At 44.2% G+C, this 273,891-nt stretch overlaps 3 protein-coding genes and 2 long non-coding RNA genes across 5 annotated transcripts; 3 read left to right on the forward strand and 2 right to left on the reverse strand.

Moving 5' to 3' along the window:
* Nucleotides 1-9,241: 9,241 nt before the first annotated feature.
* Nucleotides 9,242-10,153, forward strand: LOC120990967 (transcription factor Sox-3-like). The gene has a single exon (XM_040419858.1). The coding sequence runs from the start codon at nucleotides 9,242-9,244 to the stop codon at nucleotides 10,151-10,153; it is 912 nt and encodes a 303-aa protein (XP_040275792.1).
* A 15,184-nt stretch (nucleotides 10,154-25,337) lies between these two features.
* On the forward strand, nucleotides 25,338-46,775 carry LOC120989763. Its single transcript, XR_005776317.1, has 3 exons — nucleotides 25,338-25,350; nucleotides 27,533-27,537; nucleotides 46,654-46,775. It is a non-coding gene; the product is annotated as an uncharacterized LOC120989763 (long non-coding RNA).
* LOC120989759 (uncharacterized protein At2g34460, chloroplastic-like) lies at nucleotides 26,775-54,775 on the reverse strand. Its single transcript, XM_040418055.1, has 5 exons — nucleotides 54,696-54,775; nucleotides 46,182-46,325; nucleotides 34,960-35,161; nucleotides 32,762-32,929; nucleotides 26,775-27,147 (listed from the first exon to the last, which is right to left on the reverse strand). The coding sequence occupies exons 2-5, from the start codon at nucleotides 46,314-46,316 to the stop codon at nucleotides 26,990-26,992; spliced, it is 663 nt and encodes a 220-aa protein (XP_040273989.1). The 5' UTR covers nucleotides 46,317-46,325; nucleotides 54,696-54,775; the 3' UTR covers nucleotides 26,775-26,989.
* An 8,976-nt stretch (nucleotides 54,776-63,751) lies between these two features.
* Nucleotides 63,752-238,550, reverse strand: LOC120989758 (17-beta-hydroxysteroid dehydrogenase 13-like). The gene is made up of 7 exons (XM_040418054.1): nucleotides 238,194-238,550; nucleotides 124,979-125,086; nucleotides 120,895-121,026; nucleotides 105,821-105,927; nucleotides 74,483-74,620; nucleotides 64,326-64,442; nucleotides 63,752-64,062 (listed from the first exon to the last, which is right to left on the reverse strand). Exons 1-7 carry the CDS (start codon nucleotides 238,401-238,403, stop codon nucleotides 63,972-63,974), a joined length of 903 nt encoding a protein of 300 aa, XP_040273988.1. The 5' UTR covers nucleotides 238,404-238,550; the 3' UTR covers nucleotides 63,752-63,971.
* On the forward strand, nucleotides 112,307-128,859 carry LOC120989761. Its single transcript, XR_005776316.1, has 3 exons — nucleotides 112,307-112,455; nucleotides 123,127-123,130; nucleotides 128,847-128,859. It is a non-coding gene; the product is annotated as an uncharacterized LOC120989761 (long non-coding RNA).
* Nucleotides 238,551-273,891: the final 35,341 nt, after the last annotated feature.

Genomic DNA, 273,891 nt, shown 5'->3' on the forward strand with positions numbered 1-273,891 from the left:
GAGGCCAGAGTGTGGAACTCGCTCATCTGAAATTAAAATGTATTTTTTGTAAAGTTAAACCACGGCGGGCATATGGTTTGATTAGGTTTCTACACATCAGTAATGCTTTATCGGCAACTATTACAAAAGACATATTTGGTTCTGAAGTACCAGGTAAAAGTATGGGTTCTGGAAAACCAAAGTTGTTGCCATACACTCTGTACCCCATTGCAGAGTTCTTGAACACTTTGGAATAATTTGATTTATGTCCACAAATACAAAACGATGTTGTGCATCTGCTATTGCCATAAGAATAACCGTAATTATTATTTTTTTATTAAAAAACTACTACGCAGAGTAGTAATTGTAGTCTATGGTGTCGCACTGCGACATGCTGCGACTGCGACAGTCGCATAAAAATCCATCTTGAATGGGTTTTTTGCAACTGTCGTGTCACAGTATGTTGCAGTGAGACACTATAGACTACCATTATAAAAATTGTTGCGCGACAAATGTCGTCATGTAGCCCTATCCTTAGGGATCTTAGAGAATTAGAAAATTGAGTCACCTCCCAAAATTTTTGGGTGGGTGGGGAATAAATTCTCATGTAGTAGATCCCAAAGTGACCAGCAAGTATCCCGAACAATGTAAGAAGTAGTGGATTTCCCCAAACAGTATTGGTAATGTCAAGTGGAGAACCCTCACCTGTTGTGAGAAGCCTAACGAGAACAAACACCAGAAAGGACAAAACACAGTTCAAAGTGTAAATTCACAACATAATAATTTCATCAAGTGACCTCTGTATGTTGCACGTATTTACCGTACTGAACTGTGCCCCGGTGATACAAAGCCAGGGCTTACTTATTACATGGTGTATCCCTGGGCTATGGGATTTGTATTGCCGGGATGAGTACAATTCACTGCGTTTAAAGTCATCTACATACACACAGCCATAAAAAAGTGAAGGCCATGGGTCTGTTTCATAGGAGGGTTGTTAAGGGTAAATACTTCACATTTATGGATCATATGTGAAGTTAGCTTAAGGCCTCCTGCACACGACCGTAGGTGTCCCGTTGCCGTATTGCGGACCGCATTTGCGAATCCGCAATACACGGGCACCGTTCCGTGTGCCTTCCGCATCACGGATGCGGACCCATTTACTTCCATGGGTCCGCAAATCCGGAGATGCAGAATGGGGCGGAACGAAAGCACTACGGAGTGCTTCTGTGGGTTTCATCCCGTACTTCCGTTCCGCAAAAAGATAGAACATGTCCTATCTTTTTGCGGAGCGGGCGGATCGTGGACCCATTAAAGTGAATGGGTCCAGGATCCGCTGCGGCTGCCCCACGGACGGTGTTTGTGCATTGCAGCCCGCAATTTGCGGGCCGCACACGTTCGTTTGCAGGAGGCCTAAAAGCAGGGTCAGTGCTATTATAATAAGGCAGACCAAGCGGCTGCCTTAGGGCGCAGAGATGGGGGGGGCAGAAAAATTAAACTTATTTTTTTTTAAATACTCTGTATTTTTTGCCCCTGGGCCTTATGGGGAGAATACTAATGAAGCGCTTCCATTTTGGAAGGATCTGTACTCGCTGCTTCCTGGTCCTCCGCTCGGTTGTCTGCTGTAAAGGACTGCGCACCATGTGACCTTACTGTGCATGATGGTTGACATGGGGGGGGCATGATGGTTGACATGGGGGGGCATGATGGCTGACATGGGGGGGCATGATGGCTGACATGGGGGGCATGATGGCTGACATGGGGGGGCATGATGGCTGACATGGGGGGGCATGATGGCTGACATGGGGGCAGGGTGGCTGACATGGGGGGGCAGGATGGCTGACATGGGGGGGCACGATGGCTAAGGCTACTTTCACACCTCTGTTAGGTGCGGATCCGTCTGGTATCTGCACAGACAGATCTGCACCTATAATGCAATTGTATCCGTTTAGAACGGATCCGTTTGCATTACGTTTTGTTCATGATAATGCAAACGGATCAGTTTTGACCCACACTGAAAGTCAATGGGAGGCGGATCCGTTTTCACTTGCACCATATTGTGTCAGTGAAAACAGATTTGTCCCCATTGACTTACATTGGGGGGGGGGGGGCGCCAAAATGTAGCTTCGCTTGTGTTGGCAAAAATCCTTGCATCGGCCCTGCCTAAAAGTATTGAGATATAGATTCAGCATAGTGAAAAAACAAAGACATTAAATGCTCTAAATGAGTCACCTTTAAATGCTCATCTAGAGAAAGACTTCTTAGAAACTTGGTGTCCTTTTGCCGAAGGTGACGGTATAGTCTTTGGACCAGGTTACCAAAGCTGGCAATGGTCATCTGTAGATACAGAGCTAACTTGTCTGGATGAAGTTGGAGTTCCTGGTACAAGGTAGCAAACACCACACGTGTCATGCGGGTGGTTGGTATTGGATGCACTTAATACCCCTTGTGAAAAGGCTATGGATGCCTTCTTCGCCATTGCATCCTTAAGGGCTCTTGCACACTAACGTATTTTCTTTCCATGTCCGTTCCGTTTTTTTTTTTACACATCATGACTAAGGATCCGCACCTATAGTGATCCGAAACCGGTCGGTTTCTTGCATTGCTGTACGTTGGTTTTTATCTGCACGGGATTAAATAAAGCCTCAAGTATTTTTCAGTGAAGCTGGACCGTCTTTCTTTTCATTTTGGGATTTGTTGTGCGCCTAAGGTTCAGGGCGAGGTCCGGGCTCCTGGCTTCCTGTGGACGAGCGCGACATTCTCCAGTGTTGTTTAGAAGTTTTTTTTTTACGGACCGTATGCGGAACCATTCACTTCAATGGGTCTGCAAAAAAAAAAACGGAAGTTTCTCCATGTGCATTCCGTTTCCGTATGTCCGCATTTCCGTTCCGCAAAAAAATAGAACATGTCCTATTATTGTCCGCATTACAGACAAGGATAGTACTGTTCTATTAGGGGCCAGCTGTTCCGTTCCACAAAATACGGAATGCACATGGATGTCATCCGTATTTTTTGCAGATCCGTTTTTTGCAGACCGCAAAATACATACGGTCATGTGCAAGAGGCCTAAGGCAAAGTCAACATCAAAAACCAGATGAACGGGCAACATGGTTTCAGTCAGAATATGTACCCAAAAAAGAATCAGACTCCCAAAGCAAAGGCTGCGTATATATGTATGGGATGGGGTAAAAAAAATACAATGGATATAAATGACAAGATGGTCACTTCAATCTATTTTCATGAATCACGTGAATAAATCCGTTAATAAACACAAAAATGCTTTGGTTGGTTGTACGGTTTTTTAAAAATTATCTTATTTTTAACAGAGGCTTGTCACAACGGATAAGTGACCGGTGATTAGAGATGAGCGAATTTCATATTTTGAAATTCGTTCACACTTCGTTTGGTGGTTAAATGGTTAATTGCGTTATGGATTCCGGTACCACAGACCATAATGCAAATCTATGACGGAATGCATAAAGGAATGCCTTTAGAGGCATTCAGTTATTCATTCCGTCATAATAGAAGTCTATGGGCTGCAAAACGGATTTCCGTTTCCGTTATGCAGGAGAGTCCCTTTACCGCAAGTTGTGCAATTTTGCAATGTGTTTTTTTTTTTTATATGCAAGATTTGTACTGATAAGGCCTCATGCACACGACCGTTGTTTTATTCCGTGTCCGTTGTTCCGTTTTTTGTGATTTTCTGCGGACCCGTTGACTTTCAATGGGTCCGTTGAAAACTCGGCTAATGCACCGTTTGTCATCCGCGTCCGTGATCTGTGGTTCCATTCCGTAAAAAATATATAACCTGTCCTATTTTTTTCACGGAAAACGGTTTGCGGACCTATTCAAGTCAATGGGACTGTGAAAAAACGCGGAGGCACACAAGATTGTCATCCGCGTCCGTTTTTTTCCTATCATTTGCATGACAAACTTGACTTAGACTTTTTTTTTTAACTTTCCTTCATATCTGGTGATCCTCCAAAAATAAAGGAAGACACGCGGAAACAAAAACGGAAACGGATCACGGAACAACGGAACCCCATTTTGCAGAACGGAACACAACAACGGTTGTGTGCATGAGGCCTAAAGCTGATGATTTCGATGTGCTTGCAGTGTAACTGCATTTTTCAGGTGGGTTTGACCGTGCAGTCAAATCAGATCCGGTGTAAATATACTTTAAGGCCACCTGCGTTTCTGCAGCATATCCACACCAGAATTCGCAATATCTAATTGCAGACTTTGTTGCGGTTTTGCGGTAGATCTGACGTCGTTTTTTGCCAACATCTATGCCTGTTTTCAGGAGTACATGTTAGTAAATTTGCCACAATACCCCCGCTCTGTCTGCCAACTGTCAAAAAAACTTGGACACAGGCTGTGCGACGTAATATTGTCACAGGGCTGGTCAAAAAGGGGACTTGCGACAATTTTTATGACATGAACCCGTATACCTTATGTCTGTGGAGGATCCAAACACTGACATGTGAATGAAGCTTTATACCTTTTCTGCAGGTTCCTCTCTTGGTTTTGGCTAATAAAAACTAAGGCTATGTTCACACAGAGGCTCATTTACAAAGACCGGCTGGTTACGTCGGTGTCTTTGTTTCCTCCCTGTGGAGCTGGAGGATTTGGCTAATTTATGACGAGGCGATTAGACGCACCTCCTGAAGTCTGTGCATCTGAAGTGAAGACTACTCCAATCCCTGACTGGAGAAGCTTCCACCCCTCTTTTACGCCCGTCTCCAGGCACAAAAGAGGGTAGGTTTGTCAGGGCCAAAGTGTCAACTCCAGCCACTCCCAAGTGTCGAACGTGGTGCTAAAACGCCCATGTAGCAAAATATTGTCACACAGCTAATTAAAAAGTCGCAAAAAGGGAGTTTGAGACTTTTTTTTAAGCCTAAAACAGGCATAGCACCCATTCTTCCTCAAGTTTTTTGGGATGTATTTTTTCCCCAACACCGTTTTTGACTTTTTTTTTATGCGTTTTTTGATCCTGCCCATTTCATTGGGAAGTTTCGATGTGGATTCAACATGAAATCCACACCAAGAATGAAAGTCACTTTTTTTCTCAAGACCGTAATTTTTAAAACTGCAAGTGGAAAAAAACAGCACCATGTAAAAAAGCGGTTTTCCAACCGAAATCAATGCTGAAGATTTGCTATGGAATTTTCACTGTGGTTTTTGGGCATGTTATCCGCACCATGTTAAAAAAAACCTCAGGGAGGCACATTTAATAAGGGACTTATGACTATTTTAGTTATAAAATGGTCCCAAGTCCCCATTTTTAACCCACTATGCGACAATATTTAGTCACATGGGAGCCGGGACTCCAGCCCCAGAAAATTTACTAACATTTACACCTGGAAATAAATACGCCATGCATAAATGTTAGCGAAAGGACTGCCACAGATGCACCTAATTTCTGACAAGGTGCATGCCTCGTCATAAGGGTCCATTCACACGGCCGGCAACCCCCATAGAACTGCCTATTCTTGTCCGCAATTGCGGACAAGAATAGGACATGTTCTATTTTTTGCGGAGCCGCGGTCCGGACGTTCGGGGCCGAAGCCCGTGAATTCGGGGCCGCGGCACGGAAATGCGGATGCGGACAGCAAACTGTGTGCGGTCTGCATCTTTTCTGTCCCCATAGAGAATGAATGGGATGCGGAACGGATGTGGACCTATTTGCGGATGTGTGAATGGACCCTAAATTAGCAGGGTGCCTGTCAGCAGGATGCCAGGCCGGGATACCACGGACCGCTCTCGTCTGTGTTCCACAGCCGTGTGCATGAGGCCTTAAAGTGTTCTAAGGCCTACTGCACAAGGCAGTTATTGGCCGGTGCCTGTGCTGTGGACCGCAAATTGCACTGACTGTAGTGCCGCCAGGACCCAGGACCCATTCACTTGAATAGTGTCTGTGCATCCGATGGTCCACACTGCACTACTTTTTTGCATGCGGAGGCACGGACAGAAAACCCATGGAAGCACTCCATAGTGCTTCCCTGATGTTCTGTGCCTCTGTTCCGCACCGCACCTTCCGGATTGCAGTGCACAAATGGCCAGTGCCCGTATATTGTGGACCCGCAATACGGGCACCGGCCAACCATGGTCATGTGCATGAGGCCTAATGGTGCATTTAGGCTAGGGTCACATCTCAGTTTAAGACCTCATGCACACAAACGTATTTTCTTTCCGTGTCCATTCCGTGTTTTTTTTGCAGACTGTATGCAGAACCATTCATTTCAATGGGTCTGCAAAAAAACAGAAGTTACTCTGTGTGCATTCCATTTCCGTATGTCCGTTCTGCAAATAAAATAGAACATGTCCTATTATTGTCCGCATTACGGACAAGGATAGTACTGTTCTATTAGGGGCCAGCTGTTCCGTTCCGCAAAATACGGAATGCACAACTTTTAATATATTTTTAAATACTTTGCACACGGAGTGCTGTCCGTAGGGTGGCCAGACGTCCGGTTTTAGGCTGGACAGTCCAGTTTTCTGTCTCCCTGTACTCTGTCTGGCACAGGGCCTAGACGGACGCAGGGATGTCCTCCTTTTCAGTAGCTCAGGCTCAGACAGCAGCATTGCACTGTCTGAGCCTGAACTGCAGCAACATATTAACTGACTGACATGGGGGGGAGAGAAGCACCCCGGGCTACCCCCAGCTCACCTTCCCGTCTGAAAGTTTTCTCCCCCTTCTTTTGCCGACAATGGGGGGTGTAGCTTAATGAAGTGGGGCATGGCCAGGGAGGTCCGGCTTTATGGGGTGAAGCCAGTGGCCACCCTAGCTATCTGCATCTTTTGCAGCCCCAGTGAAGTGAATGGGTCTGCATCCGAGCTTCAAAAAATGCGGCTTGGATGCAGAAGCAAACCACGTTCGTGTGCATGAGCCCTAAGGTCTAGTCCACACTTCAGTGATTTTTAAACCAAAACCAGGAATGGAGCCTCCATTTGGATCTGCACCTTTTTTTGGGCTGAAAATCACTGATGGAATCACATGTTCTGGATCGCCCTGGAAAACACAGACCGTGTGTCACATCTACCTGACCAACCGTGGCTCCCCTGACCCGAACTGACTGCACTATAGTGATTTATGGCACAGTCAATTCCTATTTGATCTCGGGCCTATTGTACTGTACTCACTATGATGTCTGTTACAGAAGAACAGACCCATGATCAGATAGGAACTAACTGTATCATAAAACACAGTGAGAGTCATTTATTAAGGGACTTGTGACTATTTTAGTAGAAAATATAGTTGCAAGTCCCACTTTTAACCAGCTGTGCGACAATATTTAGTCGCATGGCCGGTTACAGACCATGTTCGTCAGCTGGGCGGGACTGGGGCGGAAACAGGCGTAAATGGCAAAAAACTATGACATCCAGGAGTTGGTGTGGTTTTCTCAACAGGCGCAAGGGCTGCCATAGATGTGCCTAACTTGGGACAAGGCACACAACTCGTCATAAATTGGACGGATCTGGTGGCAGTACAAGGGGGGGGGACTAAGCCAGGCGTAAAAAGTTGTTTTAATAAATGTGTCTCTATGATGCATTCAGTTCAGGCGAGGGAACCAGGGTCGGTCCAGGAGATGCGGGCAACACATAGACCGAGTTTCCCAATCGTGTGAATCTGGCTAATCACGTTTTGAGATGGTGGGCTGAACCATGACGTTTTGCTGTTTCCTGCTTTTTTATGCCTGGTTCGCACATCAGTGTTTTGATCAGTGATCGTGATCCAAAACCAGGAGAGGAGCCTACACAGAGATGAGGTATAATGGAAAGATTTGCTCCAGTTCTGTGTTTTTGACCCACACCTGGTTTTGGCTCACAATCAGTGATGGAAATCACTGACCAAATAATTGAAGTGTGAACTAGGCCTTAGGGCTCATGCACACGAACATGTGCACCCATGTGGACCGCAAATGAATGGGTCCGTGATCCGCAACATTCAGTCGGCACCGCAAAAAAAATAGAACATCTTGCGGAGCTCACTCGGATGGTGCCCGTATATTGCGGAACGCAATACGGGCACTGGCCACACACGTTCATGTGCATGAGCCTTAAGGCCGAGTTCACACGAACGTGTGTGACCCGTGCCTGTGCTGCGGGCCGCAATGCACGATCGCCGGCCGTAGGTCAGCCGCATCGGATCGCGGACCCATTCACTTTAATGGGTCCGCCATCCGCCCGTTCCGCTAAAAGATAGGACATGTTCTATCTTTTTGCGGAATGGAAGTACGGGACGTAACCCCACGGAAGCACTCCGTAGTGCTTGCGAGGGGTCCCGTCCCGTCCGGCCGTTCCGCGATTCCGGATTTGCGGACCCATTGAAGCGAATGGGTCCGCATCCGTGATTCGGAATGCACGCGGAACTGTGGCCGTGTATTGCGGACCGCGATTTGCGGGCCGCAATACGGCCACGGATCACACATGTGAACTTAGCCTAAGGGTCCAATCACACGTCCACAAAATAGGTCCGCATCCGTTTCGCATCCGCACTTCCGTTCTGCGGCCCCGGAAAAAAAATTAACATGTCTTATTCTTGTCCACATCCACGGACAAAAAAAGTCATTTCTATAGTACTGGCCATGTGTGAATGGGGATGTGTGAATGGGGCCTTAGTCTGGATTTCCACATTCAGTTTTTTTTTTTTTAGTTTTAAAGCCAAAGCTAGTAGTGGAATATAAGTGGTGGACACATATTTGTGAATGTGGTGCATGTTTTTTATAAATTCAGCGCAGATCTAATGTTGCGCCCATTTCAATGAAATTACGCCTGGCTGGGGGTTATCTGGCAGAAAGCTGCAACTGGCTGTGACCGTTTTGTAACATTTTAAAAAGTTGTGCATCATAAATATGACTTAAATGTGATCTTCTGGCAAAACCAGACCAACTTCTCACTCCACTTCTAAAATGTGTGACTTCAGCCACAAAATGTCGCACACGACAGCACTTGCAACATTTTTATGCCACAAATCTGGTGTAGCAGCTTTGATAAATGTCCCCCAGAGTGTTCTCCTTCTGAAGTCCACTCCTGGCTTTGGCTTAAAAAACTAAATGTCCCCCTGAGTGTTCTACTCTTTTTGAGTCCACCCCTTGCTTTGCCTTCAAAAACTGCATCATGAAACCTGAGCATGGAAACCCCACCTTAAACTAATTAGCATCTAAACAATTATAAATTGCTGCAAATGGGCTGTTCAGGTAGTTGAAGCTGTTGGGAAGGTTGGTTTACAATTTCTTACTAAGCTGCTGCTAAAAAATATAACATGCTGCATACCAACATCAAAAGCCCTCTGCGGGAAGTCACATCTCAGGCTGAGGGAGCTGCGGCTTCAGCATTTAAAGGCAATATTTCTACACCAGACAAAGACCGAGTTAAGAGGCCCATGAATGCTTTTATGGTATGGTCCAGAGTACAGAGGAGGAAGATGATTACAGAATATCCTAAAATGCACAACTCTGAAATTAGCAAAAAGTTGGGGGCAGAGTGGAAGATCCTTGGCGATTCAGAGAAGAAGCCTTTTATAGAAGAATCAAAAAGGCTGAGAGCTCAACATCTGATTGAGCATCCAGATTACAAATACAAACCAAGGAGGAAGCAAAAGACCCTCCAGAAAAAGGATCGGTATTCTTTGCCTGGGAATCTTACGTCTTCAGATGCAAACCCCTTATCTAGCAATATTGAGGTGGCACAAAGGACAGACCCTTATGCAAACTTTACCGGTTGGCCAAATGTCCCTTATGCTCTGCTTCAGGAGCAGCTTGGCTACATGCAGCATCCTGGGTTAAACAGTTCCCAGATCCAACCAATGCATATGTATGACATTGGCAGCAGCTTTCATTATAATCATATGCCTTCTGGTCAGGCCTACTTGAATTCTTCCTCCGCCTATAATCTAACTTCACCTTACAACCAGCAAAGCTCAAATGCTATAGCCATGGGAAACATGGTGTCTGGGGTCAAAACTGAATCCAGTTCTCCACCTCCTCCAGTCACCCCACACATTCAAAGAGTCTACTCTGGAGATGTGCGAGATATGATCAGCATGTACATGTCTCTAGGTGGAGACGAAAGTGACCAATCTTCTCCCCACGCCAGCAGATTACACAGCATCTATCAACCTTACCAAAATATGGGGCCTGGGGTAAATGGAAACTCATCTCTCAATCACATTTAAGATGCAAGTACTTTTGAATTAAGACACTGCTTGTTTGACAATGCTTCGCTAAACAAGGGCGGGGGGGGGGGTCATTTTATTCTGGATAAGTTTGGACAAAGTTACTTCTAGACTAACTATTGACTTTAAGGACTTTTTATTTATATTTTTTTTAAGTTTTGTTGCTCCATTCAGATTTTTATTTAGAAATTCCAAGAATTAACTTTTAAGTAAATCTGTGTATTTGACCAATTGCTGTTTATTGTACAGTTGTTGCGTGTGCTTTTGCGTATTTGTTCCTAACCGCTACATTAATAAATTTTCTAAGTTTTTCTAAATACATGGTCACTGGTTTCAAGCAGAACTATTCAGCAGGGTTTCCACATACAGCGTTTTTCATGCAAATTGTGAAGCCAAAGTTAATTGGTTTCAAAAAGGGAAAAACGGGGTAACTGGGGTAAAGAAATTGTCTTAGTTGCCCATAGCAACCAATCCGATTCCACCTTTTTATTATCCAGAGGAGCCCTTAGCAAAAAAAGGTGGAATCTGGTTGCTATGGGCAACTAAGCCAGTTCTACTTTATACCAGTTTGATACATTTTCTCCTATATTCTGTTTTATGAACCATTCCTTGCTTTGACTTTAAAACCTGAAGGTGGAAACCCAGTCTTAAAAGGCATCTTAGGGTGTCTTCACATGGGGCAGATTTTGTGGCAGTTACTTGGCTTTTAAAAAACCAGTTCTAGTCATCTTATGGCTAGGTCTACACGACATTTTGTCGCACGACAATTTTTATGATGGTCTATGGTGTCGCGCTGAGACAGCGATAGACGCAAAAAATCTATTTGAAATGTCGCCGTGTGACAGCATAGACTATCATTCTAAAAATTGTTGTGCGACAAATGTTGCAGTGTAGTTGTGCCTTATCTGTCGAGCGACGCATGTCATTGTGTAGACCTAGCCTAATGGGGCTTGCAGAAATTCATGTTCTTGCTGCCCCATTTAAATTAATGAAACTGATTTTCAGTTGTGGAATATTCTGCAAAAAAATCTGCTCTTAGGGCGCTAGTACTTGTGATTAAGCCGCGGTTACCGCTCAATGCTGTGCCCCAGCTGGACTTGCTTTGCTTTCCAATTGCTGAGTACAGGTGAGGCCTGGCAATTAGCGGTGACTTTATGGAGTGCCTACAGCTGAAGCTGCATGTGTAATGGCGTCCTTGGGGTATGGCCTCATGTTCGTGTGTGTGTGTGTGTTTTTTATATATTTTTTTATGCAGTTTTTGAAGCTAAAACCAGGTATGAATTAAATAGAGAAGTCGTATCTGCTCTTTATGCTTTGTCTCCTTTTATGGTCCACCTCAAAAACGGCATAAAAAAAAATCTGAAAACATTAAAGGGGTCGTCACTTCAGCAAATAGTGTTTTTCATGTAGAGAAAGCTAACATGAGGCACTTACTAATGTATTGTGATTGTCCATATTGCCTCCTTTGCTGGCTGGACTCATTTTTCCATCACATCATACACTGCTTGTATCCATGGTTACGACCACCCTTCAATCCATCAGCGATGGTCGTGCTTGCACACTATAGAAGAAAGCATCAGCCTATGTGAGTTCCTATGGTACCGGCCACCAGAAAGGGTGGCACTTTTTTTCTAGTGCAAGCACTAGGGATGAGCGAATCGACTTCGGATGAAACATCTGAAGTCGATTCGCATGAAACTTTGTTCCAAGGATACTTTCACACTTGCATTTTAGGCGGATCCGTCATGGATCTGCAAAAAAAACCCGGATTTGTTACAATAATACAAACGGAGCGGTTGTATTATCTGTAACGTGGCCAAGACGGATCCGTCATGAACTCCATTGTGCCAGATTGTATCAGAGAAAACGGATCCGTCCCGATTGACTTACATTGTGTGCCAGGACGGATCCGTTTGGCTCAGTTTCGTCAAGCGGACAGCCAAACGCTGAAGGCAGTGTTTTGGTGTCTGTCTCCAAAGCGGAATGGAGACTGAACGGAGGCAAACTGATGCATTCTGAGCGGATCCTTTTTCCATATAGAATACATTCTATATAACTTCATAAATTAATTTGTACTGTAAAAAAACTATTTCCTGAACTCTGGTTCAGTTCTAAGAGGTATCTTGGAGCCATGCCAGAGTTCGGGAAATTATTATAATTTTTTTTTTTTTTACAGTACAAATTTATTTTATGAAGTTATTACATGAAGTCTTGCGGGACTTCACTAAGAAATAACTTCAGCTCATCAGGGCCAATACATTCTAATACTGTACTGAGCTCCTGCTCAGTACAACATTAGAATTGCGTTTTATGTGATTCGCTCATCCCTAGCAAGCACGACCACTGCTGCTGGATTACAGGGTGGTTGTAACCATGGAAACTAGCAGTGTATAATGTGATGGAAAAACGAATCCAGCCAGCAAATAAAGCAATATGGATAATCACAATACATTAGTAAGTGCCTTGTATTAACTTTCTCTACATGATAAATGCCACTTGCTGAAGTGACACAACCCCTTTAAGGCTAATTCAGTAAAAATCATTGTAAAAGCCACCTGCATTTTAAGCACAATTGTGGCTTTTACAGGTGAAACATGTTAAAGGTGTTGACCCTTAAACACCTGGGCAATCGCCACGCTGTGGAAATGTATTGACTATGGGGTTATCAGGCTTTTTTTTTTTTTTTTTTTTTAATGCTTTAGTAATCCAATATGGCAAATGAGCGGTGTTAGTGAAGGTCTATCATTGTGCTAGGCCCATGCACATGGCAAAGCTGTTTGTGCTGAGCTTGAGCGCAAGTTTTCGACGACTGGAAATCTGCTCCATTCACCTGAACGGGGGGGCTTGCAGAAATCCATGTGTTTGTTTCCCCATTCAGAAGAATGGAACGGATTTTCAGGTGCAGAAAATTCTGCAATAACGCGCAGTATGTGAAGACAACAGACCTCCTGCACACAACCGTATTGTCCCGTTGCCGTGTTGCGGACCACATATGCGGATCTGCAATACACGGGCGCCGTTCCGAGTGCGTTCAGCATCATGGATGCGGACCCATTGACTTGAATGGGTCCGGAGATGCGGAACGGAACCCTACGGAGTGCTTCTGTGGTGTTCCGTGCCTCTGCACCACAAAAAGATAGAACTTGCTCTAGCTTTTTGCGGAACGGAAGAATCGCGGACCCCATTCAAGTGAATGGGGTCGCGATCCACATGCGGCTGGCCTACGGTCGGTGCCCGTGCATTGTGGTCCGCAGCACAGAGCACTTAAGTTCGTGTGCAGGAGGCTTTAAGGTGCATTTACACATTGAGGTGTGCAGTTTTGATATCCTTTTAAAATGCAGTTGCAGTTTTTACAGGTGTTTCATCTGCAAATGCATAAAATCATAAAAAAAATGTATACTGCATTTCATCTATACAGCCTTTGGATATGTTCATATAGGTGTTTTTTTTGTTTTTTGTTTTTTTGGGGGGGTGGGAATAACTGTGATAAAGTGTTGTGCGAATATACTCGTCTGTAGTATACTATGTCCTCCATCCCCCACCTACCACCTACAACTGCTGAAAAGTAATTCCGCCAGGATGAAGTGTTATAACAGGGATGCCCAACCTGCGGACCTCCAGATGTTGCAAAACTACAACTCCCAGTATGCCCGGACAGACAGCTATCAGCCTACAGCCGGGCATGATGGTAGTTGTAGTTCTACAACAGCAGGAGGGCCGCAGGTTGAGCATCCCTGTGTTAGAACATGCCACAATTGAGACTCCTTTCTATGTGGATCAGGCCACATCCATACAGCCATGTGCAGTCCGGGAAACCAGGCCCATGTGTAAGCTACATCTCCAGGACCAATGGCAGCTTCTGTATCATGGAGAGTTACGATGCAGTGAGTTCCTATCTTACTGTACGCACATGGTGTGGCCTTCCCGGTGTACAAAGCACAAAATGGGCCATGCGCCAAAATTGTCACGCAGCCGGATAGAAAAGGGGACTTGCAACACTTTTTACGTGTCCATTAGTAGATGTGCCCTAATGTGTGTACAGGGGCCCTTAGGGCGGCTGCACACGATGCGGATTACGCATAGTTTTTCTGTGTGGATTTCATGCAGAAAAAACGCAGTGTAAGGCTACATGCACACGAACATATGTTTTTTGTGGTCCGCAGAACGCGGATCCATTGTTTCCTAGTTAGTTTCCGTAGTGCTTATGCATCCGTTCCATCTTGCCGCAAATCATGTCCGTTGTGTGTCCTTGTGTCTTCCGTTGGAAAGGAGGAAATTGTCTTTTTTACGATCTCCACCCAGGATACAGGTATATATGCTGGTCATCTGTGTGTTCGGTGGCCATTTTCTCCAGTCTTTCCAGTATATTGGTTGTGGTTGGATTGATTGGCTTTGCTCGCAGCATATTTTGCGGTTTCACCATGGAAGAAGACTCTGAGGTCCTTCTGCACTGGCTTATTGCTCGGCGATGGGGACAGCAGTCCATTCCGTTGCACGAGGAGTCAAAGAGAAGACGGAGATTTTGGGTCCATCCCATTGTTTCCTAACGGTGTTGGAAAGGACAATTTCATACCCTGTACAATGATCTTCGTCTGCATCCAGAAAAGTTCTTTGCCTACTGTCGGATGTCAGTGTCGACGTTTGATATCCTGCTGTCGTCTCTCCGTAGTGTCCTCACCTTTCAGGACACGACCATGAGGCGCTGCATTTCTCAGAGGAAAGGCTAATCGTCACGCTGAGGTAAGCAATGTGTTATTTAACAGTAATGTCTAGTGCTTCTGTCATGAGTAACATGTTAGACGTGCTAATGTATGAAGAACTTTCTTTTTTTTTTTTCTTTTTTTAACTGATCATTTTCCAAATAACATGCAAAGATGAAATGTACTTTTGTGTTTGCCATAATCATGCATAATAGAGTAGTCACATAATCCTGCGTTGCTCTGACTTTCTGCATGGAAATCGCATGAATGCAGTATGTGTAACAGAGCTTGTTGGAGTAGGGCCCCCTTTTATTTTTTTTTATTTTTTTGGGTATGAAGTACTTATAGACGTTTCATGTTCAAATTATTGTCTGTAAAAATGGAATTATAATGTTTGTAACATATGCTTTCGAACAACCATTATAGGAAGTATGTTCATAATGTGTTAATTTTTGAAGGAGTTATGATTAATTTTTTTATATTTCTTTCCACAGATTCCTGGGAACTCATTTGCATCCCTGCATTTTGAGTTTCTTTTAGGAACCTCAACAATTTCTCAGATTGTGCGTCACACTTGCCACGTCATCTGGCATCTACTCCAAGAGACTGTGATGCCACAGCCCAAGGCGGACGATTGGGTACGGATCGCTGAGGGCTTCCAAATTTCTGAGCAGTTTCCAAACTGCATAGGGGCAATGGATGGCAAGCACATCCGTGTGAAGAAGCCGGTCAACTCAGGGACCCGATTCTTCAATTATAAACATTATTTTTCGGTAGTGTTTATGGCTGTTGCTGACAGTAACTACCGGTTTATAATGGTTGATATCGGGTCCTATGGAAGCACTGCTGATGCTCGCATCTTTAGTGCTTCCAGAATGGGTGAGCGGCTTTGTACCAACCAGCTTGCCCTTCCCGAGCCCAGAAGACTGCCCGGATATGCAAGTCCGCCTGCTCCATTTGTCATTGTTGCTGATGAAGGGTTTGCATTGACTCCCCATGTTATGCAGCCCTTCCCCAGACGCGGTTTGGATGACAGGAGGCACATTTTCAACTACCGGTTGACTCGTGCCCGTCGGTATGTTGAGTGCGCCTTTGGAATACTCTCTAGCAAGTGGAGGGTGTTTTTGTCGTCCATCCATACAGATGGATCCGGAGAATGCTACCCTGGTGACTAAAGCTTGTGGTGTTCTACACAACTTCACCAGGATTCACGAGGCTTCCTCTTCTGTTGACATGGAAGAATTTCCTACGTCATCAGGTTTGGATCTGACCCTGCATAGACTACCTGGGACTGCAGGTATTGCAGTTCGGGAACTCTATGCAGACTTCTTTTCCAGCCCAGAGGGGTCCGTGCCATGGCAGATGGACGCTATTCGTGGCAGGTTTTGATTTCTTCTGAGCTTTTTAGTTTATTTTTCTCAGATTACATACATTTTATGTTATAGTTGAGTGTAGGGACTCACAAGAGAATGAGGACCCTTGACGTGGGCTGAGGTTTAAGTACCATACTACAAAAAAAATGTGAAGATGGCTTTTTGGTTTTAAAAAGTTTTGATTACTATAATTAAAAAATAGCTATTTGCTATACGGTCCCATAAACCTTCTAATACCTCATTGACATGTCTACTGCAAAATTGAATAAAGAAAAAAGATACAATTGTGCGTTTTTTTTTTTTTTTGTTTTTTTTTTGTTTTTTTTTTTACAAATACATGTGTTGAAATGTTAATTTTGGGATGGAAAAAGCAAGAACATAAGGCATCTGTTTTTTCTGCAAAAAATTTACTTGAAACCTAGCCCAACAATTTTTAAAAAACATATGTCAATAACATTTATAAAATAACATATAAAAGTTTATTTAAGTTCAACAGATCCCTTGAGACAGATCCAGCACCATATGAGGATCCTGGCCGAACCTGGGCAGGATCCTGGGCCCCTGTGGGATATTTTGCTGGATAATTTTGTTGACCAAAAAGGGGGTTTGAATCCTGTGATGAAGGGATATTTGGCTGGGTGTAATATGGCGCATGATGGGTTGGTGCCCTAGGTGGTAAGCTGCCTTGGAGTGGAATTTGGCCCAAGACCACTTGCCGCCTCACGCGATCAATGAGGGAATGTATGTCCCCCTGATATGGGTGTCCATACATTTCAAGGACTAAAGTGAGTGAAGCCACACATGTTGCTTGTTTATCCTGCAGCACTTGTTGGAGTAAAGGTGCCAGCCCCCTCATTAACACCTCCTCACCCCCCTTCAGTCCTCTTCTGGGCTAGGTACTGAATGACTTAGGAGTCAATCAGTTCTTTAGTAGGTAGCCCAGAAGAAGCCTGAGGGGCACCCCTCCTTCGCCTACTCTGTGGCCTTTGGGTCTTATCCGGGTTGACTTCGCCAGGCTGAGAAAGTCCCCTTTGCACACCTTCAGCCTGATTTGTGGGACTCAATTCTGCTGAAAACACGGCAGGGGTCTCTGCACCTCCTGGATCGGATTGTGGAGATGGCTGTGGTTCTGGGTCCTCCAGACTGTCCACAGTACTGTTTGGGAAAAGAGGAAAAAAAAATAATTAACCCAAACTAAGTTTAAATAACAAATTCAATCATGGCAAATATAGTGCTGTCTGTCCCCAATAAAGGGGAGCCTACACAGATCACACAAGGGCTTGCAATATCAATGTTTTGGATTAAAACCTTGGGAACCACACAATATAATGAAAACAATTGTCGGACTATTGCTGTGTATAGTCTTCAAACTGCAACCATAAACTCTGCACATTGCAGGGTGTTTGGAGCTGTCCAACATGAACACATTCTGGAGCTAACCAAGTTCTGAAATTACGCCCATGTATATAAAGGGAGAGGGCAAATCACATTTTATATAATGGGACAATCCTGTGGATAGAGAAACCCCATCATATATTGCAGGCCAAAGGAAAGGTCTGCAATATTGTCATACTGGCCAATGACAAAGATTTCTCAACATGAATTTCTTTGAAATAATAACTTACGGCCTAAGATCCATCACGGGCCGAAGAAAGCGTAATTGCTCCGTGTATATATACGGTATTTTCCTTGGAGCACCATCTCTGTGACTTCCTGACGGAACTGATCCCTACAAAACTATTTGGTTTTTGTTTTTTTCACTGGGAAAACAGAAAAAATTACAATATAACTATCATATCCATTAACTGCAATAATACAGTAAAAGTAACAGCAAAAGATGGCAACAACAAAATGTATATTAAAAATGCCTAACGGGAAAAATGGCCATCACATTGCACAGTAGGACATGGATCCTGAAAACAGCCCTGAGCCTACAGATCAGTCACATAGGTCCATGGGCCGCCCACATTAAGTAAACGGTAGAGGCATGGCCCAGTGGGAGTTAGCTCAGTATTTTCAGCTACAATGCGTTTATACATTATTTAGCAGGGATTACTCTTGGTGTCGCTTAGGCTACTTTCACACTTGCGTTCGGAGCGGATCCGTCTGATGTTTCATCAGACGGATCCGCTCCGATAATGCAGACGTTCGCATCCGTTCAGAACGGATGCGTCTGCATTAAAACTTAGAAAATTTTCTAAGTGTGAAAGTTGTCTGAGCGGATCCGTTCAGACTTTACATTGAAAGTCAATGGGGAACGGATCCGCTTGAAAATTGAGCCATATGGTGTCATCTTCAAGCGGATCCGTCCCCATTGACTTACATTGTAAGTCTGGACGGATCCGCTCGCCTCCGCACGGCCAGGCGGACACCCGAACGCTGCAAGCAGCGTTCAGGTGTCCGCTCACTGAGCGGAGCGGAGGCTGAACGCTGGCAGGCGGATGCATTCTCAGTGGATCCACCTCCACTGAGAATGCATTGGGGCCAGACGGATGCGTTCGGGGCCGCTCGTGAGCCCCTTCAAACGGTGCGCACGAGCGGACACCCGAACGCTAGTGTGAAAGTAGCCTTACACTGTCACCTCCCCAAGCCAAACTCCACCACAGAAATATCATGTCCTGTCCAACATGCCGTGGCAGGTGTGGGCAGCAGCAGCGTTTGTAAAAGTACATGATCAGCAAGCGCACCACTAAATACACACCAGCCCAATGTTGAACTGTACATTGTGTTACTGATGTGGAGCACTGGATACTAATGTAAGAGAATTGCATTAATTTGGCAAAAAGGTTAGCACTCGCCCTTTCTTTCAAAATTTTTTTGAATTTTTTTTTAGTAAGGGCCCACATGTGACCAAAACTGTAAGGCCCCTTGCAGCCGAGCGATCCTCCCGCAAGGAATCACCATTGCAGCACCCAACCTGACTTAACAGCAAATGATGGTAATCACAAAGCATTTTAAATTGATTTTGATGATGCGAGGAAACCCATACAGTTCGGGAATGTAGTGGATAACAGTACCATAATGCAGCCAATGTTATCCAATACATTCAAGAAACTTAAGTGTTAACTTTGCAAGGAAAACAAAAATTCTATAATGCTATCTGAATCCCAACAGTGCTGGGAGGTCAGGCCGGGTGCTGCAATGCGGAGTCCCTACGGGAGGAACGCTCATCCGCAAGGTAACTAAAGGGCGTAAGCTATGTATACATTATACTGTACTGTGTGCGGGAGCAAAGTAGGTAACATGCCTTTATAAACATGGTGGTGATGGGGAAATTGGAATACAAAATCTGTTACCACACATGCATGGGCCAGCCAACAATTAAACGTGTCCACAAAAGGGACACAAATCTGACCTCATATAACTACTACCAAATTCATTAGGGACAAGACACAAAACGACCTCACTTGAACTAACCTAAATCCACACGACCTCTGCTGTTGGAACGTGCCCATTCCGAAGGCCTCATGTGCCTGGCCACTTCTTCCCACGACCCATCTTTTTTCAGCCGGTCATGGTATAGATTTGTCCTGGTGTCCCACATCTCTGGGCGTTCCTGGACCAAGCTGATTAATTTATCGACGTCCCAACGGGCCATTATAGATAATTTCTTCTCAGCAAAAATAACTGTGTCCTGGGAACTCAAATCTGCACAGAACTAGTGCCAACTTCCTGTTTTTTTTTTTTAACATCAAAACTTAAACTCCTTGGACACAGGTTGCTGGCCAACGGATCCGCAGAAACAGCGGATGCGGATGGCATACGGATGCCTTTCGATGTGCATCCGCAGTTTCTGCGGACCCATCGACTTCAATGGTTCCGTAAACCGTATTTTGCGGCCAAGAATAGGACATGTTCTATTTTTTATGCGGAACACGGAACGGAGAAACGGATGCAGACTGCACACGGAGTGCTGTCCGCATCTTTTGCGGCCCCATTGAAGTGAATTGAATGTGCGGCTCGGACGCGGACCAAAACAACAGTCGTGTGCATGAGGCCCAACACTGTACCAGTAACGTGTATGAGATTTGACAAAATCGTATGTACACTTTGCAGACCAGATTTTAAAATTGGCAGCATGTGAATTGTTTGTGCTATTCTGCACTTTCTGTAGAGTGATTTACCCATAGACTTCAAAGGGTTATTAACCTAAACAAAAAATCCGCACCAAAAAAACCCATCAAAACTGCAATAGTTTGATTTTTGTACAGATTTTCTGCACACAAATCTGTACCATGTGCAGGTACCCTAAAGCCCATTCACGCAAGGTTTTTGGTGCTGTTTTCACATGTTTTCCAATACAAAAAAAGCCTGTAAAAAGCTTCCCATGGGATGCAGAACCTTTTTTACACAAAAAAAAAAACTGCGTGGAATCTGTGCTTATTCTCCCATTGAAATGAATGGGAAGCTGAAAAACCATACCAAAAACAGTGCAGAAAATCAGCGGGGATTCTGCGCTGATTTTAGTTTTTAATATTTTTTTTTTTTTTAGGCTACTTTCACACTGGCGTTTTGGTTTCCGTTTGTGAGATCCGTTCAGGGCTCTCACAAGCGGTCCAAAATGGATCAGTTTTGCCCTAATGCGTTCTGAATGGAAAAGGATCCGCTCAGAATACATCAGTTTGCCTCCGTTCTGTCTCCATTCCGCTCTGGAGGCGGACACCAAACACTGCTTGCAGTGTTTTGGTGTCTGCCTGACGATGCGGAGGCAAATGGATCCATCCTGACACACAATGTAAGTCAATGGGGAAGGATCCATTTTCTCTGACACTATATGGCATAATAGAAAACGGATCCGCCCCCCCACTGACTTTCAATGGTGTTCAAGACGGATCCATTTTGGCAATGTTAAAGATAATACAATCCGGATCCGTTCTGAACGGATGCATGCATGTATTATCGGTGCGGATCCGTCTGTGCAGATCCATGACTGATCCGCACCAAACACGAGTGTGAAAGTAGCCTTAGGCCTCCTGCACATGATCGTATGGCTTTTTCAGTGTTTCGCGGTCCGTTTTTCAAGGATGTGTTCAGTTTTTTGTTTCAGTTACGTTTTTCTGTATGGCATATACAGTAACTACATAGAAAAAATTGGGCTGGGCATAACATTTTCAATAGATGGTTCTGCAAAAACAGAACGGATACGGAAGACATACGGATGCATTTCCGTATGTGTTCCGTTTTTTTTTTGGGGACCTATTGACTTTAATGGAGCCACAGAACGTGATTTGCGGGCAATAATAGGACATGTTCTATCTTTCAACGGAACGGAAATACGGAAACGGAATGCATACGGAGTACATTCAGTTTTTTTTTGCGGAACCATTGAAATGAATGGTTTTGTATACGGAACGCAAAAAACGGCCGTGTGCAGGAGGCCTTATAGTGTGTTTTCTTAATCCGTCATTTGAACATACCCTTTTCTTCCGCTCATGGAGTGTTGGACTACCTGCACATTTGGCAGATTACACGTTTCTGTGCAGAGTTTTATGGGGGGGGAAATGCACCTTATCACAGTACCAGCGAAGTACCGTAGCTTGCCATGCGGATTTTGAAATCTGCAGCATATATACTGCTCAAAAAAATAAAGGGAACACTTAAACAAGACAATGTAACTCCAAGTCAATCACACTTCTGTGAAATCAAACTGTCCACTTAGGAAGCAACACTGAGTGACAATCAATTTCACATGCTGTTGTGCAAATGGGATAGACAACAGGTGGAAATTATAGGCAAATAGCAAAACACCCCCAATAAAGGAGTGGTTCTGCAGGTGGTGACCACTTCTCAGTTCCTATGCTTCCTGGCTGATGTTATGGTCACTTTTGAATGCTGGCGGTGCTTTCACTCTAGTGGTAGCATGAGACGGAGTCTACAACCCACACAAGTGGCTCAGGTAGTGCAGCTTATCCAGGATGGCACATCAATGCGAGCTGTGGCAAGAAGGTTTGCTGTGTCTGTCAGCGTAGTGTCCAGAGCATGGAGGCGCTACCAGGAGACAGGCCAGTACATCGGGAGACGTGGAGGAGGCCGTAGGAGGGCAACAACCCAGCAGCAGGACCGCTACCTCCGCCTTTGTGCAAGGAGGAACAGGAGGAGTACTGCCAGAGCCCTGCAAAATGACCTCCAGCAGGCCACAAATGTGCATGTGTCTGCTCAAACGGTCAGAAACAGACTCCATGAGGGTGATATGAGGGCCCGACGTCCACAGGTGGGGGTTGTGCTTACAGCCCAACACCGTGCAGGACGTTTGGCATTTGCCAGAGAACACCAAGATTGGCAAATTCGCCACTGGTGCCCTGTGCTCTTCACAGATGAAAGCAGGTTCACACTGAGCACATGTGACAGAGTCTGGAGACGCCGTGGAGAACGTTCTGCTGCCTGCAACATCCTCCAGCATGACCAGTTTGGCATTGGGTCAGTAATGGTGTGGGGTGGCATTTCTTTGGAGGGCCGCACAGCCCTCCATGTGCTCGCCAGAGGTAGCCTGACTGCCATTAGGTACCGAGATGAGATCCTCAGACCCCTTGTGAGACCATATGCTGGTGCGGTTGGCTCTGGGTTCCTCCTAATGCAAGACAATGCTAGACCTCATGTGGCTGGAGTGTGTCAGCAGTTCCTGCAAGACGAAGGCATTGATGCTATGGACTGGCCCACCCGTTCCCCAGACCTGAATCCAATTGAGCACATCTGGGACATCATGTCTCACTCTATCCACCAACGTCACGTTGCACCACAGACTGTCCAGGAGTTGGCAGATGCTTTAGTCCAGGTCTGGGAGGAGATCCCTCAGGAGACCGTCCGCATGCACAGGCGTTGTAGGGAGGTCATACAGGCACGTGGAGGCCACACACACTACTGAGCCTCATTTTGACTTGTTTTAAGGACATTACATCAAAGTTGGATCAGCCTGTAGTGTGTTTTTCCACTTTAATTTTGAGTGTGACTCCAAATCCAGACCTCCATGGGTTGAAAAATTTGATTTCCATTTTTTAATTTTTGTGTGATTTTGTTGTCAGCACATTCAACTATGTAAATAACAAAGTATTTCAGAAGAATATTTAATTAATTCAGATCTAGGATGTGTTATTTTTGTGTTCCCTTTATTTATTTTTTGAGCAGTGTATATACCTGAGGAAGTTTCTTTACCAAGGATAAAGCCACCAATAGCACATATGGGCCTTGGGATTAAGACAGACAGGAGTTCTGAGGAATAGTGCACAGGAATTCTGAGGAAAAGGTGCAGCCTGATCTGTGAGTGTATTTAACCCTCTGAGTAACTTGCAAGAACATTGTTGCCTGCCATCATTGTATAAGCCTGCTTAAAGGGTTTCTACCACTTCGTTTTCACATAATTAGCTTTCAGACACTAGCGATCCGCTAGTGTCTGCTCTACCAAACAATCCTAATATAATAGCTTTTGGGGCAGCCGTTTCGCTAAAAAAAGAACTTATATTGATATGCTAATGAGCCTCTAGGTGCTATGGGGGCGTCATTAGCACCTAGAGGCTCGGTCTACCTTCACAAACTGCCGCCGCCCAGTGCGTCCCTCCAGCATGCGATCCTCCCTGTGAGCCAGCGGACGAATTCTCGCGCATGCGCCGTGCGCGTATGTATTCGGCGCATGCGCAGTGAATGTCTGACCGCTTTCTGCACAGACATCTCCACTGCGCCTGTTCCTCGGAGCACTATGACGTCATCGGCGCAGGCGCAGTGGAGATGTCTGAGCAGGGAAGCGGACAGACATTCACTGCGCATGCGCCGAATACAGACGCGCACGGGGAGGATCGCATTCCGGAGGAGATGGGCGGGCTGGAGGGACGCTCTGGGCGGCGGCATTTTGTGAAGGTAGACCGAGCCTCTAGGTGCTAATGATGCCCCCATAGCACCTAGAGGCTCATTAGCATATCAAAATAAGTTCTTTTTTTAGCGAAACGGCTGCCCCAAAAGCTATTATATAGTAGGATTGTTTGGTAGAGCAGACACTAGCGGATCGCTAGTGTCTGAAAGCATTTATGTGAAAACGAAGTGGTAGAAACCCTTTAAGACTGCTTCTGTCATATGGAACTGAACCTAACAGAACTGTAAATAGTAAACCGTTCCAGTAAAGAAAGTTTTGGTTCACTACAAACTGTGTACCTCACTTTTTACTATTATAAATCGGTGTGCCACCGTTACCGACATTGTCGTCACAAACTTAAAGGGACCTTGCCACCGGCACATTAAACCTGCAACATCCAGGGCACCTCACCTACCACCAGCCTGGTCCCTATACATAGAGAGTGCCCCAGAGGACTTCTGTGCCAGCCTCTCCTTCACTGCTGTACGCCTGCCCAGGGTCTCCCTATAAACTGTAGGTAAACAAGAGCAACCCTCGTTTGCCTAATAACCGTGACCTCACTATCGCAATACCCTGCAGGGCTGCGTACTGCATGTGTTCCTGTGCCTTGATCTCTATACCAGACAATTAAAGGGGTTGCCTCACTTCAGCAAATGACATTTATCATGTAGAGAAAGTTAATACAAGACACTAATGTATTGTAATTGTCCATATCACTTCCTTTGCTGGCTGGATTCATTTTTCCATCATATTATACTGTTGGAATAATGCCAATTATGTTATGTATTGCAACAACTACATTATGTGATTTTCTGTTTCCAGACACATTGTGGCAAGGCTGGCTGGGCGCAAGTTGAGATGAAACGCCGCCCCTTGGGCAGATTGAACACGATTCAAGCAGGTTATAAAACTTCAGTTTACTGTATTTATAAGGTGGACAGGGGGGATACGTAGATGATTCTAATACACTTTATAAGACCTGTACTGTCATATATATACCTAAATATGCTTTTTGGGCCTGTCAGTGTCCCTTTAAGTTGTTAATAAAGTACTGCTAAAAAAGAAAGGTAGGAAGGGGCGGAGACTTGCTGCATGAGAGACAGAGACAGAAGCAGATGTGCTAAGATTCTGATCTTACTAAAAGTTATATTGATATGTTTTGCTGTTATTTCTGAATAAAAACCCTCTTTTTCATCATGCTGTGCCTGGTGGAGACCTGATTAATCAGCTGCCAACATATACATTGCTTATTGTTTCCATTGATCACCAAGCAATTCAGCAGTGGTGGCCTTATTTGCACACTATAGGAAAAGGCACCAGCCTCTCTGGTGGCTGGTACAATGGGAGTGCGCATAGGCTGACAATTTATTCTATAGTGTGCAAGCATGACCACCACTGCTGGATTGCAGGGTGGTCGCAACCATGGATACAAGCATTGTATGATGTGATGAAGGAAGCAATATGGACAATCACAAGACATTAGAAAGTGGCTTGTATTAACTTTCTCTATGTGATAAAGGACATTTGCTGAAGTGAGACAACTCATTTAACCCTCTGTGTACCAACCTTGGCTAGTTCCACTGGTTTACTTCTCATTTACGAATTTGGCTATATCTGTACAGATTTGGACTTTGGTTTGTTTTACTGGTTAACCTTTCATCTGCTGATTTGGCTATATCTGTACCCTCCTGGTTCTGACTTTGGCTTGTTAGATTATCCTTTCTACTTTACTTTGATCATCTGGTTAAGGGCTCATGCACATGACCGTATGTATTTTGCAGTCCGCAAAACACGGATCCGCAAACAATACGTATGACGTCTGTGTGACATCCGTATTGCGTACAATTTTCTGCAGATCCATTGTAACAATGCCTATCCTTCTCCGCAAAATGGACATAAATCGGACATGTTCTATCTTTTTTGCAGAAAGGGCATACGGAAACGGAATGCACACTGAGTCATTTCCGTTTTTCTGTGGACCCATTGAAGTGGATGGTTCTGCATACTGCATACAGGCCACAAAAAAAACGGAATGGACACGGAAAGAAAATACGTTCGTGTGCATGAGCCCTTAGTTTTCGATAGGCAAACTTGCACCTGTTTTCTGTTACCTAGGGATGCAACCTGAGTCCCTAGCAGCCAAGACCATCCTGCCTTGTGGCAGGCTTTGGTGAGTACATAGGGGTAGCCTAGACTCTGCTAATCGGAGTGGTGTATGACAATGGGTAGCTGTTTTGAGTTTGTTAGCTGTTGTTCCAGCCAGTGATGTCTGTAGTTACGTTTATACACAGGTTGCCACTAGAGTTTGGCAGGTTCAGTTTGGGGTTTAAGTGAATTATGTGATGGATTCCGTTCTCACAGAATCCATCTTGTAATTCATGCCGCATAATACAATTGTATGGCCAGCTCCGAGGGTTCCGTTCTGCTGGTCATACACTTGTATTATGCGGCATGCCAGCATTGAATTACGTTATGGATTCCGTGAGAACGGAATCCATTACGTAATTCACTTAAACCCTGAACTCAAACCTGCCAAAAGGCAGGTTCGCTCAACTCTAGGCTAGACAACCCCTTAAAGTTAGAAACACAAACCTAGTAGAACATCTTGGGTGAAGCTCTGACAAATACTGGTGTCATGACAGATGACTTGAAAATGACTTGAAAAAAACTTGAAAAACTTGAAAAAATCTTGGTACAAGAAAGAAATGTAATATTTGGATTTATAATTAGAATGTTTTATTCATTATACATAAATGTAATTCACTTTTTACAAAATTATAGATTTGGCAATTTCCATGGAGAAATAATCATAGTTGAAATAGTTTGTCTGTAATTGCACCTATGTGCTAGTAGTGTATTGTTCTGACAAAAACCTGTTTCACCTGTTAAACGAAGTGGAGAATGCACCGTGACTACAAATGTGTTATTTACAACACATTGCGACTATCTTCCTTGTCCATCTGTTGTCATTAAGAGTGGACAGCATAAAGCGTGACACATCAGCACGTGATACTGTATTGGTTATCGGGTAACCTTTATCATCTGGGACAAAATATCCTTCATGGGTCAATATTTCTTTGTCTGAAAGAGATTAAAAATGATAGATAGATAATGTTTTCTTATAGCTCTCACTGTCAGAATTAAAGGCTATGTACACCTTTGGGGGCAATTTTTTTTAAATGATTGCATTGTACTCATTTTGAGCTAAAATCATTTTCTCAATTGGTCTTTCAAAATTATGGAGCCCTTGTTTCTGTACATAGCTGAGATGCTCTAGTAGCAGCCTGAGAATTTTCTGTCTTTTCCGTCAGTTGGGGAGCTTACAGACTCCTTATCTCTGCTCTCTGATATTATAAACACTCATTATAGCTCAGTTCTTATCTTACTGATAAGAATGTGGCTTAAATAAGTGTTTATGACCTCTTAGTAGTTTAGAAATAAGGTTTATTAGATGACTAGCACAAAGTAAAAGTACCAGTCACACAGTTAGGCCTCATGCACACGACCGTTGTGTGCATCCGTGGCCGTTGTGCCGTTTTCCGTTTTTTTTTCGCGGACCCATTGACTTTCAATGGGTCCGTGGAAAAATCGAAAAATGCACCGTTTTGCAGCCGAGACCGTGATCCGTGTATCCTGTCCGGCAAAAAAATATGACCTGTCCTATTTTTTTGGCGGACAACGGTTCACGGACCCATTCAAGTCAATGGGTCCGTGAAAGAACACGGATGCACACAAGATTGGCATCCGTGTCCGTAGGTTAGTTTTTATACAGACGGATCCGAAGATCCGTCTGCATAAAAGCTTTTTCATAGCTGAGTTTTCACTTCGTGAAAACTCCGAACCGACAGTATATTCTAACACAGAGGCGTTCCCATGGTGATGGGGACGCTTCAGGTTAGAATATACTAAAAGAACTGTGTACATGACTGCCCCCTGCTGCCTGGCAGGTGCTGCCAGGCAGCAGGGGGAAGCCCCCCCCTGTAGTTAACACATTGGTGGCCAGTGCGGCCAGCCCCCCCCTCCCTCCCCTGTAGTTAACTCATTGGTGGCCAGTGGGCCCCCCTCCCTCCCCTGTAGTTAACTCGTTGGTGGCCAGTGGGCTCCCCCTCCCTCCCCTGTAGTTAACTCGTTGGTGGCCAGTGGGCCCCCCCTCTCCCTCCCCTGTGGTTAACTCGTTGGTGGCCAGTGGGCCCCCCTCCATCCCCTGTAGTTAACTCGTTGGTGGCCAGTGGGCTCCCCCTCCCTCCCCTGTAGTTAACTCGTTGGTGGCCAGTGGGCCCCCCTCTCCCTCCCCTGTAGTTAACTCGTTGGTGGCCAGTGGGCCCCCCCTCTCCCTCCCCTGTGGTTAACTCGTTGGTGGCCAGTGGGCCCTCCTCCCTCCCCTGTAGTTAACTCGTTGGTGGCCAGTGGGCCCCCCTCCCTCCCCTGTAGTTAACTCGTTGGTGGCCAGTGGGCCCCCCCTCCCTCCCCTGTAGTTAACTCGTTGGTGGCCAGTGGGCCCTCTCCCCTCCCTCCCCCTCCTAATTAAAATCTCCCCCCCTATCATTGGTGGCAGCGGAGAATACAGAAGCGTCCTGGTTGCCATGGTTACCGATCGGAGCCCCAGCGATGAAACTGGGACTCCGATCGGCACTCTCCGCTGCCACCAATGATAGGGGGGAAGATTTTAATTAGGAGGGGGAGGAGGGGAGAGGGCCCACTGGCCTCCAACGAGTTAACTACAGGGGTGGGGGGGGGCCCAGTGGCCACCAACGAGTTAACTACAGGGGAGGGAGGGGGGCCGGCCGCACTGGCCACCAACGAGTTAACTACAGGGGAGGGAGGGGGGCCCACTGGCCACCAATGAGTTAACTACAGGGGAGGGAGAGGGGGGCCCACTGGCCACCAACGAGTTAACTACAGGGGAGGGAGGGGGGGGCCCACTGGCCACCAACGAGTTAACTACAGGGGAGGGAGGGGGGCCGGCTGCACTGGCCACCAACGAGTTAACTACAGGGGAGGGAGGGGGGCCCACTGGCCACCAATGAGTTAACTACAGGGGAGGGAGAGGGGGGCCCACTGGCCACCAACGAGTTAACTACAGTGGAGGGAGGGGGGGCCCACTGGCCACCAACGAGTTAACTCGTTGGTGGCCAGTGGGCCCCCCTCCCTCCCCTGTAGTTAACTCGTTGGTGGCCAGTGGGCCCCCCCTCCCTCCCCTGTAGTTAACTCGTTGGTGGCCAGTGGGCCCCCCTCTCCCTCCCCTGTAGTTAACTCATTGGTGGCCAGTGGGCCCCCCTCCCTCCCCTGTAGTTAACTCATTGGTGGCCAGTGCAGCCGGCCCCCCTCCCTCCCCTGTAGTTAACTCGTTGGTGGCCAGTGGGCCCCCCCCTCCCTCCCCTGTAGTTAACTCGTTGGTGGCCAGTGGGCCCTCTCCCCTCCCTCCCCTTCCTAATTAAAATCTCCCCCCCTATCATTGGTGGCAGCGGAGTGTACCGATCGGAGTCCCAGTTTAATCGCTGGGGCTCCGATCGGTAACCATGGCAACCAGGACGCTACTGCAGTCCCGGTTGCCATGGTTACTTAGCAATTTGTAGAAGCATTATACTTACCTGCGAGCTGCGATGTCTGCGTCCAGCCGGGAGCTCCTCCTACTGGTAAGTGACAGGTCATTAAGCAATGTGCCGCACAGACCTGTCACTTACCAGTAGGAGGAGCTCCCGGCCGGACGCAGACATCTCAGCTCACAGGTAAGTATAATGCTTCTACAAATTGCTAAGTAACCATGGCAACCGGGACGGCAGTAGCGTCCTGGTTGCCATGGTTACCGATCGGAGCCCCAGCGATTAAACTGGGACTCCGATCGGTATTCTCCGCTGCCACCAATGATAGGGGGGGAGATTTTAATTAGGAGGGGGAGGGAGGGGAGAGGACCCACTGGCCACCAACGAGTTAACTACAGGGGAGGGAGGGGGGGGGCCACTGGCCACCAACGAGTTAACTACAGGGGAGGGGGGGGGCGGCCGCACTGGCCACCAATGTGTTAACTACAGGGGGGGGGCTGCCCCCTGCTGCCCGGCAGCACCTATACTGTCGGATTTGAGTTTCAGATCTAACTCATATCCGACAGTATATTCTAACGTAGAGGCGTTCCCATGGTGATGGGGACGCTTCAAGTTAAAATATACCATCGGATTGGAGAAAACTCAGATCCGATGGTATATTAACTCCTGACTTTACATTGAAAGTCAATGGGGGACGGATCCGTTTGAAATTGCACCATATTGTGTCAACGTCAAACGGATCCGTCCCCATTGACTTGCATTGTAATTCAGGACGGATCCGTTTGGCTCCGCACGGCCAGGCGGACACCAAAACGACTTTTTTTTCATGTCCGTGGATCCTCCAAAAATCAAGGAAGACCCACGGACGAAAAAACGGTCACGGATCACGGAAAACCCGTTTTTGCGGACCGCAATACGGTCGTGTGCATGAGGCCTAAGTAAAACAGTTTACCCTTTGTGACAGAATAGCTCAATATTATTAATAAAGGCCAATTTAAAATATAATTTTTAGCCAAAATGAGTAAAATACAATCTTAAACAAAAATTTCCTCCATAGGTGTGCATATCCTGGGGTTACATTTTTATATATGGACAGAATGGCATAAAAAGCATTACTCACCTTCCAACACTCAGCAATTGATTGGCTGAGTAGGCATTTCTTACATGTTGAGCCAGGACAAAAAAAATGGAGACCAGGGAGACTTGGTAAGTATTGGAACAGTGTTGGTCGAAAATCAGTGAGGAGATTGGTCCTTTTTAAACCATTCTGCCCCATTTATAAAAATGTAACTTTGGCAGACAGACCCTTAATTGGCCAATATTTAATACACAACATTTATTAAGAATACCTCCGTACACGACATTTGAGGGGGTATGGTACAATTGATTTTATTTTCATCTGGATCCCACCCTGGTACTGAATTTAGTTATAATATAATGTCCTCCATGATGCTGTTACTTATGAGGGTGTGCTACAGAGAGATAGCGATAAGGCTACTTTCACACTGGCGTTTTGGTTTCCGTTTGTGAGATCCGTTTCAGGGCTCTCACAAGCAGTCCAAAACGGATCAGTTTTGCCCTAATGCATTCTGAGTGGATAAGGATCCGTTCAGAATGCATCAGTTTGCCTCCGTTCTGCCTCCATTGCGCTCTGGAGACAGACACCAAACGCTGCTTGCAGCGTTTTGGTGTCCGCCTGATGATGTGGAGGCAAATGGATCCGTCCTGACACACAATTTAAGTCAATGGGGAAGGATCCGTTTTGACTGACTGACGCAATGCAAAACGGATCCGCCCCCAATGACTTTCAATGGTGTTCAAGACGGAACTATTTGGCCAATGTTAAAGATAATACAAACGGATCCGTTCTGAACAGATGCATGCGGTTGTATTATCAGTACGGATCCCTTTGTGCAGATACATGACGGATCCGCACCAAAAGCGAGTGTGAAAGTAGCCTAAGTTAGAAGTGTCTCCTCTTCTGGGAGGAGTTCCGATTTTTTCTATGTATGACTGCTCATGAATGTTCCTTGTGTCCTGGCCTTGTCCAGCCACTCTTAGGCCCCTTTCACACGGGCGAGAATTACGTGTGGGTGCAATGCGTGAGGTGAACGCATTTCATCCGGACCCATTCACTTCAATGGGGCTGTGTACATGATCTGTGATTTTCACGCATCACTGATGAGTTGCGTGAAAATCGCAGCATGCTCTATATTGTGTGTATGTCACGCAACACAGGCCCCATAGAAATGAATGGGGCTGCGTGAAAATCGCAAGCATCCACAAGCAAGTGCGGATGCGGTGCGATTTTCACTCATGGTTGGTAGGAGACGATCGGGATGGGGACCCGATCTTTATTATTTTTCCTTATAGCATGATTATAAGGGAAAATAATAGCATTCTTAATGCAGAATGCTTAGTAAAATAGTGATGGAGGGGTTAAAAAATAAAAAACAATTAATAAACTCATCTTAACCCACTTGAACGCTCAGCCTGGCAGGTCTTCTTCCTTTTGTGATGAAAAGGACCTGTGGTGACGTCACTGCGCTCATCACATGGTCCATCACCATGGTGATGGACCATGTGATGAGCGCAGTGCTGTAATCAAAGGTCCTTTAGCCAGGTCCTGAAGAAAGTAGAAAGAAGAGGCGATCCGCTACACGATCAAGTGGATGGGGTGAGGAAAATTTGTTCATTATTTTTAACCCCTCAATGGACATTTTACTAGGCATTCTGTATTAAGAATGCTATTATTTTCTCTTATAACCATGTTATAAGTGAAAATAATAAAATCTACTACTAAAATCTTCTTCTGTGAAGAAGTTCGGGTCTGGGTACCAAACATGACGATTATTCTCAAGTGCGTGCAAAATGCATTAAAACACTTTGCACTCGAGCTGAAAAATCACGCATTTTCCCACACCCGCATCTTGTCCGGCCCTCACACGCGACGCCTGTGTGAAAGAGGCCTTAGAATGCAAAATTAGCAGATGCATGATCGATTATGTGACATGGCATTCTCTACTGATATCATGTACTAACTCAGATTACCTCCCATAAACTAGGGAAAGATACACACATTGTGGATTTGCCCCTATGGCCAGATATTTCTAATCATTTTTACAAATATATGTATAAAGTGAAATGTCTACCTGTCACCGGTGTATTCTGAAGTCCAGGTGGTCTTACAACAGTCCAGTTAATATCAGAACATTCTTTTTCTAGATATTTTTCCATCTCAAACATGTTTGTGAGAACACTTTTAATTAGCGGTATCAATAGATTCCTCACGAAGAATGATGCATTTTGTGCGGAGCTAGCTGTTAATGAAAATATGATTATTGACCTAAATCTGCAGGCAATTAAATACAGCTTATAATTGTCCTACATTTCTACCCATTTCTGGATCATCCATCGGCTATATATATATATTTATATATATATATATATATATATAAATTCAGAAAAATGAGCGGCACTCCAAAGGATAAAAGCAGTGAACCCTTTATTCACACCGGTGGTGCAACGTTTCGGCTCGAGTCACGAGCCTTCCTCAAGCTTGAGGAAGGCTCGTGACTAGAGCCGAAACGTTGCACCACCGGTGTGAATAAAGGGTTCACTGCTTTTATCCTTTGGAGTGCCGCTCATTTTTCTGAATTTATCCATCAGGGAAACCAGTCCATTCCCTTTGGGACGTGCACCCGCCTTTCCCTCTGGAGCCAGTGCCGCCATTTTTCTTTCTATATATATATATATAATATATATATATATATATATATATATATAGTTAGTCTGAAGGCAAGGTTTCATACACATGGCAGAACCATGTAGCAGATGCTGCACGGAGACATACGGACTATGTGCTCCCTGCAGTATAAAATTTTCTAGGTGAGAAGGTTTTTTAGACATCCATAGAGAAAATGATTATTTACAGAGTCAGGGCTCATGCACACAACCGTAGCCTTTTTTGCGGACTGAAAATTACGGATTCGCTAAATACATATACCGTCCGTGTGCGTTCCGCACCAGCCCTCTATAGAACTGTCCTATCCTTGTCCATAATACAGACAAGAATAGGACGTGTTCGGTTTTTTTTTGTGGGTGCGGCAGACACGGTGCGCTGTCCACATCTTTTGACGCCCCATTGAAAAGAATGGGTCCGACCCACAAAAAATGCAGATTGGATGTGGACTAAAACAGCGGTCGTGTGCACGAGCCCTCATACTAAGGAACTGCTAATCATAGACACCTTAGACTGCTGCCACACGTTCAGATTTTTTTAATGCAGTTTTTGAAGCCAAAACCAGGAGTGATTTATATCTTCAGTAAGTGGCTGACAATTAGGGCTCATGCACACAAACGTATTTTCTTTCTGTGTCCGTACCATTTTGAAGACCGTAAGCGAAACCATTCATTTCAATGCAAAAAAAATGGAAGTTACTCTGTGTGCATTCCGTTTCCATATGTCTGCATGTCAGTTCTGCAAAAAAATAGAACATGTCCTATTATTGCCCGCATAGGTCTACACTCACACAACTGTATGAGTAAGTCTGCATCCATTCGGCAATTTTGTCAAATGATGCGGACAGCACACCGTGTGTTGTCCGCATCAGTAGTTCAGTTCCGCGGCCCCGCAAAAAAGATAGAGCATGTCCTATTCTTGTCCGCAATTGTGGACAAGAATAGGCATTTTCTATGGTAGTGGTGGCTATGTGCGGCCCGCAAGTTGCGGAACGCACACGGGCCGGTATTCGTGTTTTGCAGATCTGTCACTACAGTCATGTGAATGTATCCTAACGGACAAGTATAGGACTGTTCTATTAAGGACCAGCTGTTCTTTCCCGCAAAAGTTCTGCAATAATTTTTTGCAGATCCGTGTTTTGCGGACCACAAAATACATAGTCGTGTGCATGAGCCCTTACTTATGCCACTGTATCAAGACACTGTCGTAAACTGCGCCAAAACTTGTCAAATTGATGTATCTAGATTTTTATAAATCCTCTGCACCTAGCTCAACGAGGAGGTGTGGTTTACCAGAAAAGGGGCATGGCTTTACTTGAAAGGGGATGTGGCCTAATAGGCGACATTTAGCACCAAAATTGCACCTAAAATCCTGTCTAAATTCTGCACCACATTTGTCATCCAGCCTGAGCCTGTGATAAAACTGGAACAGGTCTAGTCAGCCTATCTAAAGTTTGCTCCATCTATAGGATTAGTATATCTGCCCCAGTGTTGCATTTTTTCAGTGCAGAAATAAAAAAAAGATACAAAACTTTCCTTTGTAACTTTTCCTTTGCTTGTAGAGCAACCACAGAGAAAATCTGAAAGTTATAGTGTTGTAGATACATACTGTCTGTGTACCAGGAAGTCATTGTCACCATTCGATTCACTCCAGTCTGTCGCATGGCACCCACGATGGAGGCAATGGAGTCTGTATAACCACTTATTGATGAGAACATTTTATATTGGAATCCCAGGCAAGAGACAACAGCATCCTGTCCTTTGAAATGTTCAGCTAATGAGTCTGCGGAAAATATATTAGCTTCTACTACCTGGAAAAAGTGCAAACATGTTAATAGGCTAGTTACTAGTATACTACAACATAAAACATATCGTGTTACAGGGAACCTGCCACCGGGATTTTGTGTATAGAGCTGAGGTCATGGGTTGCTAGATGGCCGCTAGCACATCCGCAATACCCAGTCCCCATAGCTCTGGGTGCTTTTATTATGTAAAAAAAACGATTAGATACATATGCAAATTAACCTGAGATGAGTCCTGTATGTGAGATGAGTCAGGGACAGGACTCATCTCAGGTTAATTTGCATATGTATAAAATAGTTTTTTTTACACAATAAAAGCACACAGAGCTATGAGGGCGGGATATTGCGGATGTGCTAGCGGCCATCTAGCAACCCATGACCTCAGCTCTATACACAAAATCCCGGTGGCAGGTTCCCTTTAAGGCAACAAATGCTCAGGATGTGAACATAGCCTATGCACCTGCAGATATCCCTCACAAATGTGCATGCAAGGTCTGGAACTTAAAGGGTATCCACACTTCAAGCTTTTCATGACTGATCATGGTTTGAGCCTTAACCCTTTCAGGACCAGGGTCGTGTTATTTAGTCTTAGTCTTTTTTTTACAGGACACATACAGCTTTCTAATTATTTAACATGGAAGCTAATATCATTTAATTGTGTAGGTCTTAGTTAGGGAAGTATGGGGAAATACAATTGTTAATGTTCTGTTTTACCTGATGGCCATGCGAATTATGTTCAGGTGTTCGTGTGATGCAGGATATGTATTATGCATGTGGCTTCTAAGGGAAGGAAGGGGGGGGGGGGGGCTTTTTAAATTATTTTTATACTTTTTCATCCTTTTATTTTTTTCAAATTTTATTATGTTTTCTATTCATTTGTATTAATTATTTTTTTAATTATACTGTTACTTATATATTAACAGCTACTTGTCCAATTGCTGTCACTGGAACCTGATTGTTTTGGATCCTTAAAACAGCCCCTGGACAAGAGAAGGTTAATAACTGTCAGATATGAAAGCTACTATGCTCCTGGGATCACTTCAGCTGACTACTCCTGCGTTGTGGGAAACGGGCAATCGTGGCCTTCCATTGGCATAAGGATATGACTACATGACATGGCCATACCACATGAGTCCAATTAACTAATTAGGGCCATATTGTTTAGTCAGTCTTCATTGTTAATGGCTACATGGTTTTACAGATAATGCAGTCCTAATTAATTGGACTCGACCACAATACTGCTGTCCGGATGTTGTTCTCCACTTCATGCACGGGATGAGTGAGGGTGTGTAATGGTTTATATATTTTTTTTATGTTAACAGATTCTGGCCTTTAAAAAAAAAAAAAAGTCCCCCCTGGAAAACCGTTTTATGGGTCTCATCAACACCAGGACCTAGCACGGAGTGCCAGAGATGCACCTAACTTGGGCTACTTTCACACTAGCGTTTAAGTTTTCCGGTATTGAGTTCCGTCATAGGGGCTCAATATCTGAAAAAATAGCTTCAGCTTTGTCCCCATTCATTGTCAATGGGGACAAAACTGAACAGAACGGAAGGCTCCAAAATGCTTTCCGTTCCGTTTAGTTGCGTTCCCAGACCGGAGTGCAGACCGCAACATGTTGTAGTTTGCTTTCCGTCCTGGGATGTGGAGCAAGACAGATCCGTCATGACCCCAATGCAAGTCAATGGAGACGGATCCGTTTAACTCTGACACAATAGAAAACAGATCCGTCCCTGATTGACTTTCAATGCAGTTCATGATGGATCCATCTTGGGTATGTTGCAGATAATACAACCGGATCTGTTCATAACGGATGCAGACGGTTGTATTATCAGTAACAGAAGCGTTTTTACTGAACCCTGCCGGATCCAGTAAAAACGCTAGTGTGAAAGTAGCCTTATTAGGAGACATCTGCCTCTTAATAAATTAAGTGCATCTCATTCCAGCGCACAGAAGATCAACACGCCGGTCTTGATTTATTTCCCCCTTTGTGTTTTGAGAAAAGTTTTGATAAGTCATAGAGACATATCACAAGTTTTGATCGCCTGGGGTCTGAGTGCAGAGAATGAGAACTCATAAATCTTCATTGCAGAGGATGGAATAGAGACCGGTCCATAGTCTTTCTATTGAGTCCGTCTTGCTTCGTCTTCTGCAGCGAGGCTAGAGGGTGATATAAGTACTTCTCTCCCCTTGTTCTAGCCATCAGTAGGGATCTCAGCACTCAGACCCTCACAGATCAAAACTTTTAATATGTCTCTATGACATATTAAAAGTTTTTTTCAAAACTCAGTGACCCTTCAATGCCCAGAGCAAAATGTATCCTTTTTGAATGCTGCATTCTAAGGCCCCTTTCACACGGGTGAGAATTCCGCGCGGGTACAAAGCGTCAGGTGAACGCATTGCACCTTCACTGAATCCGGACCCATTCACTTCTATGGGGCTGTGCACATGAGCGGTGATTTTCACGCATCACTTGTGCGTTGCGTGAAAATTGCAGCATGTTCTATATTCTGCGTTTTTCACGCAACGCAGGCCCCATAGTAATGAATAGGGCTGCGTGAAAATCGCAAGCATCCGCAAGCAAGTGCAGATGTGGTGCGATTTTCATGCATGGTTGCTAGGAGACGATCAGGATGGGGACCCGATCTTTATTATTTTCCCTTATAACATGGTTATAGGAGAAAATAATAGCATTCTAAATACAGAATGCTTAGAAAAATGTGGATTAAGGGATTAAAAAAATAAATAAAAAATTAACTCACCTCCTCCTCTTGATCGCGTAGTTGCCGATCTCTTCTTACTTCTTTAATCATGAGCTGCCGGCTAAAGGACCTGTGGTGACGTCACATCACATGGTCCAATCACATGGTCCATCACCATGGTGATTGGACCATGTGATGAGCTCAGTGACGTCGCCACAGGTCCTGAAGAAAGAACAGGAGACCGGCAGCTACGCAATCAATTGGAGGAGGTGAGTTAATTTTATTTATTTTAACCCTCAATTGACCTTCTACTAAGCATTCTGTATTAAAGAATGCTATTATTTTCCCTTATAACCATGTTATAAGGGAAAATAATAAATTCTACACTACAACTAACCCAAACCTGAACTTCATTGAGGAAGTTCGGGTCTGGGTACCACATTCAGTTTGTTCTCACGCGCGTGCCAAACGCATTGCACTCGCACGACAAAAAACTGAACAAAGCAACGCAATCGCAGTCAAAACTGACTGAAATTGTGTGCTCATTCGCACTATTTCCCCGCCACGCACCCGCATCCTATCCGGCCCCAATCCGTAACGCCTGTGTGAAAGAGGCCTTAGTAAAATAAAAAAAACTCAAATAACCCCTTTAATCACTTCAGTATCTAAAGGTTTACCAGATTCTGCATTTACTATAATTTGTAACCGTGACATAGCCGTAAGGCCTCTTTCAGACGGCAAGATTTCCGCGCAATGCGTGAGGTGAACGCATTGCACCCGCACTGAATCTGGACCCATTCATTTCTATGGAGCTGTGCACATGAGCGGTGATTTTCACGCATCACTTGTGCGTTGCGTGAAAATCGCAGCATGCTCTACTTTGTGCGTTTTTCACGCAATGCAGGCCCCATAGAAATGAACGGGGCTGCGTGAAAATCGCAAGCATCCGCAAGCAAGTGCGGATGCGGTGCGATTTTCACGCACGGTTGCAAGGAGACGATCAGGATGGGGACCCGATCATTATTATTTTCCCTTATAACATGGTTATAAGGGAAAATAATAGCATTCTTAAAACAAAATGCTAAGTAAAATAAGGCTGGAGGGGTTAAAATATAATTTATATATTATATATATATATATCTATATATATCTATATATATGTATAGCAGGCTGGATTCCCAGCCTGCATTTGTGGGAGGGGCATAGGGTATTTAGCCGGCGCACGCCCTCCCTCTGGTGTCGGCATCGCGCAGTGCATCTCGTATTACGGCGACGTCATCCGAGTGCGACTTCCGGTTCCGGCTAGATTGACGAAGCAGAGGCCGCGGCGGTGCGCTTCTCCCGTGCGGCAGTCCTTCGTGGTAAGTTACTCCGTGCTGCTTCGCCGCCCCACTACATCTCCGGCCGCCCACCTCCGGCTCCGCTTCCCCCACCAACGCGTCTCCTCTGCTGCGCTTGTCCGCGCGCCCTGGCCGCGCCATCTGACTCCGTCCGGCCGCGGCCTTTGCGCCCGGTCTGGGGGAGCACGCATTCCTGGCGTGGCCAGCGGGGGAGCGGTGCAGCAGGAGACGGGACGTTTGGTGCGGTTTGTTCAGGCAGCACTGGGGCAAGATTTTCGCAGGTGCACACCGAAACTGCCTTGCATCACGTTCCCCGCGTACAGTCTCCTCCGCAGCACGCCATTTCTACCAGCGTCGCATCGCGGGGGGTGCCGCACGTCTCCCCCTCCCCCCCCTTGGGTTGATTGCTTCTCCATTGTTCAGCCCTTGGGGGAGCGGCAGACGGGGACGCGGGGACACTACTCCACGACTTCCCCGATGCGTTCCACGGTGGAACGCATCGGCATGTACAATTCCGCCCACCTCCCGGAGCTCCACTACTTCCCCGATGCGTTCCACGGTGGAACGCATCGGCGTTCACAAATCGCTTTAATCATGAGGAAGCCTCCCATATCACCAACCTTCCCTGCGCTCCACCGTGGGGGCACACAGGGGGAACCCCATATACTATATACCCTGTGCTCCAATATGGAAGGCATACCACGCCCACTCCCGGTTCCTTGACTGCATTTATTCCTCACATGTATTCAATGTAGTGTTACATGAAAAGTCCAGAATAAGCTTTGGGCAGGCACGTTGCGGGGATGCCGTTGCCGGGCGGCGCGGTCTTGTTGTGCGGCCGGGCGTTCCGGGAGCAGCCGCGTGTGCCGGTTGCTAGGCACGCTGCGGTTCCGCCCCTGTTAAAAAAAAAAAAAAAAAAAACTGTGCGCTCAGATATGTTCTGTTTTCATTTACCTGTTTTCTATTTACCTGGCCGCCATGTTTTCTCCTTCCAGGGACGTCCAGGTGGTCTTCTTTTCCTGTCTTGCATTAATATGGTTCTCTCCGTGTCCTGTCGCCTGATTCGTTCAGGTTCCCTTTCGGGGTCTATCGCCCGATACGTCCAGGCTCACTGCCTGCCCAATCACCTGATACGTTCAGGTCCGGTTGCCTGATACGTCCGGGGTTTTGTTTCATTATGTCCTCCCACCTGATCCATTCAAGTTCTTTTCCGATATGTCCAGGATTGGCTCCACGTCCTCCTGCCTGATACGTTCAGGATGTTCTTTGTGCCTTCGGCCTGATACGTTCAGGTTTCTATCTTCGTGTCTGTTTGCCTGATACGTCCAGGTTTCCGTCTTCATGTCTGTCTGCCTGATACGTTCAGGTTTCCGTCTTCGTGTCTGTCTGCCTGATACGTTCAGGTTTCCGTCTTCGTGTCTGTCTGCCTGATACGTTCAGGTTTTCTGCTTCTGGTTTTTCTGCCTGATACGTTCAGGTCCTCGTCATGTCCTCTTGCTGGTCAAGCCTTCATCATGTCCTCCCTCCTGTTACGTTTGGTTCATGTCCCGTCTGGTCAGTCCTGTTTGTGACTTTTCATCTTTTTCAGAATCATTCTTGGGGTCGCCATCTCACTCCACGTCACTTTCCTCTCTTACTGTCCTGTTGCATCGTTCTCCTTCCCCATAGGTGTACCTATCACGGTCAGTTCAGGCTTCTTTATCTGTCACGCTTGGGGCCTGTTGCTCGCCATTGCCATCACGCACGGGTCATGTCTCCTCACTGCCTGCCACACTGGTCAATTCCACGCTGGCAGCCAGTTGGGGCCTCGTTTCCAGACGCGTCTCGGCTCTCGGTCTTGTTCAGGGCCCGGCGTTTTTGTTCACTTGTTCACGCCAGGTCATGTTTCATCACTACCTGATACGCTCAGGCCGCTCGGTTTTCGTGTTTTCTTTCAGGTCGTCCTTCCAACGCCTGATATCGTTCAGGATTTCTTGCGTTTTCGGCCTGCCACCTCCAGGGTTCGTTTTCTTCCTGTTCATCATCACGTAAGTTTCGTTTTTTTTGGGGTTGCACGAGGGGTTGTCAATTCACGTCAGATCCTCCCACAGGGTCCGGTCTTCTTCGTGCAACATGTCTCACGTCTCGGACATTGAGGACTCAATGTCCATCCCTGAGTCAGCGGTCTCCGAGGCAGCCAGCCGCGCGTCTTACAGGCATTGGACCATCCCCAGGATGATCGCTGAACTGAAGAAGAAAGGGATCCGCCACTCGGCATCTGCACGAAAGGCAGAACTATATCATCTGCTCTTCCCTGAATCTCCCAGGACTCCCGAACCACCCGGAGCCTCCGAAGATCTGGTCTCCATGTCGACCATTCAGCTCTCCCTGACCCAACTCCATGCGACCATCAACAACCTAGCGTCTTCGATGTCACACATCGACTCCAGGCTCCAGGCCGTCGAGAGCAAGATTGCTACGCCTCCTCCTCCGCCAGAGCCCGAAGCTGTGCCTTCTACTTCCCAGGCCAACGTCCCAGGTACAAGTCTGGCCTCTCCCGACATCGCCCCCGCGTTCTTCGTATCAGAGAACATCAGGCGGGATATCCTGGCGGGAAAGGATATCTATTTGGCCGCCATCCTAATCTCTACCCATGATACGGTCGAAAACCGGACAATCGCCTGCGGTGATGTGTCGGTGGTGCTGAGGTCTAAAGACGTCCGCCTCAACAAGAAGCTGTCCATCCCCGAATTTATGCTGACCTTCAGCCTGTACCGGGACATGGTGTGCTCCATTCATCCCCACCGCAGGGTGGAATTGGACACATACATGTACAAGGTCACCGAGCTGGGTTACAGATATGGCGGTACCGCCTTTTATGAGTGCCACCGGTCCTTCTCTGCCAAAGCTGCAGCGGCTTTCCTCCAGCACCAGCATGTTACCAACTGGGCAGTGTTGGACATGGAGATTTTTTGCAGGCACTTCGCCGGGCAAAAATCCCCAGCCTGTGCCGGTTGCCAATCAGTCCTCCATTCATCTGATTGGTGCCCCCATGTCACCAACCCATCTCCTGCCAGGCCAACGTTCAGCTCAGGGGCGCAGAAACCCAACCCCGCCACGGACAAACTCGGTCGTCCCATCACCTTCTTAGGAAAGAATCAGATCTGTAACAACTTCAACCTGGGTTTTTGCAGTTATGATAAATGCAAGGCTTTGCACATCTGCGCCATCTGTTTCAGGGCCCATCCTCAGTCCTCCTGTTCTCAACGCACGGCAAAACACTCCTGACTAGGCGGGGTCAACGTTGACCTGTTACTCTCCCTCCTCCAACAACATCATGACCCCAGTTTTGTCCAGTTTCTCACACAGGGTTTCTCGGAGGGTTTCCATACCGGGCTAGTCACCCTTCCGCAGGTCACTCATGAGTGCCCCAACCTCCTCTCTTCTCTGGCGGATCCCGGGGCGGTGGACGCTCTGTTGGAGGCGGAATTGCAGAAGGGCTTCATGATCGGTCCTTTTGCGGAATCCCCTTTCCCTCTGTACCGGGTCAGCCCCATAGGTCTGGTGTCCAAAAAATATTCTAATAAAAAAAGATTAATTTATGACCTGTCTGCTCCTCATGCATCCAGCACCCCCAGCCTAAATTCCCTGGTCCCGTCGGACGAGTTCTCCATGCAGTACTCGTCCCTGGACGAGGCCGTGGAGCTCATTTTACAGGTCGGGGCAGGAGCTTGGTTGTCAAAAGCGGACATTGCTGATGCCTTCAAGTTGCTGCCTATCCTGCCTCACCTGTGGAAGTTCTACGGCATCAAATGGAGGGCAAAATATTACTTTGCCACCCGCTTGACGTTCGGGTCAAAGAGCAGTCCCTGGCTCTTTGACCAGTTCGCCCAAGCGCTTCATTGGCTCTTGGTCAATCATGCCTACTGTCCGAGGGTCATCCATTATCTGGACGACTTCTTGCTCATCGAGCAGGCCGAACACGCCCCGGACAGGTTGGACAGCCTCCTCAGCCTGTTCAGCCGTCTGAACGTTCCGGTGGCTTCAGCTAAGGTCGAGGGCCCCTCCAGGGTAATCACCTTTCTGGGCATCACCCTGGACACAATCAGAATGGAGGCCAGCCTCCCCCTGGACAAATTAAACAGGTTAAAGGACTCTGTGGCCAGGCTCGTGGGCACCCGCACGGTGTCAAAGTTGGAACTCCAGTCATTATTGGGGTCCTTCAACTTTGCCGCCAGGATCATGCCCCAGGGCAGGTCTTTCACCGCCAGCCTGCTCAGACTCCTCCCAGCAGCCTCAGATCAGCATGCCCTCATCCACCTCGGACGCGACGCGCTGGCGGATCTGGCCATGTGGTCATTGTTTTTGTCCAGCTGGAATGGCATCTCCCTCTTCGTTCCTCAGTGGAACGAGGCCTCTCCCTTGGTGTTCTCCGATGCTGCTGCTTCCCTCGGTTTCGGGTCCATCTGCGGGGATCAATGGTTTGCGGGTCCTTGGCCCGCGCAGGTCTCCTCAGACCAGGAGGCTGCCAGGTCCTCCCCCCTGCTCGAGGTCTACCCCATTGTCGCAGCCGCTCTTGTCTGGGGGCAGTCATGGAGTAACAGGCCAGTGTGCTTCATGACTGACAACCAGGCTGTTGTTGACATCCTCGCTAGGGCTAGGTCCAGCTCCCCCAAGGTCATGCGTCTGGTTCGCAGGCTCACCTGGCTGTCCCTTCAAAACAACTTCCGCATCATTTGCAGGCACATAGAGGGCAAGAAAAATACCGCAGCCGATGCTCTGTCCCGTTTAAACTTTAATTCGTTTTTCCAGGTCATGCCGGGAGCACGGAGAGTCGGGATCAACCCTCCGGGGTTCGAAGCCCTGATCATGGACTAGAGGAGTACATTTCCGCAGCCCACGGTCTCATCCGCAAGTCTCTCTCGGCTAATTCTGCCCGGAACTATTTAACAGGGTGGAACACCTTCAGGCGGTTTGCCCTCCTGCACCCCAGGGGGGACAGGGACAGAGTCTCCTTCGTCCTGGCCTTCCTGGCGTACTGCCACAAGGAGCTCCGGTTGTCCCACAACACCATCAGACTTTATTTAGCGGGCATCCAGCACCACCACATGATCAGTCATCCCAGTCATACCTCTTTCTTTTCCTCCCAGGTGGTCAAGGCGGTTTTGAGAGGCATTCAGAAGCTCTCTTCTCCTTCCATTCCCACCAGACAACCAGTCACAGGGGATTTATTCCAAAAAATTTCTGCCGCCCTAGATGGTAATCCCTTTGGCCCTTTCAGAAGTTTGATCCTCAAAGCCGCTCTCTACCTCAGCTTCTATGGGTTTCTCAGGCCAGGGGAATTCTGCTGCACCTCAGCCCGGAATCCAGGGCCAGCTATCAGTCAGCTCCTCCGTAGTTTAGACCACTTCACCTTCTCTCTACCTTCCTCCAAAACCTCCCAAGTCGGTCCACCGGTACAGATCGAATACTTTAATTCGTTCAATCCTTGGTGCCCCGTGTCCGTGTTCAATCAGCTGCTCTCCACTCTCCATGACAGAACTCCCGATAGCCCCCTACTGCCATTTCCAGTACTGTCACTGACATCCGCGCAGTTCATCAGGCACATTCGTTCCATAGTTTCGGGTCTGGGGTTCCACGCTGCTTCCATTTCCGGACACTCCTTCCGAATCGGGGCCGCATCGGCAGCCTCCAAACATGGCGTCCCCGCTCACGTCATACGGAAGATGGGACGATCACAATCTTCCTGTTTTTCCCGCTACATCCCTCATCCACGGGTCGAGATTGCCAAAGCTTTTTCCAGTTTTGTAATTTCCAAATAATAAACTGCCTAAAATTCATGTTTTGCCCCCTTTTTTGGCTACCCGCGTCACGTGGCTAAAGGCACACCACTAGCCAAGTTAGGTCCTACCGTGTCCAGTTCCACACCCTCTTCTCAACACTCTCCCCGGAGCCTTGACCACAAGTATAGCAGGCTGGATTCCCAGCCTGCATTTGTGGGAGGGGCATAGGGTATTTAGCTGGCGCACGCCCTCCCTCTGGTGTCGGCATCGCGCAGTGCCCCACCCGACCCTCCCTCTTTTCCAGCCTCACTGCAGCTCAGACTCCCTGGGTTAGCCCCCTTTTTTGGCTACCCGCGTCACGTGGCTAAAGGCACACCACTAGCCAAGTTAGGTCCTACCGTGTCCAGTTCCACACCCTCTTCTCAACACTCTCCCCGGAGCCTTGACCACAAATATAAAATGCAATTTTTTCCCCTTATAACCATGTTATAAGGGAAAATAATACAATCTACACAACCTTGAACCCAAACCTGAACTTCTGTGAAGAAGTTCGGGTCTGGGTACCATATTCAGTTTTTTATCATCCACATGCAAAACACATTGTACCCGCGCGATAAAAACTGAACAACGGAATGCAATGGCAGTCAAAACTGACTGCAATTGCGTACCTACTCGCGCGGGTTTGCCGCAATGCACCTGGGACGCATCCGGAGCCAAAACGTGACGCCCGTGTGAAAGAGGCCTAAGAGGGATTCTTTTTTGTGGGATCAGATTTGTATTTGTATTTATACATATAATATATTGATTAACATTTATTAACTTTTTGGGGGGAGATATATGGGAAAAATGTACTTCTACCATTTCGTTTTTTGCATTTTATATTTACAGCTTTCGTTGTGCAGCATCAATAAAGTGGTAACTTGATACCAAATATGTATAGTTTTTATTTATATTTTACGTTTAATGGATAAAACATTATGTCGACACACTTAATTTTTCTGTTGATATGGTTGTATTCGTTGTTTTTTTTGCATTGAAAATATGGTCTTGCAGACAAAAATATTTGTGACGTTCCTGTGCCACCTACACATACAGAAATACATACTTCAGAGTTGAGTTGAGTTCTGGTGCCCCCTGGAAAGAGACTGACCTATACACTCTGTATAGTACGCCAGCAATAATAAATGCCTACTGTAAGTATTTGTGAGGTGAACATGTAACGTACCTTAAGTTTCTCGTGCTGAATGGTGATTTTGCTGACATTTCGCACAAGAGCTGTGACTTCATGCCCGTCCTGCAGAGCTTGTGTTACAAGGGTTGCACCTGTTTGCCCAGTAGCTCCAAGAACTGATAGTTTCATTCTGAATTCCTGTATATGATGATAACATTGATATTTAAAGGTGTTGTCCAGGATTTAATATTGATGGACACTCCTCAGGACAACGCTCACTACCTCGCGGCTTTGGTGCTGGATGTTGGTGCAGGAACTACACTGGATTGTCCATTGTGTAGTGGATGGAGCTGGTAACTGCAGCACCGCTCCCATTCACTTCATTTGGAGCAGCACTGCAGTTACCAACTCCAACTACTACACAATGGATGGAGCTGTGTAGTGCCAGTGCTGGAGCTACACAAACAGGTGATGGCAGGGATGCAAAGTGCCAGACTGTCGCCAAACTAATATCAAAATACTTTAGGGTACATCCGCACGTTCAGGACTCATGTGCGGAGAATTCGCACTGAAATCTGCAGGTGTTCGCAGGCAAATCTGTGCGGTCAATCCGCATCAATTGGATGCGGATTTTCCGCATGCGGATTTTACTAAGTGAATGAAGAAAATCCAGTCAGGAAAAAGAAAATAAATTGACATGCTGCGGATTTTAAAATCCGTACCGCAGGTCAAAATCCGCATCGTGTGCATTGAGAATTTCAAATTCTCATAGAATACAATGTACATGACCTACGGTGCAGATTTTCCGCGCGCAATCCTGATCGTGTGCATTTAGCCTAAAGGGGTTGTCTTGTTTTTTTTTTTCTTGATCACCTAATCTCAGGATAAGTCATCAATATCACATTGGCGAGGGGCTGACTCCTGGCACCCCTGCCAATCAGCTATTTGAAGAGAAATCAGCGCTCGTACGTGTCCTCTTCAAACAGCTAATTGCCGAGGGTGCCAAAGATAGGTCATCAATATATAAAAAAAACAAGTTTTTAAAATTCTTGTAAATGACCCTTTGGCATTATTAAAATGTTTATACTGCCAGCCTGCTTCCTATAGGCTCCCATACTGCACTGGTGGAAAAAAAAACCTGCTTGCTGGATTTAGGATATGCAGCCATAGGGGGAGATTTATCAAGCTGGTGTAAGGTAGAACTGGCTTAGTTGCCCGCAGCAACCAGTTGCTATGGGCAACTAAGCCAGTTCTACTTTACACCAGCTTGATAAATCTCCCCCATGGTTTACACCTAAAACCAACCCAGTTCCAGTGGGCCAGTCCCAGATTCCGTTGGCTGTCCTGTGACCTCCAGTGGTGTGTGGCATACCTTGATTTTTACTGTATCTACATTGTGAGGACACAGACACAGTTGAATTCAATGGTGGGACAAAAAACCATCAGCTCCCTGCTCCATCATTTGTCGGTCTGTGCTGTCCCCAGCAGGCAGACGCAAAACGGGAGGTCACCGTGTCTGTTCAGCAGTAGAGAGCACGAGCTGGGGCATAATGCTCTGTTCATCAGGGGAACAGGACTAGATCAGAATTACTTTTTTTTATTTATTTAAGGGGGGGGGGGACTAAGGGGGCAGTACTACTGTGAGGGAAGCACTAAGGAGGCAGTGCTATTGTGAGGAGGCACTAACCTCATACCGTGACATGATCCCTGCTTTACCTCCTTTCTAATCCGTTAGCGCACATGCACTTTACATTTTAGGCTGACTTACGTGCCCCTACAACAGGCGCATGCGCACTGATTAGGCGCACGGGAGAAGGATATCGGCACTCTGGCATTGACGTTAATAGACGAAGGGTTTCTCCATCCACGCATGCGCAGCATCATGATCAGATACATCATGCCAGGAGTACGTACCCTTACCTCCTGTGCGGGCGCATGCGCAATAAACATACTGTACATGCACGCCAACCTCTGAGTGAGGCAGGGTGGGATATTTAGACCTGCGGTGAACTTCTGATCTCTGGCTGCAGGTCAGTACATTCACTGGCTCCCTTCATCTATGTATCATTGTGCACATTATAGAAATGGTCCCCCAGTGAACCTACCACAAAGGGAAAACGCATTGGGACTTATTGCAATAGACAGGCAGTACAGTGCATGGGGATGTCACGCTTCGGTGTGGGAGGGAAACACCACACCGAGCATAGAAGGGAAGGGGGGGGGGGAGCAGGGAATAAGGCCTAAGAACTAGAGAAGGAAGATGGACACCTCCTAATGAAAACCCTAACCAAAATCCTGACTGACTAACAGTATGAACAGACCCCAAAGGTAGGTGAGTTCATGCGCAGAAATACCTAGCCCTACAAGACCCTGGAACTAATGGCAGGGACGAGACTACCTGTTCCTCCAAAAAGGAAGGACGAACAGGAGTCTCCCTCAGGCCTAATTCAAACAATAGGGAAATGCAACACACAGATAACCAAAACAAAATACAAAAGGGAAAGGAAAGACTTAACTTAAAATGGGCTATGGAAGAACCAGGAACTTAGCCGAGATCCAACCACCAACTATCCACAGGTCCAACAAAAGCTATAGACTGCACAGCATTGTGGGAGACGCAACAATAAATAAGGAAGGTAAAATAACCACAATAGCAACACCTGGAGGTTAAGGGTGTGGCCATTACCAGAAACAACACAGACGCCTATTGATCCACAAGGAAACATGTCAGATCAAACCACGTGTTGCCAGTTTCACAGATCTCCTGCAACTCACTGTCGCTGGGAAGTCTGTGACAGGGGATTTTTGCTACATAAAGGCAGCACAATATATGGGATTCCTTTTTAACAGGAAGGGACTCCTAGTCGAGGGTTAGCCACTGATAAAATCCTGTATCGGGGCGATTACTCTGCTTTTAGGCAGCGACATGATAGAGATTTAGGGAAAGTATCCAAATTGCCTAGAAGCAGATTTTTCTTCTTTTTTCTCCTGGATGATATTATTTACATTTGAAAACAATCAGCGCTGCAGCATTTGATATCCAGCTGACGCTCAGGCGTAATCGGATCCACTGAATGCCCTCATCTTCAAGGTCCAAAAAAACATGAGTGACCACAAGTGTGGCAACAATTCAGTACACCCCATAAATATATGTCCAATACTGATTTGATATGTGAGATTATGATTTGTTTGTTTGTTTTTAGATGAATATTTTAGTTTATAATTATTAAAAGTTATATTTTAAGGGTAGTTTCCTCTTCTCATTGATACCACCTGTGACGAATACCACACCTCGTGCCCTCTTGACGTAGCCTACGTCGAGCTCACGAGATGCGGTATGGCCACGATTTACCAAAAACGTGATGTTACGCCCTCCAGAGGAGCAGCTAAGGTCAGCTTGGTACAGTTTACACCTACAGCTCCTGTCCATGCTGGCACAGAGAGGCAACAAGCTGAGAGAGCCTTTTCACGGCCGCAGTGAAAACAGCGCTGTCTCAGCTCGGATAATCTGCCACCAGCTTCTCGTTTGATATAAGCCCGGTCCACTAAAGGGATTATATAGGGTAAGAAACCAACCCACAGTAGCTTATAACTAGGCCAAAACACGAACGTGGGGATTCGTGATCGAGATACAAGATTCAATTATATATTTAATCGCCGTAAGGGCACAATAGATATAACACAATATACACAGAGAATATACCGTATTTTTCGCCCCATAAGATGCACTTTTTCTCCCCCCAAAATGGGGGAAAAATGCCCCTGCGTCTTATGGGGCGAATGCTGGCAGTTTTACATCGCTGGCTGCGATGTATGCGAGAGCGGGGGGAGGGACTGGGAGGAGGAGCTTGGGTCCGGCAATAGCGGCGGGGGCGGTGCAGTCAGTGTACTATAGCCCCGCCGCTCCGGTATACTAATATAAAATGTCTTATTCAATTAATAGTTATTAAACATGCCCCCTCACTCCTAACAGTACCTTACATCCTAACCGCTTCAGTACAACGCAGGCAGCCAGGCCGGGCGGCAGCGTAAATCCCTGATGTCACGTGCCTGCGCCGCCTACTTTATGAATGAAGCAGGCGGCGCAGGCAAGTGACGTCAGTGAGTGACGCGCCGGCCGCCCGCCCGCCTGCCTGCGTTGTACTGAAGCGGTTAGGATGTACGGTAATATTAGGAGTTGGGGGGCATGTGTAATAACTTAATTGAATGAGACATTTTATATTTGTATACTGGAGCGGCGGGGGGGGATCTGTGGATGACATTTTTATGGGGGACATCTGTGAATGGCACAGTTATGGGTTGGGGGGGGTCTGTGGATGGCACATATATAACAGTGCCAGCCACAGATCCCCCCTGTAACAGTGCCAGCCACAGATCCCCCTGTAACAGTGCCAGCCACAGATCCCCCTGTAACAGTGTCCGTCATCCACAGATCCCCCCATAACAGTGTCCGTCATCCACAGATCCCCCCATAACAGTGTCCGTCATCCACAGATCCCCCCATAACAGTGTCCGTCATCCACAGATCCCCCCATAACAGTGTCCGTCATCCACAGATCCCCCCATAACAGTGTCCGTCATCCACAGATCCCCCCATAACAGTGTCTGTCATCCACAGATCCCCCCATAACAGTGTCTGTCATCCACAGATCCCCCCATAACAGTGTCCGTCATCCACAGATCCCCCCATAACAGTGTCCGTCATCCACAGATCCCCCCATAACAGTGTCCGTCATCCACAGATCCCCCCCATAACAGTGTCCGTCATCCACAGATCCCCCCATAACAGTGTCCGTCATCCACAGATCCCCCCCATAACAGTGTCCGTCATCCACAGATCCCCCCCATAACAGTGTCCGTCATCCACAGATCCCCCCATAACAGTGTCCGTCATCCACAGATCCCCAGTAATAGTGCCATTCACAGACCACCATTAGTTCCAAACCCACCAAAAAGCACACCTTTCGGTTCAAAATATTTTTTTTCTTATTTTCCTCCCCAAAAACCTAGGTGCGTCTTATGGGCCGGTGCGTCTTATAGGGCGAAAAATACGGTATACAGTGGTCTGAGGTGACAGATACAGATTATTTGGGTACAACAGGGTTAAGCAGAGTAAAAGTCAGTTACCGGGTAAATGGAAGTTCCTTTGGGTCATAAGGGTGGAATAGCCCTTGGCTGCAGTCACGTGGGGGCAGTGAGGTCAGCTGGTTCCTGGTCTCTCCAAACACATTGGCACGATGTGACACCCTTCAGGAAAGACACTGCCCTCTGGCTTGTATGGGCTTATGACCTGTAGCCGGCCGCTTAACTCCACGCCTATGGGTAGGATCCACCCCTCCTTCTCTGGTGCTGGGAGCAAATGACCCATAAAACCCCTTAGGGCTCATAGCCCCAGACCAACATGTCGCAGGAAGATGGTTCCGGGCCCAACTGATCTGCCTGGGTTCCGGCTACAACTAGAGTCCAAACATGGTACCGGTATTTGGTTTCTGTGAGGAGATATGGATATCTCCTTTCCCTGGCATGCCCCCATCAAATAAAGCCCATGGGCACGTACATCGTGGCCACCGGGACACAAATATGTATCAAGTTTGTGCCTGCAATGGCCGGGCGATTCATAATTCCTTATGAAATGTAGGTGCCAACATGTCTGGAAGGTATCCTTGATCCTGGCAAGGGCTGATACCTCCTGCTGGGGGGTTTTCCTGCAGGATTTAGCTTGCCTCCAAACTGGCTGACTGAGGTGTGACCTGCTCCACGTGGGGCCTCCTTGAAGCCTGGACCCCTGGGGCTTTCTTCCGTGCCAGCTGACACTCAGATGGCTGGGAACTTATTTTGCATGTACACTGATGAACATGCCAATAGGTGAATCAAATGCCAATCAGGGCTGCCAGTAAATATTAATCCATATTCCTCACACCAGCCCTGCACTACTACAAAACACCAGTGACTGTCTGTCTGCTGTCTCTAACATTATGCCCTCTCTCTATCTGAAACGGAATCTTTCAAAAACGTAACTACTTGTGTTTTCTCTGTCTACTAACCTACCTTAACTTAATATTTCCCTCTCAGTGTGTGGCACTACCATAATTCCTAGGCAGCACGCCTGCTGTCATGTTTGACACTGGGGTTTCTTTCACCCCTTACATTCAATCACTTACTCTTGTCTACTGCACCTCAAAAACATTTCTGCACGGGCAACATCCGTGCAGTTTGCGCAGATGGATCCAGACCAATTCAGCTTGAATGGGTCTGTGATCCGTCCGCACCACAAAAAAAACCATGTTCTATTTTCTTGCGGTGCGTAGGTACATGGGGTTCTGTGCCTCCGTTCCGCACCGGACCTTCCGGATTGCTGACCTAATCAAGTGAATGGGTCTGGATCCGTGATGCGGGGTGCACAGGGCCGGTGCCCGTATAATGCTGACCTGCTGTTTGCAGTCCGCAATACAGGCACGGGTGGGCAACGGCCATGTATATGAGGCCTTACTGTGAGGGGGCACTAAGAGAGCATAACTATGGTGTGGAGGCACTAATGGGCAATAAGGGAGCATAAGATCAATTTCATATGGGTGTATATGTTTTAGTTAGTTTAGTTTATTTCATGTTGGGGCTATTATAATACTGTCTAGAATTCATGCTTAATTAACACTTTATAATGAAGTATATACTTCTTTACCATGTTATCTAAGAACTTTGGATGTCACTAATAAAATAGTTGACTGGAGCTTATTGATGCGGTTCTGAGCCTCTTTATAGGGCTGCGGGGAAGCACTTACGCCCTCTTGTGGCAAGACTCAGTGTCTAATCAGACCACACCTGTAATCATTTCCAATCATTTCTGACATTTCTATCCAGTTGCGTTTTTTTTTTGTTTTTTTGTCAATGAGTGTACTTAAATCGGTTGTCAGACCTAAAGAATTAATTAATGCCTGGCATGACTGTGTTAAAAATGGAAAAAAAAAAAAATCAACTTTCAAAGCCCCTACATTCTGGTGATATGGCGAATAGTGGTCTCCTTTTTTTTTTAATAGTGGACCGTTTTTTTTCCCTTCCGTTTACGGGCTGTTTTTTGCGTTCCGTATATGGAACCATTCATTTCAATGGTTCCGCAAAAAAAACTGAATGTACTCCGTATGCATTCCGTTTCCGTTTTTTCGTTCCTATTATTGCCCGCAAATCACGTTCCGTGGCTGCATTCAAGTAAATGGGTCCGCAAAAAAAACGGAACATATGCGGAAATGCATCCGTATGTCTTCCGTATCTGTTCCGTTTTTGCAGAAACATCTATTGAAAATTTAATGTCCAGCCCAAATTTTTCTATGTAATTACTGTATACTGTATATGCCATACAAAAAACGGAACAGAAAAACAGAACAGAAACGGAACAACGGATCCGTGAAAAACGGACCGCAAAACACTGAAAAGCCATACGGTCGTGTGAAAGAGACCTAAAGGGACATGACACCTCTCCTGATATGTCTATTTTAGTGACGGCTGAAATTCCCCATACATGTATAATAATTCTGGAACGTTTTTATATGAAACTCTCTGTGTTGGGCCATTCTTCAGTTTTTTCTACCAGAAGTTATGAATACATTTTGCAGCAGCCTACAATAAAGGTCCATCAAGGTGTTACCAGTTGGGGGGCTGCCCCTGCACAGTCTGACACTATTTAATTAGCGCTGCCAGTGTCAGACTGTGCAGGGGCACACACCTAACTTGTAAGACCCACATACACCTTTATTGCAGACTGCTGGTAAGGCCTCTTGCACACAAACGTATTTTCTTTCCGTGTGCATTCCGTTTCTGTATGTCCGTATTTCTGTTACGCATTACGGACAAGGATAGTACTGTTCTATTAGGGGTCAGCTGTTCCGTTCCGCAAAATACGGAATGCACAAGGATGTCATCCGTATTTTTTGCGGATCCTTTTTTTGCGGACCGCAGAATACATACGGTCGTCTGCAAGAGGCCTAAGTCATAATAATATTTGCTCCAGAATTGTTATTGCGTGGGTAATGGAAGCAGTTACTAAAACAGACATGTCAGGTTCTGTGACAGGTCCTGCAAATGGTATACATGTGTGTCCGCTTGTTTCCGTGTTCTAAACATTTTTTTAAGCCATGTGACCTAAAAACATTGACTGCAATACCCCGTATAAACCCCACTAGGGTGTGCACACCAAATTCTATGAGGAAGATTTATCAAAACTGCTGCAAAGGAAAACTGGCTGGTTTAGTTGCCCATAGCAACCAATCAGATTCCACCTTTCATTTTTCAGAGCTCCTTTGAAAAATGAAAGGTGGAATCTGATTGGTTGCTATGAGCAACTAAACCAGCCAGTTTTCCTTTACAGTAGTTTTGATAATCTACCCCAGTATGTGGTGAAATCTGGTCCTGATCCCATCTAGTGTGTATGTGTTTGCATAAGGCCACAATTCAGACCATCTGTGTTCTGGACAGTGAAGACACACGTTCTATGTTTTTGGGTTTTTTTTAAACATAAAGTTCCAGTAAATACAGATTAATCCTAGTGACAGCGTGTGAATTAAAAAAAATACTTACTGCTGCAGCCTCGTTGAGACCTTCTGAATGGACTGTGGTATTCTGGGTGTGTGTCTTGGCGATGCAGCCTAAGGGGAGGATCAGTTACACAACATGTTTGCAGTGTCATGTTACATGCTGTATATCAAGGGTTTGTGCACAGCAGACACTCCTCGGGCCCTGCCATTAGTTCTAACCACTATATGAGTGTATTATGGAGAAGATCAGCGGCAATCAGGAATAGTGGTATTTTATAGAGGTAGTTTACAGATGTGATAAGGTATATTATGCCGTAACATACAATTGCTTGTTTTACAGTGAACCCTCTTAGTCACAAATTGGGTCCAGATGACCATTTTAAGGTGAAAGTCTATATAATACCAGTAGTCGGTTCTGAAGTCCCCAGATAAAAAAAAAAAAAATCAAGATTAACATCAAATAAGCAATTAACTAATACTGATAAAGGAAGCTCTAAAGGTATCTTTACACGAGTACGATTGAGCGACAAACTGTTTGTTAAGCAGACGGCGAAATTTGAGTGGCATGCTCAAATCGCTAGGATATGCCCCCATTGTCTTATAGGTGCAGGTCCCACCTCTGGGACCTGCACCTATCTCTCTATGGGGTCTAGCCAAGCGCTGGCTCGGCTATTTCCGTCAGCCCCATAGAAATGAATGGGAACGGCGGCTGCACAAGCGCGGTGCGCTCCCATTTACTTCTTGGAGAGCGCTTGATGGTGGCCGGACACAAGGAAACACTTTCCCCACTCCGTTCTTGATATAGGTGCGGGTCCAGTGCTGACAATGGAGACATATCCTGGTGATATGCCCCCATTGTCTCAGATTGGAATACCCCTTTAAGGATCCCGTTCAGTACACACAATGTACAAGCTGCCTCATGGGTATAGTGGCAGTACCCACAAAATCATTGTGATATATACAGTCATCACAGAACAGAAATTAGCATTCGACTGACACATATACACTCATTGACAAAAAAAAACCGCACCTAGATATAAGTGTCGTTGTCATGGTAGGGATTCTCAGCAGGATAATGCTCTTCCACACTCTGCAAGGATTGCACACTTCCTAAGCCTGCCCAGTTGCCAGATTTATCGCCATTCAAGTATTTATGGGACTAGCTGGGATGGCAGCTTCGGCAACCGACAAGTATGCAGAATCTACAGGTCAAGGGCAATATCTGTGGGCAAAGGAGCAGGGTACTGTAGGATACTACGTGTGGGTCTGCCATGTTGTCTCAGTCAGACATCTTGTTTTTCAATCTTATATTTCTACCTCAAAGTTCAACAAAGAGTCAAAGTGGAGAAATAGCTTGGTTATTAGTGAATTAGGTCTCATGCACACGACCGTTGTTTTATTCCGTGTCCGTTCAGTTTTTTCGTGATTTTCTGCGGACCCATTGACTTTCAATGGGTCCGTTGAAAACTCCGCTAATGCACCGTTTGTCATCCGCGTCCGTGATCCGTGGTTCCAGTCCGTCAAAAAAATATAACCTGTCCTATTTCTTTTCACGGAAAACGGTACGCGGACCCATTCAAGTCAATGGGACCGTGAAAAATGCGGAGGCACACAAGATTGTCATCTGTGTCCGCGTCCGTTTTTTTCCTAGCATTTGCATGGCAAACTTGACTTAGACTTTTTTTTACTTTCCTTCATGTCTGGTGATCCTCCAAAAATAAAGGAAGACACACGGAAACCAAAAACGAAAACGGATCACGGAACAACGGAACCCCATTTTGCAGAACGGAACACAACAACGGTCGTGTGCATGAGGCCTAACTCCAATCCGTATGGGCACCTCTGGATGGTAGAGATACCCATACACGTGAACCTAGGAAACCCTGGTGACCCTCAGATGCCCTAAAGATAATGACAGGGCAGAGACCACCTGTTCCTTCCCTGGTGTCTCACTGAGGCCTAGTAAACAACCGGGGGGTGTGGGGGGGGATACAAAACACGACAAGCGGAACACTTAACTTCAGAGGATGAAGGATGAACAGGACTTCAACACGAACCACACTCCAGGTCTTCCAAGACCAAATGAAGCTATCCCAAGCAAGGAGTGATGGGAAAAGTCAGACTAAATAGGGCGAGGTAAAGGTCACATGAGCCACACCTGAACAGGAGGTGTGGACATACCAGCAACACACAGACAAAGTGAAACCAAAAGAGGCTGTCAGATCACTAATGCGTAGATAATCTTTCAGACCTTCTGGGACCTGTTACAGATGTGACAGAGGCTCAGTGGTTAGCACTGGTGCCGTGCAGTGGTTGGGTCCTACATTTGAATCCGACCAAGGACAACATCTGCATGGAGTTTGTATGTTCTCCCCGTGTTTGCGCGGGTTTCCTCCGGGTTCTCCGGTTTCCTCCCACACTCCAAAGACATACTGATAGGGAACTCAGATTGTGAGCCCCATTTGGGGACAGCTTGATGCTGATGTCTGTAAAGAGTTTCAAAACATAGTAGCGCTATATAAGTGTATAAAATAAATGAATACTGGGAATAAACTGACAATAAGCCTATAGAAACTTCAGGTTTGGGGAAAAAACTGCTGTCTTTCTGTTCAAATGAGAAAAAAAAAATGTTCTTGCAGATGGTCAGCCTCAGTTCCTCACTCCTTGAAAGCTTTCCTGCTCTTCCTTATTATACACAATTACTCTTCTTTCTAGTCTTTCCCTTCACTGCCCTGACTCTAGAGTTTAAGCTTTATTGTGACTGTACACTGTACCTAAGATCTTTTTCTGCCGGAGACCGCTACACGCATCCTCCCTTATCAGCAGCTGAACAAATTGGCTTAGCCAATCAGGGCAAGCTCTCCCCACACTTCCTGTCAGGGTCATGTGAGCGTCCTTCTTCTTTCTTCCTTGTGTTATTTCCTGCCGACATGTGCGGTAAAATGCACTGGATTCGTCCAATGTGAACCCTTTTAAAAAGCTTCAGGTTCGTATTGAGGACACATTTTTGGGACGCTTGTAATTAACCCAGTTCATTATGTGCTGGTTCGCTCATTTCTAGGACCAAATTTTATATTATCAATACTGTGTAATAGGTTTTCAATCAAAGAAATAGATCCTAGTGGCAATTGTGTGTTTTCCAAGGCTGCTCCAAATGTATGTTTTCTCCTAGAATTTTGGGGCCCACTATTGCATCAGAGTCTGGGCCTACCAGAGGACCAGTCTGACCGTGAAATGTTTCATAACCATAGAGGGTGCAACAAAATAAAATAAAAATTACTATTACTCATCTGGTAAATTCATCTTCCCTTTGATGCCAACACTCTGGTGGTCCCTGCCAATCTTTGTTTGTTTCTCCTGCAATGATGATGTCCTGTACATTTATATAACCTTAGTGGTGATGCTAGCATGTATGGTACCAAACCGCTGTGAATGTACATGACATCACAGCAGAACAAGTAAAGATTGCCAGGGATCCATGGAGGCTTGGCGCAGTAGCAGCAAGGGATTAAACAGTTGACTATTTTTTATGTTCTCATTTTCCCTACTGCTCATTTCACTTCAGTGAGAGATGAGCTGCAATACACCAGCACGGCCACTACACAGTGGAAGGAAACCTTCTACTTCCGGTTCCGTCCACTGTTTAGTTTCCGGGACTGGTGGCTGTATGAAACAGCTGATCATGGGGGTGCCAGGTATCCGACCCCCATTATCTGATATTGATGACCTATCTGGATAGGTCAGTAATATCAAAAAGCTGGAATACCCCTTTAAGGGCCAGCCCAGTCCTACATAAATCATGACATATTTTTCTACTTATTACAGTTACAGTATCAAATTATTTATATATACACACATATATACTGTATATATACACACATACTGTAATATATATATATATATATATCTATCTACTAGCAGAAGGACCCGGCTTAGCAAGTGTATATTTCATCTATTTAATTCAATGTTTGTGTGTATCGTTAAAACATATTGATAGTATCCACTATAACAGTGACATCTATAGTATCCTGCCCCTTTAACAGTGACCTCCACAGCGTCCGTCCCTTTATTAGTGGCCTCCACAGTACCCCGTCTCGTTAACAGTGATTTCCACAATAACCCGCCCCGTTAACAGTGACCTCCACAGAGCTCTATTACCTTAAAATGTGACCTCCACAACACCCCGCCCCCTTAACAGTGACCTCTACAGAACCACGCCCCTTAACACTGACCCCCTTAGCGGACCATCCCCTTAACTGTGACCTCCACCGTTCCCTGCCCCCTTAACAGAGACCTCCACAGCGCTCACCCCATTAACAGTCACCTCCACAGCATCCCGACCCTTTATTAGTGACCTCCACAGTACCCCATCTCCTTAACAGTGATTTCCACAACACCCCGTCCCCTTAAGGGCTGTTTCACACGAGGCCACTGTTAGGGCTGTTTCACATCCACTCATGTGAAACAGCCCTAACAGTGGCCTCTACAGCAATCTGCCCCATAACACTGACCTCCATAGTGGACCGTCCCCTTAACTGTGACCTCCACAGCAGCCTGACCCTAGGGTGGCCAGAGGTCCGGTTTTAGGCCGGACAGTCCGGCTTTCAGACTCCCCATCCTCCATCCAGCACAGGGCCTGGACGGACACAGGGATGTCCTTTTGAACAGCTCACTCTCAGACAGCAGCACTGTGCTGTCTGAGCGTGAGCTGCAGGAAGAAAGTGACCCTCCCTCCCACCCCTGTAGCTGCCAGAAGTTGATTTTTACCTTTATTTTTTCAATCCCCATTGGCAGTGGAGTGGGTGAGGAGTGGCCTAACCAGGTCGGGGATGTGGCTTAGCGGGACCTGGGGGCAGGGTTTTCAAGTTCATATTTTGAGGGTGGCCTGAATGGCCAACCTACCTACCCCTGAACTGTGACCTCCACAGCACTCCGCTCCCTTAAAAGCCCTGCCCCTTTAAAGCTGATCTACAGCAGTGAAGAAAAATTGCTAGGTTGTTATGAAAACCTGTTGTAAAACTGTGTGTATGTGGAGACTAAGGGCCTGCGAGCTCCTATTCGCTGAAAAGGGTCATGTGATCAGGCTTCTATTGGCTAATTCATATTTTGGGAATATCTCAGGAACGGTACGTACTAGAGAGCTGAGACCCGGTCTAAAACCTTCCCGGACACCTGATATACCTGTGTGCCAAATTTTGTGATTGTAAGGCCTCATGCACACGACCGTTGTGTGCATCCGTGGCCGTTGTGCCGTTTTCCGTTTTTTTTCGCGGACCCATTGACTTTCAATGGGTCCGTGGAAAAATCGGAAAATGCACCGTTTTCCGTGTTTCCTGTCCGTCAAAAAAATATGACCTGTCCTATTTTTTGGACGGACAACGGTTCACGGACCCATTCAAGTCAATGGGTCCGTGAAAGAACACGGATGCACATAAGATTGGCATCCGCGTCCGTGATCCGTGGCCGTAGGTTACTTTCATACAGACGGATCCGAAGATCTGTCTGCATAAAAGCTTTTCAGAGATGAGTTTTCACTTCGTGAAAACTCATATCCGACAGTATATTCTAACACAGAGGCGTTCCCATAGTGATGGGGACGCTTCTAGTTAGAATATACTACGAACTGTGTACATGACTGCCCCCTGCTGCCTGGCAGCACCCAATCTCTTACAGGGGGCTGTGATCCGCACAATTAACCCCTCAGGTGCTGCACCTGAGGGGTTAATTGTGCATATCATAGCCCCCTATAAGAGATCAGGGGCTGCCAGGCAGCAGGGGGCAGACCCCCCTCCCTCCCCAATTTGAATATCATCGGTGGCCAGTGTGCACCCCCCCGCCCATCTATTGTAATATCATTGGTGGCCAGTGTGCGGCCTCCGTCGGCCCCCCCTCCCTCCCTTTATTGTAATATCATTGGTGGCCAGCGTGCGCCCCCCCCCTCTATTGTAATATCATTGGTGGCCAGTGTGCGGCCTCCCCTCTCCTCCCCCCCCGATCATTGGTGGCAGCGGAGAGTTCCGATCGGAGTCCCAGTTTAATCACTGGGGCTCCGATCGGTAACCATGGCAACCAGGACGCTACTGCAGGCCTGGTTGCCATGGTTACTTAGCAATATTACAATATTAGAAGCATCATACTTACCTGTTGCACTGTCTGTGACCGGCCGGGAGCTCCTCCTACTGGTAAGTGACAGATCATTAAGCAATGCGCCGCACAGACCTGTCACTTACCAGTAGGAGGAGCTCACGGCCGGTCACAGACAGCGCAGCAGGTAAGTATGATGCTTCTAATATTGTAATATATACACTGGCCACCAATGAAATTACAATAGAGGGGGGCCGACGGAGGCCGCACACTGGCCACCAATGATATTACAATAGAGGGGGGGGCGCACACTGGCCACCAATGATATTACAATAAAGGGAGGGAGGGGGGCCGACGGAGGCCGCACACTGGCCACCAATGATATTACAATAGAGGGTGGGCGGCCGCACACTGGCCACCAATGATATTACAATAAAGGGAGGGAGGGGGGCCGACGGAGGCCGCACACTGGCCACAAATGATATTACAATAGAGGGGGGGGGCCGGGGGGGGACTGCACACTGGCCACCAATGATATTCAAACTGGGGAGGGAGGGGGGTCTGCCCCCTGCTGCCTGGTAGCCCCTGATCTCTTACAGGGGGCTATTATACGCACAATTAACCCCTTCAGGTGCGGCACCTGAAGGGTTAATTGTGCTGATCACAGCCCCCTGTAAAAGATCGGGTGCTGCCAGGCAGCAGGGGGCAGTCATGTACACAGTTAGTAGTATATTCTAACTAGAAGCGTCCCCATCACTATGTTAGAATATACTGTCGGATCTGAGTTTCACGATGTAACTCAAATCCGATGGTATATTCTAACACAGAGGCGTTCCCCTGGTGATGGGGACGCTTCAAGTTAAAATATACCATCGGATTGGAGAAAACTCCGATCCTATGGTATATTAACTCCTGACTTTACATTGAAAGTCAATGGGGGACGGATCTGTTTGAAATTGCACCATATTGTGTCAACGTCAAACGGATCCGTCCCCATTGACTTGCATTGTAATTCAGGACGGATCCGTTTGGCTCCGCACAGCCAGGCGGACACCAAAACGACTTTTTTTGATGTCCGTGGATCCTCCAAAAATCAAGGAAGACCCACGGACGAAAAAACGGTAACGGATCACGGACCAACGGAACTCCGTTTTGCGGACCGTGAAAAAATACGGTCGTGTGCATGAGGCCTAAATGCGACGGTGCGGATTCCTTTAGCGGACACGCACACACACACTCTCACACATACATATACTCAGCTTTATATATTAGATTTGCCCATTATGTTCCACTGTAGCTTTAAAAACTAGCATGAATGGTAATTTGCGATGGTCAGACAGAAAATGTAATCCGCCGTGCTGGAAAGCTTTGGCCTTTCATTGGCCAAAATTGCATGTTGATGACATGATCGACTGAATTCAGTTGATCACTTGCTATTGTGCTCAAGTACCAGTTGGTAGGATCGTTCGCACAATGCGGCAATTCATTATCTGAAATGTATGGCCACCTTAAGAATACAGCGGCAGAAATCAGGTAGCGGAAGGGGAGACCCAGCGCAGACAAGACACTGCAGACAGCAGTGCTGTGCTATAAGTCTTCCTCCTCTTTTCTGACCTCACAGTTCCAGGAAACTTAGGAAGAAGAGGACTGTGGAGAATGCATTGAATACAATACAAAGTGATGCTGTACATCCTTCACTCTTTTGTGTGCCACATAGGACCCCTTTGACATTGTGGACCTTGCATGCATAGTGATTAGTAAAAAACTAAATGTATTTTTTTTAAAAAAAGCAAAATTGCAGAAGAAACAGTAGTTATAACTATTACAAGTAAAAGTTTTATTTATGAATTCATAATTATATTGTCTGAATCAAATGTGATTTATATATAGTGTCTTAAAAGGGTACATTTTATTTTCTGTGCTATAAGAGTGGAAAGACCATTACATGATGTATTTCCTTGGCAGAAAGCAAAGCAGACTATATATTTTTAAGCTATCTTAAAACAGACATATTGTGCAGATGTATTTTAGGGTCTGTATTATGACCGCAAAAACCTTCCCAAAGTTCCATTGAAACAATCTTTGATGTTCAATTCAATTAAACTGAAAGTGATCTAAATGTTGTGACCACTATATGGCTGTGAATAGAGTGGTGGTCAAGCATGTGTGCCGCCACTCCATTCAACTTATGGAGCTAAGTGCAGAACTCTGCTATCTCTGGCATTTAGACACAAATGATGTTCAGAAATATTTCATGACTGATCCACAAAAAAGGTTGCTCAAATTAAAAGTGTTAAAGCGTCAGCCGCTCCCCTTTACCAGAGCAGCTCTGCTAACAATAACCAGTCTGAATAATTAACAGTTATCACCAGGGAAAGCTGCTGGCTCCTACTTGCTTACAGATGTAGTAATCCTTATCTTGACTGTGGGTGCACTACATTATTAACATAGCATGCTGCTCCGTTCTTTGCTGTTTGCATACGATGGCCTTTCTCATACATAACATGTGCGCTGTGGAGGTCAAGAAAGGACTGCTACATCTGTACATGTTAGGGTACGACACACATGGTGTGGTCGTTTGGTGTTCGGGACTTGACCATGCTGCAATCAAAAACAGATAGATAGCTAGATAGATAGATAGATAGATAGATAGATAGATAGAACACACAAAAGCAGTAAATAAGGCTACTTTCACATCTGCGTTTTTTTTTCTTCTGGTATTAAGATCCAGCAGAGGATCTCAATACTGGAGAAAAAAGCTTCCGTTTTGTCCCCATTCATTGTCAATTGGGACAAAACTGAACTGAACAGAACGGTGTCCACCAGAATGCATTCCGTTCCATTTGGTTGCGTTCCCATACAGAACAGAAAAACAAGCAGCGTTTTTTTTATCCGGCATGGGATGCGGAGCAAAACAGATCCGGTATGACACACAATGCAAGTCAATGGTGCCGGATCCGTTTTCTCAGACACAATTGAATTTCAATGGTTTTAATACCTGATCCGTCATTGCTATTTTAAAGATAATACAACCGTTCATAATGGATGCAGATGGCTGTATTATCAAAAACAGAAGCGTTTTTCTGATCCCTGCTGGATCTGGCAAAAAGGCAAGTGTGAAAGTAGCCTAATTTGTCTATAATGACGAAAAATATTTAATCAAAATGTGTGTTAGCTTTAAGCCACATTAAGTATCCAAAGATATGCTTTGCTATTGTGATTTCATTTAGGCAAATTAATCCATTTTGGTTGCACTTCTGAACTTGGTACCGAACTGCACATCCTGCATGCTGTTTATCTTCGATATCACACGTTGAGGAAGAAAGCTGAAAAGAAATGTGAAACGCCATTGTGAAATCAAGTTATTCTACCGAGCACCTATCCATATGATGTCATGTCATAAGTACAGCTCTGATGAGAAAGGTGTCTTAGTAAACATGGGCCTGTTCACGGCTGACAGTGAGTGATGTATATGCCTATACACATCGGTGGCTACCAGTCTTTTTTTACAGGGTCAGAGGAGAGCAATTATAATACTGGAATAATAATACAATTTAATCTTAGCTGTTATTTTTGAATCAAGTCTTACTTTGACATTATCAAGTACATTTTCACGGATGGAGGCAAAAGAATCATCTTCTTATTGGTTAAGATGCCATCCACAAAAGCTTTTGCAACATATTCAGGTGTTAGAACAGGCCATATTCTGAAAAGAAGAGAAAAAAGGGGTAAAAAATTAAATCTGTGCAAGAATATGAAAGCATGTCTAAATGCACCTCAAACATACACAGTTTTAAAGAGTTATCCCAGGAATAAATAATAAATCACGCAAAACATAAATTTTCAATTTCTTAAAAAATATTTATTACTTACTTAAAAAATAACTAAATAAGGCTACTTTCACACTGGCGTTTCTGGGTACGTTTCTGAGATCCGTTTCAGGGATCTCACAAGCGGCCCAAAATGGATCAGTTTTGCCCAATGCATTCTGAATAGATAAGAATCCATTCAGAATGCATCAGTTTGGCTCCGATCAGTCTCCTTTCCGCTCTGGAGGCGGACACCAAAACGCTGCTTGCAGCGTTTTGATGTCCGTCTGACGAAACTGAGCCAAACGGATCCGTCCTGACTTACAATGTAAGTCAATGGGGACGGATCCGTTTTCACTGACACAATATGGTGCAATTGAAAACGGATCCGTCCCCCATTGATTTTCAGTGTAAGTCAAAACGGATCCGTTTGCATAATTTTTGTTCATGGTAATGCAAACGGATCCGTTCTGAGCGGATACAAGCGTTTGCATTATATGTGCGGATCCGTCTGTGCAGATACCAGACGGATCCGCACCTAACGCAGGTGTGAAAGTAGCCTAAGTCAGCAATCAAGAAACCCACAAATACCAGTCCATAAGCATAGAAGCAGACAAACACCAAATAGCTGATATGCAGAACAAAATGTAAACACACACGTGATAGCTAAAATATAGCCTTTATTACAAATACTTTTAAAAGCAACTAAATACAATTCATGTTCTAAAAAATGAATCCACATAAAACCAGTAAAAAATAGGGGGGGGGGGGGGCACCTGGAGGATGAAACATGTAATGGCCAGGGCTAGGTTCCTGCATCTCACCTGGACAATTAAGGAGCTGAGGGAAGGGCTGGCAGAATAAGCAGGAGGAGCAAGGGTGCACAGGGAGTGGCTTGGGCCTGCCCTTCAGGAGCAGACTGGGAACTTAAAGTGGCCCCATGTTGTATCGGGGGTCAAATTAACAGAAGGCAGGTAGATAGGGCCAACCAGAAGTAGGAGGGGCAGCAATACCATAATGCAGCAGAAGATACCACTCCTGCCGTACCAAATACTGTATCCCCAATAATACAGGCCCTTAATGCTGAGAGCATTAGATTGTTATGTACCCGGCTGGCAGCTGTGAGGAGGGCTCAGGTGGCCCCCTGGATATCGGCCCACCGGGAAATTTCCCTGCAGGGTCTAGGGCCAGTTCGCCCCTGCCGCCCTTAATTCACTTAACTGCTTATTTTCATATGAATTAAATGCACTTTTTCTCTAAAATGAATCAACAGATTTCTAAGTGAAAGGAATCATTACATACAGCCTAGCTAACCCTACAAGGCATTGTGCCTGGTTTAACAGTGAATTTCCTGGCAAAAAAACAGTTTTACAAGGTCACAAAGGATAAAAATAGAGGCTCACATTTACAGGGGTGGACTGGGAACTTAAAGTGGCCCCATGTTGTAGGCAGGTCTAAACTGACAGGAGGCAGGACAATTCAAGTAGCCGGGGTCAGCAATACCATAGTGCAGCACAAAATACCATCCAAGCAAACCCAATTACCAGAGTGCAACACGAAATAATGCCCCAGAATGTGTCCCTCTATGGTGGCTATCAATAGCTGCCACGTTCTGTCCTCCTCTTCCAATTGTCTCTAAGATATGGAGTAAGTTAGTCTAAAACACCAAGTCAGCACTACCTTCCACATGTTGCCTGGGATTCCTCTAGTAATCATCCCTATAATGCCCCCAGTAGTATGCTCCTCAAGTTGCCAAGGAAAAATGACAAAAATTACATACCTGAGTGCCATTCCAAGTTGCCTCTTCCAGCCTGTGATCTGAGATATCTTGGTCCCTTTGGCATCTTTACACTGTCTCATATAGTGGCCTGTGGCCTATAAGGGTGAACATTAGGGCAGGAATCCATGGGCTCTTATGTCCCAATGCAGCATTCTGTTCCCAGTGTTAATCACTGCTGGTAGGATCAGATCATTATATACCCTGCTAGGGCAGTGAAGAGGACTTGAGCGGCCTATGGTGAAATTTCCCTGTAGGGTCTATGGTCAGTCCACCCGTGCACATTTATTAATGTAATTCTTACAGGGCTGAGATCTTTTTCTGCCTCATTTTACTTCCAAATAGCATCTTACGTTTAGCAAAGAGGGAAGAAAAAAAGGCCATATGTACAACAAAGCACACCCAAAATATCAGAAATATGTAGCAGATTTTAATAAATAATGTTACATACTGAAGCCATTTGCTCCATGAATCTCAATTGGTAAAAATAGTAGTAAAAAGTGGGTGGTGTTTGTTGCTTGTCCCGTGTTTAGCACATTTATAAAAAGCAAGTTGCAAAAAATTGCACAAATCTACACCACATTGATAACGCTTACAAAAAGTTGTCATTTTAGCCGGTCTGATGTATCAGCAACAGCAACCAAATTGGGCTCACTTATTTAAAATTAAAAAAGGTGTATAGCCACTACTGGGACCACTAAAATAAACAGCAAATACACCTAATAAACTATTGTAATATAGATACATCTTTATTAAAATAATTGACACGTAACATGATTAAGAATTTACATAAAATGTAGCCGTTTCGCCCAGAGGCTTCTTCTGGGGGTTAGTACAATGAACATACAGTTGCAAGAAAAAGTATGTGAACCCTTTGGAATGATATGGATTTCTGCACAAATTGGTCATAAAATGTGATCTGATCTTCATCTAAGTCACAACAATAGACAATCACAGTCTGCTTAAACTAATAACACACAAAGAATTAAATGTTACCATGTTTTTATTGAACACACCATGTAAACATTCACAGTGCAGGTGGAAAAAGTATGTGAACCCCTAGACTAATGACATCTCCAAGAGCTAATTGGAGTGAGGTGTCGGACAACTGGAGTCCAATCAATGAGATGAGATTGGAAGTGTTGGTTACAGCTGCCCTGCCCTATAAAAAACACACACCAGTTCTGGGTTTGCTTTTCACAAGAAGCATTGCCTGATGTGAATGATGCTTTTGTCACGAAACCATGAACCAGACGTACAACAAGAGATAAGTGAAAATAAGAAGGCTTTATTGAAAATAAAGCTGTAAAGCAAAAGTCCAAACGAATGGTGAAACCGAAGCAGAGTCTTTGAGAGGCCAGAGATCAGGAACCAGAAGGGTGGTCAGACGAAGCCAGGATCAGGAACCAGCAGGGTAGTCAGACGAAGCCAGGATCAGGAACCAGCAGGGTAGTTAGACGAAGCCAGGATCAGGAACCAGAAGCAGCAGCAGTCTTAGAAGCATGTGAACACAGGAGGACCAAGCAAGGAACTGAAGCCACAGACCTCCTATATATATGAGCTAGGCATCCAGCTCCTCCCAGAGGGAAGGAGGAGCCGCAGGGTGGAAGGCTACAAGAAACCCAGAAACCAAGATGGCCGCCAGCACATGTCAAACGAAGGAGAACAGCAAGAAGGTAAGACCATGACAGTACCTCCCCCTCAAGGGCCCCTCCTCCGCGGAGCAAAAAACGGTTTCTGAGGGAAGCGTGCGTGGAAGGCTCGGAGCAAGGCAGGAGCATGGACATCTGCGGAGGAAACCCAGGAACGCTCCTCTGGACCATAACCACGCCAATGGACCAAAAACTGCACCCGACCGCGGACCAGGCGTGAGTCCAGGATATTGCTCACCTCATACTCCTCATGATTGCCCACTCGGACCGGACGAGGCCGAGGAACCGAGGAAGTGAAACGATTACACACCAGTGGCTTCAACAGGGAGACATGAAACACGTTAGAGATCCGCATGCCAGGAGGAAGCGCAAGGGCATAGGCTACCGGGTTTACCCTGCGAAGCACTCGGAAGGGACCAACAAAGCGAGGCACCAGCTTGGGAGTGGGCACTCGAAGGTTGAGGTTGCGGGTGGACAACCATACACGATCTCCGACCTGGTAGGAAGGAGCAGGCGCTCGTCTGCGATCAGCCTGGAGTCTCTGGCGCTGCGCAGAGGCCTCAAGGGACTTCTGGATCTGTACCTAAGAAGCACGTAGGACGGAAAGGTGATCCTCCACAGCCGGAATATCCTGGGGAGAGAATACCTCCGGTAACACGGCAGGTTGGAACCCATAATTGGCCATGAAGGGAGACGTCCCAGAGGAAGAGTTCACCGCCGTGTTCCTGGCAAACTCAGCCCAAGGCAGAAGGTCAACCCAATTGTCTTGGTGATCGGAGACATAGCAACGAAGGAATTGCTCCAAGGCCTGATTGGATCGTTCTGCGGCCCCATTGGACTGAGGGTGGTAGGCCGAGGAGAAGGAGAGATGAATCCCCAACTGGGAGCAAAAGGCGCGCCAGAACCTGGACACAAACTGACTCCCCCGATCCGACACAATCTCCTTGGGCAAACCGTGCAACCGGAAGACCTCCCTGGCAAAAATCGTGGCCAACTCTTGTGCAGAGGGTAACTTCTTGAGAGGAACACAGTGGCACATTTTGGAAAACCGATCCACAATCATGAGAATGACCGTATGGCCTCGGGATGCAGGGAGGTCCACAATGAAATCCATCCTCAGGTGTGACCATGGGCGCTCCCCGGTGGCTATGGGTTGCAGAAGGCCCAACGGAAGGTGCCGAGGGGACTTACTCTGGGCACAAACGGAGCATGCCGCTACATATGCGGCGATGTCGGAACGTAGGGAAGGCCACCAAAACAGATGTGAAACAGCCCAGGACAGCTGATTCTTTCCAGGATGCCCCGCGGTCTTGGAGTTATGGTAGGTTCGCAACAACCGAGTGCGCAACTCCTCAGGCACAAAACATCTGCCGTTGGGTCTCCCAGAGGGAGCACCAGATTGAGCCGCCAAAATCTGCTCACCCAGGGGAGAGGTCAGGCTGGTGCGAATGGCGGCCAGGATCTGATTCGGAGGTATGACCGAAGTCGGAATCGACTCCTCCCTGGACAGCTCGGAGTACTGCCGTGATAGGGCATCCGCCCTGATGTTCTTGGAACCGGGTAGGTAGGAGACCACGTAATTAAAACGTGACAAGAACAGAGCCCATCTGGCCTGACGTGGTGTCAATCTCTTGGCCTCAGAAAGGTAGGTCAGATTCTTATGGTCCGTCAGGATGAGAACCGGAACCACCGAACCCTCGAGCAAGTGCCTCCATTCTTTAAGGGCCTGCACGATGGCCAATAACTCCCTGTCACCAATCTGATAGTTGCACTCCGCGGAAGACAGTTTCCGGGAGTAAAACCCACAAGGAAGCAGAGGACCCTCTGGTGTTCTACGCTGAGACAGAAGGGCGCCTACTCCCGTCTCAGACGCGTCCACCTCGAGGACAAAGGACAACCCAGGGTTGGGATGCGACAGAATCGGAGCCGACACAAAAGCGGACTTTAGGGCCTCAAAAGCTCGGATGGCCTCGAGCGGCCAGACCTGGGAATTACTGCCCTTCCTGGTCAGATCCGTGAGAGGCTTGGCCAGCATGGAAAAGTCCCTGATGAACTTCCGATAATAATTGGCGAAGCCCAAAAAGCGCTGCAGGGAACGAAGACCACTGGGCTGGGGCCACTGTAAGACAGCCGAAACCTTCTCAGGATCCATGGAGAACCCCTCAGTGGAAATGATGTAACCTAAGAAGGTTACCTGGGATCGGTGAAATTCGCATTTCTCAAGCTTACCGAACAGCTTGTTCTCTCGTAACCGTTGCAACACTCGTCTGACATCCAGAATGTGGGCCTCCATGGATTCAGAATATACCAAGATGTCATCCAAATAGACCACCACACACTGCTGCAACAGGTCACGGAAAACATCGTTGATGAATTCCTGAAAGACTGCGGGCGCATTGCACAACCCAAAGGGCATAACCAAGGATTCATAATGACCGGTCCTGGTGTTAAACGCGGTCTTCCACTCATCGCCCGCCTTGATCCTTACCAGGTTATATGCCGCCCTCAGGTCGAGTTTGGTAAAGACCGTGGCCCCTTTAAGGCGATCGAACAGCTCGGAAATCAAGGGTATCGGGTAAGCGTTCTTGATCGTGATGCGATTGAGACCCCTGTAATCGATGCAAGGCCTCAACTCACCGCCCTTCTTTTTCACAAAGAAAAATCCAGCCCCTGCCGGGGACGAGGATTTGCGAATGTGTCCGCGTGAAAGCGCCTCCCTCACGTACTCCTCCATGGCCTCATTCTCCGCTACCGACAGTGGATAGACTTTGCCACGAGGAGGAACGGCACCAGGTTGTAACTCTATGGCACAATCGTATGGGCGGTGCGGAGGTAGGGCAACCGCGCGCACCCGTCTCCGGAGTACCCTCTCCCCCTCGGACAGGCGAGCAAACCCCAGCTGCATGGGTTCACCCCCAGACAAGTCATCCCCAGGAGGCGTGGGAGGAGAGGGAGGCACGGGTGGGACAGCAAACGTAGGCGCCAATCTGTTAGAAGACCTCCGCAGGCTCTCCTTAAAGGAAGGTCTCTCCCTGAGTCTGGTGTCAATCAAAATCAGGAAAGAAATAAGAGACTCGAGCTCCACTGGTAGGTCCTTAGCTGCAACCTCATCCCTCAAGGCATCCGAGAGACCATGAGAGAAAGCAGCGACCAGAGCCTCATTATTCCAGCCCACCTCTGCTGCCAGGGTACGAAACTCAATGGCGTATTCAGCTACGGATCGTGAACCCTGTCTGATGGACATAAGGAGCTTCGCGGCAGAGGCAGCACGAGCCGGCACATCGAATACCTTCCGAAGAGAAGCAACAAAACCGGAAAACTCGGCAACCACCGGATTGTTGTTCTCCCATAAAGGGCTGGCCCAGGCCAAGGCCTTGTCCGAGAGCAGCGAGATCAAGAAGCCCACCTTTGATCTCTCAGTAGGAAAGGCATGTGGCAGCAACTCGAAATAAATGCCCACCTGGTTAAGGAAACCTCGGCACTGAGTTGGCTCTCCCCCAAAGCGCTGTGGAAGAGGGGCAGAACCGGTCATACCCCGAAACACCGCAGGCGCAACAACAGGTGTCGGGGTAGACTCTGGCGCAACAACCGGTGCTGCAGTAGGAGCGACAACCGACCCATCGGCAACGGGAGCGAAATGAGCCGTGCGTTCAAGCAGGGTTTGCAACGCCACAGCGAACCGACCCAACAGGTGATCCTGCTGATCAAGTCTGGCAACCAGCATGGGTAGCGAGGATGGCCCTGTACCGTCAGAACTCATGGCTTGGTCCTAATGTCACGGAACCATGAACCAGACGTACAACAAGAGATAAGTGAAAATAAGAAGGCTTTATTGAAAATAAAGCTGTAAAGCAAAAGTCCAAACGAATGGTGAAACCGAAGCAGAGTCTTTGAGAGGCCAGAGATCAGGAACCAGAAGGGTGGTCAGACGAAGCCAGGATCAGGAACCAGCAGGGTAGTCAGACGAAGCCAGGATCAGGAACCAGCAGGGTAGTCAGACAAAGCCAGGATCAGGAACCAGAAGCAGCAGCAGTCTTAGAAGCATGTGAACACAGGAGGACCAAGCAAGGAACTGAAGCCACAGACCTCCTATATATATGAGCTAGGCATCCAGCTCCTCCCAGAGGGAAGGAGGAGCCGCAGGGTGGAAGGCTACAAGAAACCCAGAAACCAAGATGGCCGCCAGCACATGTCAAACGAAGGAGAACAGCAAGAAGGTAAGACCATGACAGCTTTGCACAAAAGAGCCCTCAGAAGACCTACGATTAAGAATCGTTGACTTGCATAAAGCTGGAAAGGGTTATACAAGTATCTCCAAAAGCCTTGCTGTTCATCAGTCCACGGTAAGACAAATTGTCTATAAATGGAGAAAGTTCAGCACTGCTGCTACTCTCCCTAGGAGAGGCCATCCTGTAAAGATGACTGCAAGAGCACAGCGCAGACTGCTCAATGAGGTGAAAAAGAATCCTAGAGTGTCAGCTAAAGACTTACAAAAGTCTCTGGCATATGCTAACATCCCTGTTAGCGAATCTACGATATGTAAAACACTAAACAAGGATGGATTTTATGGGAGGATACCACAGAGGAAGCCACTGCTGTCCAAAAAAAACATTGCTGCACATTTACAGTTTGCACAAGAGCACCTGGATGTTCCACAGCAGTACTGGCAAAATATTCTGTGGACAGATGAAACCAAAGTTGAGTTGTTTGGAAGAAACACACAACACTATGTGTGGAGAAAAAGAGGCACAGCACACCAACATCAAAACCTCATCCCAACTGTGAAGTATGGTGGTGGGGGCATCATGGTTTGGGGCTGCTTTGCTGCGTCAGGGCCTGGACGGATTGCTATCATCGAAGGAAAAATAAATTCCCAAGTTTATCAAAACATTTTGCAGGAGAACTTAAGGCCATCTGTCCACCAGCTGAAGCTCAACAGAAGATGGGTGTTGCAACAGGACAACGACCCAAAGCATAGAAGTAAATCAACAACAGAATGGCTTTAACAGAAGAAAATACGCCTTCTGGAGTGGCCCAGTCAGAGTCCTGACCTCAACCCGATTGAGATGCTGCGGCATGACCTCAAGAAGGCGATTCACACCAGACATCCCAAGAATATTGCTGAACTGAAACAGTTCTGTAAAGAGGAATGGTCAAGAATTACTCCTGACCGTTGTGCACGTCTGATCTGCAACTACAGGAAACGTTTGGTTGAAGTTATTGCTGTCAAAGGAGGTTCAACCAGTTATTAAATCCAAGGGTTCACATACTTTTTCCACCTGCACTGTGAATGTTTACATGGTGTGTTCAATAAAAACATGGTAACATTTAATTCTTTGTGTGTTATTAGTTTAAGCAGACTGTGATTGTCTATTGTTGGGACTTAGATGAAGATCAGATCCCATTTTATGACCAATTTGTGCATAAATCCATAACATTCCAAAGGGTTCACATACTTTTTCTTGCAACTGTATATACTGTACACAACTTTTTAAATACATATGCACCAATCACAACCCTAGGTATCAGCTGTAATGAGTAGTGATCGCTCGCCTCAAAGGGAGGGACAAACAGCGCCGAAAGGAAGATGTTGCACTTTCGTCACGAAGATGATTGCACTCGGCATTATTTGATAACCTGATCTTTTTTCATTCTATTCGGTATGCTTCAGTATAAGTATGCGTTCTAATACTTTGGAATGCACTGGTTTTCTTCACTTCCACTTCTGACTCATATGGCGCATGCAACAAAGATGTGACGTTCCATGCTTGCGATCCACAACTTGTACCGAGTGTGGGAGCGCATTGCGCGTCTACATACTCCATGTGATACAACCCTGTGTACAATTATTTATTGGGCCATTGCGCATTGTCATCTTGGAAAAAAGTCTCCCTCTCAGCACTTTCCTGGTACCTGCTTTGGCGCCGTTATGAACAAATATCATGGTTCCTGTTTGTCCCTCCCTTTGAGATGAACCATCACTATTCTTTGCAGCTGATACCTAGGGAACTGATTGGGGCATATGTATTTAAAAAGGTGTGTACAGTATATATGTTCATTGTACTAACCCCCAGAAGAAGCCTCTGGGCGAAATGGAGTTACTCAAGGGTGCTCCATACTGGGTCGGTATTGCTACCATTTGCCACTGTGCTTTATGCAGTTCTGAACTGTCTTACTACTCTGCCACTCAGTTTTGTGACACCAGCTTGTGTACTCCTGGACGGCTGTATGATACATTTTATGTAAATTCTTAATCATTTTATGTGTCAATTATATCAATAAAGATGTATCTATATTACTATTGCTTATTAGGTGTATTTTCTGTTTGGTGGTCCCAGAGTGAAGTATGTTGTGACAAATTTTCCAAATAGAACTTGCAGTCATAAATATGTTGCCAATAAAGTAGTCTAGGTAACTTGTCTAAAATGACACCTCTTTCTGTAAAAGTATGCTAAAGTGTATACATGTTAGTAGAATAATGTATAAAGATAAAAAATAATTTTCTTACCGAGTGCTTGGGTCATGGACAAATCCAGTATTTACGAACACTGGACATAAGCAAGTTGTCTTTATGCCCTCTTTTCCAAGACTAGCAAGCTCTAGAGTCATACTCTCATGAAATCCAACAGCACCAAATTTGCTAGCACTGAATAAAAAGAATTAAATACGTACAATTATATCAGCAAATAGTGAGACAATTAGGACAATCACTCCTAGATAGCTCCATAATACTTTAACCCCAGTCCATGGAGATCAGTCATCTACTCCCTTTTCACAATCCTGTGTCTGGCTGTAAGACAACTGGCTGCAGAAGGCACCTCTCCCATTTCTCTGACATAAACATTAAGAGCTCTTTCAGATAAGGAAATGAACTTGTGTTTGTGTCTGTGTTTCCACTGCAAACAAATGGATGATTTTTTAAACAGATCGCAAATGGATGGTGTCCGTGTGCTGCTTGCTTTTAAGACCGACCCATTCCATACAGTCTAGTGATAAAATTGAACAAAAAGAGTGCACATTCATGACTTGTCTGAATGAGCTCAAAGTCTTGTCCCATGAGCATTCTGCTAGCAACAAATGGAAGAGACTTTCTAAATGTACAATTGAGTTCAAAGTTTGTGTAATCTATTGGGGGCAGTTAGTATATAGCTGTTTCTGTGTCCTCTGTAGCAGCTTAAGCTTATATTAGAAGTGCAGATAATCTTGCAGATCATCGCTAAAATGAACTTGCAAAAAATGAGCCCCCACACACAAGAACATTGCCAGAGAATTTTAAAAAATATGGCTTTCAGAAAATGCAGATTTTTTTTTAAATTAAGAATGCTTTTACTGTGCAAAGCTGAAATACAAAAATAAATAAAATATAGACATATTATGTATCACCACATTATAACGTTCTGCTCTATAAAAAATATCACATGATATCTCCCATCAGGTCAACGCCGTATAAGACAAACAATAAAAACTGTGAGAGGGGGAGGGGTCTGCCTTTATGTAAAGTCCTGTCTAAAGCCCACACTCCGTGAAGATATAAGTGAGGGACATGAACATGTGGAGTCACTGTGGGTAGAGATATATGGAGCTAAAAAGAACAATAAATTACTAAGGGCTCTTTCACACTTGCGTTGTCCGGATCCGTCGAGCACTCCATTTGCCGGAGGCGCCCGCCGGATCCGTAACAACGCAAGTGAACTGAAAGCATTTGAAGACGGTTCCGTCTTCAAAATGCGTTCAGTGTTACTATGGCACCCAGGACGCTATTAAAGTCCTGGCTGCCATAGTAGTAGTGGGGAGCGGGGGAGCAGTATACTTACAGTCCGTGCGGCTCCCGGGGCGCTCCAGAATGACGTCAGGGCGCCCCATGTGCATGGATGACGTGTCGCATGGATCACGTCATCCATGCGCGTGGGGCGCCCTGACATCACTCTGAAGCGCCCCGGGAGCCGCACGGACGGTAAGTATACTGCTCCCCACTACACTTTACCATGGCAAACAGGACTTTAGAGTCCTGGAAGCCATGGTAACCATTCAGAAAAAGCTAAACGTCGGATCCGGTAATGCGCCGAAACGACGTTTAGCTTAAGGCCGGATCCGGATTAATGCCTTTCAATGGGCATTAATTCCGGATCCGGCCTTGCGGCAAGTGTTCAGGATTTTTGGCCGGAGAAAAAAGCGCAGCATGCTGCGGTATTTTCTCCGGCCAAAAAACGTTCCGTTCCGGAACTGAAGGCATCCTGATGCATCCTGAACGGATTTACAGTGGGGGAAATAATTATTTGACCCCTCACTGATTTTGTAAGTTTGTCCAATGACAAAGAAATGAAAAGTCTCAGAACAGTATCATTTCAATGGTAGGTTTATTGTAACAGTGGCAGATAGCACATCAAAAGGAAAATCGAAAAAATAACTTTAAATAAAAGATAGCAACTGATTTGCATTTCATTGAGTGAAATAAGTATTTGAACCCTCTAACAAAAAAAGACTTAATACTTGGTGGAAAAACCCTTGTTTGCAAGCACAGAGGTCAAACGTTTCTTGTAATTGATGACCAAGTTTGCGCACATTTTAGGAGGAATGTTGGTCCACTCCTCTTTGCAGATCATCTCTAAATCCCTAAGGTTTCGAGGCTGTCTCTGTGCAACTCTGAGCTTGAGCTCCCTCCATAGGTTTTCGATTGGATTAAGGTCCGGAGACTGACTAGGCCACTCCATGACCTTAATGTGCTTCTTCTTGAGCCACTCCTTTGTTGCCTTTGCTGTATGTTTTGGGTCATTGTCGTGCTGGAACACCCATCCACGACCCATTTTCAGTTTCCTGGCAGAGGGAAGGAGGTTGTCGCTCTGGATTTCACGATACATGGCTCCGTCCATTTTCCCGTTTATGCGAATAAGTTGTCCTGTGCCCTTAGCAGAAAAACACCCCCAAAGCAAAATGTTTCCACCCCCATGCTTGACGGTGGGGACGGTGTTTTGGGGGTCATAGGCAGCATTTTTCTTCCTCCAAACACAGCGAGTTGAGTTAATGCCAAAGAGCTCTATTTTGGTCTCATCAGACCACAGCACCTTCTCCCAGTCACTCTCTGAATCATTCAGGTGTTCATTGGCAAACTTCAGACGGGCCTGCACATGTGCCTTCCTGAGCAGGGGGACCTTGCGAGCCCTGCAGGATTTTAATCCATTGCGGTGTAATGTGTTTCCAATGGTTTTCTTGGTGACTGTGGTCCCTGCTAATTTGAGGTCATTAACTAACTCCTCCCGTGTAGTTCTAGGATGCTTTTTCACCTTTCTCAGAACCATTGACACCCCACGAGGTGAGATCTTGCGTGGAGCCCCAGAGCGAGGTCGATTGATGGTCATTTTGTGCTCCTTCCATTTTCGAACAATCGCACCAACAGTTGTCACCTTCTCTCCCAGCTTCTTGCTAATGGTTTTGTAGCCCATTCCAGCCTTGTGCAGGTCTACAATTTTGTCTCTGACATCCTTGGACAGCTCTTTGGTCTTTCCCATGTTGGAGAGTTTGGAGTCTGCTTGATTGATTGATTCTGTGGACAGGTGTCTTTTATACAGGTGACTAGTTAAGACAGGTGTCCTTAATGAGGGTGACTAATTGAGTAGAAGTGTCTAACCACTCTGTGGGAGCCAGAACTCTTAATGGTTGGTAGGGGTTCAAATACTTATTTCACTCAATGAAATGCAAATCAGTTGCTATCTTTTATTTAAAGTTATTTTTTCGATTTTCCTTTTGATGTGCTATCTGCCACTGTTACAATAAACCTACCATTGAAATGATACTGTTCTGAGACTTTTCATTTCTTTGTCATTGGACAAACTTACAAAATCAGTGAGGGGTCAAATAATTATTTCCCCCACTGTATCTCCATTCAGAATGCATGGGGATAATCCTGATCAGGATTCTTCCGGCATAGAGCCCCGACGACGGAACTCTATGCCGGAACCCAACAACGCAAGTGTGAAAGAGCCCTAATAGGAGTTTACTATAAACCACCTAATATACCAGAGTCCACAGAAAATCTACTACTAAATGAGATAGACAAGGCGGCAAATCATAATGAGGTGGTTATTATGGGGGACTTCAACTACCAAGATATAGACTGGGAAACTGAAACTTGTATATCTCATAAAGGAAACGGGTTCTTGGCAATAACCAAAGACAATTACCTCTCCCAACTGGTTCAGGACCCGACTAGAGGGACGGCCATACTGGACTTAGTATTAACCAATAGGCCTGACAGAACAACAGACGTGCAGGTTGGGGGACACCTGGGAAATAGTGACCAAAAAGTAATAACCTTCCAATTATCATTCAAAAGAGAGTTTCTACAGGGAGGAACAAAAATACCAAACTTCAAAAAAGCTAAATTTAGCCAACTAAGAGAGGCCATAGGCCTAACTAAATGGAATAAAGTCCTCACAAATAAAAATACAGCCACAAAATGGGATATCTTTAAAAGCATCCTAAAAGCTCATTGTGAGAGGTACATACCGTATGGGAATAAAAGGTTAAGGAACAAAAAGAAACCAATGTGGATAAACAGAACTGTAAAGAAAGCAATAAATGACAAAAAGAAAGCATATAAAACACTAAAACAGGAGGGTAGCACGGAAGCACTGAAAAACTATAAGGAAAAAAATAGAACATGTAAAAAACAAATAAAAGCGGCCAAACTAGAGACCGAGAGATTAATTGCCAAAGAGAGTAAAACTAACCCTAAAATGTTCTTCAATTATATAATTGTTAAAAAGTATAAATCTGAAGGTGTCGGCCCTTTAAAGAGTAATGAGAGGGGAGTTGCAGAGAGCGACGAGGAGAAAGCAAAGCTGTTAAATATTTTTTTCTCCAATGTATTCACTGAGGAAAATAAACTGTCAGATGAAATGCTGAATTTTGGAATAAATTCCCCATTAAAAGTGTCCTGTCTGACCCAGGAAAAAGTACAACAGCGACTTAAAAAGATTAAAATAGACAAATCGCCAGGACCGGATGGCATACACCCCCGTATCCTAGGGGAATTAAGTAATGTCATAGCCAAACCCTTATTTCTGATATTTGCAGATTCTATACTGACAGGGAATGTCCCACAGGATTGGCGCGTGGCAAATGTGGTGCCAATATTCAAAAGGGGTCCAAAGACAGAGCCTGGAAACTATAGGCTGGTAAGTTTAACATCTGTTGTGGGTAAACTGTTTGAAGGTTTTCTGAGAGATGCTATCTCAACGGAAATAAGCAAATAACGCCATATCAGCATGGCTTTGTGAGGGATCGGTCATGTCAAACTAATTTAATCAGTTTCTATGAGGAGGTAAGTTCTAGACTTGACAGGGCAAATCAGTGGATGTCGTGTATCTGGACTTCTCCAAAGCATTTGACACTGTACCACATAAAGGGTTAGTATATAAAATGAGAATGCTCGGACTGGGAGAAAACGTCTGTAAGTGGGTAAGTAACTGGCTCAATGATAGAAAACAGAGGGTGGTTATTAACGGTGCATACTCAGATTGGGGTCACTAGTGGGGTACCTCAGGGGTCAGTATTGGGCCCTATTCTCTTCAATATATTTATTAATGATCTTGTAGAAGGCTTGCATAGTAAAATATCAATTTTCGCAGATGACAGTAAACTGTGTAAAGTAATTAACACTGAAGAGGACAGTATACTACTACAGAGGGATCTGCATAGATTGGAACTATGTGGATAAATAGAACTGTAAAGAAAGCAATAAATGACAAAAAGAAAGCATTTAAATCAATAAAACAGGAGGGTAGCAAGGAAGCACTGAAAAACTATAAGGAAAAAAAATAGAACATGTAAAAAACAAATAAAAGCGGCCAAACTAGAGACCGAGAGATTAATTGCCAAAGAGAGTAAAACTAACCCTAAAATGTTCTTCAATTATATAATTGTTAAAAAGTATAAATCTGAAGGTGTCGGCCCTCTACATAGTAATGAGGGGGGAGTTGCAGAGAGCGATGAGGAGAAAGCAAAGCTATTAAATATTTTTTTTCTCCACTGTATTCACTGAGGAAAATAAACTGTCAGATGAAATGCAGAATGTAAAAGTAAATTCGCCATTAAAAGTGCCCTGTCTGACCCAGGAAGAAGTACAGCGGCGTCTTAAAAAGATTAAAATAGACAAATTGCCAGGACCAGATGGCATACACCCCCATATCCTAAGAGAATTAAGTAATGTCATAGCCAGACCCTTATTTCTGATATTTAAGGACTCTATACTGACAGGGAGTGTTCCACAGGATTGGCGCATAGCAAATGATGTGCCAATATTTAAAAAGGGTCCAAATACAGAGCCCGGAAACTATAGGCCGGTAAGTTTAACATCTGTCGTGGGTAAACTGTTTGAAGGTTTCTAAAAGATGCTATCTTGGAGTACCTCAATGAAAATAAGCAAATAACGCCATATCAGCATGGCTTCCTGATGGATCGGTCATGTCAAACTAATTTAATCCGTTTCCATGAGGAGGTAAGTTCTAGACTTGACAGCAGAGAATCAATGGATGTCGTATATCTGGACTTCTCCAAAGCATTTGACACTGTACTGCATAAAATGTTAGTATATAAAATGAGAATGCTTGGACGGGAGGAACTGTCTGTATGTGGGTAAGTAACTGGCTCAGTAATAGAAAACAAAGGGTGGTTATTAATGGTACACACTCAGATTGGGTCACTGTCACTAGTGGAATACCTCAGGGGTCAGTATTGGGCCCTATTCTCTTCAATATATTTATTAAAGATCTTGTAGAAGGCTTGCACAGTAAAATATCAATTTTTGCAGATGACACTAAACTGTGTAAAGTAATTTACACTGAAGAGGACAGTATACTACTACAGAGGGATCTGGATAGATTGCAGGCTTGGGCAGATAAGTGGCAGATGAGGTTTAACACTGACAAATGTAAAGTTATGCACATGGGAAGGAATAATGCAAGTCACCCGTACATACTAAATGGTAAAACACTCGGTAACACTGACATGGAAAAGGATCTAGGAATTTTAATAAACAGCAAACTAAGCTGCAAAAAACAGTGTCAGGCAGCTGCTGCCAAGGCCAATAAGATAATGGGTTGCATCAAAAGGGGCATAGATGCCCGTGATGAGAACATATTCCTACTACTTTACAAATCATTAGTCAGACCACACATGGAGTACTGTGTACAGTTCTGGGCTCCAGTGAACAAGGCAGACATAGCAAAGCTGGAGAGGGTCCAGAGGAGGGCAACTAAAGTAATAACTGGAATGGGGCAACTACAGTAGCCTGAAAGATTATCAAAATTAGGGTTATTCACGTTAGAAAAAAGACGACTGAGGGGAGATCTAATTACTATGTATAAATATATCAGGGGTCAGTACAGAGATCTATCCCATCATCTACTTATCCCCAGGACTGTGACTGTGACGAGGGGACATCCTCTGCGTTTGGAGGAAAGAAGGTTTGTACACAAACATAGAAAAGGATTCTTTACGGTAAGAGCAGTGAGACTATGGAACTTTCTGCCTGAGGAGGTGGTGATGGTGAGTACAATAAAGGAATTCAAGAGGGGCCTGGATGTATTTCTGGAGTGTAATAATATTACAGGATATAGCTACTAGAGAGGGGTCGTTGATCCAGGGAGTTATTCTGATTGCCTGATTGGAGTCGAGGAGGAATTTTTTATTCCCCTAAAGTGAGGAAAATTGGCTTCTACCTCACAGGTTTTTTTTGCCTTCCTCTGGATCAACTTGCAGGATGACAGGCTGAACTGGATGGTCAAATGTCTTTTTTCGGCCTTATGTACTTATGTACTATGTTACTGTGCCAGAACAGCCATTTTTTGGTCACCTTGCCTGACAAGGTGACCCCAAAATAGAACTGATTATAATCGCAACCTATTTCACAAAAAATAAGCCCCCACACAGCTCAGTCGAGAGAAAAATAAACATATTAGGGGGACATTTATGAAGAACAGTGATTTAGACGCAGGTCTTCATCCCTCCTGCACTGGCAGTTCATCTGCTTAAGTTATGTGGAGGCGCCTCTAGAGAACTTAGGCGGACTTTACACTTATCTAAATCTATGCTAGCTCCCTTGCTGTCTGCTTCTGCTGGGGAAAGCAGGAAATAGGTAAAATAGTGTTTGTCTTTTGTATTTTTTTAATGGAGCTGGAGAGGGCAGAAGGGGGGCACAAGGAGAACATATCTGCTGTGAAGAGATCCCAAGGTGGGCATAACTACCATAAAGGGGCTCAAAGGTGGGCATAACTACAGTGAAAGGGCACAAAGGTGGGCATAACTACTGTGAAGGGGCCACAAGGTGGGCATAACTACTACCGCTTTCAGAGGGCTGCCAGAAGCAATGAGCGCTTCCATCAATACAGATTGAAGGGCTCATTGTTGGAGCGCCAGGGAGCTGCAGTCCTGTCGCTCTCCTTCAGGCCGGCGCACTGTATGGTGAAGCAGGGAGCCTTCTGCTCTCTGCTCCACCATTCAGCCTCCAGGCACAGATCACGCTGCCGGCCCAGGAATCTGCCTGTGCTACCCCTACACACTGCTGCAGAGCGACTGGACAAGGTGAGTAGTTACTGTTTTTTTTTTGTTTGTTTTATTAATACAGAGGGCATTACTACTGTGAAGGGGGCACAATGGGCACTACTACTGTGAAGGGGGCACAGAGGGCATTACTACTGTGAAGGGGGCACAGAGGGCATTACTACTGTGAAGGGGGCACAGAGGCCATTACCACTATTAAGGGGCACAATGGGCACTACTTCTGTGAAGGTAGTACAGAGGGCATTACTACTGCAAAGAGGGCACAATGGGCATTACTACTATGAAGGGGGCACAATGGGCATTACTACTACAAAGTGGACACAGTGGGCATTACTACTACAAGGGGGGCACAGTGGGCATTACTACTACAAAGGGAGCACAATGGGCATTATTACTATGAAGGGGCACAGAGGGCATTACTACTATGAAGGGGGCCCAGTGGGCATTATTACTATGAAGAGGGCACAATGGGCATTACTACTGTGAAGGGGGCACAGAGGGCATTACTCCTGTGAAGGGGCATAACTGTTATGGGGCACAGAGTGGGCATTACTACTGTGAAGGGGGCACAGTGGGCATTATTACTATCAAGGGGGCACAGAGAGGGATTTACTACTGTGAATGGGCACAGAAGGCATTACTCCTGTGAAGGGGCAGAACTTTTGTGGGGCACAGAGTGGGCATTACTACTATGAAGGGGGCACAGAGGGCATTACCACTGTAAAGTGGGCATAACTACTGTGAAGATTGTACAATGAGGGCATAAGTACTGTGAGGGGGCACAGTGTGCCCCCGAATGCCAAACACCTTAGGCATGCCACTTCGCTGACACGCCAGCGACACCCTTGATGCAGATGTAGAACCTTATTGAAAGGTGTATTAGTACCAGCATTTACCCTATGATCGATTAGGTAAGTGGGACTGGCATTGAGCGGAGTTAGAGGAGTGGCTTAGTGTAAAAAAATGTGCAGCTGAACGCTTCATTACTAATGTAGATTTGAGCGGCAACAGAGGAAGGGGTAGCAGGGGACGCTGGGGCTGAACCCTTGCCCCAGGTGCTGGAAAGCCTAGCTACACGTCTGCCCTGCAGCATCCCCAAACAGCAGTTTCCATTTCATTGCCAAGTACAACTTGCCTAATAATTTAAAGGTACGGTATGTCCAGGCAAAAGATTAGGGCCACATGTAGGGTGTTTATAAAACCAGAAAGCATAGCAAAGTAATAAGAGGGCTTACTCTTTACACTGCAATACTCTGGGCACAACATATTGGGCACTGAAATGGCATATCTATGTAAAAATTCCAGTGTGGTCAAAATGCTCACTACATCCATTGGTAAATTTTGTGAGTGGTGTAGTTTCTAAAATTGGATCACTTCTTGGGGATTTCTTTTTTTATCTAAGAACCTCTGAAGTTGTTGGCCAGTGCTATATAAATCACCAAACTGTGGGGTCATTTATTAATCTGAAATATGCCTAAATTAGGCGTATTTCAGGCGCAGATTGCGACACAATGGTTAGGTATGTTGCAATCTGCAACTTCTCCCGGCTCACGCCAGGTCTAAAATTGTGGGGGTGGCGTGAGCGGGCTGGCAGACCCATCTCATTTACCATTTTCTATGCCTGTTTTAGGTGCAGAAAAAGGTCTAAATGTAAGATAGCTCAGAAGCTGTCTTACATTTACAACTGGCAGAAGATCCGCCTGCGCCTCTTCATAACTCTGGCGGGTCCACCAAATTGCAGATCCGCAAAAAAAAAACGTATGCCATCCGTTTGTTTTTTTTGCGGATCCATTGTAACAATGCCTAAAATGGACAAGAATAGGACATGTTCTATTTTTTTGGAACGGACATAAATGGGTCCACATCCTATCTGCAAAACAAACGGTACAGACATGGAAACAAACAACGTTCGTGTGCATGTAGCCTAAGGGTAATACATATAGAGTTTTATTTGGCTGTTAACCCTTGCTGTGCTACAGTAAAAAGGATTAAAATGGAAAGTTTAAAAAAAGTTACATTTTGAAATTTCCGTTAATTCTTGTGGTAATTTAAAAAAAATTGGTCAAATTACACTTGAATAACTTAAGGCGTGTTGTTTCTAAAATGAGTCATTTATTGGTGGTTTCTATTACATAAGCCCCTATATTGACTTCAGAAGTGTATCGGTCCTTTAAAAAGTGGCTTTTGGAAATTTTCTTAAAAATTTTAAAAATAGCTACTAAAATTCTAAGCCTTTTAACATCCTAAAGAAACCAAAATGATATTTACAAAATAATGCCAACATAAGTAGACGTATGGGGAATGTAAAGTGATTACTTTATATGGTATCCCTTTAAATCTTAAAAACCTTTTGATAATGGGTTGCATCAAGAGGGGCATAGATGCCCGTGATGAGAACATATTCCTACTACTTTACAAATCACTGGTCAGACCACACATGGAGTACTGTGTACAGTTCTGGGCTCCTGTAAACAAGGCAGACATAGCAGAGCTGGAGAGGGTCCAGAGGAGGGCAACTAAAGTAATAACTGGAATGGGGCAACTACAGTATCCTGAAAGATTATCAAAATTAGGGTTATTCACGTTAGAAAAAAGACGACTGAGGGGAGATCTAATTACTATGTATAAATATATCAGGGGGCAGTACAGAGATCTATCCCATCATCTATTTATCCCCAGGACTGTGACTGTGACGAGGGGACATCCTCTGCGTTTGGAGGAAAGAAGGTTTGTACACAAACATAGAAAAGGGTTCTTTACGGTAAGAGCAGTGAGACTATGGAACTCTCTGCCTGAGGAGGTGGTGATGGTGAGTACAATAAAGGAATTCAAGAGGGGCCTGGATGTATTTCTGGAGTGTAATAATATTACAGGCTATAGCTACTAGAGAGGGGTCGTTGATCCAGGGAGTTATTCTGATTGCCTGATTGGAGTCGGGAAGGAATTTTTTATTCCCCTAAAGTGAGGAAAATTGGCTTCTACCTCACAGGGTTTTTTTGCCTTCCTCTGGATCAACTTGTAGGATGACAGGCCGAACTGGATGGACAAATGTCTTTTTTCGGCCTTATGTACTATGTTACTATGTTAAATTGCTAATTTTTCAAAATTTTGGGTAAATTCTGGATTTTTTTTATAAATAAAGGTGAAACATATTGACACAAATTTATCACTAACATGAACTACAATGTGTCATGAGAAAACAGTGTCAGAATGGCTTGGATAAGTAAACGTTTTCCAAAATTATTACCGCAGAAACTGACATATTAGATTTGCAAAACAAAACAAAACATTATTTATTTATTTTTTGTTTTTTCCCTCCAACTAAAAGATTTCAGTTTGTTTTTCAATTGGGTGGTACAGTTTATAGGTCACATTAAAGGTGGAAAAAGTTCTAAAATGATTTATCTTTGTCTCATTTTTTTACATCACAGAAACCTGACATTTTAACAAGGGTGTGTAGACTTTTTATATCCACTGTATATTAGACGGTCATGGGATATCAATTTTACTCCAGGCCTGTGGAGTACAGGCCCCAAACATTAGGCATTCACCGGACAGAAAAGATCAAGTGATTATGTGGCTGGAGGTATAATTAGGCGGTCATTGGATAACAATTTTAATGCAGGCCAGTGGAGTACAGGCCCCAAACATTAGGCATTCACCATACAGAAAAGAACAAGTAATTTTGTGGCTGGAGATACATTAGGCGGTTACCGTATAACAATTTTACTGTTGGCCAGTTAGATTATATGCCCCAAAAATTATGCATTCACTGTACAGAAAAAATCAAGTGATTATGCGGCTAGAGGTATATTAGGCGATCATTGGATAACAATTTTACTGCAGGCAAGTGGAGTACAGGCCCCAAACATTAGGCATTCACCGGACAGAAAAGATCAAGTGATTATGTGGCTAGAGGTATATTAGGCGATCATTGGATAACAATTTTACTGCAGGCGAGTGGAGTACAGGGCCCAAACATTACGCATTCACCATACAGAAAAGAACAAGTGATTATGTGGCTGGAGATACATTTGGCGGTCCCCGTATAACAATTTTACTGTTGGCCAGTTAGATTATATGCCCCAAAAATTATGCATTCATCGTACAGAAAAGATCAAGTGATTATGTGGCTGGAGGTATATTAGACGGTCAATGAAAATCTATTTTACTGCAGTCCAGAGGAGTATAGGCCCCAAACATTAGGCCTTCACCGGACAGAAAAGATAAAGTGATTATGAGGCTGGAGGTATATTAGGCGGTCATTGGATAACAATTTTACTGTAGGCCAGTACAAATACATATCAAATACAAATGTTTAAAAGATTTAAAAATATAAAATTGGATTAAAAACATGGCTAACAAAATCCCACCTCTTGAATAAACCCCAAATGATAATAGGTGAAATTCGATAACACGTGGTCATCACAAGTGTTGAATTCCTCCGAGGCCCCAACAATTAGGCATTCACAGTACAAAAAAGATCAAGTGATTATGTGGCTGGAGGTATATTATACGGTCATTTGATACCAATTTTACTGCAGACCAGTGGAGTACAGGCCCTAAACATTAGGCATTCACCGGACAGAAAAAGCCTTTTATGCCGCTGTATTTACATAAGACAGGGACCATTCTTTGTTCTGTGTGATGGCGGATATGTGTGGGCTAGCATGAGGAAATTCAATTAAACGTGGTCATCACAGGTGTTGAATTCCTCGAAGATCCATGCCTCATTCATTTTTAGAAATGTGAGATAGTCCACACTTTTGGGAGCTAGGCGAGTCCGCTTATCTGTCACGATCCCCCCTGCTGCGCTGAACGTCCTTTCGGATAGGACACTCAATGAGGGGAAAGCCAAGAGTTCCATGGCAAATTTTGCCAGCTCTGGCCACAGATCAAGCCTGCACACCCAGTAGTCCAGGGGTCCCTCGCTTCTCAGAGCGTCCACATCGGCCATTAACCCGATGTAGTCGGACACCTGCTGGTCTAGGCGTTCCCTGAGGCTGGATCCGGAGGGTGGCTGTTGATTGGTTGGCGGCAAGAATGATCTCATATCCGAAGTGACCAACACATCTTCAAACCGCCCTCTTCTTGCATGCGTGGTAGGATTGGTACCCGCAACTGTTTCTCTGTGGGTGGAAATTCCTCTGCCAGCGCCTGCAACAGCAGAATGCAGCATCTCTTGCAGGAAGGCCTGGAAATAATGCATTCTGACAGCCCTCTGTGATGCTGGTAACATGTCCGCCATTTTGTGTTTGTACCGGGGGTCTAAGTACGTTGCCACCTAGTACTGGTCCTTGCCCTTTATGCTTTTTATACAGGGGTCCCTCTTCAAACACTGGAGCATGAAGGCCCCCATTTGCGCTAAATTGCAAGTGGTGTAGCGCCCTGGATCCTGCTCATCGCCCAGGAGAATGTCGTCCTCGGTCTCCTCCCCCCATCCACGGACAACACCAGGGATCCCCGAAAAGTTTAAAGCTGGCTCTTCTTGCTCCTGCTCCTTCCCCAGGCACCATCCTCCTCTGAATCCTCTTTAAACTCCTGCTGACTTGTCTCAGATTGAGTAGCCTCCCATGGGAATTCATTCAGCATTGCGACTTCCTCATCTTCCAGCTCCTGCTCCTCAACGGCTTGATCAATGACATGACGCAATGCACGTTCCAGAAAGAAGGAGTAAGGCACGATGTCACTGATAGCACCCTGGCTGCGACTGACCAGTTTGGTGATCTCATCAAATGGCCGCAGAAGTCTGCATGCGTCGCTCATGAGCAGCCACTGGTGCCGTGAAAAGAAACCAAGCTCCCCAGAACCTGTCCTGCTGCAGAGTTGGTACAGGTAGTCGTCAATGGCACGTTGCTGCTGGAGCAGCCTATCAAACATATACAAGGTGGAGTTCCAGTGCGTCGGGCTGTCACAAATCAGACGTCTGAGGGGCCATGTAAGATCTTCTACAATGGCCAGAGATTTCCCTGGCCTGCTGCAAGACGTCCTGGACCCCGGGGTATTTGGCAACGATTCGCTGCACGACTAAGTTCAGGACGTGTGCCATGCACGGCACGTGTGTACTGTTGCCCTGTTTCAGCACACTCAGCAGATTGGCACCATTGTTGCACACCACTTTACCAACTGTCAAATTGAGCCACTGATCGGCCTGTGACCGAAGAGCTGAAAGCAGTGCAGGACCAGTGTGGCTCTTGGCTTCCAGGCACAACAGCCGCAGCACAGCATGGCAACGTCTCACCTCGCTCGTCGAATAGGTTCTGGGAAGCTTGGGGGCACAGCGGAAGAGGCGGTAACAGTGGAAAAGGAGGAGTCAGACGAGGAGGAGACAGAGGATGGAGTAGGAGAAGAAGAGGCAGGCCTGCATGCAATCCGTGGCGGTAACACCAAATCAACACGGGAGCCACGGGTTACATGCTTGACGCCCGTCAGAGGGTTTACCCAGTGGGCAGTAAAAGTTATGTACCTTCCCTGCCTGTGTTTGCTAGACCACATGTCTGTGGTCAGATGCATATTGGCACCGACACTGTGTGCCAGAGATACGTTCACTTGCCGCTGAACGTGGCCATATAGCTCTGGGATGCTCTTCTGGGAGAAATATTTCCTTCCGGGGACCTTCCATTGCGGTGTGCTAATGGCCACAAATTTTCTAAAGGCCTCAGAGTCCACCAGTTTATATGGCAGTAGTTCGTGGGCTAGCAGGTCCGAAAAGTCAGCAGTCAACGTTGGGCAAGAGGGTTATCCGGCATCATCAACTTTTTACGTTCGAACATTTGGGCCACGGAAGCCTGCCTTTTGCCAGATGAACGTGACGACGGCACGGTGGAGTGAAGGACAAATAGGAGGAGAGAGGAGAAGGAGAAGAGGCAGGGCGTGGAGCACTGGGAGTGTGGCTTTGTGGGTTCTGACGGTGTTGCTCCCACTGGGCTCGGTGAATGGAGGCCAGGTGCCTTCTTAAGGCGGTCGTCCCTAGGTGAGTGTTGGGCTTACTGCAACTTATGCGTTGACAGCACAGGCTGCAAATGGCAACACTATTGTCAGCAGCTGACACGTTAAAAAAAAGCCCACACTGCGGAGCCATGTGCCGACGTCCTGGGAGCGCCAAATGTGACCATGCATGGTGGATACATTTTCAGTCTGCTTTTTGCCTTCTGCCTGCTTCTCCTCCTTCTACCCCCTATCTGCTGCTCTGTCTTGCCCTCTGAACTCCCCTCCTCCTCGTCTCTTGTGGCCACCCATGTAACATCCATCGACACATAATCATCGTCACCTTCACCACCACTGATATTAGAGATCTCGTAGTAGGCAGCAACAGCGGGGACCTCAGTCCTTTGACTGACCTGGGTACTGTCGTCAGACCGCTGGGTGGCGGCCATTGCTACCTCCTCTTCCTGATCTGATGCCAAGAATGGCTGCGCATCGGTAAGGTCTGGGAATGGATGGAAAAATTATTCCTCTGACTCGAGTGGAGGGGCTATGGTGGTGGTGGTGGTGTCTTTGGGGGGGCACACAGCAGAGAGTGAGGAAGGTGCAGATACAGAGGATGAGAAGGGTGCAGAAGCGGAAGGCTGAGAGGCTGAGTGAGCCACTCAACCAACTCTGGTGCGTCCTTTGACGTAATCACATGCACCTTCTCCAACTTCCCACTTAGGCTCCGGCCTGGTGCACCTGCCCTACCCCTACCACCCCTGCAGATTGGTCTGCCTCTTCCTCTGCCTTTTTTTTAAATGACCCTGTGACAAAGTCCCAATAGAAGAGCAGTATTTGTGGAAGCAGGTGTATTGCAGGCCTCAATCAATATTTGGTGGAAGCTGGTATATCAATCCCCTCTATCAGTATTTTGTGGAAACAGGAATATAGAACCCCTTAATGAGTATTTGCTGGAAGCTGGTAAATCAAACCCCTTAATTAATATTTGGTGGAAGCAGATGTATTGCAGGCCTCAATCAATATTTGGTGGAAGCCGTTATATCAATCCCCTCTATCAGTATTTTGTGGAAACAGGTATATTGAACCCCTTATTGAGTATTTGCTGGAAGCTGGTAAATCAAACCCCTTAATCAATATTTGGTGGAAGCTGGTGTATCGCAGACCTCAATCAATATTTTGTGGAAACAGGTATATCAATCCCCTCTACCAGTATTTTGTGGAAACAGTTATATAGAACCCCTTAATGAGTATTTGCTGGTAGCCGCTATATCAAAACCCTTAATCAATATTTGGTGGAAGCCGGTGTATTGCAGGCCTCAATCAATATTTGGTGGAAGCCGGTATTTCTATCCCATCTATCAGTATTTTGTGGAAACAGGTATATAGAACCCCTTAACTCCTTAAGGACACAGCCTTATTTCACCTTAAGGACCAGGCCATTTTTTGCAAATCTGACCAGTGTCACTTTAAGTAGTGATAACTTTAAAACACTTTGACTTATCCAGGCCATTCTGAGATTGTTTTTTCGTCACATATTGTACTTCATGACACTGGTAAAATGAAGTCAAGAATTTTTTTTTTTATTTATAAGAAAATACCAAATCTACCAATTTTTTTTTTTTAAATTGCTAATTTCCAAGTTTCAATTTCTCTACTTCTATAATACATAGTAATACCTACAAAAATTGTTATTACTTTACATTCCCCATATGTCTACTTTAATGTTTGGATCATTTTGGGAATGATATTTTATATTTTGGGGATGTTACAAGGCTTAGAAGTTTAGAAGCAAATCTTGGAATTTTTCAGAAATTTTCAAAAACCCAATTTTTAGGGACCAGTTCAGGCTTATATAATAGAAACCACCCCAAAATGACCCCATTCTAGAAACTACACCCCTCAAGCTTTTCAAAACTGATTTTACCAACGTCGTTAACCCTTTAGGTGTTCCACAAGAGTTAATGGCAAATGGAGATAACATTTCAAATTTAGATTTTTGGGAAAATTTTCCATTTTAATCTATTTTTTCCAGTAACAAAGCAAGGGTTAACAGCCAAACAAGACTGTATATTTATTGCCCTGACTCTGCCGTTTACATAAACACACCATATGTGGCCGTAAACTACTGTACGGGCACACAGTAGGGCGTAGGGGGAAAGGTGCGCCATATGGTTTTTGGAAGGCAGATTTTGCTGGACTGGTTTATTTACACCATGTCCCATTTGAAGCCCCCCTGATGCACCCCTAGTGTAGAAACTCCATTAAAAGGGACCCCATCTAAGAAACTACACCCCTCAAGGTATTCAAAACTGATTTTATGAACTTTGTTAACCCTTTAGGTGTTGCACAAGAGTTATTGGCAAATGGGGATGAAATTTGCGAATTTCATTTTTTGGCCAAATCTTTCATTTTAACCCATTTTTTCCACTAACAAAGCAAGGGTTAACAGCCAAACAAGACTATCTTTATTGCCCTGACTCTGCCGTTCACAGAAACACCCCATATGTGGTCGTACACTACTGTACGGCCACACGGCGGGGCGTAGAGGGAAAGGAGAGCCGTGTGGTTTTTGGAGGGCAGATTTTGCTGGACTGGTTTATTTACACTATGTCCCATTTGAAGCCCCCCTGATGCACCCCTAGTGTAGAAACTCCATTAAAAGGGACCCCATCTAAGAAACTACACCCCTCAAGGTATTCAAAACTGATTTTACGAACTTTGTTAACCCTTCAGGTGTTGCACAAGAGTTATTGGCAAATGTGGATGAAATTTGAGAATTTCATTTTTTTGCCAACTTTTCCATTTTAACCCATTTTTTCCACTAACAAAGCAAGGGTTAACAGCCGAACAAGACTGTATCTTTATTGCCCTGACTCTGCCGTTTACATAAACACCCCATATGTGGCCGTAAAATACTGTACGGGCACACAGTAGGGCGTAGAGAGAAAGGTGCGCATATGGTTTTTGGAAGGCAGATTTTGCTGGACTGGTTTATTTACACCATGTCCCATTTGAAGCCCCCCTGATGCACCCCTAGTGTAGAAACTCCATTAGAAGGGACCCCATCTAAGAAACTACACCTCTCAAGGTATTCAAAACTGATTTTATGAACTTTGTTAACCCTTTAGGTGTTGCACAAGAGTTATTGGCAGATGGGGATGAAATTTGAGAATTAAATTTTCTTGGCAAATTTTCCATTTTAACCCATTTTTTCCACTAACAAAGCAAGGGTTAACAGCCAAACAAGACTGTATCTTTATTGCCCTGACTCTGCCGTTTACAGAAACACCCCATATGTGGTCGTACACTACTGTACGGCCACACGGCGTGGCGTAGAAGGAAAGGAGCGCCGTGTGGTTTTTGGAGGGCTGATTTTTATGGACCGGTTTATTTACGCCGTGTCCTGTATCAATCCCCCTGATGCACCCCTGGAGTAGAAACTCCCTAAAAGTGACCCCATTTTGGAAACTACGGGATAAGGTGGCGATTTTGTTGGGACTATATTTAGGGTACATATGATTTTTGGTTGCTCTATATTAAATTTTTTTGAGGTAAGGTTACCAAAAATTGAAATTCTGAAATTTCATCTCCATTTGCCATTAACTGTTGAGCAACACCTAAAGGGTTAATAAAGTTTGTAAAATCAGTTTTGAATACCTTGAGGGGTGTAGTTTCTTAGATGGGGTCACTTTTAGGGAGTTTCTACTCTAGGGGTGCATCAGGGGGGCTTCAAAAGGGACATGGTGTCAATAAAAAAGGCCATCAAAATCGGCCTTCCAGAAACCATCTCGGTCCTTTCCTTTTGCGCCCTGCCTTTTAGTGATACAGCAGTTTACGACCACAAATGTGGCGTTTCTGTAAACTGCAGTATCAGGGTAATAAATATTAAGTTTTGTTTGGTTGTTAACCCTTGCTTTGTTACCGGAAAAAACGGATTGAAATGGAAAAGTGCCAAAAATAGCTGTTTTGGTACCGTTTTTTTTTTTTTTTTTTTACCGTGTTAATCTGGGGGGTTAGGTCATGGAGTATTTTTATAGAGGAGATTCTTACGGACGCGGCAATACCTAATAAGTCAACTTTTTTTACAATTATTTAGGTTTTAGACAATATTATCCTTTTTGATACAAATTTTTTTTTGGTATCTCTAAAGTCTGAGTTATTTTTTTTTTTATTTTTTTTTAGCCGATTATCCTATGTAGGGGCTCATTTTTTGTGGGATGAGAGGACGGTTTTATTGGCACTATTTTGGGGGCTATATGACTTTTTGATCGCTTGCTATTAAAATTTTGGTTATGTAAGGTGACCAAAAAAGTTCTTTTTTTGGACCGTTTTTTTTTTTTTTGGACCGTGTTAATCTGGGGGGTTAGGTCATGGGGTATTTTTATAGAGGAGATTATTACCGACATGGCGATACCTAATTTGTATACTTTTATAAAATTATTTTAATTTTTACAATTTTTTTTGGTGTCAAGTCTGAGAACCAGTTTTTTTATCCGATTGTCAGTGGCTAAATTGGGATATAAATTTTGTACTCCATGGAAGTGTGGTACTCCCTGAAGCAACCGTCAATGCAGACGCCCGGGTGATCGGGGCACGTGTCGCACTGAGTAGTGGTGTCCTTCCGTATCCCCCTCCTGCAACACACTCTGCACTTTTATTGGGTTCGTCCCTTCTTTCCAGTATGGGGGACCACACCTGGAAAGTGTTGGCCAGGGACGATCCGGGCGCCTCCAGTTCCTGAGGTACTTCGGTCTGCTCTTTCCCGGTCTGAAAAGATCAGGGCCTTGAGGACTGCCTCATAGAACTGAAAGAATGTCCCTGTGTTGCCAGCGCTCCGGGACAGCACAAAAGAGTTGTACAAGGCAACCTGCACCAAGTAGACCGCAACTTTTTTGTACCATGCCCGGGTTTTGTGCATGGCGTTATATGGCTTGAGGACTTGATCAGAGAGATCAACTCCTCCCATATACCGATTGTAGTTGACGATACAATCGGGCTTAAGGACCGTTGCCGCGGTACCTCGCACAGGGACAGGGGTGATGCCGTTACCATGAATTGTGGACCGTACAAGGACATCCCTCTTGTCCTTATATCTGACCAGCAACAGGTTTTCACTGGTAAGGGCACGGGTCTCACCCCTGGGGATAGTTACCTGGAGGGGGTGGGCAGGGAGGCTGCTTTGATTTTTCCGCACGGTCCCACAAGCGGACGTGGATCTGGCGGCGAGGGACTGGAACAAGGGGATACTAGTATAAAAGTTATCCATGTACAGGTGATAACCTTTATCTAGCAGTGGGTGCATAAGGTCCCACACAAGTTTCCCGCTAACACCCAGAGTGGGGGGACATTCTGGGAGTTGAATACGGGAATCTCGCCCCTCGTACACACGAAACTTGTAAGTGTACCCTGAGGTACTCTCACAAAGTTTGTACAGCTTCACGCCATACCTCGCCCGCTTTGAGGGAACATACTGGCGGAAAATGAGTCTACCCTTGAACGCAATGAGAGACTCATCAACCGCGACCTCCCTTCCAGGTACATAGGCCTGTACAAATTTTGCCCCAAAGTGATCGATGACCGGCCATATCTTATACAGATGATCATAGGCAGGATCACCTTGGGGGGGACATGCTGCATTATCTGAATAATGCAGGCATTTCCGGATGGCCTCAAACCGGGTACGTGTCATGGCCGTACTGTAAAGTGGGGTCTGGTAGAGGACGTCCCCACTCCAGTAATGCCTGACACTAGGTTTCTTGTCTAGGCCCATGTGCAGCACGAGGCCCCAAAATGTCCTCCTCTCAGCTGCACTGACCGGGGTCCAGCCACCGGGCCTAGCCAAAAAGGAGCCCAGGTGTTGAGCAACGAACTGTTGGGTGTACAGGTTCGTCTTCTCCACCATTAGATTTACCAGTTGGTCACTGAAAAAAAGATTAAAAAAGTCATATTCAGTGAAGCCCACGGTGGAAATCTTGATTCCTGATTGGCCTACAAACTCAGGAATCACGGGCTCAAATCGCTCTGGGGTACACCAGACAAGTTCACCGGCAGGGGGCTCCGGTGGATTTAACTGGTGGGCCGGAAAACTAGTACGAGCCCCAGAGCTGCTCGTACTAGGGTGGGCCACACGGTCCATAGCATGGCGGTCCCCTTGCTCCGCCTGGCGGCGTCTCCGGCGCCTTGGGGGCTCATCATCATCGCTAGATGATGAGGAGGACGCGGATGACAACAGGAAAGTGGGGTCATCCTCGTCCTCACTAGGACTCTCGGACTCAGAGGCAAGCTGGGCGTATGCCTCCTCGGCCGAGAACATCCGGCGGGCCATAGGGGAGTGTGTGTCTGCGTGCATTTAAATCTTTATTCAGTGTGCGTGTGTGTGGGGGCACGGCTGTTCACGTACTTATCTATAAAACTAACAGAAAAAAGCTCAGATCCACACGTGCAGGCAGCGCTCCTCTCTCCTCAGGCTCCGGACACAAAAGGATGGTGATTGGTGGGGTAAAAACACACCACCGATCACCATCCTGTTCCGGTTTATCGGGTCCTCAGAGACCCGAATAACCCAGAAACGCAGCAAACCGCATGTCTAAATTGACCTGCGGTTTGCTGCGATCGCCTACACGGGGGGGGGGGGGGGGGGGGTCCCCCGGCGCATTTTTCCCAGGTGTTTGCTCAATGATTTGAGCAGGCACCGGGTTCCGATCACCGCCCGCCGGTGGTGATCAAAAATACACAGGGCTGTGTCCTTAAGTACCTGGACATAAGGGCGTACCTGTACGCCCTGTGTCCGGAAGAGGTTAATGAGCATTTGCTGGAACCTGGTAAATAAAACCCCTAATCAATATTTGGTGGAAGCCGGTGTATCTCAGGGCTTAATCAATATTTTGTGAAAGCCGGTGTATCACACCCCTCAATCAATATTTTGTGGAAGCCGGTGTATCACACCCCTCAATCAGTATTTTGTGGAAGCAGGTATATCGCACCCCTTAATCATTTTTTTGGGGGACAACAGGTGAATCACACCAGTTGCAATTAGTTATTCCAATAGCATTTGTCCCTCTATCTAGCTGCGGTATCTCAGCAGAACCGCACACAACTGCTACACAATACAAACGCACTATAATATACTTTCTATGTTAGAAGGTATATTATAGGTATATCACACCCCTCAATCAGTTTTTTTGGGGGGGGCAACAGGTATATCACACCAGTTGCAATTAGTTAGTTCAAATAGCGTTTGTCCCTCTAGCTAGCTGCGGTATCTCAGCAGAACCGCACACAACTGCTGCACAATACAAATGCACTATAATATACTTTCTATGTTAGAAAGTATATTATAAGTATATCACACCCCTCAGTATGTCACACCTACCGATAGCACACCTATACCAGTCCTTAAAAGGACTTTTTTGTCCCTATTAGCTAGCGTTTGGTGTCCCTAACAGTCTGTCCCTGCTCCATACAGCAGCCTCTCCCTACACTGGCAAAAACCTGAATGTAAAATGGCTGCCAGATCGGGTTTATTTATAGGGTATGGGGTGTGTCCATGTGCTGAAACATCTCAATTGGCTGTCCTGTCCCACCTGATGGATGCGTCATGGGTCAAAATTCAGCACTACGCAAAAAAATATGGCGGGTGTGAATATCGCGAATGAGCAAAGTTCACTGCGAAACGACCGCCGGGCGAACCGCAAGGCCATCTCTACTGAACTGGTCCTTAAAAAGTGGGTTTTGGAAATTTTCTTAAAAATTTGAAGAATTGCTTCTAAACTTCTAAGCCTTCTAACGTCCTAAAAAAATAAAATGACATTTACAAAATGATCAAACAAAAAATGGATGGTAGGACAGCACCACTTACTTGAAAGCATTCAAAAAAACTTTGCGGCGGTGCTCGTGGCGTCAGGTCTCGGCCTCAGAGACCCCCAAATTACCAGTGAAGAAGAAGAAGGTCACAGCACTCCAAAAGCTAGTTCAATGTTCTTTAATCCACCAAATGTTCAGCAGCAACGTTTTGACAATAGTCTTTATCAAGCTACATAAATACATACATGTAGCTTGATAAAGACTATTGTCGAAACGTTGCTGCTGAACATTTGGTGGATTAAAGAACATTGAACTAGCTTTTGGAGTGCCGTGACCTTCTTCTTCTTCATTTACAAAATGATGCCATAAAGTAGACATATGGGGAATGTTAAGTAATAAATATTTTATGAGGTATAACTTTCTGTTTTAAAAACAGACAAATAGAAATTTAGAAAATTGCGAATTTAAAAAATTTAGGGGAAAATTTGGGATTTTTTCATAAATAAAGGTGAAATATATTGACTCAGATTTATGACTATCATGAAGTACAATGTGTCACGAGAAAACAGTCTCAGAGTGGTTTGGATAAATAAAAGTGTTCCAAAGTTATTACCACATAAAGTGACACATGTCAGATTTGCAAAATTAGACGTTGTCATGGGGGTATCAATGACCCTTGGTCATGAAACGGTTAAGGGAGCAGTGGAAATGGACAGGGGACATTAATGAAAGCTGTTATTATAAGGTAATTACAGATCTTTTGACAATCATTGACAGACTAACTCAGGTATAAATGCCTAGCTCTAATAAACTAGTAAATAAAAAAAAAATGACAGTTACACTTTAACCACTTCAGCCCCCAGTGCTTAAACACCCTGAAAGACCAGGCCACTTTTTACACTTCTGACCTACACTACTTTCACCATTTATTGCTCGGTCATGCAACTTACCACCCAAATGAATTTTACCTCCTTTTCTTCTCACTAATAGAGCTTTCATTTGGTGGTATTTCTTTGCTGCTGACATTTTTACTTTTTTTGTTATTAATCGAAATTTAACGATTTTTTTTCAAAAAAATGACACTTTTCACTTTCAGTTGTCAAATTTTGCAAAAAAAACTACATCCATATATAAATTTTGCTCTAAATTTATTGTTCTACATGTCTTTGATAAAAAAAAAATGTTTGGGTAAAAAAAAAATGGTTTGGGTAAAAGTTATAGCGTTTACAAACTATGGTACAAAAATGTGAATTTCCGCTTTTTGAAGCAGCTCTGACTTTCTGAGCACCTGTCATGTTTCCTGAGGTTCTACAATGCCCAGACAGTACAAACACCCCACAAATGACCCCATTTCGGAAAGTACACACCCTAAGGTATTCGCTGATGGGCATAGTGAGTTCATAGAACTTTTTATTTTTTGTCACAAGTTAGCGGAAAATGATGATTTTTTATTTTTTTTTTCTTACAAAGTCTCATATTCCACTAACTTGTGACAAAAAATAAAAAGTTCTATGAACTCACTATGCCCATCAGCGAATACCTTGGGGTCTCTTCTTTCCAAAATGGGGTGACTTGTGGGGTAGTTATACTGCCCTGGCATTCTAGGGGCCCAAATGTGTGGTAAGGAGTTTGAAATCAAATTCTGTAAAAAATGACCTGTGAAATCCGAAAGGTGCTCTTTGGAATATGGGCCCCTTTGCCCACCTAGGCTGCAAAAAAGTGTCACACATCTGGTATCTCCGTACTCAGGAGAAGGTGGGGAATGTGTTTTGGGGTGTCATTTTACATATACCCATGCTGGGTGAGAGAAATATCTTGGCAAAAGACAACTTTTCCCATTTTTTTATACAAAGTTGGCATTTGACCAAGATATTTATCTCACCCAGCATGGGTATATGTAAAAAGACACCCCAAAACACATTCCCCAACTTCTCCTGAGTACGGAGATACCAGATGTGTGACACTTTTTTGCAGCCTAGGTGGGCAAAGGGGCCCATATTCCAAAGAGCACCTTTCGGATTTCACAGGTCATTTTTTACAGAATTTGATTTCAAACTCCTTACCACACATTTGGGCCACTAGAATGCCAGGGCAGTATAACTACCCCACAAGTGACCCCATTTTGGAAAGAAGACACCCCAAGGTATTCCGTGAGGGGCATGGCGAGTTCCTAGAATTTTTTATTTTTTGTCACAAGTTAGTGGAAAATGATGATTTTTTTTTTTTTTTTTTTCCATACAAAGTCTCATATTCCACTAACTTGTGACAAAAAATAAAAACTTCCATGAACTCACTATGCCCATCAGCGAATACCTTGGGGTCTCTTCTTTCCAAAATGGGGTCACTTGTGGGGTAGTTATACTGCCCTTGCATTCTAGGGGCCCAAACTTGTGGTAAGGAGTTTAAAATCAAATTCTGTAAAAAATGACCTGTGAAATCCGAAAGGTGCTCTTTGGAATGTGGGCCCCTTTGCCCACCTAGGCTGCAAAAAAGTGTCACACATCTGGTATCGCCGTACTCAGGAGAAGTTGAGGAATGTGTTTTGGGGTGTCTTTTTACATATACCCATGCTGGGTGAGATAAATATCTTGGTCAAATGCCAACTTTGTATAAAAAAAATGGGAAAAGTTGTCTTTTGCCAAGATATTTCTCTCACCCAGCATGGGTATATGTAAAATGACACCCCAAAACACATTCCCCACCTTCTCCTAAGTACGGAGATACCAGATGTGTGACACTTTTTTGCAGCCTAGGTGGGCAAAGGGGCCCATATTCCAAAGAGCACCTTTCGGATTTCACAGGTCATTTTTTACAGAATTTGATTTCAAACTCCTTACCACACATTTGGGCCCCTAGAATGCCAGGGCAGTATAACTACCCCACAAGTGACCCCATTTTGGAAAGAAGACACCCCAAGGTATTCCGTGAGGGGCATGGCGAGTTCCTAGAATTTTTTATTTTTTGTCACAAGTTAGTGTAAAATGATGATTTTTTATTTATTTTTTTCCCCATACAAAGTCTCATATTCCACTAACTTGTGACAAAAAATAAAAACTTCCATGAACTCACTATGCCCATCAGCGAATACCTTGGGGTCTCTTCTTTCCAAAATGGGGTCACTTGTGGGGTAGTTATACTGCCCTGGCATTCTAGGGGCCCAAATGTGTGGTAAGGAGTTTGAAATCAAATTCAGTAAAAAATGACCTGTGAAATCCGAAAGGTGCTCTTTGGAATGTGGGCCCCTTTGCCCACCTAGGCTGCAAAAAAGTGTCACACATCTGGTATCTCCGTACTCAGGAGAAGTTGAGGAATGTGTTTTGGGGTGTCTTTTTACATATACCCATGCTGGGTGAGATAAATATCTTGGTCAAATGCCAACTTTGTATAAAAAAATGGGAAAAGTTGTCTTTTGCCAAGATATTTCTCTCACCCAGCATGGGTATATGTAAAATGACACCCCAAAACACATTCCCCACCTTCTCCTGAGTACGGAGATACCAGATGTGTGACACTTTTTTGCAGCCTAGGTGGGCAAAGGGGCCCATATTCCAAAGAGCACCTTTCGGATTTCACAGGTCATTTTTTACAGAATTTGATTTCAAACTCCTTACCACACATTTGGGCCCCTAGAATGCCAGGGCAGTATAACTACCCCACAAGTGACCCCATTTTGGAAAGAAGAGACCCCAAGGTATTCGCTGATGGGCATAGTGAGTTCATGGAAGTTTTTATTTTTTTTCACAAGTTAGTGGAATATGAGACTTTGTATGAAAAAAAAAAAAAAAAAATCATCATTTTCCACTAACTTGTGACAAAAAATAAAAAATTCTAGGAACTTGCCATGCCCCTCACGGAATACCTTGGGGTGTCTTCTTTCCAAAATGGGGTCACTTGTGGGGTAGTTATACTGCCCTGGCATTTTCCAGGGGCCCTAATGTGTGGTAAGTAGGTAAATGACCTGTGAAATCCGAAAGGTGCTCTTTGGAATGTGGGCCCCTTTGCCCACCTAGGCTGCAAAAAAGTGTCACACATCTGGTATCTCCGTACTCAGGAGAAGGTGGGGAATGTGTTTTGTGGTGTCATTTTACATATACCCATGCTGAGTGAGAGAAATATCTTGGCAAAAGACAACTTTTCCCATTTTTTTATACAAAGTTGGCATTTGACCAAGATATTTATCTCACCCAGCATGGGTATATGTAAAATGACACCCCAAAACACATTCCTCAACTTCTCCTGAGTACGGAGATACCAGATGTGTGACACTTTTTTGCAGCCTAGGTGGGCAAAGGGGCCCAAATTCCTTTTAGGAGGGCATTTTTAGACATTTGGATACCAGACTTCTTCTCACGCTTTGGGGCCCCTAAAATGCCAGGGCAGTATAAATACCCCACATGTGACCCCATTTTGGAAAGAAGACACCCCAAGGTATTCAATGAGGGGCATGGCGAGTTCATTGAAAAAAAAAAAATTTTGGCACAAGTTAGCGGAAATTGATTTTTTTGATTTTGTTCTCACAAAGTCTCCCTTTCCGCTAACTTGGGACAAAAATTTCAATCTTTCATGGACTCAATATGCCCCTCAGCGAATACCTTGGGGTGTCTTCTTTCCAAAATGGTGTTATTTGTGGGGTGTTTGTACTGCCCTGGCATTTGAGGGTCTCCGCAATCATTACATGTATGCCCAGCATTAGGAGTTTCTGCTATTCTCCTTATATTGAGCATACGGGTAATGAGATTTTTTTTTTCCGTTCAGCCTCTGGGCTGAAAGAAAAAAATGAACGGCACAGATTTCTTCATTCGCATCGATCAATGTGGATGAAAAAATCTCTGCCAAAAAAAGAAAAAGGAGGGGAAAGGCGTCTGCCAGGACATAGGAGCTCCGCCCAACATCCATACCCACTTCAGCTCGTATGTCCTGGCAAACCAGATTTCTCCATTCACATCAATCGATGTGGATGAATAAATCATTGCCGGGATTTTTTTTTTTATATATACAAAGTGTTTGCCAAAGTATATGAACACCGCCACCTCCTCAGCTCATATGCCTCGGCAAACGTATCTTTTACTGCAGAGGAGAAATCTCGTCTTGCAGCGCCGCATACACCGACTTGCGTGTAATCTGACAGCAGCGCAATGCTTCTGTCCGAATGCACATCAGTGCTGCAGCTAGTCGATCGGTTGGTCCACCTGAAAGGTAAAAAAAACAAAACAAAAAAGAAAAAACCAGGCCGCAAAGCAATAACTTTATTAACTGTTGAACAGAACATAGAAACTTTTTTTAAACTTTTTTAACTGAACGTTTAACTTTTTTACTTACCGGTATTTTTTTTTTTGTTTAGTTTTTTTTACCTTTATAGAACAAACCTCTCCTTCCCCATGGGACAATGTGCAAAGCGCAAATCGCCCAAAGATGTGGCGAAGTACGTTATGCACTTTATCCCAGGTGAAAGGAGAGGTTTGCAGCAGCTGTCAGTGAATGGGCCCTAATAGCCCTGTGTGCCTGTCCTGGTGAGATGTGATCCCTATGCTAGGTGTACCTGTGTGTGGTACTTCCGGAAACACTCTCCATAGCATAGGGCAGGGTGGTCAGCACAGTCAGGACAGAAATAGCGGGTGTCACGCCTTATTCCACTCCTGCTACAGACACGACATCTTTTTCGGGGTGACGGTTGGGTTGAGGTACCAGGAACGACACTGGGGAAATGTCGCTCGTGTAGACGGCTAACTACACTGGTGGATGGGGCCACGGAACCTCCTGGGTAAAGGAGGTTCTCGATGATCTCTTCCTGGAATTTGAGGAAGGATCCTGTTCTCCCAGCCTTACTGTAGAGAACAAAACTATTGTACAGCGCCAATTGAATCAAATATACAGACACCTTCTTATACCAGCGTCTGGTTCTGCGGGAAACTAAATACGGAGACAACATCTGGTCATTGAAGTCCACCCCTCCCATGAGCGCATTATAGTCGTGGACACAGAGGGGCTTTTCAATGACACTGGTTGCTCACTCAATTTGGATTGTCGTGTCTGCGTGAATGGAGGAGAGCATGTAAACGTCACGCTTGTCTCTCCATTTCACCGCGAGCAGTTCTTCGTTACACAAGGCAGCCCTCTGCCCCCTTGCAAGACGGGTGGTTACAAGCCGTTGGGGGAAGCCCACGCGACTAGTTCGCGCGGTGCCACAGGCGCAAATCCGTTCTAGAAACAAATGCCTAAAGAGGGCCACACTTGTGTAGAAATTGTCCACATAAAGATGGTACCCCTTGCCGAATAAGGGTGACACCAAGTCCCAGACTGTCTTCCCACTGCTCCCCAGGTAGTCAGGGCAACCGACCGGCTCCAGGGTCTGATCTTTTCCCTCATAGATCCGAAATTTGTGGGTATAGCCTGTGGCCCTTTCACAGAGCTTATACAATTTGACCCCATACCGGGCACGCTTGCTTGGGATGTATTGTTTGAAGCCAAGGCGCCCGGTAAAATGTATTAGGGACTCGTCTACGCAGATGTTTTGCTCAGGGGTATACAAATCTGCAAATTTCAGGTTGAAATGGTCTATGAGGGGCCGAATTTTGTGGAGCCGGTCAAAAGCAGGGTGGCCTCTGGGACGGGAGGTGGTGTTGTCGCTAAAATGCAGAAAACGGAGGATGGTCTCAAATCATGTCCTGGACATAGCAGCAGAGAACATGGGCATGTGATGAATTGGGTGCGTTGACCAATATGACCGCAATTCATGCTTTTTTGTCAGGCCCATGTTGAGGAGAAGGCCCAAAAAAATTTTAAGTTCGGAAACTTGGACTGGTTTCCACCGGAAAGGCTGGGCATAATAGCTTCCCGGGTTTGCGGTTATAAATTGTGTGGCATACTGGTTGGTCTCTGCCACGACTAAGTCCAAGAGCTCCGCAGTCAAGAACAGCTCAAAAAATCCCAGGGCCGAACCGATTTGAGCCGTCTCAACCCGAACTCCAGACTGGGCGGTGAAAGGGGGAACTACTGGTGCGGCTGAAGTTGGTGACTGCCAATCAGGATTTGCCAGCACCTCAGGGACTCTAGGGGCTCTACGGGCCTGTCTGTGCGGTGGCTGCGACGGGGTAACTAGTGCACGTGCCACCGTACCAGCTTAAACTGCCCTTCTGGTGCTCGCTACTTCACCAGGTTGTACGGCAGTGCTGGTACTAGGTCCAGGAAGGGCTGCGCTGCTGGTGTATGCCTCACCACGTGATCCGGCAGCGACAGCCCCACTCTGCTGCTCTTGAAGCGGATCCTGCGTAACCTGTGGTCTAGCGACATGGGGCCGGGTACGCCTGGTGCTGCCAGGGACCTCCACCTCCTCGTCCGAACTTTGGGTCAGAGAGCCACTGCTTTCCACAGGTTCATATTCTGACCCGCTAGATTCGTCAGATGAGGGTTCCCACTCCTCATCCGACTGGGTCAGAATCCTGTAGGCCTCTTCAGAAGAATACCCCCTGTTTGACATTTTGGACTACTAAATTTAGGGGTATTCCCTGAGACTACCCAAGAAAAAAAGCAAACCTGTCTTACAAAGGGGAGGCTAACGAAGTACCGGAGGCTGCTGCGGTTGATAAAAAATATCAAAACTGATTTTTTTTATCGCCGCAGTGCGTGTAAAATGAATGTGCAGTGATCAAAAAAAAAATATTTTTTGTCACTGCGGTGGGGCGGGCGTGGGTGAACGCACGTGTGGGCGACCGATCAGGCCTGATCGGGCAAACACTGCGTTTTGGGTGGAGGGCGAGCTAAGGTGACACTAATACTATTATAGATCTGACCGTGATCAGTTTTGATCACTTACAGATACTATAAAAGTACAAATGCTGATTAGCGATACGCTAAACAGCGAATAAAAGTGACTGCGGTGGGGTGGGCACTAACTGACGCTAACTACCTAACCAAGGGGCCTAAACTATCCCTAAAACCTAACAGCCAATACCAGTGAAAAAAAAAAAGTGACAGTTTACACTGATCACTTTTTTTCCTTTCACTAGTGATTGACAGGGGCGATCAAAGGGGTGATCAAAGGGTTAATTGGGGTGCAGGTGGGTGATCTGGGGCTAAGGCGTAGTGTTGGTGTACTCACAGTTCAGTCTGCTCCTGTGCTGGATCCAACCGACGAAAAGGACCAGCACAGGAGCAGAGAAGCCATAGAACAGATCATATTTACTAATATGATCTGTTATATGACTTTGGATTGGATTTTTTGAAAATCGCCAGCCTGCCAGCCAATGATCGTTGCTGGCAGGCTGGTGACGAAATACTTCTTTTAATTTTGCCGGCCCGCGATGCGCATGCGCGGGCCGGCTTTGAGCGAAATCTCGCGTCTCGCGAGATGACGCGTATATGCGTGACTCTGCGCAGCGCTGCCACCTCCGGAACGCAATCCTGCGTTAGGCGGTCCGGAGGTGGTTAAAATACCCTTACAATACAGAGGGAAATTCTTCATTTTTGCCTGGTGATATGCTGCTCTCTGATGATCATTTTGATGTAATTGAATGGTGTAATTTGAATGGTTTTGAATTGAAATAATTATACTTACCAGTAATCTACCATATATGTTAAGCCAAGATGACCACATACAGAAGCCACGGTAGCTATGTGACCTCGATTTTTTTTCATCATTGCAGGCAAGAAAGATTTGGTGATCTTGAAAAAAATGTAAACATCATTTTTTTAATATCTAAGCATGGACATGTACAAGCATAGTGAACGTGGCATCTGAGCAGTCAGATAGGAGGGGGCTTCCTCTGTCCTCCATTCGGAGCCCGTCCGGCAGCCTAGGGTCTAATGAAGGCTCCTATGCTCCCAAGCATGTAGAATAATAAATCCAAAATAAACAGCTGTTAATAAATTTAATCCTTACACACACAGGACATAAATGTATGGAGTAGACTTACGTGCTGAGCTCACTCTGGACAGGGTGGTTAAGACAGCTGACACCCGGCCACAATGACAGGGATTGGGGAAAACTCAGATCCAGGTCATTTAACCCCTCATATGTTGCAGTCAATAGTGAATGTGGCATATACCGTATGCAGTAAGACAGGAGGGGGCTTCTTCTGTCCTCCATTCGGAGCCTGTACGACAGCCTAGGGTCTTATGAAGGCTCCCAGGCTTGTCATAGGAAACTGCTTATACTATTGCAGTCTATGTGCAGTCTACAAGTGTTCAGAAGATCGGACATTTAAGTCCCCTAAGCAGACTAAAATTAACAGAAAAAAAGTTTTTTATAAAGTCTTTAAAAATGTAAAAACAAACCCACAAAAATAGAAAAAATTCTGTGACACCCTTTCACAATTTTTCTTCTAAAAATAAACAGAATTGGTATTGCTGTGTCTCTAAATTTCTGTACTATTAAAATATGTGAAAATATAAATATGTAATCAAGCAATGAAGGCTCAGGCTTGAGCCGAAACGTGTCACTTGTGATGTTATTATGCACTAGATAAAAGCATATCTTCATTTGCAAGAAAAGGGAGTGCGGGTCCTTCTTCACATTTGCTCATAGACTATAAGCATCATGGGGGTCAGGATTTATCTCTGAATGGACGTTTTGGAACATCCATTCAGAGATCCCTGCCTTCTAGATAGCTGAATAAACAGCGCTGTAGGAGCACCGTGTATTCAGCAAAGGAAGCGATATGCCACTTCCTGTTCTGGCCCTCCGTGGACAAGGGAGTGCAGGAGCGGTCAGGTCTTCCTGAGACCGTGATCAGCCCTGCAGTGAGGCTGTACAGCCTCTCTGAGGGTGTATTCCCCCTGTAACTGGGGCTAATATGTGACAGGAGAATTCAGTTACAGGAGAAATCAATAGAAAAAAGAAAGAAATGCGTCCCCCAGAGGTCTTGTATTACCGTATGGGAGACACAAAGTGTAAAATAAATATATAAATAAATAAATAAATAAATAAAGTGTACCCTTTTCCCCAATTAAGTCTTTTTTTTTTATCAAAAAGTCTAATGTACCCCAAAATGGTACCAATAGGACCACAGCTAGAAAAATAAAAAATAAATGGCTCTAAGAAAATGTCACACAAAACGATTATTTTTTTTCTAACAATGCTCTTATTGTGTAAAACTTTAAAAAAATAGACATATTTGGTATTGCAACATCTTTAATGACCGGCTCTATAAAAATATTATATGAGTTATCATATTGGGTGAACGCCTTAAAAAAATAAGCATTTTGCCATAACAGTTTGTTTTTGTCACCTCGCTTTCCAAAAAACTTATCAAGTGAAAATGCAAAAAATGAGCACTCACACAAGACCATAGCCAGAAAAATGTAAAAAAATATGGCTGTAAGAAAATGACAACATAAAAACATGATTTTTTTCCCCAAAAATGCTGTTATTGTTTAATACAAAAAAATAGACATAGTTAGTGTTGCCATGTCCATAACGAAAGGCTCTATAAAAATATATATAACATTATCCAACCCAACAGATGAACAGCATAAAACAAAATAAAAATAATGCCAAAACAGCTTTTTTGGTCACCTCACCTCCCAAAAAACATAATAACAAGTCATCAAAAACTCTTATGTACCCAAAAATGGTACCGATAAAAAGTACAGTTTGTCAAGCAAAGGGCAAGCTCTCAAGCATCTATGTTGGCAGAAAAATAAAATGTTATGGATGTTAGTATATGGTGATGCAAAATATATAATTTTTAATAAAAAGGGATTTTATTATGCAAAAGTGGTAAAACATGAAAAAAATATATCAAAATTTGGTATCACCATAATTCAACAATATCAACCTGCAGCATAAGGCCTCATGCACACGACCGTTCCATTTTTTGCGGTCCGCAAATTGCAGATCCGCAAGACACGGAAGCCGTCCGTGTGCCTTCTGCAATTTGCGGACCGGAACAGGCGGCCCAATGTAGAAATGCCTATACTTGCCCGCAAAACGGACAAGAATAGGACATGGTATATTTTTTTTTGCGGGGCTACGTAACGGAGCAACGGATGCGGACAGCACACGGAGTGCTGTCTGCATCTTTTGCGGCCCCATTGAAGGGAATGGATCCGCAAAAACTGCGGCTCGGATGCGGACCAGAACAACGGTCGTGTGCATTAAGCCTAAAGCTATCATATATACCACATGGTGAACCTAATAAAAAATAAAAAACTGACAGAATTTCCATTTTTGCCCACCTCAAAAACCATTTCAGATAGAAAATCCAACCGCAGTTTTCGACTTCTGTACGCAAGAGAAAGTTGGTAGCAAATTGTGGGGTGATATTCTCCTGTTATCGCTTGTGAAAAATAAATTTAGAGCCTAAAGCACCATTTTCTTGTAAAAAATAAATAAAAATAATTTTCATTTTCACAGCCAAGTGTGATACATTCTTTGAAACACCTGTTGGGTCAAAGTGCTTACTACACCATATAAAAATTCCTTGGGTGGTGTAGTTTCAAAAACGTGGCCACTTTTGGGGCTTTTCACTGTAGGGGTACCTCAGGGTCTCTTCAAATACAACATGGTGCATCATTTCACCAAAATCTGCCCTCCAAAAACCATATGGGACTCCTTGCCTTCAGAGCCTTGCTGTGTGCCGATACACCAGTATACGCCCACATATGGGGTGTTTCTGTAAACTGCTGAATCAGGGTAATAAATGTAGAGGGTTTTTTTGTTGTTGTTAACCCTTGTTGTTAACCCGTGTTACAGGACCAAATTGGTTAAAAAGGAAAATCTGCAAAAAAAAAAAAAGGGAAATTTTGCCTCCATCTTGCTTTAATTCCTATGGAATACTTAAAGGGTTAACAACATTTCTAAAATTAGTTTTGAATAGTTTGAGGGGTATAGTTTCTAAAATGGCATAATTTATGGGTGGTTTCTATTATGTAAGTTTCTCAAAGAGACTTCAGAGCTGAATTGGTACTTAAAAAAGTTGATTTTGGGGGGCGTGACCAGCCATGACCGAGTGAGGACGCGCTCTCTGTGAGCTCCTCTGCACCCCTGGCAGAATCCGCTTCAATCAAGCCTCTCAAGATGGGGAAAACACTCAAAAAGGGTAGAGCCCGTCCATCGGCTCCCCTTGCTGCATTTCAAGGAGATCTGCCCCAGCTCTTCGCCCGGCACGTCTCTCCCCCGGGCCCCGGCCTACCCGGCCCACATGCCAGATCGCAACATGGCGCCGGCTCTCAGGCCGCGTGCTCACCCGCTCACCGCCCGGCAGCCCAGGAGACCCAGGCCGCACAGCTCTTTTCGGCACCGCTCCTCCTCGGTGCCCCCTCAGTCTTCTCCTGACGCGGCCGACCAGCATGCTCTCCGGCCTCCATGCCGCCTTACTCCCCGCCGCCATCGGGCCCTCTACAGCGCACCTCTGTCAAGCCTGGACCAGCTCCTGCCGCGGGCGCAGCACCGATGACATCCGTCCAGCAGGTCAGTCACAGGGGCCCCCCACTGGACTTCCACAATGGGGAATTTGATGCTGGGGAATCACCCACCCAGCTGACATGCTCACTGAGACCCCTTGCCTCTCCCTTCTGGCCATCTAACCGGCCGACCGCCCCTAATCTCCTGGGGGACCCCTTGACCTCTTCGGCTGGTGCGCAGTCCCCTCCTGCGGAGCCCCACCTCACTGAGGACACTCATGCTGCTCAGGACCCCTTCCGGCCCCCATCACGCTCCCCTGGGCCCTCCCTGGCTGCCTCCCCGCACTGGTCCACTGGATCTTCCTGGGACGGGCACCATCAGCCCTCGTCAGGGGTTTCTCCCAAAAAGCCGGGCCTTACACATCCTTCTCCCTGTTCAAGGGCCCCATCTGCCTCAGCCGACCTGTTTAATGATGACACCAGGCCGCCAACGATGGCCGATTTGCGCACTCTCATCTGTTCTCTTTCTACCAAAGCGGACTTGTCCAGTTTTGCCACTAACATATTGCAGGAATGCAAGTGCGAATTCTCACAAGTCTGCTCTGAAATGGCCGTCCTGGACTCCAGGATTCACTCTGTAGCCCAAGACCACACATCTCTGGTGACTACGGTCTCAGCCCTTCGGGACACGATCCAGTCCCATGAGACCCAGCTATATACCCTACATCAGCACTTGGACGACATTGAAAACCGTAACCGCCGTAATAACATATGAATTCGCGGCCTACCGGAATCTGTAAAGGCGCCTGACCTTTTAAGTACCATCACTGGACTGTTTAATAGACTCCTTGGTCGACCGCCAGGCTCCCACGTCGAGATCGATCGGGCGCATAGGGCCCTTAGACCCCCTGGCCCGGATGGCTCCAACCCGAGGGATGTAATTTGCAGAATCCACTTCTATGTGGTCAAAGAACAGATCCTGAACAGGGCCAGAAAGTCCTCGCCTTTGTCATTTGATGGTGCTCCCCTCCAGCTTCTTCAAGATCTCTCCCGCCACACCCTGGCCCAGAGAGCTGCCCTGCGACCCCTCCTGGATCTTCTCAGGGAACGAGGCATCCCCTACCGGTGGGGCTATCCCTTTGCTCTCTTTGTGGGTCTCAAAGGCCAAGCCGTGACGCTCCGCAAACCCGCGGACCTTCCTGAGTTCCTCCGCCTCCCTGACCTCCCAATGGTCGAGTTGGGCCCCTGGCCCTCTGTGCTACAACCTACACCGACCCGGCAAGGTCCGACTCGCTCGCTCCTGTCAGCTTCTGCCAGATTGCCGATGACAGCTTTACCGACCCCCTCTGGACGGGGACGACGCCGCTCTTCAACCCGGCTGGCAGATCTCAAGTGGCCGCGGACTTTGGTTCCTGAAGCCGGACCAGTGGTTTCGCTTGAGACTTATGCTCCGATACTACTGAGATGCCTTGTTGCTGTTTTTTGTTTAGTGACCCCTTGGCAGTAGGCATGGCTATTGTCACATCTGTGTTCTGCTGTCTGCCAGGGCCTGCAGTAGGCCCGCTCTTTCCTGGTTGTCACTTTCCCCAAGTAGTTTGAGACACCCTCTGGGGGCTGATTATTCCCCAGCGATTGCCTCTTTGGATCTGTTTGATCCGGGTAGTTATCTACTTGTTTTTCTTATTTTTCTTCTCGTTTCTCTCTCTCCTCCTTCTCGCTCTCTCCTTCCCGTGTTCGTCTGCCCCCCCCTTTGTCCCTTGTGTCTTCTCCCTTTGCTCTAGACATGACGTCGCTCAAGATCGCGTCACTCAACACCAAGGGCCTCAACACGCCCGAGAAGAGATCCCAGATCCTTTATCACTTCCACCGTCAAAGGGCACAGATTGTGTGCATCCAGGAAACTCACTTTAAGGAAGGTAAGGCCCCTGCTATCCGCCACAGACACTACACGTCCTGGCACCTCGCAAACAACTCTGAGAGCAAATCCAAAGGGGTTGCCATAGCGATCCACAAATCTTTGGCTCACCAGGTGCTGGGATGCGTAGCCGACCCTGGGGCGCGATATCTGATCCTCACACTCCTCATTGGTGGTCGGGAATTTACAATCCTCAATGCCTATGCTCCTAACAGCCACCAGGTCCCCTTCATTGTAGATTTAATGGATAAAGTCACGCCCTTGATCCGTGGCACCCTAGTACTCTGCGGTGATCTCAATCTTACCCTTGATCCCACGCTCGACAACTCCTCAGGTAAAGCCTCCCTTTCCTACGCTGCCATTAAACGGGTTAAAAGGGCATTGTACCAATTACAAATGTGCGATCCGTGGCGTATTCACCATCCGGCAGATAGAGACTATACCTTTTTTTCAGCCCCCCACTCCTCGTATAGCAGGATAGACTACGTCCTAGTCCAGCAACCCGCCATTTCCTGGTTGGTCTCCACATCTATTGGCAGTATCCTATGGTCCGATCACGCCCCAGTTTTTTGCTCTCTAGTGCTTCCCTCCCTGGCCAGGACTGAATGGACCTGGCGTTTAAATGAGTCCCTTCTGCTGGACACAGTATGTGCCGCTGACCTCCACACCACTGTGTCCAACTTCCTTTCCGGACAATTCAATAATCCGCAGCACTCGCCGGTAAATGATTAAAATAGTGGTGATTTATTCACTCAAGCAGCCAGTATACAGCGACGTTTCGATCTCAGTTGGTCTTTATCAAGCAGTATAAAGCAGTTCCCTGCTTGATAAAGACCAACTGAGGTCGAAACGTCGCTGTATACTGGCTGCTTGAGTGAATAAATCACCACTATTTTCATCATTTACCGGCGAGTGCTGCGGATTATTGAATTGTCTGGATGAGTTGGGACCCCCAGCCAGGATCCCTATCTGCGCGCACCATTTGGCTTGTAAGCCATTTTCTGGTCAGTACCCAAATGAGTGGGATGAGCAGTGCTGCCAACCCCTGAATTTTCAACTTCCTTTCCGATCACTCCTCAGACCAAACCCCCCCTTCCTATGCAGTGGGAGGCCTTAAAATGTGTTCTCCGTGGGACTCTCATTAGACATGGCACCCGCCTTAAAAAAGAAAAGGCTATCTCCCTGAAGAATGCTCTGCAGAAGGTTGCTTCCTTAGAGCTCCTTCACAAGCGAGCCCTTTCTCAATCTGTCCTTGGTGACCTACAGAACGCACGCATGGACGCGCGTCGCCTTCTGGAAGCGTCTTACAAACGGATGGTCCAGACCTGCCGTAGCAAATTCTATGAATACGGTAATAAATGCGGACGCCTGCTTGCGAGAGCTCTCAGGGGTCATATTGCTGCCTCCCACGTTTCGGCCGTTAAAGACTCCACGGGCCGTATGGTACACACGAATGAGGAAATTGCCTCCTCCTTTCAGTCGTTCTATTCCCAGCTATACAACCTCCCTGACCCTCATGATGTGGCGAATGACCCGTATTCCAGCTCTCCTCCTCGTGGCCCCAAACTGTCAGCTGAACAAAGTGCCAGCTTGGAAACCCCTTCACAGAGATGGAGCTGCAGGAGGCAATTAAGTCCATGCCGTGTGGCAAGAGCCCAGGTCCCGATGGATTCACGGCCAGTTTTTACAAATCACTTTCGGCCTCCCTCACTCCTTTTATGTCGAAGGTTTTCAACAATGTGTCCGCTGGGTGCCCCTTCCCGCCGGTGCAAACGACCATGGCCCATATCACGGTCATTCCCAAGCCTGACAAAGATTTGCATCTCTGCCCCAGCTATCGGCCCATTTCTCTGTTGAACGTGGACCTTAAGTTATTTGCTAAGCTTCTCGCTAACTGTCTGAACGCGTTCCTACCTCACTTAATACACCCCGACCAGGTGGGTTTTATCCGTGGGAGGGAAGGCCGCGACAATACCCTCAGGACTCTAGATATAATCCACCATGCAAAAATGGCCAATACCCCCCTCATGATCTTGTCCCTCGACGTGGAAAAATCTTTCGACCGTGTCTCCTGGCAGGCGATCCGATCTACCCTCTCGGGATTGGGGATTGGCCCGGATTTTCTGGGGAAAATCTTTAGTTTATATCAGCACCCATCAGCCCGCGTTAAGATAAACGGCACGCTTTCCCACCCCTTCCTCATCCGCAATGGCACGCGCCAAGGCTGCCCGCTGTCCCCTCTCCTATATGTCATAGTGATGGAGCACCTTCTCGCTTCTATCCGTGAGAACCCGGATATCTCCGGAGTCAAGATAGGTAAGACGGAGCACAAATGCGCCGCCTTTGCGGATGATCTTCTGTTATACATAACTAACCCGCGTATCGCACTCCCGTCCCTACTCCGCGAACTCGCGTGTTTCGGCAAATGGACGAACTTTAAAGTAAATATGTCAAAATCAGAAGCACTAAACGTCTCTTTACCCCGAGAGCTCCTCCCCTCCCTCCATACTTCGTTCCCGTTCGCCTGGCCGCCTTCAGGTATAAAATATCTAGGCATGAAAGTTTTGGCGGATCTCTCTCAACTCTTCCAGCTGAATTTCTCCCCGCTTCTCCGGCGGTTCCAGACGGATCTTGAGCCTTCGCATCGCCGCGGCTTTTCCTGGTTTGGCAGGGTCAATATCCTTAAGATGAACCTGTTGCCGAAATTGCTCTACCTCCTGCAGACCGTCCCTATCCGAATACCGGCGGCCTATTGGTTGCAACTGAAACGCTCCTTCACTCGATTTGTATGGGCTCCGGGCAGACCGCGGATAAGGTATGAACTACTGACCAGATCTAAGGAAACGGGCGGGGTGGGTCTGTCGGAGTGTAAATTGTATTACTTCTCTGCGGCGTATGCCAGGTTACTGGACCTGTTGAGAGTAGACTCCGCCAAGGCGTGGGTCCATATGGCTAGGGACTCCTCACCTACCCCACCCTCGACGCTCCCTTGGTTGATAAGATCGTCCAGCGTCCCCGCCCCAACCCCCTCTTTTACGGTTAACCATACCCTCGCAATACTCGGCTCCACACGTAATCACCACTCACTCATCGATACTAAAGGTCCCCTGACCCCAATTACGGACCATCCTGACTTTCCACCGGGGCGCTCCTCGCGTACCTTCTTGTCAGGTACTAGCACGCTCCCTCTCCGATTTTATCATGTTTTATGCGGGTCCTCGCTGAAACCCCTCGATCAGATGTTAGAACCCTCCGCCATTCGCCCCAGGCATACCTTTGAACACCTCCAACTTCAACATTTTTATTCGACCTTGTGCAAAACTCAAGACCTATCCAGAGCCCTCACTAAGTTTGAGCAAATGTGCCTGGCTCCATCAGCTGTATTCAGGGACATCTCCACTCCTCCCTTTTGTTCGGCGTGGGAACATGATTTAGGTGTCCAACTCACCCCCTCCCAATGGCAGAGAGCCTTCCTTCTGACTCACAAGGCGCTGATCTCCACGAAAGCGCAGGAAACAAACTACAAGGTCCTCTCCAGGTGGTACAGAGTGCCCACTCTTCTCCACAAGTGGTTTCCATCTGTGCTGGACAGATGCTGGAGATGTTTATCAGAAGAGGGCACCATGATTCATATATGGTGGCAATGCTCTGCCCTGCGCCCTTTCTGGGACTCGGTACATTCTATTGTGCGCAAAGTGACAGGGATTCGCATTCCCAATACCCCCGAATCCCTCTTGCTTTTCGCCTTTGACCTCACCATCCCAGCCTATAAGGCCTCCCTCTTGAAATATATGCTCCAAGCGGCCAAAACGGTTATTCCCCGCCTCTGGAAGTCACCCCCCCCCTACTAATGGAGTGGTTTGAGGAAATTGCTCTCCACCAAAGGATGGAGGACCTCATCTGCGTTTCCCCACTGGCCGTCGCCCGTTTTGTGAAGACGTGGAGCCCATGGGAGACGTTTCGCACCTCCAGTGAGTACCGGGCTGCACACTTGTAACCAGCGCTCGTGTCTGTTCCTCACCCTCCCCCTTTCCCTTTTTTCCTTGTGTGTCCCCCCTGTTGTCTCCATTGTGTGCCCCTTTCTCCAATGCCTTTTCCCTACTGAATACGTTCTTGATACAGGGGCGGATCCCCTGGTGTTTTCTACTTTGGAAACTGATATTCACTGTTTTTGATTGATTACCACAAGCTGTATGTTCAGATACGCTTTATTGCTCTTGTCCTATTTGCCTTGGAAAACTTAATAAAATCTTGAATGAGAAAAAATAAAAAAGTTGATTTTGGAAACTTTCAAAAAGTGCTTCTAAAATTCTAAACCTTCTAATGTCATTCACAAAATCATGCCAACATAAAGTAGACATATGGTGAATGGTAATTAATATGTATTTTATGAGGTATCACTGTCTATCTTAAAAGCAGAGACATTCAAATTTAGAAAATAGGGACATTTTCCCTATAACATTTTTTCTATAAATAAAGGTAAAACACATTGACTCAAATTTACCATTAACATGATGTACAATGTGTCCTGAAAAAAACAGACTCAGAATGTCTTGGACAAGTAAAAGTATTCCAAAGTTATTATCACATAAAGTGACACATTAGATTGGCAAAATTAGTCTTGGTCAGGAAGGGGGTAAATGGCCTGGTCTGAAGTGGTTATAGGAATATTCCAATTTTGGCAATGCTCTTTTGATTCATCTCCCTCTTCTCACCGTGTTTTTATAGCTTGTTGACAGGAGGTCTCTCTTCATTTTCTTCCTCTGTACAGCAGCTTCCAGCCCAGCCGCCGCTCTAAAGCTCCATTGTTTTTAATGGGAGAGCTCTAGGGCATGCATAGTAGTTTTGGAGCTTCTCATTAGATGTGGGGAGCACACTTATACAAGCAATAGGCACAGTGATGTCATCATAGTACCTCTTGCATGTACTGTCAGTCACATTGGTGGCTGCCACCTACAGAATATCCAGAAAGTACTGTGTTCTGGCAGTGGAGAAAAGGTGAGAATAGGAGATGGGACAATTCCTTTAAAGGGAATCTGTCACCTGCTTTTACCATTTTAAGCTGTCACCATCGCTATGTTCACTAAAGTACCTTATTTCCAGCAGTCTTCTTTTTACTTGATTTCGTTTTGTCCTTTTGATATAAAAGCGCTTTTTATGATATGCTAATGAGGGTCCAAGGTGCCCAGAGGGGCGTTTTTTCCCCTCTCCGGTGCCTGCAGTGCCCAAGAACGCCTCCTGATTCTGAAATAACCTCCCACAGCCCGGCAAACTGTTCCGCCCCCTCCACACGTCATAGTCTACCTTATAGAAATGCCCCGTCCTTCTTCCTGTCGGCGGCCAGAAAACTTGCGCAGGCGCAGTACCGCCTGCGCGATCATCAACCTCCTGAGGGCAACAGCCTAAAAAGTCTCACTGGGCATGCGCCGAGCCCAGTGATGTAACCTGAGCGCTGTTGCCCTGAGGAGGTTGATGATCGCGCAGGCGCAGGCCGCAGGCGGTACTGCGCCTGCGCGAGTTTTCTGGCCACCGACAGGAAGAAGGACGGGGCATTTCTAGAAGGTAGACTATGACGTGTGGAGGGGGCGGAACCGTTTGCCGGGCTGTGGGAGGTTATTTCAGAATCAGGAGGCGTTCTTGGGCACTGCAGGGGGGCGTCACTGGGCACCGGAGAGGGAAAAAAACGCCCCTCTGGGCACCTTGGACCCTCATTAGCATATCATAAAAAGCGCTTTTATATCAAAACGACAAAACTAAATCAAGTAAAAAGAAGACTGCTGGAAATAAGGTACTTTAGTGAACATAGCGATGGTGACAGCTTAAAATGTTAAAAGCAGGTGACAGATTCCCTTTAATAAACAAATTAGCCAACTTCTTTTTCTGTTAACCATGCACTATACTTTAAACAGTGGACATCAGTGGCAGAAAGTTGCATATGTCTGGAGCACAGGCTCAATAAACATGCTTAAAGCATAAACACCTCCTTATTGTAGAGGTCACTGAGTAATCTAATATATAAAGCTGGGTGTATGTATGTGTGTGTGTGTATGTATGTCCGCTAAAGGAATCGGCACCGTCGCATTTACAATCACGAAATTTGGCACACAGGTACATCAGGTGTCTGGAAAGGTTTTAGACCGGGTCTCAGCTCTCTAGCACGTACCGTTCCTGAGATATTCCCAAAAAATGCATTAGCCATCAGAAGTCTGTTCAAATTACCCTTATCAGCCAATAGAAGGTCGCAAGCTCTTAGTCTCCACATACACGCAGTTTTACACCAGGTTTCCATAACAACCCAGCCATTTTTCTTCACTGCTGTAGGTCAGCTTTAAAGGGGCAGAGCGCCGTGGATGACACTGTTAAAGAAGCAGAGTGCTGTGGAGATCACAGTTTTATGGCCACCCTTAAAAGATGGACTTAAAAACCCTGCCCCCATGCCCTGCTAAGGGCTCTTTCACACCTGCGTTCTTTTCTTCCGGCATAGAGTTCCGTCATCGGGGCTCTATGCCGGAAGAATCCTGATCAGTTTTATCCTAATGCATTCTGAATGGAGTGAAATCCGTTCAGGATGCATCAGGATGTCTTCAGTTCCGGAACGGAACGTTTTTTGGCCGGAGAAAATACCGCAGCATGCTGCGCTTTTTGCTCCGGCCAAAAATCCTGAAGACTTGCCGCAAGGCCGGATCCGGAATTAATGCCCATTGAAAGGCATTGATCCGGATCCGGCCTTAAGCTAAACGTCGTTTCGGCGCATTGCCGGACCCGACGTTTAGCTTTTTCTGAATGGTTACCATGGCTGCCGGGATGCTAAAGTCCTGGCAGCCATGGTAAAGTGTAGCGGGGAGCGGGGGAGCAGTGTACTTACCGTCCGTGCGTCTCCCCGGGCGCTCCAGAGTGACGTCAAATCTTTATTCTTCTGACAGGGAGTCTGAAAGCCGGACTGTCCGCCTAAAACCGGACCTTTGGCCATCCTTGGGGCAGGCTACTGTGGAGGTCACAGTTAAGGGGACTATCCGCTATGGAGGTCAGTGTTAAGGAGCAGATTGCTGTAGAGGCCACTGTTAAGGGGACGGGGTATTGTGAAAATCACTGTTAGGCCTCATGCACACGACCGTTGTGTGCATCCGTGGCCGTTGTGCCGTTTTCCGTTTTTTTTCGCAGACCCATTGACTTTCAATGGGTCCGTGGAAAAATCGGAAAATGCACCGTTTTGCAGCCGAGACGTGATCCGTGTGTCCTGTCCGTCAAAAAAATATGACCTGTCCTATTTTTTTGACGGACAACGGTTCACGGACCCATTCAAGTCAATGGGTCCGTGAAAGAACACGGATGCACACAAGATTGGCATCCGTGTCCGTGATCCGTAGGTTAGTTTTTATACAGACGGATCCGAAGATCCGTCTGCATAAAAGCTTTTTCATAGCTGAGTTTTCACTTCGTAAAAACTCAGAACCGACAGTATATTCTAACACAGAGGCGTTCCCATGGTGATGGGGACGCTTCAGGTTAGAATATACTAAAAGAACTGTGTACATGACTGCCCCCTGCTGCCTGGCAGGTGCTGCCAGGCAGCAGGGGGCAGTTCCTCCCCCCCCGTAGTTAACACATTGGTGGCCAGTGCGGCCGCCCCCCCCCCCTCCCCTGTAGTTAACTCATTGGTGGCCAGTGGGCCCCCCTCCCTCCCATGTAGTTAACTCGTTGGTGGCCAGTGCGGCCGGCCCCCCTCCCTCCCCTGTAGTTAACTCGTTGGTGGCCAGTGGGCCTTCTCCCCTCCCTCCGCCTCCTAATTAAAATCTCCCCCCTATCATTGGTGGCAGCGGAGTGTACAGATCGGAGTCCCAGTTTAATCGCTGGGGCTCCGATCGGTAACCATGGCAACCAGGATGCTACTGCAGTCCCGGTTGCCATGGTTACTTAGCAATTTGTAGAACCATTATACTTATCTGCGAGCTGCGATGTCTGCGTCCGGCCGGGAGCTCCTCCTACTGGTAAGTGACAGGTCATGTCACTTACCAGTAGGAGGAGCTCCCGGCCGGACGCAGACATCGCAGCTCGCAGGTAAGTATAATGGTTCTACAAATTGCTAAGTAACCATTGCAACCGGGACTGCAGTAGCGTCCTGGTTGCCATGGTCACCAATAAGTTAACTACAGGGGAGGGAGGGGGGCCCACTGGCCACCAATGAGTTAACTACAGGGGAGGGAGGGGGGGGCGGCCGCACTGGCCACCAATGTGTTAACTACAGGGGGGGGGGGCTGCTGCCTGGCAGCACCTGCCAGGCAGCAGGGGGCAGTCATGTACACAGTTCTTTTAGTATATTCTAACCTGAAGCGTCCCCATCACTATGGGAACGCCTCTGTGTTAGAATATACTGTCGGATTTGAGTTTCACGATGTAACTCAAATCCGACGGTATATTCTAACATAGAGGCGTTCCTATGGTGATGGGGACGCTTCAAGTTAAAATATACCATCGGATTGGAGAAAACTCCGATCCTATGGTATATTAACTCCTGACTTTACACTGAAAGTCAATAGGGGACGGATCCGTTTGAAATTGCACCATATTGTGTCAACGTCAAACGGATCCGTCCCCATTGACTTGCATTGAAATTCAGGACGGATCCGTTTGGCTCCGCACGGCCAGGCGGACACCAAAACGACTTTTTTTTCATGTCCGTGGATCCTCCAAAAATCAAGGAAGACCCACGGACGAAAAAACGGTCACGGATCACGGAAAAACAGAACCCCGTTTTGCGGACCGCAAAAAAATACGGTCGTGTGCATGAGGCCTTAAGGAGATGGGGTACTGTGGAGGTCAGTAATAAAGGGGCGGTCTGCTGTGGAGGTCACTGTTAAGGGGGTGGGATGCTGTGGAAGTCACTGTTAAGGGGCGGGATGGTGTGGAGGTCACTGTTAAAGGGGCGGGCGCTGTGGAGGTCTCTGTTAAGGGGGCAGGGAATAGTGGAAGTCACAGTTAAGGGGACGGTCCGCTATGGAGGTCACTGTTAAGGGGGCGGGGTGTGGTAGAGGTCACATTTTAAGGGAACAGAGCTCTGTGGAGGTCACTGTTAAGGGGGAGGGTTATTATGGAAATCACTGTTAACGAGATGGGGTACTGTGGAGGTCACTAATAAAGGGGCGGCCGCTGTGGAGGTCACTGTTAAAGAGGAGGGCGCTGTGGATGTTACTGTTAAGGGGGCGGGGTACTGTAGATGTCACTGTTATAGTGGATACTGTCGATATCTTTTAACGACACTAACAAACATTAAATTAAATTAAATAGATTAAATATACCCATGCGAAGACGGGTCTTTCTGCTAGTAAAGTAAATATAATGGCTATTAATCAAAACTTAAAAATATTACTGACCCAGAAATGAGCAAGAATGTTGACTTCAAATGTCTTCTCAATCTGATGATCTTGTAGGTCCAAAAATTTTACACCAAACACTACTCCTGCATTATTTATCAGAATATCCACATCTCCAATGGTTGTTTTCACCTTCATAATATCACAGGAAGAGGTTATTAATTATGAAGACATAATAATACAAGTATTTGGACATCTTAAAGGGGTTGCCCCATCTCATGCATTGGTGGCATATTGCTAGGATAGTGCTGGTCCCACCTCTGGGATCCGCTCCTATTTCCAGAACGAGTCATCCAAAGTGAAGGACAGCACACGACGCATACACAGATGCTGTCTATTCACTGCTACGGGAGTTCTGGAAATTGGCAAGTGAGTGTACGAGGCTGTTTTCAGAAGTCCCATAGCCGTGAATGGAGAGTGCCTGCATATGGCCGTGCTTGTGCAGTGCACTTTCCTTCACTTTGGGGTGCTTGTTCAGGAGATAGGTGCAGGTCCCAGAGGTGGGATCTGCACCTATGTGGCATTGATGGCATATCCTGTGACGAATACCAGACCTCGTGCCTGCTTGACGTCAACTACGTCGGGCTCACGAGAAGCGGTATGGTCATGGATTACCAAAGCGTGACATTGCGCCCTCCAGAGGAGCAGGTAAGGTCAGCTTGGTAGAGTTTACACAGACACCTCCTGTCCACGTGGGCACAGAGAGGCAACAAGCTGAGAGAGGCTTTTCAAGGCCGCAGTGAAAACAGCGCTGTCTCAGCTCGGATAATCTGCCACCAGCTTCTCGTTTGATATAAGCCCGGTTCACTAACGGGATTATATAGGGTGAGAAACCAACCCGCGGTACCTTATAACTAGGCCGAAACACGGACGTGGGGATTCATGATCAAATTATATATTTAATCGCCTTAGGGGCACACTAGTCTCTGTGATTTATATGATTGTATTTACATCCGCACAATGCTCCGTTTTGTGTAGGATGCCTTTGTGGTGCATGTGGACCGCGCCGACATCCTCCACCGTATGCATTTTTTGCTGGGGATAGTCGTTTGCTGCGGTCCACATGCGGTGGGGCTGCTCCCCCAATGTAAAACACGCTACAGTGTTAGGGGTTGAGCCGCTCCTCCAGTATTGCCACTATATTTCTGTGTTTTTGTCTTGTTTTATATGTAGTGTATGTGCCGTTACCTGGCATTCAAACACTCTTTTGCACCTGGTGACCTCCATCACAGGGTCTGATATGGGCGTGGCTTGCAGTCTTGGCTTTGTTCACATTGCACTAGTTGTCCTGCTAGGCGTTTGTGTGGAAGCCTGGCTGCGAGCTGGATTACATCGCCTTCAGACCGTGTTCACACCATAGGTAGCGTAGTGGTAGGACCCTTTGCCATGCTGAGTGACCGTGACGTGGTGCAATGATGGGCTCCGATATTTTCCTGACAGGAATATATTGGCGAAAGTCTCAGCTTTTAATATCTGCATTTATGACTAGCCAGTATAGTCAGTGGCATATCCGTTTGGTGCATTTTCTCTGTGATTTATGATTGTATTTACATCCGCACAATGCTCCGTTTTGTGTAGGATGCCTTTGTGGTGCATGTGGACCGCGCCGACATCCTCCACCGTATGCATTTTTTGCTGGGGATAGTCGTTTGCTGCGGTCCACATGCGGTGGGGCTGCTCCCCCAATGTAAAACACGCTACAGTGTTAGGGGTTGAGCCGCTCCTCCAGTATTGCCACTATATTTCTGTGTTTTTGCACACTAGTTATAACACAATATACACAGAGAATATATACAGTGGTCTGAGGTTACAGATACAGGTGATATAGGTACAACAGAGTTAAGCCGAGCAAAAGTCAGTTACCGGGTACATGAAAGTTCCTTAGGGTGATAAGGGTGGAATAGTCCTTGGCTGCAGTCACATGGGGGCAGTGATGTCAGCTCGTTCCCGATCTCTCCAAACACATTGGCACGATGTGACCCCTTAAGAAAAGACACCGCCCCCTGGCTTGCATGGGCTTATGACCTGTAGCTGGCCGCTCCCCTCTCCACCTCTGGGAAGGATCCACCCCTCCTTCTCTGGTGCTGGCAGCAAATGACCAATAAAACCCCTTAGGGCTCATAGCCCCAGACCAGAATGTTGCAGGAAGATGGTTCCGGGCCCAATTGATCTGCCTGGGTTCCGGCTATGACTAGTCCAAGCATGGTACCGTTATTTGGTTTCTGTGGGGAGATTTGTATATCTCCCCTCCCGGGCATCCTAGCATCAAGCCAGGACCACGTGGATGTTTGGCTTTGCCCCAGGATCGCAAAAAGATAACTGAATTATGCCTGGGATGGACGGACATTTCAAAATTCCTTATGAAATGTAGGTGCCAATATGTCTGGGAGGTATCATTGATCCTGGGCAAGGACTAAGACCTCCTGCTGGGGGTTTTCTGGCAGGATTAACTTGCCTCCAACCTGGCTGGTTGAGCTGTGACTTTAGCCACCTGGGGCCTCCTTGAAGCCTGGACCCCTGGGGCTTCCTCCCTTGCTAGCGGACATCAGATGGCTGGGGGGTGAGAACATATTTTGCATGTACACTAACTGTGTACATGCCAAAAGGTGAATCAAATGACAATCAGGGCTGCCAATAAATGATAATCCATATTCCTCACACTAGTGATATGCCATCAATGTCTGAGATGAGACAACCCCTTTAAAGGGAACCTGTCATCAACTTTATGCTGCACATACTAACGGCAGCATAAAGTAGAGACAGGTGAGTTGATTTCAGCGGTCTGTCATGGCTGGAAAACAGTCACGGACACCTGAGAAGAGTCATGGTTATTCATAAATTCCTGCTCTACCTGCCCACCTGCTGATGATTGACAGTCTTCTACCTAGTTTTCTCCCTTTCTCTCTAGAAGAGAACTGCCAATTATCAGCAGATGGGTGGGGAGAGCAGGAGATTATGAATAACCATGACTCTTCTCAAGTATATTTGACTCTTTTCAAGGCCTGTGCTGCAATGATTATGATGCTGGTTCTCAGCAACCACTTACCTTATTTTTTGCCCCATAAGACGCACTTTCTTTTCCCTGCGTCTTACTAATACCAGGCATGCTCAACCTGCGGCACTCCAGCTATTGTAAAACTACAACTCCCACAATGCCCTGCTGTAGGCTATTCGGGCATGCTGGGAGTTGTAGTTTTGCAACAGCTGGAGGGCCGCAGGTTGAGCATGCCTGGTAATACTAATTAGTACCGGAGGACCGGGAAGCGGTGAAGGCTCTGTACTCACCACTTCCTGGTCCACGGCTGTCAGCTGTGAAGGCTCCGCACAGTGTGAGGGCGCGCTGTGACGGAGTAGGAGGAAGACCGAGCGCGGGCGGTGAGGAACGGCAGGCTCCAGGAGCAGGAGAGGTAAGTGGGTTTTTATTTTAAGTTTTCAGTGGCATGGGGAATGCTAACAGGCAATGGGGGCACATATGGGGGCTGATGACGGGCACATATGGGGGCTGATGACAGGCACATATGGGGGCTGATGACAGGCACATATGGGGGCTGATGACAGGCACATATGGGGGCTGATGACAGGCACATATGAGGGCTGATGACTGGCACATATGAGGGCTGATGACTGGCACATATGAGGGCTGATGACTGGCACATATGAGGGCTGATGACTGGCACATATGAGGGCTGATGACAGGCACATATGGGGGCTGATGACAGGCACATATGGGGGCTGATGACAGGCAATGGGGTCTGATATGAGGCATATGGGGGCTGATGAGAGGCATGGGGCTCCTATCTGAGGTCTGATCTGAGGTCTTACTGGGGTCTTATTAACATTGGGGGTCTGATAGGGGCTGTGAGCTGAGGTCTGATCAACATTAGGGTTCTGACTGCTGGTCTGACCTGAGATCTAATGAAAAACATTTTTTTCTTATTATTCTCCTCTAAAACCTAGGTGCATATTATGGGCCGGTGCGTCTTATGGGCGAAAAATATGGTACTTTTAGCCCATGGTACTTTTAGCCCCTCAGTGAGGTCAGCATAAGGTTGATGACAGGTTCCCTTTAATGATGAATACCAACCTTTTCAGCTGCAGCATAAATTTCATTCTTCTTACTGCAGTCTACCACATATGTGAAAGCTTTAGCTCCTAGTTTCCTGCATTGTTCTGCCGTTTCTTCTATTCCATCCTGCAGAAAAACGTTTTAAGGTGTATTATATGGGTGGAATCATTATTTATACTGAAATTTTCAAAATTAATAAAATGTACCTACTTAGTCCATTACACATATCAGTGTGCTATCTACATTCTGTGACTTCATATGGTAGTTTCCAAACTGATCTGTATGCTGTATGACACCAGAAAAAATAAACTGGCCATATTTTACTGGGCGCTACAGGAAAAGTTGCTAATAGCTATTGGCAAATTCAGCAAATCACAGACTTCCTGCACTGCTCTTCCCCTGTGTATATTCTGTACACACAACTAATAGTACTTAAACCTGTTTGTCCCCTTTCTCTCTGCTCCCTTTTAGTGAAGGGGGTATTGTTTTGATAACTTTTGCACAGCTCAATGACATGCAGCCATTTAGTTCTTTTCTACAGTCTTGAGGACCTAATGTGTTCAGAGCAGCTTGGAAACTACAGTAGTATGAGAGACCAGGGTTAGGTAATTAAAGGGGAGTACCAGTTTGCATCAACATGCTTTAAAATAATTAATTAAGAAGGTAGCTGTAATTTTGTAATGTTTTTATTTTACCTTTATTATTTCTATCTTTCATTCTGGGCTGTGGCTGTATTCAGGAGAAAATGGGTAAGAAATTGAGGGATTGTTTTTCTCCTGTTACCCCTTGTGAAAATAAAAAATGTAGGACTCTAGCAACACTGTATTGGAAAATGGGTCTCTTCAAATGTGACATTGCTCCCAAAAATCATTTTAGCAAAATCTGCCCTCCAAACGCCATATGGCACTCCTTACCTTCTGAACCCTGAAGTGTGCCCATAGAACAGTTTAGGACTATATATGTTTCTGTAAAATGCAGAATGAGGGTAATAAATATTGTGGATTGTTTTGCTGTTATCCTTTGCTATGTTATAGGAACAAATGAATTAACCACCTCCGGACCGCCGAACGCAGCGACGCGTCCTGGAGGTGGTTGATTCATTCCTCCTGGACGCATATACGCGTCCTCTCGCGAGACGCGAGATTTCCTGTGAATGCGCGCACACAGGCGCGTGCGTTCACAGGATCGGAAGGTAAGCAAGTGGATCTCCAGCCTGCCAGGCTGGAGATGCGATTTTTTTAACCCCTAACAGGTATATTAGACGCTGTTTTGATAACAGCGTCTAATGTACCTGCTACCTGGTCCTCTGGTGGTCCCTTTTGCTTGGATCGACCACCAGAGGACACAGGCAGCTCAGTAATAAGTAGCACCAAACACCACTACACTACACCCCCCCTGTCACTTATTAACCCCTTATTAACCCCTGATCACCCCATATAGACTCCCTGATCAAAACACATACAGACATCTGAATGGAGCCTTACAAGGGGGTGATCAATGACGGGGGTGATCACCCCATATAGACTCCCTGATCACCCCCCTGTCATTTATCACCCCCCTGTAAGGCTCCATTCAAACGTCCGTATGTTTTTTACGGATCCACGGATACATGGATCGGATCCGCAAAACACATACAGACATCGGAATGAAGCCTTACAGGGGGGTGATCAATGACAGGGGGGTGATCACCCCATATAGACTCCCTGATCACCCCCTGTCATTGATCACCCCCCTGTAAGGCTCCATTCAAACGTCCGTATGTTTTTTACGGATCCACGGATACATGGATCGGATCCGCAAAACACATACGGACATCTGAATGGAGCCTTATAGGGGGGTGATCAATGACAGGGGGGTGATCACCCCATATAGACTCCCTGATCACCCCCCTGTCATTGATCACCCCCCTGTAAGGCTCCATTCAAACGTCCGTATTTTTTTTACGGATCCACGGATACATGGATCGGATCCGCAAAACACATACGGACATCTGAATGGAGCCTTACAGGGGGGTGATCAATGACAGGGGGGTGATCACCCCATATAGACTCCCTGATCACCCCCCTGTCATTGATCACCCCCCTGTCATTGATCACCCCCTTGTAAGGCTCCATTCAAACGTCCGTATGTTTTTTACGGATCCACGGATACATGGATCGGATCCGCAAAACACATACGGACATCTGAATGGAGCCTTATAGGGGGGTGATCAATGACAGGGGGGTGATCACCCCATATAGACTCCCTGATCACCCCCTTGTCATTGATCACCCCCCTGTCATTGATCACCTCCCTGTAAGGCTCCATTCAAACGTCTGTATGTTTTTTATGGATCCACGGATACATGGATCGGATCCGCAAAACACATACGGACATCTGAATGGAGCCTTACAGGGGGGTGATCAATGACAGGGGGGTGATCACCCCATATAGACTCCCTGATCACCACCCTGTCATTGATCACCCCCCTGTAAGGCTCCATTCAGACATTTTTTTGGCCCAAGTTAGCGGAAATTATTATTTTTTTTCTTACAAAGTCTCATATTCCACTAACTTGTGTCAAAAAATAAGATCTCACATGAACTCACCATACCCCTCACGGAATCCAAATGCGTAAAATTTTTTAGACATTTATATTCCAGACTTCTTCTCACGCTTTAGGGCCCCTAAAATGCCAGGGCAGTATAAATACCCCACATGTGACCCCATTTCGGAAAGAAGACACCCCAAGGTATTCTGTGAGGGGCATATTGAGTCCATGAAAGATTGAAATTTTTGTCCCAAGTTAGCAGAAAGGGAGACTTTGTGAGAAAAAAAAATAATAATCAATTTCCGCTAACTTGTGCCAAAATTTTTTTTTTTCTATGAACTCGCCATGCCCCTCATTGAATACCTTGGGGTGTCTTCTTTCCAAAATGGGGTCACATGTGGGGTATTTATACTGCCCTGGCATTTTAGGGGCCCTAAAGCGTGAGAAGAAGTCTGGGATCCAAATGTCTAAAAATGCCCTCATAAAAGGAATGTGGGCCCCTTTGCGCATCTAGGCTGCAAAAAAGTGTCACACATCTGGTATCGCCGTACTCAGGAGAAGTTGGGCAATGTGTTTTGGGGTGTCTTTTTACATATACTCATGCTGGGTGAGAGAAATATCTTGGCAAAATACAACTTTTCCCATTTTTTTATACAAAGGTGGCATTTGACCAAGATATTTATCTCACCCAGCATGGGTATATGTAAAATGACACCGCAAAACACATTGCCCAACTTCTCCTGAGTACGGCAATACCAGATGTGTGACACTTTTTTGCAGCCTAGGTGGGCAAAGGGGCCCACATTCCAAAGAGCACCTTTTGGATTTCACCGGCCATTTTTTACAGATTTTGATTTCAAACTACTTCTCATGCATTCGGGCCCCTAAAATGCCAGGGCAGTATAACTACCCCACAAGTGACCCCATTTTGGAAAGAAGACACCCCAAGGTATTTCGTGATGGGCATAGTGAGTTCATGGAAGTTTTTATTTTTTGTCACAAGTTTGTGGAATATGAGACTTTGTAAGAAAAATAAATAAATAAAAAAAAAATCATCATTTTCCGCTAACTTGTGACAAAAAATAAAAAGTTCTATGAACTCACTATGCCCATCAGCGAATACCTTAGGGTGTCTACTTTCCGAAATGGGGTCATTTGTGGGGTGTTTGTACTGTCTGGCCATTGTAGAACCTCAGGAAACATGACAGGTGCTCAGAAAGTCAGAGCTTCTTCAAAAAGCGGAAATTCCCATTTTTGTACCATAGTTTGTAAACGCTATAACTTTTACCCAAAGCATTTTTTTTTTTACCCAAACATTTTTTTTTTTATCAAAGACATGTAGAACAATAAATTTAGAGAAAAATTTATATATGGATGTCGTTTTTTTTGCAAAATTTTACAACTGAAAGTGAAAAATGTCATTTTTTTGCAAAAAAATCGTTAAATTTCGATTAATAACAAAAAAAGTAAAAATGTAAGCAGCAATGAAATACCACCAAATGAAATCTCTATTAGGCCTCCTGCACACGAACGTATTTTTTTGCGGTCCGCAAAAACGGGTCCCGTTTTTCCGTGATCCGTGACCGTTTTTTCGTCCGTGGGTCTTCCTTGATTTTTGGAGGATCCACGGACATGAAAAAAAAGTCTTTTTGGTGTCCGCCTGGCCGTGCGGAGCCAAACAGATCCGTCCTGAATTACAATGCAAGTCAATGGGGACGGATCCGTTTGACGTTGACACAATATGGTGCCATTTCAAACGGATCCGTCCCCATTGACTTTCAATGTAAAGTCTGGAGTCCCTTTTATACCATCGGATCGGAGTTTTCTCCAATCCGATGGTATATTTTAACTTGAAGCGTCCCCATCACCATGGGAACGCCTCTATGTTAGAATATACTGTCTGATATGAGTTAGATCGTGAAACCTCATTTCCGACAGTATATTCTAACACAGAGGCGTTCCCATGGTGATGGGGACGCTTCTAGTTAGAATATACTACAAACTGTGTACATGACTGCCCCCTGCTGCCTAGCAGCATCCGATCTCTTACAGGGGGCTGTGATCAGCACAATTAACCCTTCAGGTGCCGCACCTAAAGGGGTTAATTGTGCTATCATATCCCCCTGTAAGAGATCAGGGCTGCCAGGCAGCAGGGGGCAGACCCCCCCCTCCCCAGTTTGAATATCATTGATGGCCAGTGCGGCCCCCCCCCCTTCCTCCCTCTATTGTAATAATTCCTTGGTGGCACAGTGTGCGCCCCCCCGCCGCCCCCCTTCCTCCCTCTATTGTAATAAATCGTTGGTGGCACAGTGTGCGCCCCCCCCCTTGCTCCCTCTATTGTAATCGTTGGTGGCACAGTGTGCGCCCCCCATTGGCCCCCCCTCCCTCTATAGCATTAACAACATTGGTGGCCAGTGTGCGGCCTCCCATCTACCCCCCCCCCGATCATTGGTGGCAGCGGGTTACTAGCAATAGTACAATAGTAAAAGATTCATACTTACCTGGGAGCTGCGATGTCTGCTTCCGGCCGGGAGCTCCTCCTACTGGTAAGTGACAGTTCATTTAGCAATGACACTTACCAGTAGGTGGAGCTCCCGGCCGGACACGAACATCGCAGCAGCCGGTAAGTATGAATCTTCTACTATTGTACTATTGCTAAGTAACCATGGCAACCAGGACTGTAGTAGCGTCCTGGTTGCCATGGTTACCGATCGGAGCCCCGGAGCGATTAAACTGGGACTCCGATCGGAACTCCGCTGCCACCAATGATGGGGGGGGGGGGAGATGGGAGGCCGCACACTGGCCACCAATGTTGTTAATGCTATAGAGGGAGGGGGGGCCGATGGGGGGCGCACACTGTGCCACCGACGAATTATTACAATAGAGGGAGGGAGGGGGGGGCGCACACTGTGCCACCAACGAATTATTACAATAGAGGGAGGGGGGGGCCGCACTGGCCACCAACCTATTATTACAATAGAGGGGGGGGGGCCGCACTGGCCACCAATGATATTCAAACTGGGGAGGGGGGGGAGGGTCTGCCCCCTGCTGCCTGGCAGCCCTGATCTCTTACAGGGGGCCGTGATCAGCACAATTAACCCCTTCAGGTGCCGCACCTGAAGGGGTTAATTGTGCTGATCACGGCCCCCTGTAAGAGATCGGGTGCTGCCAGGCAGCAGGGGGCAGTCTTGTACACAGTTTGTAGTGTATTCTAACTAGAAGCGTCCCCATCACCATGGGAACGCTTCTGTGTTAGAATATACTGTCGGTTCTGAGTTTTCACGAAGTGAAAACTCAGCTTTGAAAAAGCTTTTATACAGACGGATCTTCGGATCCGTCTGTATAAAAACTAACCTACGGCCACGGATCACGGACACGGATGCCAATCTTGTGTGCATCCGTGTTCTTTCACGGACCCATTGACTTGAATGGGTCTGTGAACCGTTGGCCGTGAAAAAAATAGGACAGGTCATATTTTTTTCACGGCCAGGAAACACGGATCACGGATGCGGCTGCAAAACGGTGCATTTTCCGATTTTTCCATGGACCCATTGAAAGTCAATGGGTCCGCGAAAAAAAACTGAAAACGGCACAATGGCCACGGGTGCACACAACGGTCGTGTGCAGGAGGCCTTAAAGTGAGAAGAAAAGGAGGTAAAATTCATTTGGGTGGTAAGTTGCATGACCGAGCAATAAACCGTGAAAGTAGTGTAGTGCAGAAGTGTAAAAAGTGGCCTGGTCATTAAGGGTGTTTAAGGTAGGGGAGCTGAGGTGGTTAAAATGGAAATTCAGAAAAAAATAATAATAAATAAATAATGATAAATAATAATAAAAAATAATTAAAATATTGCCGTCAAAGGTGTACATAGCCTTTAAATCCTTTGGATCATCTATAGGGTTCAATCCCATCAAATCAGGGCCATATTTAGAGTTTATGCTGCCCTAGGCACATTAGTACCGCCTCCCCCCACTGATATCCATACAATTTACATAGCTGGAAGCTAAATGCTCCCTAGGCCATCAGCTATCTCTCACAACTCCCCCATATGGCAATCTCTTTCTAACAAACCTAGAACCAGCCTTGTACCTCACATGGATCCAGAGATCTCCCCATGCATTGCTCTGCTAGATTTATATCAAGCTGCAGCTCAAGGGGATTGTCTTTTGTGCTGCAGCTCAGGAGGCATGTCTTTTCTGCTGGAGCTCTCGCCCTATGACAGCTTAGGAGGCAGTTGAAGGATAAAAGTGGGCATGTGCGGCCACATGCTCACTTTCTCCATAGTGTTGACGACTTTAACCACCTCAGCTCCCCTAGCTTAAACCCCCTTAATGACCATAGGCTGCAAAAAAGTGTCAGACATGTGGTATCGCCGTACTCAGGAGAAGTAGGGCAATGTGTTTTGGGGTGTATTTTTATATATACCCATGCTGGGTGAGAGAAATATCTCTGTAAATTGACAACTTTGTATAAATTTTTTTTTAAAGTTGTCATTTACAGAGATATTTCTCACACACAGTATGGGTATATGTAAAAATACACCCCAAAACACATTGCCCTACTTCTCCTGAGTACGGCGATACCACATGTGTGACACTTTTTTGCAGCCTAGGTGCGCAAAGGGGCCCAAATTCCAATGAGTACTTTTAGGATTTCACAGGGCATTTTTTACGCATTTGGATTCCAAACTACTTCTCACGCTTTAGGGCCGCTAAAATACCAGGGCAGTATAAATAACCCACAAGTGACCCCATTTTGGAAAGAAGACACCCCAAGGTATTCCGTGAGGGGCATGGCGAGTTCCTAGAATATTTTTCTTTTGGCACAAGTTAGCGGAAAATGATTTTTACCGACAGACTATCAGTAGATTTGGCTTTCAGTATCCTCTCTATGCTGATGACACCCAACTATACACTTCATGCCTTGACATTACCCCTGCTTTACCCCAAAACACAAGTAATTATCTGGTAGATGTCTCCAACCTCATTTCCCCTCTGTATCTAAAACTGAACCTCTCAAAAACTGAACTTGTATTTCCCCCATCTACTAACTCACCTAAACTTGATATTTGAATTTTGGTCTGCTGCACTATCAAAACTCCTGGGCAACATGCCCACTGTCTTGGGGCCACGTTTGACTCGGATCTTTCCTTTGTACCCAATATCCATTCACTTGCATGCTCTTGTATTCTGCAACTCAAGAATATCTCCAGAATTTGCCCTTTTCTTACAGTGGAAATGGCAAAAACTCTTGTTGTTGCCTTGATTCATCCTTGTCTTGACTACTGCAACTCATTACTAATCGGTCTCCAGGGGTGGACTGGCCATAGACCCTAAAGTGAAATTTCCCTGTGGGCCGATGCCCAGGGGGGCCACCCAAGCCCTCTTCATGGCCAGATACATAAAGATCTGATGTTCTCAGCATTAATTAATGTAGGAGCATCAGGCACTTATGCACCTGGCCAGTGGCCGCAGGTTCCCTCCTGACTTGAACTGTTTGCCATTCTCAGAACAATGATACAGTTTCTGTGGGGCGGCAGTATTTTGTGCTGCACTGTCGTATTTGGTTATGATGGGGCAGTATTTTGTTCTGCACTACAATTATTTGGTCAATTTTGGCCCCGTAATTGACCAAATGAGTGAAGTGTTAAGTGATTCTAAAAGCGAAGCCTGTCATGTGCGTGCATACTGACTCGCAGTATTGTTTCACTACCACAGTAGACTCCCTATGATTGTTACTGCAAGACACAGTGTTCTACACCACTATACAGGCTCTCTGCAGCCAGGAAATAGCTGTTTTTTAACGTGATTTGACCGAATATAATTCTTTAGAAATCCGCTCATCTTTACCTGAGACCTTATAACAAGTCACATGACACTGAGGAGGGAAAATGGCTAATTGGGCACAATTTGCCCATTTTCACTTAGGGATGTACTCACTTTTGCTGCCAGTGGTTTAGACATTAATGGCTGTGTGTTGAGTTATTTTGAGGGCACACCAAATTTTCACTGTTAGGCCCCTTTCAGACGAGCGAGTTTTCCACGCGGGTGCAATGCGTGACGTTAAATCATTGCACCTGCACTGAATCCTGACCCATTTATTTCAAAGGGTCTGTGTACATGAGCGTTGTTTTTCACGCATCACTTCTGCGTTGCGTGAATCGCAGCATGTTCTATATTCTGCGTTTTTCACACAGCCCCATTCACTTTAATGGGGCCAGGGCTGCGTGAAAAACGCAGAATACAAGCAAGTGCGGGTGCGATGCGTTTTTCACTGATGGTTGCTAAGAGATGTTTGTAAACATTCAGTTTTTTATCACGCGCGTGAAAAACGCATCAAAACGCATTGCACCCGTTAGGAAAAAACTGAACAACTGAACGCCATCGCAGACAAAGCTGACTGAACTTGCTTGCAAAATGGTACGAGTTTCACTGAACGCACCCTGAATGCATCCGGACCTAATCCGTCACGCTCTTGTGAAAGGGGCCTTATACAAGCTGTACAGTGACTACTTTACATTGTATCAAAGTGTCATATCTTCAGTGTTGTCCCATGAAAAGATATAATAAAATATTTACAAAAATGTGAGGGGTGTACTCACTTTTGTGAGATACTGTACATACATTCCCATGTAAATAGCATAATTCCCTCCCTAGTTCTCTCCAACATATAGTTCCATATAAATAACATTTCTCTCTTCCATACAGCCCCATGTAAATAGCATCATTCCTCTCCCTCCAGTCCCCTCCAACATACAGTCCCATGTAAATAACATCACGGCTCTCCCTTCAGCCCCTCCAACATACAGTCACAATCTCCAAAGAAAAGTCTCAATGAAAAGAAAAAAAACATTGCACCCTCCACATACAGCGCTGAACTGCAACAACACATTGCTCTCTTCACACCAATATGTTTGCACTGCTGTTTCTTCTGTGATCTGGGAGGCCCTGCCCACTAGACCACAAGTCCTGTGACCTCATACCTACCTAGAGCAACTCCATTCTAGCCACGGACCATGTGAGTCATGGCACAACAGGTGGGCCGTGGGAGCATCAAAATTTAAACCGTATTTCTGACAGTTACCCCCCTCTCTCCATAACCAGGTTACATGTGGGCAGGAGAGGAATGGAAAAAAATAAATAAAGAAGTAAATTGCCTCTTTGGTGGTGCCCCCACACTAGGTAGTGCACTAGGCACGTGCCCTTGAGTGCCTAAATAGAAATACAGCCCTGTCTCAGTTTTTTCAGAACTGAATTGGTCCTTAACCCTTTGGCTACCGGAGGTTTTTTTATTTTTGCGTTTTCATTTTTCTTCCCTATTTTCCGTGAGACATAACTTTTTTATTTTTCCGGTCACATAGCTGTATGAGGGCTTATTTTTTGCTGGACAAGTTGTACTTTCTAATGCCAGCATTAATTATGGCATAAAATGTTGTAGGAAGCAGTAAAAAAAATCCAAATGGAAAAAAAGCGCAATCCCTTCACGGTTTTACAGGTTTTGTTCCCACAACGTTTTGTTTACGGCACAACTGACCCATGCCCTTCATTCTTTGGGTCAGTATGATTACAATGATACTCCATATGTATAGGTTCTTTATGTCTAAATAGTGTAAAAATAAATTTCAACTTTGAGAATTTTATTTTATATCACATAACTTTTTTTTGCCTTTGTGTACTGAGCTGTTTAGGGGCTAATTTTTTGCGTAACAATCTGTACTTTTAATTGATACCATTTTGGAGTATGTGTCACTTATTGATCACATTTTAATAAATTTTTTGGGGGTAGGAGGAGAAATGAAAAAATGGCAAATCGGCCATTTTGACCCTTTATTCCGTTACGCCATTTGCCGTATTGGATTTTTTTTCTATTTTAGTAGTATGGGCATTTTCGGTCGCTGTGATACCCATGATGTTTATATTTATTGTTATTTAGGTATTTATTTTTTAATTATACGGAAAGGGGGTTATTTAAACTTTTATTTTATTTTTTTTTATATATTTTTAAAATTTTATTTTTACATTTTTTTGTGATCATTGTGTGCCTCATATATGAGCTTATTAATTTTTTTAAAAAATTTTTTATTTTGGTTTATCAGGAATTTATTATTAGCCTATTTTGCTCAGTTTTGCTAATTTCTTATCCTGGCCTGCCATCTCATGGCCAAAATAAGAATTGCAGTTTGAATACTGTTAGCCTCCTCAGTTAGGCCTCTTTCACACGGGCATCGCGTGTGAGGGCTGGATAGGATGCGGGTGCGTCACGGGAAAATGTGCGATTTTTCTGCGCGAGTGCAAAGCGTTTTGCAAAAATCGCCATGTTTCGTGCCCAGACCCGAACTTCTTCACAGAAGTTCGGGTTTGGGTTAGGTGTTGTGTAGATTTTATTATTTTCCCTTATAACATGGTTATAAGGGAAAATAATAGAATTCTTAATAGAGAATGCTAAGAAAATTAGGGATGGAGGAGTTAAAAAATAAAATACTAATTAAACTCACCTCATCCACTTGTTCGCGCAGCCCGGCTTCTCTTCTTTCTTCTTCTTTGAAGACCTGGGAGAAAAGGACCTTTGGTGACATCACTGCGCTCATCACATGGTCTGTCACATGGTCAATCATGTGACGATGGACCATGTCATGAGCGCAGTGACGTCACCAAAAGTCCTTTTCTCCCAGGTCCTCAAAGAAGAAGAAAGAAGAGAAGCCTGGCTGCGCGAACAAGTGGATGAGGTGAGTTTATTTTTATTTTTTAACCCCTCCATCCCTAATTAACTTAGCATTCTGTATTAAGAATGCTATTATTTTCCCTTATAACCATGCTATAAGGGAAAAATAATAAAGATCGGGTCCCCATCCCGATCGTCATCTAGCAACCATGCATGAAAATCGCACCGCATCTGCACTTGCTTGCGGATGCTTGCGATTTTCATGCAGCCCCATTCACTTCTATAGGGCCTGCGTTGCGTGAAAAACGCACAATATAGAGCATGCTGCGATTTTCACACAACGCACAAGTGATGCGTGAAAATCACCGCTCATGTGCACAGCCCCATAGAAATGAATGGGTCCGGATCCAGTGCGGGTGCAATGCGTTCACCTCACGCATTGCACCCGCGCGGGAATCTCGCCTGTGTGAAAGAGGCCTAAGGCTACCAGTATTCAGCACAACTACCTATGCTGGGATTGGACACACGGGGCATAGGTTTTTGCTCATTTAGGTGCCGTGATCTCACTTGATCACGGCATCTAAAGCATTTAATTACCGCAATCGGCATTATTGCCGGTCACGGTAATTAGCCGCAGGTCTCTGCTGTATGAAACAGCAGAGATCTTCTGGCCATGACGCCCGCTGTACGTGCGAGCGGGCGTCATGTTTACACATCGCACCAGCGCCGTGCATGTACGGCGCTGGTAGCCTAAGGGTTAATGACAGTTTTATGAGGTATCAGAATTTTCTGTAAATTCAGAATTTTCTAATAAATCAAGGAAAATCATATTGACTTAAGATGACCACTTACATGAAGTACTATGTGTCACAAAAAATCTCAGAATGGTGGCTTGAATAATAAACGCATTCAAGTTATTGCCACATAAAGTGACACATGTCAGATTTGCAAAATTAGACTGGGTCCTGATGGTGAAAACTGGCTGGGTTAACCAGTTCCTGACCGCCCATAGACTATATACACTGCCCGTCCAAAAAATAATCGTCACCAAAAATATTTTGTTGGACCGCCTTTAGCTTTGACTACGGCACGCATTCGCTGTGGCATTGTTTCGATAAGTTTCTGCAATGTCACAAGATTTATTTCCATCCAGTGTTGCATTAATTTTACACCAAGATCTTGCATTGATGATGGTAGAGTCTGACTGCTGCGCAAAGTCTTCGCCAGCACATCCCAAAGATTCTCAATGGGGTTAAAGTCTGGACTCTGGTGGCCAATCCATGTGTGAAAATTATGTCTCATGCTCTCTGAACCACTCTTTCACAATTTGATCCCGATGAATCCTGGCATTGTCATCTTGGAATATGCCCATGCCATCAGGGAAGAAAAAATCCATTGATGGAATAACCTGGTCATTCAGTATGTTCAGGTAGTCAGCTGACCTCATTCTTGGAGCACATACTGTTGCTGAACCTAGACCTGACCAACTGCAGCAACCCCAGATCACAGCACTGCCCCCACAGGCTTGTACAGTAGGCACTAGGCATGATGGGTGCATCACTTCATCTGCCTCTCTTCTTACCCTGATGCGCCCATCACTCTGCAACAGGGTAAATCTTGACTCATTAGACCACATGACCTTCTTCCATTGCTCCAGAGTCCAATCTTTATGCTCACTAGCAAATTGAAGCCTTTTTTTCTGGTTTGCCTCATTGATTAGTGGTTTTCTTACATCTACAAAGCTCATCAGTCCCAATCCCTTGAGTTCCCTTCACATTGTGCGTGTGGAAATGCTCTTACTTTCACTATTAAACATAGCCCTGAGTTCTACTGTTTTTCTTCGATTTGATTTCACCAAACGTTTAAGTGATCGCCGATCACGATCATTCAGGATTTTTTTCCCACCACATTTCTTCCTCGAATACGATGGGTTCCCACTATCCTTCCAGTTTTTAATAATGCGTTGGACAGTTCTTAACCCAATTTTAGTAGTTTCTGCAATCTCCTTAGATGTTTTCTCTGCTTGAGGCATGCCAATGATTTGACCCTTCTCAAACAGACTAACATCTTTTCCACGACCACGAGATGTGTCTTTCGACATGGTTGTTTAAGAAATGAGAAGCAACTCATTGCACCAGTTGGGGTTAAATAACTTGTTGCCAGCTGAAAGATAATCGCCCATAACTATTTGCTTAGTTAAATCCAGGTAGCAACTTTTATTTTGGACAGGCAGTGTACGTTATAAACATCCGTGCAGAGATCGCAGCTGCTGGAAAAGGGGAAGCCTGCTTTCAGTCATGGCAGGGCTCCCCATAGAGAGCGTTTCTCGACATTTCGCACAATCCCACTGAGGATTCCCTCAATCATACCAATGCCTATGCAGAAAGGAAATGTACTGGATTCCGCTTCAGCTCTCTCATCCCCTTTGGGCTGAACAAGTCTCTAGAACACAGTAATTATTGATGATGGCCTAAACGCACAAATTCAATATGATTCTAATATACGTTCAAACATAAATCTAACTTCTAAGCAGGTTTCATTTCCCTATATTTTTTATCATTTTATTGATTATTTATACATTTATCAATTAATTATTTATGTATCCACATTGCTATTTTTAATTACTTAATAATTTGATTGGTTAATTGATTGGTTAATTGATTAATTGGTTGATGAGATGTTTGGTTATTTAATTATTTAATTGTTTATGTATTTAAGTATTTATATACATATACTGTTTATATGTTTTTATGCATTCGTATCCTGATAACTGTACTCAAAAGAAGCTATACACTATTTGTATGTTTATCTCAAATTACGAACTGATGGACTTCATATATTGCCACCCCCTAGGCCTGGCCTGCCCTCTATTTACCTTTGTTTTATTAATGACACCTCCTGTCCTCATTTTCTATAGCTTCATTAAGGACACCTTTAGGCCCAGCCTTCCTTCATTTTCCCTCTCCTATCCCTCCCACCACTGCATTGTCATCAGCCGTTTGCGAGCGCTCCACAGTGGAACGCACTCTCTTACAGCTCCCTCTAACCTTGTGCGGGCGTTCCAGGGTGGAATGCACACACCTCTCCAGTCAACTCCTCCTCGGCCCTACGACCCTAAGCCCTCCCCTTCCAATACTCCTCCTCCCATAGTATCTTCCTCGGCCGTGAGCTTGCGTTCCACTATGGAACACGTGCCTCTCCAGCCACTCCTGTCCCTCCTCCTCCTCATCAACCCCACCCAGCGTGCGTTCCACAGTGGAACGCACGCTCCGTGTTCCAGCCACTCCTGCACTTCCAGCCGTCTCTCCTCCTCCTCATCCACCCCACCCAGCGTGCGTTCCACTGTGGAACGCACGCTCCGTGTTCCAGCCTTCTCCATCTTGTCACATCCTTCTTCCCCCGTATCCCATCCATCAGACCATCCCACTTGTATCATCCACATTCGAACACAATCTATGACTCTTATTTTTTAATATGTATTTCATAAAATATGCATTTTGTTCACCACCCGAAACCGGAAGTAGCTTCACCACCACTTCCGGTTTCGCATTTCCAGGACTTAGGCACATGGATAAATTCCATTGGATGTACAACACCTTCTACCCCTATTTATATGTTGGCATGTATGTTATGTGATTGTATTTTATGCTGCTGAAGAAGGGGACTTGCTGTTATCCCCAAAATGCGTCAAGCTTTGTAGAATAAAAACTTCTGAAATCTCTCCGGATGTCCCTGCACAATCTTTGGGATACTGAACTTTCACCATAAATTCCAGTGGACCTCGGCAAAAGAGGAGATTGTACAAGTGTATTGAGCTTATCTTAAACCCCCTCCCTAGTAAAGTAAGTTACCTGCTTTGCCTATTTTTTCTATACTTCTATTGTTTTTTATCTCACCGTATGAAGTGACAAAGTCTCATTACAATCTGTATTTACCTCTATAGCCCTTTACTATCTTACAGCCCTGACGGTATTGGTACAATTTTTCTGCTCTCTGGTTCCCCATAGAGAAGGCAGGTAGTAGTTTTTACAGTCCCTGCCTTTACTATCGCTCTATACACAGTGTTCAACGATATTGCCGCTTCTTGCTCCGGTCTCAGCAGTCATCTCTCCACAGGGACTCTGCTTGGTTCTGCAGTGAGGTCGTACAGTGCTGTACAGCCTCTCTGGGGGCTGTATTCTTTAGGTAACTGGGGCTATTATGTCAGCCCCAGTTACAGGAGAAATCAGCCATTAAAACGTTCATGTTAAATGTCCCTCAAAAGGTATTGTATGACCTTATGGAGGCACAAAGTGTAAAATAAAAAGAATTAAATAAAATTGTTTTATAAAATTAAAAAAATAAAAAGTTGCAAGTGTAAAAAAGTCCTTTTCCCCTCATCAAGTCATTTATTATTAAAAAAAAAATAGACATACTGTATAAGGATATTGTCACGACCTTAACAACCAGCTCTATACAAATATTACATGATTTACCCTATCAGTTGATCACCATAAAAAAACTGTGCCAGAATAGCCATTTGGTGGTCAATTCACCTCATAATATCAAACGATTAAAAAGTCACAATCCCAAAATGCTAGTACAAATATCACCTCATTCTGCTAAAATGAGCACCCACACAAGGCCATTGCAAGAAATATAAAAAAATAAATGTCTCTCGGAAAATGGTGACCCAAAAACATGATTTAAAAAAAAAATATGCTTTTATTGTGTAAAACTGAAAAAAATTACATATTTGTCAAAAACATTGGTATAAAAACATTTGTAATGACTTGCTCCTATAAAAATATCACATGATTTACCCCATCAGGTGATCACCATAAAAAATTTAGAATCAGAACAGTAATTTGTTGTCACCTCCCAAAAACATATCAAACGTGGAAAAAGTCTTATGTTCCCCAAAATGGTACCAATAAAAACATCAACTCATCCCACAGGAAACAAACTCCCACATAAGACCATTGTCCAAATAATAGAAAAAGATATATAGTAACATGGTACTCATAAACCAATCCATCAAAATCTGTGCGGCAAAGGTAAAACGTTGGTCTTTCCATGAGCGTAACCAAACAGCAGTATTTAAGGGATGTGATGTGTTACAAGCTGATGGCACAAGCTGGGCACAGAATATTGGGCACTGAAATGCCATGTCTGTGTAAAATGTGCAACTTTCATTTTGAGGGTTCCCTGCTCATTAAGTTCTGTAAAACAACGATGGTGCTTGAGTAATGTAGTTTCCAAAATGGAGCCACTTATTGGGGGTTTCCACTGTACGAGCACCTCAGGGTCACTGCAAAAGTGATGTAGCACCTGAAAACTATTCCAGCAAAATCCATGCTCCAAAAGCCATATGGCGCTCTTTACCTTCTGAGCCCTGCCACTTGAATATATAGCAAATATTAATTAATAACTATTGTGTCATATCACTGTCTTAAAAGCAAAGAAATTGAAATGTATAAAATTGCTAAATTTACCAAATTTTCAGTATAAATTAAAAAAAAACATTGATCCAAATTTCAAAAAAAATCTCAGAATCGTTGGATATGTAAAAGCATTCCATAGTTATTACCACAAGTGACATGTCAGATTTTCAAAATTATGCTTTGTCAGGAAGGCGAAAAATGGCTTATTCTGAAAGTGGATAAAGGAGTTGCTTATGTGTTTTGGGCTGCTCTAGGCCTTACTCATAGCATAATAAACTAGAAAAGCTAAAATTTTGGGGGAAATTGTGTGAAGTGTTCTTGCCGCCATCAGTAGACTACAACTGGAGTGGGCGGAGTAGCTGGGTGGTGTGGCTTGAGTAACTGTTGTGTGGTTGGAGTGGCTGGAGTAACTGTGGAAAGGCTGAACTGGGCAGAGTAACTTTATGGAGTGGGCAGAGTAACTGTGTGGAGTGTTTGGAGTGAGTAAAGATAGTAAACATTACACTAACCAATTGATTAATCAAATTTAAAAAGTGAACAAGGCAAGCTTGATAGAGTGAGAAATGCATTTCAACTTTTATTTATTTGTATAGCACATTTAATTGCAATGTTGTTTCCCAAAGTGCTTCACAGTTACATTAAAACATACATTTATAAAAACTTTAGTAGCCGATTTGTGTAGGTGGGCTTGAAAATGAGGGAGTGGTGGCAGTTTAGAAATCATGTCCCGATTTTTCAGCTCACACTCTAGCTTTTGTCACTCTGCTGGCTGCTCACACACCTGGGTTCCTATGGCAACTCACTCTACAGCAAGGGCAGAGAAGAGCGGTTAAAAACAAATTGCTCCAACAAGCTCACTTCACTGGCGGTTGCCATGTAGTTTAAAAATTATAATTCCTTCTGTGAAGAGCTTTATATTGTGAGAATCACAAGACCCAGACCTACATTTTTATGCATAGTATGTCATAGTATGTCTCTGAAATAAAGATGAAGGCACAGTCACAGTTTAGAAATTGTCCTTCAAATTTGAAGTGGCTAGAGTGGAGTTTCAATGAATGTCAATGGGCGGCATGAGTTTCAAACAAATGGTCATATTGTGAAAACTATCATGACTATGGCTTAGCCGTTGCAGCAGGGATAGCTGAACGTTTAGATATAAGATTTGTGTAGGTGGGCTTGAAAATGAGGGAGTGGTGGCAGTTTAGAAATCATGTCCTGATTTTTCAGCTCACACTCTGGCTTTTGTCAGCTCCTACTCTAGTTTTGAACCTTCCGCCATTCATTCCTATGGGACCAATTTCGCCACAAAAACGATGATATTTCGTGAACCATTCGGCGAAACGTTCCACAAAGTTATAGCACACCAAATCGGGAACAATCCGCACGTTTCTGTATATTACTGTCTAAGTAGTGTGAAAACTGTTGGAGGAGTTAGGGTGGTAAATTTGGCTATAATAATAAGAATATATACGTATGTGAGATAACAGTAAGTGGTCTTGCCATGCAAGAACACTTAAATACACAACAATCAACAGTAGCAGGGGTCCAGGGCAATCAGGCCCGGGCGTCACCTGTCAGTACACACACAGTAAAGATTACTCTGTGTGTGTACTGGTAGGCGAGACTCGAGTCGCAGTGGATAAAAGAAAGAGCTGCTGGACTTGGATCTGAGTCTGGCCACTGTGTCTGTCATCCATTATAACCTGGGCCTCATTCCCCGGTCTGTGCTCTTCCCAACAGCTGAGCTGATCATGAGCTTTCACAGGCTAGGGATCATCACTGGCCTTCTCTTTCGTCAGCTAAACAGGCGCAATTACATTATTGAATCATACTGGCTGCCAGGGAGAGCATGATGTGCTCAATTCATCGGGGGAATGGGGCTATATGAGTAGTACTTTTTTATTTTATGAACAATACAAGGTCTTCACTACTGTAAGGGGGCACTAATGGGGCAGCACTATTGTAAGGGTGGCACAAAGGTTTCATAACAACTGTGTGGGGGCTGTAAGGGTGCATCTATTGTTTTTGGGCACTAATGGGGAATTTTACTGTGTGGAGGATTAAGGAGGCATAACTACTGTGAGGGAGGCACTAAGGAAGCATTCTATTGCGAAAGGGGCACTAAGGGGGAATAAGTCCTATGTGTGGGCACTAAGGGGGAATAACTACTGTGTGTGACATTAAGGTGGAGGTCCGCATGATTTTTACGGATCCACTGATAGATGGATCGGATCCGCAAAACGCATCCGGACGTCTGAATGAAGCCTTACAGGGGCGTGATCAATGACTGTGGTGATCACCCCATATAGACTCCCTGATCACCCCCCTGTCATTGATTACCCCCCTGTCATTGATTACCCCCCTGTAAAGCTCCATTCAGATGTCCGCATGATTTTTACGGATGCACTGATAGATGGATCGGATCCGCAAAACGCATCCGGACGTCTGAATGAAGCCTTACAGGGGCATGATCAATGACTGTGGTGATCACCCCATATAGACTCCCTGATCACCCCCTTGTAAAGCTCCATTCAGATGTCCGCATGATTTTTACGGATGCACTGATAGATGGATCGGATCCGCAAAACGCATCCGGACGTCTGAATGAAGCCTTACAGGGGCATGATCAATGACTGTGGTGATCACCCCATATAGACTCCCTGATCACCCCCCTGTCATTGATTACACCCCTGTCATTGATCACCCCCCTGTAAAGCTCCATTCAGATGTCCGCATGATTTTTACGGATGCACTGATAGATGGATCGGATCCGCAAAACGCATCCGGACGTCTGAATGAAGCCTTACAGGGGCGTGATCAATGACTGTGGTGATCACCCCATATAGACTCCCTGATCACCCCCCTGTCATTGATTACCCCCCTGTCATTGATTACCCCCCTGTAAAGCTCCATTCAGACGTCCGCATGATTTTTACGGATGCACTGATAGATGGATCGGATCCGCAAAACGCATCCGGACGTCTGAATGAAGCCTTACAGGGGCGTGATCAATGACTGTGGTGATCACCCCATATAGACTCCCTGATCACCCCCCTGTCATTGATTACCCCCCCTGTCATTGATTACCCCCCTGTAAAGCTCCATTCAGACGTCCGCATGATTTTTACGGATCCACTGATAGATGGATCGGATCCGCAAACTGCATCCGGACGTCTGAATGAAGCCTTACAGGGGCGTGATCAATGACTGTGGTTATCACCCCATATAGACTCCCTGATCACCCCCCTGTCATTGATTACCCCCCTGTAAAGCTCCATTCAGATGTCTGCATGATTTTTACGGATGCACTGATAGATGGATCGGATCCGCAAAACGCATCCGGATGTCTGAATGAAGCCTTACAGGGGCGTGATCAATGACTGTGGTGATCACCCCATATAGACTCCCTGATTACCCCCACTGTCATTGATTACCCCCCCTGTCATTGATTACCCCCCTGTAAAGCTCCATTCAGACGTCCGCATGATTTTTACGGATCCACTGATAGATGGATCGGATCCGCAAAACGCATACGGACGTCTGAATGAAGCCTTACAGGGGCGTGATCAATGACTGTGGTCATCACCCCATATAGACTCCCTGATCACCCCCCTGTCATTGATTACACCCCTGTCATTGATCACCCCCCTGTAAAGCTCCATTCAGATGTCTGCATGATTTTTACGGATGCACTGATAGATGGATCGGATCCGCAAAACGCATCCGGACGTCTGAATGAAGCCTTACAGGGGCGTGATCAATGACTGTGGTGATCACCCCATATAGACTCCCTGATCACCCCCCTGTCATTGATTACCCCCCCTGTCATTGATTACCCCCCTGTAAAGCTCCATTCAGACGTCCGCATGATTTTTACGGATCCACTGATAGATGGATCGGATCCGCAAAACGCATACGGACGTCTGAATGAAGCCTTACAGGGGCGTGATCAATGACTGTGGTCATCACCCCATATAGACTCCCTGATCACCCCCCTGTCATTGATTACACCCCTGTCATTGATCACCCCCCTGTAAAGCTCCATTCAGATGTCTGCATGATTTTTACGGATGCACTGATAGATGGATCGGATCCGCAAAACGCATCCGGACGTCTGAATGAAGCCTTACAGGGGCGTGATCAATGACTGTGGTGATCACCCCATATAGACTCCCTGATCACCCCCCTGTCATTGATTACCCCCCCTGTCATTGATTACCCCCCTGTAAAGCTCCATTCAGACGTCCGCATGATTTTTACGGATCCACTGATAGATGGATCGGATCCGCAAACTGCATCCGGACGTCTGAATGAAGCCTTACAGGGGCATGATCAATGACTGTGGTGATCACTCCATATAGACTCCCTGATCACCCCCCTGTCATTGATTACCCCCCTGTAAAGCTCCATTCAGACGTCCGCATGATTTTTACGGATGCACTGATAGATGGATCGGATCCGCAAAACGCATCCTGACGTCTGAATGAAGCCTTACACGGGCGTGATCAATGACTGTGGTGATCACCCCATATAGACTCTCTGATCACCCCCCTGTCATTGATCACCCCCCCTGTCATTGATCACCCCTCTGTAAGGCTCCAGACATTTTTTTGGCCCAAGTTAGCGGAATAATTTTTTTTTTTTTCTTACAAAGTCTCATATTCCACTAACTTGTGTCAAAAAATAAAATCTCACATGAACTCACCATACCCCTCACGGAATCCAAATGCGTAAAAATGTTTAGACATTTATATTCCAGACGACTTCTCACGCTTTAGGGCCCCTAGAATGCCAGGGCAGTATAAATACCCCACATGTGACCCCATTTCGGAAAGAAGACACCCCCAGGTATTCCGTGAGGGACATATTGAGTCCATGAAAGATTGAAATTTTTGTCCCAAGTTAGCGGAACGGGAGACTTTGTGAGAAAAAAATTAAAAATATCAATTTCCGCTAACTTGTGCCAAAAAAAAAAAATTTCTATGAACTCGCCATGCCCCTCATTGAATACCTTGGGGTGTCTTCTTTCCAAAATGGGGTCACATGTGGGGTATTTATACTGCCCTGGCATTCTAGGGGCCCCAAAGCGTGAGAAGAAGTCTAGTATCCAAATGTCTAAAAATGCCCTCCTAAAAGGAATTTGGGCACCTTTGCGCATCTAGGCTGCAAAAAAGTGTCACACATCTGGTATCGCCGTACTCAGGAGAAGTTGGGGAATGTGTTTTGGGGTGTCATTTTACATATACCCATGCTGGGTGAGAGAAATATCTTGGGCAAATGCCAACTTTGTATAAAAAAATGGGAAAAGTTGTCTTTTGTCAAGATATTTCTCTCACCCAGCAAGGGTATATGTAAAATGACACCCCAAAACACATTCCCCAACTTCTCCTGAATACGGCGATACCACATGTGTGACACTTTTTTGCAGCCTAGGTGGGCAAAGGGGCCCATATTCCAAAGAGCACCTTTCGGATTTCACAGGTCATTTACCTACTTACCACACATTAGGGCCCCTGGAAAATGCCAGGGCAGTATAACTACCCCACAAGTGACCCCATTTTGGAAAGAAGACACCCCAAGGTATTCCGTGAGGGGCATGGCGAGTTCCTAGAATTTTTTATTTTTTGTCACAAGTTAGTGGAAAATGCTGATTTTTTTTTTTTTTCATACAAAGTCTCATATTCTACTAACTTGTGACAAAAAATAAAAACTTCCATGAACTCACTATGCCCATCAGCGAATACCTTGGGGTCTCTTCTTTCCAAAATGGGGTCACTTGTGGGGTAGTTATACTGCCCTGGCATTCTAGGGGCCCAAATGTGTGGTAAGGAGTTTGAAATCAAATTCTGTAAAAAATGACCTGTGAAATCCAAAAGGTGCTCTTTGGAATATGGGCCCCTTTGCCCACCTAGGCTGCAAAAAAGTGTCACACATCTGGTATCTCCGTACTCAGGAGAAGTTGGGGAATGTGTTTTGGGGTGTCATTTTACATATACCCATGCTGGGAGAGAGAAATATCTTGGCAAAAGACAACTTTTCCCATTTTTTTATACAAAGTTGGCATTTGACCAAGATATTTATCTCACCCAGCATGGGTATATGTAAAAAGACACCCCAAAACACATTCCTCAACTTCTCCTGAATACAGAGATACCAGATGTGTGACACTTTTTTGCAGCCTAGGTGGGCAAAGGGGCCCATATTCCAAAGAGCACCTTTTGGATTTCACAGGTCATTTTTTACAGAATTTGATTTCAAACTCCTTACCACACATTTGGGCCCCTAGAATGCCAGAGCAGTATAACTACCCCACAAGTGACCCCATTTTGGAAAGAAGAGACCCCAAGGTATTCGCTGATGGGCATAGTGAGTTCATGGAAGTTTTTATTTTTTGTCACAAGTTAGTGGAATATGAGACTTTGTATGAAAAAAAATAAAATAAAAAAAATCATCATTTTCCACTAACTTGTGACAAAAAATAAAAAATTCTAGGAACTTGCCATGCCCCTCACGGAATACCTTGGGGTGTCTTCTTTCCAAAATGGGGTCACTTGTGGGGTAGTTATACTGCCCTGGCATTCTAGGGGCCCAAATGTGTGGTAAGGAGTTTGAAATCAAATTCTGTATAAAATGACCTGTGAAATCCGAAAGGTGCTCTTTGGAATATGGGCCCCTTTGCCCACCTAGGCTGCAAAAAAGTGTCACACATCTGGTATCTCCGTACTCAGGAGAAGTTGGGGAATGTGTTTTGAGGTGTCATTTTACATATACCCATGCTGGGTGAGAGAAATATCTTGGCAAAAGACAACTTTTCCCATTTTTTTTATACAAAGTTGGCATTTGACCAAGATATTTCTCTCACCCAGCATGGGTATATATAAAATGACACCCCAAAACACATTCCCCACCTTCTTCTGAGTACGGAGATACCAGATGTGTGACACTTTTTTGCAGCCTAGGTGGGCAAAGGGGCCCATATTCCAAAGAGCACCTTTCGGATTTCACAGGTCATTTTTTACAGAATTTGATTTCAAACTCCTTACCACACATTTGGGCCCCTAGAATGCCAGGGCAGTATAACCACCCCACAAGTGACCCCATTTTGGAAAGAAGAGACCCCAAGGTATTTCGTGATGGGCATAGTGAGTTCATAGAAGTTTTTATTTTTTGTCACAAGTTAGTGGAATATGAGACTTTGTAAGAAAAAAAAAAAAAATCATCATTTTCCGCTAACTTGTGACAAAAAATAAAAAGTTCTATGAACTCACTATGCCCATCAGCGAATACCTTAGGGTGTGTACTTTCCGAAATGGGGTCATTTGTGGGGTGTTTGTACTGTCTAGGCATTGTAGAACCTCAGGAAACATGACAGGTGCTCAGAAAGTCAGAGCTGCTTCAAAAAGCGGAAATTCACATTTTTGTACCATAGTTTGTAAACGCTATAACTTTTACCCAAACCATTTTTTTTTTACCCAAACATTTTTTTTTTATCAAAGACATGTAGAACAATAAATTTAGAGCAAAATTTATATATGGATGTCGTTTTTTTTGCAAAATTTTACAACTGAAAGTGAAAAATGTCATTTTTTTGCAAAAAAATCGTTAAATTTCGATTAATAACAAAAAAAGTAAAAATGTCAGCAGCAATGAAATACCACTAAATGAAAGCTCTATTAGTGAGAAGAAAAGGAGGTAAAATTCATTTGGGTGGTAAGTTGCATGACCGAGCAATAAATGGTGAAAGTAGTGTAGGTCAGAAGTGTAAAAAGTGGCCTGGTCTTTCAGGGTGTTTAAGCACTGGGGGCTGAGGTGGTTAATCTCCAGAGTGGAGATCAGAGCCTGAAACCGGCATTTTTACACTGCTGCACTCCGATTGGTTAGTCTGCAGAGACTAACCAATCAGAACGCTTTCCAGCAAGGGGCCCCTCAGATTGGTCCCTTGCCGGCTTCTCCGGTGTCTCTGCTCTTGGGAGCAGAGACATAGGGGCTGTGACACTTTATAGTATCACAGCCCTGGTAAGCAGAATACGCTAAGTTACATGTGATTTGGATGTACAGTTATGTCCAAATGCATGAAGGGGTTAAAAAAGCTGTGCTCTGGTTTTTGCAATACACTTAAAAAGTGCTGCTGTGTAAGTTTTATCCAGATATTCTGAGGTCTTATAGGGCAGCAGGGATAATGAACGGTAAAGTGTGCCAATGCTCACATTACTGGGGCAAAATGAGAAATCAGTCTTGCAAAAATAAGCTAAACAAATAGTGTGAATGCACGCTTTGTATTGCTCAATGCTTACACGGTTTGGAAGACTTTGCTGGCAATGAAAAAGTACATGTTGTTCAATATTTACATGAAACTGGATCATTTAAATCCATCCAGCTATTGTGCAATAAAACACATTTCCTGAACTTACAGCACAGACTGAATATGTTATGGGCAAAGTTTTATGAAAACCCGGCCTGGATATATACAGTATGTCAGGAGGGAGGTTCTGTAAGAATTCTAAATACAGTCGTCCTTTGATACAGGAAAAGAGCATGACATTCTCCTAAAATGACAGCTCTAAATCAGGTTGAATTGTACTAAAGGAAAAAACATAAGCAGAAGTACCTCATATGGAAATTATATTTAGAGCATGGAGAGCAATAGTGGTTTCACTCACCTTTGTTGTTCCATTTAAGACAACTTATCCCCTATCCTGTGGTTAGTGCCTGATTGGCAGGCGTCCAAAATGCTGGTACCCCTGAGGATCACGAGAATGGGGGCCCATAATCCCAGTGTGAATAGAGTGGCAAACATGCATGTGTGTCTGCTGATCCATTCACCTCTATGGGACTGCTGGAAATAGCCAACTACAACCCTTCTATTATCTCCGGTAGCCCAAAGAAGCTGAATGGAGTGACAATGCACATGTGTGACTGCTGCTCCATTCAGTGGTGCACAGGTCCCCATTCTCATGATCAGCATGGACTCCAGCCCTTTGACCCCTGCCAATCACTTATCCTCTATAGTCTGGATAGGGGATACATTGTCTTAACCCTTTCAAGCAAAAGCCAGCTTGGACCAAATGCCTGACCAATTTTAAAATCTGACATGTGTCACTTTATCTAGTAATAACTCTGGAACACTTTTACTAATCCAATGATTCTAAAATTGTTTTCTCATCGTACTTCATGTTAGTGGTTAAATTGAATTGGTATGTTTTACCTTTATGTCTAAAAAAAATCCCAAATTTGCAGAAAATTTTGCAATTTTCTAAATATTAATTTCCCTGGTTTTAAGACAAATAGTGATTTGTTGCAAAATAGTTATTAACATTTGCCATAAGTCTACTCTGTGTTGGCATCATTTAGTAAATTTCATTATATTTTTTTTGAATTTTAGATGGTATAGAATTTTGGAAGCAATTTTTTAAATTTTCAAAAATGTTTTCAAAACCATGTTTTTACAGACCAATTCAGTTCTGAAGCTGCTTTAAAGGGCTTACATAATAGAAACCACCCAAAAATGACTGCATTTTAGAAACTATACCCAAACAATTCAAAACTGATTTTAAAAACTAATAAAAAATTGACATATTTGGTATTGCCGCCTCTGTGACAGACGGCTATATAAATATATGACATGATCCACCCCATCTGAAAAACACCATAAAACTGTGTCAAAAAATGCCATTTTTGTCACCTTACATCACAAAATGTCTAACACCAAGTGATCAAAAAAGCGTATGTGCCACAAAATGGTACCAATAAAACCGTTACCTCCTCCCGCAAAAAATAAGCCCCTACATAAGAAAATTGCTCAAAAAGTAAAAAAAACTATAGCTCTCAGAACATGGAGACATAAAAAAATGCTATTATTGTGTTAAAGTGAAATAAATAAAAAAGTATACATATTAGGTATCGCTGCGTCCGTAACAACAAGCTCTATAAAAAAAAAATCACATGATCTAACCCCTAAGGTAAACACCGTAAAAAAATTAAAACCTTACATAACAAAAATTTCAACACCAAGCGATAAAAAAGGCCTATGCCCCCCAAAATAGTAGCAGTCAAACTGTCACCTCATCCTGCAAAAAATAAGACCCTACGGAAGACAACCGGTCAAAAAAAACAAAAAAACTATGACTAATAAAACTGCTATTATTGTGTTAAAGTGAAATAATAAAAAAAAAAGTAGACATATTAGATATTTCAGCATCCGTAACCACCTGCTATATAAAAATGTCACATGACCTAACCCCTCAGGTGAACGCTGTAAAAATAAATAAATAAATAAAAACTGTGTTAAAACAACAATTTTTTTGGTCACCTTGCCCCATAAAGTGTAATAATGAATGATCAAAAAATCAACTCTGCCTTAAAAAAACTAGCCCCTGCACAAGACGATTGGCATAAAAAATAAATAAAAATGGCATTCAGAAAATGGAGACACAAAAACATTTTTTTTTTCAAAAATGGTTTATTAAGTAAAGCTGAAACAAAAAAAAGTAAACATATTTGATGACATTGCGTACGTAACAACCTGTGCTATAAAAATAGCACATGATCTACCCTGTCAGATGAATGTTGTAAAAAATAAAAACAGTGCCAAAACAGTCATATTTTGGTTACCTTGCTTTACAAAAAACTTAATCTAGAGCAAATAAAAATAATATGTACCCCACAATAGTACCAATAAAACTGGCACCTTATCCCCTAGTTTCCAAAATGGGGTCACTTTTTGGGAGTTTCTACTGTAAGGGTGCATCAGGGGGGCTTCAAATGGGACATGGCATCGAAAAACCAGTTCAGCAAAATCTGCCTTCCAAAAACCATATGGCGCTCCTTTTCTTCTGCGCCCTGCCGTGTGAACTTACATCAGTTTACGGCCACATGTGGGGTGTTTATATAAACCGCAGAATCAGGGTAATAAATATTAAGTTTTGTTTGGCTGTTAACCCTTAATGTGTTAAAGAAAAAAATGGAGTAAAATGGAAAATCTGCCAAAAAAGTGAAATTTAGAAATGTCATCTTTATTTTCCTTTAATTCTTGTGGAACACCTAAAGGGTTAACAAAGTTTGTAAAATCAGTTTTGAGTAACTTGAGCGGTGTAGTTTCTACAATGGGGTCATTTATGGGGGGTTTCCACTATGTAAGCCCCACAAAGTGACTTCAGATCTGAACTGGTCCTTAAAAAAGCTGACTTTAAAAAATTGCTTAAAAAAATTCTAAACCGTCTAACGTCCTAAAAAAAAAAAAATTACATTACCAAAATGATGCCCATGTAAAGTAGATATATGGAGAATGTTAATTAATGATTATTTTATGAGGCATCACTATCTGTCTTAAAAGCAGAGAGATTCATATTTAGAAAACGGTATTCAGCGCAACTACCAATGCCCGAATTGGCCACACGGGCCATCGGTAGGAATGCGCATTGGCCAAAGCTGGCATAGATTTCAGTTTATAGCAAACGGACATCTCAAGATTTTTCTGAAGAGATATGCCACATCTTACTCTGATGGAATTTTTACTAGTACTTGTGTGTGTGACATGCCAGTGTTTACTATATGGGCTTCATTGTTGCTGATCTAGGGAATTATTCTAATTGTCTGATTGGAGTCGAATTCACAGAAGTTTAAATGAGTGGGTGTGCGTCTTCTATTAGAAATAGATCACTGCCTGTATAAGACGCTAAAAAAAGAAAAAAATGTATTCTTTATTTGGAATATCAGTAAAAGGGGGAACACCTAATAAACAGACCTGTATCCGAGTATAGTAAACTTTCTACACCTAGCTCCAATGCCGGTATGGGCAGTATGTACAGTATAGGACTAGGTGTATGTAGAGAGAATGATAGTGCTAAACGTGAGCACTCAGAGTCACATCCGATGTGTGTGCCACCCAGTATTTAGTGGCGACACTCATGTGGTGTATAGCAGGGGTTGCAAAGTGGTCCTAGCTATAAGGATGACGGGTACGGAGTAGGAAGGATAATTATATCTGCTTACTTTACAGTCTCGGCTAGTATTTACACCGGGGCCCAGACACCCCCCCCTGCCAAATGTAAGCACTCTCGGCTAATGTCAGATTAGCATGCATACAATATCTGATACTGCCGAGGTAGTGATGTGCTCTCTACCCCAGCTAACTAGCGTACAAGCAGGTATAACGCTGGGGCACTAAAGCAGCAGTCAAACAAGTGCTGGCTCAACGCGTTTCTCACAACAGTATCATCAGGAGCCTAGTATATTCAATATTTACACCAACTGAATAATGTGACCGCACGTGTGGGGCGGCATCCGGCACTGTGATGGCCGTGACAGCGCTTATACTGTGCGCTCCTGCTACATGTATACAACGTAAGTAGTAATCAAGAAGCGGCTTACAGACAACTGGGGAGGAGGGGGATGATAAGAAGGGATGGGTGGGATAAGGTGTAAGCAAATGTGGTGCAAAAATAAGCATCACATGGATAACAAATTAATTCATTAATAACATAAAAATAACATAATTGAAGCCCTGATGTCAATAAAGCCAAAGGTATAGCAAAAGATGGAAGAGATGTTAAAGATAAACGCTACATGGGGGCGAGCAGGCGCAGTGTGGCTATACTTAGAGTGTGTACAACTCGAACAGTAATGTGCCTGACAGAGCACATGTGAAGGCGATAAGCCACACAATGGATATTATATAAAGCAGGCATAACTTATTTGTTCATTCAGTCCTGCCGGTTGTACAGTGTGAAATCGAAAAATCCACTGTGCTTCTTTCTGAAGTAGGAATTTGTCAAAGTCCCCTCCACACGGTGAGGTGCGGACCTTCTCAATTCCCTGAAAGCGCAGTACCGTCGCGTCATTGTCATGACACATCTTGATGTGTCGCGCGATTGGGGTCTCTCTTTCATTTCTAATATCGCCCAGATGTTCTCCAATTCTACGTCTCAGTTCACGGCCAGTTTTACCAACGTATTTGATCCCGCAGATGCAGGAGGCCAAATAGACCACACCTGCAGTTCTACAATTTATACAGGATCATATAGTGTAAGTTTTATTGCCCGCGATGCACATGAATCGGTTACCCGTGCCACTTTCCACACTTGACCGTGCCAGTTAGACCAGGCGCCAGCCTGATTGGAGTAGGGAAGGAATTGTTTTCCGCTAAAGTGGGGAAAATTTGGTTTCTACCTCAGTTTTTTTTTGCCTTCCTCTGGATCAACTTGCAGGATAACAGGCTGAACTGGCTGGACAGATGTCTTTTTTCAGCCTAATAGACTATGTTACTATGTTATTCTGCTTTTGTCCAATACACATCAGTCACATTGATGCTGGATTAATACTGTAGGATCCAGCTTTATTTTTTAGTATTATTTAGGTTTCATTTGTGTTGTTTAGACAGAGAAGCATAAAATCCTACCTATAAAACATCTTTTTAAAAAGATATGCAATGAAATTTCTACAGAACTCCAAACCAGTCTTAAGAGTATGTGGCTTGTACACTTAAACACTACATTACTGAAGCCATAGTGCAACTGACACTTGAATGTGATACCCAAACAATTGAACTAAGGCTCCAGCTCATAATACAAAAAAGTCTTTATTAAATAAATACAATCACATTATCATATAAAAACAGCAGTAAACAAGCATGTTATAGTGAGGAAAGACCCGAGGGATCCACACACATGGGCGTACATAAAATGATGGAGAGCACCACAACAAGGCCAGAAACAAAAAGGGGGGAAGGTAACCCTGGATAGTTGGATCCAATAAGGATATATATAGGCAGTGTGGAATTAAAAGAAGCTCAGAAAAAATACCCAATATTAGCGCGCCGATTCCTCAGTCTCCTTCTCCCAACGCCGTTTCGCCAGCAACCTGGCTTCTTCCGGGGATAAGAGACTAATAAGAACTCTACCTTCTTATATATCGCTCCCATACATGTAATCAATGCAGTAATCCTCATTCGGTGTGTGATGGGGCTGGACTCACCAATGAGGGCTCGCATGGTAGGTCAGGTGGTAAGAAAGGGGAAGGAAATCAATAGGGGTAATTGGAGTTCGACGTGTAGTCATCATGACACTTAGGTCACGTGACTGCTACGTCAGCACGTCATCATAAGTGCCGCCCATCAGTGTACTAATGATACATACTGATAAGCCACTCAAACATCGCATTAACATAGCTAGCAGAAGCACTGATAGTAATCGTAATATAAGTCCGAATCAAATCTCCCATCGTAGAAAAACAGGAGATCGGGACAGTCTCCAAATTACTATGATCCCTAAATGCACAAAAAGAGGGAAGGACGGAGAGAGAGGAGGAGGAGATGGGTCCCCTTTTTTTGGTCTTTGGTCTTGTGGCATAGTCCGGCCCTTTGTTTTTATTTCTTTTATCACTCTATATGTTTTTAATAATGTTGTGTTCTCCCCCTTTTTTTCTTAATTCTAGTATCCATGTATTTGCGGTGTGTTCAGATGGGTCAGGTGGGCGGCAATTGCTGTATTTGGTTCCATTGAGAGCGGTGGACTGCTTGGGAGGATCCCTTCGTGTGTTTTTTCACGACCGACTGAACAATCGGGATTCTGGAATACATATATATACAATACACATAATTTTCCTCTTTCTTTTTTGTTCTTATTAATTATTTATTATGATGCATCTATTTGATATGCCTATGATGATACTTTTATATATGTATTGTGGTACATCTTTGTAGGTATTCGGATATTGCTGTTTATCTTTAGGGCCTTTAACTTCACCATGCATTTTATATATGTATAGTTTCTAATAATGTTTTAGTATTTATATATATTTTTATAGTCACAATATATAGTATATAATTGTTTTTTTTATATAATTGTTATTATATGCATCCCTTCTAATAAGGTGTAGCGATCATGTATTCGGTAATGCAATTTTAATAAGTGTATTATTTATTATCTATTTGATGCATTATTACCTACTGGCATTTCACTATATATAAAAATTATGTATACAATTATGACATGAATTCTCACCTTTTCTGTGTTTTTCTATTTTTTCTACTTATCACTATTCACCCTTATCACCACTTTCACTCAATTCACTTTACTTATGTTTGATAATATTGGCCCTTTGATTTAATCTGTACAATCATGTATTGTTATGCTGCTTGATACAAGCGGAATGTTCTGATCATGTGACCCTATGGTCCGGTACGTCATGAATCATGTGACCCATTTTCCTTTCCTCCTCCCTTTCTCTCCTCCCCCTCTCTCTCCGTCCTTCCCTCTATTTGTGCATTTAGGGATCATAGTAATTTGGAGACTGTCCCGATCTCCTGTTTTTCTACGATGGGAGATTTGATTCGGACTTATATTACGATTACTATCAGTGCTGCTGCTAGCTATGTTAATGCGATGTTTGAGCGGCTTATCAGTATGTATCATTAGTACACTGATGGGGGCACTTATGATGACGTGCTGACGTAGCAGTCACGTGACCTAAGTGTCATGATGACTACACGTCGAACTCCAATTACCCCTATTGATTTCCTTCCCCTTTCTTACCACCTGACCTACCATGCGAGCCCTCATTGGTGAGTCCAGCCCCATCACACACCGAATGAGGATTACTGCATTGATTACATGTATGGGAGCGATATATAAGAAGGTAGAGTTCTTATTAGTCTCTTATCCCCGGAAGAAGCCAGGTTGCCGGCGAAACGGCGTTGGGAGAAGGAGACTGAGGAATCGGCGCGCTAATATTGGGTATTTTTTCTGAGCTTCTTTTAATTCCACACTGCCTATATATACCCTTATTGGATCCAACTATCCAGGGTTCCCCCCCCCCCCCCTTTTTTTTTTCTTTCTGGCCTTGTGGTGCTCTCCATCATTTTATGTACGCCCATGTGTGTCGATCCCTCGGTCCCCCTCGGGTCTTTCCTCAGTATAACATGCTTGTTTACTGCTGTTTTTATATGATAATGTGATTGTGTTTATTTAATAAAGACTTTTTTGTATTATGAGCTGGAGCCTTAGTTTAATTGTTTGGGTATAAATTTTTGTAAAGTACAGTAAGGCTCCCTTTACTTTATTACTACCCGGTGTTTATAATTGGTGGGTGACTCTTGAATGTGTCAAATGGTTGATTGAAGTGCACCAGCCTTATTAAATCTCCTTAAAGGGGTTGTCCGGGTTCAGATCTGAACCCGGACATGTCCCCGTTTTCACCCAGGTGATATGCCACCAATGTATGAGGTGACACAACCCCTTTAACCCCTTCTACCCCGGGACATGTGTCACTTTATGTGGTAATAGCTTTGGAACACTTTTACTTATCCAAGCCATTCTGAGAAGGTTTTCTCGTGACACATTTTACTTAATGATAGTTATAAATTTGAGTCAATATATTTCACCTTTATTTGTGAAAAAATCCCAAATTTACCAAAAAAATTAAAAATTCCCAAATTTTCTAATTTCTATTTCTCTACTTTTGATAATAGATAGTGAAATCCATAATAGTTATTACTTTACATTTCCCATATGTCTACTTCATGTTTGGATCATTTTGAAAATTACATTTTATTTTTTGGGGATGTTAGAAGGCTTAGAAGTTTAGAAGCAAATCTTGAAATTTTTCAGAAAATTTCCAAAAGCTACTTTTTATGGACCAGTTCAGGTCTGAAGTCACTTTGTGGGGCTTACATAATAGAAACCACCCAAAAATTACCCTATTTTAGAAACTAAACCCCTTAAGGTATTCAAAACTGATTTTACAAACTTTGTTAACCCTCCACAAGAATTAATGGAAAATGGAGATGAAATTTCAGAATTTTACTTTTTTGGCAGATTTTACATTTTAATCCATTTTTTCCAGTAACAAAGCAAGGGTTAACAGCTAAACAAAACTCAATATTTATTACTCTGATTCTGCAATTTGCAGAAACACCCCACATGTGGCCGTAAACTGCTGTATGGCCACATGGCAGGGTGCAGAAAGAGAGGAACACCATATGGTTTTTGGAAGGCAGTTTTAGCTGAACTGGTTTTTAGATGCCATGTCCCATTTGAAGCCCCCCTGATGCACCCCTACAGTAGAAACTCAAAAAAGTGACCACATTTTGGAAACTACGGGATAAGGTGCCAGTTTTATTGGTACTATTTTGGGGTACATATGATTTTTAATTGCTCTATATTAAGTTTTTTGTGATTCAAGGTAACTAAAAAATTGATGTTTTGGCACCGTTTTTATTTTTTGCAACATTCATCTGACAGGGTAGATCATGTGCTATTTTTATAGAGCAGGTTGTTACAGATGCAATGATATCAAATATGTCTACTTTCTATGTTTTGTTTGCTTCAGTTTTACATAATAAAGCATTTTGGAAAAAAAATTATATTTGTGTCTCCATTTTCTGAACGCCCTATTTTTTTATTTTTCTGCCAGGGCTGATTTGTTGCAGGAAGAGTTGATGTTTTTATTGGTACAATTTTTTGGGTACATATGATTTTTTGATCATTCATTATTACACTTTATGGGGCAGGGTGACCCAAAAATTGGTTGTTTTGGCGCAGTTTTTATTTATTTATTTTTACAGCGTTTACCTGAGGGATTAGGTCACGTGACTTTTTTATAGAGCAGATCATTACGGACGTGGCAATACCTAATTTGTCTACTTTTTCTTATTTATTTAAGTTCTACACAATAATAGCATTTTTAAAACCGAAATAATGATGTTTTAGTGTCTCCAGTCTGAGAGCCATAGCTTTTTTATTTTTTGACCGATTGTCTTGGGTAAGATCTCATTTTTTTTGCGGGATGAGGTGACGGTTTGATTGGTGCAATTTTGGGGGTATATGACTTTTTGATCGCTTAGTATTGTAATTTTTGTGATGTAAGGTGACAAAAATGGCTTTTTATTACACAGTTTTTTTTTTTTTTTTTTTACAGTGTTCATCTGAAGGGTTAGGTCATGTGATATTTTTTATAAAGCTGGTGGTTACGGATGTGGCGATACCTAATATATATATTGTAATTTTTTATGTATTTCACTTTAGCACAATAATAGCATTTTTGAAACAAATAATTGATGTTTTAGTGTCTCCATGTTCTGAGAGCTATAGTTTTTTTTTTTTTTAGGCAATTGTCTTAGGTAGGGGCTCATTTTCTGCAGGATGAAGTGACGGTTTTATTGATACCATTTTGTGGGACATATGCCTTTTTGTGTTGCACTTTTTGTGATGTAAGGTGACAAAAATGGCTTTTTTTACACAGTTTTTATTTTTTATGCTGTTTATCGGACAGGGTGGATCATGTGATATACTTTTAGAGCCGGTCATTACGGACGCGGCGATACCTATTATGTGTGTTTTTTTCTTCCTATTTTTTATTATAAAATAAGGGGAAAGGGGCGTTTTTTTCTTTTTTTACTTAAAAACTTTATAAATTTCCATTCAATTTTGGACTCCTCAATGACGTCTAGTTGCAGCATTAACTGTACGTCCTCCGAGTTGGCTTGTCGCTGAGCCTCAGGTACCCGGTATGGTTTCAACCGGATTTTAGTTTGAGGCTCAGTGACAATGTCATGCTGGATTATGGAAGTGCATCCAGGGAGATCTGAGAACATGTCCGTGTTCCTGCTAACGAACTCCCTGGCCTCCTGAGTCTGTTTGGAGGAGAGGCTGTCAGCAATCTTCACTGTGGCGACCGCTTCCCTTACATCATACTGAGGGGTCAGAACCTCTTCTCCTAGAAAACTCGGACGCTGGCTATTGTCAGTACTGGTCTCCCTATCTTTCCAAGGTTTGAGCAAATTCACATGGTACACCTGCTCGGGCTTCCGCCGCCCTGGCTGGTGTACCTTCTAGTTTACTTCTCCAACCTTTTCGAGTACCTCGTAGGGTCCCTGCCACCTAGCCAGTAACTTACTGTCCACTGTCGATATCAGAACCAAAATCTGATCTCCCGGGTTAAAGATCCGGACCCGAGCCTGCCGATTATACACTCGAGCTGTCTCCATATGTTCCTTTACCAGCGGCAACACTGTTTCCATACGTTCCTGCATCTGGGTAACATATTCAATAAGGCTTTTATATGGTGTGGGTTGTTGCTCCCATGCCTCTTTGGCTATATCCAACAGCCCACGTGGAAGTCTGCCATACAGAAGTTCGAAGGGCGAGAACCCAGTAGAGGCTTGGGGCACTTCTCGCACTGCAAATATAAGATAGGGCAGAAGGAGGTCCCAGTCCTTCCCATCCTTAGACACTACTCGTTTTAACATGGTTTTTAACATTTTATTAAACCTTTCTACTAGTCTGTCAGTTTGCTGGTGATAGATGGATGTCCGTATCTGCTTGATGTTCAGCAACTTACAGAGTTCCCGCATGACCTTGGACATAAAAGGGGTCCCTTGGTCAGTCAGAACCTTTTTAGGTAGCCCCATTCTGGAGAACATCTCTATTAACTCCTTTGCTATGAGTTTGGCCGATGTATGTCGCAGTGGCACCGCCTCCGGGTACCGAGTGGTGTAGTCTAGGACTACCAAGATATGTTGGTGCCCTCTAGCGGACTTCGGTACTGGGCCTACAAGATCCATAGCGATTCTTTCAAATGGAGTCTCGATAATCGGGAGAGGCACTAAGGGACTGCCGAACAGGTGCTGGGGGCTAGTTGTTTGGCAGGTCGGGCAAGACTTACAAAAGTAATCCACCTCTCTAAAAACACTGGGCCAGTAAAAGCCCGGAGCACCACCAAATGTTCAATGGGTTCACTCTGCAGCTGGTTTACCTGATATAGCATATTCTGGTTGACCACAAAACGGGAAAACATCAACTTGGCCCCAGGTTGTTGGGGTAAACCATCAACTATTACCACATTCTCCCAAGCACGGGACAAGGTTGTGTCTCAGCTTTGGGCTGTACCGAAATTTTCCCCGGAGACGTTGAGGTCTGCCAACTCAGGTAGCAGTGGCAATTCCCCCACCATTACCCTACGCAGGGTTGTCTCCCCCTCTTCCACCGAGGTCGCGGTCACCCCAACTGCTGGCCCTTCGGCCTTAGGTTCCCAGGGTTCTGGCCGTCCTCCTGAACAAGGCCAATCTCCTGGGCTCACCCCTGACTCAGAAAGTATCTCCCTATTATGAGTTCGTAGTGGAAGTTTGCAGCGAATGACACTTTGTGGGTCCACCTGCCGGCTACCATGGTTAGAGTCACCAGCGCTGTGGGGTAGTCTTTTAAGTCTCCGTGAATGCACATCATCCCAACTTTCCGGCCAGTATACTCAACGGACTGCACTAGGGTAGTTCTTACTAGGGTCACCAAGCTCCCTGAGTCCAGCAGCGCCTCAGCTTGAGTGTCTCCCACTTCCACCAGGCACAAGGAGTCTAGAGCCTCCGGGGTACCTGTGGCACACAGTTTCATAGCATACAGTGACTGACGGTAACCACAATTAGTGTCCCTGGGCTCAACCCGATGGGGACACTCCGCCCTTATATGGCCAGGTTTCTGACACCGCCAGCAGATTACCTGTGTCCAGCCCATAGTGGGAACTAGTGTTGAGCGCGAATATTCAAATTACTAATATTTATCTCGAATATTGCAACTTCGAGAATTCACGAATTTTTCGAATATAGTGCTATATATTCGCTATATCTAATAGTAGTCATTTTTTAACATCTGAAAACATGATTCCTCCCTGCTTCTTGCTTGTGGGCCAATGAGTCATTGGCCCACAAGCAACTTAAGCAGGGAGGAATCATGACTTTAGATGGGAAAAATGACGGATATTCTAAAAAAACAAATATATTCGATATAGTGCTATATATTTGTTTTTTAGAATATTCGTAATATTCTAAAACAAGAATATATAGCAATATAGCGAATATTAAAAAAACCCGAATATAGACCAATTTAGCTAATATAGTGCTATAATCTTTTTTTTTAATAGTTGTAATTTTTTTCCAATCTGAACTTCAGATGAGAAAAAAATTACAACTATTAGACAAAGAAGATTATAGCACTAAATTAGCTAAATTGCTCTATATTCGTTTTTTTTTGAATATTCGCTATATTGCTATATATTCTTGTTTTAGAATATTATGAATATTCTAAAAATGAATATATTCGTTTTTAGAATATTCGTAATATTCTAAAACAAGAATATATTTGTTTTTAGAATATTCGTAATATTCTAAAACAAGAATATATAGCAATATAGCGAATATTCAAAAAAAAAATATAGAGCAATTTAGCTAATATAGTGCTATAATCTTCTTTGTCTAATAGTTGTAATTTTTTTTTTTCATCTAAAGTTCGGATTGGAAAAAAATTACAACTATTAAAAAAAAAGATCATAGCACTATATTAGCTAAATTGCTCTACATTTGTTTTTTTTTCGAATATAGAAACATAGAATGTGTCGGCAGATAAGAACCATTTGGCCCATCTACTCTGCCCAATATATCTGAATCCTATGAATAGTCCCTGGCCCTATCGTATATGAAGGATAGCCTTATGCCTATCCCATGCATGCTTAAACCCCTTCACTGTATTTGCAGCTACCACTTCTGCAGGAAGGCTATTCCATGCATCCACTACTCTCTCAGTAAAGTAATACTTCCTTATATTACTTTTAAACCTTTGCCCCTCTAATTTAAAACTGTGTCCTCTTGTGGTAGTTTTTCTTCTTTTAAATATGCTCTCCTCCTTTACCGAGTTGATTCCCTTTATGTATTTAAAAGTTTCTATCATATCCCCTCTGTCTCTTCTTTCTTCCAAGCAATCCTGCAATCCATGTACTAGTTTAGTAGCTCTTCTCTGAACTCTCTCTAGAGTATCTATATCCTTCTGGAGATATGGCCTCCAGTACTGCGCACAATACTCCAAGTGAGGTCTCACCAGTGTTCTGTACAGCGGCATAAGCACTTCACTCTTTCTACTGCTTATACCTCTCCCTATACATCCAAGCATTCTGCTGGCATTTCGTGCTGCTCTATTACATTGTCTTCCCACCTTTAAGTCTTCTGAAATAATTACTCCTAAATCCCTTTCCTCAGATACTGAGGTCAGGACTGTGTCAAATATTCTATATTCTGCCCTTGGGTTTTTACGCCCTAGGTGCATTATCTTGCACTTATCCACATTAAATTTCAGTTGCCAGAGTTCTGACCATTCTTCTAGTTTTCCTAAATCCTTTTCCATTTGGCGTTTCCCTCCAGGAACATCAACCCTGTTACATATCTTTGTGTCATCAGCAAAAAGACAAACCTTACCATCGAGGCCTTTTGCAATATCACTTATGAAGATATTAAACAAAATTGGTCCCAGTACAGATCCCTGTGGAACACCACTGGTAACATGACCTTGTTTTGAATGTTCTCCATTGACTACAACCCTCTGTTGTCTGTCACTCAGCCACTGCCTAATCCACTCAACAATATGGGAGTCCATGCTCAATGACTGCAGTTTATTGATAAGTCTTCTATGTGGGACAGTGTCAAAAGCCTTACTAAAATCTAGATATGCGATGTCTACTGCACCTCCACCGTCTATTATTTTAGTCACCCAGTCAAAAAAATCTATAAGATTTGTTTGACATGATCTCCCTGAAATAAACCCATGTTGTTTTTCATCTTGCAATCCATGGGATTTTAGATGTTCCACAATCCTATCCTTTAATAGGGTTTCCCTTAATTTGCCTACTATTGATGTCAGACTCACTGGTCTATAGTTGCTCGATTCCTCCCTACTACCTTTCTTGTGAATGGGCACGACATTTGCCAATTTCCAATCTTCTGGGACGACTCCTGTTACTAATGATTGGTTAAATAAATCTGTTAACGGTTTTGCCAGCTCACCACTAAGCTCTTTTAATAATTTTGGGTGTATCTCATCAGGCCCCTGTGACTTATTTGTCTTCACCTTAGACAGCAAACTTAGAACATCTTCCTCTGTAAAGATACATGCATCAAATGATTTATTAGTCATCCTTTCTAGTGGAGGTCCTTCTCCTTTTTCTTTTGTAAAAAGGAGAATATATAGCTATATTGCTATATATTCTTCGTTTAGAATATTCAGAATATTCTAAAAAACGAATATATAGCACTATATCGAATATATTAGTTTTTTAGAATATTCGTCTTTTTTTTCCATCTGAAGTCATGATTCCTCCCTGCTTAAGTTACTTAAAAATATTCTAAAAAACGAATATATAGCAATAAATTCTATAGTGCTATATATTCGTTTTTGAACCACGCCTGTATTGATCGTGCAATATTTGCATATTACGAGATCATTACCTTGCCGATTTTTTGAGTAAAATTTTTTAGAATATAACGAATATTCGAATTCGCGAATATTCGACAAATATTCTGCCCCCCTCCCGAAAGAATGCCCCTTAAGATTCTTAGTGGCCTCATAGCGTTCCACCAGGTCCACCATTTCCAGGGCATTTCCAGGAGACACCTGGCCGATCCAGAGCTGGAGAGGGGGTGGCAACGCCCTCCAGAATATACAGTCAGGTCCATAAATATTGGGACATCGACACAATTCTAACATTTTTGGCTCTATACACCACCACAAAGGATTTGAAAAGAAACAAACGAGATGTGCTTTAACTCCAGACTGTCAGCTTTACATCCAAATCAGGTGAACGGTGTAGGAATTACAACAGTTTACATATGTGCCTCCCACTTGTTAAGGTACCAAAAGTAATGGGACAGAATAATAATCATAAATCAAACTTTCACTTTTTAATACTTGGTTACAAATCCTTTGCAGTCAATTACAGCCTGAAGTCTGGAATGCATAGACATCACCAGACGCTGGGTTTCATCCCTGGTGATGCTCTGCCAGGCCTCTACTGCAACTGTCTTCAGTTCCTGCTTGTTCTTGGGGCATTTTCCTTTCAGTTTTGTCTTCAGCAAGTGAAATGCATGCTCAATCGGATTCAGGTCAGGTGATTGACTTGGCCATTGCATAACATTCCACTTCTTTCCCTTAAAAAACTCTTTGGTTGCTTTTGCAGTATGCTTTGGGTCATTGTCCATCTGCATTGTGAAGTGCCGTCTTATGAGTTCTGAAGCATTTGGCTGAATATGAGCAGATAATATTGCCCGAAACACTTCAGAATTCATCCTGCTGCTTTTGTCAGCAGTCACATCATCAATAAATACAAGAGAACTGGTTCCATTGGCAGCCATACATGCCCACGCCATGACACTATCACCACCATGCTTCACTGATGAGGTGGCATGCTTAGGATCATGAGCAGTTCCTTTCCTTCTCCATTCTCTTCTCTTCCCATCACTCTGGTACAAGTTGATCTTGGTCTCATCTGTCCATAGGATGTTGTTCCAGAACTGTGAAGGCTTTTTTAGATGTCGTTTGGCAAACTCTAATCTGGCCTTCCTGTTTTTGAGGCTCACCAATGGTTTACATCTTGTGGTGAACCCTCTGTATTCACTCTGGTGAAGTCTTCTCTTGATTGTTGACTTTGACACACATACACCTACCTCCTGGAGAGTGTTCTTGATCTGGCCAACTGTTGTGAAGGGTGTTTTCTTCACCAGGGAAAGAATTCTTCGATCATCCACCACAGTTGTTTTCCGTGGTCTTCCAGGTCTTTTGGTGTTGCTGAGCTCATCGGTGCGTTCCTTCTTTTTAAGAATGTTCCAAACAGCTGTTGAGGCCACGCCTAATGTTTTTGTTATCTCTCTGATAGGTTTGTTTTGTTTTTTCAGCCTAATGATGGCTTGCTTCACTGATAGTGACAGCCCTTTGGATCTCATCTTGAGGGTTGACAGCAACAGATTCCAAATGCAAATAGCACACTTGAAATGAACTCTGGACCTTTTATCTGCTCATTGTAATTGGGATAATGAGGGAATAACACACACCTGGCCATGGAATAGCTGAAAAGCATATTGTTCCATTACTTTTGGTCCCTTAACCCCTTAAGGACCGGGCTCATTTTCACCTTAAGGACCAGGCCATTTTTTGCAAATCTGACCAGTGTCACTTTAAGTGCTCATAACTTTAAAACGCTTTGACTTATCCAGGCCGTTCTGAGATTGTTTTTTCGTCACATATTGTACTTCATGACACTGGTAAAATGAAGTCAAAAAAATTATTTTTTTTTGCACAAAAAAATACCTAATTTACCAAAAATTTGGAAAAATTTGCAAATTTCAAAGTTTCAGTTTCTCTACTTCTGTAATACATAGTAATACCCCAAAAAATTGTGATGACTTTACATTCCCCATATGTCTACTTCATGTTTGAATTGTTTTGGGAATGATATTAGGCTTAGAAGTTTAGAAGCAAATCTTGAAATTTTTCAGAAATTTACAAAAACTCAATTTTTAGGGACCAGTTCAGGTCTGAAGTCACTTTGCGAGGCTTACATAATAGAAACCACCCAAAAATGACCCCATCTAAGAAACTACACCCCTCAAGGTATTCAAAACTGATTTTGCATACATTGTTAACCCTTTAGGTGTTGCACAAGAGTTATTGGCAAATGGGGAGGAAATTTGAGAATTTCATTTTTTTGTCAAATTTTTCATTTTAACCCATTTTTTACACTAACAAAGCAAGGGTTAACAGTCAAACAAGATTGTATCTTTATTGCCCTGACTCTGCCGTTTACAGAAACACCCAATATGTGGCCGTAAACTACTGAACGGCCACACAGCGGGGCGTAGAGTGAAAGGTGCGCCGTATGGTTTTTGGAAGGCTGATTTTTATGGACTGGTTTTTTGACACCATGTCCCATTTGAAGCCCCCTGATGCACCCCTAGAGGAGAAACTCCCTAAAAGTGACACCATCTAAGAAACTACACCCCTCAAGGTATTCAAAACTGATTTTACATACGTTGTTAACCCTTTAGGTGTTTCACAAGAGTTATTGGCAAATGGGGATGAAATTTGCGAATTTCATTTTTTTGCCTAATTTTCAATTTTAACCCATTTTTTCCACTAACAAAGCCAGGGTTAACAGCCAAACAAGACTGTATCTTTATTGCCCTGACTCTGCTGTTTACAGAAACACCCCATATGTGGCCGTAAACTACTGTACGACCACACAGTAGGGCGTAGAGTGAAAGGTGCGTGGATTGGTTTTTGGAAGGCAGGTTTTGCTGGACTGGTTTTTTGACACCATGTCCCATTTGAAGCCCCCCTGATGCACCCCTAGATTAGAAATTCCATAAAAGTGACCCCATCTAAGAAACTACACCCCTCAAGCTATTCAAAACTGATTTTACAAACTTTGTTAACCCTTTAGGTATTGCACAAGATTTAATGGAAAATAGAGACACAATTTCAAAATTTCACATTTTTGGCAGATTTTCCATTTTAATATTTTTTTTCCAGTTACAAAGCAAGGGTTAACAGCCAAACAAAACTCATTATTTATGGCCCTTATTCTGTAGTTTACAGAAACACCCCATATGTGGTCGTAAACTGCTGTATGGGCACACGGCAGGGCGCAGAAGGAAAGGAATGCCATACGGTTTTTGGAAGGCAGATGTTGCTGGACTGGTTTTTTGATACCATGTCCCATTTGAAGCCCCCTGATGCACCCCTAGAGTAGAAACTCCAAAAAAGTGACTCCATTTTAGAAACTACGGGATAGGGTGGCAGTTTTGTTGGTACTAGTTTAGGGTACATATGATTTTTGGTTGCTCTATATTACACTTTTTGTGCAGCAAGGTAACAAGAAATAGCTTTTTTGGCACGTTTTTTTTTTTTGTTATTTACAACATTCATCTGACAGGTTTTATCATGTGGTAATTTTATAGAGCAGGTTGTCACGGACGCGGCGATACCTAATATGAATACTATTTTTTTTATTTATGTAAGTTTTATACAATAACTTCATTTTTAAAACCAAAAAAATGTTTTAGTGTCTCCATAGTCTAAGAGCCATAGTTTTTTCAGTTTTTGGGCGATTATCTTGAGTAGGGTCTCATTTTTTGCGGGATGAGATGACGGTTTGATTGGCACTATTTTGGGGTGCATATGACTTTTTGATCGTTCGCTATTACACTTTTTGTGACGTAAGATGGCAAAAAATGGCATTTTTTACACCGTTTTTGTTTTTATTTTTTTACGGTGGTCACCTGAGGGGTTAGGTCATGTGATATTTTTATAGAGCCGGTCGATACGGACGCGGCGATACCTAATATGTATACTTTTTTTTATTTATGTAAGTTTTACACAATGATTTCATTTTTGAAACAAAAAAAATCATGTTTTAGTGTTTCCATAGTCTAAGAGCCATATTTTTTTCAGTTTTTGGGCGATTATCTTGAGTAGGGTATCATTTTTTGCGGGATGAGATGACGGTTTGATTGGTACTATTTTGGCATACATGCAACTTTTTTGATCACTTTTATTACCTTTTTTGGGAAGTAAGGTGGGCAAAATTTAAATTTTCTCATAGTTTTTATTTTTTTATTTTTATGGCGTTCACCGTGCGGGGAAAGTAACATGACCGTTTTATAGATCAGGTCGTTACGGACGCGGCGATACCTAATATGTGTAGTGTATTTTATTTTTTTAATTTTTATTCAGTGATAAATGTTTTTTTTTTTTTATCTTAACTTTTTTCACTTTTTTTTACATTTTTGTGACCCAGACCCACTTGGTTCTTGAAGATCCAGTGGGTCTGATGTCTGTATAATACAGTACAGTACAATATATATTGTTCTGTACTGTATTTTACTTACACTGAACAGATCTATGCTTTTAGCACAGATCTGTTCAGCACCATGGACAGCAGGATGCCTGAGCAGGCGTCCTGTTGCCATGGGAACCTTCCCCGTCTGCTCAGAACTTCGCAGACGGGGAAGGGTAAGCACAGGGCTGAGGGGGGCTCTCTGGGGGCTCTCTCCCTCTCCATCGGGGGGCTGCAAAGGCACAGCAGCCCCCCGATGGAGAGGGAGGGAGCTCCCTGACCGATGACAGTTAACTTTTTCCATACAGCGGTCCGTACGGACCGCGGTATGGAAAGGGTTAAACGGCTGACATCTGCACAGATGTCAGCCGTTTATACCAGGGTGCCAGCAATGTGCTGGCACCCTGGTATACCCACTAGAAGCCAACGATCGTTCATGGGGAGGCGGGCGGGGGATCGCGATCCCGCCTGCCGCACCGCCCGCAACGCTGTCACTACCAGAGCTTTGGGATGTTCTCACAGCTCTGTTTCTCCACCCCTGTGATGATGTCACTACTAGAGCTGGGAGGAGTTTTCTGTTTCCTTCCTCCCAGCTGCGTTTGATTTCCCTGCCTTTATATTCCCCCTCCTCCTATTGTAGGTGTGAATTATATTTCTCATTTGGGTTGTAGCTCTTGCTTGAGTATCTTCCCTTGTATGCTATCCTTTCACTGGACCTGTGTTCTGCTGCAGCAAGTACTCCGGATATTGCCAGCCTGTCTTTGGATCCGTCTTTACTGCGACTGCAGCCCCTTCAGCTAAGTGTGCAGACATTGTTGTGTAGCTGTGTGTTTTCTGACTGGATCCGAGGCGACCACGGTTCCCTCCATATACTGAGCAGGGCACCGGTGGCCGTGCCCCTTCCACTATTGTAGGGGTTACAGTGGTCATCAGTTTTAGGTACGCGGGCATGCCTCCTTCCACCATTTGGATCCGGGCATGGGCTTAGCAGCATAGGGAGAGCTTTCGAGGGTCTGACAGGGGTCACCCTTTATCCTCCCTAGTTTGGGTCCGGTCAGTAGCTCTATTTTCTGTGCATGCTCTTGTTGCTCACATACAGCCGTGACAAACGCCCCCACCGCCTCCGACACCCCCCCGCACCACCCGCCGGCATAAAATCGTGCAGGGGTGCAGGGGGGGGGTGAAAAATATTGATTTTAGCCACTCTAAAGTTTCTGATCCCTGCGGTCAGGGACCGCGGAGATCAGAAACTGCAAAAAGCGCAGCAAACCGCAGGTCTGAATTGACCTGCGGTTTGCTGCGGTCGCCGATACGGGGGGGTCAAATGACCCCCCCCTGCATTGTTACGGGATGCCGGCTGAATGATTTCAGCCGAAATCCCATTCCGATTAACCCCTGGGGCGCCGGAATACAGATTTTAAGTCAGGACGTACCGGTACGTCCTGGGTCCTTAAGGACTCGGGGAAATAGGGCGTACCGGTACGTCCTGGGTCCTTAAGGGGTTAACAAGTGGGAGGCACATATGCAAACTGTTGTAATTCCTACACCGTTCACCTGATTTGGATGTAAATACCCTCAAATTAAAGCTGACAGTCTGCAGTTAAAGCACATCTTGTTTGTTTCATTTCAAATCCATTGTGGTGGTGCATAGAGCCAAAAATTTTAGAATTGTGTCGATGTCCCAATATTTATGGACCTGACTGTATCAGCCAATAGTCTATCCGGGATAGCCGTGGGACTACATCAGGCTGTAGCCACTTTTGCAAAAGGTGGAGTAAGTCATAATACTGGGGTCTCGCAGGCTCAGCTGGCTTAACCCCCCCACTGATGTACCCACTGGGCCCGGACCAACACATTTACCCTCAGTCTTCTAAAATCTCACCCTTTACCTTCAAGTAGTCGGCCACTTGATCGTCCGGCAAGTCGAAATATATACGCGCTGGGACTCTGATGCCAGAAAAAGGAGCGATGACCTCAGCCCACTGGTCTCAGGGCAGCTTTTTCCTGATGGCCACTTTCTTGTACATCGCCAGGTAGGTTTTGATGTCGTCTGCGGGTGTCATCTTAGGGATCGCTGCACGGACTGCCTTTCGGGCATAGTGGCTGCTTGGGGTTGCTCCTGCTGTCTGCAAAGCCATCACATGTTGTAGCAGCAACTGGTTGGTCTCTTGCTGCTGCTTATTAGCCTCCCGTTGGTGCAGGTTGGTCTCTCGCTGCTGTAGATTAGCTTCCACGAGGGCCTTCACAACCGCCTCCATTTTGTCGTGGGGTACGGTTTGTAATACCGCTGGTTTGATGTACGACATACAACCGTGCCCAAAAATGCAAAACAAAATATATCGGCGTTCACGCCAGCCTCACTGGGCTTGCCCGTGTCCTCCACCAAATGTGGGGATTCGCTGTGGTAGTTAGGATTAGTGGGTGCAGCACAGAGGCAAAGTACAAGTTCTTGGTTCAAAACATCAGTGTTTATTCACACGTGAAAGCTAAACAAAACCACAAGTTGCTTGGTGATCGTTCACACAAATGAAAAGTTCATATACAAAACAGGCACCTTTTCTCCTGGGTGTAACTTCACACCCTGTTGGAAGTTCTGCCTTGTCAAGTCCACAGGCAGGTGTTAGGCGGCCTTTTCGCCCTCACAGGGGTCTGAGCCCTCCGGCCCGGCTCAAGCTGCGGATCCCAAAACAACCCTCAGATCATAGCACACAGACCTCATGAGCTCCACTGTCAGATGGAGGTAATCCTCTCCACCTGGCAGTGCTGGCTGGTTTTTATGCTTGGCAAAACCCGGCCTTCAACATGGGGAGTAGTCACCCACCCAGCACTTTGACTACTCCCAGTAAGAGCTATTACAGCCATACTAAGTATCAAGGTGTCAAACAGCAACTGCTGCTGACACATAAAAACCGGCTCTTACTCCACCGAGGCCAGGAACCTCGGCAACACATACCTATCATCCACGATGATTCCTTGTACCTTCTTACAGCTGATATGTTTTACCTATATTTATTTTAAAAATCCACATTTTCACCCAGGCAGCCCCCTAATGTTTGGTTATGCCCAGGGTTCAGAAGGGAAAGACCACCATTTGGCTTTTGCAGCACAGATTTTGATGGGTACCAGTGCAGCCATTCTCTGACAGCCATACTTTTTAAAAAAAATTGAACGAGCTGTGTAAGGACTTATATTTTTGCAGGTTGAGTTCTTATCATCATCGGTTCTATTTTGAGGTACATACGACTTTTTGATCACTTTTTATTTAGCTTTTTGGGAAGTTGAATAAAGAAAAAGGCAGCAACTCTGCCATTGCTTTTTGCGTTTTCTTATTGCGGTAAACACCTTACGGGAAAAAATTGTTATCTTTATTCTACTAGTCTGTAAGATTACAGAGATACCAATTTCATATAGTTTTTTTGTATGTTTACTGCTTTTCCACCAAGCATATTTTAATTCGCCATTTTCTGAAAGCTCCTTTTAAAAAAAATTCTGCCAATCTTCTTGTGTAGAGGCTCGTTTTCTTTTTTCGATCGTTCGCTATTATGTTTTTTGTAAGGTAAGGTGACAATTTTTATTTTTTATGGTGTTCACCTAACAGGGTAGATGTGATATTTTCATAGAGCTAGTTGTTGCAGATGCGGCGATACGTAATATGTCTGTTTATTTTTTGCAATCTTACACAAAGTCATTTAAAAAATCCTGTTTTTGTGTCGCCATTTTCTGAGAGGCATATTTTTTTTTACTTTTTTGCCGATCATATTGTTTGGGGGCTTGTTTTTTGTGGGATGAGTTGATGTTTTCATTGGTACCATTTAGGGCAGAGGTATTCAACTGGTGGACCGCAGTCCATATTTGCTCCAGCTGTCTAGACCCCCGCCATCCCTTCATAGGAAGCAGCACTGCTTCCTAATCTCCCAGTGAGCGGGAAAGAACACAAACGCCTACCCATGCAGATGCTGGATGGAAGGGGGGGAATGCGCTGAAAGAGACAGGTCCCTCCACATGCAGGCACAGGCACTTGTCTTTCTCAGCGCTTTTATCCGGCTCCTGCATTTGGAGGAAGCTCAGTCACTCCTCTCTTGCAGAGCTTTAAGCTCCAAAGGACACTTAAGTGCTGCTGGAGAAGGAGGGTGGACCTCACCACTGCCACCAATGAAATAAAGTACACATTTTGGGGAGGAGGGAGGGGACTGAAGGGTACAGACAGGCGGGAACGTGTCACTGACTGCAGAAAAGGACTCCACAGTATCAGTGGCGTGTTTCAATCTTGCCTGTGTCTCTCTGTAAAGGTAATGCTTTCAAATAAAGATAAGGCTCCATTCACACCATGATATTTTTGTTCCACATCCAATCCCCATTATTGGGGGATTTAATGCAGACCCCTTTATTTCCATGGGGCCACAAAAGAGGCGGACAGCACACTGTGTGCTGTCTGCATCTTTTGTGGCCCCATTGAAATAAAGGGGTCTGCATTAAATCCCCCAATAATGGGGATTGGATGTGGAACAAAAATACATATAACTATTCTGCAGCTAGGGTTGCCACCCGGCCAGTATCTTACCAGCAAGGCCGGTATTTTAGTTTCCCTGCCCGCGCCAGTAATGTTTTCTACCGGCAATATTAATTGCAGGTATTTTCCTGTAAGGATTGTTACTAATGAGCGCTTCCATTGTGGAGCGCTCATTAGTGCAGCCTTAACCTACACGTGTGTTAATAAAAAAATAATAATTACCTCCACCCCCATTTGCTCGCACTGTGGGGAACACTCCCTGCTCACTGGAAGCTCAGGACAGGACATGCGAGAAGTCATGACTCTGGAGAGCAGGTCCTGTCCTGAGCTTCCAGTCAGCAGCGAATGTTCACCACCGCAGTGTGAGCAAATTGAGGAGGTGAGGCCTTTTTTTTTTGCAAAAACAAAAAAGGGGGGAACTAATAGGGACATTATTCCTACTGGGGGCATTATTCTTCCTGGGGCACACTAATGGGGACATTATTCTTATGGGGGCACTATTCTTACTGGGGGCACTAATGGGGACATTACTAAATCTGGGGGGGGCACTAATGGGGGCATTACTATTAATGTGGGCAATATTAATTCTGGGGGGCGCTAATGGGGGCATTATTAATTCTGGGCGGCACTAATCAGCGCATTAATATTACTGAGGGGCACAGTATGACAGCGACGTAACACCCCATGTGAAGCCACGCCGCCACAAACATACCCCCTTTGGGGTGTGGCTTAACTTGGCCAGTATTTTTTGTTGGGAAAGGTGGCAATTTTATCTGCAGCCCCCAGAACACACACTATTTTTGTCCATTTTGCAGACAAGATCAGGCATTTCTAACAGAGGACAGGACTTGGTGATCCACAAAATTCAAAACGCACATGGCCAGGATCCATGTTTTGCAGATCCAGTTTGCGGACCGCAAAACTGATATGGTCGTGTGAATGGGGTCTAAATGTAAGGTTCATGGGGTTATTTAACACCTTCAGCCACCATTACATACCTGTACGTTATGGTGGTAGATGGAATGTATGGAGCGGGCTGCTGCAGTGAGCACACTCCATACATGGCAGGTGCCGGCTGTATAATACAGCAGTCATGCGGCCGCAATGACGGGCAGCAGCAATCACAGAAAACCCCGTCATTCAACTCGTTAAATGCCATAATTAACAGCAATCGCGCATCTGTGAGGTTAGGCAGAGGGATGCGGCTCCCTCTGCCATCAGTTTAGTGCCCCCACAGTAAAACTGTGGGGGTCCAATAAATTTCCATGACAGCCTTGGCCCTGCTGAAGCTTCCAAGGGTTGCTAATGCATGAAAAAAGAAAAAAAAGAAAAGAAACTTAATCGTCAATGGGACAAAACTGAACTCAACGAAACAGAATGCTCCAAAATGCATTCCGTTCCATTTGGTTGCGCTCCCATCATGGATAGAATAACGCTGAAAGCAGCATTTTCTGTCCGCGATGTGGTGCAGAGCAAGACGGATCTGTCATGACTCACAATGTAAGTCAATGGGGACGGATCCATTTTCTCGGATACAAAAGAAAACGGATCTGCCGCCTATTGACTTTCAATGTGTGTCATGACAGATCCGTCATGGCTACATAACACATAATACAATCGGATCGGTTCATGACGGATGCATGCGGTTGTATTATTGTAACGGAAGTGTTTTTGCAGATCCATGATGGATCAGCAAAAAACGCTAATGTGAAAGTAGCCTAAGCTGCTGTCAGACCTCCAGATCTGATCTGATCACTTTTCTTGAGGATAGTTCATCAATACACTAGCACTGCACAAACCCTTTAACTCTTTATCATACACTCGCTGTCTGAAAAGGTCCCTGTGAAAACTTTGGAGACGGATGGTCTCCCCATCAATATGATTTAGGTTGCGTAACTGCTTCCACGGCTCTTCTGGACCACCTCCACATCTGCGCTAACGCAGGCAGCAGAATCCCTCGTATCTGCATGTACTGGACCCATGGGACTGCCGCCATCTTACAACATATATATGTGAAGACCGTCAATCACCCAAGTTTACATAGCGCATACATGGACACGTAATATTTGCACGTAATAGATAGCTAACAACACATGTGGTTATTAATTTAGTATTCCTTTGTGTGTTACATTTAGGCTGCGTTCACATGGGCGAGATTTCCACGCGGGTGCAATGCGGTAGGTGAACGCATTGCACCCGCACTGAATCCCGACCTATTCATTTCAATGGGGCTGTTCAGATGAGCGGTGATTTTCACGCATCACTTGTGCGTTGCGTGAAAATCGCAGCATGCTCTATATTCTGCGTTTTTCAGGCAACGCAGGTCCCATAGAAGTGAATGGGGTTGCGTGAAAATCGCAAGCATCCGCAAGCAAGTGCGGATGCGGTGCGATTTTCACGCACGGTTGCTAGGAGACGATCGGGATGGAGACCCGATCATTATTATTTTCCCTTATAACATGGTTATAAGGGAAAATAATAGCATTCTGAATACAGAATGCAGAGTAAAACAGCGCTAGAGGGGTTAAATTTTTTTTTAACTCACCTTAATCCACTTGATCGCGCAGACCGGCATCTCCTTCTGTCTCCTTTGCTGAACAGGAACTGTGGTGAGCATTCATTACATGAACAGGACCTTTGGTGACGTCACTCTGGTCATCACATGATCCATCACATCTTTTACCATGGTGATAGATCATGTGATGACCAGAGTGACGTCACCAAAGGTCCTGTTCATGTAATGAATGCTCACCACAGGTCCTGTTCAGCAAAGGAGACAGAAGGAGATGCCGGTCTGCGCGATCAAGTGGACTAAGGTGAGTTAAATAAAAAAATTTAACCCCTCCAGCGCTGTTTTACTATGCATTCTGTATTCAGAATGCTATTATTTTCCCTTATAATCATGTTATAAGGGAAAATAATACAATCTACAGAACACTGATCCCAAACCCGAACTTCTGTGAAGAAGTTCGGGTTTGGGTACCAAACATGCGCGATTTTTCTCACGCGAGTGCAAAATGCATTACAATGTTTTGCACTCACGCTGAAAAATCGCGGGTGTTCCCGTAACGCACCCGCACATTTTCCCGCAACACCCGTGTGAACCCAGCCTTAGAGAACCTGCTGATGATGAGGCGGATTAAGTGCGTTTTTTCCTCACGAATTTTCATACGTATAAACCACAGCGTAATACAGTACCACCAAAGTGTAAATGAGATTTACATTTCATTTACACTTTGCTTTAGGTGCAGAAACTGACCTGCTGTGCAGATTTTTAAATCTGCACCATGTCAAACCACATGCAAACTAAAAACAAAAACTGCACCAAAACTGCAAAAAACAGTGTGTATTTGTGTGTTTTTTTTGTGTGCAGTTTTGGGGCAGATTTTGTGGGGATGCCTGCATTTGTGTATGTATTTGATGCAAATTTTCCACACTGATTTGTGTGCAGATTTTGCTGTACTTTCACGTTGAGTCTGCATCAGATTTGCCCAAGATTTCACCCTATGTGTTGCAAAGTAATAAATCCACACAGTGGCCTGCCTACGGTGTTTGGCACCCGGGGCGGGTCCTTTCTCTGGCACCCCCCTTCCCAATACTTTAAAAAAATTATACCCCCTCTCAGTAGTATTGCCCTCATTGTACAACCTTCACAGTCGTTTTGTACAGAGGTGTACCCCCTCACAGTAGTTATGCCCACATTGTGCCCTCTCACAGTGGTTATGCCCTCTCTGTGCCCCTTTCACAGTTGTAATGCCCTCTTTGTGCCCCCTTCACAGTAATAATCCCCATTGTGCCCACTTCACATTAATAATCCTCATTGTGTCCCCTTCATAGTAATAATCCCCATTGGGCCCCCTTTATAGTAATAATGCCCACTGTGCCCCTTCATAGTAATAATGCCCATATTGCCCCCTTCACAGTAATAATGCCCATTGTGCCCCTTAATAGTAGTAATGCCCACTGTGTTAGTAATGCCCTCTATGCCCCCTCCATAGTAATCCCCATTGTGCCACTTCATAGTAATAATGCCCATTATGCCCCCTTCACAGTAAAAATGCCCACTGTGCTCCCTTAACAGTAATACCCACTGTGCCCCATTCTTTGTAGTAATGCCCTCTGGCTCTGTGCCCCCTTCATAGTAGAAATGCCCATTGTGCCTCCTTCACATTTGTAATGCCCTCTGTGCCCCCTCCATAGTAGTAATGCCCTCTGTGCCCCCAGCTGTTTGTAGAGAGGGCAGCGCTCATATGAGAGCTGCTTTCTCTGTTCTGTTCACCTGCTCGCCGCAGCATTTGCAGTAATGAGCAGGTAAAAAGAGCAGAGAAGGCAGCGCTCATACAAAAAAATTATAATAATACACTGCTCAAAAAAATAAAGGGAACACTTAAACAACACAATGTAACTCCAAGTCAATCACACTTCTGTGAAATCAAATTGTCCACTTAGGAAGCAACACTGAGTGACAATCAATTTCACATGCTGTTGTGCAAATGGGATAGACAACAGGTGGAAATTATAGGCAATTAGCAAGACACCCCCAATAAAGGAGTGGTTCTGCAGGTGGTGATCACAGACCACTTCTCAGTTCCTATGCTTCCTGGCTGATGTTTTGGTCACTTTTGAATGCTGGCGGTGCTTTCACTCTAGTCGTAGCATGAGACGGAGTCTACAACCCACACAAGTGGCTCAGGTAGTGCAGCTTATCCAGGATGGCACATCAATGCGAGCTGTGGCAAGAAGGTTTGCTATGTCTGTCAGCGTAGTGTCCAGAGCATGGAGGCGCTACCAGGAGACAGGCCAGTACATCATGAGACGTGGAGGAGGCCGTAGGAGGGCAACAACCCAGCAGCAGGACCGCTACCTCCGCCTTTGTGCAAGGAGGAACAGGAGGAGCACTGCCAGAGCCCTGCAAAATGACCTCCAGCAGGCCACAAATGTGCATGTGTCTGCTCAAAGGGTCAGAAACAGACTCCATGAGGGTGATATGAGGGCCCGACGTCCACAGGTGGGGGTTGTGCTTACAGCCCAACACCGTGCAGGACGTTTGGCATTTGCCAGAGAACACCAAGATTGGCAAGATTGGCAAATTCGCCACTAGCACTGTGCTCTTCACAGATGAAAGCAGGTTCACACTGAGGACATGTGACAGACGTGACAGAGTCTGGAGACGCCGTGGATAACGTTCTGCTGCCTGCAACATCCTCCAGCATGACTGGTTTGGCATTGGGTCACTAATGGTGTGGGGTGGCATTTCTTTGGAGGGCCGCACAGCCCTCCATGTGCTCGCCAGAGGTAGCCTGACTGCCATTAGGTACCGAGATGAGATCCTCAGACCCCTTGTGAGACCATATGCTGGTGCGGTTGGCCCTGGGTTCCTCCTAATGCAAGACAATGCTAGACCTCATGTGGCTGGAGTGTGTCAGCAGTTCCTGCAAGACGAAGGCATTGATGCTATGGACTGGCCCGCCCGTTCCCCAGACCTGAATCCAATTGAGCACATCTGGGACATCATGTCTCGCTCTATCCACCAACAGACTGTCCAGGAGTTGGCAGATGCTTTAGTCCAGGTCTGGGAGGAGATCCCTCAGGAGACCGTCCACCACCTCATCAGGAGCATGCGCAGGCGTTGTAGGGAGGTCATACAGGCACGTGTAGGCCACACACACTACTGAGCCTCATTTTGACTTGTTTTAAGGTTTTTTCCACTTTAATTTTGAGTGTGACTCCAAATCCAGACCTCCATGAGTTGAAAAATTTGATTTCCATTTTTTTTATTTTTGTGTGATTTTGTTTTCAGCACATTCAACTATGTAAAGAACAAAGTATTTCAGAAGAATATTTTATTTTTGTGTTCCCTTTATTTTTTTGAGCAGTGTACAACCCCTTTAAAGACATACTTGGAAAACATGTCTTTACAGTGCTACAGAACATACAGGGTCATATAGCGCCACATACCTCTTACATCCAGTGACTTCTCTTCTCTGATGTAGATATTCTCTTTTCTCTTCTTCTCCTGTCAGACCAGACCGCCATGGTGACTTTCAGCCGCGCCTCGTCTCTGCAGAGTTTAACAAACAGACATCTTACTTTCCTACTTTTCCATCATCCTCCCACCTTCTCAACACCTCATCCTGCCATCCCCAATACTGTGTCCACTGTGCTCCCCAATACTTTCCTGCAGAAATAGTCCCCCTGAAAATACTGGTACCACACAGATAATGCGTAAGTACAAAAACACCCCTTTATATTGTGCGCTATTTATAAAAAAAAAACTTCCTGTCAGATCAGATCGCCATATAAAACCCTAAATGAGATCCCCCAATCTCAGACCAAACCCCCTTTAGACCTCTGTCAGACCCCATATAAGACCCCAGTTTTAATCCTCAGATCAGACCCCCATTAGACCTCCATGTAAGACCCCGACCCAATATCAGACCTCAGATAGGACCCCCATCAGACCTCCAGACCCACATATCAGACCTCCAGGTGCCCATTAGACCTCCAGACTCCCACTAGATCTCCAGACGCCCATTAGACCTCCAGACCCCCATTAGACCTCCAGACTGGGTACCTCCGTTGATAGATGCTTCTAGTGCTCGCCAAGGACCATCAGCACCACACTCGACACCATAGCCACCACAAACCCCACGAACCGCCGCAGCTTGGTTTGGGGTTTCACAGTACTCCACCCACCCTGAACCCGAGGCCAGGCTCCAGCTTCCAGTGGGTGAACCTCTCCTTAGTCCAGAGAGCGAAACAGGAACAGCAGCAGCTCTTACAAGAGCTAGGGATTATAATCTGGAGAGTATAATGATTATAGCAATCCCCAGAGTGTAGTTCTCCAATCCCCCAAACCAGATTCCTCTACCGAACTAATAAAACATAACATGGCCTATAATACTCCACACATAAATCAGAGACTGGGGGGGGGGGGATCTCCATAGTTCTGGGTCCATAGTCCGTAGGAAGGAGGCTAGCCCTTAGGCCTCTCCAGCAGCCCCAGTGACGGTTCAGTCCGTCACATTTCTCCCCTCCCAACAGTAGACTAACCAGGTACCAGACCCCCAACTGGTCTGGACCTGTGTTAGTCGGACAAGATGAATCCAGAACCTCTTCCAACTGGTCCGCTTGACTCTGCTGCAGGAGTGATGCCACCCATATCATCTCCTGGGTAACCACACTGCCGCTGGGGAGAGAGGTCGGCTACCTCTTCTCCCTGGAACGCCCTCTGCCGCTGGGGAGATCGACCGATTGTCTCCTCTCTCTGGAATGCTGCTGTGTGCTGGGTAGGGGGAGTGACCATCTCCACTCCCAGTGATGCTTGCTGCTGAGATAAGGGAACCGACAGTCTCCTCTCTCTGTGACACGGGCTGCCGCTAGGGAGAGAGACCAGTTGTCTCTTCTCCCTTTATAACACACTGCCACCGGGGATCTGGGCCAGCTGCCCAGTATCCCTGCAGGGCCGGTAGAAAGACCTTGGTCCCATCTCCACCTGCCGACTGTGGTCCCTCCCATAGTGCCTGGTATGCATCATCCAGCCAGGTCTCCTGTCATACCAGGGTCTCGCGCTCCGACACCCACCCCTTCAGGGACTACTTTTCCAGTAGAGGAATTCGCAGCTCCAATCGCATCCACAACCTCTGCTCCTCACTGGGGAGACTCTTGCCCTGCCGACGCTGCATGTCCTCCAGGGCCTCGTGCCATACACCTTTCCGGACTGTATCCCTGTAATCTGGGTGATCCTCCTCTTCATCATGGAACGCTGTCCAAGAACTAGCTGATTCCATGCTGATGTAGCCAGGGGCGCTGTACGAATACTAGCGTTGCCCTAATTATAAATCCATGAACGGTGTCTCCGAGCTGCTTCTCCTCGCACTAGGACGCCATCCCATCGCTGCCACCACTGTAAGGGGTCTCCTAGCACCCCAACTGGGTACCTCCGTTGAAGGGTGCTCCTAGTGCTCGCCAAGGACTAAGGAGTATCAGCACCGCACTCGACACCATAACCACCGCAAACCCCATGAATCGCCGCAGCTTGGTTTGGGGTTTCGCTGTACTCCACCCACACTGGACCCAAGGCCAGGCTCCAGCTTCCAGTGGGTTAACCTCTCCTACCGAACTAATAAAACATAACATGGCATATAATACTCCACACATAAATCAGGGTTAATAGTTCCTTGTAACCTCAAGAGACTGAGGAAGGGGGGGGGGATCTCCATAGTTCTGGGTCCATAGTCAGTAGGAAGGAGGCTAGGCCTCTCCAGCACACCCAGTGACGGTTCAGTCCCATCACAATAAGTCACTTACCTCTCCTGTCGCCACTCTCCCTGTCCGGGTTGTCTTCTCTTCTCAGGGACGGCGCTGCAGTCACCTGACCTCCTGCAGCGTCAGGTCAGATTGCGCTCTGTTCAGATGTGGGAGATATTTAAATTTCAAGAATACTTCCATCCCCAAAAAAACTATAAAAGTCAAATCTTCACAAAATGAGTTTGAGATTAAGATTAGGGAAACATTAACATGTGATTTCCAAAATGTCATTTATCTCCTCGAATGTCCGTGCCGTAAACAATATGTAGGTAGAACCAAAAGGCCCTTGAAAAAGAGAGTAAGGGAGCACGTGTTGAAGATTTTGAAGGGAGATGAATTACATTCACTCTCGAAACATTTTAAAGTCTTCCACAATTGTGACCCAACCTCTCTCTGTTTCACAGCCATTGAAAGAGTACACCAATTAAAAAGAGGAGAAAATCACATTACCTGTATGTCCAGACAGGAGTCCCGGAGGATATTTGAGTTTGATACGTTGGCCCCAAAAGGTTTAAATGCAGAAATGGAGTTGTTTGGGTTCCTGTGATTGAACCAAATACACACGAACACGGGGGGTTGTCCGGTGGGGACATGGGATACAAGTCAGGCTGTTTTTCCAGCACTTGGATCCCCTCTCCCCGCCCGACCACCCCTCCAGTACTTCTGGAACCCACCTCTTGAGCAACAATTTATGGTTCCATGTAATATTTGTGCAAGTGATTGACAAGGTTTTATAAATATAGGCTATTTGAAGTGTTTTAAAGTTTTTTTTTATATTGGTTTGGTCACAAACTGTGATCCAGTAGGACAGCATCAAAAAACGCACCTCTGCTGCAAAAAACGCACAGATACCGCAAATGCGTTTTTTTCAAAACATTGTGCGTTTTCAAAAATTTCAATATATTATATATTGTTTCGGCTATAAATTGTGATCCAGCAGGACTGCCGTAGAAAACGCACCGGTGCTGCAAAAAACGCACAGATATCACAAATGCGGTTTTTGAATTTTTTGATTCAATGATTATGCAGCTAGGTCACATTTTGATGTCATTTTATGTAGAAAGAGCTAACAAGTGGTTTTATCGTATTATATTTAATATGATAGACATGTTGGACCGAATGAGGTAAAATAAGAAGGAATATCTTATGTGCGGTTTATATATATATATATATATATATATATATATATATATAAAAAATGAGCACATTGCCTAATGAAGTGATCCATATCGGGATTTTAATGTGGCTGAGGTCCCAGAATGCCTCGCTGAAATAAAGGAGAGTATATAAGGGAAAGTGATTGGAGAAGCTGTCATAACCGCTGAGGAAGGGGCTTGATCCCCGAAACGCGTCCGGTTTTTGACAGCAAAGGTTTTTCATTGAAGTCCCGATACTGAAAGGCAGCCCCCCGGACCCCGGTCGAGTGAACTTTTGTGCGAATACAAGCACAGAGTCTGGACTCTAGGACCTAACTCACTTACCAGTCTTTCAAAGAGCCGCGTGAATCACGTGGGAACGCAGCCAGGTCACGTGGGACGCCGCGTTCGAGACCTTCAGACCACACAGGGCGCCGATGTAAGTCAAAGTGGCTGATCAAGGATTTCCCTCCAGTGACACAAGAGGGGTAATGTACTTTGCCCCACGGGGCTATATTGATGTACCAACTTATGCGATTTTCATCATGTGCACACGCCACATTGGCGAATAAGTACGGTCATATATACGCCACACACGGCGATTGAGTGCGGTCACAGATTCGGCCAAACAGGATCATGCATCTCGATATAATACTGCAGTTGAATCGGACTGTCCATATTAGGATCGAGTCTATAGCTTGGATTGGTGATTTTTTGGGCATTTGTGTATTTATATTCGTGTATTTGTACAATACATTGTATTAGGGTCCTACAGGTGCGATAGCACTTTTTATGTGTGTATGTTTTTATGATAGCTTTTTATGTGAGTATTTTATGTGTAATAAATAGGTTTATTGATACCCTATATTGGATGTTCTCAGGTAATTGAGTGCCCTCCAACAATTTCTAAAGGGAAAAGCAATGAGTGCCTCCATCTGTATTGATTGAAGCGCTCATTGCTTCTGTTCTGGCACCCCTCTGAGAGCTGGCACCCGGGGCCAACCCCCCCCGCCCCCCCCTCCCAGGCACGCCACTGAATCCACAAGGAAAATCTGCAAAGAATTGACATGATTTATCGATCTGAAGCACAGTTCAATTTATGCATGACTTGGTGGATATATTATGTGCCAGAAATATAGTAAAAAATACCGTAAGTAAAAACGCTCACGCCAACCTATCCTCCCCATTCACGCAAGACTACGGAAATATCAAAACGATCAACATAGAATAGGGAACCCATTTTAATCATGTATTTTATGGCGCCTTCACACGTGGCAGATTTTTGGGTAGAAAATTCCTTGACTGAAAACCAGTTCCTTTCACCTGAATTGGGCTTGCAGAAATCCAGGTTCTTGCTGCCCCATTCAAATGAATGGAACTGATTTTCAGTCGCTGAATTTTCTGCCACAAAATCTGCTGTGTGTGAAAGCACAGTTAGTGTCAATTTGTGAGCTGAAAGACATAAAAAAAATTGTAATTCCCCCCTCCAAAAAAACTAAATCTGTAACAAAACGTAATAACAAGGAAAGTGTCACAGTAAATTGAGTCATGTAAAAAAAAAAAAAAAAAAATCTACAACATTATTTTGGCAGCCAAAAAAATACAAGCAGGCCATTAAACCACCAAATTCAGACAAATTCAAACCAGACAACACTGAGGAATAGCCTGCAATAAAGAACAGAGCAGTACCTATCTAGCAAATCCGGCACTGCTGTTCTGGTTCTCCTTTTCAGGCTCTGTTTACTCAGGTGCAACAGTAACTTCACAAGTGACCACTGCAGCCAAATCCTGGTGTCACAAACGTTCCCGTGACAGGTGCCAGGAGATCAGTGAGACTGGCAACACGTGGTTTGATCTGACAGGTTCCTTGTGGATCAATTTGTGTCTGTGTTGTTTCTGGTCACACCCCTTGCCTCAGGTGTTGCTTATGTGGTCATTTAACCTTCCCCATTTATTGTGGCTTATCCCACCATGCTGTGCGGTTTATAACTTCAGTCTTGTTGTTGGATTGCTGGTGTTTGGATCTCGGCGGAGTTCCTGTACTTCCATAGTCATTTCCATTTGAACTTAAGTATCTTCCTCCCCTATTGTTAATTGTTGGGGTTTTCTTGTATCTCTTTTCCCTGCCATTTGTGTTTAGGCCTGAGGGAGACTCCTGTTTGTCCTACCCTTTAGAGGAACAGGTTGTCTCTTGTACTGACATTAGTACTAGGGTCATACAGGGTGAGTTAGGACTTTAGGTTCCTGTGTATGAACTCACCTACCTCTGGGGTTAGTTCATACTGGCAGTCATTTAGGACTTTGATTAGGGTATCTCTAGGAGGTGACCTGCTCCTTTTTTTAGTTTCCAGGCCTTTTCCCCTTAACACTTTCCCTCCCACACCGAAGCGTGACACCTGGCCTCAATGCTGCCCTGAAGAGGCCAGTGCTTGGCTGCAGTGATCACATGTTATAGACATCACCATCACAGCTGAGTAAACAGAGCCCAGATCGGAAAACTGTAGCTGTAGTTCTAGGGCTACAAGTTAAGTACCATTCTATTCTTTATTCAGGCTAATCTTAAGTGTTGTCCGGATACTTTCTGATACCGGACAATATTTTTTTTTGGTGCATTGGAGATGTTTAAAATGCAGTATGCTCTGAGTCATATTTTTTATATTTTTGACTTACGGGAGGCGTTGCAATAGAAATGTAAGAACATATAAAAAACAACCAACCAAATAAACATGTGGAAAAATACATAAAATCCATGGGATTCACAAACCTAAAATAAAAACCACTATAAACAAATGTGTATGAAGGAGACCTTAGTATACTATTATCTCATTCTGCTGCAATATTTTAAGATCATCAACATTTTATTTTTAGGTCATATCATCCAGCCCTAAGCTTATGAGGGAGAGAATGTAGACTAAGATAGAGCACCAAGGCTCAGACAGAAAGAGCAGGAGAGCTTCAGAGTAGCACAGTGCTTCCAGAGGGAGCAGAAGAGTATCAGAGTGCTGCCAGAGGGAGTATCAGAGTGCTGCCAGAGGGAGTTTCAGAGTGCTGCCAGAGAGAGTATCAGAGTGCTGCCAGATGGAGCAGCAGAGTGCTGTCAGTAGGAGCAACAGAGACATGACAGTTCAGGAAAAAACTTTAAAATCTAGCAGCAGTCATAATCAAATGGGCTGCCCTCATTATGCAGGCCTGTAGTAGACAACAGGTACATTGTTTCCTAATTGAGCCAAGCATTGCCCTCTCAGTCAAGCCACACTCTGACCCAGGAGGCTGGTATCCTCCAGCCATACATCACTGCCCCAGGCAAGACAGAAACCACATTAGTCCACCGTTGTACACACGATATAATAAGCCATAGCTAGCACATAAAAAAAAAAAAAGAAAAGTAGAAAATTCAAAGATGAATGGACTGAGAAATATTGTTTTATTCTTATGACTGTTGCCAACCCAAAGCCAATGTGTTTAATATGCAACGAAACTGTGGCAATTATAAAAAGTACTAATGTAAAACGACATTATGAAACAAAACACAAAAGTTTCGAACAGAATTATCCACAAAATTCTGAGATACGAGTAAAAAAAATTGCTTCGTTAACTGCATAATATCAAGCTTCTACTATGCGTCTTGTTAGTTCAATGTCCCAGTAGGAAAAATAGACTGAATCATTTTATGACGACGCAGTTTTTTCCCTTCCCCCACGACAGCACCACAGAGAGAGAGAGGATCTGCCCCCACGGACAGGAAACCTGCAGAATAAAAAGGTAGAGCCTCTCTTCCACCTCAGTGACTTTCTGTCCCTGGAGATGAACCGCTAGTCTGGAAGTCCCAGAGATGCTCTGGAGGGCTAGGTGGTAGATACCTGTTGGGGTCTATCGCCCATAGGTTAGGCTGGCAGGACCCTAGGAGAAGGTGGGTGTCCAGGGCCTCTGTCCGGTTCTTGCGGCAGGTGGGTGTGCCCCTCCAGGGGAGTAAGGCCATGCGATGTCGGGAGAAAAAGGAAGCAGCCCCAGGGGGTGATGCGTTCCTCCGCTTGCGGCACAATACATCTGGTGCTTCCGGTGCCTTCTCAGCGCGCGGTTCAAACGTGGAGGTGGCGCAACAATGGTGGACGTCACTTCCGGTAAGACATGTGTTTCACATGACGCACTTCCGGTTTGCCTGGGATTCGCGTTCCATATGCGCATAGCTTCCGGGGAAGGGGCAGGAGCAGTGAAAAGGCGCAAATGGCGGCGGTGACCGCCACGGTCCTGGATTACTGATTCCCTGGCGATTAAAGCTAGTACTCCTGCCTTCTCTCTTGGACAAAAATAATTGTATGTTTAATCCTGTCTGTATTTCTGGCTCCTAAGATGATGGACAGAGATCAGGTCCTGTTCCCTCCATGATTGTAAATAATGTCATGATTGCCTTTCTTATATTGAAAGATATTCTAGTGGGATACTATGGAGGAAGAGAAGAGACCCAGCAGAAGGAAAAATCCCTGCGCCGGTACCGTTTCAGGATTGAAATAAAAGTGGGTAAGTGCCCAACAATAATACTGAGTTGATATTTTGATTATTTCTTCATTTTGGATAAGGCCTAAGAAAATTTTGGCTAAAAGAAAGAATAAAGAGTATGTAGATGTCCCTTATCCTCCTCATATACTAAGAAGCTTTGCCAACAGTCTATAGATAAGATGATTATGGAGGAATCTCCTAGCTTTTTTAAGAATATTAAGTCACTCATTAGATATGAGGTTAAATCTTCCTTGAAAACCTGTAAACATCAGAAAAATCCACAGAAGACTGGTTATCAAAGGTGGATTCTGCAGCCGATAGTGAATCACCAGGTTACTCATCCTCTGGAGATGATATGGAGTGGAGAAAATTATTTCCAGTAGAAGACACAGACAAATTATTAAAGGCTATTCGCTCTACACTAGAATTAGAAGATGTTAAAGACGATAAGTCAATGGTCGATTCCGTATTTGAGGGGCTTAAAAAAAAAAGGCACAGATGTTTCCCCTTACATAAGAGTGTAATGTCCCTCATTAATAAAGAATGGAAGAAACCAGATAAGAGAGTGTTTACTCCTAGAAGATTCAAGAGTAAATACCCCTTTGAAGAAGAGCCCTCTTCTTCATGGGATAAAGCTCCAAAAATTGATGTAGCCATCTCCAAAATACACTGCCTGTCCAAAAAATAGTCGCCACCTGGATTTAACTAAGCAAATAGTTATGAGTGTCCTATTGGATAATTACTGCATGGGCGATTATCTTTCAGCTGGCAATAAGTTATTTAACCCCAACTGGTGCAATGAGTTGATTCTCTTTTCTTAAACAACCATGTCGAAAGACACATCTCGTGGTCGTGGAAAAGATTTAAGTCTGTTTGAGAAGGGTCAAATCATTGGCATGCATCAAGCAGAAAAAACATCAAGCAGAAACTACTAAAATTGGGTTAAGAACTGTCCAACGCATTATTAAAACTGGAAGGATAGTGGAGATCCATTGTATTCGAGGAAGAAATATGGCGGAAAAAAAATCCTGAATAATCGTGATCGGCGATCACTTAAACGTTTGGTGAAATCAAATTAAAGAAAAACAACAGTAGAACTCAGGGCTATCTTTAATAATGGAAGTAAGAGCATTTCCACACGCACAATGCAAAGGGAACTCAAGGGATTGGGACTGAACAGCTGTGTAGCCATAAGAAAACCACTAATCAGTGAGGCAAACCAGAAAAAAAGGCTTCAATTTGCTAGGGAGCATAAAGATTGGACTCTGGAGCAATGGAAGAAAGTCATGTGGTCTGATAAGTCCAGATTTACCCTGTTCCAGAGTGATAGGCGCATCAGGGTAAGAAGAAAGGCAGATGAAGTGATGCACCCATCATGCCTAGTGCCTACTGTACAAGCCTGTGGGGGCAGTGCTATGATCTGGGATTGCAGCAGTTGGTCAGGTCTAGGTTCAGCAACAGTATGTGCTCCAAGAATAAAAAGCTGACTACCTGAACATACTGAATAACCAGGTTATTCCATCAATTAATTTTTTCTTCCCTGATGGCACGTGCATATTCCAAGATGACAATGCCAGGATTCATCAGGCTTAAATTGTCAGAGTGGTTCAGGGAGTGCCGTAATCAAAGCTAAAGGCTTTTTTTGGGGGATTGGCAGTGTATCAAAAAATATTTTCCCTTCCTTTCGAGGATTTGGGATTTCTAAAAGACCCATTAAATAAATAGATTCCTGTCTTAAAAGTACATGGGAAGCAGCGGCTTCAGCATTTAGACCTAGCATCGCAACTACGGTTACGGCCAGGTCTATGATTATTTGGTTGGAGCGTTTTGAATGCCAAATTAGGGATAGATGCCCTAGAGAACAAATGTTAGCTTCTCTCCCTACCTTACAAAAGGTGGCAGATTTTATTGCTGATGCTTCAGTAGATTCAGTCAAGCTGTTAGCACAGGCATCCTCTCTTTCCAATTCAGCTCAGAGAGCACTCTGGTTAAAGAATTGGAAAGGAGGGAATTTGTCTTCAAAACAAAGGTTATGCGGTATCCCTTGTCAGGGAGAGTTTTTGTTTGGTCCTGATTTAGACTCCCTTTTGGAGAAAGCTGCAGATAGGAAAAGAAAATTTTCCGGCATTTCGGCAGGGTTTACCTCCATTTATTTTTTCAGATCCAGACGTCCTTTTGTTCCTCATCTGGATTTCGAGAAAGAGGTCGAGTTAGCGGAAAAAAAAACTATATTCTAGATCCAAAGGTTTTGGGAGTAGACGTTTCTTGTTTGGAAGTTCTTCCTCTCAGCCTAAAAAAACGTCCTGGCAATGACGTCAGGAGTGCTGTGGGAGGAAGACTGAAGCTCTTCCTTTCCGCATGGGAAAAGATGGTGGGGGAATGGGTACAGAGACTCATAAGAGAAGGCTTACAGCTAGATTTTCGTACAAAACCCCCTCAAAGATTTGTAGTTACAAGAGCTCAGGGGTCGTCTTCTCCTGAAACATAAAGGAGATACTGGCTGTAAGACTAGCTTTAAAGGCAGCAATACCTCTTATTCGTACAAAGCATGTAAGAATAATGTCAGACAATCAGTCAGCAGTTGGTTACATAAATCATCAGGGGGTATCAAGGTCGACTTCACTCATGAAAGAAGCAACCCTTTTGTTTCAGAGCCTGGAAGTGAAGGTCAGTCACATTTCTGCTCTCCATATAAGAGGCAAGCAGAACTTCCAGGCGAATTTCCTAAGTCGACATCAGTTGAGACAGGGAGAGTGGTCCCTAAATCAGTTAATCTTTACAAGAATAGTCAAGCTGTGGGGACTCCCTTCCATCGATCTGTTTGCCACCAGAGAAATTTTGTTCTTTCAACCCGAGGGAATTCCCATATGGGGTAGATGCCCTTCTTCTGCATTCCCCTTAGGTTATGCATTCCCTCCTTTTCAGCTGATCCCTTTAGTTCTCAAAAAGATCAGAGACGAGTGCGAGAATGATTGTAATAGCCCCTTCTGGCCAAGGAGGGCATGGTTCTCCCGTCTAAGGTTCATGTCAATATCCGACCCCTGGATCCTTCCGGAGATCCTGGATCTTCTCATGCAGGGCCCACTTTGTCATCCAAATGTCAGGGGGTTACACCCCCTGTAATTTGAAAGGGCACTATTGATTAAACAGGGGTTTCCAGAGGCCCTAGTATCCACCATGTTAAAAAGTAGGAAAGCTGTGACTGTCAATTTATGCCAGAGTTTGGAAGAAATTCCTAGAATTTTTGGGGATCAGGTCAGGTTCAGTACAATCGGAGACTTCGGTCTTTCAGGTCTTGGAATTTCTACAGAAAGGGTTGTTTATGGGACTAGCAATTTCTCTTGATTCAGTGTTGATAGGGTTAATGACCACTTCCATTTTCTCAGCTGTTGCTCAGTGGTCATCACTTCTACCCTTTATTGTCTCACCCCACCCTTCTGACTATGCAGTTGATAGCTTCATTTGGGTTTGGCTGAGCTGGTGTGAGATCTTCTCTGGTGTTCCTATTCTTCCATCTCTACAGAAAGCCGAGTTACTGTTCCCCTTCCCTCCTGTGTTCAGTGTGGAGTCCCACCCCACACTGATCTATCAACCCTCCTTTTATGTTGATTTTTGATGATAGGGTAGTTCTTAAACCAGATCCTTCCTTTTTACCAAAGGTCCCATCAAAGTATAACAGGCTTCAGGAGATAGTGCTTCCAACTTTTTTTGATGATCCCAAAAACCAAAAACAGAGAGCGTTCCACTGCCTGGATGTTAGGAGATGCATTTTTACGTTACCTAGAAGTAACCAGAGATTGGAGAAAATCCTCTGCTCTATTTATCCTTTTTTCAGGTGTGAATAAGGGTAGGGTGCCCTCAAAGAGTTCACTAGCTAGATGGATTAAGGCAGTTATTTCCCTGGCTTATACCTCGTCTGGAAATTCTCCTCCTCTCTCTCTGAAAGCACACTCTACTCAGGCAATCTCCACCTCTTGAGCAGAAAGATCTAATGTCTCTATTGAGCAAAGTTGTAAGGCGGCCATGTGGTCCTCTCCTTCTACTGGCACTATCGGCTCTAACTAAATTCTGCCTCTGATCTTCTGTTCGGTACTAAGGTGCTGCAAGTGGTGGTCCCCCGTAAGGAAAAGATGTTCTCTGTAATCTGTCTCTGTGGTGCTGTCTTGGGGGAAGGGAAAAATAATGATTACACTTACCGGTAATCAGATTTTCCATACCCCACAACAGCACCCTTCCTTATTCCCTCCCTGGTGTTTCATGGGTTCTTCTTTTGTGGACTGGGTGTAGCAAAAAATAAAAATAAAAAGTTTTTTTGTTATACATTAGATAAACTAACCTAGGTTGGAGTCAATCTCACACTCTGTAAACCACTGAGGTGGGAGAGAGGCTCCACCTTTTTATTCTGCAGGTTTCCTGTCCCTGGGGGCGGATCCTCTCTCTCTGTGGTGCTGTTGTGGGGTCTGGAAAATCAGATTACCGGTAAGTGTAATCATCATTTTTGTGAAGATCTACATGCATGCTCATACAAGAGGTGAAGAGCTTCATGGAGCAATAACAGAAATGCTGAAGAAAAGGGAAATTACCTTGAATTCAGTTATTTCAGATGTAACTGATGTAGCTCCTGCTATGGTAGCAAAAGAGAAAGGGTTGGTGCCATGCTTCAAAGTGCTCCATCCTAGTTGTATTTCTTACCATTGTATAATACACCAGTCTATCTGGAGAAAAATATGCAGATGTCAAGGAAAATGTATAAAGCTGATTAATTTTCTCCGGGCCTCTTCAGCACTTCAACATCATCTGCTGAAAGACTTTCTAACTGATGTTAATGCTGTCTTCAGTGATCTACTTGTCCACAACAATGTAAGATGGCTTAGTAAGAGCAGAGTTTTAGAACGGTTTTGGAGTATTCGGAAAGAGCTGGAAAAGTTTTTAGCTGAACAGAAGACAGAAAAAGTATTTTTGACATTTATGCGTAACAAAGACAAAATAGAATGGAATTTTCAGAAGAAATGCTTGAATGCTTTCCAATGCTTGAAGAATATATAAAAGAAGAAAGGACCAAAGAAAGTGTGTTCTCCAACCATGGGGACTTCATGCAAGACCTAATTGACAATTTTAAAAGTCGCTTTCAAGACTTTTGGCCAATTGGCCAAGAAGTTTTGCTATGTATTAAAAATGGCAGTTATCCCCTTTGTACCGAATTCCAAAGGACTGGTGAAAGAGAAAAAATGACAGTTTTCACACTAAAAACAATTATAAATCTGAAAGTAAATAGTTCTACAAAGTTTGCAAGATGTTAAAAAGATGGCATCTTTACTGTTGGGGTTCAGCTCGGACCTTCCCCTGACTGCAGACCCAGGTATGTGAACCTTTGATAAAACTAGCTGAGTATCGCTCACTATTACACTTTTTGTAAGTCAATAAAATACGTCTATTTTTTTTTTTTTTATATTGCATATGGCTTGGCCTTTTTTTTTTTTTTTACTTGAAACTTTAAATTTTTTATTTAAAAAAAAACAACTTTTATTTTTGTCCCACTGTGAGACATCAACCTTTGGGGTTCCGATCCACTCTACAATCCATTACAATCCATTGTGTATTGTAATGCATTGCACTCCACTGGGGTTGGGTCTCATAGGCATCCGCATAAAGCAAGTCCCGATGCCTGTGTAATGCATCTAGCTGCCATAGCAGCCATCGGGCCCCTGTCATCGTAGCACGGGGACCTAATGGGGTAAGAGAGGGAGCCTCCTCACTCCGCAAACACGTAGATTTGCGGGTTTGACCGCGGCACCTAATGGGTTAATCCACTTGCATCGGTGTTTCAAGTGATGCTGGCGTATACTGCAGGGGCCCGTCTGTCAGTAACAGCAAGCCCCCTGCCGCTGATCGAGCAGGCGCACACGTGTTGGGAAGTCACTTCCCGCTGTGCCGTACATGTACAGCAGATGTTGGGAAGGGGTTAGTACAACACACATTGGTGGGATCAATACAAAGGGTTAATATGTTTAGTTTACACCAGTGCTTCTCAAATAGTGGGGCTCCGTAAAGGGGGGCTCGTTTGACCTCGGCAAACACTGTCATATTGGATGTCCAGATCGGATTATCCGACTCACTCGCAAGCGGCGTCCCACACGGCGTCGGTTGCCTAGCAACTCTACGGCTGGAGAGAGGGAGCAGCGCGGCGCGATCACTGGAGATTGTCCCAGCGCAGCCCCAACGCAAACGCACGTGACACAACGCACGTGACACATGCAGAGGACCCGTGGAGACATACAGGAATCAATACGCCGGTTCCTAGTGCCACTCACAGAGGAGAAAGAGCAGGACGCCGGCATGTCATCAAGGCAGAGTCGCAAAGATACATCCGCAGCATCACCAGGTGGGAAAACAAGAGCTGAAGCACAGAAAGAACATAAAGAGCAGGGGTCAAGGAGAGGAGGTAGGACAAACACAAAATCTGATAATAAAACTGAAAAGGGGAAAAGAAATAGTAACCAGGGGATGGAGGAGGAAAAAGTATACGAACTAGAAGGCAGTACCCTGGATCAAAAGGAGGAGGGGGAAGGTGCAAAAAGACGCTCTGCAGGTAAACTAAGCCCTGAGGGTAACCTAGATAAAAAAGGGCATAATAGCAGGAATGCAGGAGTGGAAGGGGTACAAAGCACACCGCAGGAGGATACCAATAATAAGGTGTACTATAACAATTTTATAGACAAATAATACTATTTACAGTAGCGCGGGGGGCGCAAAATGTTTTCTTCTTCCTAGGGGGGGCATGACAGAAAATAATTGAGAAGCACTGGTTTACACTAATATGTTAGCTTTACCTCTCCTCTACATGGCATGCATTCAATGTTAACAGGCAAGATATTTGATGCTGGAAACATCTAAGCTTTGTCTTCCAGTCACTATGTAAATATTCCTATGAAGCTTAACCCCTTAAGGACCAACACTGTACATGTACGATGCGGTAATCGGGCGGGTGCAGGAGATGCGCCCACTTGATCTGCGGCAGGGGTCAGGCAGTCACTGATAGCCGGACCCATGCTGCATGCGCCGGCATCGGTGCCGGCGCATTAAACCCTGCAAGGCCGCGGTCAGGGCTGCCCGCGGCACGTGCAATGTCCGTGCAGGGAGGAAGCGGCCATTGGGTCCCCGCGCTGCTGTGACGGGGACCACACTGGTGTATTACATTCAGTAATACAATCACAGCCAATGCTTTACAATACAGAAGTATTCTAAAGCATTGTAAAGGGGATCAGACCCCCAAAAGTTGAATTCCCAGAGTGGGACAAAAATAAAGTGAAAAAAGAAGCTAAAAAAAGAAAGTTTAACAAAAATAATTTAAAAGTTTCAAGTAAAAAATAAAAAAGGTCCTTTTCCTAAAATAAAGTTAAAAAGAATTGTAAAAATAAGGAAAAATTGAGACATGTTAGGTATCGCCGCATCCGTATCGACCGGCTCTACAAAAATATCACATTAACTAAGCCCTCAGATGAACACCGTCAAAAAAATTCAATAAAAACTGTGCTAAAAAAAAACATTTTTATGTCCACTTACAACACCAAGCGATCAAAAAGGTGTATGCCCCCCAAAATAGTACCAATCTAACCGTCACCTCGTCCCGCAAAAAATGAGCCCCTATCTAAGACAATCGCCAAAAAAAACAAAAAAATATGGCTCTCAAAATATGGAGACACTAAAACATAATTTTTTGGGTTTAAAAAAATTATATTATTGTGTAAAACTTTAATAAATGAAAAAATATATACATATTAGGTATTGTCACGTCCGTATCGAACTGCTCTATAAAAATATCACAAGACCTAACCCCTCAGGTAAACACTGTAAAAGAAATTAAATAAAAATGGTGTCAAAAGCCACTTTTTGTCACCTTACATCACAAAAAGTGTAATAGCAAGCAATCAAAAAGTCATATGCACCCCAAAATAGTGCCAATCAAACCATCATCTCATTCCGCAAAAATTATACCCTACCACAGACAATCGCCCAAAAAATAAAAAAACTATGGCTCTCAGAATATGGAGACACTAAAACATGATTTTTTCGGGTTTAAAAAATGATATTATTGTGTAAAGCTTAAATAAATAAAAAAAAGTAGACATATTAGGTATTTCCACATCTGTAATGACCGGCGCTATAAAAATATCACATGACCTAACCCCTCAGGTGAACACAAAAAATTAAAATAAAAACTGCTATAAAAACATTTTTTTTTGTCACCATACATCACTAAAAGTGCAACACCAAGCGATCAAAAAGGTGTATGCCCCCCAAAATAGTACCAATCTAACAGTCACCTCATCCTGCAAAAAATGAGCCCCTACCTAAGACAATTGCCCAAAAAAAAATATATATATGGCTCTCAGAATATGGAGACACTAAAACATCATTTTTTGGTTTAAAAAATGCTGTTATTGTGTAAAACTTAAGTGAATAAAAAAAGGATACATATTGACATGGCCGCGTCCGTAAGAACCTGCTGTATAAAAATATCACAGGACCTAACCCCTCCGGTTAACACCATAAAAAATAAAAATTTCTTGTCTTCTTACATCACAAAAAGTGTAATAGCAAGCGATCAAAAAGTCATATGCACCCCAAAATAGTGCCAATCAAACCGTCATCTTATCCCGCAAAAATTATACTCTACCTAAGACAATCGCACAAAAAATAAAAAAAACTATGGCTCTCAGACTATGGAGACATTAAAATGATTTTTTTTGTTTAAATAAATTATATTATTGTGTAAAACTTAAATAAATAAAATAAAGTAGACATATTAGGTATCGCCGCATCCGTAAGAATCTGCTGTATACAAATATCACATGACCTATCCCCTCAGGTGAACACCGTAAAAAAAAAAAAAAAACTGCATCAAAAAAGCAATTTTTTGTCACCTTACATCACAAAAAGTGTAATAGCAAGCGATCAAAAAGTCATATGCACCCTAAAATAGTACCAATCAAACCGACATCTCATACTGAAAAAAATGAGGACCTACATAGGACAGTCGCCCAAAATATAAAAAAACCTACGGCTTTCAGAATGTGGTAACAACCTGCTCTATAAAAATAGCACATGATCTAACCTGTCAGATGAACGTTGAACATAGCAAAAAATAAAAACGGTGCCAAAACAGCAATTTTTTTGTTACCTTGCCTCACAAAAAGTGTAATATAGAGCAATGAAAAATCATATGTACCCTTAAATAGTACCAACAAAACTGCCACCTTATCCCGTAGTTTCACTTTTTGGGAGTTTCTACTCTAGGGGTACATCAGGGGGGCTTCAAATGGGACATGGTGTCAAAAAACCAGTCCAGCAAAATATGCCTTCCAAAAACCATATAGTGTTCCTTTCCTTCTGCGCCCTGCCTTGTGCCTTTACAACCACATATGGGGTGTTTCTGTAAACTACAGAATCAGGGAAATGAAAATTGAGTTTTGTTTGGCTTTTAACCCTTGCTTTGTTACTGGAAAAAATTGATTGAAATGGAAAATCTGCCAAAAAAGTTAAATTCGGAAATTTCATCTTCATTTTCCATTAATTCTTGTGGAACACCTAAAGGGTTAACAAAGTTTGTAAAATCATTTTTTTTAAATAAATTCTTTATTTCTCATTTTTCTTTTTTCAACATAAATAATTTATACATCCATGCCATTATTGAGGAACAATATCAGACAAGAATATGATACACTTAGGTCTCAACATAGCAATGATACATCACATTTAGTTGCGGACAGTTGAAATCCACATGGTACAGAACTCCGAAAAAACAACATATAATATAACTCTCCCCTCCCCCCCCGTCTGTTCTGTCCCTGTTACTGTTGTGGACGTTCCTATTCTTGTATCGATAAATTAAATTAAGTTACGCCTTGTCCCTTCTGGAAATATATATTCCGAAAGCTTGATAACTTTTAATTTTAAGCTGTCGCTGATGGTGTCTCCACAGAGATTTGCAGTAAACGAGTGAGTGAGTGGGGTCCGGTTACTAATCAAATAGTGAGTGCCATGGGTCAGATTAAGGTAATTTCAAAAACCATTCTGTATATTGAAAAGAGTCCTGTCACGGTCATATTGGTGTTTGACCGGGACTCGGTTGCCGTGCATACTGGTTGCAGGGACAACGTGTAGGTTGTGGTTTGTACGTGCACTTCCCCTTTAAGGTGTGCCTCCCTGCTGTTTGGGGAGCAAAGAGTTAATCTTCTGGCTAGTGAGGATTAAGGTGTTTCCTGGGTGTGGCCGCAAGCTTGATAAAAACCTGTGGCTTGCTGGCTGGGGCAGTGGTTCTACTGCCTTTGTTGGATTAGGACCTTGCTCCTACCTCTGTCATCTGAGGGCCATCCTAGTTGTCATCAATGTCATCCCGGTGTCTCCTTACCTTTCTATCCTTATCTGTTTGGAGTGGGTTATGTTCAGGGTGTTTGTATGTCTAGTTTGGTGTTTCAATTCTGGTGGTGTTTGGTGTCCAGCATGTTTGCTAGACATTCCCCTGTCTTACGTTGGTTGTATCCTCCGGAAGGGGGTCTCTGGTTCCCCAGAGGGGGGCCAATTGTCCGTACGCAGCTATGTGTGTCCTGGATACCTGTGTGGTTGTTGTATGTGCTGTGTCCTTAATGTGTGTGGACATCAGCACTTGTGCACGGGTTCCAGTCGGTGTGCCTGTGGCAGGTTAGGGTCCATTTACACGTCCGTTGTTTTTTTCCTGATCTGTTCCGTTTTTTGCGGAACAGATCTGGACCAGTTCTGTACCCATTCATTTTCAATGGGTCCTGAAAAAAAATCAGACATTGAGCTGTCTGATTTTTTTCAGGACCCATTGAAAATGAATGGGTACAGAACTGGTCCAGATCTGTTCTGCAAAAAACGGAACAGATCAGGAAAGAAAGAAACAAACAACGGACGTGTGAATGGACCCTAAGTGTGTTGAATTCGTCACTTACCTGCCAATTCCATATGCTGTATACGGTCTCCTTTCTTTGCAGCTTGGCGGGTGGAGACTCCTGTTCGTCCGTGTTTTGGAGGAAAAGGTCGTCTTTACCCTGCTCCTAGTCCAGGGATTTCCTGAGGGTTAGTAGGGCCCCGAGGTTCCGGAGTATGAGCCCTCCTACCATCTGGGTTGGCTCATACAGTTAGGAGTCAGGGCCAGAATTAGGGACGCTGTAGGAGGTGACCTGCTCCCTTATTCCTCCTCCTAGCCTTGTTGCTTCCAAGTTGCCTCCTCATTGTACAGTGTGGAGTTTCCACCACTCCCCATCGTGACAGGTCCATAACCTCTCTTATCTCCTCCGTAGTGAGAAAAGCTATTATATATGGCTTCTATTTTTTGAAGAAACCATTAATCGTGTTTTACAATATTCTGTTTCTAACTGGTCCAATGTCAGACACTTGGTCGTTAGTTGGAAAGGGTCATTTATCAAGGGAGTATCTGGAAGAAGCCAGTGACTTAACAGTCTTCTTTTGGCAGCTAATATCAACAGGTGAAAAGCCTAAGGAATTTTATTTAGTGCGTTTCACTTTGAGCATGAAATAATATAGTCATTGGGTCTAGCTGGATTTTTATTTTGCTTCTATTTTCTCTAGCAGTTTTAGCCAAAAGTCTTGTACTTTCGGGAATGAACACAATCCATGGGAAATATCTGTGTTAGGTATCTGGCATTTTGGGGAGTGCGTTATTCTATCTTTTACATTTTGAAAAGTATCTCTAGGAGTATGGAAGCCGTATATATAACCCTATGCATTATTTTGAACTGAGTCTCTCTCCAGAGTTCACTACTGACTATTTTCCGAGTTAGATTCCATCCTTCTACTAAGTGATCTGGGTTAACTAAAGACTGGAAGTCTTTACACCAAGATTTGAATAAGGTAGGATCCCCTTTTTTTTTGTTAAATTTCCTAAGTGAGTTATGTATCACCGATAATGAGTGGTTACCACCTAGAAAAGTGTCAAAAGGGTTAGCCTTAAGTTCGGTTGTTAGATCACGTACCCTAGGTTTCAGGTAGGCTAAAAAGTGACTGGGTGGAATCTGGTAAGTTTGCTGGAGTTCTTGAAAAGAGTAGAACCTCTTCTACGTATTGTTCCACATGTTTTAGACTGTATATATACACCTTTCTGTGGCCATTGTGAAAATTGTTTATCTGATCAGAGTGAAATTCTGGATGATTCCACAGTATCATCTTTTTGGAAATTAAGATCGGATGGTTATACATCTTCCTAATTGCCTTCCACGTGGCTATCGTGTCTCGTAATAGTACGCTAGTTTTTATATGTCTAGGGATCTGGGAATATTGTGTGTGGAGTAAAGCGTTAAGGCTCGATGGTTTAGCTATTTCTTCTTCTATGGGAAGAACTAAATAATATAAGGTCCACTTCAGCCAGTCAAGGCTGTGTCTCAGCAAGCATGCGAGATTGTAATACCTAATATTAGGGAATCCTATGCCCCCTCTAAGCTTGTGTCATGATAAAGAATTTAGGGATATCCTAGGTCTCTTGGACTTCCATATAAAGGTCCGGAAGGATTTTGTTAGGCTTTATATATCCACATGTTTTAGTAATATTGGCAGAGTTTGCATAGGGTACAATAATTTGCTAAAGCTAATAATTTTTATCAAATAACATCGCCCCAAGAATGAAATAGTCAAATTAGACCAGGATTTCAACTAATTTGTTATTTTCTTAAATAATGGGGGATAGTTTAAGGAGTAAAGGGATTCTGGAGTTCTGCCTATTTTAATCCCTAGGTATAAAAGTGATTGGGTTACAATGGTTACCAGGGTTTTGCCAAGGTGTTTCTCATGTAAGGTCTGTAGTGGCGATGTGTCAAGAATCTCGCATTTTGTTACGTTGACCCTGAAGCCAGAGAGAAGCCCAAATTCAGAAAGAAGATCAAAGACCGCTGGTAATCTTTCTTGTGGTTGGGATAAGAAAGCTATAATATCGTCTGCGAATAGTGCGTGTTTAAGAGATGATTTCCCAATAGAGATACCCTTGATGCGTTTTGATTTCGTTAATGTCATCGACAAAGTTTCAAGGGCAATATTGAAAAGCAAGGGTGAAAGAGGACATCCCTGTCTGGTTCCCTTCTGTAATTCGAAAGGTTGGGATAAAAAAACGGGGATGGATATTCTGGCCAATGGGGAGTTATAAAGCGATGAAATGTAGGTCCTGAATTGACCCGAAAAACCCATACAATCTAGTACCTCAGTCAGCCACATCTAGCTTACATTATCAAAAGCTTTTTCGGCGTCGATGGTAAGTAAGGCTGGACGTGGATGAAGGAGCAGGTTATTTTTGATACTGTCTAGTACCGTCAGGACTTTTCGGATGTTACTCACTGCTGACCTATTCTGAATAAAACCCGTTTGGTGTGTTGATATGAGTTTGGGCAAACAGTGTACCAATCTATCTGCCATTATTTTTGATAAATACTTGAGGTCATTATCTATTGATGATATCGGCCGATACGATGATTGTATAGTGAGATCCTTGCCCAGCTTTGGCAGGACTTTGATATAGGCGGTATTCATATCAGGGGGTATCGGTTGTCCCTGTAGAATTTGATTATAGAGTGTTGTAAGGAGTGGTGATATTTTAGGGGCTAAAATCTTGTAGAATTCGTTAGTAAAACCATCTGTGCCAGGTGCTTTTCCATTTTTAGAAAGTTTAATTACTTTCTGTGTTTCTTCTACGATAATGGGTTGATTTAATGATGCCAAAACCTCCGGTGAAATTTTTGGTAATGATAGGGCGTCTAGCCATTATTTCCCTTATGTTGGTTCCCTTCCCTTATCTGTGTATAAGGATTTATAAAAGTCTCTTAGGATTTCTACTATTTGTTTTGGGTGAGAACATGACACTCCTTGCGGGTTTTTTAAATTGGGGATTAGATTAACTCCTCTTTGTCCCTTGGCCAGAGAGGCCAACAGTCTGCCCGATTTGTTCCGAAACTTAAAAAGATGTGCTTACCTTCTTAACCCGTAGTATTCTTCTTTGTGCTTATACCATCTATCATATTCTGATTTTGCAGATAGTCATGCCTGTTTATTATACTCTGATGGATCTGTTTGGAATTTTGTGTATACATTTCTAATTTGATGAGAATTTTCCTTTTCAAACTCCTAGTATATGCCAATATTTTACCCCTTAGGATTGCTTTCTCTGCTGTCCAAATTAGCTGTTGGTCATTACCATTAGAATTGGTTTCCCAGTATTCTATCCACCAGTGGTGTAAGAGTTCAGTAAATGATTCATTGTGTGACAGGTCAGATGGAAATCTCCATATGAAATCTGTCCCTTTTGGAACATTTATTACTAGATCTAACGAAACAGGAGAATGATTGGAGATAACTAGATCTTCTATAGCTACCGATGTTGTTTTTTGTAGCGTTTGATCAGATATTAAAAAATAGTCAAGACGACACCATGAATCGTGCACAATCGAGTAATGGGTGAATTCCCGCCCCACTGGGTGAAAACTCCGCCACGCATCGTGGAGGCCTAAATTTTGTACGATGTTGGGCAACGTTTTATCTCTACTTCTAGGTGGTATTTTATTTAGTTTGTTCTGCGGTCTTCGTCATGTGACATTACTGCATTCATATCTCCTGTCATTATTCGGCAAGGGTGCGTGTCGCGGAGTATCATCTTTATCAATTCCCCGAAGAACTTGGTGTTAGTCATTTGGTGCATATACATTAAAGATACTCAGGTAGTCAGATTGAGAAGTGAGGAGGATGTGCATCCATCTTCCCTCCTGATCCTCCTTACAAGAATCCATGGAATATGTCAGATTCCTGTGGAGTAGCATCAAGACTCCTCCCTTGGCCCCTTTAGAGGGAGAACCATAGACCCTGCCCACCCACAGTTTTTGCATACGAACTAAGTCTTCCCTAGCTAAATGTGTTTCTTGGAGAAGGGTGATATCGGCTTTCAGCCGCTTCAAATGTCTTAACACCAGTCACTTATGGGGGGACTTCAGGCCCTTGACATTCCATGTTATGATCTTTGTCATTTTTATAACTTAGTGTGAGCTGGGTGTAAACATGGATTAGAATTGCAATGAATAGTTAGCATTTTTGAGACAGACAGGAATTTTCCCCTATAACTCAGTAAACTAAAACTACCATCATAAAAGAAACATACAAATCCTTTGTATACATAATAAACCTTTCTTACTTCACTTCTTCCCAGCATGGCTATGTCCCTCCCCTTGGTAGCATCTAAAAGAAAACATCCACTTATTCCTGTAATAAAAGACATATTGAAAAACAACAATAGACGGTTAAACAGTATATAGTCCTCCTAGATCTACATGACGACCCCTCATCCGACCAAGTTGATGTATTACCAACATTAATGATCAGCATCCGAGGATTTATATAAACATATCGGCTGATATGGTAGGTCTAAGTTCATGTTCCAAGTTGATCTTTAATCTTCTTTCTTTGTTCTTTAGGTTCTAGTTCCGGCTCAGATCGCGATCTAGTGAAGGGCTGTGTATTCCCCATTGTTAAGTTATGACGTCTGGTCTCACTAATTTGAAGCTCTGGTCGCTTAAAGGTTCCGCCTTGGAGTACAACTTTTGCTTCTTGTACCGAGTGGTAAGTAACGTACGAACCATCTGCATTAAAGATCTTCAGCGTAGCTGGATACAGAAGTGTAAATTTAATTTGCGATTGGTATAATTTGGAACAAATGTTCGAGAACTCTTTTCTTTTCCTGGAAACTTCCACTGAAAAGTCCTTTAAATAGTAAGATTCGGCCTCCCCTTACTTCTAGTGGCGCTTTGATCCTTTTTATAAGCCTTCAAAATGGCAGCTTTCTCTGAAAAGTCTAGGTATTGGGCTATGAGTTAGGCAGATTGAGCACTTTTGGGATTTCCAGCTCACAAATGGAAATTAAAATTAGTTCTTGTGGCAATATATTCTCCGGCAGACCCACAAACCTTAGGTTATTTCGTCTGGATCGATTCTCCAGGTCCTCTAATTTTTCACAGATTCTTTTGTTTTCGCGGGTCAGAGCGTCTATTGAGCTGCATAGGGCATTTCGCTCGTCATCCAGCTCGTTCACTCTCTCCTCTACCTCTATGCGCCGGTCATGTTCCGCCAGATCTTGTCTCAAATCTGAGAGGGAGGCAGCCACGGTAGTAGTAAGGGATTCTTGTAAGTCGGGTAAGATTCTGGTCGCTACCTCCAGAGCCAGTCTTTTATAATCCACTCTTATTTCCTCAGTGAAGTCCCCGCCTACAGGCTCTGTCCCTGCCGGAGGGAGCAGCATGTCATCCTCACCATCTGTCAGAGGAGCGGGATCCGCCATCTTTGAAGCCAGTGAGGTATGTTTCGGCGTCTTATGCTGTGATTTTTGTCGCATTCTGCTCCCCGATCTAACAAGAAACCGGTCCATAAGATTCCGGACCGGTGGTAGTGTGCGGCAAGCCCAGTGCTTGGTATTAATCAAGGCTGGTATGGTTGGGAGTAGAAGGTGATTGGAGCTCGTGATGCAGAGCTCTAGAAGCTGCGACCGTTAATGCTAGAGCCATAACCGGAAGTGTAAAATCAGTTTTCAATACCTTTAGGTGTATAGTCACTTTTTTGGAGTTTCTACTCTAGGGGTGCATCAGGGGGTCTTCAAATGTGACATGGCAGCTTAAAATTATCCCAGTAAAATCTGCCTTCCAAAAACCATATGGCGTTCCTTTCCTTCTGCGCCCTGCCGCGTGCCCGTACAGCAGTTTACGACCACATATGGGCTGTTTCTGTAAACGACAGAATCAGGGCAATAAAAATGTTGTTTTGTTTGGGAAAAAAATGGATTAAAATGGAAAATCTGCCAAAAAAGTGAAATGCTGAAATTTCATCTTCATTTTCCATTAATTTAATCAGCTTTGAATACCTTGAGGGGTGTAGTTTCTAAAATGAGGTCATTTTTGGGTGGTTTCTATTATGTAAGCCTCACAAAGCGACTTCAGACGTGAACTGGTCCTTAAAAAGTGGGTTTTGGAAATTTTCTGAAAAATTTCAAGATTTGCTTCTAAACCTTAAATAAAATGGCATTCACAAAATGATCCGAACATGAAGTAGATATATGGGGAATGTAAAGTAATAACTATTTTTGGAGGTATTACTATCTATTATAAAAGTAGAGATTTTTTACCATTTTTGGTAAATTTGGTATTTTTTTAAGTATTATTTTACCACTGTCATGAAGTACAATATGTGATGAGAAAACAATCTCAGAATGGCCTGGAGAAGTAAAAGCGTTTTAAAGTTATCACCACATAAAGTGACATGTCAGATTTTCAAAAAATGGCAGGGTCCTTAAAGGGTTAATTTAGAAGAAATAATTGGCTTTTACCATTTTCTATATCATCTTTTGTGTTTTGCTGAAATGGCTCATAGTCAGAGGGTCACAGTAAAATGAACTAATAAAGGACAATGTAGTATGTATATCACAACACATGTTTACATATACATACACCATATATATGCAACACACACACACACACACACACACACACACACACACATACATATATACCATATATACACTGCACACAGATACCACCCAACTTTAAAAAAGCCTAAGGAGCTAAACTATGGAATGAAAGCGCTCATCTCCAGTTTCCGCCACCACAGCACCGGAGCGGGATTCAGCTGGTAAAACGGTTCTCCGATCCGGCTGTAATTTTACCAACCGGATCTGGAGAGTCTGAGGGAACTGGCTGAATCCCATGCCTATATATTTATATAGAGTGTGTATATATAGAGAGATACAGTATATATTTTATTTTACAATGGCCCACTGTAAGGCTATACGGTGAGATATGCAGCAACCTCTTGATACTGTACATAGTATGGTTGAAAAAAGTCACATCTAAGCTCAACCAAGGAATGGGAGAAGATGTGGATCAATTCTACACATTTATTCAAGCGCCAATAGTGGAGCATGCATCCATTGTAGGTTCAACACGAGATGTGAACAGATCTCTTCCCAATCAATTCTGCCCGGGAATCTCCTACACATGCACAGCCATCCCAAACCAAAATTAAGCCAGGAAAGCAAAGGGCTGGAGTAATTCACTGCTTTCTGGGTCCCTTCTTCTGTAGCTACCTCATGCCTCACTGTATTCCCCCTCCCATAGCACATCCAATGCAGCAAGACTATCCGCAGAAATTTCCCCATATGTTCCTCCATGCAGCGCACACAGGATTCCCTCCACTCTTCTGCCTCAACCCTATTGATTCTTGCTCCCGCACTTAGTTCAGGAGCTTAGTTCTGAGTAGTGAGGACCTGCCGCTGATCCCCATTACAGTCAAGTACAGCTCTTGAAGAAGGGGACCTGTTATTATCCCCCAAATTATCAAGCTTATTTAGAATAAAAAAAAATTCTTAATCCTCCACTGAAGCCCCTGGCTACATCATTGGGATACTGAAGTTTACCACATTCTCAAGGCGATCTCGGCAAGGGAGGAGTAGGTACAAGTGTTTTGAGCTTATTTTGCCCCTCCTTCCTGGTGAAGTACTGTAAGTCACTTTCCACCTTTATTATCTTACTATTATCCACAATTGCCACGTTTTATCATTTTTTTTCGGCACTTTCTGATATTTTATTGAATTACTGCATCAATGGTTAATGGTTGAATTGAATCTTTTAGGTAGCAGCCGACACCGATTGCACTATCAATAGCAGCTTTTTACCTCTTTAGGGGAATCTTTTCCTTCTAATAATTTGAAGTACCCTAATAGTCCTCCCACATTTCCTAATCTCTTTCCTCCGTCCCATTTCCTTTATCCTGGTGGTAACCCTATTTTTACTCCTTTTTTTTTTCAATTTGACACCAGTCAAGTACAGTCAGAGACATGGGACAGATAAAACACAAGGGAAAAGGGGCACATACGAGGAGGAAAGACTAAGCAGAGGGAAGCAGTGCAACACACAAAATGAACAGACAGGACCCAGAGTGGCACATCACCAGGGGGCACAAACTTAATAGAGTGAGCATAGCCCCTTACAGCATGCAACTACTAGCTCAGCACTCTATATAGCTATGCACATGGTAGTAATAATAAGGACCATCATGGAAATGAAGATAGGACCTGCATAAGCCTCTTCTTTTGTATGTTGTCATCGATCTTTAGGTGGTCTAATCTGGGGTCTCTTAGTTTTAGCGGTCTGATTAATATGAGTTGTTTGATTAATCTAGGGGGTCTGGTTTTCAGTATGATTAATTTAGGGGTTTGGGCTCTGATTAATTTACCTAGCGCATAGTGTCAAAACAAAACCAGTCAGAGCTGTTTATACATGGCCAAAAGTCAACACATTTTTTCAGTCAGTCTGTAAACCACACTAGAGCAGTTTTCACCCATATGGCAACCATGTCTTGGATGTGTGTCAGCTGCTACATAGGAACCTACCCCCTACCCTCCTCAGTTCTTCAGTGATCTAAACTCAGCTTGGAACCAGTTTCGAAGGATGAGCTTGTTGGCTGTGTGAACACATTTTATACAGTCATAATACAAACGCTAAACTATGGGACACATTTATTAAGACCGGCGTTGTAGATGTCGGTCTTAATATCCCCTATAGCTGGTGGTGGATTCGCCGATGTTATGTAGAGGCGCCACCCTCTACATAACTTTGGCGCAACCAGTGCCAATTCTAAATTTAAGCTAGCTTCCTTGTTGTTTTACATTTAGACCATTTTCTACACCTAAACCACGCCACACCCACTATTTTAGACCTGGAGTGAGCTGGGAAATAGTTGCAGATTCTGACACACCATGGCATGCGACAGAATCTGCACCAGATATACATGACAAAAGTGGCATATATCTAATTATAAATGACCCCCTATGATTTTAATATGTTTGGGTTTAAAACCGGTCTTAAAGAGGTTCTCCGGGTTGTTGTTTTTTTACCTGCCCTCAGCCAGTTGTGCTTGTGGAGAAATCCATACTCGCCTGCTCCCTGACACTCTGTTCTGGCTACATGGCTCCCAGGCTCTTTTCCCTGGACTTCCATTTATCAACTTCTGCATGTGTATCGCTGCCACTGACCGGTCACAGTGGTGACATGTCACTGCTGGGTCATGTGCCGCTTGGAGACCTGTCACAGCTGAGGTCAATTATTGGCTGCAACAGCGCACATGACCCTGTCTGTGTTGAAGTTAAAAAGGCACGAATCAGAAGTCCGGGAAAGAGAAAATTGTGGACAACTCCAGTTTTTACTTCTATGAGCCAAAACCAGAAATGGATGCAAAAAATTGAAGAGGAGCAAATTTATACTTTTCTCTGATTATGTTCCACTCGTCTCTTTGGCTTACAGCTTTATTTTTTTTGCTTTGTACACCACACAGTTGATTATACTGTAGAACAATATCTCAAATATCACTCTCCAGAATGATATCTAAGACATTTTTGAGCAACCAAGCAAACGGCGTAGAGAATAAAGTAAATAAAGTTTGGGTCAGGGATTATTAATGGAAAACAAAAAAGTTTCAACGAAAATGTGCTATTCTGTGTACAGTTTATACAGTATGGACTATATAATGCATGTGCTTAATAGGGACAACTAAATATAGATATCATAAAAATTAACCATTTGTATTAAAAATGTTTGAGGATAATAAAAAAACTGTTACAAACATAGGAGATATGATAAATTAATACATGTCAGATTAGTAAGGGCTCTCGAGTAACTCTGGACACAGCTATGTCCAACATGCAGTGGACAGAGCTTTTTACTGCAATGCCGCTTTCATTCATTTCAATAAGATTAGGGCTGTATTTCCAGTCCCGTTGCCCCATGCTGGGTTCACATCACAATTTTGCCATGTGTTTAATGTATTCAAAAACATGTATGTTACACAGATACCTCAGACGAATCATACAGTGGCATCCATCACATAGAGTTCCATCATAACATTTTTTTTTTTTACCAGACTCTGTAGGATAGAAAAGTAGTGTGGTGTGCTACGCTTTTATATCCTTTTTTCCCAACGTATACGTTAAATGGATGGCAAAAATGTGATGTGAATCCACCCTAAATACGACCCCATTAACCTCTTCACGACCACTGCCGTACATGTATGGCGGAAGTTGTCACTTTAAAGATGGTGGCTGAGATTGGGTAAGCTGTTCCACTGCTTGAGGCTCCAATATCTATCACTGGTACAGGGGTACCGGTGGATCCCCAGGGGGCCCTTGAGCAAGGTGGGTGCCTATTCCCCTAGAAGTGGCACAGTAGATTTACTGCAATACATATAGATAGGCAGTGTACAGTATATCACCTCATCCAGCCGATGTTCATATAAAAACTGCTAGATTGATTAAGAGACTATCCAGTTTATTATTATAGATGCATTAGGTGGCTGAGGTGACAGCCAGTATTCTTTTCCCAAGGACCTACCTTCTCAAAGTTGCTGCAGGGACCCACATAATAAATCATCTTGTAGCATCTTGCTGCTGTATACTGCTGTGTGGGCAGGGAAAATGTGAATAGATCCAGGTGGTGAGTCCCCCAAATTTTACTGGTGGGCCCTAGGCACCCCAGTCCGACACTGCACTGGTATATTTAAATACAGGCCTGCAGGAGGCAGCACTGCATTGGAATATAGTGAATGCTGTGTTAACCACCTCAGCCCCTATGGCTTAAACACCCTGAAAGACCAGGCCACTTTTTACACTTCTGACCTACACTACTTTCACCGTTTATTGCTCGGTCATGCAACTTACCACCCAAATGAATTTTACCTCCTTTTCTTCTCACTAATAGAGCTTTCATTTGGTGGTATTTCATTGCTGCTGACATTTTAACTTTTTTTGTTATTAATTGAAATTTAACGATTTTTTTGCAAAAAAATGAAATTTTTCACTTTCAGTTGTAAAATTTTGCAAAAAAAACGAGATCCATATATAAATTTTGCTCTAAATTTATTGTTCTACATGTCTTTGATATAAAAAAAAATGTTTGGGTAAAAAAAAATGGTTTGGGTAAAAGTTATAGCGTTTACAAACTATGGTACAAAAATGTGAATTTCCGCTTTTTGAAGCAGCTCTGACTTTCTGAGCACCTGTCATGTTTCCTGAGGTTCTACAATGCCCAGACAGTACAAACACCCCACAAATGACCCCATTTCGGAAAGTAGACACCCTAAGGTATTCACTGATGGGCATAGTGAGTTCATAGAACTTTTTATTTTTTGTCACAAGTTAGTGGAAAATGATGATTTTTTTTTTTTCTTACAAAGTCTCATATTCCACTAACTTGTGACAAAAAATAAAAAATTCTAGTAACACGCCATGCCCCTCACGGAATACCTTGGGGTGTCTTCTTTCCAAAATGGGGTCACTTGTGGGGTAGTTATACTGCCCTGGCATTCTAGGGGCCCAAATGTGTGGTAAGGAGTTTGAAATCAAAATGTGTAAAAAATGGCTGGTGAAATCCGAAAGGTGCTCTTTGGAATGTGGGCCTCTTTGCCCACCTAGGCTGCAAAAAAGTGTCACACATGTGGTATCTCCGTATTCAGGAGAAGTTGGGGAATGTGTTTTGGGGTGTCATTTTACATATACCCATGCTGGGTGAGATAAATATCTTGGTCAAATGCCAACTTTGTATAAAAAAATGGGAAAAGTTGTCTTTTGCCAAGATATTTATCTCACCCAGCATGGGTATATGTAAAATGACACCCCAAAACACATTCCCCAACTTCTCCTGAATACGGAGATACCACATGTGTGACACTTTTTTGCAGCCTAGGTGGGCAAAGGGGCCCATATTCCAAAGAGCACCTTTCGGATTTCACCAGTAATTTTTTACAGAATTTGATTTCAAACTCCTTACCACACATTTGGGCCCCTAGAATGCCAGGGCAGTATAACTACCCCACAAGTGACCCCATTTTGGAAAGAAGACACCCCAAAGTATTTGCTGATTGGCATAGTGAGTTCATGGAAGTTTTTATTTTTTCTCACAAGTTAGTGGAATATGAGACTTTGTAAGAAAAAAATAAAATAAAAAAAAATCATCATTTTCCACTAACTTGTGACAAAAAATAAAAACTTCTAGGAACTCACCATGCCCCTCATGCAATACATTAGGGTGTCTTCTTTCCAAAATGGGGTCACTTGTGGGGTAGTTATACTGCCCTGGCATTCTAGGGGCCCAAATGTGTGGTAAGGAGTTTGAAATCAAATTCTGTAAAAAATGGCCAGTGAAATCCGAAAGGTGCTCTTTGGAATGTGGGCCCCTTTGCCCACCTAGGCTGCAAAAAAGTGTCACACATGTGGTATCTCCGCATTCAGGAGAAGTTGGGGAATGTGTTTTGGGGTGTCATTTTACATATACCCATGCTGGGTGAGAGAAATATCTTGGCAAAAGACAACTTTTCCCATTTTTTTTATACAAAGTTGGCATTTGACCAAGATATTCATCTCACCCAGCATGGGTATATGTAAAATGACACCCCAAAACACATTTCCCAACTTCTCCTGAATACGGAGATACCACATGTGTGACACTTTTTTGCAGCCTAGGTGGGCAAAGGGGCCCAAATTCCTTTTAGGAGGGCATTTTTAGACATTTGGATACCAGACTTCTTCTCACGCTTTGGGGCCTCTAAAATGCCAGGGCAGTATAAATACCCCACATGTGACCCCATTTTGGAAAGAAGACACCCCAAGGTATTCAATGAGGGGCATGGCGAGTTCATAGAAAAAAATTTTTTTGCCACAAGTTAGCGGAAATTGATTTTTTTCTCACAAAGTCTCCCTTTCCGCTAACTTGGGACAAAAAATTCAATCTTTCATGGACTCAATATGCCCCTCAGCGAATACCTTGGGGTGTCTTCTTTCCAAAATGGTGTTATTTGTGGGGTGTTTGTACTGCCCTGGCATTTGAGGGTCTCCGCAATCATTACATGTATGGCCAGCATTAGGAGTTTCTGCTATTCTCCTTATATTGAGCATACGGGTAATGAGATTTTTTTTTTCCGTTCAGCCTCTGGGCTGAAAGAAAAAATGAACGGCACAGATTTCTTCATTCGCATCGATCAATGTGGATGAAAAAATCTCTGCCAAAAAAAAAAAAGGACGGGAAAGGCGTCTGCCAGGACATAGGAGCTCCGCCCAACATCCATACCCACTTAGCTCGTATGCCCTGGCAAACCAGATTTCTCCATTCACATCAATCGATGTGGATGAATAAATCATTGCCGGGATTTTATTTATTTTTTTATATACAAAGTGTTTGCCAAAGCATATGAACACCGCCACCTCCTCAGCTCATATGCCTCGGCAAACGTATCTTTTACTGCAGAGGAGAAATCTCGTCTTGCAGCGCCGCATACACCGACTTGCGTGTAATCTGACAGCAGCGCAATGCTTCTGTCAGAATGCACATCAGTGCTGCAGCTAGTCGATCGGTTGGTCCACCTGGAAGGTAAAAAAAAAAAAAAAACAGGCCCAACACAATAATTTTATTAACTTTGGAAGAGAACATATAAACTTTAACTTTTTGAACTGAACATTAACCTTTTTGCTTACTGGTGTTTTTTTTTTTTACCTTTATAGAACAAACCTCTCCTTCCCCATGGGTCAATGTGCAAATCGCCCAAAGATGTGGCGAAGTACGTTATGCACTTTGTCCCATGTGAAAGGAGACGTTTGCAGCAGCTGTGAGTGAATGGGCCCTAATAGCCCTGTGTGCCTGTCCTGGTGAGATGTGATCCCTATGCTAGGTGTACCTGTGTGTGGTGCTTCCAGAAACACTCTCCTAAGCATAGGGCAGGGTGGTCAGGACAGAAATAGCGGGTGTCACGCCTTATTCCACTCCTGCTACAGACACGACATCTTTTTCTGGGTGACGGTTGGGTTGAGGTACCAGCAACGACATTGGGGAAATGTCGCTCGTGTAGACGGCTAACTACACTGGTGGATGGGGCCACGGAACCTTCTGGATAAAGGAGGTTCTCGATGATCTCTTCCTGGAATTTGAGGAAGGATCGTGTTCTCCCAGCCTTACTGTAGAGAACAAAACTATTATACAGCGCCAATTGAATTAAATATACAGACACCTTCTTATACCAGCGTCTGGTTCTGCGGGAAACTAAATACGGAGACAACATCTGGTCATTGAAGTCCACCCCTCCCATGAGCAAATTATAGTCGTGGACTGAGAGGGGCTTTTCAATGACACGGGTTGCTCGCTCAATTTGGATTGTCGTGTCTGCGTGAATGGAGGAGAGCATGTAAACGTCACGCTTGTCTCTCCATTTCACCGCGAGCAGTTCTTCGTTACACAAGGCAGCCCTCTCCCCCCTTGCAAGACGGGTGGTTACAAGCCGTTGGGGGAAGCCCCGGCGACTAGGTCGCACGGTGCCACAGGCGCAAATCCGTTCTAGAAACAAATGCCTAAAGAGGGCCACACTTGTGTAGAAATTGTCCACATAAAGATGGTACCCCTTGCCGAATAAGGGTGACACCAAGTCCCAGACTGTCTTCCCACTGCTCCCCAGGTAGTCAGGGCAACCGACCGGCTCCAGGGTCTGATCTTTTCCCTCATAGATCCGAAATTTGTGGGTATAGCCTGTGGCCCTTTCACAGAGCTTATACAATTTGACCCCATACCGGGCACGCTTGCTTGGGATGTATTGTTTGAAGCCAAGGCGCCCGGTAAAATGTATAAGGGACTCGTCTATGCAGATGTTTTGCTCGGGGGTATACAAATCTGCAAATTTCAGGTTGAAATGGTCTATGAGGGGCCGAATTTTGTGTTGCCGGTCAAAAGCTGGGTGGCCTCTGGGACGGGAGGTGGTGTTGTCGCTAAAATGCAGGAAACGCAGGATGGTCTCAAATCGTGTCCTGGACATAGCAGCAGAGAACATGGGCATGTGATGAATTGGGTTCGTGGACCAATATGACCGCAATTCATGCTTTTTAGTTAGACCCATGTTGAGGAGAAGGCCCAGAAAAATTTTAATTTCGGAAACTTGGACTGGTTTCCACCGGAAAGGCTGGGCATAAAAGCTTCCCGGGTTTGCGGTTATAAATTGTGTGGCATATCGGTTTGTTTCTGCCACAACTAAGTCTAAGAGCTCCGCAGTCAAGAACAGCTCAAAAAATCCCAGGGCCGAACCGATATGAGCCGCCTCAACCCGAACTCCAGACTGGGCGGTGAAAGGGGGAACTAATGGTGCGGCTGAAGTTGGTGACTGCCAATCAGGGTTTGCCAGCACCTCAGGGATTCTAGGGGCTCTACGGGCCTGTCTGTGCGGTGGCTGCGACGGGGTAACTACTGCACGTGCCACCGTACCAGCTTCAACTGCCCTTCTGGTGCTCGCTACTTCACCATGTTGTACGGCAGTGCTGGTACTAGGTCCAGGAAGGGCTGCGCTGCAGGTGTATGCCTCACCACGTGATCCGGCAGCGACAGCCCCACTATGCTGCTCTTGAAGCGGATCCTGCACAACCTGTGGTCTAGCGACACGGGGCCTGGTACGCCTGGTGCTATCAGGGACCTCCACCTCCTCGTCCGAACTTTGGGTCAGAGAGCCACTGCTTTCTACAGGTTCATATTCTGACCCGCTAGATTCGTCAGATGAGGGTTCCCATTCCTCATCCGACTGGGTCAGAATCCTGTAGGCCTCTTCAGAAGAATACCCCCTGTTTGACATTTTGGACTACTAAATTTAGGGGTATTCCCTGAGACTACCCAAGAAAAAAAGCAAGCCTGTCTTACAAAGGGGAGGCTAGCGAAGTACCGGAGGCCGCTGCGGTTGATAAAAAATATCAAAACTGATTTTTTTATCGCCGCAGCGCGTGTAAAGTGAATGTGCAGTGATCAAAAAATATATATTTTTTGTCACTGCGGCGGGGCGGGCGTGGGTGAACGCACGTGTGGGCGACCGATCAGGCCTGATCGGGCAAACACTGTGTTTTGGGTGGAGGGCGAGCTAAGGTGACACTAATACTATTATAGATCTGACCGTGATCAGTTTTGATCACTTACAGATACTATAAAAGTACAAATGCTGATTAGCGATACGCTAAACAGCAAATAAGTGACTGCGGTGCGGTGGGCTGGGCGCTAACTCACGCTAAACTACCTAACCAAGGGGCCTAAACTATCCCTAAAACCTAACAGTCAATACCAGTGAAAAAAAAAAAGTGACAGTTTACACTGATCACTTTTTTTCCTTTCACTAGTGATTGACAGGGGCGATCAAAGGGGGGATCAAAGGGTTAATTGGGGTGCAGGGGGGTGATCTGGGGCTAAGGTGTAGTGTTGGTGCTACTCACAGTTCAGTCTGCTCCTCTGCTGGATCCAACCGACGAAAAGGACCAGCAGAGGAGCAGAGAAGCCATATAACAGATCATATTTACTTATATGATCTGTTATATCACTTGTGATTGGATTTTTTGAAAATCGCCAGCCTGCCAGCCAAAGATCGTGGCTGGCAGGCTGGTGACGAAATTGTCTCGCGAGATGACGCACGGATGCGTCCAGGAGGAATGAATCAACCACCTTCCGGACGCATCCGTGCGTTAGGCGGTCGGGAGGTGGTTAATGTGATGGATAAATATACATTACAGAATACAGTTGGTAATCTAATGATTGCTGGTCATAGTCATCTAGATATAAAAAAATATATAAAAGTTCAAATCACCCCCCTTTCCACAAATGTAAAATGAAAATAAACAAAAATAAATCAAGTATAAAAATATTTATGGGGAATTGAGTCAGCACAACCTGTATATAGGTGCAGACCACTATGGCGAAATACATATACAAACGGAGAATACAAATGTGATCGCACTCTATATCCAGCATTCTGCCCTGCCTCCATGCTGGATGAGACATTGGTGTACATTTTGGCCAAAGCGTAATAAGCCACTCACCACGTCAAGGTTGCCTCCATTTGAGTGGTCCCTAACGCTAGTTCCCACCTGTTCATGGGCCATGACAGCCACACAAAATCCAGGGAATGCAGGTCAGCGTGCACGCCAAGCACACTCTGCTTTTAACCCCGTCCGGTGCCATTACAGCTTTCATCGGATCCAGGGATTCAAGTACCAACATGCACGCTGAGCCCACCATATACTTCTCCTGGAGCCAAATGGCCACTGGTAGGTTCTATATAAGCAGACTCAGTTTTATACTGACTTTAAAACCAGCCTCCAGGACAGATTGACTGGTCAGGTGTGCATGACTCAAAGGAGATCGCCACGCCTCCAATACATACTACAAAGAAAAATTTTTGGGGAATTGAGTCAGCACAACCTGTATATAGGTGCAGACCACTATGGCGAAATACATATACAAACGGAGAATACAAATGTGATCGCACTCTATATCCAGCATTCTGCCCTGCCTCCATGCTGGATGAGACATTGGTGTACATTTTGGCCAAAGCGTAATAAGCCACTCACCACGTCAAGGTTGCCTCCATTTGAGTGGTCCCTAACGCTAGTTCCCACCTGTTCATGGGCGATGACAGCCACACAAAATCCTGGGAATGCAGGTCAGCGTGCACGCCAAGCACACTCTGCTTTTAACCCCGTCCGGTGCCATTACAGCTTTCATCGGATCCAGGGATTCAAGTACCAACATGCACGCTGAGCCCACCATATACTTCTCCTGGAGCCAAATGGCCACTGGTAGGTTCTATATAAGCAGACTCAGTTTTATACTGACTTTAAAACCAGCCTCCAGGACAGATTGACTGGTCAGGTGTGCATGACTCAAAGGAGATCGCCACGCCTCCAATACATACTACAAAGAAAAAATTTTGGGGAATTGAGTCAGCACAACCTGTATATAGGTGCAGACCACTGTGGCGAAATACATATACAAACGGAGAATACAAATGTGATCGCACTCTATATCCAGCATTCTGCCCTGCCTCAATGCTGGATGAGACATTGGTGTACATTTTGTGCTGACTCAATTCCCCAAAAATTTTTCTTTGTAGTATGTATTGGAGGCGTGGCGATCTCCTTTGAGTCATGCACACCTGACCAGTCAATCTGTCCTGGAGGCTGGTTTTAAAGTCAGTATAAAACTGAGTCTGCTTATATAGAACCTACCAGTGGCCATTTGGCTCCAGGAGAAGTATATGGTGGGCTCAGCGTGCATGTTGGTACTTGCATCCCTGGATCCGATGAAAGCTGTAATGGCACCGGACAGGGTTAAAAGCAGAGTGTGCTTGGCGTGCACGCTGACCTGCATTCCCTGGATTTTGTGTGGGGCTGTCATGGCCCATGAACAGGTGGGAACTAGCGTTAGGGACCACTCAAATGGAGGCAACCTTGACGTGGTGAGTGGCTTATTACGCTTTGGCCAAAATGTACACCAATGTCTCATCCAGCATGGAGGCAGGGCAGAATGCTGGATATAGAGTGCGATCACATTTGTATTCTCCGTTTGTATAAAAATATTTATCCCATAAGGCAAATGCCGTAATGTAAAAAATAATTTAATGGCCAATTCGCCATTTTTTGTCATTTCGACTCCCCCAAAAAATTTCATAAAGAGTGATAAAGTCAAAGACACTCTAATTGTATCACTGAAAAGTACAGATCGCCCCACAAAAAATGAGCCCCACACAGGTCCATAGATGTTAACAAGGGCAATTACCTTTATACAGTATAGGGCAAGAAAAAAATATTTTTTTTACAAAGTATTTTTCCAGTATTAAAACACAAGAAAAACTATACAAACGTGGTATCGTTGTAATCATACTGACATGGAGAATCAAGATAACAGGTCATAAAACTGTGGCGGAATTGACATTTTTTTTACAATTTTACACTATCTGGAAAAAAAATTCCAGCTCCCCACTACATCATATATATAATATTAAATAGTGCCATTAGGAAGCACAACTTGCCCTGAAAAAAGAGTTGTAATATGGCTATGTGAACTGAAAAATAAAAAAAAGTTATGGTTCCAAGAAGGCAGGGAGTAGATGATGAAAACACAAAACTGGAAAATTGCTGGGTCTTCTAGGGGTTAAAGACCAATGTACGATGTGGCAGATTTTATTGTAGAAAATCTGATTTAGGGTACACCCACACAGAGTTTTTTTAGACAAGGTTTTGAGGCAGATCTGCCTGCAGGATTTTCTGCCAAAGCCAGAAGAGGATTTGAAAAAAAACCTGAAATATAAAGGTAGGATTTAGGCCTCTTTCACACGGGCGTTGCGGGAAAATGTGCGGGGGCGTTGCGGGAACACCCGCAATTTTTCCGCGCGAGTGCAAAACATTGTAATGCGTTTTGCACTCGCGTGAGAAAAATCGCGCGTGTTTGGTACCCAAACCCGAACTTCTTTACAGAAGTTCGGGCTTGGGATCGGTGTTCTGTAAATAGTATTATTTTCCCTTATAACATGGTTATAAGGGAAAATAATAGCATTCTGAATACAGAATCCATAGTAAAACAGCACAGGGTTAAAAAAATAAATAAAAATCATTTAACTCACCTTAATCCACTTGCTCGCGTAGCCGGCATCTCCGTCTGTCTCTTTTACTGTATAGGACCTGTGGTGAGCATTAACTATAGTTCAAGGACCTGGGATGACGTCACTCTGGTCATCACATGGTACGTCACATGATCTTTTACCATGGTGATTCACCATGGTAAAAGATCATGTGACGTACCATGTGATGACCGGAGTGACGTCATCCCAGGTCCTTGAACTATAGTTAATGCTCACCACAGGTCCTATACAGTAAAAGAGACAGACGGAGATGCCGGCTACGCGAGCAAGTGGATTAAGGTGAGTTAAATGATTATTATTATTTTTTTTAACCCCTCTAGCGCTATTTTACTATGCATTCTGTATTCAGAATGCTATTATTTTCCCTTATAACCATGTTATAAGGGAAAATAATAATGATCGGGTCTCCATCCCGATCGTCTCCTAGCAACCGTGCGTGAAAATCGCACCGCATCCGCGGATGCTTGCGATTTTCACGCAACCCCATTCATTTCTATGGGGCCTGCGTTACGTGAAAAACGCACACAAAGAGAAGCATGCTGCGATTTTCACGCAACGCAAAAGTGATGCGTGAAAATCACCGCTCGTGTGCACAGCCCCATAGAAATGAATGGGTCGGTATTCAGTGCGGGTGCAATGCGTTCACCTCCCGCATCGCATCTGCGCGGAATATTCGCTCGTGTGAAAGGGGCCTTATACTTCTTCCTGGTGGATCCACTTCTGGCTTTGGCTGACAATCCTGCAGGCAGATCTCAAAACCCCCTCCAAAAAAAACCTCTGTATGGCCGTTCCCTTACAGTTGCCAATTATAGTCATGATTAACTTGTTTTGAAGCAAATGTAATCTAATCATAATTGGTCAGCATTAATGGGAATCTAAGACTATCAAAAAAATGTTTAAATACTATAAGGGTCCATTCACACGTCCGTAATTTGGGTCCGCATTCGTTCCGCAATTTGCGGACCCATTCACTTTCAATGGGGCTGGAACGGATGCAAATCCACATTTCCTGGATCCGCATCTGCATTTTCGGGATCCGGATCCGTTTTTTCGGGATCCGCAATTTAGTTCCTGAAAAAAATAGAACATGTCTTATTCTTGTCCGCAATTGCGGACCAGAAAAGGCATTTTCTATTATAGTGTCTGTGATGTGCGGATCCGCAAATTGTGGATCGCACATTGCAGGTGTCCGTGTTTTGCGGATCCGAAAAACACTTATGGACGTGTGAATGAACTGTGTGGATTGCTGCAGAGACACACAGATTCCTAAGATTTTTATAAAAATAATATTTTTTTGATAAACTCACTTTTACTCCCCTGAAGCAAGTCCACAAACAGCCCATGTTCTGCATGCTAATCTAGGAGTCTGCTAGACCAGTGTTTCTCAACTCCAGTCCTCAGGACCCACATGATTTGAGAATATCCTGACTGAATACGTCTGGTAAGTCCTGATGTATTGCCAAAAACATTATAACCTGTTCAATACTAAAGAAATCCTGAAAACATGACTGGCAGTTTGGCCCAGCGGACTGGAGTTGAGGAACAGTGTGCTAGACTATTTTTCTCAGCTCAGGAGTTTGAGAAATGCATTACAATGCAAACCAATGCTGGCTTAGGCCACGTTCACATTTCCGTTTTTCACTGACATGCGCTATCCTTATTTTTCATGGACATCACATGTACCTATTGATTTTAATGTTTGTTCACGCATCAGCATTTATTACTGACATGCGTTACTTTCGTCCATGATGCGGACCAAACATGCCATTTTAGTCCATGGGTCCGTGAAAATCGCGGACACAACACTGATGGCATTTGTGTTTCGTCTATTTTTCCCTGACCACTGATAGGAGATGCTTTTAAAATTAATCTTCAGCTGAGCGGTGTTTGTGGAATATGGATGACACACAGTGGGCAAAAAACACACACAGACCAAACACAGATCCTTCATGGACATCTTAGATGAAACACAGACTGATTATTTCATGGACGTCAAATGGACGTGGAAATGTGAACAAGACCTTATTGTGGGGGAGCAAAAAAGAGTTCATAGAAGACTGCTGACTTGACAGTTATCCAGAAGACAGTCCACAGGGAGGGTAAGCCACAAAAGGTCATTGCTGAAGAAGCTGGCTGTTCACAGAGTGCTGTATCCAAGCATATTTATGGAAAATTGAGTGGAAGGAAAAAGTGTGGTAGAAAAAGGTGCACAAGCAACAGGGATAACCACAGCCTTGAAAAGACAATAATAGGCGTGAGAGAGGTGATCCGCAAGTTCTGGCATGTTTTGAGAATGGATCCAGATATTAGAGAGGTGATTAAAGAATACCCGAGTATCACTTACAGAAGGGGACCAAGTGTACGGGACCAAGTAGTCAAAAGCCACTTCTTGGCAGCTCCAGCGTCAAGAACATGGATGGACAGGAAGATACAGGGCAATTTTAGATGTTAAGGATGTGTGGCATGCAAATACATGCAATGTAGCAAAACATTTGCGAGTAACAACACGGGGAGAAAATACGAGATTAGGGATTTTATCAATTGCAGATCCAAGGGGGTCATTTATAAAATAACCTGCTCATGTGGTAAAGAATACATTGGTAAAACCATACAAGAATTTAGGCGGAGAGTAGGGGAGCATTTGGGGGATTTGGCGAACTCAAGAGACACTACGGTCTCACGTCATGTGAGGAATGACCATGAGGGAAGGCCTGAGTGCCTTTCATTCATGGGTATTAAACTGGTTAAAAAAACAGTAAGAGAAGGATACTGGGATCAGAAAATCCTCCAATGTAAGGCCAAGTGGATTTACTACCTTAAGACGGTACAGCCTAACGGACTGAATGAGCAGCAGAACTTTAGCTGCTTCATCTAAGGAGACAGGCATGTCTCACTGTCCGGTTGACATTTAAACCATCCCAAACAAACATTTGACTCCCACCCCTCTCCCCCCCCCCCCCCCCCTTCTCCTTTTTAGGCAGGTTTTTGTTGTTTGTGATCTGCTGGGTGTGTAGCGTATTGAGACTGGTTGCATACTGAGCAGATTTATAATTGTTTAATCTAACTATTGTTACCTTAAAATACTATGATGATACAGATTTTGCCAAGACTACCCGTACTGTAAATATAAACCCAACCCTCAAAGAATAATAAAAAAAAAAGGGGGGGCTTAGTGGGATTAATAACCTATTATGTCTGTGCTATGAAGTAGCTGAAATGAATCTGTTTATGAGTCTGAAGCCTTTGACTCCATGTGTAAGGAAAAGCGCTATCTATTATCCGCGACAGCAGAACTTTAGCAACGGAGGACGCTGACCTCGGGCCAAGCCATGTGACAAGCGGCCCCGGGATCACGTGATCCCCTACTTCCGGTTTGTGGAACGCACTCCGAGCGTTCCACGGACATATGACAGGAAGTAGGGAAGGGGCGGAAAAGCGAGGCGCATTTAAAAAGGGATGAAACTCAGATATGCGCTCTCCCCACTCGGCAACACCAACGGCGAGGCAGCAGGATGTATGGGACACCTCCCTACATCTAGACACAGCGGGACCACTGTCGGACTGTGTACACCCCTATTTAGAAGTCGATGCGATACTCTAATAGTAAGTAAGAGGTGGTTTAATGGGCACTGTTTGTACGGTGTTTATTGACTGAACCGATGAAGATTGGAGTACTGGTAGTTATTATGTGTTTTTCAGTTGAACTTCACTAAATAAACTCCCCTGATGAGTCCTACAATGAGGACAAAATGTGGCATGTAGGGATCTAGTGAGGGCAAGCATAGGGAGTAGGCCCCTAACTAGGGACAGGTTCCGTATGGGGTCGCCCCCGTCGGGGCGGGTGGTCTGTGTCCGCTAGACAGCCAATGTACTAGCCCCCCTCCTTGGCATCGCTGTGAGGGAACTGTAACCAGCGTCACTAGTATATTGCCGCTCATTGTACCGGCAAGAAAAGCACCTGTCCTTAATATCCTTGGCCACTGCATTGTAAGGATACTCCGTAAATATACACCCTACATTGATCTGCAATCTACACGTCTGGAGGCGGTAAGACTGTATTTTACTAATTTGTGATACATCCTCAGGCAACTAGAGTAGATGATAAGAGAATAGTAGTGTGTATTGACAGCGGTTCACTTCATTGATTTATTCACAGTTTTTTGTGTTTTTAACTATACTGATCTATTTTATGGCATTTCTAGTAAAAGTTATATTTTAGAATACGAGATTACCTTGTCGACACAGGAATTTTTGATATACTTAAGAGTATGACTATATACCTTGGCACGTCTAATCAAAGTGCACTAAGGTGCTGGATAGATGTTGTCAAAAGAGTATTAATACTTTTCATTATTTTAATTTTGACAATGTAAACTAAGGAAATTAATTGTACAATTGTTCCTTTTTATTTCGCTCACATTGTGCCTTTTTTTATGTTGTGGACCTAATTTTTGGTTGGGATTATATACTGGTTGTTACCTCACAGCATTAAATGTCGCATTTGATGTAATTTTATATGTGGATTCTATTTGTTATGTGTGGCAAGTTAATGAGCATTCCTTAGCAAGGGGTTTGTATGTCCCCACCCCTGACCTGATTGGGGGTGTGAAGTGTATTTAAAGGGAACCTGTCACCAGGATTTTGGGTATAGAGCGGAGGACATGGGTTGCTAGATGGCCGCTAGCACATCCGCAATACCCAGTCCCCATAGCTCTGTGTGCTTTTATTGTGTAAAAAAAACGATTTGATACATATGCAAATTAACATAAAAGAGTCATATCTTACTTGTGTGACCAGAGAAGAGTCATATTTTCAAGCTCCGACTCCTCTCAGGTTAATTTGCATATGTATCAAATCGTTTTTTTTACACAATAAAAGCACACAGAGCTATGGGGACTGGGTATTGTGGATGTGCTAGCGGCCATCTTGCAACCCATGTCCTCAGCTCTATACCCAAAATCCCGGTGACAGGTTCCCTTTAAAGCCCAGAAAGGATAGTCTCATTAGGTTACGACTAAGAACACACCTGTGTTCGAAACGCGTCAACCATGCTGGGGTGAAGGTTTGCGTCCATGTGAGTTATATGCTACAAGAAGAAATAAAGTGCAACTGAGTTTTATTTCAAGTGCTGGAACTATTTTCTTCTATTCCCTACAAGAGTGATTTGCTTGGCTCATTCCGTGCACAGGGCTATGGATTGTGAGGTGAGCTGTATTCTCTCTAATGGACTTTGATCATACAAGCTTATTCCGTGTCTCGCCTTCAGCCCTTTGTATAATGAAATAGTTGCGTAACTTTGTAGCATCACGTTTTTATATTGGACATTTATACCTCTACCCCAAGCCTTGCTACATTATGGCCTTTGCTTCAGTGTTTGACCATCAAGAGAAGGTGGACTTTGTGTTTTCTATGCAGGATCAACAATCTCATGATCATTTGGATATGAATAGCAAAATGCACGATTTAGAAAAACTTATGACACAGGAGATCAAGTTGTGGTGGGACCACACTACCTTGATTAAATATCTGGAAAAGTCTATTATTCCTCGCAATCTCAGGATTAAAAAGATACCAACCACAGTTTTTTTCTGAGAATTTTTTTATTGAGTGGAATGATATATTGTCCTGGTGTTCATTGCAATTCATGACTTTGAAAGTGAAATATGAAAGCGAGAAGTTATCAACTGTGCAAAAGGAAATTGAATGTGTAAAAATGCTCTAATTAAATATGAAACAGTCCCAAACTATGTGACTATGAAACAAAGTCACAGCTTCAATTAAACAATTGGAGGAAAGCATTATAGAAACGAAACATATAAAGTTCCAAAGAGATTTATACGATTACTCCAATGATCAAATATACGAATGGAGCAGAAGAGCGAGCGTTATTCACACTTCCAAATCCATCCTGAAAAATTAAAAGCAAAAAAGCAAAACATCGGAACAAACCACATCGAGTGAGTTTCAATTCATCAAATCAGGAGACTACTGAAACAACAGATGACTCACAAGATTCTAATCAGGAGGACTTTGCAAAAGGTTCACAATATACTGGCTCACAACAAAATATATCTTATTATAAAAAGCCAAAAAACAAGACTGGTCTTATAAGCAATTAAAAAAATGAACAAAACGTGCAGGACGAAAGCACAAAAAAAATGCATCCCATGTCTACACGTTTACAGAAAAAGTGAATGATGGTTCATGTGGACATAAAATATTAGATGTGTTGAACCTATCTAATCATACCCTAACAAAAGAACAAAGGTAAGTGTTATCTTTGGGAGTTAATTTTGCATCTACGGTGAATTTTGATATGTTTTCTGCCATTTTGGATATAAATAAATTTGTTAGGAATCTAACTGTAAATAGACATTTCTATGATGTTGGGGATCCAGCTGGACACTCGCGGACACACAGTGAGACTAAAAATAATTTTATGCAATTTTCCTTTAACCGCCTAACGCAGGATTGCGTTCCAGAGGCGGTCGATTCATTCCTCTTCGACGCGCCGGCATGTCATCTCGCGAGACGCGAGATTTCCTGTGAACGTGCGCACACAGGAGCGCGCGTTCCCAGGAACTGCAGGTAAACTAGCTGATCTACAGCCTGTCAGCGGCGATCATTCGCTGGCAGGCTGTAGATCCGATTTTTTTAACCCCTGAAAGGTATATTAGACGCTGTTTTGATAACAGCGTCTAATATACCTGCTACCTGGTCCTCTGGTTGATTTTCTTGGATCGACCACCAGAGGACACAGGCAGCTCTGTAAAGTAGCACCAAACACCACTACACTACACCCGCCCCCCCTGTCACTTATTAACCCCTGATCACCCCATATTAGACTCCCTGATCACCCCCCTGTCATTGATCACCCCCCTGTAAGGCTCCATTCAGACGTCCGTATGTGTTTTGCGGATCCGATCCGCAAAACCCATACGGATGTCTGAATGGAGCCTTACAGGGGGTGATCAATGACAGGGGGGTGATCACCCCATATAGACTCCCTGATCACCCCCCTGTCATTGATCACCCCCTTGTAAGGCTCCATTCAGACGTCCGTATGTGTTTTGCGGATCCGCAAAACACATTCGGACGTCTGAATGGAGCCTTACTGGGGGGTGATCAATGACAGGGGGGTGATCACCCCATATAGACTCCCTGATCACCCCCTGTCCCTGATCACCCCCCTGTAAGGCTCCATTCAGCGGACAAGAATAGGACATGTTCTATAGGCTCTACAAAAAATGCAGTGTTCGCCCGATCAGGCCTGATCTTGTGCGCACACTTGCGTTCAGTCCGCCCCACCGCAGTGACAGAAATGAATTTTTTTCTGATCACTGCAAAAACACCGTAAAATCGCTGTGGCGCTATAAAAAAGATCACTTTTGAGGGGCATGGTGAGTTCATAGAAAGTCTCATATTCCACTAACTTGTGACAAAAAATAAAATCTCACATGAACTCACCATACCCCTCACGGAATCCAAATGCGTAAATTTTTTTAGACATTTATATTCCAGACTTCTTCTTACGCTTTAGGGCCCCTAAAATGCCAGGGCAGTATAAATACCCCACAAGTGACCCCATTTTGGAAAGAAGACACCCCAAGGTATTTCGTGATGGGCATAGTGAGTTCATGGAAGTTTTTATTTTTTTTCACAAGTTAGTGGCATATGAGACTTTGTAAGGAAAAAAAAAAATCAAAAAAAATCATCATTTTCCGCTAACTTGTGACAAAAAATAAAAACTTCTATGAACTCACTATGCCCATCAGCAAATACCTTAGGGTGTCTACTTTCCGAAATGGGGTAATTTGTGAGGTGTTTTTACTGTCTGGGCATTGTAGAACCTCAGGAAACATGACAGGTGCTCAGAAAGTCAGGGCTGCTTCAAAATGCGGAAATTCAAATTTTTGTACCATAGTTTGTAAACGCTATAACTTTTGCGCAAACCAATAAATATACACTTATTGCATTTTTTTTATCAGAGACATGTAGAACAATAAATTTAGAGAAAAATGTATATATAAATGTAGTTTTGTTTGAAAAATTTTACAACTGAAAGTGAAAAATGTCATTTGTTTGCAAAAATTTCGGTCAATTTCGATTAATAACAAAAAAAAGTAAAAATGTCAGCAGCAATGAAATACCACCAAATGAAAGCTCTATTAGTGAGAAGAAAAGGAGGTAAAATTCATTTGGGTGGTAAGTTGTATGACCGAGCAATAAACGGTGAAAGTAGTGTAGGTCAGAAGTGTAAAAAGTGGTCTGGTCATTAAGGGGGTTTAAGCTAGGGTGGCTGAGGTGGTTAAAGAACAAGTCTCGCTAGTGTGTCTTACGAGTCTACAGCATGAAAATGAGGATTCATCTGCGGGTAATATGACAAGTGATCATTTTAGGCTACATTCACACGTCCGTGGTGTGCTGCGGACCCGCAAATTGCGGGTCCGCAACACACCAGCTCGGCACCCCCATTGAAATGCCTATTCTTGTCTGCAAGCTGTGGACAAGAATAGGACATGCTCTATCTTTTTGCGGAGCTGCAGACCCAAAATCGGGGCCGCGCTCCGCAATTGCGGCTGCAGACAGCACACTGTGTGCTGTCCGCATCCATTCCGTCTCCATAGAGAATGAATGGGTCTGCACCCATTCCGCAAAATGTCGGAACGGATGCGGACACATTTTGCGGACGTGTGAATAGAGCCTTAAGGTGTTGAATCCTCAGTTTTATCCTCTAAAATCTCATACCCACAGTATGGATGTCTTTCAAGAAACTATAGAAAAGGAACTAGCTACCATATATGATACACTATCATATAGATACGCAGGACAATTTAACACACAAACAAAAATTTGCTTTAAAAGAACTAGCTGGTCTTAATGACGTGGTAATCAAAATGGCAGACAAGGGAGGTTAAGGCCTTATTCACACGTCCGTTGTTTCTTTCCTGATCTGTTCAGTTTTTTGCGGAACAGATCTGGACCAGATCTGGACCCATTCATTTTCAATGGGTCCTGAAAAAAAACGGACAGCTCAATGTCTGATTTTTTTTCAGGACCTATTGAAAATGAATGGGTCCAGATCTGGTCCAGATCTGTTCCGCAAAAAACGGAACAGATCAGGAAAGAAACAACGGACGTGTGAATAAGGCCTTAGTAGTAGTACTTGATAAACAAATTTATCATCAACAGATAAGGGGTATATTATCGGATATTTCCACATATCAAAAATTGGATAGTAATCCTTTGAATCAATACCAACATGAATATATTCAAATTCTCTGCAAAGGCAGAGATTTAGGATTTATAACACATAAACAGTTTGCTTTTTTGAATGTGAAATCTCCAGTTACACCCATCATCCATGCTTTACCTAAAGTACACAAAGTCATTAATCCGCCTCCCCTATGACCTATAGTTTCAGGTATAGGTGTATTAACTGAAAGGTTAGTAGAGTGGCTGGATTCCCTTTTGCAACCATTGGTAAAAAGAGTCCCTGGTTACATAAAAGATACATCGGACATTTTGAGATGCTTTTATGATGTTAAATGGAGTACCAAATCTATATGGATAGCCAGCGATGTTGTTTCATTGTACCCGTCCATTCCACATAATGCGGCCATTTTAGCGTTAGAGTATCATCTGCACAGATATAGTAAATATTCCACAGGTTTGATTGATTATATTCTGGACATAATTGGATTTTTATTAACTCACAATTATTTTAAGTTTGATAATAAGTATTATGTCCAGAAAAAAGGAGTTTCAATGGGTGCTATATTTTCTCCGTTGCTGGCGAACCTTGTATTGTCATACTGGGAGGAGATACATATACAATGATACAAATCCTTTTGTTCAGATGATAGGCTGGTATGGCAGATACATCAATGATCTGCTCCTGATATGAGAGGGTGATGTGTCTGCCATACCGGCCTTCATTATGTATTTAATGATAACCCATACAATTTGAGGTTTACTTGTTCTTTTGATTCACATACTATTAACTTCCTTGATCTTAAATTGACTGGCATCCCTGATGTGATACAAACTGAAACCTATCAGAAGGAAATAACTGGCAATATGATTCTGAGGGCTACTGGTCACCATCCTATGCATACTATTAAAGCCATTCCTGTAGGAGAACTGCTTGCGATTTTCACGCAACCCCATTCACTTCTATGGGGCCTGCGTTTGTGTGAAAAACGCAGAAAATAGAGCATGCTGCGATTTTCACGCAACGCACAAGTGATGCGTGAAAATCACCGCTCATGTGAACAGCCCCATAGAAATGAATGGGTCGGTATTCAGTGCGGGTGCAATGTGTTCAACTCACGCATCGCGTCTGCGCGGAATACTCGCCCGTGTTTTCTCATTTCCAACAAAATTTCACAAACCATTTTTATAAACACCAATTCAGTTATAAAGTGATTTTAAAGGGCTTACATAATGGAAACCACACAAAAATGACCCCATTTTAGAAACTAAACCCCTAAAAATTTTTAAAACTGATGTTACAAACTTTTTTAACCCTTTAGGTATTGCACAAGAATTAAAGGAATTAAAGGAAAATGTCGAAATTTCAAAATTTTATTTTTTATGCAGATTTTTCATGTTAACCCCTTAAGGACCGGGCTCATTTTCACCTTAAGGACCAGGCCATTTTTTGCAAATCTGACCAGTGTCACTTTAAGTGCTCATAACTTTAAAACGCTTTGACTTATCCAGGCCATTCTGAGATTGTTTTTTCGTCACATATTGTACTTCATGACACTGGTAAAATGAAGTCAAAAATATAATTTTTTTTGCACAAATACCTAATTTACCAAAAATTTTGAAAAATTTGCAAATTTCAAAGTTTCAGTTTCTCTACTTCTGTAATACATAGTAATACCCCAAAAAATTGTGATGAATTTACATTCCCCATATGTCTACTTCATGTTTGATTTATTTTGGGAATGATATTTTATTTTTTGGGGATGTTATAAGGCTTAGAAGTTTAGAAGCAAATCTTGAAATTTTTCAGAAATTTACAAAAACTCAATTTTTAGGGACCAGTTCAAGTCTGAAGTCACTTTGCGAGGCTTACATAATAGAAACCACCCAAAAATGACCCCATCTAAGAAACTACACCCCTCAAGGTATTCAAAACTGATTTTGCATACATTGTTAACCCTTTAGGTGTTGCACAAGAGTTATTGGCAAATGGGGAGGAAATTTGAGAATTTCATTTTTTTGTCAAATTTTTCATTTTAACCCATTTTTTCCACTAACAAAGCAAGGGTTAACAGCCAAACAAGATTGTATCTTTATTGCCCTGACTCTGCCGTTTACAGAAACACCCAATATGTGACCGTAAACTACTGTACGGCCACACAGCGGGGCGTAGAGTGAAAGGTACGCCGTTTGGTTTTTGGAAGGCTGATTTTTTTGGACTGTTTTTTTGACACCATGTCCCATTTGAAGCCCCCTGATGCACCCCTAAAGGAGAAACTCCCTAAAAGTGACCCCATCTAAGAAACTACACCCCTCAAGGTATTCAAAACTGATTTTAGATACGTCGTTAACCCTTTAGGTGTTGCACAAGAGTTATTGGCAAATGGGGATGAAATTTGAGAATTTCATTTTTTTGCCTAATTTTCAATTTTAACCCATTTTTTCCACTAACAAAGCAAGGGTTAACAGCCAAACAAGACTGTATCTTTATTGCCCTGACTCTGCTGTTTACAGAAACACCCCATATGTGGCCGTAAACTACTGTACGGCCACACAGCGGGGCGTAGAGTGAAAGGTGCGTCGTTTGGTTTTTGGAAGGCAGGTTTTGCTGGACTGTTTTTTTTACACCATGTCCAATTTGAAGCCTCCCTGATGCACCCCTAGAGTAGAAACTCCATAAAAGTGACCCCATCTAAGAAACTACACCCCTCAAGCTATTCAAAACTGATTTTACAAACTTTGTTAACCCTTTAGGTGTTGCACAAGATTTAATGGAAAATAGAGACACAATTTCAAAATTTCACATTATGTGGTCGTAAACCGCTGTACGGGCACACGGCAGGGCGCAGAAGGAAAGGAATGCCATACGGTTTTTGAAAGGCAGATTTTGCTGGACTGGTTTTTGACACCATGTCCCATTTGAAGCCCCCCTGATGCACCCCTAGAGTAGAAACTCCAAAAAAGTGCCTCCATTTTAGAAACTACGGGATAGGGTGGCAGTTTTGTTGGTACTAGTTTAGGGTACATATGATTTTTGGTTGCTCTATATTACACTTTTTGTGCAGCAAGGTAACAAGAAATAGCTTTTTTGGCACGTTTTTTTTTTTTGTTATTTACAACATTCATCTGACAGGTTTTATCATGTGGTAATTTTATAGAGCAGGTTGTCACGGACGCGGCGATACCTAATATGTATACAATTTTTTTTATTTATGTAAGTTTTATACAATAACTTCATTTTTAAAACCCAAAAAATGTTTGTGTCTCCATAGTCTAAGAGCCATAGTTGTTTCAGTTTTTGGGCGATTATCTTGAGTAGGGTCTCATTATTTGCGGGATGAGATGACGGTTTGATTGGCACTATTTTGGGGTGTATATGACTTTTTGATCGCTCACTATTACACTTTTTGTGACGTAAGATGGCAAAAAATAGCTTTTTTTACACCGTTTTTGTTTTTATTTTTTTACGGTGGTCACCTGAGGGGTTAGGTCATGTGATATTTTTATAGAGCCGGTCGATACGGACGCGGCGATACCTAATATGTATACTTTTTTTTTATTTATGTAAGTTTTACACAATGATTTCATTTTTGAAACAAAAAAAAATCATGTTTTAGTGTTTCCATAGTCTAAGAGCCATAGTTTTTTCAGTTTTTGGGCGATTATCTTGAGTAGGGTCTCATCTTTTGCGGGATGAGATGACGGTTTGATTGGTACTATTTTGGCGTACATGCGACTTTTTTGATCACTTTTATTACCTTTTTTGGGAAGTAAGGTGGGCAAAATTTCAATTTTCTCATATTTTTTTTTTTTTTATGGCGTTCACCGTGCGGGGAAAGTAACATGACCGTTTTATAGATCAGGTCGTTATGGACGCGGCGATACCTAATATGTGTAGTGTATTTTATTTTTTTAATTTTTATTCAGTGATAAATGTTTTTTTTTTTAATCTTAACTTTTTTCACTTTTTTTTAAAATTTTTGTGACCCAGACCCACTTGGTTCTTGAAGATCCAGTGGGTCTGATGTCTGTATAATACAGTACAGTACAATATATATTGTTCTGTACTGTATTTTACTTACACTGAACAGATCTATGCTTTTAGCATAGATCTGTTCAGCACCATGGACAGCAGGACGCCTGAGCAGGGGGGCTCTCTCCCTCTCCATCGGGGGCCTGCAAAGGCACAGCAGCCCCCCGATGGAGAGGGAGGGAGCTCCCTGACCGATGACAGTTAACTTTTTCCATACCGCGGTCCGTACGGGTTAAACGGCTGACATCAGCACAGATGTCAGCCGTTTATACCAGGGTGCCAGCAATGTGCTGGCACCCTGGTATACCCACTAGAAGCCAACGATCGTTCATGGGGAGGCCGCCCGCCTACCGCAACACCCCCACCGCCTGCGACACCCTCCGGCATAAAATCGTGCAGGGGTGCAGGGGGGGGGGGTGAAAAATATTGATTTTAGCCACTCTAAAGTTTCTGATCCCCGCGGTCAGGGACCGCGGGGATCAAAAACTGCAAAAAGCGCTGCAAACCGCAGGTCTGAATTGACCTGCGGTTTGCTGCGATCGCCGATACGGGGGGGTCAAGTGACCCCCCCTGCATTGTTTCGGGATGCCGGCTGAATGATTTCAGCCGAAATCCTGTTCCGATTAACCCCCGCGGCGCCGGAATTCCGATTTTAAGTCAGGACGTACCGGTACGTCCTGGGTCCTTAAGGACTCGGAAAATAGGGCGTACCGGTACGTCCTGGGTCCTTAAGGGGTTAATCAATTTTTTCTTGACACACAGCAAGGGTCAACAGCAAACTAAACCTCAATATACATTACTCTGATTCTGCAGTTTACAGAAATACCCCATATGTGGTGGTAAACTGCTCTATGGGCAGTGGTCAGAAGCAAAGGAGCGCTATGGATTTTGGAGGCAGATTTTGCTAGAATGTTTTTTGAGCACCATTTTGTATTTGAAGAGACTCTGACGTACCCCTACAGTGGAAACCCTCAAAAAGTACTGAGCACTTTAACCCTCTAAACGTTTTACGGAATTTGAAAACACTTGGCTTTGAAAATGAAAAGTTTCATTTCTTCCAATAAAATGTTGCTTTAGCCCCAAATGTTTCATTTTCACAAGGGGTAACAGGAGAAAAAAACACCCCATAATTTGTTACCCATTTTCTCCTGAATACGGCAACACCCCATATGTGGTGGTAAACTGCTGTGGGGGCTTATGACAGGACGGAAGGAGCGCCATATGGCTTTTCAGCGCAGATTTTCATACATTGGTTTATGGGCGCCTTTGTTTTTTATTTTTTGAGTGAGTCTTATGTGGGGGCTCATTTTTTGAAGGATGAGGTGACCCTTTCATTGGTATCATTTTAGGGTACATAAGACTTTTTGATCGCTTGGTATTACACTTTTTGTGAGGCATAGGTTTTTAGATTTTTTTTACAGCATTCACCTGAGGGGGCATCTCATGTGATATTTTTATAAAGCAGGTTGTTACGGACGGGACGGTACGCAATATGTCTATTATCTTGTTTTTGTGTCGCCATTTTCTGACTGGCCTATTTTTTTACATTTTTCTGCCGATTATCTTAGGTAGGGTCTAATTTTTTGCAGGAAGACATGGCGGTTTGATTGGTACCATTTTGGGGTACATAAGACTTTTTGATCGTTTGGTATTACACTTTTTGTGAGGCAAGGTGACAAAAAATGGCTGTTTTGGCATACTTTTTTTTTTTTACAGCATTCACCTGAGGGGGCATCTCGTGATATATTTTTATAGAGCAGGTTGTTATGGACGTTACTGCCTTGGGACCTGATGGGAAAGGGGAGGGAGCTCCCTCCCTCCACACACCCCGCACATGCCGTGGTCAGCGCTGACCGCGGCATAGTGAGGGTTATTAATGCGCCGCCATCTGTGTTTTCACTGATGCCGGCGCAAACAGCAGGGGTCCGGCTAATGGGAACAGCCGGTCCCCTGTAGCTGATCAGGCGGGCACAGCTCCTGCACCTACCCAATCAGCCCGCCGTAGTACTACGGCACTGGTCGGGAAGTCATTTCACATTTACAGGATAGAGGATATCCTCAATACATGCTGACTAGACCCCTCGGTATCGCACAAAACAAATGAAGAAGTGAGCTACTTTTTAGGACAGAAAAAAAAGATTTAATACAGAAAAAATAAAAATAAATACAGAAAGGAAGGTAAAAATAATGTTATTCCACCCACATTAGTATTGACTTACAGTAGACAATTCTCCCAGATAAAGGATGTTCTACTCAAATGTCTCCCCATCTTATATGAGGATGACATTTTATATGAAGTATTAAAAAGTGGTTGTAGGGTTGTTCACGAACATTAGCTAACACTCTTTCCCCTTCATTTTTTTCTAATGTTAAAATCATCCATGCAAAACATGTCAATATACTGTGACTGTCAAAAGCTTTCATTAATCAAAACATAGCTTGGAGTTTCCAATTAAAAGTTACATTAATTGTAATACAGTGGGTATAGTTTATATTATACGGTGTGTTGACTGCGATGTGATGTACGGGTACATCAAACGCAGCCAAAAACTTTATGTCCTTACATGACCGCAGCTTGAAAAGCTTTTCAAACATTTGCAATGGAGATATTAAAAAAAATGACTCTACAGAGAGAGGCATTTTGGATTTTTAGGCTGAACACCAGATCTCTAATGGGATTAAACATGAGAAAAGAGCCTATGTATTATTATTAAGTTATATTAAAATTAATAAATAATATCAGTATATACTGTATGTAGAAGAATAAATTATTATTATTTTTTTTACTTTTCTCGTGTTGTGCAAACACAAAGCAAATTCTATTATATGTTGTCAAAAGAGTATTAATACTTTTTATTATTTTAATTTTGACAATGTAAAATAAGGAAATTAATTGTACAATTTTTCCTTTGCATTTTTGCATTTCATTTGGTTTGGGGAGCCAAGTCATCTGCTGGTGTTGGTCTACTGCCAAGTCCAAAATCAGCGCAGCCATCTACCAGGAAATTTTAAAGCACCTTATGCTCCTCTTTTTCATTTTCCAGCAGGACTTGGCACCTGCCCACATTGACAAAAGTATCAATAAACACAATATCACTTTGCTTTATTGGCCAGCAACCTCTCCTGACCAAAACCCCATAGAGAATCTATAGGGTATTGTCAAGAGGAAGATGAGAGATACCAGACCCAAAAATGCAGACAAGCCGAAGGCCGCTATCAAAGCAACCTGAGCTTCCATAACACCTCAGCTGTGGCACACATTGATAGCCTCCATGCCATATCGATGTAGTAATTCATGGAAAAGTAGCCCCGACCAAGTATTGAGTGAATATACTGTACATAATTTTCAGTAGGCCAACATTTCTGTATTAAAAATCATTTTTTAATTGGTCTCATGTAATATTCAAACTTTCCCCATGATTGTATAGCCTACAGAACCAGACTGAAGGACCATTTAAAGGCTTAGGAAACCTTTGAAGGCGTGTTGTGTTCCTTAGCTGATTTGAGTGTGACACCATGAGTCTACAATATCGAACTTTTTCACTATATTCTACTTTTCTGAGATACTGACTTCTGATTAGCTGTAAGCCATAATCATCATCATTAAAATAAATGTTTAAAATAGATCACACTGTGTGTAATAAATCTATATAATATATGAGCTCTTCAATAAGATTCTAATTTATTAAGATGCACCTGTATTGGGTTAAGGTTATGGTATACAGTTTTTGAAGCCAAAGCCAGAAATTTATTCAAAAAGAGGAGAAAACTCAGTCCTGTGAGTTGTGGCAGTCTGCAGTCCTGAGGTTTGATAGACCGGATGATTTGAGGTGAACATCTGTGGCAATTCCACTATTCCTCAGTGGTGCGCTGTCTTCAGTAGCACTCTGGTTGGTGGAGCAGCCCCTGATGACTATAGCTCCAGAAATCATTGCAGCACTCACTTCCTAATGTAAAAAAGATTTAGGCCTCTTGCACATGACCGTATGGCTTTTTCAGTATTTTGCGGTCCGCAAAAAATACGGATGATGTCCGTGTGCATTCAGTTTTTTTGTGGACCAGAATATCTGGCCCCTAATAGAACAGTACTATCCCTGTCCGTTATGCAGACAATAATAGGACATGTTCTATCTTTGAACAGAACGCAAATGCAAGGCAAACCTTCCGTTTTTTTTTTTGCGGATCCACTGAAATGAATGGTTCCGTATACAGAATGCAAAAAACGGAACGGAAACGAAAAAAAAAAAACGTTTGTGTGCAAGAGGCCTTAGGCTGGGTTCACACGAGCGGATGCCGTGCGTGGCATCCGCTCCGTGAAAGAGTGCCAAGACCCGATGCAGACTGCAGAGGCACGGAGCATTAACATGACTGATAATGCTCCGTGCCTCTCTGTGACCTCTTTACTACGAAATCACTATGAGATAAAGTTGTCACTGTGATTTCGTAGTAAAGAGATCACAGAGAGGCAGAGAGCATTATCAGTCATGTTAATGCTCCGTGCCTCTGCAGTCTGCATCGGGTCTTGGCACTCTTTCACGGAGCGGATGCCACGCACGGCATCCGCTCGTGTGAACCCAGCCTTAGACTCAAGTTCAGCAGGAGGTGGGTAAATGCAGTATTTTTTTCTGAGGTTACCTGGCCCTGTCCCCAAGACACCTTCCTAGGCACAGTGCCCAGTGGCTAATGCAGCTCTGACTGGAGTCAATTAGATTTGTAGTTTTATTTTACATTTAAAAATAAAATAATCCCTCACAGAAATGAATGGTGGAATATTCGGAGAATCAAATTTTAACTGGCATGGATAATGTCATAGTCTCACTACCACCCAGTCTCAGAGACTCACACATGCATGGTCTCTCTTCTCTTCTCTCTCACACACTTATACCCACAAACACATACACGTAGGCTGGGTTGCCAATATGGGGGAACTGCTCAGACCCCAAACACTGTAGCGTGTTTCTCACTGGGGGAGCAGTCCCACCGCATGTGGACTGCAGCAAACGACCATCCCTAGCAAAAAATGCGTACAATGGAGGATGCCGGCGCGGTCCACATGCACCACAAAGGCATCCTACACAAAACTGAGCATTGTGCGGATGAAAATATATAAATATATAAATCACGGGGAAAAAAAATTGCCAAACGGATATGCCACTGACTATACTAGCTAGTTATGCAAGCAGATATTAAAAATAAAATATAAAACAAGCCTTTAGTATGTTGCCTTTCTTTTTGGTGCGTCGCAAATTCCAGATGAAGGGGGTAATATTCACATCTATCAATGCGTTTCTGTAAATGGACCGCGCTGCTGCAGGACAAAGCTGAAAGATCCTCCCTTCCAGATCTCACAGAAATTTCATGGACATGGGTAAGCAGTCAGTTCACTCATATTCACCTTTCCTTTGGGAACAAGATGGATATGGTAACAGGCAGTGTATACCTCTGCCTGTTACCATATCCATCTTGTTCCCAAATGAAAGGTGAATCTGAGTGAACTGACCGCTTACCCATGTCCATGAAATTTCTGTGAGATCTGGAAGGGAGGATCTTTCAGCTTTATCCTGGAGCAGCGCGGTCCATTTACAGAAAAGCAGATATTAAAAGCTGAGACTTTTGCCAATATATTCCTGTCAGGAACACTAATGCAATGTGAATAAAGCAAGACTGTAAGCCACACCCATATCAGTTGCCAACCGCGGTTGCCAACCGCCCAGAAATTTCTGCACAGTCCGTCAATTTAGGCGACTTTTTTCTGAAAAGAAAAAATAGATGTGTCCGTGATTTTCTTGAGGCTGATGGTACATGGCTGGATTATTTTGGTGGTAATTATCATCATTTTACAGCTCACTGTAAATGCATAGACAGTATTGAGCTATAGACATGGATTATTTATCTTTATCAGTGATGGCCAGTTCGCCGTGTTCGCCCAAGAACACGTGAGCTGCCATCTTAACTGACAAGTCCGGCGAGGCACAGGTAATTCCTTACCTGTGCGCGAGCCGGTCTGAAATGAAATGCGGTCATCGGGAGCAGGCAGTTCCGAGAACAGCCTCCGGGGGCTTTCATCGGGCTGTTCTCGGAACTGCCTGCACCCGGAGACCGCATTTCATTTCAGACCGGCTCGCGCACAGGCACAGGTAAGGACTTACCTGTGCCTCGCCGGACTTGTCAGTTAAGATGGCAGCTAGCATGTGTTCGCGGGCGAACACGGCGAACTGGCCATCACTGATCTTTATCATTCATTATGGTTTTCCAATTTGTCTGTAAAAAATTTGGCTGTTTGCGATTTTGGGATAAGTTGACCAGAAAAAAGAAAAATTCTGGTTAGCAACCCTGCACAGACAGCCCCTCTTCACTGTCACACCCACAGGTGTGCACACACAGAGAGTCACAAACACACACAAAAACACACTCACAGTCTCTCTCACAAACACACACTCTCAAAAAAATCACACACGTTACACACGCACAAGCTGGTTTCAAGCACTATGGGGTCATTAATAACTCCTATATCTGGAGGTGGATCCCCCGAAGTTATGAAGAGGTGCTGGCCTAATATAAGTGTATTTCTGGATAATAAATGACCCCCAATATATTTCCTTCACTAAATACTTCTAGTTATCCTAGTAATAAACTTGTTGCCCTACCAATCAAGTAGTTAACAGCATATGTATAGAGTACAACTAATGATGAAGGGAGTGGAAGATCATAAAAGTAAATCAGTATATATGAATAACTTTAAAAAAAAACTGAGTTACCTTGTTGATATCCCATAAAACAAGAACACTTTGCAGCTTGGCAAATTCAAGGGCAGTCAGTCGTCCAATACCATGACCAGATCCAGTAATCAAGACAATATCTCCACTAACAGATTTCCTTTTTACTGGTATAAACAACTTGATCAGTGCCTCCAGATAGGAAAAGATTGCAATGAAAAAAAGAGTTATATACTCTAGTATGATATTCATGTTCCTCTTGAAGTCTAAGCGCACAAAGGTCCACGTTAGGATGTTTTCAGCTGCACGGCTTCTACTGAATAAACCTGTGATGGTGCCAAAATATTAGGGAAGCCAGGAACACCACGTGTTTACACTTAGTAAAGAGAGGCTGCTATGAGCAGATTCTTTGGCATAGCTTTCAAATCGATCAAATGCAAGCAGGGGCGTAGCTAGAAATGCATGGGCCCCATAGCAAAAAAATGTATGCCCCCCCCCCCGTGCCATCCACAGATCCCCCTCCCCTAAACAGTGCCATCCACAGTTCTCCCCCTAAACAGTGCCATCCACAGATCCCCCCTAAACAGTGCCACCCACAGATCCCCCCTAAACAGTGCCATCCACAGATCCCCTCTAAACAGTGCCATCCACAGATCCCCCCTAAACAGTGCCATCCACAGATCCCCCCTCCCCTAAACAGTGCCATCCACAGATCTCCCCCCTAAACAGTGCCATCCACAGATCCCCTCTCCCCTAAACAGTGCCATCCACAGATCTCCCCCCTAAACAGTGCCATCCACAGATCCCCCCTTAAACAGTGCCATCCACAGATCCCCCCTAAACAGTGCCATCCACAGATCCCCCCTCCCCTAAACAGTGCCATCCACAGATCTCCCCCCTAAACAGTGCCATCCACAGATCCCCCCTAAACAGTGTCATCCACAGATCCCCCCTAAACAGTGCCATCCACAGATCCCCATCCCTGACGCTCACAGCAGTATATTTATAAACTAATCAGTAACTACTTTTACTTTAATCATTGCTCATTGCTGAGCTCTTTACTTGGATTATTTGGATATCTTACTCTGTCTTAGCTTCGGTAATAGCAGGCAGTGCGGGGGGGGGCGGCGCTCACTCACTGACGTCACGCGCCTGAGCCGCCTAGTGGGAGGAGCAGGCGCGTGATGTCAGTGAGTGAGCGCCACCCCCCGCACTGCCTGCTATTACCGGAGCTAACACAGAGTAAGATATCCAAATAATCCAAGTAAAGAGCTCAGCAATGAGCAATGATTAAAGTTAAAGTAGTTACTGATTAGTTTATAAATATACTGCTGTGAGCCGCGTGGCCCTGTATATTCTAACCCCCAGGCAAGCGTCCCTGTCACCATGGGAACGCCTGGGGGTTAGAATATACCATCGGTTTTGAGTTTTTACGATCTCACTGAGCTCGTGAAAACTCAGATCCGATGGTATATTCTAACCCCCAGGCAAGCGTCCCCGTCACCATGGGAACGCCTGGGGGTTAGAATATACCATCGGATCTTCTGAGTTTACTCAGTGGCCTGGCTGAAGCCTCCCCAGCCTCTGTGTCGGCCCGGCCCTGCGTGCGCCCTGCTCCAGTCCTGACTCCTCCCCAGCCAGGCCCGAGCCGCGGGCCTGGCTGCCTGTGTGTAGTGTGTGTGTAAATAAAAATAATAATAATAAATAAAAAATCAACAGAAGGCGGCCACTGCTATGGTTGCTATGGCGATCCCTACGCCACTGAGTGCAAGACAGTATTGCTGAACAAAATACCTACCCCTTTAGACTAGGTTCACATCACCAGACACTAACTGTTCCCAATGGATCCCCTTTTCTTTAATGGGGTCCACTGGGCTTTCGTTACAGTTTGCGTGATTGTGCCAAACAAAATATCACTGCATGTAGTGGTATCTCGTCCTCATTTTGCCAAATCTGCAATGGATGCTCTTACCGAAACCTAGTCTTATTATTACTAAATTATTAAGATATTGTTTTATTGTTGTTTTCACATACAAAATGGCTCCTTTAAAACAATGCCATACAACCTCTGTGCACTACTAGAAAGACTGTGGGACTTGTGTGTGTAAAGAGATATCCTCTCCTGGAATCTTTTTTTAATAAATGCCATAAACACACACAAAAAATAAATGCCACTATAAAAAAAGCATGTGTACTGTATTTCAAATTTTTCATAGACTGACGTCTAGAGATGGGGTTTTTTCATACGTAAACACACTAAAGCTAAAGTAAAAAAAAACAGCTAAAGTTTGCTACACTGCGACAAAAAATATATTAAGTTGTTTTACAGAAATAAAAATAGAAAAAGAAGCCAGAGTTGCTAATAACATGAATTGTTTAAGGCCTCTTTCACACGACCGTTTTGTTTTTCACTTTACCGGCCGTTTTTTGCGTTCCGTATACGGATATTGATTTCAATGGTTCTGCAAAAAAAAAAAAAAAAAAACGGAATGTACTCCGTATGCATTCCGTTTCCGTATTTCCGTTCCGTTGAAAGATAGAACATGCCCTATTATTGCCCGCAAATCACGTTCCGTGGTTCCATTCAAGTCAATGGGTCCGCAAAAAAAAACAGAACACATACGGAAATGCATCCGTATGTCTTCCGTTTCCGTTCCGTTTTTGCACTGCAGCTGGTGTGAAACTGCAACTCCTAGCATGCTCCATTCACTTTTATGGGAGATCCAAGATCAGCAGAACAAATTTTCACGCTGCGAGTTGTAGTTTCACAACAGCTGGAGTGCTGGAGGTTGCAGACCTCTGGTCTAAATTATGTGTCAAGCAGTTTAAAATAATGATACATGGAGTATATGAACAAGTCTTGAAGAAGCTATCTCACTAAAAGTATTACTATATGGTGAACAGGGCATTTCAAATTAAGTGTTATTGCAATATACATGCAACAAAAATATTGTTAGTTCTTATGTACATTACATTTTCCTCTCCTGTACTGCCCCCTACTGTAACACTACTGATTGCTGGAGAACTTAAGCCAGGATTTAGTATACAGTACAAGATAACCGTGGCCAAAATTCTAGTCCACCATCTCCAGCATTCAGTGAAGGGACCAACATGCTCAGTAGCTTCCCTGCTCTCTTCTGCCTCTCAGCGCCAGTGTGGTGATCTCATACTCATAGAGAAGCAGGTGATGACACCATTTATTAGTCGCAATTTCTATATTAATAGAATTATATAGCTGTTATGACAGTGGAAATGAAACCACGGTGTCAACCAACTGGTTTGGCTTTGGGCTAAACCTAAGGGCATTATCCTGGCGGCTCCCTGGTATTACCCTTAAACTCCAATACAGGGATCTGGACTTTGCTGCAGGGAACCACAAGCAGCTACCCAGTGAGTAGTCCTAGTGTTGTTGACTGCTGATTCACCTGGGTCAGAGATGCCAGTGCAAGGCACCAAAGGAACAGGTAAAACACATAGTAACATGCTGAAGTCAGGGTAGGCAGAGTTTGTGCAAATCTGTGAAACAGTTCCAAGGATGGGCTGGCAGCAGAGGGTCACAACGGTAAACAGTCAAGGTTGGTACACGGGAAGACAAGAGAGAACAATACCCCATCAAGGAGCCAGCAAGCTACGAACCATAATTGCTCTGGGAATGAAATAAGGTCAGCAGTACACTGCTGTAGCAGATGCTGATTAGCAGTTAGAAGCAGCCGTGCAGCAGCACACACAGCAACAGGAGGAGGGGAATGGTAGTGAAGGCAAAAATGGGAGCAGCAGTTGTTCAGTGAGTTCTAGTAGAGGTACAAGAGCAGCAACAGACCCAAACTACAGATATGAAAATAGCTATGTCTCTCCCTTGACAGTGGAGAAGAAAATTGGTTTGGGCATTGCATACCACAGTACTATTTATTATTGAAATCACTGGGGTTCATAAAACTATTGCTAGTCACAAAGGAAAAGCTGCTGCTGCTGCCCACAGAAAGTAAATAAACAACGAGCTGCAGTGCACGGCGAAAGGCCGCCGGACTAAAAGTCCTGCATGTCCGACTTTTTAGTCCGGCGGCTCTCGCCGTGAACTGCCGTGCTCCGCCGGAGCTCCGCCCCCCTCCCCTGTCGGATCCGTCTTGCCACAAGTGTGAAAGTACCCTTAATAAGAACCACAAAAAGGTGAAAATTAGGCCTCTTTCACACGACCGTTGTGTGCACCCGTGGCCGTTGTGGCGTTTTCCGGTTTTTTTCGCGGACCCATTGACTTTCAATGGGTCCGTGGAAAAAATGGAAAATGCACCGTTTTGCAGACGCATCCGAGATCCGTGTTTCCTGGCCGTGAAAAAAATATGACCTGTCCTATTTTTTTCACGGCCAACGGTTCACGGACCCATTCAAGTCAATGGGTCCGTGAAAGAACACGGATGCACACAAGATTGGCATCCGTGTCCGTGATCCGTAGGTTACTTTTTATACAGACGGATCCGAAGATCCGTCTGCATAAAAGCTTTTTCATAGCTGAGTTTTCACTTCGTGAAAACTCAGAACCGACAGTATATTCTAACACAGAGGCGTCCCCATGGTGATGGGGACGCTTCTAGTTAGAATACACTACAAACTGTGTACAAGACTGCCCCCTGCTGCCTGGCAGCACCCGATCTCTTACAGGGGGCCGTGATCAGCACAATTAACTCCTTCAGGTGCGGCACCTGAAGGGGTTAATTGTACTATCATATCCCCCTGTAAGAGATCAGGGCTGCCAGGCAGCAGGGGGAAGACCCTCCCCCCCTCCCCAGTTTGAATATCATTGGTGGCCAGTGCGTCCCCCTCTATTGTAATAATAGGTTGGTGGCCAGTGCGGCCCCCCCCCCTCCCTCTATTGTAATTATTCGTTGGTGGCACAGTGTGCGCCCCCCCCCCCCTATTGTAATAATTCGTTGGTGGCACAGTGTGCGCCCCCCATCGGCCCCCCCTCCCTCTATAGCATTAACAACATTGGTGGCCAGTGTGCGGCCTCCCATCTCCCCCCCCATCATTGGTGGCAGCGGAGTTCCGATCGGAGTCCCAGTTTAATCGCTGGGGCTCCGATCGGTAACCATGGCAACCAGGACGCTACTACAGTCCTGGTTGCTATGGTTACTTAGCAATAGTACAATAGTAGAAGATTCATACTTACCTGCAGGTGGCTGCTGCGATGTTCGTGTCCAGCCGGGAGCTCCACCTACTGGTAAGTGTGCGGCGCATTGCTAAATGAACTGTCACTTACCAGTAGGAGGAGCTCCCGGCCGGACACAGACATCGCAGCTCCCAGGTAAGTATGAATCTTTTACTATTGTACTATTGCTAGTAACCCGCTGCCACCAATGATCGGGGAAGGGGGGGGGGGGAGATGGGAGGCCGCACACTGGCCACCAATGTTGTTAATGCTATAGAGGGAGGGGGGGCGCACACTGTGCCACCAACGATTTATTACAATAGAGGGAGGAAGGGGGGGGGGCGCACACTGTGCCACCAATGAATTATTACAATAGAGGGAGGAAGGGGGGGGGGCGCACACTGTGCCACCAACGAATTATTACAATAGAGGGAGGAAGGGGGGGGGCGCACACTGTGCCACCAACGAATTATTACAATAGAGGGAGGAAGGGGGGGGGGGGGCGCACACTGTGCCACCAACGAATTATTACAATAGAGGGAGGAAGGGGGGGGGGCCGCACTGGCCACCAATGATATTCAAACTGGGGAAGGGGGGGGGGTCTGCCCCCTGCTGCCTGGCAGCCCTGATCTCTTACAGGGGGATATGATAGTACAATTAACCCCTTCAGGTGCGGCACCTGAGGGGTTAATTGTGCTGATCACGGCCCCCTGTAAGAGATCGGATGGTGCTAGGCAGCAGGGGGCAGTCATGTACACAGTTTGTAGTATATTCTAACTAGAAGCGTCCCCATCACCATGGGAACGCCTCTGTGTTAGAATATACTGTCGGAAATGAGGTTTCACGATCTAACTCATATCCGACAGTATATTCTAACATAGAGGCGTTCCCATGGTGATGGGGACGCTTCAAGTTAAAATATACCATCGGATTGGAGAAAACTCCGATCAGATGGTATAAAAGGGACTCCAGACTTTACATTGAAAGTCAATAGGAACGGATCCGTTTGAAATGGCACCATATTGTGTCAACGTCAAACGGATCCGTCCCCATTGACTTGCATTGTAATTCAGGACGGATCCGTTTGGCTCAGCACGGCCAGGCGGACACCAAAACGACTTTTTTTTCATGTCCGTGGATCCTCCAAAAATCAAGGAAGACCCACGGACGAAAAAACGGTCACGGATCATGGAAAAACGGGACCCCGTTTTGCGGACCGTGAAAATATACTGTCGTGTGCAATAAGCCTTACACTGGAGAGCAGTATTTTTTTCACTGATATAGTTAAAATATAGTGCATTTTTCCAGATTTTAATTTATTTTTGTGATTTACAGGATTAGGAGATGGGATGGAGTGAGAAAAAAGACATAAAAAATATGGGGTGGGAAGAAGAATAGGTGAATCGCCCTGACTCTACCTCTGATATTCCTATGAGGGGACTAGAGATCTAAATTCTTGGAAACATATCACTGCAATATAGTCAGATGTAACAAGACTGTCACTGCATAATACACACTTGAAAACGTAACGTTTAATGAATGAATAAATTAAAACCCCTGCAGAGTGAGCAATCAATTGGCATCTGTTTGCCCTATATGTGGTCCTACCCATTGCGCATCTTCCTCTCCTACTGTATCATTGGAATATAAACAAAACAATCAGTTACCTCAAAAGGGACATTGGTCTATGAAGCTCCTTAAGCATCCCTGAATTAATTAGGTGGATGGATGTTGAATTTGTGATCACCTTACGCGGATTACCAAGGTGAATGGATGCTGAATTCGTGAAAGTAGAGTTGGCACAGAAACTGGGATACTTCACTTTCAACATAGAAATTACACAGACTAGTGTGAGTAACTGACTGACTTTATACCATACTGATAACATAGAGATGACCCTCTATTAATTACACAAAGCTGTTGGGCTTTTAGACATGTCCACTCTGGGCTGCTACATGTGCTGACTCTGGTCCCAAGGCTGGGCCATATGTGTAGCGGGCAGGTCCCGCGCTAGGGGGTCTCTTCTACATGTGTTAAGAGTTTTTAAAGTTTTTGTCGTGACGCCAGTTGCATTTCAGCAACGAGGGACAGTGTCCCCCTATGTAGAAGGTGATAAAGCCCAGGTGTAGGAATGTCAGAGTGGTGTAAGGGTTGTCTATATTGTCCCTTTAGGTGCAGCTTTTGCACTTATCACAGTGCTCCTACCTGGATATCCGGAACCCCAAGCGTGGTTGTCCGCAGCAGTGATAATAGGGTGAATAGTTGAGGAACTGGTTGAAAAAATTGAGTCCAGACTATTATTGAAGTAGTTAACAGCTTTACTTGCCATAGATTTTCATCAGGAAATATTCTTCCAACTTTATCTTGGTTATCAGCAAGATTTGGCATGAAGTTCTGGCAGGCAAACACTCAACTCTGCTACATCTGAACTCTTTGTTGACTGGCTTAAATAGGAACTTTTCCTTTTGCTTTCTGCTGCAACTTAAACTTCTGTAGCCTGACTCTATCTTTCTCCTTATCTTTGTCCAAGAAACCTTTCCTCCTGGTTTATGAGGCTTCTGAGGCTTTCAGCTTGGGCCTTTATGCCCAGCAGAGCAGACAGTGCTCTGCTGGCTGGAACAAAGCCATCCCCTTACAGGGGGGGCTAGACTGACTTGAAACTAACTCAACTCCTCCATCTCTAGATAGGGGGCTAGAATGGAAGAAGGGCTCCATTCTAGGTAACTCAGCTCTGCTGCCATCTGCTGGTGAACCAGGCACACTGCACTTAAACCATTACAAAGTCATAAATAGACTTACACATTGTGCAGGACCCAGGGATAAATAAACATGATGGTACAGGGTGCACCATTAAAGATAGTGGAGGGGTAAAAAGAGTGGTAATGCCCCATTGCAGGGCATTGCATATGCAGTGGTAGAGAACAGAGAAAAGTACAGTGACACTACATTTTATAGTACAAAAAGAGATTTATATCAATAATGATAATCAAAAAGAGGTAAGATATATAAATTAACCCTTTGAGAACCCTCGCTGTACATGTACGGCGGAAGTCAGCACTTTAAAGATGACGTCCGCTTGTGAGCACAGTGGGAAGCATAGCCGCCAGGTTTCTGCTGTTTCAGACAGCAGAGGACCAGGGCTAATATCTGTGATCAGTCATAAGACTGATGTAAGCCCTCAGATGCTGTGGTCAAATGTGACCACTGCATCTCAGCGCTAAAAATGCGTGAGCCTTGGGCTTTCGATCCAGTAACAGCCTCTCCTGGCTGAGATTGGGGAAGATCTTATGTTCCAGTGATAGCCCGGGGCCTGCTTAAGGCTACAATCACTTGTATATTCCAATACAGGCCTGCAGGTGACAGCACTGAATTAGAATATACTGAATGCTGTGTTTAATGATGGATAAATATCCATCACAAAATACAATTGGCAATCTAATGATTGTTTGTTATAGTCAACTAGGCTCACATAAAAAAAGGATAGTTTTTAAGAATATAAAATTAAAAATAATATAGAAGTTCAAATCATCCTCTTTCCCCAAAATCAAAATAAATAATTAGAAAAAATCATACGCATCACTGCGTCTAAAAATGCCTGTACATTTAAAATATGCCATAACGGCAAACGGCTTACTGGGAAAAAAAATATCAAAATTGCCAGTTCGACATTTTTCGTCACTTCACCTCCACCAAAAATATAATAAAAAGTGATCAAAAAGTCTTACATAAACCAACATGGTATCAATGAAAAGTACAGATCATTCCGAAAAAAAGGAGCCCTTATACAGCTCCATAGATATAAATATAAAAAGTTATAGGGGTTACAACATTTTATTTTTTTTTCAATATTAAAACACAAGAAAAACGTGTGACCATGGTTCTGCACCATCATGTGGTTTTGGATATCTATACCATGTATATGTTTTTTTAAACTATGTGTTTTTCAATAAAGATGCGTTTTCTTAATGAACTTTGGAAGCAGTGAGCCAACTTTTGGTTTATCAGTGTTTGCTATTTTGGGATTGTAGCTGGGTGGAAATGTGGTTTTGTGGCCCAAGACTCTATATGAAAAGGAGGCCTTTAGACAGTTACGCACACCAACAAACAACTCACATTTAATCCTTTGACTAAATTTAGAAGTGAGTTAGCCCTGATTTTAGGGCAGGCACTAATGCATAGGCTGATTACTCGTAAAAAAATAGAGGGACTTTTTCCTGAATATCCTACAGTAACCTACTAAGGTTCATAAGCATGCCTGGTCGCCCCATTGTATCTGGAACTAATTTGCAGGCTCATCAAACTTTATTTGAGCCCTCTGGTGGAAACTTTACCTTCTTATATTAAGGATACAAATGACATTTTACAATGAATGGCATCCACCTTGAAGTTAACATGCTACTTGTGACCTGTGACGTGGAGTCATTATATACTTCCATTAGGCCTCATGCACACGACCGTTTTTTTTTGCAGTCCGCAAAACGGATTTCCGTTGTTCCGTGATCCGTGACCGTTTTTTCTTCCGTGGGTCTTCCTTGATTTTTGGAGGATCCACGGACATGAAAAGTGAAAAAAAAAACTAAGTCAAGTTTTCATTGAAAGTTATAGGAAAAACGGACACGGATCACGGACGCGGATGACTATCTTGTGTGCATCCGTGACTTTTCACGGACCCATTGACTTGAATGGGTCCGTGAACCGTTGTCCGTGAAAAAAATAGGACAGGTCCTTTTTTTTTCACGGACTGGAAAAACGGATCACGGACGCGGAAGCCAAATGGTGCATTTTCCGATTTTTCCACGGACCCATTGAAAGTCAATGGGTCCACGGAAAACGGAACAACGGCCGCGGATGCACACAACGGTCGTGTGCATGAGGCCGTAGACATCAGGATGGACTGTAGGCGTCCCACTATTTTTTTATGAAATCTGATCTGGACCACGAACTTGGTGAGTTACTGCGGATCTTACTTGATTTTACATTAACACACAATTTCTTTACTCTTAAAGATTGCTTTTTCCTACAGCTCCAGGGGGTGGTGATGGGGAGCAGCTTGTGCGCCCCCATATGCCAACCTTTTCCTGGGGTGTGGGAGAGAAAGATCTTCCTCACTGATCCAATATCGCTAATTGATAAGGTACAAGAGTTGAACATTTTTGTGGATCACTTAAACCATAACGGCATGAACATCAAACTTACCCATAAGGTGGGAGCGCAGCTGATTGAGCTTTAGATGTTGAGTTTCAGATATCCGAAGATGGATCCATACGGTTCATTTCTGCCTATAATTCCTGCCATCGAGATATAAGGGGCACTTACAAAATATTGGGAGTTATTGCAGGTAGACTTGATACTTTCCAGAGTACTACTTCCTTTTTCATCTATTAACCATAGATGTTCGAGGAACCTGAAGGACCAATTTGTAAGGAGTCACTATCCTGGGCCACAACCTCTCAATATTTTTGTTTCCTGTAAAGTTCAGTGGGGATGTAAACCCTGACATCAATGTGTTGCAGTAACATTGACCGAGCTACACATTTTATGAACTCTGATGGTACCAGGCAATGTAAGATTACTCACTCCATTATATTAATCCACCCAAGGCATTGTGTACTATGGTAAGGGTCCATGCAATCTAATCTATGTTAGCCTTACCTCATGTGAGTTCAAACGACGCATGAGGGAACATGTTCTTGGCATAGAGGCGACAAGAGATGTGTAGGATGTTTCTACATTAAAGACGATCACAAAGCACTTCCGTAAAAATCATAACTGCAACAGTGAGCTTTAGAAAATTTATTGGGATTGACTGTGCGTTCATCTGAAGACAAGGGGGCCGGAGCGGTAGTCCGGGGGCACGCGTGCAATAGCGGCAGCACGGATCCAACAGGCTGTTTACCCGCCGGAACAGCCTGCCGGAGTTCCTTGCCACTAGCGTGAAAGTACCCTTACATATATAATTCATTTATTATTCTATTTATTACTATAATGGTATGTGTGACATGAGTTTTGTAACTAATGAATACATTTCTTTACAGCTCATTTATTCACCAGTTTTGGTCATGTTTTTTTGATTTCCCCTCACCTTTTGCACCAGTACTTCACCCATTCACATCCATCACAGTCACCTTATTTACCTTTTTACACTTATTATTAATAAATATTTTTTCTTTTTACACATTTTTCTTCAAATATCGTCTTTCACTATTCTCACTTGTCACTTGCGCACTATTTACATTTTTTTCTGCGCCGTTGTATAGTTTAATCTAGGTGCCCACCCCTGCCCTTCTTTAAAATGGAGCTGGCTCCGTATATTAAACTAATAACATTGACTTCCATCCGGTTTCCTATTTTTCCACCTCCCCACTGGGTTTACATCACTGAACCACGCCCCTACCAGATCATATGATCGGTGCACACTACGTTTCCTTTTTTTTTTTTTTCTTTATTGTATTTCAAATCTTAACAACAATAAAATGGAAACATATAGAACTAAACATATTTTTTTTTCCAAACAAAAATAACCTCCCAATCCCCTCCCATGGTGCGTTCTCCCTCACCGCCTCCGCCCCGTAACAAGACGTGGGAGATGAAGAGGACTAGAGAGAGCGGAGGAAGCTCTAAGGGCTCCAATCTCCCCAAATTCTAAGCCATTTTGTCTCGCTATTTCTTTGCTTGTATAAAATACACTGCTCAAAAAAATAAAGGGAACACAAAAATAACACATCCTAGATCTGAATTAATTAAATATTCTTCTGAAATACTTTGTTCTTTACATAGTTGAATGTGCTGACAACAAAATCACACAAAAATAAAAAAATGGAAATCAAATTTTTCAACCCATGGAGGTCTGGATTTGGAGTCACCCTCAAAATTAAAGTGGAAAAACACACTACAGGCTGATCCCACTTTGATGTAATGTCCTTAAAACAAGTCAAAATGAGGCTCAGTAGTGTGTGTGGCCTCCACGTGCCTGTATGACCTCCCTACAATGCCTGTGCATGCTCCTGATGAGGTGGCGGACGGTCTCCTAAGGGATCTCTTCCCAGACCTGGACTAAAGCATCTGCCAACTCCTGTACAGTCTGTGGTGCAACGTGACATTGGTGGATAGAGCGAAACATGATGTCCCAGATGTGCTCAATTGGATTCAGGTCTGGGGAACGGGCGGGCCAGTCCATAGCATCAATGCCTTCGTCTTGCAGGAACTGCTGACACACTCGAGCCACATGAGGTCTAGCATTGTCTTGCATTAGGAGGAACCCAGGGCCAACCGCACCAGCATATGGTCTCACAAGGGGTCTGAGGATCTCCTCTCGGTACCTAATGGCAGTCAGGCTACCTCTGGCGAGCACATGGAGGGCTGTGCGGCCCTCCAAATAAATGCCACCCACACCATTACTGACCCAATGCCAAACCGGTCATGCTGGAGGATGTTGCAGGCAACAGAACGTTCTCCACGGCGTCTCAAGACTCTGTCACGTCTGTCACATGTGCTCAGTGTGAACCTGCTTTCATCTGTGAAGAGCACAGGGCGCCAGTGGCGAATTTGCCAATCTTGGTGTTCTCTGACAAATGCCAAACGTCCTGCACGGTGTTGGGCGGTAAGCACAACCCCCCCACCTGTGGACGTCGGGCCCTCATATCACCCTCATGGCGTCTGTTTCTGACCGTTTGAGCAGACACATGCACATTTGTGGCCTGCTGGAGGTCATTTTGAAGGGCTCTGGCAGTGCTCCTCCTGTTCCTCCTTGCACAAAGGCGGAGGTAGCGGTCCTGCTGCTGGGTTGTTGCCCTCCTACGGCCTCCTCCACGTCTCCTGATGTACTGGCCTGTCTCCTGGTAGCGCCTCCATGCTCTGGACACTACGCTGACAGACACAGCAAACCTTCTTGCCACAGCTCGCATTGATGTGCCATCCTGGATAAGCTGCACTACCTGAGCCACTTGTGTGGGTTGTAGACTCCGTCTCATGCTACCACTAGAGTGAAAGCACCGCCAGCATTCAAAAGTGACCAAAACATCAGCCAGGAAGCATAGGAACTGAGAAGTGATATGTGGTCACCACCTGCAGACCTACTCCTTTATTGGGGGTGTCTTGCTAATTGCCTATAATTTCCACCTGTTGTCTATCCCATTTGCACAACAGCATGTGAAATTGATTGTCACTCAGTGTTGCTTCCTAAGTGGACAGTTTGATTTCACAGAAGTGTGATTGACTTGGAGTTACATTGTGTTGTTTAAGTGTTCCCTTTATTTTTTTGAGCAGTGTATATTCATATCTCTTATTAGTGTTTATCATATTTAACCATATATTCATACTAGGAGCATCTCGGGCAAACCAAGATCGCGCTATTAACAATCTGGCCAAAAACAGAGAGAAGTTTTTTTTTTATCCTGCTGGCATCCCACTTTGGCAAGATTACCCAATACCCAACATTCAGCAGTAAAGGGTATCCGTACATTCAGCTTTCCTTCTATGTATTCATGAATAGTCCCCCAATACTGTTTCAGCTCTGAACAAAACAAGAAAATATGCAAATAATCTGCATCAGGAGTATCACACCTCGGGCAGTTGGAATCACCCCTAATACCACATCTCCTAAGCCAAAGAGGTGTAACATAAAGTCTATGCAAAATATTAAACTGCACCACAACGTGGTTAAAATTATGTGAAACCACTTTTAAATCCTGAAATACCTCTTCCCTGTCATCCAAAAAAGTCATTGCACATTTATTTTTCCAAGCCCTCTGTCCTGGAGAAAGAGTATCTACGAATCGTGATCTAATTATATTTCTGTAAAGTTGGGAAATCTTCATCCTGTGCTCCAAGTTCCCTATCAACTCATTAAGCCTATCTTTTTTTTTATACTTAAAAGTGCCGATCTTAACTGTAAGTAACGAAACCATGTTCATTTCTGTGTTCTTTCTTTTTGTGATAATACCGTAAATGAAACTATATCCCCATTACCAACTACCTGTGTGACGTATAATAGAGTGCATCCTATTGAACCCTTCAAACCAAAATAGAATACAATACCATGCCTTCCTAAAAAGGTTCCTGGCGGATTTAAATTCTTTATCGGAGTTGGTCAATTGATCTGACTCCAACAAGGAAAAAAAATTATCATATGGGGATTTATTCAGTAAATACCTACATAGCGGGCTATCATTCCATTCCCGAAAAAAGCAAAGCTGAATAGCTAAGAAATATCCCTTGAAGCAGGGGAGATTAAGTCCTCCCCTCTCCAAGGGTTTATACCAATGCTCTAGTTTAAGGCCTAGTTCACACGAACGTATGGCTTTTATAGTTTTTTGCGGTCCGTTTTTCACGGATCCGTTGTTCCGTTTTTGAGTTCCATTGTGTTTCCGTTTCCTTTCCGTTTTTCCGTATGGCATATACAGTATACAGTAATTACATAGAAAAAATTGGGCTGGGCACAACATTTTCAATAGATGGTTTAGAAAAAAACGGAACAGAAACACAACGGATCCGTGAAAAACGGACCGCAAAACACTGAAATAGTCATACGGTAGTGTGAAAGAGGCCTTAGAAAAAGTCTTAGGCCTAGTTCACACGAACGTATGGCTTTTATAGTTTTTTGCGGTCCGTTTTTAACTGATCCGTTGTTCCGTTTTTGAGTTCCGCTTCATTTTCGTTTTTACGTATGGCATATACAGTATACAGTAATTACATAGAAAAAATTGGGCTGGGCATAACATTTTCAATAGATGGTTCAGCAAAAACGGGACAGATACGGAAGACATACGGATGCATTTCCGTATGTGTTCCGTTTTTTTTGCGGACCCATTGACTTTAATGGAGCCACGGAACGTGATTTGTGGCCAAATATAGGACATGTTCTATCTTTCAACGGAACGGAAAAACGGAAACGGAATGCATACGGAACACATTCCGTTTTTTTTGCGGAACCATTGAAATTAATGGTTCCGTATACGGAACACAAAAAACAGCCCGTACACCCGCAAAAAAAACGTTTGTGTGAACTAGGCCTAAGTCTGACACGTTTCCTCCCCCAGAGTAGATCGTTAATAATTCTCTCTATTAATTTAAAGAACCTATCCCGATCCAAACTGGAGAATTCCTAAGGAGATAAAGTAGCTGGGGGAGAATAACCATCTGGACGCACAGCCCGAGGAAGCGCTTGTAGCGCGAAATGGCCGTCGCTGTTCATGCGTGATTAAGAATTGTCTGGCCCCTTCTACATCTGATTCATGGAATAAAAGTACCGCAATTGTTTCAACACACTGGTGAGTGCCGCTGTATATTTCTTCTCCTACATTGTGATAAAATAGAATATTATCTACATATAATGAAATGCGATCTTCCGTTCCTAATACCCCAAACCCTAAAATCCTGGGGTCTTGTCTGACCCTAGCAGCCAGAGGCTCAATATAGATATCAAATAAAAGAGGAGAGAGTGGGCATCCCTGGCGAGTGCCTCTAGTCATAGAAAAACTTCTTGAAACTTCTTGAAAGATTGCCATTTATATTCAATCTTGCAGTGGGAGATTTATACAGAAGTTTGATCATATTACTAAATCTGGGGCCGAAGCCCATCTTCAGATACACTCTCCAAAGGAACCCCCACTCAACCCTATCAAAGGCCTTAGAGGCATCAACAGACAATATGGAACGAGAAGACCTTCCGGAAGACTGCAGATTGGCAAAAAGCGGATGGAGATTATAATGGATCCCTTTATTAGGCATAAAACCATTTTGGTCTGGGTGTATGATTGATGTCATAACGCTAGATAACCTCCGCGCCAAAATTTTAGCCAGGAGTTTAACATCTGTATTAAGGAGAGAGATAGGTCTATATGACCCCAAATCGTTGGGGTCTTTACCCTTCTTTAATATCACTGTAATCACCGCCTCTGTCATTGTTTCTGGAAGAACTCCCTCCTTTATTGAATCAGAGAGTGTTCTCCACAAATAGGGAAGAATCACCTCCCTATATTTACGATAAAACTCATACGGGAGTCCATCCAGTCCAGGGGAGGAATTACCTGAACAGGAGTCCATTGCTTCCTCTATCTCCTGAAGAGACAAATCCATCTCCAAGCGTTCTTTTTGATCATCTGTAAGCGCTGTAAGGAAAATAGAATCCAAATATGAGTCCATCATTTCCTCTGAGAGAACACTCTCTGATTTATACAATTGACAGAAGTGATCTATAAATATTTCTAATATTCCCTCCTGATCTTCAATAATTGTCCCATCTGGGGCACGGATACTGCGAATCTCTTTTTTTGGATCCTGACTAGCTATTACCCTGGTCAGCATCTTACCGGGACGTCCTGCCTCAGAAAAATATTTTGGTCCTCTAAAAAATAACCTCTGTTGCGCTTTATCCAGAAGGAAATCAGAGAAGGCCTGACTAGTCCTCTGCATAGTTTCTCTAGCTTACTCTGTTTTTAACCTAATAAAGCCAGCCATTCCAGCCGCGGCTGCTTCCTCCAATTCTTTCTCCCTCCTTGAATAACGCTTAGTTAGACCAGCAATTGTACTAATAAAAATCCCTCTCATAACCTATTGGGATTTGGCTGAAAAAATATTTTTATCCCAATAGGAAATAATCTCCTTTTTTATCTGGTTATGATTGTCAATTATTAATATCCAAAGGGGATTCAGTCTAAATGGGGGTTTCAGTCTAACATTATTCCTGACCGTACATAGCTCTATAAAAAAGGGAACATGATTAGATACGGATCTGGTCGTATTTCATCCGTTTAATACAATTCAAGTATCCCTTATTTATCAAGGCCAGATCAATTCTAGACATAGAATTTCCCGATTTACTAACACAGGAGTAGGCTCTTTTTCCTTTAGATAAGTATTCCCAGACATCCACGAGGCCCACCTCTTGGCAAAACCGAGCCAAGGGGGACCCCTGGGACGGGGAATAACCGTTCGTCCCCTAGAAATCCTATCAGCCTCAGGATTCATAACACAATTGAAATCCCCATTGACCACTACCATACATTGAGGCCACTGATCCACAAAAACCATCAAAGAGGACATTATTTGCATAGAAAAAGGAGGAGGGATATAAATAAAGGCCAAAATACATAACTTGCCATCTAACCTACCGTGGAGAAAGACATATCTCCCCCGTCTATCAACAGAGGATGCCAAACATATAAAATTAATCTGTTTATGAATTAAAACAGTAACTACTCTAGAGTAACTGGTATATGTAGAATTGTAGACCTGGGTGGCTCACCTCCCCCCTAGACATAAGATCGTCTTTTGTGTAAAGTGGGTTTCTACTAGGCTAACTATAGCTGGCAAGTGTCTCCGTATCAGATCCAGAACCACCTGCCTTTTTTTCTTCTCCCCAAGACCGCGAACATTCCATGTTAATATTCTAGTAGTCATTATTTAATAGTGGAACTTCCAGTTAATAGAGTCCCTGACATCACTCCGCTCCCCACCTCTAAAGAAAAAGGACGCACCATGGTCCACCCTCCCACATTTTTTAATATTTTTTTTAAACATTTTTTCTCTCTAGCCAATCAGTGGCCACATCTGGAGTATCAAAAAAAAACAACAGTTTCTTTAAACACAATCCTTAATTTGTCTGGATACAAAAAGGAGTATTTAATATCCTTGCCCTGAAGGCGTTTTTTAACATAAAAAAAAGTACGTCTCTTATCTTGGACCTCTTTGGAAAAATCTGGAAAAAAAAGGAGTTTAGCCCCATTATACGAAATCGGAGGGGAATCCCGTGCTTGCCTAAGGATCATATCTCTGTCACAGGCAGCTAACATCTTAATAATTACAGTCCTTGGCGGCCTCCCCGGAGTAGGTTTTCCACCAGGGATTCGATGGGCCCTTTCAATTAGAAACAATGGTGAAAAATGTTCCTTCCCAAAATTATCCAAGATAATGGATTGTAGCGTTCCTACTAAATCTTTTTCATCTGAAGATTCTGGTAGGCCAATAATACGGACATTGCATCTTCTTGGCCGATCTTCTAAATCCACTTTTTTTTCCCCAGGTGATTATAATAATTTTTTAATATTATTATTTTCTTTTAATGTTTTCACCTCTTTCTCTGTGTCATTCACTGTGTTTTCTAATACTTTAATTTTATCACGAATCTTTATCAAATCATCTTTTATGATGAGGACATCTGTCTGTACTGAAACCAATTGAACCGCAATATTTTGTATCGCCTTTCCGTTATTTTTAACAATAGATAGCATCTCTTCTATTGGGGAGGAGTCGTCCATAAGCATCTCTTCGTCGCCGATATGGGGGTCCCCCTCAGAGGCGCCTCCTCCGATATATGTTCAGGGGTATTTTTTCTTAGATTAATGTCCTGCCTCCCTTTTGAACCCGACCTAGTACTCAAATTTGGTGATCTCAAAAATTGATCAATTCTGGAGGACTCTATTTGTTTCTGTCCTGCCTTGAACGAAGTCAGGTCCGTTGAACGTCTGTTCTGTTTAGGGGCCGTTTTTTTTTTTAATCAATCTTTTGTGTTTTTCCATCCCTTTTTTATTTTCTTCTCCTTTTTTTAAAAATGTGGATTGTGTTTTTTTTTTTCTGGTCTCGTTTAAATAGTCCTTTTTTTTATTTTTATACTCTTCGGTCTCTCTCCTCACCGCTCGTCCTTTTTTTTTTTTTAACTTCTCCCTTGTCTTCTCTGGTCCTTCTTTTTTTGTTTTCCTTCCTTTTCAGTTGTTTTTGGCCTTTTATTGTTATATTATTATTATATTCTTATTATTTTTTCCCTGGCCCCTTTTTTTTTTTTTTTTACCTCCCCTATCCCAGTATAAGTTTTAATATCTTCCTTTTTTTTTTTCTCTTTCTTTCTTTTTCTTTCCTGTTCTTATTATGGCCGCAATGTCTCTCCACTACGTTTGTCATCATCCACATAGGAGGTTAGCGCTGCCTGCTTGGTCTTTTATTTTTGTTTGTTAACCTGTGCAGCTTAGGTATTTCGAGTTGCACGTCACATGGCGGACCTTCGTCACGTGCCGGGTGGTCTTCTCGCCCGACGTGTGATGACACGTTCGCATAGGGCACTCCTAGAACTACTGTAAGCCTTTATCCTCAAGACAGCACCATTACTGATTATAAGTGACATGTATTAATTTCTTCTGATTACCAGCCACATGTGGTAACTCTCCCCCGTTGGTCCAGGCATGGTATATCATACATACCATCAACCAGTATCCTTTGTTTCCCCTGAGGAAACGAAAGTGAAACACATCTTGGGGTGTGGTAACGAGGGGCCGGCGACGCGTGCTTTCTTCGCCGGAGCCCTGCACATAAAGAGGGGCGAGGATGCAGACTGCGTCCTCGTCTCCATGGCAGCAGGCGAGCAGCAGGATAATGATGATCGGTGCTCGGAGGTGTATTGTGAGTCATGTGACGCTGGCCACGTCATGTGACTCACTAGCCAGGGCTATTTAAACAGGCAGCCTGATGCCACAGGTTGCCTGTGATTGGTCTTCCTTCCTTCACTAGTGTAGTCTGTATTGTGCCCTTGTGTGTTTTGACCTTGGCTTTGCTTTCTGACCACGACTTTGAATCCTCCCTGGTATTGACGTTACCTCCTGGCTTCTGACCTCGGCTTTGTTTGTGACCTCGACCTTGCGTCCTCCTTTTGTATTTATGTGACCTCCTGGCTACTGACTTCGGCTCGTATTTATCTTGTTGTATGTTTTAACCCCCCTGTGCCTGCCTGTCACTTTGTTTGTTGTTTTCTCTCGAATTGTATTATTACCTTTAGGGCCCTGCACGTATTCAGTTTATGGACCGTCGTCTAGTTGTACCCCGTCGCCTAGGGCGGAACGTGCAAGTAGGCAGGGACAGCGGTTTGGGTGGAGCTTAGGGCTGTGCACACTCCATCCCACCGTGACATAATCACAGGCCATACCAAATACCATGGAACCTATGGTGCAGGAGTTGGGAGAGAGGCTACAGCAGCAGAAGTTTCGTCAGGCTCCACCTATTGAGGCTTCCTCCATCCAAAATATTGAGCCCCATGTTAAATTGCCTGACCGTTTTTCAGGAGATCGTAAATATTTTTGGGCGTTTAAGGAGAGCTGTAAGCTTTATTTTTGTTTACACCATCATTATTCAGGCTCCGAGCAGCAAAGAGCTGCAGGGGGATCCACAAGAATGGGCTTACTCCCTCCCCACGGACTCTCTTTGCCTCGGCTATGTTGAAAAGTTTTTTTAAACTTTGGGTGTATTGTATGACGAACCCGATAAATCGACTGTGGCAGAATCTCAGTTAAAATCTCTTAGACAGGGGGACAGACCGGTGGAGGAATACTGTACCCAATTCCGGAAGTGGTGTGTTTTCTCTACCTGGAATGATCCAGCCCTGAAGTGTCAGTTTAGGTCAGGACTCTCTGAAAAATTAAAAGACATGTTAGTCAGTTATCCTTCCCCTGACACCTTAGAACAGGTGACGTTGGCTGTTAGACTGTATCGACGTATTAGGGAAAGACAACGGGAACTACTGACATTTCCACGGGTGGTGGTCAACCCGGACTCATCACCCTTGAGAGCCAAGTTGGAGAGCCCTCCAGAAGAACCCATGCAACTCGGAATGACCAGAAGGGATCAAAGACGCCAAAGGGGTGCCTGCTTTTACTGCGGAGAATCCGACCACAGGGTACGACAATGTCCTAAGATTTCTCCCTCAAGAAGAGCTTCAAGGCCGGATGTGCTGAAGGATAAGGTACTCCCAGAGGTAGCAAAAAAGAAAATATTAGTGCCGATGATTGTTTATTTGGGGTCCTGTAAGGGTTCTGGGGAGGCATTTATTGATTCAGGATCTGCCTCTAATTTCATGATCATGATTTTGCAATTTCCACGGGGTACCCATATTATCTCTTCCTAACCCTATCCACATTGTTGCTATCGACTCTACTCCTTTAGTGGGCGGTACTGTAGAACTTTGTACTCCGGAAGTAACCTTGACTGTGGGGGTTTGCTATACTGAGATTCGTTAGTTCTTTATATTAAAAAATGTAACCGTTGAGATAATTTTGGGCATGCATTGGCTCCAGATTCATAACCCAGTTATTAACTGGACCACGGGTGAAGTAGAGAAATGGGGACCTAAATGTAACTCGTATTGTTTACCTGTTATTAAGGCTGGAATCACTGCAGAGTCTAAAACTCTTCCCCCATACATTAGTGACTTTGCAGATGTTTTTTCTATGTCCAAGGCTGAGTGCCTTCCTCCTCATAGACAATTCAATTGCGCCATCGATCTTGTTCCAGGATCCAAATACCCTAAGGGTCGTATTTATAACTTGTTCATCCCTGAACGAATGTCTGTGAGGGATGATTTGAAGGAAAGCTTACAAAAAGGTCATATTAGAACCTCGGTGTCGCCTATGGGGGCAGGATTTTTCTTAGTTGAGAAAAGAAATTGGGGTTTAGGACCTTGTATTGATTACAGAGAGTTAAACAAAATTACTATTAAAAATCAGTACTCCTTGCCGTTAATTCCAGACCTATTTAATCAGGTTCTTGGGGGTCACTGGTTCACCAAGTTCGATCTCAGGGGAGCAAACAATATATTATTCTTATTCGAATTAAGGAGTGGGGGTGAGTGTAAAACGGCCTTTAACACTCCTGAGGGTCATTTTGATTATTTGGTCATGCCATTTGGTTTAAGTAACGCTCCAGCAGTTTTGCAGAATTTTGTTAATGATATTTTCAGACAATTTATTGGTAAATTTATGATTGTTTATTTGGACGATATTCTGATTTATTCACCTGACTGGGATTCTCACATTAACCACACTAGACAGGTAATGGAGGTCGTAAGAATCAAATATTCACGAAAGGTAAAAAATTAGTTTTTGGTGTGCAGGAAATTATTATTTTTGGATATATTCTCACACCCCAGTCCTTTAAGATGGATCCAGGGAAGGTACAGGCTATTCAGGAATGGGTGAGGCCCTCCTCTCTTAAAGCATTGCAACGCTTTTTTGGCTTCTCTAATTATTTTTGAAAATTTATTTAAAAAAAATCGGTTATTGCTAAACCTCTCACCAACTTAACCAGGAAGGGGGCAGATTTAGTGAATTGGTCACCAGAGGCCATAAAGGCTTTCAAAACACTCAAGAAATGTTTTGTTAAATCCACAATATTGGTTCAACCTGATCAAGAGAGTCCTTTCATAGTCGAGGTTGATGCTTCCGAGGATGGGGTAGGAACAGTACTCTCCCAGGGGTCATCAAACCTCACTAATTTGAGACCCTGTGCATTCTTTTCTCGCAAGTTCTCTTCCACTGAGAGAAATTACGATATTGGGAACTGGGAGTTACTTGCTATTAAATGGGCCTTTGAGGAATGGCGCCATTTTTTGGAGGGGGCCCAACATTGTGTTACTGTTCTGACTGATTATAAGAATTTATTGTTTTTAGAATCTGCTAAATGTTTGAATCCCAGACAGGCGAGGTGGGCATTGTTCTTTACAATTTTTTACTTTCGTATTACTTTCAGGCTAGGAAGTAAAAATGTTAACGCAGATGCTCTATCCCGAAGTTTTTGTGCTTTTCAATCTCCTGATACTCCTCCAGAACCAATATTACCAGCAGGCATCATTGTGGCTTCGGTCTCCCCCGATCTGACAACCGAAATAACTGTGGGAACACATTTGGCTCTGACACAATCCCCTGCAGATAAATTGTTTGTCTCTGGCTATTTACGTCTCCGACTGTTGGGTGAGTGCCATAATTCTGTGTTTAGTGGACATCTGGGTATCAATGCCAAAGACTTCGTATCCAGATTTTATTAGTGGCCCACTCTGGCTAGAGATGTCCACTTGTATGTGTCCTCATGTGAGGTGTGTGCCTTGTCTGGCGGGTGAGTTACGTCCACTACCCATCCCTAATAGACCTTGGTCTCCTATCTCCATAGACTTTATCACCGATTTGCAGTTTTCAGAGGGTAAGTCGGTGGTATGGGTGGTGGTTGACAGATTTAGTGAGATGGTTCATTTTATCCCTCTGTCAAAGCTGCCCAATGCTAAGACTTTGGCCTCCCTATTTGTAAAGCATGTGATACGCTTACATGGGATTCCTGAAAATTTTGTTTTGGATAGAGGTGTTCAATTTGTATCTAGATTTTGGAGGGCTTTTTGTCAGAAATTTCAAATTTCTCTGTCTTTTTCTAAGGCATTTCATCCTGAAACCAACGGTCAAACTGAACATTTGAACCAGTCTCTGGAGCAGAATTTGAGGTGTTATGACTGCGACAATCAACAGCTGTGGGTGAAACATCTGCCCCTGGCTGAGTTCGCCATTAACAACCAGGTGAACTCATCTACTGGTATGTCACCTTTTTACTGTAATCTTGGTTTTCATCCGCGATTTAATTCTTGCTCGCCGTCCTCTTCGCAAATTCCAGAGGCTGATGTAATGGCTAGAGAACTGTGCACAGTCTGGGCCCAGGTTCAGTCGAACCTGAGAACAGCCCAGGAGAGTCGTAAAACTAATGCTGATAAAAAACGCTCTTGAGGAGTGGATTTTGGGTTGGGAGATAAAGTGTGGTTATCCACCAAGAATTTGTCTCTGAAAGTACCTTCGAATAAATTTGCACCGCAGTTAAGTGGTCCTTATGAGATTATTTGTATCATTAACCCTGTGTCTTTTAAGTTACGGTTACCTAATTCCTTTCGTATCCATAATGTTTTCCATAAAGCCTTACTCAAAAAATATGTGTCTCCTGCAGTCCCTACACAGGAATCTCCACCGCCAGTGGAAGTTGCCGGTCAACTGGAATTCGAAATTTCTAGAATTATTGATGTGAGAAAGGTCCGGAATTCGTTGCAATATTTGGTTCACTGGAAGGGTTTTGGGTACCAGCTAGTAAGAAGCATGCTAAGAGGTTGGTGAAGAAATTCCATCTAGCTCATCCGGAGAAACCCAATCCAGTGATTATGGGTCCGGTGGCCCCTCGTGGAAGGGGGGTACTGTAACGAGGTGCCGGTGACGCGTGCTTTCTTCGCAGTGCTGCCGAAGCCCTGCACATGGAGAGGGGGCGAGGACGCAGCCGGCGTCCTCGTCTCCATGGCAGTAGGCGAGCAGCAGGAGAGCTGAGCGCCGATAATGATGATCAGTGCTCGGCTGTGTATTGTGACACGTGATGCTCACCACGTCATGTGACTCACTAGCCAGGGCTATTTAAACAGGCAGCCTGATGCCACAGGTTGCCTGTGATTGGACTTCCTTCCTTCACTAGCGTACTCTGTATTGTGCCCTTGAGTGTTTTGACCTTGACTTTGAATCCTCCCTGGTATTTATGTTACTTCCTGGCTTCTGACCTCTGCTTTGTTTGTGACCTTGACCTTGCATCCTCCTTTTGTATTTATGTGACCTCCTGGCTATTGACCTCGGCTCGTATTTACCTTTTTGTATTTTTTACCCCCCTATGCCTGCCTGTCACTTTGTTTGTTGTTTTGTCCGTATTGTATTATTACCTTTTAAGGCCCTGCACGTACTCAGTTTAGGGACTGCCCTCTAGTTGTACCCCGTCGCCTAGGGCGGAACGTGCAAGTACGCAGGGACAGAGGTGTGGGTGGAGCTTAGGGCTGCAGACACAGCATCCCACCATGACAGGTGTCCTGTGGAGATGCCTTTTTCCAGGTCTGTATACTCTGCAATATTGGGTTAGTCTGATTGTACCACAGTGTGGTTTTATCTGTATATATTTATCTCTTATATTCCGCAATACTTTACATGACAGAGGTTCTGCACCTCCATGTGGTTTTGGATAGCGATACCAAGTATATGTTTTTTTTTAACTAAATATGTGTTTTCTTAACCACTTTCCTACCGCCGCATGAGTTTCTACATCACGGCAGTAGGCCTGTATCTGTAACCTGATGTATTTTCTCGTCAGGTTACAGAACGAAATGGTGGCGCCATCTAGTGGCGAAACTCATTGTGGCTGCGCTGTAAGCATAAAGCAGTGGCCTCAGTGAGAATCCCAAAAACCAAAAAAAGTTTATAAAAGTCAGCAGGGTCCCTTTCTCTGCTGAGTGTCATTTTGTTGTTCAGTAAGAGAGAGAGAGACCCTGCTGAAAGCTACCTCAGGACACAGCTGATTCACTGGTCCTGCTGTAACAGCCATTTAACCCCTTCCTGCCCTCACTGTTAAAAACCCACACCCCCCCTTTTATTTTTCATTAAAAAAATATATATACAGGGAGTGCAGAATTATTAGGCAAATGAGTATTTTGACCACATCATCCTCTTTATGCATGTTGTCTTACTCCAAGCTGTATAGGCTCGAAAGCCTACTACCAATTAAGCATATTAGGTGATGTGCATCTCTGTAATGAGAAGGGGTGTGGTCTAATGACATCAACACCCTATATCAGGTGTACATAATTATTAGGCAACTTCCTTTCCTTTGGCAAAATGGGTCAAAAGAAGGACTTGACAGGCTCAGAAAAGTCAAAAATAGTGAGATATCTTGCAGAGGGATGCAGCACTCTTAAAATTGCAAAGCTTCTGAAGCGTGATCATCGAACAATCAAGCGTTTCATTCAAAATAGTCAACAGGGTCGCAAGAAGCGTGTGGAAAAACCAAGGCGCAAAATAACTGCCCATAATCTGAGAAAAGTCAAGCGTGCAGCTGCCAAGATGCCACTTGCCACCAGTTTGGCCATATTTCAGAGCTGCAACATCACTGGAGAGCCCAAAAGCACAAGGTGTGCTATACTCAGAGACATGGCCAAGGTAAGAAAGGCTGAAAGACGACCACCACTGAACAAGACACACAAGCTGAAACGTCAAGACTGGGCCAAGAAATATCTCAAGACTGATTTTTCTAAGGTTTTATGGACTGATGAAATGAGAGTGAGTCTTGATGGGCCAGATGGATGGGCCCGTGGCTGGATTGGTAAAGGGCAGAGAGCTCCAGTCCGACTCAGACGCCAGCAAGGTGGAGGTGGAGTACTGGTTTGGGCTGGTATCATCAAAGATGAGCTTGTGGGGCCTTTTCGGGTTGAGGATGGAGTCAAGCTCAACTCCCAGTCCTACTGCCAGTTTCTGGAAGACACCTTCTTCAAGCAGTGGTACAGGAAGAAGTCTGCATCCTTCAAGAAAAACATGATTTTCATGCAGGACAATGCTCCATCACACGCGTCCAAGTACTCCACAGCGTGGCTGGCAAGAAAGGGTATAAAAGAAGAAAATCTAATGACATGGCCTCCTTGTTCACCTGATCTGAACCCCATTGAGAACCTGTGGTCCATCATCAAATGTGAGATTTACAAGGAGGGAAAACAGTACACCTCTCTGAACAGTGTCTGGGAGGCTGTGGTTGCTGCTGCACGCAATGTTGATGGTGAACAGATCAAAACACTGACAGAATCCATGGATGGCAGGCTTTTGAGTGTCCTTGCAAAGAAAGGTGGCTATATTGGTCACTGATTTGTTTTTGTTTTGTTTTTGAATGTCAGAAATGTATATTTGTGAATGTTGAGATGTTATATTGGTTTCACTGGTAAAAATAAATAATTGAAATGGGTATATATTTGTTTTTTGTTAAGTTGCCTAATAATTATGCACAGTAATAGTCACCTGCACACACAGATATCCCCCTAAAATAGCTAAAACTAAAAACAAACTAAAAACTACTTCCAAAAATATTCAGCTTTAGTATTAATGAGTTTTTTGGGTTCATTGAGAACATGGTTGTTGTTCAATAATAAAATTAATCCTCAAAAATACAACTTGCCTAAAAATTCTGCACTCCCTGTATATATAAAGCAGAAAAAAAACATCGTTCCACGTCCTAGGAATAACTGGGAATTGCACCCGGCATCATAGAGTGCTGCTGTATATTTTTTTCTTTATATATATATATATATATATATATATATAGTTTTAGCTCTAGTTAGTGTAGGCGTTCTTTTGTGTGCATGCGTAAAATAGTCAAACACACACGCATTTTGTCAACGTGCATAATTATTAGTCTTAGCGTAATTAGTATAAATCTAAAATTGTTTTGCGTGTGAAAGTTATTTTATTGGTATCATTAGTGTATAGCCCTAAGTAAATCATATTACCATCTTTCCTTTTTTTGTTTATACAATCATTATTATTTTTTTCATATAAAAAAAAAGGTTTTATTAGTAATAATTAGAAAAGCGGAGTGTTTGGTGTGTGTGTTATATATAGATAGGTGTTCTTTTCAAAAAACACACATACGTATATTTTTCTTTATTTGAATACATATAAAATAAAATGGCGGGTAGATATTTCAGCGCAGAAGAGGCGTATGCTTTTGTTTGTTCCTCCAGGGAGAAAAGTGGTGGGGAAAAGTCTGGTTCAGAGTATGAACCTATTGAAGGCAGCGACACATTGACTGCAAGCTCTGGTGGCTCTGATTGTGACACCCACATGCCACAAAAAAAATCCAGAGAAGGCAACAGAGTGATAAGGAATGTTTGGCGAGTACCAGCAGTGATGTGCCCAGACCGTCTACAAGCCATGTAGCACAAGCAAGTCACAGCATTGGCGAACAGGGGGGTGAATCTGTGCATGAAACTACCAGCGCTGAGGTCCATAGTCAGCCTTAAACACGATCTGCCCAGTCTGACATATATCTGGTATGGTCCCCCTCAAATAATAGGCCAAACATTCCACCACTTTCAGCACAAGCCGGCATTAGTGTGCAAACTGAAAATGTTTTCCCACATGTGCATCAGACAAATGTATATGCCCGGCAATATTTGGCAGAAAATCCAAATTTCTCTTATGCAAAACCCGAATTTTGAAGGCCAACTAATGTGCCAGAAATTAAAAAAAATCCTTGCCCTAACAGTCAATATGGGAATCCCCAAAAAAGCTGAGCTGATATCTTCCTGGTCCACAAGTCCCATACATCATATTCCAATGTTTACGTCTGTTATGGCCAAGTCATGTTTCCAAATTTTGTTGCGATTTTTACATTTCAATGTTAATTCGTTTTGTCGCAGCGTGTGTTTCTGGGGTACCTTAACCACATTTCACAAATCATACATCATTGAGTATATCTAACTGCTATAGTGCTGAACCCTGGGGCGTACCATGTGCTAAGTACTAAATCCCACATAGCAGTTTTTGTCTGGTGCGTCATTCCACGGGTTGCCTGTGCATCGTGAGGTAGAGGGACCTGGGAAGGCAGAGTTTCCCTTGGAACTGTATTAGGCCTTCCTCATTTGTAGTCGTCTCTCCCCCCCCCCCCCTTTTTCCATCCACCAGTCCCTTTTCTCATTCCCCACCTCGTTCTGTAAGGTCTTAAGAACTTCCGGGAGACAGAGGAGTTATTTCATGGGACCTGAGCTGTGGCCACTTAAGGCAGGGGTCTGCCTAGGCAATTTGGCAGCCATTTATGCCACCTGATCTGCCGTGGCTTTTCCCTTTGCCTCCTCTGAGTCTGTTTTTCAGTGAACTTTTGTTGTTATCACCGTCCGCCACTCAAGTTAGCGACATGAGGGCTTCCATCAGAGACCTTACTGCTTCCCCATTTTCAATGGGTTTACCTGAGGCAGTCAGGAAGTCTCTGGCTTTCCAAATGGGCCCAAATATCCCAAAGACATACCTGGAATCAGTGTAAATGTTGGCTGTTTTTCCCTCTGCATATCTGCAAGCCATCTTTAGAGTCTTTAGCTCCACTTCTTGAGCAGACATGTGGTGGTAAGGACTATGTTTTTTTTCTCCAAGAGTGTCATGTTTAATCACCACTGCCCAACCTGTGTAGTACCTGCCATCCTGGTCATACCTCGATCCATCCACAAAGAGCACATGTTCTGAATTACCTAATGGCTACTTTACCACATCCCGCTGTCTCTTGTGACATGATCTGCAAACATTCGTGAGCCTCTTCCTCTGGAAAAAAAGGTTAAGTGCCCAACTCTCTCCCCCCCCCCTCCGCCCCCTGTTCCAGATGCAACAGGGTGGCTGGATTCAAAGTATTACACCTATTTGAGAGCAACATTGTTAAGCTACAAAATGGAACACTGCATTCTCAAATAGTGGACGACAAAAAGATTTTTGTATTGTACTTTCATGAGGATAGAAGTAATATCACTGTCACTTTGTGGTTCAGGACTATCTCAGAGCTTTCATCAAGCATGGCTTGTGCAACTAGTACAGCTCTGATGCAGGAAAGGGCACCTCTGGCCACAGAGCCAAGTCTGGCTGAATAATATGCTACAGGGCATTGTTGCTGGCCATCCAATTAGGTGAGGACAGCTGGGGCATGGCCATTCACTTCTGTATAATACAATCTAAGGCTACATGCACACGACCGTGCTGTTTTTTGCAGTCCGCAAACCGCGGATCCGGAAAACGGAAGCCGCCCGTGTGCCTTCCGCAATTTGCGGAACAGAACGGGCGGCCATTGATATAACTGCCTATTCTTGTCCGTTTTGCGGACAAGAATAGGACATGTTATATTTTTTTTGCGGGGCCGCGGAACGGAGCAACGGATGTGGACAGCACATTGAAGTGAATGGGTCCGCGCCCGAGCCGCACAATGTGCGGCTCGGACGCGGACCAAAACAACGGCCGTGTGCATGAGGCCTAAATGTGATAATCTGATAGGCCCAGTGTGGGGGAAGCACAAAATTGCCAGGTTTGGGTATAAAAGGCATCTACCACCTCATCTATAAGGTGGAAGGGACTAAAGGACAAACAATCATAAAGAGGCTGCATCAAACTTGCGTATCCAAGGTCTGCACTAAGAAACAGGGCCCAAAAATGACCTCAGTGCATTCATGTTTCTGGGAAAAGGGATGTCCTCCACAGCCTTCTCACATTCAGGGATAAGATGTTTCACCCCAGGGAGATAGCAGTAATGCAACAAAACGTAAGTGTTTTTTGTTTTTGTTTTTTTGGACAGGAGCGATATGGCTGCAGTATACATACTGGGTGAGTTCCAGGCTCCCTGCGGCAGCACCACCCATGTATATTCTTTACCCTCATGTGTGAAGGCAAACAAATACCTACTGCCTGGATGTAGTGGCGCTGAAAAGAAAACATTTGCTGAATCAATCACAGTGGAGTGGGTTTACTTTTCTCATTTTTCTTTTTCACAAGGTACAAAAAAGTGTTAAAAGGGGATACAATCTCCCTTTTTTATCAAACAAAATGTCTCTACAAATGGCCACTAATGGCCAACAAACGAAGTTCCTGGTCATTGAGGGCACCTGTAAGCTTCACAGTGCCGTCCTCCTGATATGAGATTCTAGCATGTACTTTTGCAAGCAAGTCTGTACCCAGGAGGCAACAAGAGGCGTTATCGCTGACAGCAAACTGGCAAGCACTTCTCGGTTAAGGGCAAATCTAATACGGATGGGTTCTGTTAAAAAGGGGAGTGTACTACTTTCCCATCCACTTCTACCCAAAGACTGGTGTCCTTGGAGATTAAGTCAGGGAGGACATGTTTGCTGTGCACAACTGTCTTGGCTGCTTCAGTATCAATCCAAAACGGGACTACTTCTGTAGTGAGGGATATCATTGGGGCCGGAATTGAAGCTGCTAAAATGTTTAAAAGCACAGCCAACACTTGATTGGTTATGCATTATATGTTTGAATAAATTGCGTCCTATATCTTCATATATGAGTGCCCATCCATATTTCTTTACATTCACCCTTTCATTTGTGCAAGTCTTGCTGCAGCCATCATTCATTTTCACAAACAGCTCATAATCAGTATGGATTGCACACACAGCTCTTCTATGCATCCATCAGTCTTCACACATACTCAGCATAACTACAACTTAAAGCCACACCCACTCACATTCCACTAAATCATTTATGGCTTCCATCCCAGCCACACAGTTTTCTTTGTTTCATTGTAAAACTTGCAGCACTAACAAACACAGCTTTCCTGGAAATAGATAGACAAACCACCCCAAGAATTGCTGATGATCTTTGTTGCTGTTCTGCTGTTATTTCCAACGTCTTCTGGTCTTCACCCTGTGATTAATCAAAATCTTATAACAAGACCGCATACAATTTATAATCATACAATAATTTTTGTTAAACCTAAATCATTTTATATGCCACATGGTCTTAATTGGTGTTGCACATACAGTCAGGTCCATAAATATCGGGACATCGACACAATTCTAACATTTTTAACTCTATAAACCACTACAATGGATTTGAAATGAAATGAACAAGATGTGCTTTAACTGCAGACTGTCAGCTTTAATTTGAGGGTATTTACATCCAAAACAGTTTGCATATGTGCCTCCCACTTGTTAAGGGACCAAAAGAAATGGGACATAATAATAATCATAAATAAAACGTTCACTTTTTTAATACTTGGTTGCAAATCCTTTGCAGTCAATTACAGCCTGAAGTCTGGAACGCATAGACATCCCCAGACGCTGGGTTTCATCCCTGGTGATGCTCTGTCAGGCCTCTACTGCAACTGTCTTCAGTTCCTGCTTATTCTTATTCATTTTCCCTTCAGTTTTGTCTTCAGCAATTGAAATGCATGCTCAATCAGATTCAGGTCAGGTGATTGACTTGGCCATTGCATAACATTTCACTTCTTTACCTTAAAAAACTCTTTGGTTGCTTTTGCAGTATGCTTTGGGTCATTGTCCATCTGCACTGTGAAGCGCCGTCCAATGAGTTCTGAAGCATTTGGCTGAATATGAGCAGATAATATTCCTCGAAACACTTCAGAATTCATCCTGCTGCTTTTGTCAGCAGTCACATCATCATTAAATACAAGAGAACTAGTTCCATTGGCAGCCATACATGCCCACGCCATGACACTACCACCACCATGCTTCACTGATGAGGTGGTATGCTTAGGATCATGAGCAGTTCCTTTCCTTCTCCATACTCTTCTCTTCCCATCACTCTGGTACAAGTTGATCTTGGTCTCATCTGTCCATAGGATGTTGTTCCAGAACTGTGAAGGCTTTTTTAGATGTCGTTTGGCAAACTCTAATCTGGCCTTCCTGTTTTTGAGGCTCACCAATGGTTTACATCTTGTGGTGAACCCTCTGTATTCACTCTGGTGAAGTCTTCTCTTGATTGTTGACTTTGACACACATACACCTACCTCCTGGAGAGTGTTCTTGATCTGGCCAACTGTTTTGAAGGGTGTTTTCTTCACCAGGGAAAGAATTCTTCGGTCATCCAACACAGTTGTTTTCCGTGGTCTTCTGGGTCTTTTGGTGTTATTGAGCTCACCGATGCGTTCCTTCTTTTTAAGAATGTTTCAAACAGTTGTTTTGGCCACGCCTAATGTTTTTGCTATCTCTCTGATGGGTTTGTTTTGCTTTTTTCAGCCTATTGATGGCTTGCTTCACTGATAGTGACAGCTCTTTGGATCTCATCTTGAGAGTTGACAGCAACTGATTCCAAATGCAAATAGCAAACTTGAAATGAACTCTGGACCATTTATCTGCTTTTTGTAATTGGGATAATGAGGGAATAACACACACCTGGCCATGTAACAGCCGAGAAGCCAATTGTCCCATTACTTTTGGTTCCTTAAAAAGTGGGAGGCACATATGCAAACTGTTGTAATTCCTACACTGTTCACCTGATTTGGATGTAAATACCCTCAAATTAAAGCTGACAGTCTGCAGTTAAAGCACATCTTGTTTGTTTCATTTTAAATCCATTGTGGTGGTGTATAGAGCCAAAAATGTTACAATTGTGTTGATGTCCCAATATGTATGGACCTGACTGTATATGCATGCACAGGTCTTTTAATGTGCATTAAAAGCATATAAGTATAACCCCTGTCCACCTTATAAATACAGCAAACTCATGTTTTATAACCTGAAGTAATCGCTTTTCTTTCTGCCCAAGGGGCGGCGTTTCAGCTTGACTTCTGCCCAGCCAGCTTCCCCCCAACCGCCCAGCTCATCAATATTCACTTCGCTGGGCGGCTTCTGCTGTTCCCGACGTTCCGAGATCCGGGGCATGCCCAATAGAAAGCTATGGGTGTCGGGCGCATGCGCAGAAGCTGAAAGTGAGTCCGATGCCCATAGCTTTCTATTGGGCATGCGCCGGATCTCTATTGGGCATGCGCCGGATCTCGGAACGTCGGGGACAGCAGAAGCCGCCTAGCGAAGTGAATATTGATGAGCTGGGCGGCTCTTCATTTACATCTGCACATTTTTGTGTTATTTTTTTTTACATTTTGTTTGTGTAAAAAAAGACCTGCAGTTAGTAGTAGTTATATAAATTTCAGTTAGTGTCAGTTTAGAATTTTGCATGAACGCACCATCTGCATACGTGCATTTTGCAACCACTGAGCACCGATCAGTAGTGTCCATTACTGATCGCGTCTGCTCAGTTTGCACTGCAAGTTTTTTTTGTGCAGAAAATACTTTTTTTCAGCCCAAAAAATTATATATATGTTTGCAGAAGACCTTTTTTTTTCTTACTTAAATTTTTATTTTCTTCTAAATTTAATTTCAAATTTATTACAAGCCCCTTCACGTGTGAAAACACAACATACACACCCCTCATAATAAATAAAGGTTAACACATTTCACATGTCTAACCCTAATAAAATAAAAATGGCCCATCCCCCCCACGACTATACTCAGCTGAAGAGGCATACGCCATGCTTGCCTCCGATACTGAGTCTGCTAGTGAGGGAGAAGAGTATGCCACTTTCCTCTACCGCCTCATAATCATCATCATCCGCTGATGAGGGACCCTCTAGAAGGCACCCCAGGGTAGCAGCAGAGGCAGCCTCCCAGAGTGAACCCCACCCCCTGACAATTACCGTATTTTTCGCCGTATAAGACGCACTTTTTCCCCCCCAAAAGTGGGGGGAAAATAGCAGTGGGTCTTATACGGCGAGTGCTGCTGATTTTGCTGAGTTTTCAATGATACACCCGCCGCGATGCAGTGCAGCGGGTGTATCAGCTGTGAGGGAGGCGGGACTGGGGGCCGGCATCTGCTTTTATAATGACAGCGGGGCCCGTGCAGTGACTGTATTCTACTACACGGGCCCCGCTCACTGTATAATCCTATGTCTAATAGTTAATTGTAATTGTATGTAATCACATAAGGAGCACTGTGTATTACCGGTACTTACAACTACAAGCGCTCGCCGCTCGGTAGGTAGCAGAGAGGAGGGAGGAGGCAGGCCGGGAGGACGGACGCTGGCAGTGTGAGTCATACGTCATGCGCCGCCCACTTTATGAATGAAGCAGGCGGCGTGGGCGCATGACGTATGACTCACGCTGCCAGCACCTGTCCTCCCGGCCTGCCTCCTCCCTCCTCTCTGCTACCTAGCTAGCGGCGAGCGCTTGTAGTTGTAAGTACCGGTAATACACAGCGCTCCTTATGTGATTACATACAATTACAATTAACTATTAGACACAGGATTATACAGTGAGCGGGGCCCGTGTAGTAGAATACAGTCACTGCACGGGCCCCGCTGTCATTATAAAAGCAGATGCCGGCCCCCAGCGTGTATTGAGGGTCATTCACTACAGGGACACTTATGGAGGGGATCTGTGGATGACACATAGCATAAGATGCTATATATGTGTCCTCCACAGATCCCCCCCATAACTGTCATACACAGATCCTCATAACAGTGCCATCCAGAGACCCCAACAAGAGCCACCCACAGATCCCCCATAAGTGTCACCCACAGATCCCCCATAAGTGTCACCCACAGATCCCCCATATGTGTCACCCACAGATCCCCCATATGTGTCACCCACAGATCCCCCATAAGTGTCACCCACAGATCCCCCATAAGTGTCACCCACAGATCCCCCATAATTGTCACCCACAGATCCCCCATAAGTGTCACCCACAGATCCCCTATAACAGTGCGTCACCCACAGATCCCCCATAACAGTGCGCCATCCACAGATCCCCCATAACAGTGCCATCCACAGACCACAATTAGTTCAAAACCCACCAAAAGCACACCTTTTGGTTCAAAATATATTTTTTCTGATTTTCCTCCTCAAAAACCTAGGTGCGTCTTATGGGCCGGTGCGTCTTATAGGGCGAAAAATACGGTATCAGCCCCAAATTCTGGATTATGAGGGCAGGTCCAGAAAACAGATAGTGAGGGCTTCACTGAATTAGATTTTTTCAAAATCTTCTTATAAACCAATTTATACGCCCAACAATTCATTGATCAGAACCCTACATCGGCTTATGCTAGACCCCTAGGTTGGACCCCAGTAAGTGCAGCAGAGATGATGAAGTTTTGGGGACACGTGCTGCATATGGGCGTTGTAAAGAAGCCAAACATCAGCCAATATTGGAGTTCGGACATTTTCTAACAGACTCCAATTTACTGTAACACCATGACCCGGAAACGATTTGAGTCAATTAGGAAATTCCTACACTACAATGACAATGCACAGTGCCCACCCCAAAACGACCCAACATTTGACTATCTGTTCAAGGTTAGGCCTGTCATTGACCACTTTAACACCAAGTTTGCTGAGGTGTACAACCGAGGTAAAAATGTCAGTGTAGATGAGTCCCTATTACTTTTCAAAGGGAGGATTAGACTCCACCAGTACCTGCCTAGCAAACGGGCAAGGTATAGCATAAAGATATACAAACTTTGTGAGAG

This window comes from Bufo bufo, chromosome 2 (genome assembly GCF_905171765.1).
Source record: "Bufo bufo chromosome 2, aBufBuf1.1, whole genome shotgun sequence".
In the NCBI taxonomy this organism is placed as follows: domain Eukaryota; kingdom Metazoa; phylum Chordata; class Amphibia; order Anura; family Bufonidae; genus Bufo; species Bufo bufo.

What these genes read in the sequence shown, in the direction of transcription:
- LOC120990967 (XM_040419858.1), top strand. Translation starts at nt 9,242, where the DNA reads ATGCTGCATACCAACATCAAAAGCCCTCTGCGGGAAGTCACATCTCAG.
- LOC120989759 (XM_040418055.1), bottom strand. Translation starts at nt 46,316, where the DNA reads ATGAAACTATCAGTTCTTGGAGCTACTGGGCAAACAGGTGCAACCCTT. An exon ending in TTCAGCACGAGAAACTTAAG is followed by an intron (nt 35,162 to 46,181) that starts GTACGTTACATG and finishes CACTTTTTCCAG; the next exon opens with GTAGTAGAAGCTAATATATT. An exon ending in GACTTCCTGGTACACAGACA is followed by an intron (nt 32,930 to 34,959) that starts GTATGTATCTAC and finishes TTTCATTAACAG; the next exon opens with CTAGCTCCGCACAAAATGCA.
- LOC120989758 (XM_040418054.1), bottom strand. Translation starts at nt 238,403, where the DNA reads ATGAATATCATACTAGAGTATATAACTCTTTTTTTCATTGCAATCTTT. An exon ending in TTTTATGGGATATCAACAAG is followed by an intron (nt 125,087 to 238,193) that starts GTAACTCAGTTT and finishes GTTTTTCTGCAG; the next exon opens with GATGGAATAGAAGAAACGGC. An exon ending in GTCCATGACCCAAGCACTCG is followed by an intron (nt 64,443 to 74,482) that starts GTAAGAAAATTA and finishes TCTTCTTTTCAG; the next exon opens with AATATGGCCTGTTCTAACAC.